Source organism: Pseudophryne corroboree, chromosome 5 (assembly GCF_028390025.1).
Source record: "Pseudophryne corroboree isolate aPseCor3 chromosome 5, aPseCor3.hap2, whole genome shotgun sequence".
In the NCBI taxonomy this organism is placed as follows: Eukaryota; Metazoa; Chordata; class Amphibia; order Anura; family Myobatrachidae; genus Pseudophryne; species Pseudophryne corroboree.
In genome coordinates this window covers 315,878,890-316,167,247 of record NC_086448.1, presented here as the reverse complement: position 1 = coordinate 316,167,247, position 288,358 = coordinate 315,878,890, and the positions used below count along the sequence as shown (strand labels likewise).

Here is a 288,358-nt window from a genome sequence, read left to right as displayed (position 1 = left end):
AGGCATCCTTTACTTGTGCTGCGTAACCGGCAGTTCTACAAGGAGGATGGGGTTCATCTTTCTCCGGACGGAGTGCAGGTTTTCCTGGAAGATGTTTTTGGTCCTTTTCGTTAGGGTTCTTTAGTTTGTTCTTATTGTTTTGTTCGGATGGCGGTGGCGGTTTTGTAAACCTTTGGTGGCGGGAAGTCGCTACCAACCAGCGGTCAAACAGGCATAAGTGGTCATTGTGGGGACACCCTCTTTAGAAGGACGGCAGGTGTGTCCTTCTCTTGCGGTTGGACATTTAGACGTTCCCCTGCGGGAACCGAACGTTTGCCAGAGAAAAGAGTGGTGAGGCCAGCACAATGCGGGTTATGCAGGAAGGAGGCGGGGTTTTGGTAGTCCCCTCCTTGGTTTGGTGGTTTTCATCTAGGTGACTGGAGCTGGTGTCTGGTAGCGACTTTTCCTTTGCCATCCTCCAATCTAAATTTAATTTTACTAAATTTAATTCCATTTCAATGACAATTATAGTTTAAAGAGTTGGTCAGCGATCAATAAATATCGTCTGACCTTTAACTCCATCTACCATGTCCGTGTCTTTAGTTCAGTGTTGTGTCAATTTATTTTAGTGATAAGCTAGCTTAAGAAAGGTTTATGTAATCACAATAAAGTTATGGGCGCCTTAAAGCAACACAGATTTTGGGCCAAATTTAGTCAAGTGTCACATGTGGTTTTCAGTACAAAACAGAAGGATTTACTATCTTGCAGTTTGGAGGCTAGGAGTCTCAAATCAGATGTGATCTGTCACGGTTTTATAACCCCTAAATTCAAAATATCCGGTTTTACTCCTAAGGTTTATCAACAGTGCTAATCAGCATCATTCCTATTATTGTTATTATTTATGTCTATGGCGCTAGAAGGGTTCCTTAGAGCTGTACGTAGGGAATGGCATATAAAAAAAAATTAGTAGGGAAGAGGGACCTGCTTATAAGAGCTTACATTCTAGGGGGAATTTGGGCAGACCAAGAAGGGAGAGGGAAACGGAGTTGTTGGGTACAGAGGCTGGATAGTTAGGAGCAGGAGTTGTAGGCTTGAGTGAATTTGGGCATGCTTAAAGGCTATGGGGCCAAGTGAAAGTATGACAAATGTATTATTAGTACATGTGCCTTTGTTAATAAATGTGGTGGCTTGATTTGGTATTTCCAAGCACCCCCACATGAAGAAGTTAATGCCTGGGTAGTACAGAGTAAGCCATGTTGCTAGGTAAGGTTTGCTGAATATTCACGCATAGGGTAAGCTGACATTTCATCCATTTCTACAATACAAGAGACAGTACTAGTTAGAGTCAATGGAAATGAAGAGCATGTTAATTGCCTATAGCTCCATCAATAATATAGCAGTAAGCACAAATGCAACGGAAACCAGAACCATCCCTCACACACAGGAGACAAATCCCCAAGTTCTGCAGAAGTTGCCAAGTTCAATGTCCGTACTACAGACTATGGGGCTGATTTATCAATGAGTTTTATCATGCGCAACAAGTTTTAAAACTTGTTGCTTACCTTGTTGATTCCCTACTTCACAAACAAGGTCTTCTTCTGTTATCTCTACATGCAGAGAAGGCTTTTGACCACCTAAATTGGCTCTATATGCGTGAAGTTCTATTAAAATTTGGTTTCCATGATCAAATTCTGTCATCTATATTAGCCCTATATAGCTCCCCGTTAGCTCGAGTCTTTAGCAATGTTTATTTTATCTACTTCCTTCAATTCACAATGGAACCCATCCGGGAAGTCCTATTTCTCCCCTCATTTTTATTTTGGGGATTGAACCTCTAGCAGCTAAGATTCAAGCTGACCCATTGTTCCCAGGACTCCAAAAGGGCTCATCCTCTCACACACTTTGTTTGCGGATGATGTCCTTCTTTTTGTGTCTGACCCCTGCAGTACACTCCCTCATCTACATAATATTCTAGATAAATGCTCTGCAGCGTCCTATTTCAAATTAAATACATCCAAAATGGATGCTCTACCCATTAATCTTGCCCATTCTCTTGCTTCTCTATGTGCAGTATACCCATACAATTGGCAAACAGCTTCGATACGATATTTAGGTATTCATATCCCGTCATCTTCCTCCTCTGTTTTTAAGGTAAACCTCCCTCCTATACTGAACTCGCTTTTATTGTTTACTAAATCATGGTTTAACTATGACATATCATGGTTACGATGTTTAGCAGCTTCTTAAATTAATGTTGCTTTTTCGTACGATTCCCTACGCCTTCCCAAAGAAATACCTAGATAAGGGTACTTCTATCCTGACCAAATACATATAGTCTTTGCGCCCACCCAAACTAGCTCGCTCAAGAATGTGCTTGCCAAAGAGTAATGGTGGCTTAAATATGACCAAATTATCATTATATGAGAAAGCTTGCCTCTTGGCTCATATTAAAGCTTATTGCAGTGATGATAAGAGTCTGGGGTGGACGTGTCTGGAGGATTTAGCCTGCTCCAGATTTCCTTTGAAAGACCTTCTCTGGCTGCCTAAATCTATGTGACCAACGGGCTTAAATCTCCTTCCCTCTACTTGAGCAACGTTACAGGTTTGGGACAAAATGGCCGCTGTTCTATCCACTTCCTTTCATAATTTGTCCCTAATCTCTCTACGCATTGTAGCCACACTGGTCCCTAATCTTAATCTTACAAAGTGGTGTTCCAAGGGGATTAGCTCTCTGGGAGATTTGTTAAATGGGCCTGTCCTTAGCTCCTTCTCCGATCTCCAAGGTCGCTTCTCTTTGCCTAACTCGGAGAGGTTACAGACTACAGTACTACCAAATACAACACTGATGGAGCAGCCTCCATCGTGTTATCACCCGTCCGAATCCTTCTATAGCATCTATATTAGGCCGACTTTTTAACAAAACACAAAGGTTAAATTTATTTTTGCTACATAACGTTAATAGAACTAACTCCATCTCCCAAATCCAAGGCCCAAGTTCATTGGGAATTAGATATTGGATGTGCTCTACATGACTCTCAATGGAAAAAATGTTTCTGTCTCCTTATAATTATGTCTGAACCACTCCGAGATGCACGTCAAATTACTGCATAGGTTTATACCTTACACCTGACAAGTTGCATATGATTTGGCCTGCATGTTCGAAGTTTTGTTGGCTCCTTTGCGGAGAAGTGGGCCACCTTTTCCATGTCTTCTGGACTTATCCTTTTAGTAAGGTATTTTGGGATGAGATATTTGTGTTAATTAATAAGGTTCTTGATCTCTCCCTGTCCCCCTATCCATTTATAGCCCTATTAAACGTGTATCCACGTTCAGTAGGTTCTCACACTACGTTCTAGGACACATTTGTATTGCAGCCCGAGCTGCCCTATCCCAGAACTGGAAACATTCTCGCCACCTCCTCTACTGAAAGTTGTTCACAAAATCCAGCTACATTTTCTAATGGAAACTGAATACATCCCTTATTCTTTCTCTGCTAACTCTCCCCTTGTCCGTTGGATGCCTTGGCATGTTTACATCATGGAAGGCGAGGGCACAAAATTGGATTGCGCATACTTGCTCAGACACATGTCCGCATGACGATAGGTATCCTTCACAGCCTTAATTCTGGGATTGACTCATTCTCACTAGTGTTATTTTTACTGTTGCTTTTATTTTCTATTGTATCAGGTTTTGCATATTCATTGATGTATGTATGTGTGATCAGTACTGAATATTATGTAACTTCTTTAACTTTATTGTCTCATGAAGTTGTATGATGACCCCCCTCTTTTTTCCTTCTGTACCCGTTTTGCAAAACTAAAAAATTCTTAATAAAAACTATTGACGTAAAAAACAACAACAACAACTTGTTGCTTATGATAAATGGTGCCCAAGGCAATCAGTTCCTGTCAGTGTTAAAAAAATGACAGTTGTGAGCCGATTGGCTGCAGCACCATTTATCATACACAAGTTTTACAACTTGTTGCATATGATAAAACTAGTTGATAAATCAGCCCCTAAATTTACTAAGCTCTGGATTTCAAAGCCTTACTTTTTTGGGTGTTTTTGCTCACAGGATTTAAAACAGCAATAATATTCAGTAGCGGATCTTGCTACGGGCACACGGGATTTTTGCCCGGAGCGCCGCCTTCCGGAGGGTGTCGCCGCCGTGACAAGATCCGCTACCGGTGGTCCCCCCCCCCGTGCCGGTACTGCTGTGCGGTGAAGTCATGACGTCTCTCCCATAGATCAGAGGAGCGGCGCCAGCGGCCAGAGACGGAGGGCAGCAGCGGTCGGGCATCAGGAGCGAGGATGGTAAGTATTCATTTTTTTAATTTATTTTTTAAAAGCGCCACAAACGAGGGCAATACTACTGGGGCCACAAACGGGGGCAATACTATTGGGGGCACAAACGGGGCAATACTACTGGGGGCACATTGACCAAACCCCTTTATGAAGCCACATCCCTATTTTCGCCTGGGGCGCCACAAGGGCTAGAACCGGCCCTGATAATATTGAATGCAAAACTATTTCACATTTCAGGTCTTGTTGACTAAATTACAGGGAAAGTATGTGGCATAAGCCTTACTGTGAACAGTGGGCCAAATTCAGACCGGATAGTAGCAGCAACTTTGTTAGCAGATGGGCAAAACCATGGAGGTAATTCAGAGTTGATTGCAGCAGCAAATTTGTTAACAGTTGGGCAAAACCATGTGCACTGAAGGGGGAGGGGGGGCAGATATAACATGTGCAGCGAGAGTTAGATTTGGGTGGGGTGTGTTCAAACTGAAATCTAAATTGCAGTGTAAAATTAAAGCAGCCAGTATTTACCCTGCACAGAAAAAAAAATTACCCGCCCAACTCAAACTCTGGGGTATATTTACTAAAAATCGTATTTTCCCGTTTGAGGTCAAAGTTCAATCACGAATGACATCGAAAGTGTAAATATGCAACTTTTTGAATTTAGTACGACTAATTTACTAAGCTGCCGTATTCTGCATTTTCGGTTTTACCGATGTCGATGTCATTCGTTTTTTTAGGCAGTGTTTTACGTGAGTGACTTGTAAAACACTGCCGACTTTAATACAATGAATCTCGGCCGGATCTGAGAGATCCGTGCTGGGCTTCATTGTGCACCTTGTTTAAAAAAAAAAGCAGTGTTAAAATTAAAAAAAAAATTGCGTGGGGTCCCCCCTCCTAAGCCAAACCAGCCTCGGGCTCTTTGAGCCGATCCTGGTTGCAAAAATATGGGGGGAAAGATTATAGAGGTTCCCCCATATTTAAACAACCAGCACCGGGCTCTGCGCCTGGTCCTGGTTCCAAAAATACGGGGGACAAAAAGCGTAGGGGTCCCCCGTATATCTGAAACCAGCACCGGGCTCCACTAGCCAGATACATAATGCCACAGCCGGGGGACACTTTTATATAGCTCCCGGCGGCCCTGGCATTACATAACCAACTAGTCACCCCTGGCCGGGGTACCCTGGAGGAGTGGGGACCCCTTCAATCAAGGCGTCCCCCCCTCCAGCCACCCATGGACCAGGGGTGAAGCCCGAGGCTGTCCCCCCCATCCAAGGGCTGCGGATGGGAGGCTGATAGCCGTTGTGTAAAAAAAAAAATATTGTTTTTTGTAGCAGTACTACAAGTCCCAGCAAGCCTCTCCCGCAAGCTGGTGCTTGGAGAACCACAAGTACCAGCATGCGGAGGAAAACTGGGCCTGCTGGTACCTGTAGTACTACTACTAAAAAAGTACCCCAATAAAAACATAAGACACACACCTTGAAAGTATAACTTTAATGCATACATACACACCTCCATATACACATACTTACCTTATGTTCACACGAGGGTCGGTCCTCTTCTCCATGTAGAATCCATAGGGTACCTGTGGAAAAAATTATACTCACAAAATCCAGGGAAGAAGGTTCTTCTTCTTGTAATCCATTTGTAATCCAGGTACTTGTCAAAATAAAAAAACGGACACCCGACCTCGCACTGAAAGGGGCCCCATGTTTTCACATGGGACCCCTTTCCCCGAATGCCAGAAACCCCCTCTGACTTAAGTCTAAGAGGGTTCCATCAGCCAATCAGGGAGCGCCACATTGTGGCACCCTCCTGATTGGCTTTGTGCTCCTGTACTGTATGACAGGCGGCACACGGCAGTGTTACAATGTAGCGCCTATGCGCTCCATTATAACCAATGGTGGGAACTTTGTGGTCAGCGGGTGACCGAAAGTAACCTCACCGCTGACCACAAAGTTCCCACCATTGGTTACAATGGAGCGCATAGGCGCTACATTGTAACACTGCCGGGTGCCGCCTGTCATACAGTACAGGAGCACACAGCCAATCAGGAGGGTGCCACAATGTGGCGCTCCCTGATTGGCTGATGGAACCCTCTTAGACATAAGTCAGAGGGGGTTCCTGGCATTCGGGGAAAGGGGTCCCATGTGAAAACATGGGTCCCCTTTCAGTGCGAGGCCGGGTGTCCGTTTTTTTATTTTGACAAGTACCTGGATTACAAATGGATTACAAGAAGAAGAACCTTCTACCCTGGATTTTGTGAGTATAATTTTTTCCACAGGTACCCTATGGATTCTACATGGAGAAGAGGACCGACCCTCGTGTGAACATAAGGTAAGTATGTGTATATGGAGGTGTGTATGTATGCATTAAAGTTATACTTTCAAGGTGTGTGTCTTATGTTTTTATTGGGGTATTTTTTTAGTAGTAGTACTACAGGTACCAGCGGGCCCGGTTTTCCTCCGCATGCTGGTACTTGTGGTTCTCCAAGTACCAGCTTGCGGGGGAGGCTTGCTGGGACTTGTAGTACTGCTACTAAAAACAATATTAATTTTTTTACACAACGGCTATCAGCCTCCCATCCGCAGCCCTTGGATGGGGGGGACAGCCTCGGGCTTCACCCCTGGTCCTTGGGTGGCTGGAGTGGGGGACCCCTTGATTGAAGGGGTCCCCACTCCTCCAGGGTACCCCGGCCAGGGGTAACTAGTTGGTTATGTAATGCCAGGGCCGCCGGGAGCTATATAAAAGTGTCCCCCGGCTGTGGCATTATGTATCTGGCTAGTGGAGCCCGGTGCTGGTTTCAGAAATACGGGGGATCCCTACGCTTTTTGTCCCCCGTATTTTTGGAACCAGGACCAGGCGCAGAGCCCGGTGCTGGTTGTTTAAATATGGGGAACCTCTATCATTTTTTTCCCCATATTTTTGCAACCAGGACCGGCTCAAAGAGCCCGAGGCTGGTTTTGCTTAGGAGGGGGGACCCCACGCAATTTTTTTTCAAAAAATAAACACTTTCCCATCCCCTTCCCACTGATAAACATGCACGGATCTCATGGATCCCTGTATGCCTATCAAAACACGGATAAAAAAGCAGGTCTGTTTTTTTTTAGCACTTTTTCACGAATTGTATTTCTGCACGGCAGTGTTTGGCTATTGTCGGCAGTGTTTGTGATTTGCACTTTTTAGTAATTTACCGATTTCTACCAAATTGCAGGCGTATTTGACCGATGGTGTATTGATTCGTGATTTTTTCCTAGGACTTCCAAAATATTACGAATGCCCTCATCACTGCCGAGATTTTTGCTTAGTAAATTACCGAAATGACACTTTGAAGAAAAAACGGCATCTCGGTCAAAATCGGGACCTTAGTAAATATACCCCTCTCTCTGCAAATGACATATATGCTCCACCTGCAGTGCACATGGGCCCTCATTCCGAGTTGTTCGCTCGCAAGCTGCTTTTAGCAGCTTTACACACGCTAAGCCGCCGCCTACTGGGAGTGAATCTTAGCATAGTAAAATTGCGAACGAAAGATTCTCAAAATTGCGATTACACACCTCTTAGCAGTTTCTGAGTAGCTTCAAACTTACTCGGCATCTGCGATCAGTTCAGTGCTTGTCGTTCCTGGTTTGACGTCACAAACACACCCAGCGTTCGCCCAGACACTCCTCCGTTTCTCCAGCCACTCCAGCGTTTTTCCCAGAAACGGTAGCGTTTTTTCGCACACACCCATAAAACGGGCAGTTTTTCCGCCCAGAAACACCCACTTCCTGTCAATCACATTACGATCACCAGAACAAAGAAAAAACCGTGAGTAAAATTCCTAACTGCATAGCAAATTTACTTGGCGCAGTCGCACTGCGGACATTGCGCATGCGCATCCGCGACTAATCGCTCCGTTGCGAGAAAAAAATAACGAGCGAACAACTCGGAATGACCCCCCATGGTTTTGCCCAACTGCTAACAAATGTGCTGCTGTGATCAACTCTGAATTACCCCCCATGTGCACTGCTGGGGGAAGGGGGGGGGGCAGATATAACATGTGCAGAGAGAGTTAGATTTGGGTGGGTTATATTGTTTCTGTGCAGGGTAAGTACTGGCTGCTTTATTTTTACACTGCAATTTTTTTTTTGCTCATTTGCTGCTACGGTCAGGTCTGAATTAGGCACCGTATATGTAAACTTAGAACTTCTGGAATTAACTGGAAGATATAATAGAGTACACTATCATAATAAAGAGAGACTAAACAGTGGTACCTTAAGAAACAGCAACCTACTGTCCCTCTAGAAAAGTCACTACTCAAGAGATACTGACCTTTTAGCTGTTGCCATACTCCAATACTCCAACAAGACTATGCTAAATGAAATGAAAAAAGTTTAGGAAACAAAATATAAGAACTCAAATTCTGAACAGGATAAATAATGAATGTGGCGAGTTAATAAAAAAACAAATTTCCCAAATGTACAGAAATACTGTACAGTTATAAATAGTGATGAGCGGGTTCGGTTCTCCGAAACCGAACCCCCCCGAACTTCACCTTTTTCACACGGGTCCGAGGCAGGTTAGAACCTTCCCGCCTTGCTCGGCTAACCCGAGCGTGCCCGAACCTCATCATCCCGCTGTCGGATTCTCGCGAGATTCGGATTCTATATAAGCAGCCGCGCGTCGCCACCATTTTCACTCGTGCATTGGAGATGATAGGGAGAGGACGTGGCTGGCGTCCTCTCCGTTTATTGTAGAAGTTGATTGGTTTACTTTATTTCTTATTTGTGGGGAGGATTGGGGAGCAGCTGTTAGGAGGAGTACAGTGCAGAGTTTTGCTGATAAGTGACCACCAGTTTTTATCCGTTCTCTGCCTGAAAAAAACGCTCCATACCATATCTGTGCTCAGTGTGCTGCATAATATATCTGTGCTGAGTGCTCACACTGCTTAATTGTGGGGACTGGGGAGCAGCTATAGCAGGAGTACAGTGCAGAGTTTTGCTGACAGTGACCACCAGTATACGTTGTCTGCCTGAAAAACACTCCATATCTGTGCTCAGTGTGCTGCTTTATTGTGTGGGGAATGGGGACCACCAGTATAATTAATATTATATAGGAGGAGTACAGTGCAGAGTGCACTGCTGTACCTACCTCTGTGTCGTTGACTCGTCATCCATTAAGTATACTATCCATCTACATTCTATACCTGTGGTGCATTTTAGACAGTTTTGCAGTTTGCTGACACAGTGTCCACCAGTATACTATATATACTATAGCAGTACGGTAGGCCACTGCTGTACCTACCTCTGTGTCGTCACTCGTCATCCATTAAGTATACTATCCATCTACATTCTATACCTGTGGTGCATTTTAGACAGTTTTGCAGTTTGCTGACAGTGTCCACCATTATACTATATATATACTTATAGCTGTACGGTAGGCCACTGCTGTACCTACCTCTGTGTCGTCATCCATTAAGTATACTATCCATCTACATTCTATACCTGTGGTGCATTTTAGTTTTGCAGTTTGCTGACAGTGTCCACGAGTATACTATATATAGCAGTACGGTAGGCCACTGCTGTACCTACCTCTGTGTCGTCACTCGTCATCCATTAAGTATACTATCCATCTACATTCTATACCTGTGGTGCATTTTAGTTTTGCAGTTTGCTGACAGTGTCCACCAGTATACTATATATATACTTATAGCAGTACGGTAGGCCACTGCTGTACCTACCTCTGTGTCGTCATCCATTAAGTATACTATCCATCTACATTCTATACCTGTGGTGCATTTTAGTTTTGCAGTTTGCTGACAGTGTCCACCAGTATACTATATATAGCAGTACGGTAGGCCACTGCTGTACCTACCTCTGTGTCGTCACTCGTCATCCATTAAGTATACTATCCATCTACATTCTATACCTGTGGTGCATTTTAGTTTTGAGCAGTAAATATAGTAGTAGGCCATTGCTATTGATACTGGCATATAATTCCACACATTAAAAAATGGAGAACAAAAATGTGGAGGTTAAAGGGAAAGATCAAGATCCACTTCCACCTCGTGCTGAAGCTGCTGCCACTAGTCATGGCCGAGACGATGAAATGCCATCAACGTCGTCTGCCAAGGCCGATGCCCAATGTCATAGTAGAGAGCATGTAAAATCCAAAACACAAAAGTTCAGTAAAATGACCCAAAAATAAAAATTAAAAGCGTCTGAGGAGAAGCGTAAACTTGCCAATATGCCATTTACGACACAGAGTGGCAAGGAACGGCTGAGGCCCTGGCCTATGTTCATGGCTAGTGGTTCAGCTCCACATGAGGATGGAATCACTCATCCTCTCGCTAGAAAAAAGAAAAGACTTAAGCTGGCAAAAGCACAGCAAAGAACTGTGCGTTCTTCAAAATCACAAATCCCCAAGGAGAGTCCAATTGTGTCGGTTGCGATGCCTGACCTTCCCAACACTGGACGGGAAGAGCTTGCGCCTTCCACCATTTGCACGCCCCCTGCAAGTGCTGGAAGGAGCACCCGCAGTCCAGTTCCTGATAGTCAAATTGAAGATGTCAGTGTTGAAGTACACCAGGATGAGGATATGGGTGTTACTGGCGCTGAGGAGGAAATTGACAAGGAGGATTCTGATGGTGAGGTGGTTTGTTTAAGTCAGGCACCCGGGGAGACACCTGTTGTCCATGGGAGGAACATGGCCATTGACATGCCTGGTCAAAATACAAAAAAAATCAGCTCTTCGGTGTGGAATTATTTCAACACAAATGCGGACAACAGGTGTCAAGCCGTGTGTTGCCTTTGTCAAGCTGTAATAAGTAGGGGTAAGGACGTTAACCACCTCGGAACATCCTCCCTTATACGTCACCTGCAGCGCATTCATCATAAGTCAGTGACAAGTTCAAAAACTTTGGGTGACAGCGGAAACAGTCCACTGACCACTAAATCCCTTCCTCTTGTAACCAAGCTCCTGCAAACCACACCACCAACTCCCTCAGTGTCAATTTCCTCCTTACCCAGGAAAGCCAATAGTCCTGCAGGCCATGTCACTGTCAAGTCTGACGAGTCCTCTCCTGCCTGGGATTCCTCCAATGCATCCTTGAGTGTAACGCCTACTGCTGCTGGCGCTGCTGTTGTTGCTGCTGGGAGTCGATTGTCATCCAAGAGGGGAAGTCGGAAGACCACTTGTACTACTTCCAGTAAGCAATTGACTGTCCAACAGTCCTTTGCGAGGAAGATGAAATATCACAGCAGTCATCCTGCTGCAAAGCAGATAACTCAGGCCTTGGCAGCCTGGGCGGTGAGAAACGTGGTTCCGGTATCCATCGTTAATTCAGAGGCAACTATAGACTTGATTGAGGTACTGTGTCCCCGGTACCAAATACCATCTAGGTTCCATTTCTCTAGGCAGGCGATACCGAAAATGTACACAGACCTCAGAAAAAGACTCACCAGTGTCCTAAAAAATGCAGTTGTATCCAATGTCCACTTAACCACGGACATGTGGACAAGTGGAGCAGGGCAGACTCAGGACTATATGACTGTGACAGCCCACTGGGTAGATGTATTGCCTCCCGCAGCAAGAACAGCAGCGGCGGCACCAGTAGCAGCATCTCGCAAACGCCAACTCGTTCCTAGGCAGGCTATGCTTTGTATCACCGCTTTCCAGAATAGGCACACAGCTGACAACCTCTTACGGCAACTGAGGAAGATCATCGCAGAATGGCTTACCCCAATTGGACTCTCCTGGGGATTTGTGACATCGGACAACGCCAGCAATATTGTGCGTGCATTACATCTGGGCAAATTCCAGCACGTCCCATGTTTTGCACATACATTGAATTTGGTGGTGCAGAATTATTTAAAAAACGACAGGGGCGTGCAAGAGATGCTGTCGGTGGCCCGAAGAATTGCGGGCCACTTTCGGCATTCAGGCACCGCGTACAGAAGACTGGAGCACCACCAAACATTCCTGAACCTGCCCTGCCATCATCTGAAGCAAGAGGTGGTAACGAGGTGGAATTCAACCCTCTATATGCTTCAGAGGATGGAGGAGCAGCAAAAGGCCATTCAAGCCTATACATCTGCCCACGATATAGGCAAAGGAGGGGGAATGCACCTGACTCAAGCGCAGTGGAGAATGATTTCAACATTGTGCAAGGTTCTGCAACCCTTTGAACTTGCCACACGTGAAGTCAGTTCAGACACTGCCAGCCTGAGTCAGGTCATTCCCCTCATCAGGCTTTTGCAGAAGAAGCTGGAGACATTGAAGGAGGAGCTAAAACAGAGCGATTCCGCTAGGCATGTGGGACTTGTGGATGGAGCCCTTAATTCGCTTAACCAGGATTCACGGGTGGTCAATCTGTTGAAATCAGAGCACTACATTTTGGCCACCGTGCTCGATCCTAGATTTAAAACCTACGTTGTATCTCTCTTTCCGGCAGACACAAGTCTGCAGAGGTTCAAAGACCTGCTGGTCAGAAAATTGTCAAGTCAAGCGGAACGTGACCCGTCAACATCTCCTCCTTCACATTCTCCCGCAACTGGGGGTGCGAGGAAAAGGCTAAGAATTCCTAGCCCACCCGCTGGCGGTGATGCAGGGCAGTCTGGAGCGAGTGCTGACATCTGGTCCGGACTGAAGGACCTGCCAATGATTACTGACATGTCGTCTACTGTCACTGCATATGATTCTCTCACCATGGAAAGAATGGTGGAGGATTATATGAGTGACCGCATCCAAGTAGGCACGTCAGACAGTCCGTACGTATACTGGCAGGAAAAAGAGGCAATTTGGAGGCCCTTGCACAAACTGGCTTTATTCTACCTAAGTTGCCCTCCCTCCAGTGTGTACTCCGAAAGAGTGTTTAGTGCAGCCGCTCACCTTGTCAGCAATCGGCGTACGAGGTTACTTCCAGAAAATGTGGAGAAGATGATGTTCATCAAAATGAATTATAATCAATTCCTCCGTGGAGACATTCACCAGCAGCAATTGCCTCCAGAAAGTACACGGGGACCTGAGATGGTGGATTCCAGTGGGGACGAATTAATAATCTGTGAGGAGGGGGATGTACACAGTGAAAGGGGTGAGGAATCGGAGGATGATGATGATGAGGTGGACATCTTGCCTCTGTAGAGCCAGTTTGTGCAAGGAGAGATTGATTGCTTCTTTTTTTGGTGGGGGCACAAACCAACCAGTCATTTCAGTCACAGTCGTGTGGCAGACCCTGTCGCTGAAATGATGGGTTCGTTAAAGTGTGCATGTCCTGTTTATACAACATAAGGGTGGGTGGGAGGGCCCAAGGACAATTCCATCTTGCACCTCTTTTTTCTTTCATTTTTCTTTGCATTATGTGCTGTTTGGGGACAATTTTTTGGAAGTGCCATCCTGTCTTGATTGACACTGCAGTGCCACTCCTAGATGGGCCAGGTGTTTGTGTCGGCCACTTGTGTCGCTTAGCTTAGTCAAACAGCCACCTTGGTGCGCCTCTTTTTTTCTTTGCATCATGTGCTGTTTGGGGACAATTTTTTGGAAGTGCCATCCTGTCTTGATTGACACTGCAGTGCCACTCCTAGATGGGCCAGGTGTTTGTGTCGGCTACTTGTGTCGCTTAGCTTAGTCACACAGCCACCTTGGTGCGCCTCTTTTTTTCTTTGCATCATGTGCTGTTTGGGGACAATTTTTTGGAAGTGCCATCCTGTCTTGATTGACACTGCAGTGCCACTCCTAGATGGGCCAGGTGTTTGTGTCGGCTACTTGTGTCGCTTAGCTAAGTCACACAGCCACCTTGGTGCGCCTCTTTTTTTCTTTGCATCATGTGCTGTTTGGGGACAATTTTTTGGAAGTGCCATCCTGTTTTGATTGACACTGCAATGCCACTCCTAGATGGGCCAGGTGTTTGTGTCGGCTACTTGTGTCGCTTAGCTAAGTCACACAGCCACCTTGGTGCGCCTCTTTTTTTCTTTGCATCATGTGCTGTTTGGGGACAATTTTTTGGAAGTGCCATCCTGTTTTGATTGACACTGCAATGCCACTCCTAGATGGGCCAGGTGTTTGTGTCGGCCACTTGTGTCGCTTAGCTTAGTCACACAGCCACCTTGGTGCGCCTCTTTTTTTCTTTGCATCATGTGCTGTTTGGGGACTATTTTTTTGAAGTGCCATCCTGCCTGACACTGCAGTGCCACTCCTAGATGGGCCAGGTGTATGTGTTGGCCACTTGGGTCGCTCAGCTTAGTCATCCAGCAACCTCGGTGCAAATTTTAGGACTAAAAATAATATTGTGAGGTGTGAGGTGTTCAGAATAGACTGGAAATGAGTGGAAATTATGGTAATTGAGGTTAATAATACTATGGGATCAAAATGACCCCCGAATTCTATGATTTAAGCTGTTTTTTAGGGGTTTTTGAAAAAAACACCCGAATCCAAAACACACCCGAATCCGACAAAACATTTTCGGTGAGGTTTTGCCAAAACGCGTCCGAATCCAAAACACGGCCGCGGAACCAAATCCAAAACCAAAACACAAAACCCGAAAAGTTTCCGGTGCACATCACTAGTTATAAATAAGTTGCATTAATTTTTGTGATCATTTAAGGATCATAATGTTTCTACAACATACTTTAAAGATGGTCTTTTGTCCCTACATCTATGACCGTTGTGCATTTTTTTCTACTTTAAGCAGTCAAAATACAGACAGAAAACCAACAGCGGGATCCTGACATATCACAGAGGTAAGTACAGGTGTTAGGAACTAGAGGGAGGGTTAGGGTTTAGACTGCGGGGGTTTGGGAGTTTAGGGTTTGGCTGCAGAGGGCAGACCGTTAGGTTGCCGGTGGGCATGGTTAGCAGTGGCGGATCTTGCCACGGGCAAGCAGGACTTTTGCCCGGGGCGCCGCCTTCCGGAGGGCGCTGGCGCCATCCGGAGGGCGCCGCACCGTGGCAAGATCCGCCACTGCTGCCCGCTGTGTCCCTGTCCGCCTCCGCTGCCGTTCCCGTCCCCATCCCCGTCCCCGTCCGCCTCCTGAAGGGAACTAGACGCTATGCGTCTAGTTTCCCTCCCTGGAGAGTAACTTTGCTGAGCGGTGCGCGATGACGTCATCGCGCACCGCACAGCAAAGGTCCTCTCTACGAAGGGAACTAGACTCATAGCGTCTAGTTTCCCTTCGTGGAGAGGACCTTTTGCTGTGCGGTGCGCGATGACGTCATCGCACACCGCTCAGCATTCAAGCGGCGCTTTTAATGTACAGGGGGCGTAATTGACCACGCCCCCTGTATTAGGCCACGCCCCATTTCCTGCCCGGGGCGCAGAGCGCCCTTGAACCGGCCCTGATGGTTAGGTTTATGCTGTGGGAGCAGATGGTAAGGTTAAGGCTGGTGGGGGTGGTGGTTAGGTTTAATCTGCGGGAAGGCACAGTTAGAGTAAGGCTGCGGGAGGGGGATGTTAGGTTTAGGAGTGGGAGGGGTGGGTTAGGGATAGGGGTAGGGTAAAAATACTTACCTGGATGTGTAGGGATTCTGTCCATCAGGATCCCAACTTCCGGTATTCTGTACCCAATCCATTATAACAATAAATCTTATACATTTGCTACCAGTGAAAACTCCTATATAATAGCCCAGAGTGACTGTGTGTATAACGCTTGGCGTGGCTAGGAGCTCTCATTGGGTTAGCAGCAGGTCTATCACACCCAGTCCACAGCTGATTAGGCGAGAAACGCCCTCCCACACAGGTTACATCCAATGGGAGGCTCTGCCCTTTGGCTGCTGTGTGTTTTCAGAGCAGGATTGACAATGGGGTTGATGGAACTGCAGCTCCAGGTCCACACGCCAAAATAGGCCCACTGCATCTGCAGCAACATACCCTCCAACAATTTACACATAAAAATCAGTACAAATTTGAAAAGGCGTGGCCACACCCTGTTTCCTATACTTTCAATGGAAGTTTGGAGAGCCAAAAATCAGTACAGACCATAAAAAAAAAGGTTCTGTACCTGCCAAAAAGGTACAGTTGGAGGGTATGCCACTGCATCAGCAGCAAGTGTCTGCGCTGTAGATAGGGAAAAAAAAAAACCTTTTACTGCAGTGTCCTATGTCCTGCTGTAAGTACGCCTGCCCCCTCCGGCATCAACAATCCCCACTCCCTAGCCACAGCGCAGGTGGAACAAAAGCAGCTGCGGCCACCGGCATAGATGTGTAGATGTGTATGAAAGCAGGGTGCAGCGGAAGGCTTTCATAGCCCTCCCTGCGCCGCATACTCTGAGCCCCAGAGCCTCCTCTGCGCGTGATGTCACAGAAGTGCCTCCCCGCCACAGCCGCGTGCCCAGATCCCCAGAGGCACTGACTCCGCAACCAGAGCCGGATTAAGGGGGGAGCCCAGGGGACACTTTACCCTGGGCCCCCCAAATCTAAGGGCCCCCCGTGCCTGCGTCAAGCACTGGCAGTTTTGCATGTTTTTTTTTTTTTTTATGAAGTTCAGCAAACTTCCCCTTCCCCACCCACAGGCACTAACGAGCAGCTGTGAATGCTCCTCACACAGAGCTCTGATCAGCAGAGCTCTCTGTACCGGAGACATAACTCACCATGGAAGGAGCTGCTGAGCATGTGCAGCAGCAGCAGATCCTGTGCTCAACTCACATGGACTCCGGCAGAATCTCCTCCTCTTCTCTTAAATTGGTTAGTGATGTGTGTGTGTGTGTGTGTGTGTGTGTGTGTGTGTGTTTTTGTAGGTATGCTGTTTGTTTGTAGGTGTGCAGTGTGTGTGATGTATGCATGCTATGTGTGTGTGTGTGTGTGTGTGTGTGTGTGTGTGTGTGTGTGTGTGTGTGTGTGTGTGTGTGTGTGTGTATGCTAGCTATCATACCTTCCAACTGTACCTGCCAAAAAGGCTTTGTACCAGTTTTGGATTCTACTTTACGATGAAAGTATTGGAAACTGTTCGTGACCACGCCCCCTTTACTCGTGACCACGCCCACTTCTCTGATTCGTACCGGGTTTTGTGTGTAAAATGTTGGAGGGTATATGTATGTATGTGTGTGTGTATGTATGTGTGTGTATGTATGCTGTGTGGATGTACGTATGCTGTACAGAGGCAAACGCATGTTTTGTAAAGGGGGGGGGGGGTTCCAAAGAGGGGGTGGAGGCAAGCATAAGGGAGCAGATATATATATATATATATATATATATAACAAGAAGCAGGGTAGCAGGCACTCTCAGTATGAGCAACCACCTGCCTTCCTAATAGGGAATAGATATGCTGTAGTCCCCTGGTTCAGACTTGGCAAGTCTCCTCCTCATTACAGGGACCAGGCGACACTCACCGGATTTATTTCAAAGCAGCTTTATAGAAATTTAAAGGTTCAATATAACATATGCAAAAATATAGTGCAAAACATTCCGACGTTTCAACGCCACACAGGCGTTTTTATCAAGGTGCACAGTGCTAGAAACTACATTACCTGGCGGATGATCTGTGCACTACCGCTGCAGCTACACCCCTAGCCCCAGCCAGCACTCCTCGCTGGAAGGGGGGCGATCGCATTGGATCCTAGCATATAATAAATGCCTACACTCTTATTCACCTGAATACCTACCCATGGCCTGAGACAGTTACCTGATTGTATTTATTCTTTATTGTACAACTTTGAAGAAGCTGTTAATAATAATAATAATAATAATAATAATAAAAAAATTATTATTATAAAGGGGCAAACATAATTAAATACAAGAGCTCCTGTTATTATAATCCTGCCAACACAGTGCAGTAGGGATATATGTAATTTTTGCATCTATAGATAACCAGACACATCCAATATATGTAGAGCCTACACATCTGCTGACTGCTGTAGGCAATGGGCTGCTGCTGACTGTGAAACTACAAGTGTCAGAATGCGGAGACTTGCAGTTCCACTCTGTTTGCCAGGTACCGGCATCAAGGGGTAAGACTTACCGATGTGGTGCCCTCCTCCCGGGCCATATGCATCCTCTACATCGTCCTGATCAGCAGCTTCTGCTTCCTCCCTCCCACCCGCTGCCGCGAAGCTCTCAAGCAGCTCAAGAACCCGCGCCACTTGTGGGACCACCCTGGACACCGACTCCGGGCCGCACTACTTGGTCAGGTCCTGTAGCTCGGAGCCCGGGCTCTTCGCTATGCTGAACACACCGTCCAGGGACAGGAAGGCTGGGATCAGCAGCCACACCATCTCCTGCTGCTCCTCCATCACCGAGACAGTGTGTCTCATCACACTGAAAAGCAGCAGTGTGCTAGGGTAGGCGAGCGCTCCGATCGTTCCTCTCTTAAATCTGTGCCTGTCACCTACGGCGATGTATCGGCAGCAGGGGGGGTTTCTACAGTGTGATATTGTTTTTCTACAGTGTATACATATGCTCATTTTCTATTCAATAATACCGTATATACTCGAGTATAAGCCGACTTTTTCAGCACTTTTTTTTGTGCTGAAAAAGCCACCTCGGCTTATACTCGAGTCAGTGCAGGCAGAGGCAGAGCAGTGTGAAGGAGGGACATGGAGCGCACAGCGCGCGGCGCTCCTGTGTCCCTCCTGCATCTCCGGCGGCAGCAGCGGCGGTTCTATTACAGGAAGTACCCGTTCGTGACCTCTGATCACGAACCGGCACTTCCTATAATAGACCCGCCGCGGCCGCCGAAGATGCAGGAGGGACACAGGAGAGGCGCATGCTGTGCGCTTCGTGTCCCTCCAGAAGACAGCGCGGGATCGACGGAGGGGTAAGTAACAACACTGTGGGGCATACCTGGCACTTGGGGAGGGAACGTATCTGGCAGCACTGTGGGGGCATATCTGGCAGCACTGTGGGGGCATATCTGGCAGCACTGTGGGGGCATATCTGGCAGCACTGTGGGGGCATAACTGGCAGCACTGTGGGGGCATATCTGGCAGCACTGTGGGGGCATATCTGGCAGCACTGTGGGGGCATATCTGGCAGCACTGTGGGGGCATATCTGGCAGCACTGTGGGGGCATATCTGGCAGCACTGTGGGGGCATATCTGGCAGCACTGTGGGGGCATATCTGGCAGCACTGTGGGGGCATATCTGGCAGCACTGTGGGGGCATATCTGGCAGCACTGTGGGGGCATAACTGGCAGCACTGTGGGGGCATAACTGGCAGCACTGTGGGGGCATATCTGGCAGCACTGTGGGGGCATATCTGGCAGCACTGTGGGGGCATATCTGGCAGCACTGTGGGGGCATATCTGGCACTATGAGGGCATATCTGGCACAGGGCTGTGTACGGCTAGAGCTGCATTTCCCACCCTAGGCTTATACTCGAGTCAATAAGTTTTCCCAGGTTTTTGTGGTAGAATTAGGTGCCTCGGCTTATATTCGGGTCGACTTATACTCGAGTATATACGGTATGTGCTATATTTTGTTACTGCCTCCAACAGCTTTCTGCTTATACTTTTATCTATCTTAGTTAGATAGATAGATAGATAGATAGATAGACACATGTAAGGAACCTCCCCTTCCTATACACACTATATTTAGTCCTCCGGGGCCCCCCTTGTCTAAAGTACCCCGGGCCCCCAGGAGCCTTAATCCGGCCCTGTCCGCAACACAGCACCTGAGCTGCCAGCCTGGAAGCCCCGAGATGGCTAATGTAACGGATAGAGTGGGTGATATCACGGAGGGTAATGTCTGGACGCTGAATCAATGTAAAAGGTGACAGTGCAGTGCAGTGCAGTGGGTGTGCAGTGTCAAAGACCACAAGGTGGACTCAGACAACGCAAATGATCTGGACAGTTTGGAAGTGTCTGCAGTGAGAGGGGGTGACAAGCAAGCAATTTGGGTCACTCCACAAATAAATGGCCACCCGATTAAAATGGAACTGGACACAGGATCAGCAGTCTCTGTATTGTCACAGCAAGACATTTTAAAAATGCTAAATCAAACAAAACTTCGGTGCTGCTTAAAACATACACTTGGGAGAAAAGGATTTCATGCGGGGTGTTGCCCGTACTTGTGCAGTTTAATGGACAGCAGGAGACTCTGGACTTATACATCGTTCAAAAAGGCGGCCCAGCATTGTGGGGTCAGGAATGGCTATGAAAAATTTAATTAGACTGGTCAGTCAGCAAAAGCCTGAGCATCATATACACCCTGCCTTTGTCCCTTATAACAGTCCTTAACCAACTACAGCTGTTTTTCAATCAGGCATTGGGACTGTGCAACAAATAAAAGGGAAGCTAATGCTCAAAGATGGAGCTGTTCCCAGGTTCCATAAGGCGCAGCCAGTACCATACGCTATCAGACAGAAGATGGAGCTGGAGTTAGACTGGCTGGAAGGGGAGAAAATCATATCCAAGGTGGATTGGAGCCCTTGGGCAACTCCAGTAGTTCCAATTGTAAAAAAAAAAAAAATGTCAGAGTACGACTGTGCAGGGATTTCAAGGTCTCCATAAATCCAGTATTCAGATCACTACCCATTACCAAAAATTGAAGATATCTTTGCAAATCTGGCTGGAGGACAGAAGTTTAGCAAGATTGACCTAGCTGATGCATATCTACAAATGGAGATAGAGGATGATTCAAAGGTGTTCCTCACCATTAAACACTGTTCCTCACCATTAAACACACAAAGGACTTTACAGGTACAATTGGTTAATATTTGGCATTGCTTCTGCCCCAGCACTTTCACAACGAGCCATGGACCAAGTGTTACAAGGGGTTCCTGGTAACCAGTGCTATCTGGATGACATTATTGTGACAGGTTAGTCTGATGCAGAATACCTCCAAAATCTTAAACTGGTGTTGCAGTGGCTTGAACAATATGGGCTCAGAGTAAAAAAACAACAACAAGTTCTTCATGGCCTCTGTCACATACTATGCAAATGAACTACACAAATGTCAAGAAAAAGTGTCCCAGCTTCGCTCCTTCTTAGGGTTCATTAAGTATTACCACAGAGCATAGGCGTGCATAGCACATTTTATTAAGGGGTGCACCGTCGGAGGGGTGTGTCTAGCACCACCTTTTGGGCGTGTTAGCACCATCTATTGACGTCAACGCAATATAAAATATCCACCCTTGTACCAATCCTAATAAAGCAGATACGTTTTCAGATGTTGTGGTGTGCACCAAACAAACACCCCTGATGGCACTCACTGCTATTACACTGCTCCTCCTCAGCCTGGTCTGGCTGCCTCTCTCTTTCCCCTGCAAGCTGCAGCAGCTTACTTACAAGTCAGTCACTCACTGACAGTCGCAGACTAGTACTGCTGCTGCTGGAAAAACGAGTGACGTGTCAATGCTGCTTGCCGGCCGCCTGCCAGTTTTGAATTTGTTTTCCTAAGAGGAACGCTGGCTGCATGCTGATCCTGATTAGTGTCTGGCGTTGGCATAACATAGAAGGAGAGAGGTGGGCATGTGGGCGGTAGCATCCTTGATTAACCCAGGCGTCCGGTCAGTAATGCAGTCCTGACAGGGTAGACAGAGGGGACAGTAATCAGCCTGCTCGGCGATCGCTGCATCAGGCATGTGAGATCGGGGTGCCAGACATTAGGGGGTGCCTGTGCGCACCAGGCACCCCCCCTGCGCACACCTATGCCACAGAGTCTTTCTTAACTTAGCCACAGTTCTGCATCCATTACATCAGTGGCTCCAGCAGGGTCAGAAATGGCTATGGTCTACAGAATGTGAGCATGCTTTCACAAAGGCAAAGGACTTGATAACATCAGACACAGTGTTAACCCACTACGACCCCTCGCTTCCTGTTAGAGTGGCCTGTGATGCCTCATCTTACAGCATTGGAGCTGTCATGTCACATACTATGCCAGATTGACAGGAGCGGCCAATAGCTTCTGCATCTCGTGCATTATCCAAGGCTGAGCGTAACTATGCATAGATTGATAGAGGCCTTAAGCCTGGTTTGGGGAGTTAAACGATTCAATCAGTATTTATATGGCAAGAAATTCACACTCTTTAAACCTCAGAAAGGTATTCCCGTCACGGCGGCTGCAAGGATGGAGCGCTGGGCCCTGTTCTTAGGTGGACATTGCTAAACTATAGAATTTAAGAATTTAAGAGGACTGCACAACATGCCAATGCAGACGGGTTGTCTCGACTGCCTTTACAGACTGCCCTGTTGCCACAGACTACCGAGGAATCGTGGAATGCTTTCACAATGACACAAGTGGATTGTCTTCCCATAACTGCCAGTATGATCTTATGTGAGATTGCGCGGGACCCTATCCTGGTTCAAGTACTCAGAGCCACATAAAAAGGGTGGGGTCCATCGGCAGCTGGCCCCTTACTTTTGACAAAGACAGCATTATGCTAAAGCAGCTATCAGCCATTTTGTATAAAGGCAGCCATTCCAGATGTATTTCAAGCTATTTTTTATAGGTTTATAAGTAATGCTGACATTTATATGATATATGCATGAGACCCTTAGCCCTAGCAACCTGTATAAGAAATATGCACTCCAACATATTGATAATGGTCAAGGACCAGCTCAGATGCATATATGGGTTATTAATCCAACCTACCCCTTCAAGAGTTTATTAAGTAAATTTTTGTGCTGCATAAACGAAACTTATTATATAATAAGAAGTCAGTAGCTTGTTAAAAATAATGACCTGATAGGGAAGAGACTCCCTGCATGTATATGTAGCTTGTTAGGCTAAGGAATTCACACCTGCAGATTTATAGTTGCTAGATAGTATTTTTTGGCAAGATTCCCAGATATTGGAAAGACACCCAGAAAAAGACCTTCAAGAGTTTTGAAGGAATTAGAACAGTTTTAAATATAAAATCATCTTTATAACTGTTGTAAGCTTTGTATTTAATAACTAAAAGCACGCATAATGTTATAAAATAAGTTTCAACCCAATAAGCAGTTATGTGATTCTATGTTTCATAATTTGGTATTGATTAGAATGTTCATTGCAATAATCAATGAACATAGGCCCTCATTCCGAGTTGTTCGCTCGGTAAAAATCTTCGCATCGCAGCGATTTTCCGCTTAATGCGCATGCGCAATATTCGCACTGCGACTGCGCCAAGTAAATTTGCTATGCACTTAGTAATTTTACTCACGGCTTTTTCTTCGTTCTGGCGATCGTAATGTGATTGACAGGAAATGGGTGTTACTGGGCGGAAACAGGCCGTTTTATGGGCGTGTGGGAAAAAACGCTACCGTTTCCGGAAAAAACGCAGGAGTGGCCGGAGAAACGGAGGAGTGTCTGGGCGAACGCTGGGAGTGTTTGTGACGTCAAACCAGGAACGACAAGCACTGAACTGATCGCAGATGCCGAGTAAGTCTGAAGCTACTCAGAAACTGCTACGAGGTGTGTAATCGCAATATTGCGAATACATCGTTCGCATTTTTAAGATGCTAAGATTCACTCCCAGTAGGCGGCGGCTTAGCGTGAGCAACTCTGCTAAAATCGCTTTGCGAGCGAACAACTCGGAATGACCTCCATAGCCAGTTAGTATATGTAATTTCCTATAATGAATTACATAGATATTTCTGTGAGAAACTATTTTGTTAAGAGCAATATGATTTCTACAGCTGCAGTCACAAGGACATTTAGTTAACTCCCAGGCTAAGATAAAACTTTAATTGCATGATGAGAACATTAAAGGAGTATGTTTTGGAATGTCCAGGTGACAATGAAAAGAAGGCTTTTAAGATTAATGTCCAGATGGCGATAAGAAAAAGGCCTTCTCATTAAATTAATGAGCAAACAGTGATAAAAATATACATACAGGAATGCTATAATTGGTTTCCTTAAATCATTGTTTATCTTTGCACATAGTGTACTTTGATTGGCTAACACACTGTCATACCTTTATTCCTTTGTTCATTTGTGTATAAATAAAGGCTCCTAAAGCAACGAGTCAGATCAGAAATGACTTGCTGAGCTTCTACATATCTCCTGTATGTTGTCTCATTATTTCTGGTCTCCAGCCGGCTGCTAAGTACAGAACCATTGGAATGGGAAAAAAAACACCAAGAAAGCAAATGCGCAAACACCACAAGTGCAGCCCAGGTCAACTCAAATGGCTCACCACACCATGGTCAATATATACAATAGAAAAAAGAGTGACCCTGTAGTGCAAATATGGTAAATAATTTATACAGTGCACTCACATTCTATAATTAACCCTGTAATAAATCTTTTTCGCTTTTTAAGAAACAGTGTTGCACTAAATATTTTTTCTTATTTGAGTTATATGTACTGCGGTGAAGGAAGAAAAGACATGTGGAGGATGATGGACATACATATTAATTATAGAATGTGAGTGCAACATCAGATGTTAAAAGTGTGATTTATCTAGATACAACAGTGTTGCACTAAGAATATTCTCCTTCCATTTGAGGTATTTGTTTGGAGTGAATCCCTTGAGAGGAGAACAACATTCTTGGAGGAAATCTGCTATCCATATTAAGGGAAACAAAGGGGACTGTACTGTATAAATTATTTACCATATTTGCGCCACAAAGTACAGAACCATTGACTGATGTTCAAGGGTATTAAACAGACGACCGAAGGACGTTGATATACAGAGTCTATCTCCAACACTTTCATCAGAGGCGTTAGTTGACAGTTGATACTGGCTGCTTCCTCTGGGGGTTGTGGATCATCGTGCCTGTCAAGCTGCAAGAGTTTTAGAGGAACTCCATGTGGGTCATTTGGGCAAGGTCAAAATGAAAGCACTTGCCAGAAGTTTTGTATGGTGGCCAGGCTTAGATCAACAGTTGGAGTATCTGGCCAGAGAATGTTCTGGGTGCCAATCTGTTCAAAATATGCCTGCTTCACCACCATTGCATCCATGGGAGTGGCCATCCACTCCATGGCAGCGGATACATGTGAACTTTGCGTGACCATTTCTAGGTTCAATGTTCCTGGTGGTGGTGGATGCCTGTTCAAAATGGCCTGAAGTTTTTACAATTCCTTCCACTACAGCTGCACACACGGTGTTGAGAAATATTTTTGTCAGAACAGGGGTACCAGAGTAGTTGGTCAGTGACAACAGCCTTCAGTTTACCACTGAAGAGTTCTAGACATTCCTGAAGAAAAACGGAATTCGTCATTATCTCCGCCCCATAACATGCAGCAAAAAATGACAGGGGGCACATGTCCTGGTATCCACCCCCCAAATCTACCACTGATTCCATGTGAAATTGTTCTACTTGATCAGAGCGTACTGGTTGGAAACCACATTAATCGGAGAAACATAACTATACATTTTTGAAGATGTGCAGAGCTTCAGTCATACATTAGATTTGGGTATGCTTTCACCACACCACATTTTACAAATTGTGTGTCCTGGCACAATATCGTTTCATTAAATTCAAACTAGTCTGCTTTTTTTTCTCCACTTGGAATGGATCTCCCACACTGATTTCTGAATATCTTGTCTTGAGGCAGATGACACACACAGAAAAATGGTAAACACCCATCCAATTTATAAGTATCATAGTTATGACTGAGATGTATTCAGGGACGAGGGGAGAATTCAATTGCCTACAAATCCCTTCATCAGGCTTAATCAGCGCTGTATGGCAACTCGATCTCACACAAAACTGTTTGCTGCCCCTTAGGGTAGCGAGCACTTTTGTGTGAATTTGGCATTCGGCTGGCCGGGTAAAGGGTACGAGATAGGCTGACGTTGCTGGCATTTAAATGCTGCAGAAACAGCAATTTGCACCCTTTGTCGGCAACTGAATTCCTCCCCAAGGACTCAAAATGTGTAAGTTTTACATTTCATGAGTGACGGTTTACTTTTTAACATAGAAACATAGAAGTTGTTAGCAGATTAGAACCACTTGGCCCATCTAGTCTGCCCTAAACACATTTACACACTAGGGTTAAGGTCTTTTAGGGAACTAATTAACCTACCAGTATATTTTGGGATTTTAGGAGGAAATCAGAGTATCTGGAGGAAACCCATGCAAGTGCTGGGATAATACCAAACTCCACACAGGGCTGTGAGAATCGAACCCATGAACCTCTGTACTGTGAGGCAGTAATACTAAACATTACACCATTCATAATGCTTATTATTGCTATTATATTGATGTGACTTTCTCTGTAAATTCTAAAACAAGAATCATATTGGCAATAGATTTAGTTAGCTGTGGATTGTGTCAAGCGGTCTCTTTTCCCGGTTAAAGTGCCAGAGCTGTTAAATAAGAGACCAACCTGTAAGAAGCCCAAAGGTACCAGTTAATGCCGATTTCTGCTCATTGTCAGATTCTGTATTTGTTGTGGGCACAGGACTGGGACCACTAGCAGGACTGGTACAAACTTCAGGTAAAGAGAACAGAATAATTTCAATTAAAGAATGATATGCTACCTTGCAGTGGTAGCTAAGTACTGGAGTCTAAGAGTCGGGAATGCATGTATGAACTCAGTATGGGTAATCTAAATATACAGTAAGGATATGTATATCTATTGAAGTAGCTAACAAGCTGGTAATAATCTGTAGTTGCAGCACAGTCCACAGGGAAGGCACACTGCCACTGACAGTTCTGTTAGTATGCAGATAATATTGGGAATTGCACACAGGAAGCTGTAATGAGTAACAGGCTGTAGTAAGCAGTGAACAATAATGCATGAAATTTTGGAGACAGGATGTTACAATTAACACACTATGACATGTGTGCCTAGCAGCTGTAGAACTTGCAGTGTATAGCAGCTCAGAACCATTCTGTGCCCAAGTGAGGAGAATGCATGCAGGAGGGTTGGAAACACTATGAAACAAGTATAACTGCAGAAGGCAGACAACACACTGGTGTTGATTGAAGCGCTGATTGCAACAGGAGTAGGTAGTAACAGCAGCTACAGAATGGTGAGCGCTGTTGCAGGCTGATTCCACGGCAAAGAGAGAAGTCAGGCAGAAATGAGGATAACGGTTACAGAGGCTGGAGCCATTGGCGTTTCTATAATAGGTGCAATGTGTGCAGGGCCCATGGGCCCCTGGATCCAAGGGGGCCCATACTGCACACACTGCAATTTAGGATAATACTGTCTCAGGATAGCGGTATTATCACAGGGCTGCCTCCAGTATTTTGGAAAAAAAATTTTTTTAAATATGGCCAGATCAAATTTCCTAATAAGTATGGGAAATGCAATCTGATTACTAAAAATGTGAATGAAAGGGTTTGGAGTAGTTTTTCATTAAAGGTGCTCCAAAGTCCCGTTATTACATTTAGGTGATACTAAAATAATGTGAAAACGGTGTTAAAAAAAACTCCCTTTTTTTTAAACATTATTTTACTAAAAATAATATTAATAAATATCCCCATTGGGGTCTTAATTGGAGCCATATAATAGTTCATATTATTTAATTAGTATGCTATCATAAAATGTTCCTGTATCCAAAGCTGTAGCTTGCTGTACAATATGTCTAGTTAAACAAGTCACAATGTAATCACAGTCTAACCTGCTACATGAATGTACTATACTTAGTATAAGGTATCAGTATCAGCTGGGTGAGGATATCCCTTGGATGATCAGGTTTCTGTTCTAGGTGGAGGCATAAACCAATTTAATACCTAATTCTTTAATAGCTCTCCTATGCTGGGGGACCAGATATCACTTATTGTTATGAGGCAATCCCCACAATGAAGTGCACACTAGCTACACGTAAACTGCACAATGTATAACAATAATGCATAATAATAGTCCAATTATAAAGCCCTGTTGATCTCTCCCATCTAATCATCCTTATTCCTCTTATTATGTGAGGGTGTGAGCCTATGTGCAGAAGGGTGTACACAGCAGTAAAAAAAAATAAAAAAAATTTGTAATTAATCTGACAAGGCAAGTTGCAAATATTATAAAAGTTTATAATTAAAAAGGCTATAAAAAGAAATGATAACTAAACAACGTATATGAAAATAGTACTACAAAATACAACAGTAAAAAATTAGATAGAGCACAGTACTTTATGCTATTCTGTTGCCAGCAGTTTATCATTTACTATAATACTTCATAGATCCAAAGGGCTGACTTTGTAAATGCAAGTTGCCTATTATAGTTGGTTACAGGCATGTTACCTAACCATGAAGAATCTGTAACCAGAGGATAGGCTCATAACCGCCATCGGAGGGGATTGCCTGGACTGGAGTCCCGGGCCCAGACATAAAGGGGGACCTGCCCAGCAGTCATTCCGGCTCACACTGCCTGGGCTGATCCGTACATCTGCTGAGCCAACTGCAGCGCTCCCGGAATTTGCGTTCCACTGTGGAATGCAAACTGAAAGATGAAATCTGCTTCAGCTATCAGGCACTTCCAGGTGCCGTTAGCCTGGAGCGGAGCAGTGGCTAGAATTGGTGTCTGATGTGACAGCCGCCGGCACCTCAGACCATCATCACTACACACAGGTTTGTCATTTCTTTTCAGGTTCCGCACCTTAGGTTAGTGGCGCAGACCCCCTGCACTGCAACCGCTTACCACCACCTCCCCTCCCTGGCCCAAGGGACATACGTACATTCCCCACCCTATCCTCGGCCCCCTAGACAATCATACAGTACCCCTCCAGCCCAGGGATATACATAGCCTGCTCTACCCATCCTGGCTACAGGGATATACAGTACCTGCCTCCTGCCTATCTCCCCCCCCCCCCTCCCCCCCAAGCCCAAGGGATGTGATTTCTTAATTGTCAATAATGATGGAATTCCGGAACAGAAAGATAAAAAGTGTATATGACAAATTCAAAGTTAGGTAGAAGAATTTTGACATGGTCTGATTGTTGATATTCAGAGATGTCTACAATCAATTTTAGGGTTAGGATAAGGCTGTGGTTAGGGCTTGGTGGCTGTTAGGGTTAGGCTGCAGTTAGGCTTAGGTTGAGGTTAGGGCAAGGGGAGTTTTAGGTCTGAAAATGCTATGTCGATTTGTTGACTTTTGACATTTTGTACCACACCCAAATAGTGATATGAAAAGCTATAAATCAAACAACTTTTCTATCTGCCAAAGTGCTGGAATTATATTTGAGGAAATAATTTAAATAATCTGGTGCATTAAAAGGTGAAAAAAAAATTGTCATTTAAAAGCATGCATATTGCATTCTTTTCTACTCACTAGTTTGAACAATATTATTTCTGGTGTAACAGCAGTATTTAATCATTATGAAACTGGCCTAGTTATTAAGGAGTTAAAGAGAAAGGCTTATGATAGCAAACATTAACTGTCAGTTGGTGATCTTTATGAAAGCAATGTCATTGTAAACACCAGGTGTGTGCTGTCTACACATTACCTATATACAACACTACATGCATCTGTTATCAACTGTAATGATGTTGGAAATCATGGGGGTTTCTGTATAATGGTTCAACCTGTTCTCTGCAAATCTGTTACTCCTGTCCTGGCTCAGATGTTGTTGCTATTGCGGCACAGTATCCAATTATTATTCTTTTATCTATATTGTGCCACACGTGCCGTGCAGTGCTGTAAATACTGTAGGTATAAAAGGTTCCACAAAGAGCATAAGTATACATCTATAATGGTTCTGGTATGAATGGTCGACATTCATTAGGTTGACCACTATTGGTCGACAGAGACATGGCCTAATAGTCGTCACATGAGAAGGTCGACATGGATTTTTTATCTGTTTTTGGTGTAATTTTTTCCGTAACATGACCAGGAACCCCAATTAGTGTACCGCGTCCCCTTGCATGGCTCGCTGCGGGCAAGGTGCCTCGCTCTGCTACCGTTGCGCTCTGCACAGGTTTCCATTCCCAATCGTAGTCTACGTGGATGCTATGTATGTATGAAAAAGTTAATGTCGACCAATAGTGGTCAACCTAACGACTGTCGACCTTAACATGGTCGACCATCCAAACGGATACCATCTTTAATATAAGCAATTAGTCTAGCAGCTGTGCAATATAGATGACGAGAGGCTGTTTATTGGCTGCTAGGTTGATACAGAGCTGGTGTGCATTTTTTAGAGAGTTTTTTTTCTTTTGGAGTGGGGGCAGAACAAGTAAACTCTTTTTATTGGAACAAATATTTTTATTTTTAGCAAAATTTGCCAGTAAAATAGGGAGAAAACACTTTTCAAGAATCAACAACAGCACTATCTTTTACAAACTTCCAGCACCATTTGTTTAGACTAGGCATGCTTTACTGTTCTGTAAATTTCTAATTAAACATTTCAAATGCCAGCATTAATATATGCTGCGGACGCAAGGCGCATCTTATTACCATTGAGGTCCAACGCTCAGAGATGTTTATGTTGTATTTGATATTAAAAGGGTATGCATACAATATAACATATGTACAGTATATCATTGTTATAATATATATATATATATATATATATATATATATGGAGGGATAGGGAAACGGCGCTCTATGTTGCTAAGAAACGGTTAATTTAAAAGCCAAAAAACAAAATATATATTTCTTTTTTATATAAAAAACATATTTAATATATATGAGAGTAAAAAGTTACACAAAATTACATTAAAAAGGCATAAAAAAGTTTTTAGAAAAGACCAGAATATAGACCAAGATATAATAAAAAGGATAGGAGATCAACTTTGCTTAAAAAACAGCGGGGGATTAGTGCAGGAAATGCATGCGTTTCGTCTCATCAGACTTCATATATATATAGTTACAGAGTTACAATTACACAAGAAGCAGTTGTAGTTACATAAGGATTAGATACAGCCAGCATACAGTACTTCACCCTATTTGCTCAATGCACAGTCCTCTCCATCTTTGAATCTGCACCAACAGCAATGAAAACAGAGCTTCCTGGGTGAGGGGAAATACCTATATACTGTGTATTGGGGTAGGTACATGTCTGGGACTGAGTCTTCTGTTATTGGTCCAGGGGAGGGAGATCTCTCATTCATGATGTGTTATTGGTCAGTGTGAGGGCTTTTGTTGCTGGCACATGTGTCTTCAGGAAATGCTTTGTATTCATACATTTGGCCATAACTAATCGTTGCAATGTGCTACAATCTACTCATAGCTATCAAATTAACATACACATTTTCCTGATCATTTTGACATTAAGCATGATATGTTTATCTTGTTCCATTCCAATAATAGGTATAGTGTTCATGCTAGGCTGTTTTAGCAGGGCGCCGCGCCCTGCCCGATTTTTTAAGGTCAAAACTCACCCTGCCCTTTCTGCGGCACCCTGCTAAAACAGCCGCCCGCTTCCTGCCCTCCAAGCATGTAAGGATGCCGTGCGCATGCGCGTGCCATCCATTCACCCTGAGAGAGAGCTTGGGGGAAGCCCTGCACTTCTGTAGGTGCTGGACACGCCCCCAACAGTGACGCCGCCGGCCGCCCCCTTTTTTTGCGTCTGTGGGCTGAACCGCTCGCTTTTATTACACTTAATGACCCCGCCCCCTATTTTGCGTGGCCACACCTCCTTTTCGGTGTGCGCTTGTGCCCCTCTAGGTCCGGCGCCCTGCCCTGCCCGGATTCTAGAGTGAACACTAACATATATATATATATATATATATTGTTATAACTCTCATATACAGTAAATACATTATAATGTCTGGTGCTTGACATGTTTAATTTATGTGTTGTATGAAATATGTGTTGAATAATAAGATTTTACTCACCGGTAAATCTATTTCTCGTAGTCCGTAGTGGATGCTGGGGACTCCGTAAGGACCATGGGGATTAGCGGCTCCGCAGGAGACTGGGCACAACTAAAGAAAGCTTTAGGACTACCTGGTGTGCACTGGCTCCTCCCACTAAGACCCTCCTCCAGACCTCAGTTAGGATACTGTGCCCGGAAGAGCTGACACAATAAGGAAGGATTTTGAATCCCGGGTAAGACTCATACCAGCCACACCAATCACACCGTATAACTCGTGATACTATACCCAGTTAACAGTATGATAACAACTGAGCCTCTCAACAGATGGCTCAACAATAACCCTTTAGTTAGGCAATAACTATATACAAGTATTGCAGACAATCCGCACTTGGGATGGGCGCCCAGCATCCACTACGGACTACGAGAAATAGATTTACCGGTGAGTAAAATCTTATTTTCTCTAACGTCCTAAGTGGATGCTGGGGACTCCGTAAGGACCATGGGGATTATACCAAAGCTCCCAAACGGGCGGGAGAGTGCGGATGACTCTGCAGCACCGAATGAGCAACTCTAGGTCCTCCTCAGCCAGGGTATCAAACTTGTAGACTCTTGCAAGAGTGTTTGAACCCGACCAAGTAACAGCTCTGCAAATTTGTAAAGCTGAGACCCCTCGGGCAGCCGCCCAAGAAGAGCCCACTTTCCTCGTGGAAAGGGCTTTCACAGATTTAGGGTGCGGCAGTCCAGCCGCAGAATGTGCAAGTTGAATCGTGCTACAGATCCAGCGAGCAATAGTCTGCTTAGAAGCAGGAGCACCCAGCTTGTTGGGTGCATACAGGATAAATAGCGAGTCAGTTTTCCTGACTCCAGCCGTCCTGGAAACATATACTTTTAGGGCCCTGACTACGTCCAGAAACTTGGAATCCTCCAAGTCCCAAGTAGCCGCAGGCACCACAATAGGTTGGTTCACATGAAAAACTGCTACCACCTTAAGAAGGAATTGGGAACGAGTCCTCAATTCCGCCTTATCCATATAAAATACAGATAAGGGCTTTTGCATGACAAAGCCGCCAATTCTGATACACACCTGGCTGACGCCAAGGTCCACAGCATGACCACTTTCCACGTGAGGTATTGTAGCTCCACGGATGTAAGTGGCTCAACTCAATGCGACTTCAGGAAATCCAACACTACGTTGAGATCCCACGGTGCCACTGGAGGCACAAACGGGGGCTGACTATGCAGCACTCCCTTAACAAAAGTCTGAACTTCAGGCAGTGAAGCCAGTTCTATTTTGGAAGAAAATCGATAGAGCCGAAATCTGGACCTTAATGGAACCCAATTTTAGGCCCATAGTCACCTCTGACTTGTAGGAAGTGCAGAAATCGACCTAGCTGAAATTCCTCCTTTGGGGCCTTACTGGCCTCACAGCACGCAACATATTTCCGCCATATGCGGTGATAATGGTTTGCGTTCACTTCTTTCCTAGCTTTAAATAGCGTAGGGATAACTTCCTCCGGAATGCCCTTTTCCTTTAGGATCCGGCGTTCAACCGCCATGCCGTCAAACGCAACCGCGGGAAGTCTTGGAACAGACAGGCCCCCTGCTGCAGCAGGTCCTGTCTGAGCGGCAGAGGCCATGGGTCCTCTGAGATCATTTCTTGGAGTTCTGGGTACCAAGCTCTTCTTGGCCACCCGGAACAATGAGTATAGTTCTTACTCCTCTCCTTCTTATTATTCTCATTACCCTGGGTATGAGAGGCAGAGAAGGGAACACATACACCGACTGGTACACCCACGGTGTTACCAGAGCGTCCACAGCTATCGCCTGAGGGTCCCTTGACCTGGCGCAATATCTTTGTAGCTTTTTGTTGAGGCGGGACGCCATCCTGTCCACCCGTGGCCTTTCCCAACGGTGTACAATCATTTGGAAGACTTCTGGATGAAGTCCCCACTCTCCCGGGTGGAGGTCGTGTCTGCTGAGAAAGTCTGCTTCTCAGTTGTCCACTCCGGGAATGAACACTGCTGACAGTGTTAACACATGATTTTCCGCCCATCGGAGAATCCTTGTGGCTTCTGCCATCGCCATCCTGCTTCTTGTGCCGCCCTGTCGGTTTACATGAGCGACCGCCGTGATGTTGTCTGACTGGATCAGCACCGGCCGGTGTTGAAGCAGGGATCTAGCCTGACTTAGGGCATTGTAAATGGCCCATAGTTCCAGAACATTTATGTGTAGGGAAGTCTCCTGACTTTTCCATAGGCCTTGGAAGTTTCTTCCCTGTGTGACTGCCCCCCAGCCTTGAAGGCTGGCATCCGTGGTCACCAGGACCCAGTCCTGTATGCCGAATCTGCGGCCCCCTAGAAGATGAGCACTCTGCAGTCACCACCACAGCGACACCCTGGCCCTTGGAGACAGGGTTATCCGCCGATGCATCTGAGGATGCGACCCGGACCACTTGTCCAACAGATCCCACTGGAAGATCCTTGCATGGGACCTGGCGAATGGAAATTCTTCGTAAGAAGCTACCATCTTTCCCAAGGCTCGCGTGCATTGATGCACCGACACCTGTATTTGTATTAGGAGGTCTCCGTCTAGAGACGCCAACTCCTTGGACTTCTCCTCCGGGAGAAACCCTTTTTATCCTGTTCTGTGTCCAGAACCATACCCAGATGCGTCGTAGGAACCAGCTGCGACTTTGGAATATTCAGAATCCAGCCGTGCTGTTGTAGCACTATCCGAGATAGTGCTACTCCGACGAACAACTGCTCCCTGGATCTCGCCTTTATAAGGAGATCGTCCCAGTACGGGATAAGTACTTCGGCCATTACCTTGGTAAATACCCTCGGTGCCGGGGACAGACCAACGGCAACATCTGGAATTGGTAATGACAATCCTGTACCACAATTTTGAGGTACACCTGGTGAAGAGGGTAAATAGGGACATGCAGGTAAGCATCCTTGATGTCCAGTGATACCCTGAAATTTTCCAGGCTTGCAATAATCGCCCTGAGCGATTCCATTTTGAACTTGAACCTTCGTATACAAGTGTTCAAGGATTTCAATTTTAGAATGGGTCTCACCGAACCGTCTGGTTTCGGTACCACAACAATTTGGAATAGTAACCCCGGCCTTGTTGAAGGAGGGGTACCTTGATTTCACCTGCTGGAAGTACAGCTTGTGAATTGCCGCCAGTACTACCTTTCTCTGAGGGCAGCAGGCAAGGCTGATGTGAGGCAACGGCGAGGGGGAGTCGCCTCGAACTACTACTTGCAGAACCTAGGGATCCACCTGTGGGCAAGCCCACTGGTCCCTGCAGTTCCCGAGACGCGCCCCCACCGCACCTGTCTCCACCTGTGGAGCCCCAGCGTCATGCGGTGGACTCAGAGGAAGCGAGGGAAGATATTTGATCCTGGGAACTGGCTGACTGGTGCAGCTTTTTCCTTCTTCCCTTGTCTCTGTGCAGAAAGGAAGCGCCTTTGACCCGCTTGCTTTTCTGAAGCCGAAAGGACTGTACCTGAAAATACGGTGCTTTCTTAGGCTTTTGTGAGGAAACCTGAGGTAAAAAAAATTTCTTCCCAGCTGTTGCTGTGGATACGAGGTCCCAGAGACCATCCCCAAACAATTCCTCACCCTTATAAGGCAGAATCTCCATGTGCCTTTTAAAGGCAGCATCACCTGTCCACTGCCGGGTTTCTAATACCCTCCTGGCAGAATGGACATTGCATTAATTCTGGATGCCAGCCGGCAAATATCCCTCTGTGCATCCTTTATATATAAGACAACGTCTTAAATATGCTCAATGTTAGCAAAATATTATCCCTGTCTTAGCGTATTAATATTATCTGACAGGGTATCAGACCACGCTGCAGCAGCACTATTTATGCTGAGGCAATTGCAGGTTTCAGTATATAACCTGAGTGTGTAAATACAGACTTCAGGATCGCCTCCTGCTTTTTATCAGCAGGTTCCTTCAAGGTGGCCGTATCCTAAGACGGCAGTGCCACCTTTTGACAAACGTGTGAGCGCCTTATCCACCCTAAGGGATATCTCCCAACGTGACCTATCCTCTGGTGGGAAAGGGTACGCCATCAGCAGTGGCGTAACTAGAAATTTTTCTCCCCCAAGCCAAAAAATCCTTCGGCGCCCCCCCCCCCCATACACCCCGTAATTGCCTGCGGCGCGCGCTGGCAAAAAGGGTGTGTGGCTTTGTCGAAATGGGCGTGGCTTTGCGTGGAGGGCGTGGCATTGCAGGAAAAGACTACCTTATACCCCAGTTTTGCAACCTGCACGCCCAGACGTTGGCCACCACAGGAAAGAAAAATAATCCTGATTCATGCCCCTTACATTATTTGTCATTTTTCCTCCTTATAGTAATGCCCAGTATACATTATTCCACATACTGCAATGGCCCTTAGACATTATTCCACACACAATCAGTGATCGCGCTGAGCCAAAAAAAAAGTGGGTCCCAGGGACCCTTCACTTTTAAAAATTGGGGTCCTACCGGTCTTTTTCTGGGTCCCATCGGAATGAAGGTTCTTATTAATTTTAATCTTGTTTGGACACTACAAAAGTGTTGCAAGATGGGGGGGATGGGGTGACAATGCTGCTGGGCTGTGTAGCATGCAGGACACCCTGCACCAGAGCTTTAACTAGACATTTTGGTGCCCTTAGGCAGAAAGTGAATTGGTGTTAGACCACTTAGACCACAAAGAACAGGTAGTGCGCGCCGTAGGCGCGCCGCAAAATTTTAGGGGCGTGGCTTCATAGGGAAGGGGCGTGGCCACATAATAGTGTCAATTCACATTACACCACACAGTAGTGGCGCTTATACACATTGCACCAGGTAGAACCTCCTATGCACACTGATCCAGGTAGATCACGTCATACACTTTGCTCCAGGTACAGCACGTCATACACTTTGCACCAGGTACAGCACGTCATACACTTTGCACCAGGTACAGCACGTCATACACTTTGCACCAGGTACAGCACGTCATACACTTTGCACCAGGTACAGCACGTCATACACTTTGCACCAGGTAGAGCACGTTATCATACACATTGCCGCTAGGTAGAGCACGTTATCATACACAGTGCGCCAGGTAGAACACGTTATACACACTGCGCCAGGTAGAGCACGTTATCATACACATTGCGCCAGGTAGAGCATGTTATCATACACATTGCCGCTAGGTAGAGCAAGTTATCATACACATTGCATCAGGTAAAGCATGTTATCATACACATTGCCGCTAGGTAGAGCAAGTTATCATACACATTGCCGCTAGGTAGAGCAAGTTATCATACACATTGCGTCAGGTAGAACACGTTATTATACACATTGCGCCAGGTAGAACACGTTATTATACACATTGCGCCAGGTAGAACACGTTATTATACACAATGCGCCTGGTAGAGCACTGAGGCACATTGCAGTAACCACTCACTTATCACCTCCAGTTGCACGAAGGGGCCGTTTGACACAAGTGATTCCGCCTAGAGATGAGCGCCTGAAATTTTTCGGGTTTTGTGTTTTGGTTTTGGGTTCGGTTCCGCGGCCGTGTTTTGGGTTCGACCGCGTTTTGGCAAAACCTCACCGAATTTTTTTTGTCGGATTCGGGTGTGTTTTGGATTCGGGTGTTTTTTTCCAAAAACACTAAAAAACAGCTTAAATCATAGAATTTGGGGGTCATTTTGATCCCAAAGTATTATTAACCTCAAAAACCATAATTTACACTCATTTTCAGTCTATTCTGAATACCTCACACCTCACAATATTATTTTTAGTCCTAAAATTTGCACCGAGGTCGCTGTGTGAGTAAGATAAGCGACCCTAGTGGCCGACACAAACACCGGGCCCATCTAGGAGTGGCACTGCAGTGTCACGCAGGATGTCCCTTCCAAAAAACCCTCCCCAAACAGCACATGACGCAAAGAAAAAAGAGGCGCAATGAGGTAGCTGTGTGAGTAAGATTAGCGACCCTAGTGGCCGACCCAAACACCGGGCCCATCTAGGAGTGGCACTGCAGTGTCACGCAGGATGGCCCTTCCAAAAAACCCTCCCCAAACAGCACATGACGCAAAGAAAAAAAGAGGCGCAATGAGGTAGCTGTGTGAGTAAGATTAGCGACCCTAGTGGCCGACACAAACACCGGGCCCATCTAGGAGTGGCACTGCAGTGTCACGCAGGATGGCCCTTCCAAAAAACCCTCCCCAAACAGCACATGACGCAAAGAAAAAAAGAGGCGCAATGAGGTAGCTGACTGTGTGAGTAAGATTAGCGACCCTAGTGGCCGACACAAACACCGGGCCCATCTAGGAGTGGCACTGCAGTGTCACGCAGGATGTCCCTTCCAAAAAACCCTCCCCAAACAGCACATGACGCAAAGAAAAAAAGAGGCGCAATGAGGTAGCTGTGTGAGTAAGATTAGCGACCCTAGTGGCCGACACAAACACCGGGCCCATCTAGGAGTGGCACTGCAGTGTCACGCAGGATGTCCCTTCCAAAAAACCCTCCCCAAACAGCACATGACGCAAAGAAAAAAAGAGGCGCAATGAGGTAGCTGACTGTGTGAGTAAGATTAGCGACCCTAGTGGCCGACACAAACACCGGGCCCATCTAGGAGTGGCACTGCAGTGTCACGCAGGATGGCCCTTCCAAAAAACCCTCCCCAATCAGCACATGATGCAAAGAAAAAGAAAAGAAAAAAGAGGTGCAAGATGGAATTGTCCTTGGGCCCTCCCACCCACCCTTATGTTGTATAAACAAAACAGGACATGCACACTTTAACCAACCCATCATTTCAGTGACAGGGTCTGCCACACGACTGTGACTGATATGACGGGTTGGTTTGGACCCCCCCCAAAAAAGAAGCAATTAATCTCTCCTTGCACAAACTGGCTCTACAGAGGCAAGATGTCCACCTCATCTTCACCCTCCGATATATCACCGTGTACATCCCCCTCCTCACAGATTATCAATTCGTCCCCACTGGAATCCACCATCTCAGCTCCCTGTGTACTTTGTGGAGGCAATTGCTGCTGGTCAATGTCTCCGCGGAGGAATTGATTATAATTCATTTTAATGAACATCATCTTCTCCACATTTTCTGGATGTAACCTCGTACGCCGATTGCTGACAAGGTGAGCGGCGGCACTAAACACTCTTTCGGAGTACACACTTGTGGGAGGGCAACTTAGGTAGAATAAAGCCAGTTTGTGCAAGGGCCTCCAAATTGCCTCTTTTTCCTGCCAGTATAAGTACGGACTGTGTGACGTGCCTACTTGGATGCGGTCACTCATATAATCCTCCACCATTCTATCAATGTTGAGAGAATCATATGCAGTGACAGTAGACGACATGTCCGTAATCGTTGTCAGGTCCTTCAGTCCGGACCAGATGTCAGCATCAGCAGTCGCTCCAGACTGCCCTGCATCACCGCCAGCGGGTGGGCTCGGAATTCTGAGCCTTTTCCTCGCACCCCCAGTTGCGGGAGAATGTGAAGGAGGAGATGTTGACAGGTCGCGTTCCGCTTGACTTGACAATTTTGTCACCAGCAGGTCTTTCAACCCCAGCAGACCTGTGTCTGCCGGAAAGAGAGATCCAAGGTAGGCTTTAAATCTAGGATCGAGCACGGTGGCCAAAATGTAGTGCTCTGATTTCAACAGATTGACCACCCGTGAATCCTTGTTAAGCGAATTAAGGGCTGCATCCACAAGTCCCACATGCCTAGCGGAATCGCTCCGTGTTAGCTCCTCCTTCAATGCCTCCAGCTTCTTCTGCAAAAGCCTGATGAGGGGAATGACCTGACTCAGGCTGGCAGTGTCTGAACTGACTTCACGTGTGGCAAGTTCAAAGGGCATCAGAACCTTGCACAACGTTGAAATCATTCTCCACTGCACTTGAGACAGGTGCATTCCACCTACTATATCGTGCTCAATTGTATAGGCTTGAATGGCCTTTTGCTGCTCCTCCAACCTCTGAAGCATATAGAGGGTTGAATTCCACCTCGTTACCACTTCTTGCTTCAGATGATGGCAGGGCAGGTTCAGTAGTTTTTGGTGGTGCTCCAGTTTTCTGTACGTGGTGCCTGTACGCCGAAAGTGTCCCGCAATTCTTCTGGCCACCGACAGCATCTCTTGCACGCCCCTGTTGTTTTTTAAAAAATTCTGCACCACCAAATTCAAGGTATGTGCAAAACATGGGACGTGCTGGAATTGGCCCAGATTTAATGCACACACAATATTGCTGGCGTTGTCCGATGCCACAAATCCACAGGAGAGTCCAATTGGGGTAAGCCATTCCGCGATGATCTTCCTCAGTTGCCGTAAGAGGTTTTCAGCTGTGTGCGTATTCTGGAAAGCGGTGATACAAAGCGTAGCCTGCCTAGGAAAGAGTTGGCGTTTGCGAGATGCTGCTACTGGTGCCGCCGCTGCAGTTCTTGCGGCGGGAGTCCATACATCTACACAGTGGGCTGTCACAGTCATATAGTCCTGACCCTGCCCTGCTCCACTTGTCCACATGTCCGTGGTTAAGTGGACATTGGGTACAGCTGCATTTTTTAGGACACTGGTGACTCTTTTTCTGAGGTCTGTGTACATTTTCGGTATCGCCTGCCTAGAGAAATGGAACCTAGATGGTATTTGGTACCGGGGACACAGTACCTCCAACAAGTCTCTAGTTGGCTCTGCAGTAATGATGGATACCGGAACCACGTTTCTCACCACCCAGGATGCCAAGGCCTCAGTTATCCGCTTTGCAGTAGGATGACTGCTGTGATATTTCATCTTCCTCGCAAAGGACTGTTGAACAGTCAATTGCTTACTGGAAGTAGTACAAGTGGGCTTACGACTTCCCCTCTGGGATGACCATCGACTCCCAGCGGCAACAACAGCAGCGCCAGCAGCAGTAGGCGTTACACGCAAGGATGCATCGGAGGAATCCCAGGCAGGAGAGGACTCGTCAGAATTGCCAGTGACATGGCCTGCAGGACTATTGGCATTCCTGGGGAAGGAGGAAATTGACACTGAGGGAGTTGGTGGGGTGGTTTGCGTGAGCTTGGTTACAAGAGGAAGGGATTTACTGGTCAGTGGACTGCTTCCGCTGTCACCCAAAGTTTTTGAACTTGTCACTGACTTATTATGAATGCGCTGCAGGTGACGTATAAGGGAGGATGTTCCGAGGTGGTTAACGTCCTTACCCCTACTTATTACAGCTTGACAAAGGGAACACACGGCTTGACACCTGTTGTCCGCATTTCTGGTGAAATACCTCCACACCGAAGAGCTGATTTTTTTGGTATTTTCACCTGGCATGTCAACGGCCATATTCCTCCCACGGACAACAGGTGTCTCCCCGGGTGCCTGACTTAAACAAACCACCTCACCATCAGAATCCTCCTGGTCAATTTCCTCCCCAGCGCCAGCAACACCCATATCCTCCTCATCCTGGTGTACTTCAACACTGACATCTTCAATCTGACTATCAGGAACTGGACTGCGGGTGCTCCTTCCAGCACTTGCAGGGGGCGTGCAAATGGTGGAAGGCGCATGCTCTTCACGTCCAGTGTTGGGAAGGTCAGGCATCGCAACCGACACAATTGGACTCTCCTTGTGGATTTGGGATTTCAAAGAACGCACAGTTCTTTGCGGTGCTTTTGCCAGCTTGAGTCTTTTCAGTTTTCTAGCGAGAGGCTGAGTGCTTCCATCCTCATGTGAAGCTGAACCACTAGCCATGAACATAGGCCAGGGCCTCAGCCGTTCCTTGCCACTCCGTGTGGTAAATGGCATATTGGCAAGTTTACGCTTCTCCTCCGACAATTTTATTTTAGGTTTTGGAGTCCTTTTTTTACTGATATTTGGTGTTTTGGTTTTGACATGCTCTGTACTATGCCATTGGGCATCGGCCTTGGCAGACGACGTTGCTGGCATTTCATCGTCTCGGCCATGACTAGTGGCAGCAGCTTCAGCACGAGGTGGAAGTGGATCTTGATCTTTCCCTAATTTTGGAACCTCAACATTTTTGTTCTCCATATTTTAATAGGCACAACTAAAAGGCACCTCAGGTAAACAATGGAGATGGATGGATTGGATACTAGTATACAATTATGGACGGGCTGCCGAGTGCCGACACAGAGGTAGCCACAGCCGTGAACTACCGCACTGTACTGTGTCTGCTGCTAATATATAGACTGGTTGATAAAGAGATAGTATACTCGTAACTAGTATGTATGTATAAAGAAAGAAAAAAAAACCACGGTTAGGTGGTATATACAATTATGGACGGGCTGCCGAGTGCCGACACAGAGGTAGCCACAGCCGTGAACTACCGCACTGTACTGTGTCTGCTGCTAATATATAGACTGGTTGATAAAGAGATAGTATACTCGTAACTAGTATGTATGTATAAAGAAAGAAAAAAAAACCACGGTTAGGTCACTGGTATATACAATTATGGACGGGCTGCCGAGTGCCGACACAGAGGTAGCCACAGCCGTGAACTACCGCACTGTACTGTGTCTGCTGCTAATATATAGACTGGTTGATAAAGAGATAGTATACTCGTAACTAGTATGTATGTATAAAGAAAGAAAAAAAACCACGGTTAGGTCACTGGTATATACAATTATGGACGGGCTGCCGAGTGCCGACACAGAGGTAGCCACAGCCGTGAACTACCGCACTGTACTGTGTCTGCTGCTAATATATAGACTGGTTGATAAAGAGATAGTATACTCGTAACTAGTATGTATGTATAAAGAAAGAAAAAAAAACCACGGTTAGGTCACTGGTATATACAATTATGGACGGGCTGCCGAGTGCCGACACAGAGGTAGCCACAGCCGTGAACTACCGCACTGTACTGTGTCTGCTGCTAATATATAGACTGGTTGATAAAGAGATAGTATACTCGTAACTAGTATGTATGTATAAAGAAAGAAAAAAAAACCACGGTTAGGTCACTGGTATATACAATTATGGACGGGCTGCCGAGTGCCGACACAGAGGTAGCCACAGCCGTGAACTACCGCACTGTACTGTGTCTGCTGCTAATATATAGACTGGTTGATAAAGAGATAGTATACTCGTAACTAGTATGTATGTATAAAGAAAGAAAAAAAAACCACCGTTAGGTGGTATATACAATTATGGACGGGCTGCCGAGTGCCGACACAGAGGTAGCCACAGCCGTGAACTACCGCACTGTACTGTGTCTGCTGCTAATATATAGACTGGTTGATAAAGAGATAGTATACTCGTAACTAGTATGTATGTATAAAGAAAGAAAAAAAAACCACGGTTAGGTCACTGGTATATACAATTATGGACGGGCTGCCGAGTGCCGACACAGAGGTAGCCACAGCCGTGAACTACCGCACTGTACTGTGTCTGCTGCTAATATATAGACTGGTTGATAAAGAGATAGTATACTCGTAACTAGTATGTATGTATAAAGAAAGAAAAAAAAAACACGGTTAGGTCACTGGTATATACAATTATGGACGGGCTGCCGAGTGCCGACACAGAGGTAGCCACAGCCGTGAACTACCGCACTGTACTGTGTCTGCTGCTAATATATAGACTGGTTGATAAAGAGATAGTATACTCGTAACTAGTATGTATGTATAAAGAAAGAAAAAAAAACCACGGTTAGGTCACTGGTATATACAATTATGGACGGGCTGCCGAGTGCCGACACAGAGGTAGCCACAGCCGTGAACTACCGCACTGTACTGTGTCTGCTGCTAATATAGACTGGTTGATAAAGAGATAGTATACTACTAATATTATATACTGGTGGTCAGGTCACTGGTCACTAGTCACACTGGCAGTGGCACTCCTGCAGCAAAAGTGTGCACTGTTTAATTTTAATATAATATTATGTACTCCTGGCTCCTGCTATAACCTATAACTGGCACTGCAGTAGTGCTCCCCAGTCTCCCCCACAATTATAAGCTGTGTGAGCTGAGCAGTCAGACAGATATATAATATATATAGATGATGCAGCACACTGGCCTGAGCCTGAGCAGTGCACACAGATATGGTATGTGACTGACTGAGTCACTGTGTGTATCGCTTTTTTCAGGCAGAGAACGGATATATTAAATAAACTGCACTGTGTGTCTGGTGGTCACTCACTATATAATATATTATGTACTCCTGGCTCCTGCTATAACCTATAACTGGCACTGCAGTAGTGCTCCCCAGTCTCCCCCACAATTATAAGCTGTGTGAGCTGAGCAGTCAGACAGATATATATAATATTATATATAGATAATAGATGATGCAGCACACTGGCCTGAGCCTGAGCAGTGCACACAGATATGGTATGTGACTGAGTCACTGTGTGCTGTGTATCGCTTTTTTCAGGCAGAGAACGGATTATAAATAAAAGTGGTGGTCAGTCACTGGTCACTATCAGCAAAACTCTGCACTGTACACTACTGAGTACTCCTAATGCTCCCCAAAATTAGTAAATCAAGTGTCTAAACGGAGAGGACGCCAGCCACGTCCTCTCCCTATCAATCTCAATGCACGTGTGAAAATGGCGGCGACGCGCGGCTCCTTATATAGAATCCGAGTCTCGCGATAGAATCCGAGCCTCGCGAGAATCCGACAGCGTCATGATGACGTTCGGGCGCGCTCGGGTTAACCGAGCAAGGCGGGAAGATCCGAGTCGCTCGGACCCGTGAAAAAAAACATGAAGTTCTGGCGGGTTCGGATTCAGAGAAACCGAACCCGCTCATCTCTAGTTCCGCCCCCAGCAGCAACTCACTGACACTCACCATTTTTTCTGACAGCACAGTGCAGTGAGTGCACTGGCACAAGTAGCCAGCCTGCGCCTGTAGTAGCCGCAGCCTGGAGGAGCTCTATGTGAAATCGCAAGCAGAGGCTGTTCTCTGGCAAGAAGGAGCTCGTCCAATCGCTTCCCCTGACGGGCTGGCCACTGCTAAATATACCGATAATCAGTTCCAACTGTGTCAAAGTAGTGGAGCCCCAGGTGCAATGGGAAAGTCAGTGTCACTGCACAGTTGTACTGATATACTGGTATATTTAGCAGTGGCCAGCCCGTCAGGGGAAGCGATCGGAGGAGCTCCTTCTTGCCAGCCTCTGCTTGCGATTTCACAGATAGCTCCTTCATGCTGCGGCGCCGGCTGGCTACTTGTGCCAGTGCACTCACTGCACTGTGCTGTCAGAAAAATGGTGTCAGTGAGGCCCTGACACTCTGAGCGGCCTCACATTGCACACACGGAGCTTGCAGCCCCCGGACATCCCGCATCTGCACCAGCTACTCCAGGTGAAGCGGGGCGATGCAGCACTGTCTACTGCTTACCTACAGCGGGAGCTGCGCAGCCCGGACGGCTCCTGCTGGAAGGTAGTTGTCGGGTCTCGGTGGGGCGTTGAGCGGGTCCCGGGTAGGGGGGTGGCGGCGGGCAGATCCGGAGCTGTACTCCCAGTCGCAGAGGAGGGTGCTGGCGGCAGAGCGGCAGTGGAGCCGGATGAGCGGGGCCAGTCTGTCAGCCCTGCAGCACAGATTCATGTGCTGGCGGGGAGCAGGATTCAAAGCGGGAGATGCTGCAGGCTGTGATTGGATGGAGACTACAGGAGGTGATTGGCCGAGGAAACAGCCAGTCACCTCCTGCATTCCGCTGACAGGCTTAACACATGCAAACACATATTCAGATGAGCGCGTCCTGTGGGACCCGCTCATCTTCTAAATGTGAGTCCCGGGCGGCTGTTTCTGGGTAAAATACGCGCCATGGCGCGTTTTTGCGATCACTGACAATAATGCACATGACACAATATGCACACACCGTAATGCCACACACCGTAATGCCCCCGACACATTATGCCACACACCGTAATGCCCCCGACACATTATGCCACACACTGTAATGCCCCCGACACATTATGACAGGAATCGCAATGCCAGTTATACATTATGCTACACACTGCAATGCCCCTGATACATTATAGCACACACAATGTCTGTGACACAGTATGACACACACCACAATGATCCTGAGACATTATACCACATACCACAATGCCCGTGATATAGTATACAACACACCGTAATGCCTGATACATTATGACACACACCGCAATGTCCGTGATACATTATGCCACACACCGTAATGCCCATTACACATTAAGTTCTACAGTAAGGCTTCCAATTACTTTTAAATTACCTCCTCGTTGCCAGGGGTTTCATGCTCTTGGTTCCATGCACGGTGCCAGGGGTTTTCATGCTCAGGGTGTCATGCTCGTTGCCAGGGGTTTCATGCACTGGGTGTCCTGCTCGTTGCTAGGGGGTAGTGCTTGTTGCTAGGGCCGTGCTCCCAGTGCCACATATGCTCCCAGTGCCAGATATTCCCCCACAGTGCCAGGTATATGCACCCAGTGCCAGATATTCCCCCACAGTGCCAGGTATATGCACCCTGTGCCAGATATTCCCCCACAGTGCCAGGTATATGCCCCCCCCCCCCCAGTGCCAGATATTCCCCCACAGTGCCTGCTTCCCCCCCAGTGCCAGATATTCCCCCCCAGTGCCAGGTATATGCCCCCAGTGCCAGATATACCCCCCTCCAGTGCCAGGTATATGCCCCCAGTGCCAGGTATATGACCCCCCAGTGCCAGATATTCCCCCCCCCCCAGTGCCAGGTATATGCCCCCAGTGCCAGATATTCCCCCACAGTGCCAGGCATATGCCCCCAGTGCCAGATATTCCCTCCCAGTGCCTGCTTCCCCCCCCAGTGCCAGGTATATGCCCCCCCAGTCACGGGTATATGCCCCCAGTGCCGGGTATATGCCCCCCCAGTGCCAGGTATATTCCCCCAGTGCCAGGTATATGCCCCCCCAGTGCCAGGTATATGTCCCCAGTGCCAGGTATATGCCCCCCCAGTGCCAGATATTCTCCCAGTGCCAGATATTCCCCCCCAGTGCCAGGTATATGCCCCCAGTGCCAGGTATATGCCCCCAGTGCCAGGTACATGCCCCCCCAGTGCCAGTTATATGCCCCCAGTGCCAGGTATATGCCCCCAGTGCCAGATATTCCCCCCCAGTGCCTGCTTCCCCCCCAGTGCCAGGTATATGCCCCCAGTGCCGGGTATATGCCCCCCCAGTGCCAGGTATATGCCCCCAGTGCCGGGTATATGCCCCCCCAGTGCCGGGTATATGCCCCCAGTGCCAGGTACATGCCCCCAGTGCCAGATATTCCCCCCTAGTGCCTGCTTCCCCCCCAGTGCCAGGTATATGCCTCCAGTGCCGGGTATATGCCCCCCCAGTGCCAGGTATATGCCCCCAGTGCCGGGTATATGCCCCCAGTGCCAGGTACATGCCCCCAGTGCCAGGTACATGCCCCCCCAGTGCCAGGTATATGCCCCCAGTGCCAGGTATATGCCCCCAGTGCCAGGTACATGCCCTCAGTGCCAGGTATATGCCCCCAGTGCCGGGTATATGCCCCAGTGCCTGCTCCTCCGCCCCCGCCCCCCTATGTGTTGGAGGGACACGAGCGCATCGCGCGTCTCTCCTGTGTCCCTCCTGGCTCTCCCCCAGCTGTCTAATAAAGGAAGTGCCGTTCGTGAGCCAATCAGAGCTCACGAACAGCACTTGCTTCCTTAGACCGGCCGGGGGGAGAGCCAGGAGGGACACAGGAGAGACGCGCGATGCGCTCGTGTCCCTCCAACACATGGGGGGGGGAGAGCCGGGGGAGCAGGCACCGCAGCAAGGAGGGAGAGGAGATCGCAGATTGACATGCGGACGCTTGTCCGCATGTCAATCTGTTCTAAATCAGTGGCGCCCCCGCAGCCCCTCGCCCCCAAGCCACCGCGAGGACTGCGGGGGCAGTAGTTACGCCACTGGCCATCAGTAACTTTTTAGAAATTACCAGTTTCTTATCGGGGGAAACCACGCTTCTTTACACACTTCATTCATTCATCTGATGGGGGAACAAAACACTGGCTGCTTTTTCTCCCCAAAAATAAAACCCCTTTTATGTGGTACTTGGGTTCATGTCAGAAAATGCGTAACACATTTTTCATTGCCGAGATCATGTAACGGATGTTCCTAGTGGATTGTGTATATGTCTCAACCTCGTCGACACTGGAGTCAGACTCCGTGTCGACATCTGTGTCTGCCATCTGAGGTAACGGGCATTTTTTGAGCCCCTGATGGCCTTTGAGACGCCTGGGCAGGCGCGGGCTGAGAAGCCGGCTGTCCCACAGCCGTTACGTCATCCAGCCTTTTATGTAAGGAGTTGACACTGTCGGTTAATACCTTCCACCTATCCATCCACTCTGGTGTCGGCCCCACAGGGGGCGACATCGCATTTATCGGCATCTGCTCCGCCTCCACGTAACCTTCCTCATCCAACATGTCGACACAGCCGTACCGACACACCGCACACACACAGGGAATGATCTGACTGAGGACAGGACCCCACAAAGTCCTTTGGGGAGACCGAGAGAGAGTATGCCAGCACACACCAGAGCGCTATATAATGCAGGGATTAACACTATAACTGAGTGATTTTTCCCCAAATAGCTGCTTGTATACATATATTGCGCCTAAATTTAGTGCCCCCCCCCCTCTCTTTTTAACCCTTTGAGCCTGAAAACTACAGGGGAGAGCCTGGGGAGCTGTCTTCCAGCTGCACTGTGAAGAGAAAATGGCGCCAGTGTGCTGAGGGAGAAGCCCCGCCGCTTTTTCGGCTGACTTTCTCCCGCTTTTTCTGGAATACTGGCAGGGGTAATTTTACATCTATATAGCCTCTAGGACTATATATGATGTAGATTTGCCAGCCAAGGTGTCATATATTGCCCTCAGGGCGCCCCCCCCCAGCGCCCTACACCCATCAATGACCAGAGTGTGAGGTGTACATGAGGAGCAATGGTGCACAGCTGCAGTGCTGTGCGCTACCTTGGTGAAGACCGAAGTCTTCTGCCGCCGATTTTCCGGACTCTTCATGCTTCTGGCTCTGTAAGGGGGACGGCGGCGCGGCTCCGGGAACGAACACCAAGGTCGGGTCCTGCGGTCGATCCCTCTGGAGCTAATGGTGTCCAGTAGCCTAAGAAGCCCAAACTACCACCTGTTAGGTAGGTTCGCTTCTTCTCCCCTTAGTCCCTCGCTGCAGTGAGTCTGTTGCCAGCAGATCTCACTGTAAAATAAAAAACCTAAATATACTTTCTTTCTAGGAGCTCAGGAGAGCCCCTAGTGTGCATCCAGCTCAGCCGGGCACAAGAATCTAACTGAGTTCTGGAGGAGGGTCTTAGTGGGAGGAGCCAGTGCACACCAGGTAGTCCTAAAGCTTTCTTTAGTTGTGCCCAGTCTCCTGCGGAGCCGCTAATCCCCATGGTCCTTACGGAGTCCCCAGCATCCACTTAGGACGTTAGAGAAATATCTTTGTGGCTTGTCTGTGTGAATGCGTAGGCTACCATATATCGCTGTGCACACTGCGTGTATGCGCACGCACATCTGTTTGGAGTTTGTATGTGGTGTGTATGTAATATTTTTGACTTTGACAGTTCATATACGCAATACGCAGCCAGTTCAGCAAGGGCGGTGTATGTGTCTGTTTTACTCCAGGGGAGAACAGTAAGCTGCACGAGCAGGGTCCTCCTCCCTCCTGATCTCTTGCACACCAGCTACACTCTACACCTCCTCCTTGGGCTCTCTGCCCCCTGACTTCACTCCTTCATTGTTTTTTGTTACTTTAGACAAGCTAGGACCCATTATCAGCCCATGCTAATAAGTACAGCTTCAACCCATGCCGTCTCTTTCCATTGCAACCATTGAATCAGTGGCTGTATTGAGAATTGTAGTGCTATTTGTTACTTGACTACTGTATTGTATTGTGCTGCACTGTTTTACCCCTGTACTGTACTGTCTTATTGTTTTGCCTTCTGTACAGCACTGCAGACTACTTCTGCCACCCTATAAATAAAGAATAATAATATGCGCCTTATGCCAGGATTTGTGGCTTCACAATAATACATACTTGCCTATATTATATTTCTCCTCTCTGGGAGAAGACTGGAGAGGAGACGCTGAAGGAGTCTTCAGGGAAGGGGGGGGGGGGGGGGGGGGGGGGGGACTGTGACATTATCACGCCCCGCTTGATAATGACACAGGAAAATGCTGCAATCTGCGGGTCCACGGGAAGGGGGGCGGGGCTAAAATGATGCGATTTGCATCATTTTAACCCCTTCCCCATCCGACGGACCCACGAATACGGGAGATTATCTCTCCATTATGCCCACATCACTAGGGTGCGAGCAGGATGTGGGAGACCTGCCCACTCTTCCGGGAGTGCGGGGGGCTACCCCCAAAAAATGGGAGCCTACCGCAGCTTCCGGGAGAGTGGGTAAGTATGCAATAATACTAAACAACCAAAAAATACAGTATATAATTCAAAAACAATACAGTACATGGGCAGACCTCATTATAAATAGCTAATAAAGTCACATTCACAATGAAAAGTAAGTTAAGGCCCCAATACACTAGAGCGAGGTATCGCATGCACTCTATCACATACAACATTCCTTCAACTCCCCACCAGCAGCTCCTGGACTTATGATATCATGCCCAGGTCACCTCACTCGCGATGTGCTAACATTAAACCACATCATCGCAAATGACAGAGCCATATCTTACCTACTGCAGGTAAGATCTGAAAACCCTGCTTACGACCCCCAGTAGCGCACCTCGGATCGTAATCGTAAGTAGACCACACACGATGTGTAATGATATCACTTTAATAATGCACACATGACTGCAGAAGCCACATTGCTACAGTATTAGTATAAAAGGGAGGGATACAGGTTCATTCAGCCAATCAGAAACTGTCGCCAATCATTATCAGTTTGCATTTTGCACCAGAGATCGAGCACCTGCAAGTGATCCACCTCATAACAGGTGCATATGGTAGTCAGTATAAAATGCATTTTGTAATGTGTTTTCACTTACTGTAATTTGCTTTTAATTATATCCTGCTTCCAAACACCGTCCCTCCTCCACTAGTGCAAGGGTCAGGGACGAATTAACTGGAGGGCGACAGGGGCAATCATCCGGGGGCCCCCACACACTGTCTCATAATTGGTACATGGGGGGTAATTCCAAGTTGATCGCAGCAGGAATTTTGTTAGCAGTTGGGCAAAACCATGTGCACTGCAGGGGAGGCAGATGTAACGTGCAGAAAGAGTTAGATTTGAGTGGGTTATTTTGTTTCTGTGCAGGGTAAATACTGGCTGCTTTATTTTTAGATGCAAAAATAAGGTAAAAAATACCCAAAGGTATTCGGGCGCTGTAAGGCGAGTTGCTTGGCTAAGCAGCAGCCAATATTACGGGGAAGTCACTCCCTAGAGGAAAACTTTATATAGAACATCCAGTCATCCCCGTTTACTATCACCTCCCCAAAATACACAAATCCCTCACTTCACCCCCTGGGCGCCCTATTATTTCAGGTATTCACTCCCTCACTTCTAATCTTTCGTTTTATGTTGATTCACACTTACAGCCACGGGTTTCTTTTCTTCGATCTCACGTTAAAGATACCACCCACTTTTTGTGCCCACAAGTTGTGCGTGATGTGTTATCATGTGTCCAGACCGGAGCAGAGGCAGAGGGGCTGGCACATAGGTGTGGCTTTGTTCAGTTCCAGGCAACCAGAACACCCCCCCCCCCCCCCCCCTGCGTTTGCCGAAGCATTAAAAAAAAAGGTACTGTACCTGGCAAAAATAGGATTTGAATTACCTACCGGTAAATTCTTTTCTCGTAGTCCATGGAGGATACCGGGGTCCACATTAGTACCATGGGGTATAGACTGGTCCACTAGGAGCCTTGGGCACTTTAAGAAATCAATAGTGTGCACTGGCTCCTTCCTCTATGCCCCTCCTACCAGACTTTGTCTAGAAACTATGCCCAAGGAGACGGACATACCGTGAGAGAAGGATAGGTAAGGATAGTGGTGAGATTCCGAACCAGCACACACAACAAGAGGAAAGCCATGCTAACCAAACATGAAACAGAAACAGCAACAGCTGAACCAACAGTATTTCTGCTGCGGGGTACACTGGGCTCCCCAAGGAAAGACATAGGGGGGTGTAGAGTAGGATCTTGATCCGAGGCACCAACAGGCTGAAAAGCTTTGACTGTTCCCAGAATGCACAGCACCGCCTCCTCAATACCCCCGCCTCCCTGCACAGGAGCTCAGTTTTGTAGTTGGTGCCGCAGATAGCAGGCGCATAACAGAGGGGCTGCTCTGGGCAGCTCTAAGAAGAGCTTTTTGAGAAGAAAAGTGAAGACTTCAAGGGCTGCAGCAGTGTGTACATGTCTAGTGACATTCACTGCTGAAGCTCCATCTCTCCCCAGCGGCGCTGTACACTCCCGAGCCCTGGTTGCCGGGTAACTACAGCAGGAGGCTCCGGTTTTCTTCTAAAGTCAGGCACACACGACGGGGGCTCTCCGGGATCGCGTGGCCGCGCTTTGGGAGGTGGTGAGTGGGTCCCGCATGCGGGACCCGTACTTTATCGCGATCCGCCGCGGTCAGTGGGAGGCGGGCCGCGCGCGCTGGCGGAGGACACTGTGGCAGTACAGGCGATCCCACTAGATCATTAGGGCATGGGTGCAGGTCAGGTTTTCCCTTAAAACCGTTATACTAGAAGCCCACAGTACCCGGTGGTTTTGCCAGCAGGGGGATAAGGCTTAGACCTGGAGCCCCTCCCCCAGCCCCAGGGTGCCATTTCCAGCAAATGTTCCCACCCTGGAGCTGCATATCTGTCTCTCCCTCACTCCCTGTCAGTGTTTGGGCGCCATTTCTCTCAGCTACACTGTTCCTGGGACTGCTTGGGCAAATCCTCCTGTGTAAAGCCGCCTGGTTGTCAGCACTGTGACTTTACATGACACTTAAGTATTCTACATGTCAATTAGACAGTGTTAGTTAAGAAAGAGTGCATTTAGTCAGGGTTCTCTGGTACAAGTACCCTGTGATATACATCCAGTTCTTACTGTGCAGTGTTTTATCTATTGACTACATAGCTATATAAGCTGGTCCACTGCAGTATTATTGTTAGTAATAACCTCTGCATTGTTTACATGTGACTATATGTGTGTGCATTAGCTTGCTGAGTGGTTTCCATTTCGTGTCTCTCACTCAACTTGCTATCCCTATATTCTATAACCTGAGGGGGCTTGGTGCATCAGGTTTTATAATTATATAGGATTTTCACAAGATATACTCTAATACATATTTTTCTCTGTGATTTTAGTCACCATATCTCTCCTGTATCTCTGCTTGTGCTGACTACACTGCGCAGGGGTTTGGGTAAGAGGTATTGTGCTGCGGCCAATTGTACTGTGATACCTGATACTGCAAGTTATATCATGTCTGCTTCTGAAGGTAACGGTTCTGGGGCTGAACACACTGCCGGTGTTGCTGAAGCCACAGACCCCTATGAGGAGACTATAGTAGCTGTGAGCTCTGGTTCTGGGAGCTTCTTGCCCCCCAGTGGGACTGTGTCAACGGGGGTACATAATGACCCACTGTGGGCAACTTTCTCCACGCTTCTACATACACTAGTTACTAAACTAACACCCCCTATGGGACCTCCTATGCCGGTGCAACCGTATGTGGTCCCCGCAGCTAACCCGCCTTGGGCAGACAATTTATCTGCTCAATTGAAGAAGTTGAACCAGTCCTTGACTACTAAAAAGTCTGACCCTTGCTCGACTAAGACCAAGGGGTCCTCTAAGCGAGCTCTTATCTCCTCACAATCCACTGCTGTCACTGACACCTCGTCTGATGAAGATGGCGCTTACACTGACCCCACAGATTCTGACACAGATACTGCTGATGGGGAGGATAGTTCACATGTGGATGTTCCTGATCTTTTGGAGGCTATTAAGTTAATTTTACAGATTACGGATGATCCCGAGCCATCCGCCCCTCCGAAGAAACCAGATAGGTTCAAGCGTCAGAAGGTGGTTAAACAAGTTTTACCTCACTCTGACCACCTAGTGGAAATACGTCAGGAACCCTGGGAAAGAAGTGTGCCTCAAAAGAAGATGCTGGCTCGCTATCCCCTCACGCCAGAGCTGTCTAAAAATTGGGAAACGCCTCCTCCAGTAGACTCACATGTGGCTAGGATGGTGGTTTCCTCAGCTCTACCTGTCACTACCGTCACGTCTCTAAAAGAGCCTACGGATAAACGTGTGGAGGGTTGTCTGAAAGCGATTTACACCCTCACGGGTGCTGCACAAAGGCTCACTATTGCAGCAACATGGGCTGCAGAGGCTACTGAAGCATGGGCCTTGGAGTTAGAAGCTGAAATCTCTTCTGACCAGGCTAGACAATGCTTGTCATATATTGTCACAGCTTCTCGTTATATTAAAGAGTCGGCTTCTGATGCCGGTATCCTAGCAGCCAAGGCCTCTACTACATCAGTCCTGGCTCGCCGGATATTGTGGCTGAGATCCTGGTCTGTGGATCTGGACTCTAGAAAAACCCTGGAAGTACTCCCTTTCAAGGGAGATATTCTGTTTGGGGAGGACTTAAATAAGATAGTGGCTGATTTGGCTATTGCCAAAACTGCCTGTCTGTCAAGTACCGCTCCTTCTGTGTCGAAGGCTAAAGGTACTTCCTTTCGCCCCTTTCGTCCTTCAGGTAAAGCAAAAGGTCAGGCGTACAACAAGCAGGTCCGTACTTCCAAACCTGGTAAGCCGAAGCCCAAAAGAGCCTGGGCTGCCCGTCAGCCAGCTTCCAAGACCGATAAGCCTGCCGCATGACGGGGAGGGCCTCCCCCTGGGGGATCCCAGGGTGGGGGCCGGCTTCTAGGGTATACCCAGGAATGGTTGAAGACCACTTCAGATGCCTGGGTACGGGAAGTCGTCACTCGAGGTTACGCCATAGCCTTCAAAAACCGACCCCCTCATCGATTTTGACGGACAGACGTCCTGTTGGACCAGACAAAGGCAAACACTCTACTTTCGGTGGTACAGACCCTCCTGGATACAGGAGTCGTAGTACAGGTGCCTCTTGCTCAGAGGGTCCGGGGGTACTATTCTCCGCTGTTTCTTGTCCTGAAACCGAATGGGTCCTCCCGGCCCATTCTCAACCTCAAGGCTTTGAACAGGTTTGTGAAAATGTCCATGTTCCGTATGGAAACCCTTCGCCCTATAGTTCTGGCCTTGGAACCTGGGGACTACATGGTCTCCCTGGAAATACAGGATGCTTACCTGCATATTCCTATAGCAGTGTCACATCAGCAATACCTCAGGTTTGCGATTGGCAACCTCCATTACCAGTTTTGGGCGTTACCTTTTGGTTTAACTACGGCTCCGCGAGTCTTCACCAAAGTTATGGCGGTGATGACGGTGGTACTCCGCCGTCAAGAGGTCAGGATACTGCCGTATCAGGACGACTTGTTAATCCTAGCAATTTTCCCAGAACTTCTCCTACGTCATCTGGATATGACTGTCCGGTTTCTACAAGCCCACTGGTGGCTCATCAACTGGAAGAAATCCTCCCTGGTCCCTGCTCAGAGCATGGTGCACCTGGGAGCGCTATTGAACACTCACAACCAGCGGTTGTTCTTGTCTCAGGAGAAAGTCCTGAAGCTTCAGGACAGGATTCGTTGCTTCCTTTCTCGTCCGCAAGTGTCGATACATTCGGCAATGCAGGTGCTGGGCTTCATGGTGTCAACATTCGACATGGTGGAGTATGCTCAATTCCATTCTCGTCCCCTCCAGAGGCTGATTCTAGCCAAGTGGGACGACCTGCCTCACCGGATCAGGTCTCACATGATCTCATTGACTCCGGAGGTCCGTCTGTCGCTGCACTGGTGGCTCCAGGACCAACGATTGTGCAGGGGCCGTCCTTTCTGAAAATCCGACTGGGTCCTGTTGACGACAGATGCCAGTCTAAGAGGTTGGGGCGCGGTGCTGGAGCAACACTTCCTTCAGGGTCGGTGGACCAAGGAGGAATCTCTCCTCTCGATCAACATTCTGGAATTGCGGGCGGTCTTCAATGCGTTGAACCTGGCCCAGCATTTAATTCAGAACCGTCCTGTTCAAGTACAGTCGGACAACGCCACCATAAATTACATAAATCATCAAGGCGGCACTCGAAGCAGTTTGGCAATGAAGGAAGTCTCACGGATTCTACATTGGGCGGAACGCCATCTACCGGCCATATCTTCAGTATTCATTCCGGGAGTCCTGAATTGGGAAGCAGACTTTCTCAGTCGTCAGGACGTACACGCCGGAGAGTGGGGCCTCCATCCAGAAGTGTTTCAACTCCTAGTGGAAAAGTGGGGCCTTCCAGACGTAGATCTGATGGCGTCTCGACACAATCACAAGGTTCCGGTCTTCGGAGCAAGGACAAGGGATCCTCAAGCAGCATTCGTGGATGCGCTGGCGGTGCCGTGGAGGTTTCGGCTGCCGTACGTGTTCCCTCCGGTGTCACTCCTGCCCAGGGTAATTCGGAAGTTCAAGCAAGAAAGAGGAATTCTGCTTCTCATAGCTCCAGCATGGCCCAGACGGCACTGGTTCTCAGACCTGCAGGGCCTATCAGAGCGTCCAATTCTACTTCCACAACGCCCAGACCTCCTCGTTCAGGGCCCCTATGTCTACCAGGACCTAGCCCGGCTGTCTTTGACGGCGTGGCTCTTGAAGCTTCCGTCTTGAGGGCTAAAGGGTTTTCTGAAGAGGTCATTCAAACTATGTTGCGGGCCCGGAAACCGGCTTCTGCTCGGATTTACTATAGGGACTGGCATTCTTACTTTCTTTGGTGCGCAGCTAACCGTTATGACGCTTCCAAGTTTAGTATAGCCAAGCTGTTGGCCTTTCTTCAGCAGAGCCTGGACTTAGGCCTGCGTCTGGCCTCCCTCAACGTTCAAATATCTGCCTTGTCGGTGTGGTTTCAGAGAAAGATTGCGACCTTACCTGATGTGCATACCTTTACTCAGGGCGTGTTGCGTATCCAACCTCCCTATGTCCCGCCTGTGGCTCCTTGGGACTTATCGTGGTTTTAGAGGCGTTACAAGAGTCTCCGATTGAACCTCTTGGTTCAGCTGATCTTAAGTGGCTTTCCCTTAAGGTGGTGTTTCTGCTGGCTATTGCTTCAGCTAGAAGAGTGTCGGATTTGGGTGCCTTGTCTTGTAAGGTGGCTTCTTCGTTCCACCTTAACCAGGAGATTGTGGTTCCGGCACTTGTTTCTCCTGATCTGTCTCCCAAAGAGCGGTCTTTGGATGTGGTACGGGCTCTCCGTATCCATGTGAAGAGAACTGCTTCTATTAGGAAATCTGATTCTCTCTTTGTACTGTTTGGATTTCACAAACGGGGCTGGCCTGCTCACAAGCAAACTTTGGCCAGATGGATTAGAATGGTGATTGCACATGCTTATGTGAGGGCTGGTCTATCAGCTCCTGCTCACATTACGGCCCATTCTACTCGGTCTGTTGGACCTTCTTGGGCGGCCCGCCGTGGTGCGACCCTTGAACAATTGTGCAAGGCGGCTACGTGGTCCTCTGTGAACTCGTTCATAAGGTTCTATGCCTTCGATACTGCCGCCTCCCAGGATGCTTCCTTTGGACGCCGGGTTCTTGTGCCCGCTACAGTGCGTCCCCTCCCATAAGGAACTGCTTTAGGACATCCCCTATGTCTTTCCTTGTGGAGCCCAGTGTACCCCGCAGCAGAAAACGAGTTTTATGGTAAGAACTTACCTTTGTTAAAACTCTTTCTGCGAGATACACTGGGCTCCACAAGGCACCCACCCTGACGCACTTAGCTTCTTTGGGTTGGTATGGCATTAGCCGCTGACACTTCTCCTGTCATGAGAGTGTGGTGTATGTGGCTACTAACCATTGTCGTCTCTTTTCCTACTACTGCATTAGGCTGGTTAACTGAAAACTGAGCTCCTGTGCAGGGAGGTGGGGTTATAGAGGAGGCGGCGCTGTGCATTCTGGGAATGGTCAAAGCTTTTGAGCCTGTTGGTGCCTCGGATCAAGATCCTACTCCACCCCCCCCCCCCCCCCCCCCCCTATGTCTTTCCTTGTGTGGAGCCCAGTGTACCTCGCAGAAAGAGTTTTAACAAAGGTAAGTTCTTACCATAAAACTCGTTTTCTCTTACGTCCTAGAGGATGCTGGGGTCCACATTAGTACCATGGGGTATAGACGGGTCCACTAGGAGCCATTGGCACTTTAAGAGTTTGAGAGTGTGGGCTGGCCACTCCCTCTATGCCTCTCCTACCAGACTAAGTTTAGAAAAAGTGTTGGTGATACAAACAATGGTTCATCAGTGCATTCACCTTCTGGGGAAGATGATGGCCTCTTACGAGGCTCTGCAGTATGGGAGGTTTCATGCTCGGTCCTTCCAACTGGATCTCCTGGCAAATGGTCGGGATCCCATCTACACATGCACCAGAGAATACGTCTGGCTACAATTACCTCACCTTCTGGAGGGTCGCAGGTTCGGGAATTAGGACTGGATCCTTCTAACCACAAATGCAAGTCTCCGGGGCTGGTACGCAGTCACTCAAGGGGAGACCTTTCAATGAAGGTGGTCAAGTCTGGAAGCCGGCCTACCGATAAACATTCTGGAACTAAGAGCTGTCTACAATGGTCTTCTCCAGGCGGCCCATCTTCTGAGAAATCGGGCCATTCAAGTGCAGTCGAACAATGTAACGACAGTGGCTTACATAAACCGACAGGGCGGAACGAAGAGCAGAGCTGCAATGTCAGAGGTAACAAGAATCATCCTCTGGGCAGAAAAACACACGTTGGCGCTGTCAGCAATCTTCATTCCGGGAGTAGACAACTGGGAAGCGGACTTCCTCAGCAGGCACGATCTCCATCCAGGGGAGTGGGGTCTCCGTCCGGAGGTGTTCAAGGAAGTAACATATCTTTGGGGCGTACCCCAAATCGATATGATGGCCTCTCATCTCAACAAGAAGCTTCAGCGGTATTGTTCCAGGTCGAGGTACCCGCAAGCCATGGCGGTGGACGCCCTAGTGACTCCGTGGGTGTTCCAGTCAATGTACGTGTTTCCTCCACTTCCACTCATTCCAAGAGTTCTAAAACTCATAAGGAGAACAAGAGTTCAGGCGATCCTCATTGCTCCGGACTGGCCTAGAAGGTCTTGGTACGCGGATCTTCTGGATCTACTGCTAGAAGAGCCGAGGCCTCTACCTCTTCAGGAGGACCTGCTGCAGCAGGGGCCATTCGCCTATCAAGACTTACCAGGGCTACGTTTGACGGCATGGAGGTTGGACGCCAGATGCTAGCTCGGAAGGGCATTCCTAACACGGTTATTCCTAGTGTACAATAGAAAGAAAGTAGACTTCTTTGTGGGCGCACTCTGATGAAGAAATAATGAAATCTATGTCAGATCTTAAAACTTAACTTTTAATGTAGTTACATAAGAAGTAATAAATCTCCTAAAACAAATCAACACAACACAACACATTCCTAAGACAAATTAACAAGACAGATAAAGTACAAAAAGTTAAAAAAAGCGGTTGGCAGTAGAAGCATGTGTAATAGATATTCGTGATTATGAAATAAATGTATCAATCAGAATACATGCAATTTGATCAGGCCTGATACAGGCTAGGAAAGGAGTAACGTCTAAACATTAGCATCGTATTTGGAAAAAATATGTATCTTGATGTGAATCCAAGAAGTTTACTACGGTGGAGTTTCAACTGGGACGTTTTCTCCTCTTCCTGCAAGCAGGTGTGGTTATGGGCCTGAGGATAGGATCCGTAAAGGTCCAGATTTCGGCCCTATCCATTTTCTTCCAGAAACAGTTGGCTGCCCTCCCTGAGGTTCAGACTTTTCTGAAGGGAGTTCTGCACATCTAGCCTCCCTTTGTGCCGCCTACGGCACCCTGGGAACTTAACGTGGTGTTTTGAGCCTCTACAGGAGGTTGAGGTCAAGTTTCTCACATGGAAGGCTGTCACTTTGTTGGCCTTAGCTTCTGCTAGACGTGTGTCGGAGTTGGGGGCTTTGTTATGTAAAAGCCCTTGCTTGATTTTCCATGAAAATAGAGCGGAGCTCCAGACATGTCAGCAGTTTCTTCCCAAGGTTGTGTCGGCATTTCATATTAACCAACCTATTGTGGTGCCAGTTGCGACTGATTTCTCAATTTCATCAAAGTCCTTAGATGAGGTAAGGGCTCTAAAAATCTATGTGAGGAGGACTGCTCGTCACAGAAAATCGGACTCTCTGTTTGTCCTGTATGATCCCAAGAAACTTGGGTGTCCTGCTTCTAAGCAGACGATTTCTCGCTGGATCAGGTTCACTATCCAGCATACGTATTCTACGGCAGGCTTGCCGTGTCCTACGTTTGTTAAGGCCCACTCTACTCGTAAGGTGGGTTCTTCCTGGGCAGCTGCCCAGGGTGTCTCGGCTTTACAACTCTGCTGAGCGGCTACTTGGTCGGGGTCGAACACGTTTGCAAAGTTCTACAAGTTTGATACTTTGGCCTCTAAGGACCTTAAGTTTGGTCAATCAGTTCTGCAGGAGCCTCCGCGCTCTCCTTCCCGTTCTGGGAGCTTTGGTACATCCCCATGGTACTAATGTGGACCCCAGCATCCTCTAGGATGTAAGAGAAAATAGGATTTTTATTACCTACCGGTAAATCCTTTTCTCGTAGTCCGTAGAGGATGCTGGGCGCCCGCCCAGCGCTTCGTGATCCTGCAGTGGTTACTTAGTTCAGTACTGCTTAGTTCTAGGTTAAGTACTGTTTTGTTACTTGGTAAGTAATCTTGTTCAGCCATTGCTGATGTTACAAGCTAGTAAGCTTGGTTTGCCTTGTGTGTGAGCTGGTATGAATCTCGCCACTATCTGTGTAAAATCCTTCTCTCAAAGATGTCTGTCTCCTCGGGCGCAGTTTCTAGACTGAGTCTGGTAGTAGGGGCATAGAGGGAGGAGCCAGCCCACACTCTCAAACTCTTAAAGTGCCAATGGCTCCTAGTGGACCCGTCTATACCCCATGGTACTAATGTGGACCCCAGCATCCTCTACGGACTACGAGAAAAGGATTTACCAGAAGGTAATAAAATCCTATTTTAACCAAGTAACAGTGCAGAAATGAAGCACCGGGCGGGCTCCCAGTATCCTCTACGGACTACGAGAAAAGGATTTACCGGTAGGTAATTAAAATCCTATTTTCTCTTACATCCTAGAGGATACTGGGGTCACAACGGAACACACGCACACAGCATGTCATCCTGAGCCCTGGAGTGCAGCCTGCCTGTCACCGCTTCGCTCCACACCCTCATGCCGCCATTTCAGCAGGTGACCCGCTAACCGGGACACCGGCCACCTACTCACCACTCTTCTTTCTTCTGGCTCTGTTAGGGGTGGCGGCGTGCTGCAGGACCGTACGCTCGCCGTGGTGGGGCTTGCAAATAGGACCATCAGTGTCCTGTCAGAGGGGAACGGGACCATTAACCCTGGAGGAGGTTGGGCCGTCCCCCCCCTTCCCCCCCAAGTAATAAGCCAGGCTGTTGCCAAACAGCACTGTCTAAAAATAACAAACATAACAAAATAAATGTAGAAAACTCTTCAGGAGCTTCCCTAAGCGTGACTGTCTCCTCCGGGCACATTTTCTAAACTGAGTCTGGTAGGAGGGGCATAGAGGGAGGAGCCAGTGCACACTGTCGATTTCTAAAAGTGCCCAAGTCTCCAAGTGGACCCGTCTATACCCCATGGTACTAATGTGGACCCCAGTATTCTCTAGGACGTAAGAGAAAAGGTACAGTTGGAGGGTATGTAGCATATTATCTCTTTTCTCCCATTTCACAATACATCCTAAAGTTAGCATCCAGAATTTTTTTACTTACAAATTTGTGATTCAGACAAATAGTTTCAGCGCTGGGTTGTACGCATTGGTAGACTGGAACAACAGAGTTATAAGCATGATCAGCAAATAGATGCTGGAAAATAAGAATTTACTTACCGATAATTCTATTTCTCGTAGTCCGTAGTGGATGCTGGGGACTCCGTCAGGACCATGGGAATAGCGGCTCCGCAGGAGACAGGGCACAAAAATAAAGCTTTAGGATTAGGTGGTGTGTACTGGCTCCTCCCCCTATGACCCTCCTCCAAGCCTCAGTTAGGATACTGTGCCCGGACGAGCGTACACAATAAGGAAGGATATTGAATCCCGGGTAAGACTCATACCAGCCACACCAATCACACCGTATAACTTGTGATCTGAACCCAGTTAACAGTATGACAAACGTAGGAGCCTCTAAACAGACGGCTCACAACAATAACAACCCGAATTTGTTTGTAACAATAACTATGTACAAGTATTGCAGACAATCCGCACTTGGGATGGGCGCCCAGCATCCACTACGGACTACGAGAAATAGAATTATCGGTAAGTAAATTCTTATTTTCTCTAACGTCCTAAGTGGATGCTGGGGACTCCGTCAGGACCATGGGGATTATACCAAAGCTCCCAAACGGGCGGGAGAGTGCGGATGACTCTGCAGCACCGAATGAGAGAACTCAAGGTCCTCCTCAGCCAGGGTATCAAATTTGTAGAATTTTGCAAACGTGTTTGCCCCTGACCAAGTAGCAGCTCGGCAGAGTTGTAATGCCGAGACCCCCCGGGCAGCCGCCCAGGATGAGCCCACTTTCCTTGTGGAATGGGCCTTGACAGATTTAGGTTGTGGCAAGCCTGCCACAGAATGTGCAAGTTGAATTGTGCTACAAATCCAACGAGCAATCGTCTGCTTAGAAGCAGGAGCACCCATCTTGTTGGGTGCATACAATATAAACAGTGAGTCAGACTTTCTGACTCCCGCCGTTATTTGAAATATATATTTTCAATGCCCGGACCACGTCCAACAACTTGGAATCCTCCAAATCGTTAGTAGCCGCAGGCACCACAATAGGCTGGTTCAGGTGAAACGCTGACACCACCTTAGGCAGAAAATGAGCACGCGTCCGCAGTTCTGCCCTGTCCGTATGGAAAATCAGATATGGGCTCTTATATGATAAAGCCGCCAATTCTGATACTCTCCTGGCTGAAGCCAGGGCCAGTAGCATGGTTACTTTCCATGTAAGATACTTCAACTCCACCGATTTGAGCGGCTCAAACCAATGGGATTTGAGAAAATCCAAGACTACATTAAGATCCCACGGTGCCACTGGGGGCACAACCGGGGGCTGTATATGTAGTACTCCTTTTACAAAAGTCTGGACTTCAGGAACTGAAGCCAATTCTTTTTGGAAGAAAATCGACAGGGCCGAAATTTGAACCTTAATGGACCCCAATTTGAGGCCCATAGACAATCCTGTTTGCAGGAAATGTAGGAATCGACCCAGTTGAAATTCCTCCGTGGGGGCCTTCCTGGCCTCACACCACGCAACATATTTTCTCCAAATGCGGTGATAATGTTGTGCAGTCACCTCCTTCCTGGCTTTTACCAGTGTAGGAATGACCTCTTCCGGAATGCCTTTTTCCCTTAGAATTCGGCGTTCAACCGCCATGCCGTCAAACGCAGTCGCGGTAAGTCTTGGAATAGACACGGTCCCTGCTGAAGCAGGTCCCGTCTTAGAGGTAGAGGCCACGGATCCTCCGTGAGCATCTCTTGAAGTTCCGGGTACCAAGTTCTTCTTGGCCAATCCGGAGCCACTAGTATCGTTCTTACTCCCTTTTGCCGTATAATTCTCAGTACTTTTGGTATGAGAGGAAGAGGAGGGAACACATACACTGACTGGAACACCCACGGTGTTACCAGAGCGTCCACAGCTATTGCCTGAGGGTCTCTTGACCTGGCGCAATACCTGTCCAGTTTTTTGTTGAGGCGGGACGCCATTGTATCCACCATTGGTTTTTCCCAACGGTTCACAATCATGTGGAAGACTTCTGGATGAAGTCCCCACTCTCCCGGGTGTAGATCGTGTCTGCTGAGGAAGTCTGCTTCCCAGTTGTCCACTCCCGGAATGAATACTGCTGACAGTGCTATCACATGATCTTCCGCCCAGCGAAGAATCCTTGCAGCTTCTGCCATTGTTGTCCTGCTTCTTGTGCCGCCCTGTCTGTTTACGTGGGCGACTGCCGTGATGTTGTCCGACTGGATCAACACCGGCTGACCCTGAAGCAGGGGTTTTGCCAGACTTAGAGCATTGTAAATCGTTCTTAGCTCCAGTATATTTATGTGAAGAGACATCTCAAGGCTTGACCATACTCCCTGGAAGTTTCTTCCCTGTGTGACCGCTCCCCAGCCTCTCAGACTGGCATCCGTGGTCACCAGGACCCAGTCCTGTATGCTGAATCTGCGGCCCTCTAACAGATGAGCACTCTGCAACCACCACAGAAGAGACACCCTTGTCCGTGGCGATAAGGTTATCCGCTGATGCATCTGCAGATGCGATCCGGACCATTTGTCCAGCAGATCCCACTGAAAAGTTTGTGCGTGGAATCTGCCGAATGGAATCGCTTCGTAAGAAGCCACCATCTTTCCCAGGACTCTTGTGCATTGATGCACAGACACTGTCCCTGGTTTTAGGAGGTTCCTGACAAGTTCGGATAACTCCCTGGCTTTCTCCTCCGGAAGAAACACCTTTTTCTGAACCGTGTCCAGAATCATTCCCAGGAACAGCAGACGTGTCGTCGGGGTCAACTGAGATTTTGGAAAATTCAGAATCCACCCGTGTTGTTGCAGCACTAGTTGGGTTAGTGCTACTCCGTCCTCCAGCTGTTCTCTGGACCTTGCCCTTATCAGGAGATCGTCCAAGTAAGGGATAATTAATACGCCTCTTCTTCGCAGAAGGATCATCATTTCGGCCATTACCTTGGTAAAGACCCGAGGTGCCGTGGACAATCCAAACGGCAGCGTCTGAAACTGATAATGACAGTTTTGCACCACGAACCTGAGGTACCCTTGATGTGAAGGGCAAATTGGGACATGCAGGTAAGCATCCTTTATGTCCAGGGACACCATAAAGTCCCCTTCTTCCAGATTCGCTATCACTGCTCTGAGTGACTCCATCTTGAACTTGAATTTTTGTATGTACAGGTTCAAAGATTTCAGATTTAGAATAGGTCTTACCGAGCCGTCCGGCTTCGGTACCACAAATAGCGTGGAGTAATACCCCTTTCCCTGTTGTAGGAGGGGTACCTTGACTATCACCTGCTGAGAAAACAGCTTGTGAATGGCTTCCAATACCGTCGCCCTGTCTGAGGGAGACGTTGGCAAAGCAGACTTTAGGAACCGGCGAGGGGGAGACTTCTCGAATTCCAACCTGTAACCCTGAGATACTACCTGCAGAATCCAGGGGTCCACCTGTGAGCAAGCCCACTGTGCGCTGAAATTCTTGAGTCGACCCCCCACCGCTCCTGAGTCCGCTTGTAAGGCCCCAGCGTCATGCTGAGGGCTTTGCAGAACCCTGGGAGGGCTTCTGTTCCTGGGCAGGGGCTGCTTGCTGCCCTCTCTTACCCCTTCCTCTGCCCCGAGGCAGATATGACTGTCCTTTTGTCCGCTTGTTCTTATAGGACCGAAAGGACTGCGGTTGAAAAGACGGTGTCTTTTTCTGTTGGGAGGGGGTCTGAGGTAAAAAAGTGGATTTTCCGGCAGTTGCCGTGGCCACCAGATCCGATAGACCGACGCCAAATAATTCCTCCCCTTTATACGGCAATACTTCCATATGTCGTTTGGAATCCGCATCACCTGACCACTGTCGCGTCCATAAACTCCTTCTGGCAGATATGGACATCGCATTTACTCTCGATGCCAGAGTGCAAATATCTCTCTGCGCATCTCGCATATAAAGGAAAGCATCCTTTAATTGCTCTATAGTCAATAAAATACTGTCCCTATCCAGGGTATCAATATTTTCAGTCAGGGAATCCAACCAGACGACCCCAGCACTGCACATCCAGGCTGAGGCGATGGCTGGTCGCAGTATAATACCAGTATGTGTGTATATACTTTTTAGGGTAGTTTCCAGTCTCCTATCCGCTGGATCCCTGAGGGCGGCCGTATCAGGAGACGGTAACGCCACTTGTTTTGATAAGCGTGTGAGCGCCTTATCCACCCTAGGGGGTGTTTCCCAGCGCGCCCTAACCTCTGGCGGGAAAGGGTATAATGCTAATAACTTTTTTGAAATTAGCATTTTTCTATCTGGGTTAACCCACGCTTCATCACATACATCATTTAATTCCTCTGATTCAGGAAAAACTACAGGTAGTTTTTTCACCCCCCACATAATACCCCTTTTTGTGGTACTTGCAGTATCAGAGATATGCAAAGCCTCCTTCATTGCCGTGATCATATAACGTGTGGCCCTACTTGAAAATACGTTTGTTTCATCACCGTCGACACTAGATTCAGTGTCTGTGTCTGGGTCTGTGTCGACCGACTGAGGTAAAGGGCGCTTTACAGCCCCTGACGGTGTCTGAGACGCCTGGGCAGGTACTAACTGGTTTGCCGGCCGTCTCATGTCGTCAACTGATTTTTGTAATGTGCTGACATTATCACGTAATTCCATAAACAAAGCCATCCATTCCGGTGTCGACTCCCTGGGGGGTGACATCACCATTATCGGCAATTGCTCTGCCTCCACGCCAACATCGTCCTCATACATGTCGACACACACGTACCGACACACAGCAGACACACAGGGAATGCTCTTATCGAAGACAGGACCCCACTAGCCCTTTGGGGAGACAGAGGGAGAGTTTGCCAGCACACACCCAAGCGCTATAATATATATGGGAACAACCTTATATAAGTGTTGTTCCTTATAGCAGCTTAAATATATCCAATATATCGCCAAAAAATGCCCCCCCTCTCTGTTTTACCCTGTTTCTGTAGTGCAGTGCAGGGGAGAGTCCTGGGAGCCTTCCTCACAGCGGAGCTGAGCAGGAAAATGGCGCTGTGTGCTGAGGAGAATAAGCCCCGCCCCCTATTTCGGCGGGCTTTCCTCCCGTAGTTTTAGATAACTGGCATGGGTTAAATACATACATATAGCCTTAATGGCTATATGTGATGTATTCTTTTGCCATAAGGTATTAAAATATTGCTGCCCAGGGCGCCCCCAGCAGCGCCCTGCACCCTCCGTGACCGCTTGGTGTGAAGTGTGTGACAACAATGGCGCACAGCTGCAGTGCTGTGCGCTACCTTCATGAAGACTGAAGAGCCTTCTGCCGCCTGTTTCCGGACCTTCAATCTTCAGCATCTGTAAGGGGGGTCGGCGGCGCGGCTCCGGGACGAACCCCAGGGTGAGACCTGTGTTCCGACTCCCTCTGGAGCTAATGGTGTCCAGTAGCCTAAGAATCCAATCCATCCTGCACGCAGGTGAGTTGAAATTCTCTCCCCTAAGTCCCTCGATGCAGTGAGCCTGTTGCCAGCAGGACTCACTGAAAATAAAAAACCTAAAAAACTTTTTCTAAGCAGCTCTTAGGAGAGCCACCTAGATTGCACCCTGCTCGGACGGGCACAAAAACCTAACTGAGGCTTGGAGGAGGGTCATAGGGGGAGGAGCCAGTACACACCACCTAATCCAGGCATTCCCAACCACGGTCCTCAAGGCACACCAACAGTGCAGGTTTTAGTGATATCCAGGCTGCAGCACAGATGGTTAAATCAAACTAACTGAGCTACTAATTAAGTCACCTGTGCTGAAGCCTGGATATCACTAAAACCAGGACTGTTAGTGTGCCTTGAGGACCGTGGTTGGGAATGCCTGACCTAATCCTAAAGCTTTATTTTTGTGCCCTGTCTCCTGCGGAGCCGCTATTCCCATGGTCCTGACGGAGTCCCCAGCATCCACTTAGGACGTTAGAGAAATATTGCAAAATATTTAGCTCATACACAACACAGCCTGTGCCAAGAAAAACTATTACACCAGTAGATGCGCTAACATAATAGTTACACAATCTTCTAATCTAATTATACTGATCTTTGTACCTAGAAAATTATACAGTAGCCTGTGCCATTCACATAAAAAAATTATTACAATGCAGCCTGAGATTTGACGAAAAAGGACTGCACACCAATCTTTGTTGGTTAGACACCAGATGCCTCCTATAAATGATGACCAACCACCAGCATTCATAACCATAAAAATATTTTATTACACGAGCTTATGCCAACAAAAAATAACTAGATAACAACCTGTGTCTCCTGAAAAGTATCACACATTGGCTTTTGCTATAGAAAAACATAACACACCAGCCTTACGACAAATCAGATATGAATATGATATCACTACCACCAGCCTTGTAACATCACCAGCATTTCCGGTAAGAGTAGATCTGACAGTAATAATATTAATAGCACTCAGCACATGCTATTACCTACAGTATGCTGCAATACGAGCTGAGTGTGTGTGAAATGCAGAGCTAAATGCTGGGAGAAATTTTTATGGTTGCCGACACACTGGAGATGGGGCTGTCATCAAAAGCTTGTCCAAAGCCCAACGAGCAGAGGGACTTTTTACAGTTTCTGGGATTTGTCTAACTCTGGTTCAACAAGCAGCAAACTATCCCTCTCCCACGAATGAAAGATCCTCTGAAATATCAATTAAATAATTCCAGAAATCTAGGATAATCATGTCATCCACAACTTGTGCTTTTAAAATAAGGGATGCATTCATTCTTATTTCATCTAGCTATACAAGTTTCAATATCACAGCTGATAATGAATATTTGGCTTGATAGATTTCAGTGAGTTTTCTCTAACACAACCATGGTGCCTAAAACCAATAATTGGACCTGGTCTGACAAAGGGGGTTATTGGAGCTGGTCTGACAAATCGCATGCTGGAGGCCGCCCATCGCAGGGCAAGGCCACCAGCATGCAGTCCACTGCCCACCCACTGTGATCACGCTGAAATTGCGATTGCGCTGCAAGTACAGTGTGATCGCTGAAATTGTGGATGCCTCCTGCCTGCCACGAGACCCGCTAACATTTTGTTAGTTTGGAGCGGCTCCCCGAAAATGCAGATGACACGCCACCCGTTTGCACCACCACGTCCCCGTTAGTTAAGCGCCGCCCCACAATGCTCCATTTCCGCCTAGAAAATGGAGCATTGCCCTCCCGCAAACACCTCTGCCTGTCAATCCGCAGGACGGGACCCAGGCATGCGTGCATGGGTCTCGTCCCTGATTTTGCAGTTGCATCGCATTTGCGATGCAACCTGAATCAGCCTCAAAGTAACCTACATACAGTGGCTTGTAATAGTATTCAACACCCTAAAAAGTCAACAAATTTGTCTGTATTACAAATGAGACAGACTGTTCTAGACAAGTGGCCTTATTCAATATGGATTGCATCAGCAATGCGATCGCTTATTTCTATTTTCCGGCCCAACGCACATGCTCAGGGCCCGTTCTGCACTTGCGTGGGCCGGCCAATGATTGACAGGCTGAGGCATTTGAGGTGGTGGTTTGGGGCAGCAACCCAGCATTGTCGGGGTGGCATTGCACTGGCGTGGCATCAGAAACAGAGGCGGGTTTGGGGCAGATGCGTGACTTCACACGCCGCCACTGTGACGAGGAAAATGGTGGCGGCCTAACTGCGCAAGCAGGGGGCTTCCCTTATTCAGTGATGCAATTGCAATTGAATTGGATGGTGATTGTCTGAAAAAGGAGTCTCCCCTCTTCAAGACAGAGTGCCCACATGTGTGTGCATGCCAGTATGGGAGGGGTAAGGTATTTTTCTATAGCTCTTGGTGATATTGGGGGAAGTTTATAAAATCTTGGAGAGAGACAAAGTGGAGAGAGATAAAGCACCAACCAATCAGCTTCTTGCTGTCATTTTTTCAGGCTGTAAAATGACAGATGTTGACTAGTTGGTACTTTATTTCTTTGCAAGGCTTGATACATCTCCCCCTAAGTGCCTACCAATCCGCATCTAACTGCCATTTTTCTAGCACAGCCTGTATATTGATAGTTGGAAACTTATTGATTAGTAGTTTTTCTCTTTCCAAGATTTGATGAATCTCCTTTTTTGTATGGTGATTGGCAGATAATAGCTGCTAAGGGGGGAGGGAACTCCCATCTTTCATATTGTGGGTGACCCCACATTTATAGATGTAATTATGGGCATCACAGGGCAAGCAGTATCCTCCCTCCATATACAGAGGAAGTCTTTTCTGTAGCGCAGGGTAATATTGTGAGTTGATAACCAGACAACAGCTACTAGTGGGCCACACAATTTGAAAAATAAGTGCATGCAAAGTGTCAATGTCATTACAGGCGTGATAGGGCATGTAGTGCCCACCTCCACAAATGGAAATTTAACAGGGTAACATTGGGCCTGATTTAGAGGTGCAAGTAATGTCAATGTCAGAAGCGGTGGAGTGATGTTTTGCCACTGCATATGCGCCAAAGCTACACTGTCCACGCACAGCGATTGATTAGTAATAGTGCATGTGCGATTGATTAGCAATAGTGCACGTGCAACAATTGATTAGCAATAATGCATGCAGAGAGGCAGTGGCGGAACAAACAAGCGGTGGGCCCAGGTGCAACAAAATGCTTTGGGCCCCCCCCCTCCCCATCCCATCCAAGTCCACCCCATGGGCAGTGCGCGCCGTAGGCGCGCGCAAAAATACATAGTGGCGTGGCTTCGTGGGGAAGGGGTGTGTCCACAAAATAATACCAATTCATAAAACGGTGCACAGTAGTCTCCATTCTTCAAATTACGCCGCACAGTAGCACCACTACACCAGGTAGAGACCCTTTTACTCCTTACAGCGAACAGATTCCCCTTTTTACACATAACGGCAGACAGTGTGCACTTTTTACACATAACGGCAGACAGCGTGCCCTCGTTACACATAGCGGCAGACAGCATACACTTTTTACACAATGGCAGACAGCGTGCCCTCGTTACACATAGCGGCAGACAGCGTGCCCTCGTTACACATAGCGGCAGACAGCTTGCACTTTTTACACATTACGGCAGACAGCGTCCCCATTTTACACATTACGGCAGACAGCGTCCCCATTTTACACATTACGGCAGACACCATACACTTTTACACATAACGGCAGATAGCGTGCCCTTTTTACACATTACGGCAGGCAGATTCTACCTTTTTACACATAGCGGCAGGCAGATTCCCCATTTTTATACATAGCGGCAGGCAGATTCCCCATTTTTATACATAGCGGCAGGCAGATTCCCCATTTTTACACATTGCGGCAGGCAGATTCCCCATTTTTACATTGCGGCAGGCAGATTCCCCATTTTTACACATTGCGGCAGGCAGATTCCCCATTTTTATACATAGCGGCAGGCAGTCCCCCCTTTTTACACATTGCGGCAGGCAGTCCCAACAAATAAAAAAAGAAAGAGACAGAAAGAAAGAAAGCAAGAAAGAAAGAAAGAAAGAAAGAAAGAAAGAAAGAAAGAAAGAAAGAAAAAAGAATTATACTTACCCTCTCTGTTGGCTCAGGCTCCTCGGTGCAGCTTCCCGGGCAGTAGAGAAGAAGGAGGAGGGAGGTGAAGGAGGGAGCCGCAGCAGCGCTGTGTTACTGGTGGAGGCGCTGCTGCTGCTGCCCCTCTGCTTCCCTATAGGCTGTTCTCAGAGACAGCCTATAGTGAAGCAGAGGAGCAGCAGCAGCAGCGCCTCCACCAGTAACAAAGCGCTGCTGCGGCTCTCTCCTTCACTGAGAGACTGTGACCTGTTTGTATATGAGGGAGGGAGGGAGGGACGGACCCTCCTCCCTCCTTCGTGTGCGGGTGGCCAGAATCGTTCCTTATGACGGGCGGGTCACGGGAGCGCTGGTGTGCGGCTGCGGCATGACATACAATGAGTCATTGTGACTCATTCATGTAATGCCGGCCGGCGGCTGTGGGCCCTTGAGTGCGGCGGGGCCCCAGTGCAATGCACTGCCTGCCCCGCCAGTAGTTCCGCCCCTGCAGAGAGGATTGATGTGCATACCGAATGACAAGTAGTGGGGAGGTAATAAGGGAAACGCAGGTGTCTCAGGACTGTTTTCAGGGCATTCCCTAGTCAGCCACTGCAGATTTGTTTGCAGCTAGTGAGGCCCTGGCGTTGTATGAGAGCTGCTCAGTCTGAGACAGCAGAGGGTTGTCCAGAGGTCCTATGGTCCGACCAACATGCGTCTGATGTTCTGTGCACAAGATGGCAGCTGAGCCATTAGCATATTTTCACAAGTCTCCTGCAAGCAGAATTGCAGCTGCACATGCAACTGTGTGCCTCTCTCCCCGACAGGGCCTCATTCAGAGACATACACTATTGCATGGCCGCTGCGACTTTGTAAGCAGCGGCTGTGCAATAATATGCTAATGACACAGGAGGCGCCTTGTGTAACAGACGCCTCCTGAACCGGTGCTGTGTCCGACGATGCAGCATCGGATCATCTGTGTAAACACTAGCCATCAGAGATCCTCAGGTTATTCAGGATGGCTGGTGTTTTCCACTAAATGACAAGCTGCGTCTTAAGGGGCACTGCGCCCATTGTCGCTGAAACAGATCTGCAAATGTGTAGTACAGATCATGCGCATACACAGATCGCCAAAATTTGGAATGTAAATCATTGGGGGGGGGGAGGGGTGTTTCCATACCTCCTCACAGCGGACGATGAGCTCCACTCATATTGCGCAGTTTTAGTGTACATAATATAAAATGCTAATATGCACCACATTAGATGCCAACAGCTAATTGAAGATCTATTACATTTGAAAGCAATACCACAAACTGTGCGGTAGTGTGGTCGATGTGAATACATATGGCAGGTGACATCTAGTCATGCTGTAGCTTAAATGCTTGTTACAGTTAAAGTAATGCTCAGCAGATTACAGAGATAAACAATGTTCGCTGTCAGCAATCTCTGCATACACCAAAGATGAAGCAAGCAAAGTTTACGGTGTGTATGGCTATTGCTAAAAATACTAGTAGTATATTTAAAGCTTTTATCACAGTGATCCATTGATCGTTACTTTTTAAGCATTCAAGACATGATTTCTGAAAGCACTGCAGGGTAAAGCACGATGGGTAGATGTAAAACCATTAAAGCCCAGTACCCACGGGCCGATGCATGAGAGATGTGTGCTGAGCAAACCGCTCAGCACACATCTTTCCCGCCGCTCAGCACAGCGCGATCTGTGCTGAGCGTGCGGGGGGAGACGGGGGGCCGCTCACTTCACCCAGCGGGTGAAACGAGCGACCCGCTAGATTGGCCTGCATGCAGGCCAATCTAGCAGCAGCGATAGCGATGCGCGGGGCTGCGCATCGCTATCGCTGTGAGGGGTACTCACGGAGCGATCAGGCTAATATTCTAAGCAATCTAGTCAGATTGCTTAGAATATCGCTCCATGAGTACCCCCCTTAACCCACAGGAAGGTCTGTTCACTACAGGGAGAAAGCCCATTCGTCCTGTGAAAACACCCATTATCATCAGAGATAAGGATTTTACTGATCTACTAAAGCCCACAGGCCAGTGATGGCTCTTGCATAATCTCTACAGTAAAGTAGAGATGGCCATCAGAAACCGTTGGTTAGCAGCCATCATTTTTTTTCAATCCCATCGAAAGGCTTCACCATAGGATTCTGGGAATGCAATGGTTGCCACCAGTACCGGCTGCTGCCCCTGGACTGGAACTCCATCCCATACTTGCCTACTTTTGAAAAATAGTTTCAGGGAGATTGTAGGTGATAGCAGAATGCACCGTGCACCATTGAGGGGGCGTGTCATGTTCCACCCAAAGGGAGTGGCTTGCTCCACCTTTACATATAAACACACTGTTATTATATGTCCAGAGCAATAAAGTCGTCACATAACTTTGTATAGCAGCCATTCAACACTTTCACATTTATTTATATTCGTTGTATTGTCTGTTATAAGGCTGCAGAAAAAATAAACTCCTAAGTATCAGAGTATTTTACATGAATATGCCAGCAGTGCTATTCAAATAAAGCATCAGGTATCAATCACACATTCACATAACGGTGCTCTATTAGTGCTGTTCATACAAATAAGTGTGTGCTATGACGAAATTCATCTCAGAGAGGATGCAAACCAAGAATTCTGCTATCAAGAAGAGTAACAAGGTTCAATGGCGCCAAGAGCAAATATAAAATGTTACCCCTTGAAAAGGTGACTTGCGTTGTGGTTCCCCTTGTATTTTCTGTATAGCAACTCCCTCTGTCTGCACATTCCCCCGTATTGACCCCCTTGTCCGTATATTCCCCATAGTGACCTCCCTTATCCGTATATATCCCCGCACTGACCCCTATGTCTGTATAGTCCCCGCACTGACCCCCATGTCTGTATATTCCCCGCACTGACCCCCATGTCTGTATATTCCCCGCACTGACCCCCATGTCTGTATATTCCCCGTACTGACCCCCATGTCTGTATATTCCCTGTAGTGACCCCCATGACTGTATATTCCCTGTAGTGACCCCGTCTGTATATTCCCTGTACTGACCCTTATGTCTGTATATTCCCTGTACTGACCCCCATGTCTGTATATTCCCTGTACTGACCCCTCTCTCTGTCTGCATATTCCCTAGAGTGAGCCATCAGTCTGTGTAGTGACCACCTCTTTTCTTTATTATGGTTAATGAGTCCCAACCTCCCCAGCACCACTTGTATGTTCCTTATAGGGCTCCTGTTCCCCTATCCAGCTCCCCCAGTAGTTAGTTATTTACAGTAGTAGAAGTAGAAGAGCCCCCTCCTTCCTGTCCTCCGCAGTCTCAGCTCCTCTCTGACAGGCAGCTGACTCATCAGCAATTCCTGATGCTGCCGGGAGACGAGTCATCGCATCTCTCTCACTTCCTCCTTGTGTGTGCCTCCAGCAGACAGCCGTTGCCGCCCACACTTCCTCTCTCTCAGTGCACTGCAGCTCGGCCACGGCTACCCACAGAACCCTGCGGTGGCCGACCTTTATGTAATATGATGCCAGGCGTCATTACGTCTAACATGCAGTCCCTGACCCCCGCTGCCACACATGAGAAATCTGGATTTGCGGAGAGGGACATAAAATCCGGGAGGTCTGCTGAGGTTTGCGGGGCAGCGGGAGGCTCATTTGAAAAACGGGAGCCTCCCGCTAAATGCGGGAGAGTAGGCAAGCCAGCTCCAACCACACGCTGCAGGGGGAAACCGGCCAGCACATTTAAAACAGGATTTTGATACCTACCGGTAAATTCTTTTCTCCTAGTCAGTAGAGGATGCTGGGGTCAACTTCATGACCATGGGGTATAGACGGTTCCGCAGGAGCCATGGGCACTCTTAAGACTTTTCAATGGGTGTGAACTGGCTCCTCCCTCTATGCCCCTCCTCCAGACCTCAGTTATAGGAACTGCGCCCAGGGAGACGGACATTTCGAGGAAAGGATTTACTTTAATACTAGTGGTGAGATACATACCAGCTCACACCTCAACCATGCCGCACACATGGCAATCAACATAACACACGCCAACAAGCAACATGCTGAACTAATATAACACAACTTGTGTAACTTTAATAACTAAACTCCAAGTAAAGTACACACTGGGACGGGCGCCCAGCAACCTCTACGGACTAGGAGAAAAGGATTTACCGGTAGGTATCAAAATCCTGTTTTCTCATACGTCCTAGAGGATGCTGGGGTCCACTTCATGACCATGGGGTTTATACCAAAGCTCCAGTACGGGCGGGAGAGTGCGGATGACCCTGCAGCACCGATTGACCGAACTTGAGGTCTTCATCGGCCAAGGTGTCAAACTTGTAGAATTTTGCAAATGTGTTTGACCCTGACCAAGTAGCTGCTCGGCAAGTTGTAATGCCGAGACCCCCTGGGCAGCCGCCCAGGATGAGCCCACGTTCCTAGTGGAATGGGCCTTCACCGACGTCGGTAACGGCAATCCAGCTGTAGTAAAGGCTCGCTGAATGGTACCTCTGATCCAAAGCGCAATAGTCTGCTTGGAAGGAGGACACCCAATCTTGTTGGGAGCATACAGGATAAGCAAAGACTCTGTTTTCCGGATTCGAGCTGTTCTAGCGACATAAATCTTCAAAGCCCTAACCACATCTAGAGACTTTGACTCAGTGAACGTGTCAGTAACTACTGGCACCACAATAGGTTGGTTTATGTGGAACGAGGAAACCACCTTTGGAAGAAATTGTTGACGAGTTCTCAACTCTGCCCTATCTTCATGGAAGATAAGGTAAGGGCTCTTGTGAGACAAGGCCCCCAATTCAGACACCCGCCGTGCGGATGCCAATGCCAAAAGCATCACCACTTTCCAAGTGAGAAACTTCAACTCTATCTCTTGTAGAGGCTCAAACCAATCCGATTGAAGGAACTGCAACACCACATTAAGGTCCCATGGTGCCACTGGAGGCACAAATGGAGGCTGGATGTGCAGAACCCCTTTCACGAAGGTCTGAACCTCCGGAAGAGAGCCCAATTGTTTCTGGAAGAACACTGACAAGACCAAAATCTGGACCTTGATTGATCCCAATCGGAGGCCCGCCTCCACACCAGCCTGCAGAAAATGGAGAAAACGTCCCAACTGAAACTCTTCCGTAGGAGCCTTCTTGGATTCACACCAAGATACATATTTTCTCCAAATACGGTGGTAATGTTTCAACGTTACTCCTTTCCTGGCCTGAATAAGAGTGGGGATGACTTCCTTGAGAATGCCCTTTCGGGCTAGGATCCGGCGCTCAACAGCCATGCCGACAAATGTAGCCACGGTAAGTCTTGATACACGCGCGGCCCCTTCTGCAGCAGGTCCTCGCGAAGAGGAAGAGGCCGAGGACCTCCTATGAGCAACTCCTGAAGATCTGGGTACAAAGCCCTCCTTGGCCAGTCTGGGGCAATGAAGATTGCTCGAACTCTTGTTCGTCTTATGATCCTGAGCACTTTTGGGATCAGCGGAAGTGGAGTGAAGACATACACCGACCGGAAAGCCCACTGGGCCACTAGCGCATCCACCGCTATTGCTTGAGGGTCTCTCGAACTGAAACAATATCTCTGAAGCTTCTTGTTTAGACGAGATGCCATCATGTCTACTTGAGGAACTCCCCAAAGACTTGTCACCTCTGCGAAGACTTCTTGGTGGAGGCCCCACTCCCCTGGATGGAGATCGTGTCTGCTGAGAAAGTCTGCTTCCCAGTTGTCTACTCCCGGAATGAAAATTGCCGACAGAGCCTTTACATGTTTTTCTGCCCAGAGGAGGATCTTTGTCACCTCTGCCATCGCCGCTCTGCTTTTCGTTCCGTCCTGCCTGTTTATGTACGCGACTGCTGTTACATTGTCCGACTGGATCTGCACGGGATGATCTTGAAGACGATGTGACTTGTTGAAGGCCGTTGTAAATGGCTCTCAATTCCAGCACGTTTATGTGAAGGCAGGCTTCCTGACTTGACCATTTTCCTTGGAAACTTACTCCCTGAGTGACAGCTCCCCAGCCTCGGAGACTTGCATTCGTGGTCACCAGGAGCCAGTCCTGAATCCTGAATCTGCGTCCCTCTAGTAGGTGAGAGCTGTGTAACCACCACAGGAGTGAAATCCTGGCTTTTGACGACAGGATTATCTTTCGGTGCATGTGTAGGTGGGAACCCGACCACTTGTCCAACAGGTCCCACTGGAAAACTCTGGCATGGAACCTGCCAAACTGTATGGCCTCGTAGGCCGCCACCATTTTCCCCAACAACCGAATGCACTGATGGATCGACACACTTGTTGGCTTCAATATCTGTTTTACCATTTTCTGGATTCCACCGGAAAAAAAACTCTCTGAACTTCTGTGTCCAGGATCATCCCGAGAAAAGACAATCTTGTCGTCGGTTCCAACTGTGACTTTGGATAATTTATGATCCAACCATGTTGTTGGAGTATGGACAGGGAGAGCGTGATGTTTTGTAATAACTGCTCCCTGGATCTTGCCTTTATCAGGAGATCATCCAGATAAGGAATTATATTGACTCCTTTTTGACGCAGGAGAACCATCATCTCCGCCATCACCTTGGTGAATACCCTCGGTGCCGTGGAGAGACCGAAAGGCAACGTCTGGAATTGGTAATGGCCATCCTGAACCACGAATCTCAGATAAGCCTGGTGAGGAGGATAAATGGGAACATGTAGGTAAGCATCCTTTATGTCTACCAACACCATGTAGTCCCCCTCCTCCAGACTGGAAATCACTGCCCGGAGTGATTCCATCTTGAACTTGAACCGTTTCAAGTAGATATTCAGATTTTTTTAGGTTTAGGATCGGTCTGACCGAGCCGTCCGGCTTCGGAACTACAAAAAGGCTTGAATAAAATTCCTCCCCTTGTTGTGACAAAGGTACCAGGACTATGACCTGATCCTGACATAATTTTTGGATTGCCGCTGTTACTGCTTCTCTTTCTGGAAGAGAAGCTGGCAAGGTCGATTTGAAAAATCGGCATGGGGGAACGTCTTGAAACTCCAGCTTGTATCCCTGGGACACTATTTGCAACACCCAGGGATCCAGGCCAGACAGAATCCAACCTTGGCTGAACAGTTTGAGACGTGCCCCCACCTGAGCGGCCACCCGCAAGGGAGCCCCAGCGTCATGCTGAAGATTTGGCAGAAGTAGGGGTAGACTTCTGGGAACCTGAAGCCACTGTGGACTTCTTTCCCTTTCCCCTACCTGCAAAGAAGGGGAAACCTCTCGCTTTTTTGTATTTATTGGGCCGAAAGGACTGCATGCGAGAGTGATATGTCTTTTTTGCCGGTGCAGGCGCAGAGGGCAAAAAATGTCGACTTACCTGCGGTAGCCGCCGAGACTAACGCATCTAGTCCATCGCCAAATAAGGCCTCACCTTTATATGGGAGAGCCACCATATTTCTTTTGGAATCTGCATCCGCGTTCCACTGGCGAATCCACAACGCCCGCTGAGCCAATACTGCCATGGTAGCGGCTTGTGAACTCAAGAGTCCAATATCTTTCATCACTTCTAGCATGTATGCGGCAGCGTCTTTGATATTCCCTAGCTTAAGGAGTATCTCATCTTTGTCAATCGTGTCAATTTCAGATGACAAGCTTTCTGACCATTTTTCAATAGCGCGACTCACCCACGCGCAAGCAATTGTGGGCCTGAGCAGCGTACCATTGGCAACATAAATGGATTTCAATGTAGTTTCCATCTTTCGTTCTGCCGACTCCTTTAGTGCAGGGAGAATTACCTTCTTTGTCAACCTGGACAGTGCACTGTCTAACACAGGGGGTGACTCCCATTTTTTCCTGTCCTCTACTGGGAAAGGATAAGCTATCTGAATTCTCTTGGGAATACGAAATTTATTTTCCGAATTCACTCACATCACCTCAAAGAGAGTATTAAGCTTGTGAGAAGGGGGAAAAGTGACCTTGGATTTCTTTTCCTTATAGAAATAAGCCTTCTCCTGAGGTACAGGAGTGGCTTCCGTGACTTCCAGAACTTCCCTTATAGCTACAATCATATACAGGTTGAGTATCCAATATCCAAATATTCCGAAATACGGAATATTCCGAAATACGGACTTTTTTGAGTGAGATAGTGAAACCTTTGTTTTTTGATGGCTCACTGTACGCAAACTTTGTTTAATACACAAAGTTATTAAAAATATTGTATTAAATGACCTTCAGGCTGTGTGTATAAGGTGTATATGAAACATAAATGAATTGTGTGAATGTAGACACACTTTGTTTAATGCACAAAGTTATAAAAAATATTGGCTAAAATGACCTTCAGGCTGTGTGTATAAGGTGTATATGTAACATAAATGCATTCTGTGCTTAGATTTAGGTCCCATAACCATGATATCTCATTATGGTATGCAATAATTCCAAAATACGGAAAAATCCCATATCCAAAATACCTCTGGTCCCAAGCATTTTGGATAAGGGAGACTCAACCTGTATTGTATATTTTTAGCCAATTTATGATCTATTTCCCTGGAGTCACTAACGTCGACACAAGAATCAGTGTCCGTGTCGGTATCAGTATTTACAACATTTGCAAATGGTCTTTTATGTGACCCAGAGGGGTCGCCTGCGGATGGAAGAATAGAATCCTGAAAAATCACATCTTCCACAGATTTTCTCCATCACATATTTCTTTCACCCATGCAGGCTCTTGGTGTGACGGTAGCGCCACCACATTACAACTCTGTGTCCCTAAAATGTCTTCCTCCGGGGAGGAACTCCCTGCCTCAGACATGTCACACTCGTGTACAACACACACTCACAGACACAGTGGGACTTATAGGGGACAGACCCACAGTAAAATCTGTCAGAGGGACACAGTTTAGGAGCAGCCAGTTCACAACCAGGCGCCAAAGATAAAATCCCCGTTCCGCGTACTTTGTACACAGAGACAAAATCCCTGTGTCGCGTACTCCGTACACAGAAACCTTTAAGCGATATTATATTATGAACAATATGTTTTTGCACCCATGTCCCCCCCTTTTTTCACCCTACTTGTTCAGAAGTGGAGGAGGACCAGTTTCTTCTCTGCAGTCTGTGAATGAGAGAAAATGGCGCTGAACAGTGTGCTGGCTGACTGAGGAGGAAGCTCCGACCCCGCAATGGCGCGTTTCTCCTCAGATTTTTCACATAATATTTATACTGGCGGGGGTAGGGCTGTGCCTTGGCATCTTATGCCCCCTTTTATCAAGTATACGAGGTTATTTGCTGCCCAGGGCGCCCCCCCAGCGCCCTGCAGTGCCTGTGTATGTGTGGAGAGCAATGGCGCGCTGCGCTCCCGCCAGCCGCGCGGTACCTCAGCCGTCACTTTACTTGATTGAAGATGTCTTTTTACACTCACCTGTCTTCTGACTTCTGGCTCTGTGAGGGGGTGACGGCGTGCTGTGGGAGTGAGCATCTAGACACGGCTAGCGTTCAGTCCCCTTCAGAAGCTAATGGTGTCCTGTCAGCCAGAAGCAGAGCCATGAAACTCTTCAGGAACTTGGTTCCTACTTCTGCCCCCTCAGTCCCACGAAGCAGGGAGACTGTTGCCAGCAGTTCTCCCTGAAAATAAAAAACCTAACAAGTCTTTTCAGAGAAACTCAGTAGAGCTCCCCTGGAGTGCATCCAGTCTGCCTGGGCACAATTCTAAAAACTGAGGTCTGGAGGAGGGGCATAGAGGGAGGAGCCAGTTCACACCCATTGAAAAGTCTTAAGAGTGCCCATGGCTCCTGCGGAACCGTCTATACCCCATGGTCATGAAGTGGACCCCAGCATCCTCTAGGACGTATGAGAAACATACATGTGATGTTGTATATAATATACTGTATGTGCTGGCTGCCTTACCCGGGGATCAGCAGCTGCCCGCTGTGTGTATTCCTGACCTTCCAGATGCCGAAGGATGGGACACGGCATTATGCTTGTCTATCAGCTTCTATAAGCCCGCCACCTGACTCCCATTGGCCCACAGGAGTCTGGAGGCAGGCTTATAGAAGAATAAAGACAGGCAGAGTGCTGTGTCCCGTTCTTCGGCATCCAGCAGGTCAGGGATACACACAGCGGAGACTGCTGATCCCTGGGTAAGGCAGTCAGAATATATATTACATACAGCATCACATGTATGTTTATATGCTCTGGCCGGCTCCTCCTTGCAGTGTGTGGTCGCAGCAGCAGTCCAGGGGCAGCAGTGGCCACTGGTTGCCACTATCACAAGCTTTTTTCCGATGGCTGCTGAAGGTGAATCTCTGTAACACAGTTCATTTGCACATGCCCAAACTACAGCTGTCCATTGCGCATGCACACTGGCACACCATCAATCATTAAACCATCAAATGGTTAACAGGTGATGATTGCATTCCATCCCAAGACACATCCCAAGACGTTGCAATGGTAGAAATGCTGCAACAATTCAATGGCACCCTTCTGATGGCCATCTTTATTACCAATTATGTTTTATATAGAATTTTTGTGAAAGTGGAAATGGAAGTTCAAGTCTGGGCTTCCAGACCACTCAGCATGTGTGACTCAGCAAGGCAATATGCAGTTTTGTACCACCCCAACTTATACCCCTTTCACATCGCACAAATAACCCGGTACCGACACGGCATATTGCCGTGTCGAACCGGGTCAGTGTGCGATGTGAAAGCACACTGGGCGATTTAGCGGGTCGCCTGACCCGGTAAATCAACCCGGTAAAAAAGAAGGGTTTTACCCGGGTTGATTACCGGGTCAGGTGCGGTGTGAATGGGAGCCCTGTCGATGCGACACGGTTCCCATTCACAAGATAGGGAGAGGCGGCGCTGGAGATGAGCTCATCTCCCGACGCCGCCTCCACCCCCGCCCCTGCTGCTGCTGCGGCCTCCGTTGTCATGGCAACCGACCCGGTATATTGCCGGGTCGGGAAGCCTGCAACGGAGCGCAAATGCCGGATCCCACCCGGTAAGTACACGTTTGTCTTACCGGGTAGGACCCGGCATTTGCGGTGTGAATGCAGCATTATTATAGCTGGCCATCTGTGAAATAATCTATGAAAAGTGCTCCCTCCTTACTAAGCTAAAATAGCCTTTGCTGGTAGTGTAACTCCCCAGTGAAGTAAGAGACCGTAAATCAGTAACAGATATGTGTGAGTGATTCAAGGGGTTATTCAGAGAAGAACACTGCATACGCAGCTAGATCTGCGTTCATCTTCGCACATAATGGGGGCCACCAATTAGATTGCGGACACATCGGATCTAAGGTTGATCCCTGGCTGTCAGCGGCTATCTTTTTTTTTTTTCGGAGCAGCTGCATGAGACTTTACGCAGCCGCCCCGAAAACAGTCCCGGCCTGCTCCCTTTCGCCTCACCACACCCCAACACCACCTCACGAATGCCTGCCACTGTCAATCACATAGTGGCCGCATCTTTCACGGATACGGCCGCAATGTGTATGTCCGCTCGTGTGCAGTTTGCCTCCACCGGCAAACTGCGCTGCATGCCGCAATAGCGGGCAGGGTTTGAATGACCCCCTAAGTCCAGAAAAGCCCATTATGTTTTGTAACTTTTTTCCATACTGCACATGTGCATAAGAGATGGTCGGTGATGCACAGTACGTCCCGAGAAGGGTCCATTTGTGCCATCATAAGGCTGTGAGAATGATGTGAACTCCCAAATTAAAAGGGGTCTGGTATAGAAGGTAGATAGTAACTAGGTCAACCACTATTGGTCGACAATAACTAGGTCGACAGGGATTCTAGGTCGACATGTTCTAGGTCTACAGGTCAAAAGGTCGACATGAGTTTTTTATGGGGGTTTTGTGTCGTTTTCTTTGTAGAGTGACCGGGCACCCCAATTAGTGCACCGTGTCCCCTCGCTTCGCTCGCCATGCTTTAGGCAAGGTGCCTCGCTCCGCTACCGCTGCGCTCGGCACAGGTTACCCTTCCCAATTGTAGTCCATGTGGATCGTTAAGTATGAAAAGGTTCAAAAAAGAAAAAAATTGTGAAAAACTCATGTTGACCTTTGGACCTGTCGACCTAGAACATGTCGACCTAGAGACCCTGTCGACCAATAGTGGTCGACATAGTGTCGACATAGAGACCGGATGCCATCAAAGGGACATCGGGAACCCTTTTGATAAATAGAAGAAAGCGGTGATAATGAAAGGGTTATTACTGCATAATTAGTTCACCAAATAAAGCAAATCTAAAGATATCACTGTGAAACTTGGCAATTCTAAATCAATACACAAAAATCAAAACTTTAATTTTATGTATTTTTGGTACATCGATAACAAAAAACTTCCTGTTTTCTATCAGAGATGGATTAGGGTTTGTGTGGGCCCCTACGAATAAATTTATCTAAATTATATTCTGCACTAGCAATTTAAATTTGGATTAAAAAGTATATTATTTATTTATTAACAGTATCTTATATACCGCAACAAATTCCACTGCGCTTTACAACTGGAAACAACAGTGATAACACAAAACTGGGTAATAACAGACAGTCATAGAAGCAGGAAGGTCCTGCTCGCAATCTTACAATCTGTAATGTGTAGTCCCAGCACTGCAAATATGCCGAACACATTGTAGTGCCCCCATTACACATTATGCCACAGTGCCCGAAAAACTGATGATATAGTCATAGGTGGGATCCCTCAGTGTTGTTAATTTAGCACTGCTTTAATATGACAGAAAACCTGAGTGATACTTACGTAATTCTCGCTAGATTGCAGCCAAGTTGGCATACTTTGAAAAACTGTTGGGGGGATTTTTACAACAAAACATTGCTTCATTTATGTTCAGGAACACTGTCGGCTTTGTTTTTATTCCAAAGTTTAGTGTCACACCCTGTGATTAATCTCTATTAAAAAAGGAACCAGCTAACTTTACTAGTTGACGAGATTTATATAAGCATCCATACTCTGGACATGTCTTCAGATTACTATTTTATTCATTTCTGAAATAATTTCAATACCCAATATAAAAGAGGAAAAAAATAAGAATTTACTTACCGATAATTCTATTTCTCGGAGTCCGTAGTGGATGCTGGGGTTCCTGAAAGGACCATGGGGAATAGCGGCTCCGCAGGAGACAGGGCACAAAAGTAAAGCTTTCCGATCAGGTGGTGTGCACTGGCTCCTCCCCCTATGACCCTCCTCCAGACTCCAGTTAGATACTGTGCCCGGACGAGCGTACACAATAAGGGAGGAATTTTGAATCCCGGGTAAGACTCATACCAGCCACACCAATCACACTGTACAACCTGTGATCTGAACCCAGTTAACAGTATGATAACAGGGGAGCCTCTGAAAAGATGGCTCACAATAACACTAACCCGATTTAGTTAGCAATAACTATGTACAAGTATTGCAGATAATCCGCACTTGGGATGGGCGCCCAGCATCCACTACGGACTCCGAGAAATAGAATTATCGGTAAGTAAATTCTTATTTTCTCTATCGTCCTAGTGGATGCTGGGGTTCCTGAAAGGACCATGGGGATTATACCAAAGCTCCCAAACGGGCGGGAGAGTGCGGATGACTCTGCAGCACCGAATGAGAGAACTCCAGGTCCTCTTTTGCCAGGGTATCAAATTTGTAGAATTTTACAAACGTGTTCTCCCCTGACCACGTAGCTGCTCGGCAGAGTTGTAATGCCGAGACCCCTCGGGCAGCCGCCCAAGATGAGCCCACCTTCCTTGTGGAATGGGCATTTACATATTTTTTTGCTGTGGCAAGCCTGCCACAGAATGTGCAAGCTGAATTGTACTACAAATCCAACGAGCAATAGTCTGCTTAGAAGCAGGAGCACCCAGCTTGTTGGGTGCACACAGGATAAACAGCAAGTCAGATTTCCTGACTCCAGCCGACCTGGAAACTATATTTTCAGGGCCCTGACAACATCCAGCAACTTGGAGTCCTCCAAGTCCCTAGTAGCCGCAGGTACCACAATAAGCTGGTTCAGGTGAAACGCTGACACCACCTTAGGGAGAAACTGGGGACGAGTCCACAGCTTTGCTCTGTCCGAATGGACAATCAGATATGGCTTTATGAGATAAAGCCGCCAATTCTGACACTCGCCTGGCCGAGGCCAGGACCAACAGCATGGTCACTTTCCATGTGAGATATATCAAATCCACAGATTTGAGTTGTTTAAACCAATGTGATTTTAGGAATCCCAAACTACGTTGAGATCGCCCAGTGCCACTGGAGACATCAAAAGGGGGTTGTATATGCAGTACTCCCTTAACAACTTCTGGACTTCAGGAACTGAAGCCAATTTCTTTCTGGAAGAAAATCGACCGGTCGAAATTTGAACCTTAATGGACCCCAATTTGAGACCCATATACACTCCTGTTTGCAGGAAATGTAGGAATTAACCTAGTTGAAATTCTTCCGTGGAGCCTTCCTGGCCTCACACCATGGAACATATTTTCACCTAAACGGTGATAATGTTGTGCGGTCACCTCCTTCCTGGCTCTGACCAGGGTAGGGATGACCTCTTCCGGAATGCCTTTTTCCCTTAGGATCCGGCGTTCACCCGCCCTGGCGTCAACGCAGCTGCGGTAAGTCATGGAACAGACATGATTCTTGCTGAATCAAGATCCTTTCTAGTATCTCTTGAAGTTCCGGGTACCAAGTTCTTCTTGGCCAAACCGGAGCCACGAGTATAGTTCTTACTCCTCTCCTTCCTATCATTCTCCATACACTGGGTATGAAAGGCAGAGGAGGGAACACATACACCGACTGGTACACCCACGGTGTTACCAGAGCGTCCCAGCTATTGCCTGAGGGTCTCTAGACCTGGCGCTTCATGTGAGACGCCATCATAACCACCTTTGGTCTTTCCCAACGGTTTACAAACATGTGGAAACTTCCAGATGAAGTTCCCACTTTTCCGGGTGGAATTCATTCATGCTGAGGAAATCTTCCTAGTTGTCCACTCCCGGAATGAACACTGCTGACAGTGTTATCACATGATCTTTCGCCCAGCGAAGAATCCTTGCTGTCATTGCCCTCCTGCTTCTTGTGCCGCCCCGTCTGTTTACGTGGGCGACTGCCATGATGATGTCCTACTGGATCAGCACCGGTTGACTTTGAAGCAGAGTTCTTCCTAGGCTCAGAGCATCGTAAATTGCCCTTAGCTCCAGTATATTCATGTGGAGAGAAATCTCCAGACTTGACCACACTTCCTTGGAAATTTCTTCCCTGTGTGACTGTTCCCCAGCCTCTCAGGCTGGCATCCGTGGTCACCAGAACACAGTCCTGAATGCTGAATGTGCTGCCCTCTAGAAGATGAGCACTCTGCAGCCCCCACAGAAGAGACACCCTTGTCCTTGGAGACAGGGTTATCCGCTGATGCATCTGAAGATGCGATCCGGACCATTCGTCCAGCAAATCCCCCTGAAAAGTTTTTGCGTGAGATCTGCCGAATGGAATCGCTTCGTAAGAAGCCACCATTTTTCCCAGGACTCCTGTGCATTGATGCACTGATACTTGGCCTGGTTTTAGGAGGTTTCTGACTAGGTCGGATAACTCCCTGGCTTTCCCCTCCAGGAGAAATACCTCTTTCTGGACTATGCCCAGAATCATTCCTAGGAACAGCAGACGTATCATCGGAAAACAGCTGCGATTTTTGGAATATTTAGAATCCACTCGTGCTGTCGTAGAACTACTTTAGATAGTTCTTTTCCGACCTCCAACTGTTCTCTGGAAACTTGCCCCTTTCAGGATATCGTCCAAGTAAGGGATAATTAAGATGCCTTTCTTCTTTTAAGAATCATCTTTTCGGCCATTACCTTGGTAAAGGCCCGGGGTGCCGTGGATAATTCAACGGCAGCGTCTGAAACTGATATTGACAGTTCTGTATCACGAACCAGAGGTACCCTTGTTGAGAAGGGCAAATTTGGACATGGAGGTAATCCTTGATGTCCAGGGACACCATACAGTCCCCTTTTTTCCGGTTCTCTATCACTGCTTTGAGTGACTCCATCTTGATTTGAACCTTTTTATGTAAGTGTTCAAAGATTTCAGATTTAGACTATGTCTCACCAAGCCTTCTGGCTTCAGTACCACAATATAGTGTGGAAGACTAATACCCTTTTCCTTGTTGTAGGAGGGGTACTTTGATTATCACCTGCTGGAAATACAGCTTGTGAATTTTTTTCCAATACTGCCTCCCTGTCGGAGGGAGCCGTTGGTAAAGCAGGCTTCAGGAACCTGCGAGGAAAAAATGTCTCGACTCTCCAATCTGTACCCCTGGGATAATACTTGTACGATCTAGGGGTCAACTTGCGAGTGATCCCACTGCGCGCTGAGACTCTTGAGACTACCCCCCCACTGGTGGAGGGCTTCTTTTCCTGGGAAGGAGCTGCCTGCTGCAGTCTACTTCCCTTTCCTCTATGTCTGGGCAGATATGACTGGCCTTTTGCCCGCTTGCCCACATGGGAACGGAAGGATTGAGGCTGAAAAGACAGTGTCTTTTTCTGCTGAGATGTAACTTGGGGTAAAAAGGTTGGACTTCCCAGCTGTAGCCGTGGCCCCCAGGTCCGATGGACCGACCCCAAATAACTCCTTCCCTTTATACGGCAATACTTCCATGTGCCGTATGGGATCTGTATCACCTGACCACTGTCGTGTCCATGACATCTTCTGGGAGATATGGACAACGCACTTATCTTGATGCCAGAGTGCAAATATCCCTCTGTGCATCTCGCATACAGTATATATATAGAATGCATCCTATTAAATGCTCTATATCAATAAAATATTTTTAGTCAGGGAATTCGACCAAGCCAACCCAGCACTGCATCTCCAGGCTGATGGCGATCGCTGGTCGCAGTATAACCACCGTATGTGTGTATATACTTTTTAGGATATTTTTCCAGCTGCCTATCAGCTGGCTCCTTGAGGGCGGCCGTATCTGGAGACGGTAACGCCACTTGATAAGCGTGTGAGCGCCTTATCCACCCTAAGGGGTGTTTCCCAACGCGCCCTAACTTCTGGCGGGAAAGGGTATAACGCCAATATTTGCTATCGGGGTAAACCCACGCATCATCACACACTTCATTTTATTTTATCTGATTCAGGAAAAACTACAGGTAGTTTTTTCACTTCCACATAATACCCATCTTTTGTGGTACTTGTAGTATCAGAAATATGTAACACCTCCTTCATTGCCCTTAACGTGTGGCCCTAATGAGGAATACGTTTGTTTATTCACCGTCGACACTGGATTCAGTGTCCGTGTCTGTGTCGACCGACTGAGGTAAATGGGCGTTTCTTTAAAAACCCCTGACGGTGTTTCTGAGACGCCTGGACCGGTACTAATTGTTTGTCGGCCGTCTCATGTCGTCAACCGACCTTGCAGCGTGTTGACATTCTCACGTAATTCCCTAAATAAGCCATCCATTCCGGTGTCGACTCCCTAGAGAGTGACATCACCCTTACAGGCAATTTCTCCGCCTCCTCCAACATCGTCCTCATACATGTCGACACACACGTACCGACACACAGCACACACACCTGGAATGCTCTGACAGAGGACAGGACCCACTAGCCCTTTGGAGAGACAGAGGGAGAGTTTGCCAGCACACACCAAAAAAACGCTATAATTACATAGGGACAACCTTATATAAGTGTTTCTCCCTAATAGCATCTTTATATATATATTTATATCGCCAATTAGTGCCCCCCCCTCTCTGTTTAAACCCTGTTTCTGTAGTGCAGTGCAGGGGAGAGCCTGGGAGCCTTCTCTCCAGCCTTTCTGTGAGAGAAAATGGCGCTGTGTGCTGAGGAGATAGGCCCCGCCCCTTTTCCGGCGGGCTCGTCTCCCGCTCTTTAGTGAAGTTTGGCAGGGGTTAAATATCTCCATATAGCCTCTGGGGGCTATATGTGAGGTATTTTTAGCCAGTATATAGGTTTACATTTGCCTCCCAGGGCGCCCCCCCCCCAGCGCCCTGCACCCTCAGTGACTGCGTGTGAAGTGTGCTGAGAGGAAAATGGCGCACAGCTGCAGTGCTGTGCGCTACCTTTAGAAGACTGCAAGGGTCTTCAGCCGCCGATTCTGGACCTCTTCTTACTTCAGCATCTGCAAGGGGGCCGGCGGCGCGGCTCCGGTGACCATCCAGGCTGTACCTGTGATCGTCCCTCTGGAGCTGATGTCCAGTAGCCAAGAAGCCAATCCATCCTGCACGCAGGTGAGTTCACTTCTTCTCCCCTCTGTCCCTCGTTGCAGTGATCCTGTTGCCAGCAGGACTCACTGTAAAATAAAAAACCTAAGCTAAACTTTCTCTAAGCAGCTCTTTAGGAGAGCCACCTAGAATTGCACCCTTCTCGGCCGGGCACAAAAATCTAACTGGAGTCTGGAGGAGGGTCATAGGGGGAGGAGCCAGTGCACACCACCTGATCGGAAAGCTTTACTTTTGTGCCCTGTCTCCTGCGGAGCCGCTATTCCCCATGGTCCTTTCAGGAACCCCAGCATCCACTAGGACGATAGAGAAAGAAAGAAAAAGTTGCTAGTACTGCCTATCCTGTAATACCATCAAGGTATAGCCATGAATGGGTCTACTATCCATACTGATAACTTCCACCATCGATTCCCATTAGTGTAGCACTATCGAATGAGTGATAGGCCGGACTCAGTGGGCCACTAAAGTAAAGGAGGCTCAGCTTTTAGCGTGGGAAAGATAAAACATTGCCTTGCTCTCTGCCATTGATGGCAAAACACTAATACCCCTTTTACACTCGCACTCCCGGGTCACTCCCGGGATGCATTCCCGGGACTGACCCCTTTCACACTGCACTAAGACCTGGGATCGACCCGGGACAGCCCCATTTACACTGATCCCGGGATATCCCTGCAAATGCATTAGTATGTCATTAGAAATGGCCTTGGGCTCAGAAAAGATGACATCAGCTTTTCTGAGCCCAAGAAAGCTCCAATCCGAGTCCTTTTAACAGTCCCGGGATAGTGAATCCCGGGACGGACCCTTTCACACTACCCAGCTTCCCGGGACGGTCCCGGGACCAACCCTGCTTTAGACCTGGGATGAAATCCCGGGATGCTCGACCCGGGAAATTGTCCCTGTACCCTTTTACACTGACAGAAATCCCGGGATGATGCGCGTTCACGTGCAATATCCCGGGATTTTCATGCGAGTGTAAAAGGGGTATAAGAGTGTCCTACCCCATATGGTCTGACATTCTGCATAGTAGCTGGAAAGTAACATACGGTCAATCCAAGTTTCTTGCACCCTCCAGGTAGTGCGGAATTACAGTAGCCCAAACTACTACAATACTGAACAGATTCTGGCTGAAATTAGGCCATCAGGGGGGCGGGATGTGGTGCTGTTGCCAACGTTGTAAACGCCACAGCAACTTGCATCATCATCTAATTGGATTGACCCCATAGATCTGCTAATAGAAAAACCACAAATTGGTTGGATATCTGTGCGCTGTCTACAGCTGCTAATACGGGTATTCCTAACGAGGTTTCTCCACCCTCAAATTACATAGACATTGACAAACATTTAGGATACCACTGATTAAGCGCTGTGCGAAGATCAGGAATCAAAATCACATTCATATAGTCTCTTTTTCTTCAGTCCATTAGACCGGAAAAGAAAAGAGAAACATAGAACATAGTGCAGTATCTCTGGTTAAAAATTTAATGACATACAATACACATGAACATAAAATATCCTGGATAGCGATAAAATGACAGCTTGCGCTGTATAGGCATTCAAAGTAGTGGAAAATCCGGCACGGATGCAGGTAGTGGGTAATTACCAGAACAAGGTGGAAACTAGCGTGTGTAGTTCCTTAGGTGTGCTGACATCAAGGCTCGTCCAGCTGCAGCAGGAGTTGTCTTTCTGGTGTCAGTTCAGCCTTCTTGGTCTGGCATTGATGATACCACGTCCCTCTCCGGTTGGTAAAGTCCACTGGGGCACCCACGCGTTCCGACCCTGCCTGGGTCTTTCTCAAGGTTTTGCTCCGTTTGTGAATGCCTCACTTGCATATTGGTCCGGTTTAAAAATCCCACCCTCCACTGTGATTGGTCCCGGCACAGCTGGTCTCTATACATAGTGTACCTAATTGTCTCTGACACTCGTGCGCCGGGTACCTCCTCCCTGTCACACTCCCCCCGACTGTAACCAATCAAGATAATGCAGTCCGGAATCAGTCCGGTCACGTGATCTCCACTGGCGTCACGTGATTCTCTCCTTAGGTTTTCATATGCGGAAGCTTTAATGGTTTGTTACCATGGTCCCGTGAAGACGCGCTTATCATCACGTCATCACGTTTTTCCGTCATCACGTTTTTCCGTAACCATGACGACCGTTTGTTTCCGTCATTACATAATTACGTCATTCCGTCTTCGGGTTTGTTATTGTCACGGCAACCATTTACTTGGTGATTCCCGTGACTTCTATGATTATCATGGAGACCAGACCCCGCATTAGATATCGGACTGTTTTTTAGGAAGCTGATAGTGTAACGGATGGTGGTCAATCACTATTCTGTATAAATGCAGAGATATAAAGAAAGACGGTGGTTAGAAGCAAATTCATAATTAAAAAGACAAACTTAACCACAGTTCAGGGAAAAGGGGACATCTATCTTGCTGGAATTGAATATCACAAAAACCACTTCACCTCAAAGTCTAGGTTTAACCCTCCAGGTTGGAGGGTACCCATATCATATATGAGACGCATCTCGGCTTTTGCTAATTGGGTGGAGATATCACGTCTTCTCCATTGTCCCTGTACCCATTGTAAGCCTACAAATCGAGTGATAGCTGATATTGAACATCCATGCACCTTCTTAAAATGGTTAGAAAGTGCGTGGGTTTCCAAACCCTTTTTTATGTTTCTGATGTGTTCCCCTAGTCTAACTTTTAGCGGTCTTGAGGTCCGCCCTATGTAGACTAGGTTACATTCACATTCCACAGCATAAATCACGTTTTTTGTTGCACACGTTATAAATTGCTTAATTTCCAAGGATTTTTTATTAATCATCATTTGGCTTGTTTTGCTTTGGTTTGGCATTTTAATTTCTTTACAAGCCATGCAGGACATGCATCTATAGAAACCCTTAGATTTAATTCTCGAGGGGTCTTTTACTGGTGGACATGCACTCCTTACAAGAGTGTTACCTATATTTGGTGCCTTGCGGTATATACACACCGGTTTAGAGGGTAGGGCTGATCCCAGGATTGGGTCCTTTTTTAGAACTCCCCAATGTCGGGTCATGATCTTTTCAATTGACTTGTATTGATCGTTATAAGTAGTTACAAATGCCCATCCAAATTCTTTTTTATTAGGGTCGATATTCTTAGGGTCCCTGTTTTTGTCTGCCAATAAAACCCCTCTTTCAAGCCCCTCTATTTCTGTGGTGGCTTTCTCTATCCAATTCTTATTATAACCGCAGGCCATAAAATTCTCCCGCATCTTTCCTGCCTGTCTGTGGTAAAGTTCATTCTTTGAGCAATTTCTTTTTACTCTTTTCAATTGCCCTGCAGGTATAGATCGGAGCCAGTTGGGATGGTGACAACTGGCCGCATTGATGTAACTCAAGGAGTCTGTATTTTTGGTGTATGTTTTTGTGTGTAAATTATTATCTTCCACATATATGGTGATATCTAGGAAATTGATCGTTTCTCGACTTCTAGTAAAGGAAAACTCTATGTTTAGAGTGTTATTATTCAAATATGTGGAGAACTCATCAAGAGATCTATCATCTCCCCGCCAAAAGAATAAAACATCATCAATATATCGGGACCATGACACCAGATCCGCCCCAAATTGATGGCCTGCCCAAATGTGCTCATCCTCCCATCGACCCATGAACACATTTGCGTAACTTGGGGCGAATCTGGTGCCCATGGCGGTCCCGACCTTTTGCAGGAAGAAATCTCCTTTAAAAGAAAAATAATTATTTTGTAAGATGAATGTTACAGCCTCAATGAGAAACTTCTGTAATCCCTCTGTTAATTGACTTTTTTCCAGGGTTTTACTGACAGCTTTTATTCCATCCTGATGGTCAATAATTGTGTATAACGACCGTACATCGGCTGTCACCATGATCAGGTCTTTATCCCATTTAATATCTTTTATTAATTTAAGGACATCCTTGGTGTCCTTAAGGTGGGATTTATTCAGCGGTACCAAAGGCTGTAAATGATAATCCACAAATTGGGATAGGTTTGCTGTTGCTGAATCTATTCCCGATACTATAGGTCTCCCCGGTGGATCCACCAAACTTTTGTGGATCTTGGGGAGAACATATAGTACCGGGATTACTGGTTCTATATTAATTATGAACCTTTGTTCATCTTCACTCAGTATCTCATTTGTCCTATATTTCTCTATAAGGGACTGTAATTTTTGGTTAATTTCTAATGTGGGATCCGTTCGTAACTTCCAATAGGTGGTACGGTCTCCCAATTGTCTAAGAATTTCAGCTTCATAATCCACTGTATTCATTAAAACGATACCACCGCCTTTATCGGCTGGTTTAATCGTGATTTCTTCCATTTCTTGTAATCCCTTTAGGGCATTCCTTTCTTTGCCCGTCAGGTTATGTTTTTGTGTTCCCCTCCTTACTTTATTAAGATCATCACGAACAAGTGTGTAGAAGGTTTCTATAAAGTTACCTTTACAGAAGGTCGGGTAGAATACCGATTTTGGTTTAAAAGGTTTGTACTCTACCTCTTCAGGGGTTATCGAGCTTTCTGATTCCTTTCCTAAGAAGAATTTTTTGACAGTTAACTTCCTAATAAACCTTTGCAGATCCACAAAAAGAGAAAACTGATTAATATTATTCGAAGGCGCATATTTAAGTCCTTTTTCAAGGACACTCTTTTCATATAAATCGAGGGGGTGACTACTCAAATTAAAAATTTTCACCCTACCCGTTGGTGGATTTGGCCCTTCTTCTTCTGGATTTGTTATTTCCACATTACTTGATTCACCATCAGGATTTTTATCTTTAGGTGTTCTCAGGCTTTTCTTTTTCCTAGATTTTTTTACCTTATTGACCCTTCCTCCTCTCTTTCCCCTTTTTTTCCTTTTGGCTATTTGTATGGTTCCCTCCTCCCTCTCCTCCCTAAAAAAGGGGAGTAGGAGTTGGAGCCCTCTTCCCTCAAGACTTCAAATCTGTTGGGTCTTATTGTATCTCTTTCTGTAGTGTATGTTTTAAATCCTCTAGTTTCCCCTCCTTGTCTTTCTCTCCATCTATCTCTTGGATACTCATTTGTATCCCTTTTGTAAGATGATTGATTCAAATCCTGGTTCATTCTCCTCCAGTCTATTTGATTGTCAAATCTTTTATTTGGTTCCTCCCTCCTATTTGGGGTGTGGGAATAGCTAGATTTCATGTAGCCTTTAGTTTGTTTCCTTTGTGTAGGTATGCTCTGTTTAGGTCTAACTGCTGGCTGTTTTGCTTGAGTGGATTGCTCAGCCTCAGTGGGGGTTTTTATTACTCCTCCCACTTTAGATTCATGTTTATCCCTACAAAATTTCTTGCGCTTTCGTTCCACTAGAACTTTTTCATTTTTCTTAATATTAATCTCCATTCTTCCTTCTAATTCTGAATATTCTTTAGAGTTCAAAAAAGGGATGGTTAGATCCTTCTGTTTTTGAATTTCTATCTCTAAAGTAGCCAACTCTTTCTTTCTACCTTCAATAATCACTTTCATTAGTGAAAATGAGCACTCCTTCAGCACATTATCCCATTTAAATTTGAACTCCTCATTAGTATGTGTGAAAGACGCCATTTTGGTGATTACCAGTCCTTTTGGAATCATCTGGTGGGAGATATATCTTTCAAGTGTGACAATCTCCCACCAGATGTTGTTTTCCTTAAGTAACAGATTTTCAATCCTCCTCATCACAGATTCAAGATTATCATCTGAGGTGAGGACATATTCCCCCTCCTCATTGAATATGTTCTCTAGGACAGTTTTTCTCTCTTCTCTATATTTGAACATGACTGCTGCAACAAATGTCCAACACTGGAGAATAAAGCCAATAGAAAAACCACAAATTGGTTGGATATCTGTGCGCTGTCTACAGCTGCTAATACGGGTATTCCTAACGAGGTTTCTCCACCCTCAAATTACATAGACATTGACAAACATTTAGGATACCACTGATTAAGCGCTGTGCGAAGATCAGGAATCAAAATCACATTCATATAGTCTCTTTTTCTTCAGTCCATTAGACCGGAAAAGAAAAGAGAAACATAGAACATAGTGCAGTATCTCTGGTTAAAAATTTAATGACATACAATACACATGAACATAAAATATCCTGGATAGCGATAAAATGACAGCTTGCGCTGTATAGGCATTCAAAGTAGTGGAAAATCCGGCACGGATGCAGGTAGTGGGTAATTACCAGAACAAGGTGGAAACTAGCGTGTGTAGTTCCTTAGGTGTGCTGACATCAAGGCTCGTCCAGCTGCAGCAGGAGTTGTCTTTCTGGTGTCAGTTCAGCCTTCTTGGTCTGGCATTGATGATACCACGTCCCTCTCCGGTTGGTAAAGTCCACTGGGGCACCCACGCGTTCCGACCCTGCCTGGGTCTTTCTCAAGGTTTTGCTCCGTTTGTGAATGCCTCACTTGCATATTGGTCCGGTTTAAAAATCCCACCCTCCACTGTGATTGGTCCCGGCACAGCTGGTCTCTATACATAGTGTACCTAATTGTCTCTGACACTCGTGCGCCGGGTACCTCCTCCCTGTCACACTCCCCCCGACTGTAACCAATCAAGATAATGCAGTCCGGAATCAGTCCGGTCACGTGATCTCCACTGGCGTCACGTGATTCTCTCCTTAGGTTTTCATATGCGGAAGCTTTAATGGTTTGTTACCATGGTCCCGTGAAGACGCGCTTATCATCACGTCATCACGTTTTTCCGTCATCACGTTTTTCCGTAACCATGACGACCGTTTGTTTCCGTCATTACATAATTACGTCATTCCGTCTTCGGGTTTGTTATTGTCACGGCAACCATTTACTTGGTGATTCCCGTGACTTCTATGATTATCATGGAGACCAGACCCCGCATTAGATATCGGACTGTTTTTTAGGAAGCTGATAGTGTAACGGATGGTGGTCAATCACTATTCTGTATAAATGCAGAGATATAAAGAAAGACGGTGGTTAGAAGCAAATTCATAATTAAAAAGACAAACTTAACCACAGTTCAGGGAAAAGGGGACATCTATCTTGCTGGAAATTGAATATCACAAAAACCACTTCACCTCAAAGTCTAGGTTTAACCCTCCAGGTTGGAGGGTACCCATATCATATATGAGACGCATCTCGGCTTTTGCTAATTGGGTGGAGATATCACGTCTTCTCCATTGTCCCTGTACCCATTGTAAGCCTACAAATCGAGTGATAGCTGATATTGAACATCCATGCACCTTCTTAAAATGGTTAGAAAGTGCGTGGGTTTCCAAACCCTTTTTTATGTTTCTGATGTGTTCCCCTAGTCTAACTTTTAGCGGTCTTGAGGTCCGCCCTATGTAGACTAGGTTACATTCACATTCCACAGCATAAATCACGTTTTTTGTTGCACACGTTATAAATTGCTTAATTTCCAAGGATTTTTTATTAATCATCATTTGGCTTGTTTTGCTTTGGTTTGGCATTTTAATTTCTTTACAAGCCATGCAGGACATGCATCTATAGAAACCCTTAGATTTAATTCTCGAGGGGTCTTTTACTGGTGGACATGCACTCCTTACAAGAGTGTTACCTATATTTGGTGCCTTGCGGTATATACACACCGGTTTAGAGGGTAGGGCTGATCCCAGGATTGGGTCCTTTTTTAGAACTCCCCAATGTCGGGTCATGATCTTTTCAATTGACTTGTATTGATCGTTACAAGTAGTTACAAATGCCCATCCAAATTCTTTTTTATTAGGGTCGATATTCTTAGGGTCCCTGTTTTTGTCTGCCAATAAAACCCCTCTTTCAAGCCCCTCTATTTCTGTGGTGGCTTTCTCTATCCAATTCTTATTATAACCGCAGGCCATAAAATTCTCCCGCATCTTTCCTGCCTGTCTGTGGTAAAGTTCATTCTTTGAGCAATTTCTTTTTACTCTTTTCAATTGCCCTGCAGGTATAGATCGGAGCCAGTTGGGATGGTGACAACTGGCCGCATTGATGTAACTCAAGGAGTCTGTATTTTTGGTGTATGTTTTTGTGTGTAAAGGTCGGGACCGCCATGGGCACCAGATTCGCCCCAAGTTACGCAAATGTGTTCATGGGTCGATGGGAGGATGAGCACATTTGGGCAGGCCATCAATTTGGGGCGGATCTGGTGTCATGGTCCCGATATATTGATGATGTTTTGTTCTTTTGGCGGGGAGATGATAGATCTCTTGATGAGTTCTCCACATATTTGAATAATAACACTCTAAACATAGAGTTTTCCTTTACTAGAAGTCGAGAAACGATCAATTTCCTAGATATCACCATATATGTGGAAGATAATAATTTACACACAAAAACATACACCAAAAATACAGACTCCTTGAGTTACATCAATGCGGCCAGTTGTCACCATCCCAACTGGCTCCGATCTATACCTGCAGGGCAATTGAAAAGAGTAAAAAGAAATTGCTCAAAGAATGAACTTTACCACAGACAGGCAGGAAAGATGCGGGAGAATTTTATGGCCTGCGGTTATAATAAGAATTGGATAGAGAAAGCCACCACAGAAATAGAGGGGCTTGAAAGAGGGGTTTTATTGGCAGACAAAAACAGGGACCCTAAGAATATCGACCCTAATAAAAAAGAATTTGGATGGGCATTTGTAACTACTTATAACGATCAATACAAGTCAATTGAAAAGATCATGACCCGACATTGGGGAGTTCTAAAAAAGGACCCAATCCTGGGATCAGCCCTACCCTCTAAACCGGTGTGTATATACCGCAAGGCACCAAATATAGGTAACACTCTTGTAAGGAGTGCATGTCCACCAGTAAAAGACCCCTCGAGAATTAAATCTAAGGGTTTCTATAGATGCATGTCCTGCATGGCTTGTAAAGAAATTAAAATGCCAAACCAAAGCAAAACAAGCCAAATGATGATTAATAAAAAATCCTTGGAAATTAAGCAATTTATAACGTGTGCAACAAAAAACGTGATTTATGCTGTGGAATGTGAATGTAACCTAGTCTACATAGGGCGGACCTCAAGACCGCTAAAAGTTAGACTAGGGGAACACATCAGAAACATAAAAAAGGGTTTGGAAACCCACGCACTTTCTAACCATTTTAAGAAGGTGCATGGATGTTCAATATCAGCTATCACTCGATTTGTAGGCTTACAATGGGTACAGGGACAATGGAGAAGACGTGATATCTCCACCCAATTAGCAAAAGCCGAGATGCGTCTCATATATGATATGGGTACCCTCCAACCTGGAGGGTTAAACCTAGACTTTGAGGTGAAGTGGTTTTTGTGATATTCAATTCCAGCAAGATAGATGTCCCCTTTTCCCTGAACTGTGGTTAAGTTTGTCTTTTTAATTATGAATTTGCTTCTAACCACCGTCTTTCTTTATATCTCTGCATTTATACAGAATAGTGATTGACCACCATCCGTTACACTATCAGCTTCCTAAAAAACAGTCCGATATCTAATGCGGGGTCTGGTCTCCATGATAATCATAGAAGTCACGGGAATCACCAAGTAAATGGTTGCCGTGACAATAACAAACCCGAAGACGGAATGACGTAATTATGTAATGACGGAAACAAACGGTCGTCATGGTTACGGAAAAACGTGATGACGGAAAAACGTGATGACGTGATGATAAGCGCGTCTTCACGGGACCATGGTAACAAACCATTAAAGCTTCCGCATATGAAAACCTAAGGAGAGAATCACGTGACGCCAGTGGAGATCACGTGACCGGACTGATTCCGGACTGCATTATCTTGATTGGTTACAGTCGGGGGGAGTGTGACAGGGAGGAGGTACCCGGCGCACGAGTGTCAGAGACAATTAGGTACACTATGTATAGAGACCAGCTGTGCCGGGACCAATCACAGTGGAGGGTGGGATTTTTAAACCGGACCAATATGCAAGTGAGGCATTCACAAACGGAGCAAAACCTTGAGAAAGACCCAGGCAGGGTCGGAACGCGTGGGTGCCCCAGTGGACTTTACCAACCGGAGAGGGACGTGGTATCATCAATGCCAGACCAAGAAGGCTGAACTGACACCAGAAAGACAACTCCTGCTGCAGCTGGACGAGCCTTGATGTCAGCACACCTAAGGAACTACACACGCTAGTTTCCACCTTGTTCTGGTAATTACCCACTACCTGCATCCGTGCCGGATTTTCCACTACTTTGAATGCCTATACAGCGCAAGCTGTCATTTTATCGCTATCCAGGATATTTTATGTTCATGTGTATTGTATGTCATTAAATTTTTAACCAGAGATACTGCACTATGTTCTATGTTTCTCTTTTCTTTTCCGGTCTAATGGACTGAAGAAAAAGAGACTATATGAATGTGATTTTGATTCCTGATCTTCGCACAGCGCTTAATCAGTGGTATCCTAAATGTTTGTCAATGTCTATGTAATTTGAGGGTGGAGAAACCTCGTTAGGAATACCCGTATTAGCAGCTGTAGACAGCGCACAGATATCCAACCAATTTGTGGTTTTTCTATTGGCTTTATTCTCCAGTGTTGGACATTTGTTGCAGCAGTCATGTTCAAATATAGAGAAGAGAGAAAAACTGTCCTAGAGAACATATTCAATGAGGAGGGGGAATATGTCCTCACCTCAGATGATAATCTTGAATCTGTGATGAGGAGGATTGAAAATCTGTTACTTAAGGAAAACAACATCTGGTGGGAGATTGTCACACTTGAAAGATATATCTCCCACCAGATGATTCCAAAAGGACTGGTAATCACCAAAATGGCGTCTTTCACACATACTAATGAGGAGTTCAAATTTAAATGGGATAATGTGCTGAAGGAGTGCTCATTTTCACTAATGAAAGTGATTATTGAAGGTAGAAAGAAAGAGTTGGCTACTTTAGAGATAGAAATTCAAAAACAGAAGGATCTAACCATCCCTTTTTTGAACTCTAAAGAATATTCAGAATTAGAAGGAAGAATGGAGATTAATATTAAGAAAAATGAAAAAGTTCTAGTGGAACGAAAGCGCAAGAAATTTTGTAGGGATAAACATGAATCTAAAGTGGGAGGAGTAATAAAAACCCCCACTGAGGCTGAGCAATCCACTCAAGCAAAACAGCCAGCAGTTAGACCTAAACAGAGCATACCTGCACAAAGGAAACAAACTAAAGGCTACATGAAATCTAGCTATTCCCACACCCCAAATAGGAGGGAGGAACCAAATAAAAGATTTGACAATCAAATAGACTGGAGGAGAATGAACCAGGATTTGAATCAATCATCTTACAAAAGGGATACAAATGAGTATCCAAGAGATAGATGGAGAGAAAGACAAGGAGGGGAAACTAGAGGATTTAAAACATACACTACAGAAAGAGATACAATAAGACCCAACAGATTTGAAGTCTTGAGGGAAGAGGGCTCCAACTCCTACTCCCCTTTTTTAGGGAGGAGAGGGAGGAGGGAACCATACAAATAGCCAAAAGGAAAAAAAGGGGAAAGAGAGGAGGAAGGGTCAATAAGGTAAAAAAATCTAGGAAAAAGAAAAGCCTGAGAACACCTAAAGATAAAAATCCTGATGGTGAATCAAGTAATGTGGAAATAACAAATCCAGAAGAAGAAGGGCCAAATCCACCAACGGGTAGGGTGAAAATTTTTAATTTGAGTAGTCACCCCCTCGATTTATATGAAAAGAGTGTCCTTGAAAAAGGACTTAAATATGCGCCTTCGAATAATATTAATCAGTTTTCTCTTTTTGTGGATCTGCAAAGGTTTATTAGGAAGTTAACTGTCAAAAAATTCTTCTTAGGAAAGGAATCAGAAAGCTCGATAACCCCTGAAGAGGTAGAGTACAAACCTTTTAAACCAAAATCGGTATTCTACCCGACCTTCTGTAAAGGTAACTTTATAGAAACCTTCTACACACTTGTTCGTGATGATCTTAATAAAGTAAGGAGGGGAACACAAAAACATAACCTGACGGGCAAAGAAAGGAATGCCCTAAAGGGATTACAAGAAATGGAAGAAATCACGATTAAACCAGCCGATAAAGGCGGTGGTATCGTTTTAATGAATACAGTGGATTATGAAGCTGAAATTCTTAGACAATTGGGAGACCGTACCACCTATTGGAAGTTACGAACGGATCCCACATTAGAAATTAACCAAAAATTACAGTCCCTTATAGAGAAATATAGGACAAATGAGATACTGAGTGAAGATGAACAAAGGTTCATAATTAATATAGAACCAGTAATCCCGGTACTATATGTTCTCCCCAAGATCCACAAAAGTTTGGTGGATCCACCGGGGAGACCTATAGTATCGGGAATAGATTCAGCAACAGCAAACCTATCCCAATTTGTGGATTATCATTTACAGCCTTTGGTACCGCTGAATAAATCCCACCTTAAGGACACCAAGGATGTCCTTAAATTAATAAAAGATATTAAATGGGATAAAGACCTGATCATGGTGACAGCCGATGTACGGTCGTTATACACAATTATTGACCATCAGGATGGAATAAAAGCTGTCAGTAAAACCCTGGAAAAAAGTCAATTAACAGAGGGATTACAGAAGTTTCTCATTGAGGCTGTAACATTCATCTTACAAAATAATTATTTTTCTTTTAAAGGAGATTTCTTCCTGCAAAAGGTCGGGACCGCCATGGGCACCAGATTCGCCCCAAGTTACGCAAATGTGTTCATGGGTCGATGGGAGGATGAGCACATTTGGGCAGGCCATCAATTTGGGGCGGATCTGGTGTCATGGTCCCGATATATTGATGATGTTTTGTTCTTTTGGCGGGGAGATGATAGATCTCTTGATGAGTTCTCCACATATTTGAATAATAACACTCTAAACATAGAGTTTTCCTTTACTAGAAGTCGAGAAACGATCAATTTCCTAGATATCACCATATATGTGGAAGATAATAATTTACACACAAAAACATACACCAAAAATACAGACTCCTTGAGTTACATCAATGCGGCCAGTTGTCACCATCCCAACTGGCTCCGATCTATACCTGCAGGGCAATTGAAAAGAGTAAAAAGAAATTGCTCAAAGAATGAACTTTACCACAGACAGGCAGGAAAGATGCGGGAGAATTTTATGGCCTGCGGTTATAATAAGAATTGGATAGAGAAAGCCACCACAGAAATAGAGGGGCTTGAAAGAGGGGTTTTATTGGCAGACAAAAACAGGGACCCTAAGAATATCGACCCTAATAAAAAAGAATTTGGATGGGCATTTGTAACTACTTATAACGATCAATACAAGTCAATTGAAAAGATCATGACCCGACATTGGGGAGTTCTAAAAAAGGACCCAATCCTGGGATCAGCCCTACCCTCTAAACCGGTGTGTATATACCGCAAGGCACCAAATATAGGTAACACTCTTGTAAGGAGTGCATGTCCACCAGTAAAAGACCCCTCGAGAATTAAATCTAAGGGTTTCTATAGATGCATGTCCTGCATGGCTTGTAAAGAAATTAAAATGCCAAACCAAAGCAAAACAAGCCAAATGATGATTAATAAAAAATCCTTGGAAATTAAGCAATTTATAACGTGTGCAACAAAAAACGTGATTTATGCTGTGGAATGTGAATGTAACCTAGTCTACATAGGGCGGACCTCAAGACCGCTAAAAGTTAGACTAGGGGAACACATCAGAAACATAAAAAAGGGTTTGGAAACCCACGCACTTTCTAACCATTTTAAGAAGGTGCATGGATGTTCAATATCAGCTATCACTCGATTTGTAGGCTTACAATGGGTACAGGGACAATGGAGAAGACCTGATATCTCCACCCAATTAGCAAAAGCCGAGATGCGTCTCATATATGATATGGGTACCCTCCAACCTGGAGGGTTAAACCTAGACTTTGAGGTGAAGTGGTTTTTGTGATATTCAATTCCAGCAAGATAGATGTCCCCTTTTCCCTGAACTGTGGTTAAGTTTGTCTTTTTAATTATGAATTTGCTTCTAACCACCGTCTTTCTTTATATCTCTGCATTTATACAGAATAGTGATTGACCACCATCCGTTACACTATCACCTTCCTAAAAAACAGTCCGATATCTAATGCGGGGTCTGGTCTCCATGATAATCATAGAAGTCACGGGAATCACCAAGTAAATGGTTGCCGTGACAATAACAAACCCGAAGACGGAATGACGTAATTATGTAATGACGGAAACAAACGGTCGTCATGGTTACGGAAAAACGTGATGACGGAAAAACGTGATGACGTGATAAGCGCGTCTTCACGGGACCATGGTAACAAACCATTAAAGCTTCCGCATATGAAAACCTAAGGAGAGAATCACGTGACGCCAGTGGAGATCACGTGACCGGACTGATTCCGGACTGCATTATCTTGATTGGTTACAGTCGGGGGGAGTGTGACAGGGAGGAGGTACCCGGCGCACGAGTGTCAGAGACAATTAGGTACACTATGTATAGAGACCAGCTGTGCCGGGACCAATCACAGTGGAGGGTGGGATTTTTAAACCGGACCAATATGCAAGTGAGGCATTCACAAACGGAGCAAAACCTTGAGAAAGACCCAGGCAGGGTCGGAACGCGTGGGTGCCCCAGTGGACTTTACCAACCGGAGAGGGACGTGGTATCATCAATGCCAGACCAAGAAGGCTGAACTGACACCAGAAAGAACTCCTGCTGCAGCTGGACGAGCCTTGATGTCAGCACACCTAAGGAACTACACACGCTAGTTTCCACCTTGTTCTGGTAATTACCCACTACCTGCATCCGTGCCGGATTTTCCACTACTTTGAATGCCTATACAGCGCAAGCTGTCATTTTATCGCTATCCAGGATATTTTATGTTCATGTGTATTGTATGTCATTAAATTTTTAACCAGAGATACTGCACTATGTTCTATGTTTCTCTTTTCTTTTCCGGTCTAATGGACTGAAGAAAAAGAGACTATATGAATGTGATTTTGATTCCTGATCTTCGCACAGCGCTTAATCAGTGGTATCCTAAATGTTTGTCAATGCCCATAGATCTGCTGTTTGTGATTTTACAATGTAGTTTTCTCATTATTGTATTTTGAAACAAGTTTTCACCATTTGGGAGCCCAGTCTGCAGCCATGTACACAGGGGCTGCGAGGAAGTATACTGTGGGTATAAAACACAGGCGTTGTTGTTGGATGGTATAAGGAGAACTGGTCTGTCTGGTCCCGGCCCATCAGCAGGTACAGGCGGGCAGGGGGTCACGGCTGCTTTCTCTGACTGTACAGCTTGAGCTCACACTGCAAATAGCAACATCATCATCACCAACATCATCATCAGTAACACCCTCCTCCGGCTCCAGCAGCATCGCCGCCGCCACCTCCTCTTGCACTGCTCCCCTCACACACAGCTGCTGCGGTCGGCGGGGTTGGAGATTGTGGGCCCCAGAGGACACACCTGTGACGTCGCGTCCTTGGCCCCCACACCTCAGCCGTCCTCCTCTTCCTCAGACAGATCCTAGCCGCCGCGGCCGGGGCAGAGGAGGAGGAAGTGGAAGCAGGAGGAAGGGAGGAGAAGGAGGAGGAGGAGGGAGAGCAGGAGGCCCCGGCGCTGCTGCTGTGAGAGGGGAGAGGACGGAGTTAGCAGCCTGCACACAGCGCCCGCCGCCGGGCTGAGGGAGCAGAGAGGTGAGCGCACATACACAGGCACACGGGGGCTGCTGTCTGTGCCGGCATGCCTAGCACACGCTACATGCACGGATCAGGCGCAGGGCCCCGGGGAGTGGGGATTCCATACAATGGGGTAAGGGCAGCTCCGCAGCTGGATGACTGGCAGTGTTTAGCCATGCCCTGGTACATAGGCTTGTCTCCTAGGTCTGGGCATAGCTCTTACTACAGAACCCTTATATACAGCCCCAAACCCTGCCTTTATGTTAGGTGACAGCCTTCCATAATGTGTATATACAGACTACATCTATATGCCAGTGACTGGCATCTGTTTAGCATTATACACAGTTGGCATGTCACATTACATTATGCACAGGTATTTCATTATTTGTGTGTTACACACATGGTGCCCTGTAGATAAGTGCTATGGAATTGTTTAGTGTGTGTTACCTATATAAATATAACTATACACTGTATCTGATATAAACTGAATGACTATACATATGTGTGATTTAACTCTATATATATATATATATATATATATATATATATATATATATATATATATATATATATATATATATATTTTATAGGAAATGTGTGTGTAGTTTCTGGTATGACCCATAATCGGAGACAGAACATTTTTCTCAGGGTTACAGAAGTTGCAATAAGTACATGATTTATTCAGCTGTCATCTGTGTTCTGTCAGTAATAGAATTGTACATCAGTACTTTATTAATTACTACAGCAGTGTGTTTTCTGGGTAACATCAACTTATGGTAAAACTTGCAGGCCCTGTTGTTGGGGTGTGGGGCAGCTGGGTTAGTGACTGTTCCTGTAAGTCCTTATCTGTCTAGGATTTTATTTTTTTCCCTCATGTTCCAAATCCATGATCATAAATTGCCGTGATCACTCCATGTATCATTTGAGTTGTGATGAAATTTCAGAATAATTGGAAAAGAGAAGGCATCCTGTTCTAAAATAGCTCCAACCATACAGGTTGTTGTTCTCTCTACCGGATCAAATATCTTAGATCGTATTACAGCTTTGTGCGAGCTCTGGAGAATAATAGGAAGTCTCCCATAGATGTCATGCAACAGAGCTACAGTAGTGCAGCAATCACTGGGAGTTCTGCTTCATTTGTAATACGTGACCTTCACATGTTGCTATTTCAGTCATGATCTTATAATAATTGATGATTTTTGCAAGTAAAGATTAAGTGGCAATAATTCAAATACTGATCACTTTTTGCTAAGGGGTCTTCCGTCGCCCATCTATATACACTGTTCTATTTGTCTTTAGAACATACAGATTTTGCAGTTATGGCATGTATGCGTTATAGAAAAGTAATATGATCTAACACAATTATAGTTAAGGACCCTTCCATTTGCTAAAAAAAAATCAATTTAGTTTATTTAGTGCTTGTGTGGATTTCATTTTTTTTTTAATAGTGGTTTTCTATTATACATGGAAAGGATGGACTCAAAATGGCTGTGACATATACAAATATCAGTAGTGCTGCAGATGGAAGCAGTTCTTTTTCACCAGCATGGAATGTATGCAGTTTTATTGCATGACTGTACTCTAAGTAACTTGCACTTCATGTCCTCATTTGCATTTTGGAATATTAAAACTACAATTAGATGGAATTGGTGACCTTTTTAAGTTGTTTTTGTTTACTTAAATTTTTACTTCTACTGCTCTAGTGAAATTGTTCTGGCTTCGCACAAAGGGGGTAATTCCGAGTTGATCGCAGCATCAAATTTGTTAGCAGTTGGATAAAACCGTGTGCACTGCAGGGGGGGCAGATATAACGTAGAGAGAGTAATGGGCCCTACACACTGGCCGATATTTTGAAAGATATGAACGATCTCGTTCATAAATGAACGAGATCTCGTTCATATCTTTCAGTGTGGAGACTTAAGCGATGAACGATGCGCGTCCCCGCGCTCGTTCATCGCTGGTCTCCTGTCGGCTGTGCATGCAGGCCAATATGGACGATCTCGTCCATATTTGCCTGCACGTCTATGGAGCCGGGTGACGGGGGGAGTGAAGAAGCTTCACTCCCCCCGTCACTGCCCCCCCCCGCCGCCGGGTCGCTCGTCGGCCGTATCGGCCGTCGGGCACCTCGGCCAGTGAGTAGGGCCCATTAGATTTGGGTGGGTTATTTTGTTTCTGTGCAGGGTAAATACTGGCTGCTTTATTTTACACTGCAATTTAGATTTCAGTTTGAACACACCCCACCCAAATCTAACTCTCTCTGCACATGTTATATCTGCCACACCTGCAGTGCAAATGGTTTTGCCCAACTGCTAACAAATTTGATGCTGCGATCAACTCGGAATTACCCCCAATGTCCCATTATTGTTTCCTTTTGCATTCTGGCTTATTTCAGATGGATTCTCCAGAGCCTGCAGAAATATGTTCCTTATTGTTAATAATCTTCTCTTAAAGGAAACAATTTGGCCAAGAGCAGAGATGGCCGTATAATGTAGAAAAATAAATAGATTTAGTTTAAAATACAATAAAGCCATTACTATCCTTTCAAAGACTTAGCGGCCATGTTGTTTTGTTTTGATACAGTATTTTGTGATATGAGGCTCAGGACCGCTGTGTCACCCAAGTCTCTCATGCAAACAGGCACAATTATTTGTTAGACCACAAACTTTAAATATGCTTAATAATTTATACTTCAGGGGTCCGATTCAGAGTTGTGCACAAGTCATCCAAAATAACACTTGCACTACGTGCAGTATTTGTGGTATTCACCCATGTTCAGAGATATATGTATTTGTTACCGCACCACTATTATCTATCCACTTGCAGCAGTCCTGACCCTTGTGCAGTAGCAGTCAGAAATAAGATGCATCTCTTTGTAAATGAGTATAGACTGCAATTCTGTCTGTGTCCCAAGATGTAGTCACTAAACAGCATACCTGCAAACACGCTGTTGAAGCCAATTTACACCAATTCAGCCTCAAGTGGAATTGCAACTGAGATACCTATGACTCTGAATTGTGTGTGGACTTCTCTAGAACCATGTAACTAAATTAATATCTCTTTAGGGCAGAAGTGACAGAAGGTAGATGACAATCTACTAAGAAAGTTTGGGACGCTGTGCATTCCTGCTGCTATTTATGATTTTGTGGATGCTCTGTTACCGCTGCAGATTTCAACATGGTGACTTGCTAAGGTGCAAGCCCAGTGGTCCCATAGGTAACCCAGAGCAAAGCGTATTACTGCAAATAAGTATATGTCTCTGAGCATATAAGCCAATTACTGATGATGTATACTCAGAGTCCAGCTGGATAACTATGGGCATACTTTGTTTTATAACTGTTGTGGGAACCCCACATTGTTGGATGGACTTCAGTCCATGCGCCCCCTGCCCCCCACTAAATACTCCTAATTTACCTATGTGACCACTGGTCTTGCACCTGAGGAGTGACTTTCCAGGACACTCTGGTGGTTTCTAGAAAAAACAGATGTTCTCTTTCCAGGTCTCACATCAGGACAACAATGCGTGAATGGGATGCTCACCTATATTATTATGCTCTAGCTGGTTAAAACAATATTCTCTCTTGTCATGTAATATGGTTGATGTGGGATGGTAGAACAGCTCACATTACATTGACGTAAGAGGGTGATAAATTACCTTGCTGTGAGTGAACAAAAAGTAAATGTCATGTCACTATAAATGCACCATGCCTGCTTTAATGGAATGTCCCACTTTATCAGCGGCAGGGTATCACAGTGTACAATGACTGAATTTACAGTTCCACAGTTGAAAAGTGATCCTGAAAATCTCTGCTAGAAATATTAAGTGTTTTTCTTTCCTAACAACAGTGGATAACCTGTGTGTCAGGTACTAGTCAGACACCACTGATTACAGTATAGCTGGATTTCCCAGTAGCATTGAGATAAATCACTGTAGGCTGCACTAGCCAGTGGGTCACTTGAGGTAAATTGTTTGCGTGATATGGTCCAATAAAATGTTATGGATAACTCAAGCTCAACGGCACTAGCAATGCCAGCAGTCAGAATACCGACAGCAGCATCCTGACTCTCAGGACCCCAACAACTACAAGGCGAGCATACTACCCCTAATCCCGCTAACCATCCTTACCTGCAACCTGACCCTAGCCCTCCCCAGTGGTGCCCAACCCTCCCTCCACGCAGCCTACTAAACCTAAACCCCCCCACCACCACCACCACCACAGCCTAACCCCAGCAGGTTACCTTCAGCAGTCCCGGCATACTTATGGTCGGGATCCCGGCACGGCGTTGCGATCCATGTTTTTATTCCTGCATCTGTATTCCAGATGTCGGGATTACAGTGTCAGCGATGGAGCCTGTATAGTCTTTCAAAGAACCAAGCAGGAGGTATTCTGTATCCCAGTATTTACCTACAGTAGCCCTGTGGCCAGTAATATGTCTTGCAAACATATTACCCTATATGCATGTATAATATAAGTCTCCATTAGGGAGGCCAATCCCGGGCCGTTTTTTCAATCCCGGGATTCGGGATTGAAAAACGATCAATCCCGGGATTGCAGTAGGGATCAGTAAAGAAGGGTGTAGGGAGCAGCGCTGGAGGGTAGGTAGCGGTGCGGGAGGGTGTAGGTAGCGGCAGGGAGGGTGTAGGTAGCGGTGCGGAGGTTGTAGGTAGCTGGGCGGGAGGGTGTACAGTAGGTAGCGGGGAGGGTTGGTAGCGATGCGGGAGGGAGGCTGGGTGTAAGTAATAACACTTACTATTAGGTGGGCGCCAGCCATGGACACACTGAATGCGACGGCATTTCAAATGAAGCGCCGGCCGCCAGCCAACCAGAGCAGGCGGACTAGCAGCCAATCAGGGAAGCGGCCGCAGCAGTCGCTCCTGATTGGCTGCCGTGGCAGCTTTCCTGATTGGCTGCCGGTCCGCCAGCTCTGATTGGCTGGCGGCCGGCGCCACATTTGAAGTGTCGCCGCGTTCAGCGTTCGTCTATGGCTGCCGCCCGCCTAAGTGTAAGTAGTATTACTTACACACACTCCCTCCCGCACATGCGCAGTGCAATCCCGTGAATCCCGGGATTGGATGCTCCAATCCCGGGATTCAAATTCCGGCATTTTTGGGCCCAAATCCCGGGATCCCGCCGATCCCGATCCCGGGATTGGCCTCCATAGTCTCCATAATGTAAAAAAATGTCTAAGCTGACATAGGGTAATTATAAATTAAGTAGTAGTGTTCCTTCGAGGCTGTTTCAGCAGGGTGCTGCACCCTGCCCATTTTTGAAATGTGAAGAAGCACCCTGCCCTTTTTCAGTGCACCCTGCAGGATCATAAATCGCTCCCTTGTATACAGAATGCAACAGTCAGAGTGCATGTTACAATGTTGTTGTCTACTCCTTGCCTGCTTCTGAAATTGGAAACAATTTCTATACTTAATGAACTGGATGGCAGAGGAGGCACTGTAAATGGCATCACTGCAGTGGCTGCTGGCATAACACAGCACTCTGATATAGAGGGAAAGAACAGGGTAAGCAGTGATCATGTACGGCTTACACTATGTCCTTAGTAGAACAGACTTTTATTTTGTAACTATACTGTATATGTTAACCCTCTGCTTAATTTTTCTGTTTTATAACACATAGGGATCATAACTTCTTCAGCAGTGGAGGAGACATTTATTATTATCTACTTATTATGTATATACGGTAGCCATTTTTTCAAGAATACTGGACAAATATAGTATTTTTCTCAGTACAGATGTTGGGTGTTACATGGGTGTCCTATATGTATGTAGGGGTAAATGATACATTAAGGGGAAAATATATGTCTAAAAACTATAAACATATGCACTATGCTTTGTGTGCCAAGCGTCACCTCAAAAATGTGCCCTTCAAAACGAAAATGTGCCCTCCTCAATGATCAGCACCCTGCCCTAAAAAAAATCTAGAATGAACACTAAGTAGTAAGACCTGGCAACATCTGATTAATCCAGACTCAGCCCTCAAGGCACCCAAACAGTCCAGGTTTTGAGGCTATCCATGCTTGTGAACAGATTGTATCAGCAAATTGACTGAGGTACTAATTGAGTCACCTGTGCTTTAGCTTGGATATCCTTAAAACCTGGAAGGGTTCCTTGAAAACTGAGTTTGGGAACCACTGGATTAATCGGTTGACAACAGGAAGTCATCCAGTCAGGGGCAGCCTTTTATTCAGCATCATTTCCATGTTGTGGGTGGATCTATAGGGAAAGTGGCGTCCTGTGCCAGTCTTGCCCCTTAGCCCCGTGATGTCATGATGCCATGCCTATTGGCGACCTATGGACAGCTGGGCAGCTACATGTCCTGAGGGATGCATGCATTGGAGCGTCTCTTTGCACTCCAGGCGGCTCTTGCAGTAGCGCTATTGACTGCACGGCACCCTGCAAGCCACATGCAGGTGGCGTGAGGCAGCAATGGTGCTGCCCCAGGGCCCTGTGTGATGGCACCGCTTGCACACCCCTAGTTACGGCCCTCTATAGGAAACATTTATGTGCATACTTGCCTACATAAACCCCTTTCACAACGCACAAATAACCCGGTATCAACCTGGCATATTGCCGGGTCGACACGGGTCAATGTGCGGTGTGAAAGCGCCAAGTCCAAATTCCCGGGTCGCCTGACCTGATATTCAGTCCGGGTTATAAGCAGTGTTTTTCCCGGGTTGAATACCGGGTCAGTGGCTGCATAAACGGATTCCTGGGTCGTTTACTAGATAGGGAGAGGCGGCGCGGAGATGAGCTCATCTCCCAGCGCCGCCAACACCCCCCGCTGCTATGGCAACCGACCCGGCATATTGCCGGGTCTGGAAGCCAGCGAAAGGGGTAGGAGAGTCTCCAATGCAGGATCCCACCCGGGAAGGCTTTGGAGATGTGAAAGGGGTAATACAGAGGCACATTTTGGGCCTGGTGCGGATATGTATGTGCTCCTGTTTCCCTCTAACATAGACCGAGTATAGTAATGGTGTTTCTCTATCGTCCTAAGTGGATGCTGGGGTTCCTGAAAGGACCATGGGGGATAGCGGCTCCGCAGGAGACAGGGCACAAAAGTAAAGCTTTTACAGGTCAGGTGGTGTGTACTGGCTCCTCCCCCTATGACCCTCCTCCAGACTCCAGTTAGATTTTTGTGCCCGGCCGAGAAGGGTGCAATTCTAGGTGGCTCTCATAAAGAGCTGCTTAGAGAGTTTAGCTTAGGTTTTTTATTTTACAGTGATTCCTGCTGGCAACAGGATCACTGCAACGAGGGACAGAGGGGAGAAGAAGTGAACTCACCTGCGTGCAGGATGGATTGGCTTCTTGGCTACTGGACATGAAGCTCCAGAGGGACGATCACAGGTACAGCCTGGATGGTCACCGGAGCCACGCCGCCGGCCCCCTCACAGATGCTGAAGCAAGAAGAGGTCCAGAATCGGCGGCTGAAGACTCCTGCAGTCTTCTTAAGGTAGCGCACAGCACTGCAGCTGTGCGCCATTTTCCTCTCAGCACACTTCACACGGCAGTCACTGAGGGTGCAGGGCGCTGGGGGGGGGGTGCCCTGGGAGGCAAATGAAAACCTTTAAAAAGGCTAAAAATACCTCACATATAGCCCCAGAGGCTATATGGAGATATTTACCCCTGCCTAAATGTACTAAATAGCGGGAGACGAGCCCGCCGGAAAAGGGGCGGGGCCTATCTCCTCAGCACACGGCGCCATTTTCTGTCACAGCTCCGCTGGTCAGGAAGGCTCCCAGGTCTCTCCCCTGCACTGCACTACAGAAACAGGGTATAACAGAGAGGGGGGGCAAAATAAATGGCAATATATTAATATAAAAGCAGCTATAAGGGAGCACTTAATCATAAGACTATCCCTGTCATATATAGCGCTTTTTGGTGTGTGCTGGCAGACTCTCCCCAAAGGGCTAGTGGGTCCTGTCTTCGTATAGAGCATTCCCTGTGTGTCTGCTGTGTGTCGGTACGTGTGTGTCGACATGTATGAGGACGTTATTGGTGTGGAGGCGGAGCAATTGCCAAATATGAGGATGTCACCTTCTAGGGGGTCGACACCAGAATGGATGCCTTTATTTGTGGAATTACGGGATAGCGTCAACTCGCTTAAGCAGTCGTTTGCCGACATGAGGCGGCCGGACACTCAATTAGTGCCTGTCCAGGCGCCTCAAACACCGTCAGGGGCTGTAAAACGCCCCTTGCCTCAGTCGGTCGACACAGACCCAGACACAGGCACTGATTCCGGTGGTGAAGGTGACGAATCAACCGTATTTTCCAGTAGGGCCACACGTTATATGATTTTGGCAATAAAGGAGATGTTACATTTAGCTGATACTACAGGTACCACTAAACAGGGTATTATGTGGGGTGTGAAAAAACTACCAGTAGTTTTTACCGAATCAGAAGAATTAAATGACGTGTGTGATGAAGCGTGGGGTGCCCCGATAAAAAACTGCTAATTTCAAAGAAGTTATTGGCTTTATACCCTTTCCCGCCAGAGGTTAGGGAGCGCTGGGAAACACCTCCTAGGGTGGACAAAGCGCTAACACGCTTATCAAAACAAGTGGCGTTACCCTCTCCTGAGACGGCCGCACTTAAAGATCCATCAGATAGGAGGATGGAAAATATCCAAAAAGGTATATACACACATGCAGGTGTTATACTACGACCAGCTATTGCGACTGCCTGGATGTGCAGTGCTGGGGTAGTTTGGTCAGAGTCCCTGATCGAAAATATTGATACCCTGGACAGGGACAATATTTTACTGTCGTTAGAACAAATAAAGGATGCATTTCTTTATATGCGTGATGCACAGAGAGATATCTGCACACTGGCATCACGGGTAAGTGCTATGTCCATTTCGGCCAGAAGAGCTTTATGGACACGACAGTGGACAGGCGATGCGTAGAGGAGTTATTTGGGGTCGGTCTATCGGATTTGGTGGCCACGGCTACGGCCGGGAAATCCACCTTTCTACCTCAAGTCACTCCCCAACAGAAAAAGGCACCGACCTTTCAACCGCAGCCCTTTCGTTCCTTTAAAAATAAGAGAGCAAAGGGCTATTCATATCTGCCACGAGGCAGAGGACGAGGGTAGAGACAGCAACAGGCAGCTCCTTCCCAGGAACAGAAGCCCTCCCCGGCTTCTACAAAAGCCTCAGCATGACGCTGGGGCTTCGCAAGCGGACTCGGGGGCGGTAGGCGGTCGTCTCAAGAATTACAGCGCGCAGTGGGCTCACTCGCAGGTAAATCCCTGGATCCTGTAGATAATATCTCAGGGGTACAGGTTGAAATTAGAGACAGAGCCACCTCGCCGTTTCCTGAAGTCTGCTTTACCAACGTCCCCCTCAGAAAGGGAGACGGTTTTGGAAGCCATTCACAAGCTGTATTCTCAGCAGGTGATAGTCAAGGTACCTCTTCTACAACAAGGGAAGGGGTATTATTCCACTCTTTTTGTGGTACCGAAGCCGGATGGCTCGGTAAGGCCTATTCTAAATCTGAAGTCCTTGAACCTGTACATAAAGAAGTTCAAGTTCAAGATGGAGTCACTCAGAGCAGTGATAGCGAACCTGGAAGAAGGGGACTTTATGGTATCCTTGGACATCAAGGATGCGTATCTCCACGTACCAATTACCCCTCACACCAGGGGTACCTCAGGTTCGTTGTACAAAACTGTCACTATCAGTTTCAGACGCTGCCGTTTGGGTTGTCCACGGCACCTCGGGTCTTTACAAAGGTAATGGCCGAGATAATATTTCTTCTTCGAAGAAAAGGCGTATTAATTATCCCATGCTTGGACGATCTCCTAATAAGGGCAAGGTCCAGAGAACAGCTAGAGATGGGTTTAGCAATATCTCAAGAGGTGCTAAAGCAGCACGGATGGATTCTGAATATTCCAAAATCCCAATTAATGCCGACAACTCGTCTGCTGTTCCTGGGGATGATTCTGGACACAGTTCAGAAAAAGGTTTTTCTTCCCGAAGAAAAAGCCAAGGAGTTATCTGACCTGGTCAGGAACCTCCTAAAACCAGGAAAGGTGTCTGTACATCAATGCACAAGAGTCCTGGGAAAAAATGGTAGCTTCTTACGAAGCAATCCCTTTCGGCAGATTCCATGCAAAGGGATCTGTTGGACAAATGGTCAGGGTCGCATCTTCAGATGCACCTGCGGATAACCCTGTCGCCGAGGACAAGGGTATCCCTTCTGTGGTGGTTGCAGGAGGCTCATCTATTGGAGGGCCGCAGATTCGGCATGCAGGATTGGATCCTGGTGACCACGGATGCCAGCCTGAGAGGCTGGGGAGCAGTCACACAGGGAAGAAATTTCCAGGGAGTGTGGTCGAGCCTGAAAAAGTCTCTTCACATAAGCATTCTGGAACTAAGAGCAATCTACAATGCTCTAAGCCAGGCGGAACCTCTGCTTCAAGGAAGACCGGTGTTGATCCAGTCGGACAACATCACGGCAGTCGCCCATGTAAACAGACAGGGCGGCACAAGAAGCAGGAGGGCAATGGCAGAAGCTGCCAGGATCCTTCGCTGGGCGGAGAATCACGTGATAGCACTGTCAGCAGTATTCATCCCGGGCGTGGACAACTGGGAAGCAGACTTCCTCAGCAGACACGACCTTCACCCGGGAGAGTGGGGACTTCATCCAGAAGTTTTCCACATGCTATTAAACCGTTGGGTAAAACCAATGGTGGACATGATGGCGTCTCGCCTCAACAAAACACTGGACAGGTATTGCGCCAGGTCAAGAGATCCGCAGGCAATAGCTGTGGACGCGCTGGTAACACCTTGGGTGTACCAGTCGGTATATGTGTTTCCTCCTCTGCCTCTCATACCAAAGGTATTGAGGATTATACGGCAAAGAGGAGTAAGACTAGTGGCTCCGGATTGGCCAAGAAGGACTTGGTACCCGGAACTTCAAGAGATGGTCACGGACGATCCGTGGCCTCTACTTCTGAGAAGGGACCTGCTTCAGCAGGGTACTTGTTTTTTTTTTCAAGACTTACCGCGGCTGCGTTTGACGGCATGGCGTTTGAATGCCAGATCCTAAAAGGAAAAGGCATTCCAGAAGAAGTCATTCCTACCTTGATAAAGGCAAGGAAGGAAGTCACCGCGAAGCATTATCGCCGTATTTGGCGAAAATATGTTGCGTGGTGCGAGCAGCGGAGTGCTCCGAGGGAGGAATTTCAACTGGGTCGTTTTCCTACATTTCCTGCAATCAGGATTGTCTATGGGTCTCAAATTGGGATCTATTAAGGTTCAAATTTCGGCCCTATCAATATTCTTCCAAAAAGAATTGGCCTCAGTCCCTGAGGTCCAGATTTTTATCAAAGGAGTACTGCATATACAGCCTCCTGTGGTGCCTAAGGTGGCACCGTGGGATCTAAATGTAGTTTTAGATTTCCTCAAATCCAATTGGTTTGAACCACTAAAGAATGTGGATTTGAAATATCTCACATGGAAAGTGACTATGTTACTGGCCCTGGCTTCGGCCGGGAGAGTATCTGAACTGGCGGCTTTGTTTTATAAAAGCCCTTATTTAATTTTCCATTCGACATAGGGCAGAGCTGCGGACGCGTCCGCATTTTCTCCCTAAGGTGGTATCAGCGTTTCACCTGAACCAGCCTATTGTAGTGCCTGCGGCTACAGACGACTTGAAGGACTCCAAGTTGTTGGACGTTGTCAGAGCCTTAAAAATATACATTTAAAGGACGGCTGGAGTCAGAAAATCTGACTCGCTGTTTATACTGTATGCACCCACCAAGTTGGGTGCACCTGCTTCTAAGCAGTCGATTGCTCGTTGGATTTGTAACAAAATTCAACTTGTACATTCTGTGGCAGGCCTGCCACAGCCTAAATCTGTTAAGGCCCATTCCGCAAGGAAGGTGGGCTCATCTTGGGCGGCTGCCCGAGGGGTCTCGGCATTACAACTCTGCCGAGCAGCTACGTGGTCAGGGGAGAACACGTTTGTAAATTTTTACAAATTTGATACCCTGGCAAAGGAGGACCTGGAGTTCTCTCATTCGGTGCTGCAGAGTCATCCGCACTTTCCCGCCCGTTTGGGAGCTTTGGTATAATCCCCATGGTCCTTTCAGGAACCCCAGCATCCACTTAGGACGATAGAGAAAATAAGAATTTACTTACCGATAATTCTATTTCTCGGAGTCCGTAGTGGATGCTGGGCGCCCATCCCAAGTGCGGATTATCTGCAATACTTGTACATAGTTATTGTTAACTAATTCGGGTTATTGTTTAGGAAGCCATCTTTCAGAGGCTCCTCTGTTATCATACTGTTAACTGGGTTTAGATCACAAGTTGTACGGTGTGATTGGTGTGGCTGGTATGAGTCTTACCCGGGATTCAAAATCCTCCCTTATTGTGTACGCTCGTCCGGGCACAGTACCTAACTGGAGTCTGGAGGAGGGTCATAGGGGGAGGAGCCAGTACACACCACCTGACCTGTAAAAGCTTTACTTTTGTGCCCTGTCTCCTGCGGAGCCGCTATTCCCCATGGTCCTTTCAGGAACCCCAGCATCCACTACGGACTCCGAGAAATAGAATTATCGGTAAGTAAATTCTTATTATATATATATATATATATATATATATATATATACAAAACAGATACTCTCCCTTTTGCGCTATTAAACAGAAAGTGAGAAAGGATTGGGTTAAGGCTGCCAAATTCCACTAAGTCCCTTGTTAGGAGGGACTAAAAAGATACAAATATGTGCCAGTAGAGGAATGGGCGCACTTGGGTTGTTTTTCCACCCAATATTCAATGGGGAAAAACAGCAGTCTCCCTAAGATATTTACTCCTAATTCGTGAGCATAAAACCACATTTAACATGTTCCATGTAAAATTTATTACAACATAAAAGCAATGATACAAAACGGTATAGTATCTCTTCTTGCAGATAACACCATATAGTACAGAGGACCAGTTGAAATAACTTTGATAGATTCCTCCTTCTCCTTTGACAATTCGGAGATTTGATGTTTATGAACAAATAACCCGACGCGTTTCGTCTTACTCTAAGACTTCATCAGGGGTATGTCTAAAAATATATATAAAATATTTATATCAGAATCTTATCCTGATTAAAACAATAATATGAAGGAACATGTCAATAAACGAGGAAAAATGCAAGACAGAACTTAAAACATGGGCAAAATATACAAATATATATAAATATGTGAGGAAAAAATATACATACACATATGGTATAACATACAAGGAGGATGATCTTAACATATCCATGGAAAACAATTATGTGATACAATCTCAGAACAAAGAATTCACAATTATACCAAAGAGAAAGAAATAGACACATAAAGAGGAGTTCATCATCACAAGAACATAATAATTACATATGGCATACCTCTAGTGCTTGATAAATACTGTTAGTGCATCAATGAAATGGCAATTACGTATTCTGGATACTTGAAAAAACCACACACCGGTGGGGTACACAGGTGAAAGTTAGATTAAGCCTAATTGGGGAAATATACGTTTTTAGTACTATCAACAATTAATAACATATTCTGCATAATACTGGGCTCAATAATAACAAATAAATGAATATTTCTGTACATTGAACACATACCTTATGGTTAAGTGCTTGAATAACAAGTTCAAACGCATAGGCCTGAACGCAAGTTCAAATAGGTATGTGACCTAACAAAAATTATTAATATTCACTAAATAGAGATATATAACGTAACAGCCTTTCTCTATCGTCCTAGTGGATGCTGGGGTTCCTGAAAGGACCATGGGGAATAGCGGCTCCGCAGGAGACAGGGCACAAAAAGTAAAAGCTTTAGGATCAGGTGGTGTGCACTGGCTCCTCCCCCTATGACCCTCCTCCAAGCCTCGGTTAGATTTTTGTGCCCGGCCGAGAAGGGTGCAATCTAGGTGGCTCTCCTAAAGAGCTGCTTAGAAAAGTTTAGCTTAGGTTTTTTATTTTACAGTGAGTCCTGCTGGCAACAGGATCACTGCAACGAGGGACTTAGGGGAGAAGAAGTGAACTCACCTGCGTGCAGGATGGATTGGCTTCTTTGGCTACTGGACATTAGCTCCAGAGGGACGATCACAGGTACAGCCTGGATGGTCACCGGAGCCTCGCCGCCGGCCCCCTTGCAGATGCTGAAACGAGAAGAGGTCCAGAATCGGCGGCAGAAGACTCCTCAGTCTTCTTAAGGTAGCGCACAGCACTGCAGCTGTGCGCCATTTCCTCTCAGCACACTTCACACGGCAGTCACTAAGGGTGCAGGGCGCTGGGAGGGGGGCGCCCTGGGAGGCAAATGAAAACCTTTTTTGGCTAAAAATACCTCACATATAGCCTCCGGGGGCTATATGGAGATATTTAACCCCTGCCAGAATCCATTAAAGAGCGGGAGACGAGCCCGCCGAAAAAGGGGCGGGGCCTATCTCCTCAGCACACAGCGCCATTTTCCCTCACAGAAAGGCTGGAGGGAAGGCTCCCAGGCTCTCCCCTGCACTGCACTACAGAAACAGGGTTAAAACAGAGAGGGGGGGCACTAATTTGGCGTTAGAAATATATAAAAGATGCTATAAGGGAAAACACTTATATAAGGTTGTCCCTATATAATTATAGCGTTTTTGGTGTGTGCTGGCAAACTCTCCCTCTGTCTCTCCAAAGGGCTAGTGGGTCCTGTCCTCTATCAGAGCATTCCCTGTGTGTGTGCTGTGTGTCGGTACGTGTGTGTCGACATGTATGAGGACGATGTTGGTGAGGAGGCGGAGCAATTGCCTGTAATGGTGATGTCACTCTCTAGGGAGTCGACACCGGAATGGATGGCTTATTTAGGGAATTACGTGATAATGTCAACACGCTGCAAGGTCGGTTGACGACATGAGACGGCCGACAAACAATTAGTACCGGTCCAGACGTCTCAGAAACACCGTCAGGGGTTTTAAAACGCCCGTTTACTTTAGTCGGTCGACACAGACACGGACACTGAATCCAGTGTCGACGGTGAATAAACAAACGTATTCCTTATTAGGGCCACACGTTAAGGGCAATGAAGGAGGTGTTACATATTTCTGATACTACAAGTACCACAAAAGAGGGTATTATGTGGGATGTGAAAAAACTACCGTAGTTTTTCCTGAATCAGATAAATTAAATGAAGTGTGTGATGATGCGTGGGTTCCCCCCGATAGAAAATTATGGGCGGTATACCCTTTCCCGCCAGAAGTTAGGGCGCGTTGGGAAACACCCCTTAGGGTGGATAAGGCGCTCACACGCTTATCAAAACAAGTGGCGGTACCGTCTATAGATAGGGCCGTCCTAAAGGAGCCAGCTGACAGGAGGCTGGAAAATATCATAAAAAGTATATACACACATACTGGTGTTATACTGCGACCAGCGATCGCCTCAGCCTGGATGTGCAGAGCTGGGGTGGCTTGGTCGGATTCCCTGACTAAAAATATTGATACCCTTGACAGGGACAGTATTTTATTGACTATAGAGCATTTAAAGGATGCATTTTCTATATATGCGAGATGCACAGAGGGATATTTGCACTCTGGCATCAAGAGTAAGTGCGATGTCCATATCTGCCAGAAGATGTTTATGGACACGACAGTGGTCAGGTGATGCAGATTCCAAACGGCACAAAGGTGTATTGCCGTATAAAGGAAGAGGAGTTATTTGGGGTCGGTCCATCGGACCTGGTGGCCACGGCAACTGCTGGAAAATCCACCGTTTTTACCCTAAGTCACATCTCTGCAGAAAAAGACACCGTCTGTTCAGCCTCAGTCCTTTCGTCCCTATAAGAGTCATATCTGCCCAGGGATAGAGGAAAGGGAAGAAGACTGCAGCAGGCAGCCCATTCCCAGGAACAGAAGCGTTCCACCGCTTCTGCCAAGCTCTCAGCATGACGCTGGGACCGTACAGGACCCCTGGATCCTACATGTAGTATCCCAGGGGTACAGATTGGAATGTCGAGACGTTTCCCCTTCGCAGGCTCCTGAAGTCTGGTTTACCAAGGTCTCCCTCCGACAAGGAGGCAGTATGGGAAACAATTCACAAGCTGTATTCCCAGCAGGTGATAATCAAATTACCCCTCCTACAACAAGAAAAGGGGTATTATTCCACATTATATTGTGGTACTGAAGCCAGAAGGCTAGGTGAGACCTATTCTAAATCTAAAAAAATTTGAACACTTACAAAGGTTCAAATCAAGATGGAGTCACTCAGAGCAGTGATAACGAACCAGGAAGAAGGGGACTATATAGTGTCCCGAGACATCAGGGATGCTTACCTCCATGTCCAAAATTTGCCCTTCTCACTAAGGGTACCTCAGGTTCGTGGTACAGAACTGTCACTATCAGTTTCAGACGCTGCCGTTTGGATTGTCCACGGCACCCCGGGTCTTTACCAAGGTAATGGCCGAAATGATGATTCTTCTTCGAAGAAAAGGCGTCTTAATTATCCCTTACTTGGACGATCTCCTGATAAGGGCAAAGTCCAGGGAACAGCTGGAGGTCGGAGTAGCACTATCTCGGATACTGCTACAACAGCACGGGTGGATTCTAAATATTCCAAAATCGCAGCTGATCCCGACGACAAGTCTGCTGTGCCTAGGGATGATTCTGGACACAGTCCAGAAAAAGGTGTTTCTCCCGGATGAGAAAGCCAGGGAGTTATCCGAGCTAGTCAAGAACCTCCTAAAACCAGGAAAAGTGTCAGTGCATCATTGCACAAGGGTCCTGGTAAAAATGGTGGCTTCCTACGAAGCAATTCCATTCGGCAGATTTCACGCAAGAACTTTTCAGTGGGATCTGCTGGACAAATGGTCCGGATCGCATCTTCAGATGCATCAGCGGATAACCCTATATCCAAGGACAAGGGTGTCTCTCCTGTGGTGGTTACAGAGTGCTCATCTTCTAGAGGGCCGCAGATTCGGCATTCAGGATTGGATGCTGGTGACCACGGAGGCCAGCCCGAGAGGCTGGGGAGCAGTCACACAAGGAAAAAATTTCCAGGGAGTGTGATCAAGTCTGGAGACTTTTCTCCACATAAATATACTGGAGCTAAGGGTAAATTTATAATGCTCTAAGCTTAGCAAGACCTCTGCTTCAAGGTCAGCCGGTATTGATCCAGTGGGAAAAACATCACGGCAGTCGCCCACGTAAACAGACAGGGCGGCACAAGAAGCAGGAGGGCAATGGCAAAAACTGCAAGGACTTCTCGCTGGGCGGAAAATCATGTGATAGCACTGTCAGCAGTGTTTCATTCCGGGAGTGGAAACTGGGAAGCAGACTTCCTCAGCAGGCACGACCTCCACCCGGGAGAGTGGAAACTTCATCGGGAAGTTTTTCCACATGATGGTGAACCGTTGGGAAATACCAAAGGTGGACATGATGGCGTCCCGTCTGAACAAAAAACGGGACAGGTATTGCGCCAGGTCAAGAGACCCTCAGGCAATAGCTGTGGACGTTCTGGTAACACCGTGGGTGTACCAGTCGGTGTATGTGTTCCCTCCTCTGCTTCTCATACCTAAGGTACTGAGAATTATAAGACGTAGAGGAGTAAGAACTATACTCATGGCTCCGGATTGGCCAAGAAGGACTTGGTACCCGGAACTTCAAGAGATGCTCACAGAGGACTTATGGCCTCTGCCGCTAAGAAGGGACTTGCTTCAGCAAGTACCATGTCTGTTCCAAGACTTACCGCAGCTGCGTTTGACGGCATGGCGGTGGAACGCCGGATCCTAAGGGAAAAAGGCATTCCGGAAGAGGTCATTCCTACCCTGGTCAAAGCCAGGAAGGAGGTGACCGCACAACATTATCACCACATGTGGCGAAAATATGTTGCGTGGTGTGATGCCAGGAAGGCCCCACGAAGAAATTTCAACTCGGTCGATTCCTGCATTTCCTGCAAACAGGAGTGTCTATGGGCCTCAAATTGGGGCCCATTAAGGTTAAAATTTCGGCCCTGTCGATTTTCTTCCAGAAAGAATTGGCTTCAGTTCCTGAAGTCCAGAAGTTTGTCAAGGGAGTATTGCATATACAACCCCCTTTTGTGCCTCCAGTGGCACTGTGGGATCTCAACGTAGTTCTGGGATTCCTCAAATCACATTGGTTTAAAACCAGTCAAATCTGTGGATTTGAAGCATCTCACATGAAAAGTGACCATGCTCTTGGCCCTGGCCTGGGCCAGGCGAGTGTCAAATTGGTGGGTTTTTTCTCAAAAAAGCCCATATCTGTTTGTCCATTCGGACAGGGCAGAGCTGCGGACTCGTCCCCAGTTCTCTCCCTAAGGTGGTGTCAGTGTTTCACCTGAACCAGCTTATTGTGGTGCCTTGCGCCTACTAGGGACTTGGAGGACTCCAAGTTGCTGGATGTTGTCAGGGCCCTGAAAGTATAGGTTCCAGGACGGCTGGAGTCAGGAAAACTGACTTGCTGTTATCCTGTATGCACCCAACAAACTGGGTGCTCTTGCTTCTAAGCAGACTATTGCTAGTTGGATGTGTAATACAATTCAGCTTGCACATTCTGTGGCAGGCCTGCCACAGCCAAAATATGTAAATGCCCATTCCACAAGGAAGGTGGGCTCATCTTGGGCGGCTGCCCGAGGGGTCTCGGCTTTACAACTTTGCCGAGCGGCTATTTAGTCAGGGGCAAACACGTTGGTAAAATCCTACAAATTTGATACCCTGGCTAAGGAGGACCTGGAGTTCTCTCATTCGGTGCTGCAGAGTCATCCGCACTCTCCCGCCCGTTTGGGAGCTTTGGTATAATCCCCATGGTCCTTTCAGGAACCCCAGCATCCACTAGGACGATAGAGAAAATAAGAATTTACTTACCGATAATTCTATTTCTCGGAGTCCGTAGTGGATGCTGGGCGCCCATCCCAAGTGCGGATTATCTGCATTACTTGTACATAGTTACAAAAATCGGGTTATTATTGTTGTGAGCCATCTTTTCAGAGGCTCCGCTGTTATCATACTGTTAACTGGGTTCAGATCACAGGTTGTACAGTGTGATTGGTGTGGCTGGTATGAGTCTTACCCGGGATTCAAAATCCTTCCTTATTGTGTACGCTCGTCCGGGCACAGTATCCTAACTGAGGCTTGGAGGGGGGTCATAGGGGGAGGAGCCAGTGCACACCACCTGATCCTAAAGCTTTACTTTTTGTGCCCTGTCTCCTGCGGAGCCGCTATTCCCCATGGTCCTTTCAGGAACCCCAGCATCCACTACGGACTCCGAGAAATAGAATTATCGGTAAGTAAATTCTTATATATATATATATATATATATATATATATATATATATATATATATATATATATATATATATATATATATATATATATATCTATATATCTATCCTTCACATATTTCGATTGCAGTTATAATATACTTGCCTCCATGATACAGAGGCCAACATCTAGACCAGTGGTTTTCAACCTTTTTAAACTAATGGCACAGTAAACAAGATTTCTATTACGTCCTTGAGGATGTTGGGGACACCAAAAGAACCATGGGATATAGACGGATCCGCAGGAGACATGGGCACTTTAAGACTTTCAAAGGGGGCGAGACCTGGCTCCTCCCTCTATATCCCTCCCCAGACTCAGTTTTGAAAATGTGCCCTGCGAGATGGAGGCACTCGGGGAGCTCTTAGAGTTTCTCTGAAAAGACTTAATGTTAGGTTTTTTAATTTTGGGGAGATCTGCTGGCTACAGACTCCCTGCTTCGTGGGAAAGAGGGGAGAGCAGTCTAGACCCACTTCTAATGAGTTTCAGGGCTCTGCTGCTGATGACAGGATGCCTTCAGCTCCTGAGGGGAGATGAACGCCGGGCTCTCCTGGATGCTCGCTCCCACAGCTTGCCGTCCCCCCTCTTCAAGCCAGAAGTCAGAAGACAGGTGAGTATGTGAGGAAAAGACATCTTCTCTTCAACAAAGACGGCATATAGAGGTACTGCGCAGCATGATTTGCTCAGTGCGCGCCAGGCTCCCAGACTGTACACACCGCTGGGTGCAGGGCGCTGGGGGAAGGGGCCCTGGGGAGCTAATAATACCTCATAAATAAGGCTGGCATATCTGTACAGTGCCCTGGCACTGCCCGCAAACCCCCGCCAGGATAAACATGTAAAAATAAGCGGGAAGAAGCGCGCCATGTTGGGGGCGGGGCTTATTCCTCCAGGCTCACTCGGCGCCATTTCCTCCAAGCAGCAGCGCTGGTCCTTCCTCACAGCAGACCAGTACCAGGGGCTATAAAAACGAGGGGGAGGCAGATTATTTCTATACAGATATATAGCGCTGCAGCTCTGTGACACTTGAGGGTGTTTTCAGACCTGCACTTTGGCACTGGGGTGTGAGCTGGCTCCATTCCTTTTGTTCCCTCACAGGCTTTTCTTTGGGTGCTGTTAGGGAGACATGTCTGAGGCAGAATTTTCCTCTCAAGGGTATAATTTATTGGGGACACCAAATGTTTTGGGGGTCCTGTCGGCACCGCCGATGGCTGATTGGTTAACTGCTTTAAATGCTAATGTTACACTGTAAAAACAAAAGTTTACTGAATCTGACTCTCAACTGCAGATTTTGAAGAAATCAGAAGATGACGCTTTATTTCAAGGGTCACTGAAACGTAGTGTTGACCAATTAGATGACACAGATACTGACACGGACTCTGATACCGGTGCTGATTATGCTGATTTTAGATTGTATCCTAAATTGGCTAAGAGTATTCAATATGTGATTGTGGCTGTCAAAGACATATAACGTATTGACGAGGACCCCTTTACACCAGAAACGAGGGTCCTTATTTACAAAGAAAAGAGACACTCGGTTTCTTTTCCTCCTTGTTTTGAACTAAATGACCTTTTTGATGGCATTTGGAATACACCTGATAAGAAATTTCTCATTCCTAATAGGATCAAGGTGGCATACCCCTTTCCCGCAGCGGATAGGGATAAGTGGGAAATAGGTAGCGCTCCCTGCGGCTCAATCGACGACTCTTAAGGAGCCGGCTGATCGTAAGCAGGAGGCTACTTTAAAAGCTATTTTTACTACCACGGGGACGCAGCTTAGACCGCTTATTGCGTCAGCGTGGGTTAGTAGCGCCATTGAAAAATGGGCTGAAAGTTTAACTGCGGATTTAGGGGTATATGCAATTCCGGGCGAATTGCGGCACTTTTTCGCCCGTTTTTAAATTCGACCATTGAATTCTGGTGCCGGGTGCCGGAATTCGACATAATCAATAAAAAACGGATTCGACAGTCCCGCTGTCGAAAAACGTACGAATTGACGGATTTTGATTCGATTTTTAAAAATGTAAAAAAAACGGTAAAAAACCCCGAAAAAAATTTGCGTGGGGTCCCCCCTCCTAAGCATAACCAGCCTCGGGCTCTTTGAGCCGGTCCTGGTTGCCAAAATACGGGGGAGGCTTGCTGGAACTTGTAGTTCTTCTGCAAAAAAACAATATTCGATAATTTTACTCAAGGCTATCAGCCCCCATCCGCAACCCATGGATGGGGGGGACAGCCGCGGGCTTCACCCCTGGCCCTTGGGTGGCTGGGGGGGGGGTGCCTTGATTGAAGGGGTCCCCACTCCTCCAGGGTACCCCGGCCAGGGGTGACTAGTTGGATATTTAATGCCACGGCCGCAGGGAGCGGTATCAAAGTGTCCCCCGGCTGTGGCATTATCTGTCCAGCTAGTGGAGCCCGGTGCTGGTACAAAAAATACAGGGGGCCCCTACACTTTTTGTCCCCCGTATTTTTTGCACCAGGACCAGGCGCAGAGCCCGGTGCTGGTTGTTAAAATACGGGGAATCCCCTGTAATTTCCCCCCCCCCCGTATTTTGGCAACCAGGACCGGCTCAAAGAGCCCGAGGCTGGTTATGCTTAGGAGGGGGGACCCCACGCAATTTTTTTTCGGGTTTTTAACCCATTCCATAAAAAGAAAATATTAAAAAAATATATATAAATAATACTTGTGCCTCCTAAATAGACAAACCAAGTACCTAATCCCTTCTAATATAAATAGATATGCTATTAGCAATAAAAAAAACACAAAAAAAACATATTTTTAAATTTTTTTATTACATTCCGCCAGCAAAGTGAGGCGGATTGAAAATGACGAATTTACTGTCGAAAAGTACTAATGTCGAATTTACCTTCTTCAATTGAATATACTTTTGTCGAAAAGCCGCATTTGTACCATTGCAGAAATGTCGAATTTGTCAAATGTCGAATTTCATAAAGTCGAATTTGAAAAGTCCGTTTTTTTGACGAAAAGTACTGTATTGCATTGTCGAATTTTTTTTTTTGGCGAAAATGTCCCGTTTTTCGAAATTTTCGGGAATTCGACCGCAATTGCATATACCCCTTAGATACTCTGGATACAGATAGCATCCTAGTGACGCTTGGTTATATCAGGGACGTGGCTGCGTACTTGAAAGAGGCTGCAAGAGATGCTGGCCTCCTGGGGGCTAAGGCTAATGCTATGTCAATTGCGGCTAGGCGTGCTCTATGGACTCCTCAATGGAATGCTGACGCTGATTCCAAGAAAAATATGGAGTCCCTTCCCTTTAAGGGTGGGGAACTGTTCGGTGACGGCCTTGCTGATTTAGTATCAGCGGCCACAGCGGGTAAATCTACTTATTTACCTAATGCTCCTGCGCAACAGTAGAAACCGCACTATCAAATCCAGTCCTTTCGGCCCAATAAATATATAGAAAAGGCCGAGGTAACTTCTTCCTCGCTGCCAGAGGTAGAGGAAGGGGCAAGAGAACTCCCGCCTCCTCAAGTTCACAAGAGCAGAAGTCCTCCCCGGCTTCCGCCAAATCCACTGCATGACGCCGGTTCTCCCTTACAGGAGATCGGTCCGGTGGGGGCACGTCTAAGGCTTTTCAGTCAGGTTTGGGTTCGCTCGGACCTGGACCCTTGGGTGTTACAAATTGTGACCCAAGGGTACAAACTGGAATTCCAAGACGTTCCCCCTCGCCGTTTTTTCAAATCACCCTTACCAGTTTCGCTTCCAGACAGAGTTCTAGTCTGTGGAACAATACAAAAATTGTCAAGATCAGGTTGTGATCCCGGTCCCCTGGGCGCAACAAGGGGAAGGGGTTTTATTCAAGCCTATTTGTAGTGCCGAAGCCGGATGGCTCGGTACAACCAATCCTCAACCTAAAATCTCTAAATTTTTTCCTGAAGAAATTCAAATTCAAGATGGAGTCTCTCCGAGCGGTGATCTCCAGCCTGGAGGAGGGGGAATTCATGGTGTCTTTGGACATAAAGGATGCCTACCTTCATGTTCCCATTTATCTCCCTCATCAGAGTTATCTCCGGTTTGCAATCCAGGATACTCATTACCAATTTCAGACGTTGCCGTTTGGCCTGGCCACGGCTCCGAGGATTTTCACAAAAGTCATGGTAGAAATGATGGTTCTCCTCAGAAAAAGAGGAGTTACAATTATCCCGTACTTGGACGATCTCCTGATAAAGGCGAGGTCCAAGGAAAAACTGGTACAGGACATTGCACTGTCGCTTCTACAACAGCACGGCTGGCTCTTGAACCTGCCGAAATTACACTTAATTCCAACAACCCGGTTGGCATTTTTGGGTATGATTCTGGACACGGTCCAGCTGAGAGTGTTCCTCCCTCCGGAGAAAGCACTGGAAATTCAGAGTTTGGTAAAACTCATTCTGAAACCACCAACTGTCTCCATTCATCAATGCATTCGATTGCTGGGGAAGATGGTGGCGGCATACGAGGCCCTCCAATTTGGGAGGTTCCATGCCAGAGTGTTTCAGTGGGACCTGTTGGACAAGTGGTCCGGATCCCACCTTCATATGCACCGGAGGATAGTTCTATCCCCCAACACAAGAATCTCACTCCTGTGGTGGCTACACAGCTCTCACCTCTTAGAAGGACGCAGATTCGGGATCCAAGACTGGATCCTAGTGACCACGGATGCAAGTCTCCGGGGTTGGGGAGCAGTAACACAAGGGGTGACCTTCCAAGGAAGATGGTCAAGTCAGGAAACTCTTCTTCACATAAACGTGCTGGAGTTGAGGGCCATTTACAACGGCCTTCTACAAGCGGAGCATCTTCTTCAAAACCGGCCTGTCCTGATCCAATTGGACAATGTGACAGCAGTAACGTACATAAACCGCCAAGGCGGCACAAAGGGCAGAACAGCAATGGCAGAAGCCACAAAGATTTTTCGCTGGGCAGAGACTCGGGTAAGCGCTCTGTCGGCAATTTTCCTTCCGGGAGTGGACAACTGGGAAGCAGATTTCCTCAGCAGACACGATCTACATCCAGGAGAGTGGAGCCTCCATCAGGAGGTCTTCTCCCTACTAACGAATCTATGGGGGGTTCCCCACATAGACATGATGGCGTCCTGCCACAACAAAAAACTACTAAAGTATTGTACCCAGTCCAGGGACCCTCAGACGGCAGCAGTGGATGCACTGACGTCACCTTGGGTGTATCTGTCGGTGTACGTTTTCCCTCCGCTTCCTCTCATTCCAAAGGTTCTGAGAATCCTAAGAAAATCACAAATTCCAGCGCTCCTTGTAGTTCCAGACTGGCCAAGGAGAATTTGGTACCCGTATCTTCAGGAGTTGTTAGTCGAAGATCCATGGCCTCTTCCTCTTCGCGAGGATCTGCTGCGGCAGGGGCCGTTCGTCCATCAAGATTTACAGCGGCTACGTTTGACGGCATGGCGGTTGAACGCCAGATTTTAGCCTGTAAGGCAGTGGTTCCCAAACTTTCCTGAATCACAGCACACTAGAATATTAGCATTTTTTTCACGGCACCCCTAGGATAAAGGTTTTTATTCATAAATTTGGGAAAAAAATATTCAATTTAGTAAATTGTGTCTACCTGTCATCCTTAGGGTCAGTTATGTGGTGGTGTACAATTTTGCTTCTAATTGTCCACAAGTTTTATGATTGTCAGACACTAGTTTTCCTATCACTTTGACTATAAATGATTTCATTTGATCTGGTCTACCAACCCAAGGCACCCCTGCAAGAGCTCTGTGGCACCCCAGGGTGCCTAGGCACACAGTTTGGGAACCACTGCTGTAAGGGTATTCCCGATGAAGTCATCCCCATTCTTATCCTTGCTAGGAAGGGTGTGACGTCGAAACACTATCACCTTATTTGGAGGAAATATATTTCTTGGTGCGAGTCCAAGAAAGCTCCAGTGGAGAAGTTTGACCTTGGACGTTTTCTCCATTTTCTACAAAATGGAGTGGATGCGGGCCTTAAATTAGGCTCCATAAAAGTGCAGATTTCTGCTTTGTCCGTTTTCTTTCAGAAACAATTGGCCTCACTTCCTGAGGTGCAGACCTTTGTAAAAGGGGTCCTGCACATCCAACTTCCTTTTGTGCCACCTGTGGCACCTTGGGACCTTAATGTGGTTTTGACATTCCTAAAATCACATTGGTTTGAACCTTTAAGTAAAGTGGAGTTGAAATTCCTCGTTTGGAAGGTTGTCATTTTGTTAGCATTGGCATCCGCAAGGCGGGTGTCTGAATTGGCGGCCTTGTCTCAAAAGAGCGCTTATTTGATCTTCCATGAAGATAGTGCAGAATTAAGAACTCAGCAACAATTTCTGCCAAAGGTGGTTTCCTCTTTTCATATTAACCAACCTATTGTGGTGCCAGTGGCTACTGGTACTTTGGCTGAGGAAAAGTCTCTGGATGTCGTCAGAGCTTTGAAAATGTACGTTGCCAGAACGGCTCCAGTTAAAAAAACAGAGTCTCTGTTTGTGCTATATGCTCCCAATAAACTTGGGTATCCTGCTTCCAAGCAGACCATTGCCCGCTGGATATGTCACACGATTCAGCAGGCTCATTCCACGGCAAGTTTGCCGTTACCTAAATCGGTAAAAGCCCATTCCACTAGGAAGGTGGGCTCGTTCTGGGCGGCTGCCCGGGGTGTCTCGGCATTACAACTTTGCCGAGCTGCTACTTGGTCAGGGTCAAACACGTTTGCTAAGTTTTACAAGTTTGATACCTTGGCCGATGAAGACCTAAAGTTTGGTCAATCGGTGCTGCAGAGTCATCCGCACTCTCCCACCCGGTATAGAGCTTTGGTATAATCCCATGGTTCTTTTGGTGTCCCCAACATCCTCAAGGACCTAATTGAAAACAGGATTTTAATACCTACCGGTAAATCCTTTTCTATAAGTCCGTAGAGGATGTTGGGTGCCCGTCCCAGTGCGTACTGTATCTGCAGTTTAATTCTGGTTACACACAGGTTGTGTTATGGTTTCTTCAGCTTGTTGCTGAATTTTGTTCATGTCCGTTGGCATGTGTTCAGTTGAATGCCATGTTATTCGGCATGTTTATGGCATGAGCTGGTATGATGCTCACCTTGTTGTTAATTCCTTTCCTCAAAATGTCCATCTCTCCGGGAACAGTTCCAAACTGAGTCTGGGGAGGGATATAGAGGGAGGAGCCAGGTCACGCCCCCTTTGAAAGTCTTAAAGTGCCCATGTCTCCTGCGGATCCGTCTATATCCCATGGTACTTCTGGTGTCCCCAACATCCTCTACGGACTTATAGAAAAGGATTTACCGGTAGGTATTAAAATCCTGTTTTTAAAATTGCCAAGGCACACCATCATTTTTTTAAATTAAATAATATATATATATATATATATATATTAGAGATGAGCGGATTCGGTTTTACTCGGTTCTCAAAACCGAATCTTATTGGCTATCCAAAACACGTGACATCCGTGAGCCAATTAGATGCCGTTTTGAAAACCGAGTAAAACCGAACCCGCTCATCTCTAATATATATATATCGATATAATTATACACACATGGCCCCCATTGAAATTCTACACACCTGCACTCCCCCCATAGTAATTATACATACATGGCCCCTGCAGAGTAATTCGTCACGCATATACAACACCATACCTCCCTCCTGGACATTTCTCTTAATTTATGATTGCCATCACCTGTGGTGAAATACCTTTATTACCTAATAACTAGTTCAACACAGGTGATGGCAACTATATATTAAAGAGGGAAGTCCAGAAACAGTGCATTCTGTCCCTCCTGGAGACGGTCATGTTGGGAGGTATGCCACACAGCACCCTACCCCTCCCCTCAGTAGTTCCACACATTAATAATCATATATTTATAAATTTAACCTGAAATATGTCCCTGTCACTGGGGAGTGAGGAGCGCTGGAACAAGCATGGAGCAGCGGGAAGGCGGGAATGAGATGCACAGTGCGTGACCTATGACTCAACATAGGTCACGGCCAGCTCTCCCGGAAGTTGCAGCACTACCCGAGCTGTCTGCGCGGGGTTGATTCTATATTGGAGTGGGAGAAGGGACCTTCTGACGTACCTAGGGGAGGAGACACGTCACCAGGGGGAGGAGCTACGGGCGAACGGGGTACCCGAAAAGTTCGCTCGCCACGCTTCGGGCTCGGTGGCTCATTCCGCTTCGCTCGCCACCTGATTACTAAAGGTAATAGTTGCTGGCATGGATAGTAGAGGAACTATCCCACTGGCATAGCTCCTCCCCCTTGTGTCATGGCTCCTCCCCCTTGTGTCATGGCTCCTCCCCCTGACGGAAAAGGTCCCTTAGCCCACCTGATTCTAGCATCTTCCGTCAGCGCGGGGTCTCTGTGTGTGTGGCTGCATCGGCAGGTCTCTGTGTGTGGCTGCGGCGGACGAGGCGGGTCTCTCAGGCGGGCGGTGGCCGCGGCACACCTCGCAACAGCCTGCAGAACACCAGTTGAAAACGCTGATCTAGACGAAGGCAGGGCTATGGGTCACACCCAAAAAGGCCTTTTATAGCCTTGATGGACGGCAGCAGTGACACCATTATACGGTACATGTCTGTCAGTAGCCATATCAATTACAGGGTGCAGATAAACATAAACGACCTAGCTGACATGTCATGCATCAGATGATTGATTATGATTTTGACTAAAAAGAAATGGGCTCCATCTATAAAAATAAGTGGGACTGTCACTTTGCTTTGCTGAGGGGAAATAATCATATTAATAAAGCATTGCCCTCTAGTGGCCAAATTATTGAAACTCATGTAAAATAATATAATGCTTAAGCCTTACAGCAGCGGTGGCCAACCTATGGTTCTCGAGCCGCATGTGGCTCTTTCTTTATTCAAATGTGGCTCCCAACACTCTAAATCATGTGACCACAACAGATACAGAAACCGCTGCACTCCAGCCAGACACGCAGCAGCACTACAGGGACTGAAAACTAAAGGAGTCTGATACTAGAGGTGAGACATCAACAAGCAAACAGAGGACACATTAGGGACTACTGCAATGGCATGAGTTGATTGGGGGGGGGGGGTGGCTGTAGTGATACATGAGGGTATGCTAGAGTGACATGTGGCAGAGCTGACTGGAAAGACACAGGAGGGTCCTGGCAGGAGTGACGTGGGAGGGTGCTGGAAGTAGTGACTCATGGAAGAGCTGGCTGGAGTGACATAGGAGGGTGGCAGCAGTAGTGACACATGGGGGAGCTAGAAGTAGTGCCCTATGGGAGAGCTAGCTGGAGTGACATAGGAGGATGGTAGCAGTAGTGACACATGGGAGAGCTGGCTGGAGTGACAGGAGGGTGTTGGCTGGAGTGACACATGGGAGACCTGTCTGGAGTGACACAGCAGGGTCTTGGCAGTAGTTACACATAGGAGAGCCGGCTGGAGTGACATAGGCGGGTGCTAGCAGGAGTGACACATGGGAGAGCTGGCTGCAGTGACAGGAGGGTGTTGACAGGAGGGACACATGGGGGAGCTGGCTGGAGTGACAGGAGGGTCTTGGCAATAGTGACACATGGGAGAGCTGGCTGGAGAGACACAGGAGGGTCCTGGCAGGAGTGATGCGGGAGGGTGCTGGAAGTAGTGACACATGGGAGAGCTGGCTGGAGTGACACAGCAGGGTCTTGGCAGTAGTGACACATGGGAGAGCTGCCTGGAGTGACATGGGGTAGCTGGCTCGAGTGACATAGGAGGGTGCTAGCAGGAGTGACACATGGGAGAGCTGGCTGGAGTGACACAGCAGGGTTTTGGCAGTAGTGACACATGGGAGAGGTGGCTGGAGTGACACGGGGGAGCTGGCTGGAGTGACATAGGAGGGTGCTAGCTGGAGTGACACATGGGAGAGCTGGCTGGAGTGACACAGCAGGGTTTTGGTAGTAGTGACACATGGGAGAGGTGGCTGGAGTGACACGGGGGACCTGGCTGAAGTGACATAGGAGGGTGCTAGCTGGAGTGACACATGGGAGAGCTGGCTGGAGTGACACAGCAGGGTTTTGGCAGTAGTGACACGGGGGAGCTGGCTGGAGTGACATAGGAGGGTGCTAGCTGGAGTGACACATGGGAGAGCTGGCTGGAGTGATACAGCAGGGTCTTGGCAGTAGTGACACATGGGATAGCTGGCTGGAGTGACACAGCAGGGTCTTGGAAGTAGTGACACATGGGAGAGCTAGCTGGAGTGACATAGGAGAGTGCTAGCAGGAGTGACACTTGGAAGAGCTGGCTGGAGTGACATAGGAGGGTGCTAGCTGGAGTGACACATGGGAGAGCTGGCTAGAGTGACACAGCAGGGTCCTGGAAGTAGTGACACAAGGGAGAGCTAGCTGGAGTGACATAGGAGAGTGCTAGCAGGAGTGACACTTGGAAGAGCTGGCTGGAGTGACAGGAGGGTGTTGGCTGGAGTGACACATGGAAGAGCTGGCTGGAGTGACACAGCAGGGTCTTGGCAGTAGTGACACATGGGAGAGCTGGCTGGAGTGACACAGCAGGGTCTTGGCAGTAGTGACACATGGGAGAGCTGGCTGGAGTGACGCGGGGGAGCTGGCTGGAGTGACAGCAGGGTGTTGGCTGGAGTGACACATGGGGGAGCTGAAGTGTATTATGTGAATCTGGCGTTTTCAATTATTTTATGTGAAAGTGGCTTTTTCAATGGATCTGGCTTAAAAAAATGTATTTTGTGTCGTTCTGGCTTTTTCAATGTATTTTATACCAGGGGTGTGGTCTAGCAGGCACAAGGCCACATTCCATTATTGCATGTGCGCCATCGGCTCGATGTCGACTCTTTGACGTACCTAACAAGGTTTTTTGGCTCTTTGTCACTGACTGGTTGGCCACCCCTGCCTTACAGGATGTAAATCCTTGGCCATATCTCAATATTTACAGTATATTAATGAGTGCTAAGTAACTAGATCTGCGGCATGTTGTCCAAGAAGCCAAATCCCAGATTGGCTGGGATGTAATATGCTCCAATTTTGATAAAATGGTGGGTTTTTCTTGTTGTTTTGCTGCAAATTTGAAAAGGCCATATGTGAAAGAGATTCTGGTGGGGGAGATGTACTAACCTTCAAAAAGTGATAAAATACACGGTGAAAAAGTACCAGCCAATCAGCTCCTAACTCACGTTACAGGCTGGGTTTGAAAAATGACAGGAGCTGATTGGCTGGTACTTTATCACCGTGCAATTTATCACTTTTCAAGGCTTAGTATAACTGGCCCTACTCTTAGAAATCATAGCATGTAATAAGTAATGAGGTAATGCGTGGGCAAATATTTAGCTTGATAAAATATTGTATGTGGTTTTTGGAATTTTTTTTACATATGGACTGCACTTGAAGACAAGGTATGCTAGCAGCTGTGGTTCTCCAAGTGCCATATCCCCATAACTTCAACCCTGCCATTGTGCCTTATGATTGTGGTTGTTTATATGAGATGCGGTTAGCATCACAGCACTGGAGATTCCGGCAGTCATGTGACCGACACCGGAACACCAAATGCCGACATCCCGAAGGTAAGTATCAGGTCCCCTGTTAAGGTTAGGACCCGGAGGTGGGGGGGGGGGGGGGGGTAGCCATAGTAGCCACCACCACTATCTTAGCTCTAGCCGCCATCCCAGGTTTGTCAGGCTTAGGGTAGGGGTAAAATAATGACCACGTCCCCTGTCTGCATTCTCATGGTCGGTATGCCGATGTCGGTCATGTGATCGCCGGCATCCCGACCACCGGGATCCCGTATCACACCCATTTATACATGTATTACGTTTTTGCTGTGTATTCTAATATCAAACAGTGAAGACTTGTTTATATTTTCATCTGTGTTGGAATAATTTATGACGTCCTGTTTACCAAAATGTAATACTTTGTCGATTGATATTGTGATTCTGAGAAAATATCTGTATTTTATAGCTATGGACAACTGCAACATATGCTTCTTGCTAGGGGATCAGTAGGATTTACTGACGACTGGGATGCCGGCCGTCAGTATGCTGACAACGGCATTCCGATCGTCAGTATGCCGGCAGCGGGGCAAGCGCAGAGAGTCCCCTTGTGAGCTTGCTGCGCTCGCCACAGGTACTATTCCCACTCTATGGGTGTCGTGCACACCCACGAGTGGGAATAGCCCTTGCTAGATGGTATCCTGACCACTAGGATCCCAACTGCCTGCAACTCAACTGCATACCCTTGCTAGGAATAAGCGTGTGTTGGTATTTGTGGACTGTAATTCTGCATGTTCCTCATTGCTTGACAATTGTGCTGCTGCTTATAGCTACAGTATATGGTTCCAGATTTGTTACAGAATCTGGTATAAAACTTTGAAATAAATGTACTGTATGGAACGTTTTATAGAACTGCATTTTTAGTTAATTTTTGTTTGTTTATGATGGACACTTTGCTGGTTGATATTATGCTTGTATATGTCTCATTGAGGCTGAAATGCACAACAAGTCAGTCTTTCTGTACATTATGCAGGCGAATGCTGAGAAGAACATTCCCTGCATTCTGGTGGCCTTGGCACCTGACTTGGCACCAATGGAACATTCCATAACGAAAGTATTTCAAGGTCCAAAATAGCTTACCAGCGTCAGCTATATATTTCTCTGACGTCCTAAGTGGATGCTGGGACTCCGTAAGGACCATGGGGAATAGTCTCCGCAGGAGACTGGGCACAACTAAAAGAAAGCTTTTGGTCTAACTGGTGTGCACTGGCTCCTCCCTCTATGACCCTCCTCCAGACTTCAGTTAGAATCTTGTGCCCGGCTGAGCTGGATGCACATTAGGGGCTCTCCTGAGCTCCTAGAAAAGAAAGTATATTTTAGGTTTTTTATTTTCAGTGAGATCTGCTGGCAACAGACTCACTGCTACGAGGGACTAAGGGGAGAAGAAGCGAACCTACCTGCTTGCAGCTAGCTTGGGCTTCTTAGGCTACTGGACACCATTAGCTCCAGAGGGATCGAACACAGGGCCCGACCTCGATCGTCCGGTCCCGGAGCCGCGCCGCCGTCCCCCTTACAGAGCCAGAAGCATGAAGATGGTCCTGAAAATCGGCGGCAGAAGACTTCGGTCTTCAACAAGGTAGCGCACAGCACTGCAGCTGTGCGCCATTGCTCCTCATGCACACCTCACACTCCGGTCACTGATGGGTGCAGGGCGCTGGGGGGGGGGGGGGGGCGCCCTGAACAGCAATATTTATACCTTGGCTGGCAAATAATCACAATATATAGTCCCAGAGGCTATATATGTGAAAAATACCCCTGCCAGAATCCATAAAAAAGCAGGGAGAAAGCCCCGCCCCTTTTCGGCGGACTATCTCCCTCAGCACACTGGCGCCATTTTTCCCTCACAGCTCCGCTGGAAGGATCGCTCCCAGGCTCTCCCCTGCAGTTTTCAAGCTACAAAGGGTAAAAAAGAGAGGGGGGGCACTAAATTTAGGCGCAGATATATATATTTAAGCAGCTATAAGGGAAAATCACTCAGTTATAGTGTTCATCCCTGTGTTATATAGCGCTCTGGTGTGTGCTGGCATACTCTCTCTCTGTCTCCCCAAAGGGCTTTGTGGGGTCCTGTCCTCTGTCAGAGCATTCCCTGTGTGTGTGCGGTGTGTCGGTACGGCTGTGTCGACATGTTTGATGAGGAGGCTTATGTGGAGGCGGAGCAGATGCCGATAAATGTGATGCCGACACCTGAGTGGATGGTTATGTGGAAGGAATTACGTGACAGTGTCGACTCCTTACATAAAAGGTTTGACGACATACCAAATATGGGACAGCCGGCTTCTCAGCCTGTGCCTGCCCAGGTGTCTCAAAAGCCATCAGGGGCTCTAAAACGCCCGCTACCTCAGATGGCAGACACAGATGTCGACACGGATACTGACTCCAGTGTCGACGACGATGAGACTAATGTAACTTCCAATAGGGCCACACGTTACATGATTGAGGCAATGAAAAATGTGTTGCACATTTCTGATGTTACCCCAGGTACCACAAAAAAGGGTATTATGTTTGGAGAGAAAAAACTACCAGTAGTTTTTCCTCCATCTGATGAATTAAATGAAGTGTGTGAAGAAGCGTGGGCTTCCCCCGATAAGAAACTGGTAATTTCTAAAAGGTTACTAATGACGTACCCTTTCCAGCCAGAGGATAGGTCACGTTGGGAAACATCCCCTAGGGTGGATAAAGCGCTCACACGCTTGTCAAAGAAGGTGGCACTACCGTCTCCGGATACGGCCGCCCTAAAGGAGCCTGCTGATAGAAAGCAGGAGGCTATCCTGAAGTCTGTATATACACACACAGGTATTATACTGAGACCAGCTATTGCTTCAGCATGGATGTGCAGTGCTGCAGCTGCGTGGTCAGATTCCCTGTCGGAAAATATTGATACCCTAGACAGGGACACTATATTGCTAACCGTAGAGCATATTAAAGACGCAGTCTTATACATGAGAGATGCACAGAGGGATATTTGCCGGCTGGCATCTAAAATAAGTGCAATGTCCATTTCTGCCAGGAGAGGGTTATGGACTCGGCAGTGGACAGGTGATGCAGATTCTAAAAGGCACATGGAAGTTTTGCCTTTTAAGGGTGAGGAGTTGTTCGGGGATGGTCTTGGACCTCGTTTCCACAGCAACAGCTGGGAAGTCTGCATTTTTACCCCATGTTCCCTCACAGCCAAAGAAAGCACCGTATTATCAGGTACAGTCCTTTCGGGCCCATAAGGGCAAGCGGGTTAAAGGCGCGTCTTTTCTGCCCAGAGGCAGAGGTAGAGGGAAAAAGCTGCAGCATACAGCCAGTTCCCAGGAGCAAAAGTCCTCCCCCGCTTCCTCCAAGTCCACCGCATGACGCTGGGGCTCCACAGGCGGAGCCAGGTACGGTGGGGGCCCGTCTCAAAAAATTCAGCAATCAGTGGGCTCGCTCACGGGTGGATCCCTGGATCCTTCAAGTAGTATCTCAGGGGTACAAGCTGGAATTCGAGACGTCTCCCCCCCGCCGTTTCCTCAAATCTGCCTTGCCAACTACTCCCTCAGGCAGGGAGGCAGTGCTAGAGGCAATTCACAAGCTGTATTCCCAGCAGGTGATAGTCAAGGTGCCCCTACTTCAACAAGGACGGGGTTACTATTCCACAATGTTTGTGGTACCGAAACCGGACGGTTCGGTGAGACCCATTTTAAATTTGAAATCCTTGAACACATATATAAAAAAATTCAAGTTCAAGATGGAATCGCTCAGGGCGGTTATTGCAAGCCTGGACGAGGGGGATTACATGGTATCACTGGACATCAAGGATGCTTACCTGCATGTCCCCATTTACCATCCTCACCAGGAGTACCTCAGATTTGTGGTACAGGATTGTCATTACCAATTCCAGACGTTGCCGTTTGGTCTATCCACGGCTCCGAGGGTATTTACCAAGGTAATGGCCGAAATGATGATACTCCTTCGAAAGAAGGGAGTTTTAATTATCCCGTACTTGGACGATCTCCTGATAAAGGCGAGGTCCAGGGAGCAGTTGTTGGTCGGGGTAGCACTATCTCGGGAGGTGCTACAACAGCACGGCTGGATTCTAAATATTCCAAAGTCACAGCTGGTCCCTACGACACGTCTACTGTTCCTGGGGATGGTTCTGGACACAGAACAGAAAAAAGTGTTTCTCCCGGAGGAGAAGGCCAAGGAGTTGTCATCTCTAGTCAGAGGCCTCCTAAAACCAAAACGGGTGTCGGTGCATCACTGCACGCGGATCCTGGGAAAGATGGTAGCTTCCTACGAAGCAATTCCATTCGGCAGGTTCCATGCAAGAACTTTTCAGTGGGACCTGTTGGACAAGTGGTCCGGATCGCATTTTCAGATGCATCGGCTGATAACCCTGTCTCCAAGGACCAGGGTGTCTCTACTGTGGTGGCTGCAAAGTGCTCATCTTCAAGAGGGCCGCAGATTCGGCATACAGGACTGGGTCCTGGTGACCACGGATGCCAGCCTTCGAGGCTGGGGGGCAGTCACACAGGGAAGAAACTTCCAAGGACTATGGTCAAGTCAGGAGACTTTCCTACACATAAATATTCTGGAACTGAGGGCCATTTTCAATGCCCTAAGTCAGGCAAAACCCCTGCTTCAAAATCAGCCGGTACTGATCCAGTCAGACAACATCACGGCAGTCGCCCATGTAAACCGACAGGGCGGCACAAGAAGCAGGACGGCGATGGCAGAAGCCACAAGGATTCTCCGATGGGCGGAAAATCACGTGTTAGCACTGTCAGCAGTGTTCATTCCGGGAGTGGACAACTGGGAAGCAGACTTCCTCAGCAGGCACGACCTCCACCCGGGAGAGTGGGGACTTCATCCAGAAGTCTTCCAACTGATTGTAAACCGTTGAGAAAGGCCACAGGTGGACATGATGGCGTCCCGCCTAAACAAAAAGCTAGAAAGATATTGCGCCAGGTCAAGAGACCCTCAGGCGATAGCCGTGGACGCTCTAGTGACACCGTGGGTGTACCGGTCGGTTTATGTGTTCCCTCCTCTTCCTCTCATACCAAAGGTACTGAGGATAATAAGGAGAAGAGGAGTCAGAACCATACTCATTGTTCCGGATTGGCCAAGAAGAGCTTGGTACCCGGAACTTCAAGAAATGATCTCAGAGGACCCATGGCCTCTGCCGCTCAGACAGGACCTGCTGCAGCAGGGGCCCTGTCTGTTCCAAGACTTACCGCGGCTGCGTTTGACGGCATGGCGGTTGAACACCGGATCCTGAAGGAAAAGGGCATTCCGGAGGAAGTCATTCCTACGCTGATTAAAGCTAGGAAAGAAGTGACCGCAAACCATTATCACCGCATTTGGCGAAAATATGTTGCGTGGGGTGAGGCCAGGAAGGCCCCAACGGAGGAATTTCAGCTGGGCCGTTTTCTGCACTTCCTACAGTCAGGGGTGACTATGGGCCTCAAATTGGGTTCCATTAAGGTCCAGATTTCGGCTCTATCGATTTTCTTCCAGAGAGAACTGGCTTCACTACCTGAAGTTCAGACTTTTGTTAAGGGAGTGCTGCATATTCAGCCCCCTTTTGTGCCTCCAGTGGCACCTTGGGATCTCAACGTGGTGTTGGATTTCCTAAAGTCACATTGGTTTGAGCCACTTAAAACCGTGGAATTGAAATATCTCACGTGGAAAGTGGTCATGTTGTTGGCCTTGGCTTCGGCCAGGCGTGTATCAGAATTGGCGGCTTTGTCATGTAAAAGCCCTTATCTGATTTTCCATATGGATAGGGCAGAATTGAGGACTCGTCCCCAATTTCTCCCTAAGGTGGTATCAGCCTTTCATCTGAACCAACCTATCGTGGTGCCTGCGGCTACTAAAGACTTGGAGGCTTCCAAGTTGTTGGACGTAGTCGGGGCCCTGAAAATTTATGTTTCCAGGACAGCTGGAGTCAGAAAGACTGACTCGCTATTTATCCTGTATGCGCCCAACAAGTTGGGTGCGCCTGCTTCAAAGCAGACTATTGCTCGCTGGATCTGTAGTACGATTCAGCTTGCACATTCTGCGGCTGGACTGCCGTATCCTAAATCAGTAAAAGCTCATTCCACGAGGAAGGTGGGCTCTTCTTGGGCGGCTGCCCGAGGGGTCTCGGCTCTACAACTTTGCCGAGCAGCTACTTGGTCGGGGTCAAACACATTTGCTAAATTCTACAAGTTTGACACCCTGGCTGAGGAGGACCTAGAGTTTGCCCATTCGGTGCTGCAGAGTCATCCGCACTCTCCCGTCCGTTTGGGAGCTTTGGTATAATCTCCATGGTCCTTACGGAGTCCCAGCATCCACTTAGGACGTCAGAGAAAATAAGAATTTACTCACCGGTAATTCTATTTCTCGTAGTCCGTAGTGGATGCTGGGCGCCCATCCCAAGTGCGGATTGTCGGCAATACTTGTATATAGTTATTGTTTAACTAAATGGTTATTGTTGAGCCATCTGTTGAGAGGCTCAGTTGTTGTCATACTGTTAACTGGGTATTGTATCACGAGTTATACGGTGTGATTGGTGTGGCTGGTATGAGTCTTACCCGGGATTCAAAATCCTTCCTTATTGTGTCAGCTCTTCCGGGCACAGTATCCTAACTGAAGTCTGGAGGAGGGTCATAGAGGGAGGAGCCAGTGCACACCAGTTAGACCAAAAGCTTTCTTTTAGTTGTGCCCAGTCTCCTGCGGAGCCGCTATTCCCCATGGTCCTTACGGAGTCCCCAGCATCCACTACGGACTACGAGAAATAGAATTACCGGTGAGTAAATTCTTATTTTTTTACAGTACTGACTTGTAATATAGTAAGTTAAATATTGTATATGCTGTGGTGCAGTTCCTGCTATCATGCCTCACACCGCTACGTGATAATTCAAAACGTGTCATCACACAGCAGTGGGAGACTTGTCGGGATCCTATTGTGTCATCACGTCCTGCCGACTGATATGCATCACTTTTTCATTCGCTCCTAACTGCCATGTTACAGGCTGTGTTTGAAAAATGACAGTTAGCAGCTGATTGGCTGGTACTTTATCACCGTGCTATTTATCACTCTCCAAGGCTTGATAAATCTGGGCCTGAAGTTTTTTTGTTGCTATTAACTTTAATTTTCTGCTGCGGGGTACACTGGGCTCCACAAGTCTGGACAATGGGGTGTAGAGTAGGATCTTGATCCGAGGCACCAACAGGCTCAAAGCTTTGACTGTTTCCAGAATGCACAGCGCCGCCTCCTCTATAACCCCGCCTCCCAGCACAGGAGCTCAGTTTGTCAGTTGGTGCTGCAGTAAGCAGGCACTTAACAGAGGGGCTGCTCCAAGCTGCCCTGAGAAAAGCTTTTTATGAGGTAAAAAGTGAAGACTTCAAGGGCAGCAGCGGTGGTAAATGTCTTGTGACATTCACTGCTGCAGCTCCAACTCTCCCCAGCGGCGCTGTACACTCCCGAGCCCTAGTTGCCGGGTACCTACAGCGGAGGCTCCGGTTTTCTTCATGTTAGACACACACGGCTGGGGCTCTCCAGGATCGCGTGGCCGTGTTTCGGGAGGTGGTAAGTGGGTCTCGCTCGCGGGACCCGGTCTTTATCGCGATCCGGCGCGGTCAGTGGGAGGCGGGCCGCGCGCGCTGGCGGTGAACACTGTGGATACAGGCGATCCCACTAGATCACCAGGGCATGGGCGCATGTCAGGTTTTCTCTTAAAACCGATTTTAATATCGCTCACAGTACCCGGTGGTTTTGCCAGCAAAGGGGATAAGGCTTAGACCTGAAGCCCCTCCCCCAGCTCCAGGGCGCCATTTCCAGCAAGTGTTCCCGCCCTGGAGCTGCATCTCTGTCTTTTCCTCACTCCCGGTCAGTGTCTGCGGTGCCATTACTCCTCAGCTCACTGTTCCTGGGACTGCTTGGGCAAATCCTCCTATGTAAAGCCGCTTGGTTGTCAGCGCTGTGACTTTACAAGACACTTAAGTGTTCTACCTGCCTTTTTAGTCAGTGTTAGTAAGAAAGAGTGCATTTAGTCAGGGGTTTATAGTACAATTACCCTGTGATATTCATCCAGTTTCTTACTGTGTAGTGTGTCAAAGTCGGAAAAATATCATGCTACACGTTGCCATATATCCACCCCATGCGCGTGCCTGCTGCACGTGCACATTCTCTCCCGTGCGTGCGGATACTCGCAGCCGCGTGATGGCGCCTCGGCCATGCGCTCGAGCGCGTGGTATGTGCATTTACGGTAGAGTTTGTGTGCGTCTAGCGGGCGACTCAATCGTTAAATAATAAAACCAAATAGTATGTTTTATAGATAATGTTCCCCTTAATAATGACTGTAAGTTTGTTTAATGTAAGTGGTCGCTGGACAGAGGAATTCCTCTTTGCATGGTACGAAGGGTCAGACAGGGTTTGAGCAGCTGTGTCTGGTACCTAACTAAAGAACATTTTATTAGAAACAATCCGGTGCTGGTTAGGTAAAGATTAATCGCTCCTGCGTATAGTTATGGCCATTAGTATTTTCTGGACATTTACTATATTTGCGATTCATTACCCATGCGGCGGGAATCCTCAGATTCCCTCCCACCTGAGCAGTTTGATATAGTCACAGCCCACCTGTTCAAACTAACCTATGACCTTTTCTTATGATGCGAGGAGACATTCCTGTGTCCAATGAACAATGAGATTATAGGTCCCTTTGTAGTGTACTGTACTCAGTGTATATAAGATCAGCCAGCCTGGGCAGCTCTCACTCTCCACAAACGGTTTTCATCTTGACTAACTTGGAGCTGGTACCAGAAGCTGCGCAGCGATCGTTCCCAGTGTGTGTAAGTTATTCTCTGTAACCAACTTGTTCTCTGTTTGTATTGGCCATTCTCTCTCTCTCTGTTATAATATAGGATTGTGACGCTATTGTTTATTTCTGTCTAGATATTCAGTTAGAATGATATGTTAGCTTGTAGTGTATGACTTGTAAACTGTTTTCCCTTTTCGATATAACTAAAAGCTTGTTAGTAAAGGTGTTGGAACCTTAGCAAGGTATCTTGTGTTTATTATATTGCAGAAGGTAATAGGAGCGTCTCAAACACTCAAGCAGCTTTAGCATTAACAAGGTTAAGCAGCGTTACATCGCTACAGTATTTCAGTACAAGGTTTACAGTATAAGAGTATCCTTTCTGTGTGTTACATTCAAGGTTTACTGAGTGTCATCCCGTGAGCGTCTGCGCCGCTCGTGTTCTCCTCGTGGACTCGAGCGTCCGCTACGCTGGTAGCGTAGCATTACGGTAGTCGGCTGCCTATAGCGTGCTCGACACCACGCATTAAGCTGTGAGCGAGCGTGTCGCATGTGCGTCTCGATCACGGCCTAGCGTATGCTACGCTAAGTGCGTACCCTTACGGTACCCCATACGCCAATAGCGTACTGAGTCTCTTACCCATTTATTGTGAATGTTATAAGATAAATAGTTAGCTTTATCAAGTGTTATATCTATTGACTATATAGCTGTGTAAGCTAGTCCAGTGCAGTATTATTGTCTGCAATAACCTCTGCATTGTACAAACTGTGACTATTTGTGTGTGCATTGATAGCTGAGTGATGTCGTGTCTTTCACTCAACTTGCTATCCCTATATTCTATAACCTGAGGGGGCTGGGTGTTATTTAATGTAGGATTTTCACAAAGAGATACTGTATTACGTATTTTTCTCTGTGATTTAGTCACCATATCTCTCCTTTATCTCTGCTGGTGCTGACTACACAGCGCAGGGGTTTGGGTTTAGGGATATAGTGCTGCTAATAATTGTACTGTGTTACCTCATACTGCAAGTATATCATGTCTGCTTCTGAGGGTAACGGTTCTGGAGCGGAACACACTGCTGGTGTTGCTGAAGCCACAGGCACATATGGGGAGAATATAGCAGCTGTGGGCTCTGGTTCTGGGGGCTCCTTGCCCCCCAGTGGGACTGTGGCAACGGAGGCACATACTGACCCTCCGTGGGCCGCTTTTTCCACGCTTCTGCATACGCTAGTTCATAAACTAACACCCCCTATGGGACCCCCAATGCCGGTACAACCGTATGTGGTCCCTGCAGCTAACCCCCACGGCGGACAATTTATCTGCTCAATTAAAGAAGTTGAACCAGTCCCTGACTACTAAAAAGTCTGACCATCGCTCGCCTAAGTCCAAGAGGTCCTCTAAGCGAGCGCTCGTCTCCTCACAATCCACTGCTGTCACTGACACCTCGTCTGATGAAGACAGCACATACACTGACCCCACAGGTTCTGACTCAGATACTGCTGATGGGGAGGGTAGTTCACATGTGGATGTTCCTGATCTTTTGGAGGCTATTAAGTTAATTCTGCAGATTACGGATGATCCCGAGCCATCCGTTCCTCCTAAGAAACCAGATAGGTTCAAGCGTCAGAAGGTGATTAAACAAGTTTTACCTCACTCTGACCACCTAGTGGATATACGTCCGGAACCCTGGCAAAGCCCAGGTACAAACTTTGTGCCTCAAAAGAAGATGCTGACTCGCTATCCCCTCGCGCCAGAGCTGTCTTAAGAATTGGGAAACGCCTCCTCCAGTAGACTCGCATGTGGCTAGGATGGTGCTTTCCTCAGCTCTACCTGTCACTACCGCCACGTCTCTAAAAGAGCCTACGGATAAACATGTCTAGGGTTGTCTAAAAGCGATTTACACCCTCACGGGTGCTGCACAAAGGCCCACTATTGCAGCTACATGGGCGGCAGAGGCTATTGAAGCATGGGCCTTGGAGTTAGAAGCTGAAATCTCCTCTGACCATGCTAGACAATGCTTGTCATATATTGTCACAGCTTCTCGCTATATTAAAGAGGCGGCTTCTGATGCCGGTATCCTAGCAGCCAAGGCCTCTACTACGTCAGTCCTGGCTCGCCGGATATTGTGGCTGAGATCCTGGTCTGTGGATCTGGACTCTAGAAAAACCTTGGAGGTACTCCCTTTCAAGGGGGATATTCTGTTTGGGGAGGACTTAAATAAGATAGTGGCTGACTTGGCTACTGCCAAAACTGCCTGTCTGCCTAATACAGCTCCTTCTGTGTCGAAGGCAAAGGCACGTCCTTTCGCCCCTTTCGTCCTTCAGGTAAAGCAAAAGGTCAGGCGTACCATAAGCAGGCCCGCACTTCCAAACCTGGTAAGCCGAAGCCCAAAAGAGCCTGGGCTGCCCGTCAGCCAGCAGCCAAGACCGATAAGCCTGCCGCATGACGGGACGGGCCTCCCCCTGGGGGATCCCAGGGTGGGGGGCCGGCTTCTAGGGTATACCCAGGAATAGTTGAAAAAGTTGAAGACCACTTCAGATGCCTGGGTACGGGAAGTCGTCACTCGAGGTTACGCCATAGCCTTCAAAAACCGACCCCCTCATCGATTTTGCCAGACAGACGTCCCGTCGAACCAGACAAAGGCAAACACTCTGCATTCGGTGGTACAGACCCTCCTGGATACAGGAGTCGTAGTACAGGTGCCTCTTGCTCTTACTAGTCTCCGCTGTTTCTTGTCCCGAAACCGAATGGGTCCTCCCGGCCCATTCTCAACCTCAAGGCACTGAACAAGTTTGTGAAGGTTTCCAAGTTCTGTATGGAAACCCTTCGCTCTATAGTTCTGGCCTTGGAACCTGGGGACTACATGGTCTCCCTGGACATACAGGATGCTTACCTGCATATTCCTATAGCAGTGTCACATCAACAATACCTGAGGTTCGCTATTGGCAACCTCCATTACCAGTTTTGGGCGTTACCTTTTGGTTTAACTACGGCTCCGCGAGTCTTCACCAAAGTTATGGCGGTGATGACGGTGGTACTCCGCCGTCAAGGGGTCAGGATACTGCCGTATCTGGACGACTTGTTAATCCTGGCAAATTCCCCAGATCTTCTCATGCATCATCTGGATATGACGGTCCGGTTTCTACAAGCCGACGGGTGGCTCATCAACTGGAAGAAATCCTCCCTGGTCCCTGCTCAGAGCATGGTGCATCTGGGAGTGCTGTTGGACACACAACCAGAGGTTGTTCTTGTCTCAGGAGAAAGTACTGAATCTTCAGGACAGGATTCGTTGCTTCCTTTCTCGTCCGCAAGTGTCGATACATTCGGCAATGCAGGTGCTGGGCCTCATGGTATCAGCATTCGACATGGTGGAGTATGCTCAATTCCATTCTCGCCCCCTCCAGAAGCTGATTCTAGCCAAGTGGGACGGCCTGCCTCACCGGATCAGGTCTCAAATGATCTCTCTGACTCCGGAGGTCCGTCTGTTGCTGCTCTGGTGGCTCCAGGACCGACAATTGTGCAGAGGCCATCCCTTCTGGATATCCAACTGGGTCCTGTTGACGACAGATGCCAGTCTAAGAGGTTGGGGCGCGGTGCTGGAGCAGCACTCCTTGCAGGGTCGGTGGACCAAGGAGGAATCTCTCCTCTCGATCAACATTCTGGAATTGCAGGCGGTCTTCAATGCGTTGAACCTAGCCCAGCATTTGATTCAGAACCGTCCTGTTCAAGTACAGTCGGGCAACGCCACCACAGTGGCTTACATAAATCATCAAGGCGGCACTCAAAGCCGTTTGGCAATGAAGGAAGCCTCACGGATTCTACGTTGGGCAGAACGCCATCTACCGGCAATATCGGCAGTATTCATTCCGGGGGTCCTGAATTGGGAAGCGGACTTTCTCAGTCGTCAGGACGTGCATGCCGGCGAGTGGGGCCTCCATCCAGAAGTGTCTCAACTCCTCGTGGAAAGGTGGGGTCTTCCAGATGTGGATCTGATGGCGTCTCGACACAATCACAAGGTTCCGGTCTTCGGAGCAAGGACATGGGATCCTCAAGCAGCATTCGTGGATGCGCTGGCAGTGCCGTGGAGGTTTCGGCTGCCGTACGTGTTCCCTCCGGTGTCGCTCCTGCCCAGGGTAATTCGGAAGTTCAAGCAAGAAAAAGGAAATCTCCTTCTCATAGCTCCGGCGTGGCCAAGACGGCACTGGTTCTCAGACCTGCAAGGCCTATCGTCAGAGGGTCCACTTCTACTTCCACAACGCCCAGACCACCTCGTTCAGGGCCCCTGTGTCTACCAGGACCTAGCCCGGCTGTCTTTGACGGCGTGGCTCTTGAAGCTTCCGTCTTAAGAGCTAAGGGTTTTTCTGAAGAGGTCATTAAAACTATGTTGCGGGCCCGGAAACCGGCCTCTGCTCGGATTTACCATCGGGTCTGGCATTCCTACTTTGTTTGGTGCGCATCTAACATTATGACGCTTCCAAGTTTAGTACAGCCAAACTTTTGGCTTTTCTACAGCAGGGCCTAGATTTAGGCCTGCGTCTGGCCTCCCTCAAGGTTCATATTTCTGCCTTGTCGGTGTGGTTTCAGAGAAAAATTGCGACTTTACCTGATGTTCATACTTTCACTCAGGGTGTGTTGCGTATCCAACCTCCCTATGTCCCGCCTGTGGCTCCTTGGGACTTGTCGGTGGTTTTGGAGGCGTTGCAGGAGCCTCCATTTGAACCTCTTGGTTCAGCTGACCTTAAGTGGCTTTCCCTTAAGGTGGTGTTCTTGCTGGCTATTGCCTCTGCTAGAAGAGTGTCGGATTTGGGTGCCTTGTCTTGTAGTTCCCCATACCTGATTTTTCACCGTGACCGGGCGGTTCATAGGACTCGTCCCGGATATTTACCTAAGGTGGTTTCTTCGTTCCACCTTAATCAGGAGATTGTGGTTCCAGCTTTTGTCTCTCCTGATTTGTCTCCCAAAGAGCGGTCTTTGGATGTGGTACGGGCTCTCCGTATCTATGTGAAGAGAACGGCTTCTATTCGAAAGTCTGATTCTCTCTTTGTTTTGTTTGGATTTCACAAACGTGGCTGGCCTGCTCACAAGCAGACCCTGGCCAGGTGGATTAGAATGGTGATTGCACATGCTTATGTGAAGGCTGGTCTATCAGCTCCTGTTCACATTACGGCCCATTCTACTCGGTCTGTTGGACCTTCTTGGGCGGCCCAACGTGGTGCGACCCTTGATCAATTGTGCAAGGCGGCTACGTGGTCCTCCGGGAACACGTTCATAAGGTTCTATGCCTTCGATACTGCCGCTTCCCAGGATGCTTCCTTTGGACGCCGGGTTCTTGTGCCCGCTACAGTGCGTCACCTCCCATAAGGAACTGCTTTAGGACATCCCCATTGTCCAGACTTGTGGAGCCCAGTGTACCCCGCAGCAGAAAACGAGTTTTATGGTAAGAACTTACCCTTGTTAAAACTCTTTCTGCGAGGTACACTGGGCTCCACAAGGCGCCCACCCTGACGCACTTAGCTTCTTTGGGTTGATATGGCATTAGCCGCTGACACTTCTCTTGTCGTGAGAGTGTGGTGTTTGTGGCTACTAACCGTTGTCGTCTCTTTTCCTGCTACTGCATTGGGCTGGTTTACTAAACTGAGCTCCTGTGCTGGGAGGCGGGGTGATATAGGAGGCGGTGCTGTGCATTCTGGGAACAGTCAAAGCTTTCAGCCTGTTGGTGCCTCGTATCAAAATCCTACTCTACACACCATTGTCCAGACTTGTGGAGCCCAGTGTACCTTGCAGAAAGTTTTAACAAGGGTAAGTTCTTACCATAAAACTCGTTATTTGTTGGAAACTGTTTGAAGTTGTCTCTCACTTTATCGGTGCGCAAGCTGTAAAAAACAAAACAAAAAAAACCCATGAAATGAAGCAGAGGAAGGTTTTTTTTATTTATTTTTTATTTTTATCTTCACAAGGACCTAGCCAGTGACATGCGGTAGAGTGATGTGCCAGAGTTTTGGCTGTAGAATGTATATGAAAAATACAAAGAATTTGTTTGAAGTAACTTGTTTGCATTATTCTAATCATTTTTGTAGCCAAAACTCTGGAGCAAAAAGGTGAGGTCTACCTTTTCCGCACATCTCTGATTAAAACTCACCAAATTTCCAGGAGTTTATACTGCTGCACCTGTGTATAATGCCCATATGTACCCTTTGGCTCATATATTGCGTGTAAATCTGGCTCTGGTGCTAGCCAGTGCCTCCTGAGCCATTTAGCTCACCTCACGTCTCTGCTAGTTACAGCCCAGTGATAATCTAAATGGTTACTATAATGCATGCTATTTATTCCTTTAGGCTGCTGGTGTACAGTGATGGTCATTGCAGAGCTATAGGGAACACTGGAACTGCAGATTAAAAGCATGACTCAATTGTTTTCTCACCAGCAACCATTAGATGACGCCCAGCGTAGCTATTCAGTTGTTGCTCCGTCGGGCGCGATTGGCTGCCGGCGTCTGAATTTCAGCTCATAACCTTGGAGGTGGTAAGCTGAAATGAGCAAATAATGACCCATTTGAGCGCTCATGGGACCTTGTGTCGCACCCATTACTTTAGTCAGGTTTAGGTTCTTTATGTGGTTAGACATGTCCTCTATGGGTGTGACAAGAGCGATAAAAAGCACAATTGATTATCTTCCGTCACTTTTAGATGGGAGATCGAGAGCGATAACCAATTGAATATCGCCCTTTATCTACGCAAGCCAAAAAGTAATGTTATGGAAAAGTACTGACCTGATTCTCTGCATTCTTCATAGTGGTGACAATAACATGAATCTAAAATTTTTCTTGCAATGGACAAAAAACGGTTGTGCTTAAGAGGAAATTAGTTCTATAAATTGATACAGTTTGAGTTATTATTTTCCTTGCCAACAGGTCACCGTTTTGACTTTGCCTCCTAACATTAAGCTGCCATTTTAAAATAGCACAAGTTTATCTGAGAGCACTAACAGCATTAATTATTGACAGCTGGTGGATCTCAAGAGGATAAAAAAAAACAACAACAACGTGTAATACGGTACCTGCCACCCCAGTTGCAGCACCAAGCAATCCAAGCAAAGAGTTGTTGCTGCTCTCCTTGGAAGAGGAAACCCTGTGTTGTGATTGCAGTGATAACACAAGGTGGCTTCCCCGAGCACCAGAGCTGTCTGGAATAGACCCTTATCAGGTCTCTCCTGGCTGCCAGTACTATCACAGGGGTAGGCAACCTGAGGTACTTCAACTGTTGCAGAACTGCACATCCCTTAATGCTCTGTCACAGTTTTGCTGTTGGGCTAAAACTTTTATAGGTTACTTAGCACCGTGCTATGTAAACTGGAAGTAATAGGATGAGTGCTATTATATCCACGACCAGTTGAAGAAACCAGGGTAGCCCCAAGTTTAAAAACCAAATTAAATTAGGGAGTAAAGCTATGAGTCCAGATGGCTTTTCAGCAGTGTACTACACAAAGTTAATAAGCAATTCTACAGTGCAATCATTTCTATAGACCAGGCCTAGAAGCCATAATAACAATAATATATAATGAAGACACCTGTACGCACAGTTGTACCTGGTCTTTCTATCATATCATTTATAGGGTAAATAAGATACTCCCAATTATGGTACATTAAGTAGGATTTATCCTAGGAAGACAAGTCATTGGTAATACAAGGAAGACCATTAAGCTGATTCACATTAATACCAGAGAAACTCAGTGTATATCTTGTAAACCTTTCTGCGGGATATTTTGACAACTCATGTGTCCAACTGTAAAACATTTTAAAATGATTTGAAGATTTTCTTACTGGTGTCACATGCAATTCTAAATGCTGATGGATCTCTTGATTATAATGAGCCGCATATACATTAGTACTGCATACACAACATTAAGCTATTCAGAGTCAAGCCTTTCTATGCCGGATCTCACTTGCAGCTGACGGGGTGTTCCAAGGTGGTAATGGGGCATTCACGCGTAGGCCAAGTGTTCCGCGGGAGTGTGTGTAACATTGCTGGCTATTCAGAGGTGAGCGCATGCAGAGATCTGTCCGGCTTCGGATGATGGCCCTTATTCCGAGTTGGTCGCTAGCTAGCTACTTTTTGCAGCCGTGCAAACGCATAGTCGCCGCCCACAGGGAACTGTATTTTCGCTTTGCAAGTGTGCGAACGCGTGTGCAGCCGAGCGGGACGAAAAAGATTTTTGCAGTTTCTGAGTAGCTCTGGACTTACTCAGCCCTTGCTATCACTTCAGTCTTTTTGTTCCCGGAATTGACGTCAGACACCCACCCTGCAAACGCTTGGACACGCCTGCGTTTTTCCAAACACTCCCTGAAACCGGTCAGTTGACACCCACAAACGCCTTCTTCCTGTCAATCTCCTTGCGATTGGCTGTGCGAATGAATTCTTTGTTAAATTCATCGCCCAGCAATGATCCGCTTTGTACACGTACGACGCGCCCATGCACATTGTGGTGCATATGCATGCGCAGTAGTGAACTGATCGCTGCGCTGTGAAAAACGGCAGCGAGCAATCAACTCGGAATGACCCCCGATATCTCCTGCACCAAGGATAGGGCTGCTGCAATTGCAGAAAATAGTGGTGACTGCTGCTCTCACAAGCAAAGAGAACTGGGAGCTGTACATTCACATACTGTAGATGGGGCTTACTGAATACAGGCGGATGTTCACACCTGATTACTGGAGGTGACAAATCTGAATAAGGACCCATGTTACCAAATACGACTCCCCAGGACAAATCGATTACCTCTTAGTTTGAGTTTTTATTGGCAAATAAAAAATATTGAATATCTGTTTATGTATTTATTTCCTGTTTGTAGGACCCCCTATATAGAGAAAATGTTCCTAACAAAGTCGTGTACTCATGGAGATGCTTAAAGATCCCTTGTCTAGGTGGAATCAATATTTTTCTAAACTACTTTATTACTTTCACATGCACCCAAAAAAAGGTTCTTTAGTTAGAATTTGGGGCCATTCAAAAATGTTTCTTCATATTTGAAAATAATTTAATTTAACATTATTTAAAGAACCCACAAAGCTTCAGGGCAATTAATTTCTGAAACCTAAAATTTGCTATTGAACTTTATACAAAAGTTAAATAATATTATCCTTCTCTCCACCATTTTGAATTGGCTTGACATGATTTTTAAAAATATAACTTCACAACCATTTTTGTATGTGAGGACTCTCTAGACTGACCACAATGAAATTTTAAAAACTTTATTAAATGTAGTGCTTTCAGACCTGAATTTATGCATAACCCGAGTAGCCACACAATCCCCACATTCAACCATTACACCAATGTGGAATAATCCTGATTCTAATCCCCCACCATCACATTTTGTGCCTCTATGATAAATGCTCTAGAGCCTGTTCCCTTTCTGAGTTAGTTTGATTAGGACCTCTGGATAAAGATTTCCACAATGAAGCATAATCTTTTGTTCAGATTAGTCATTTTTGAAGGTGGCTCCCTTCATGTACGGTCATCAGGGAATTGACCAGGTTTGAAAATGATGCACCTCTCAGCAAATGTATGCCCTCATATCTAGACTTCATTCTACAGGACTCTTTCCTTAGGACAGGCAAGAGAGGATGTGGGAGAGGGATTTGAGCTCTCCACCTGTGAAAGGATTTTGGGAGATAAAAAGGTAAGCGGTAACCTTTAGCTCAACGTTGGCCCTGACAAAGGAGAATTGCTACAAAATGTATTAAAGGTGGCACTATACTATGTGCATTAAAATATGGAAACAAATAGCCCAAATTTAGAAACCCTGACTGTTGAAGTTATTGTGGTCATTGATGTAACTTCAACCATATCTGGTGGGCCTGTCCAAAAATAGTCCCCTATTAGGATAAAGTCCAGAACCTCCTGTGTTTCTACTGTATGTCCCATACATATGGGTTTTGGAATTTTTCCTCCCCTGTAGACAGACACTACCAAACTAGCTTCCTATATGCTTGGAGCAGCCAAATGCCTAATAGAAACAACATGAAAGTATCTGAAGTCCCCTTCCATTTCTTTATTTTCTTCAAATGCAAATGAACGCACGCTGATTGCAATCGCAATCTGTGAAGACCTAGCCAAACCCACACTCGCATCTGTGTATACTACAACCCCATTGCACACATGGCTACAAACGAAACATTGAGTACTTTCACTCAAAATTACGAGAATAAACATCTTATACATCGATGTCAGCACAAGACCATGTATATTCATTTATAATTATTTGTACAGTAATAATGTAACTATGTGAAAATGTGGCATACAAAAATCATCTTACAATAATGTACTAGGAAGGTTTCTTCTTCTACTATCTGTGTTCTTAGTGCTAGGAGTGTGCATTTGCATTTCTTTTCCTTCACATAGTATTAGAAGCCTCAGCATGATAGCACCTCTTAATGGGGTCATTCCGAGTTGATCGTAGCTGTGCTAAGTTTAGCACAGCTACGATCGTAAACTCAGACATGCGGGGGGACGCCCAGCACAGGGCTAGTCCGCCCCGCATATCAGTGCCGGCCTCCCCGCACAAATAAAAAAGCATCGCACAGCGGCGATGCCTTTGTATTTGAGGAGTAACTCCCGGCCAGCGCAGCTCCTGCGACTGGCTGGGAGTTACTCGTCGCTCCCGCTGGCCGCAGCGGCCCGCCCCCCCCTTCCCAACGGTTCGGCCACGCCTGCGTTGGCCGGACCGCTCCCCCTAAACAGCGGCTACACGCCGCCGTTCAGCCCCCTCCCACCCAGCGACCGCCTCTGTCTCAGAGGTGATTGCTGGGCACCGACGACTGCCATGCGCCGGCGCAGTTCCGACCCGATCGCTGCGACAAACTGCAGCGAGCGATCGGGTCGGAATGACCCCCAATATCTTTAGTAATAGGGTATGCAGTCCAGGCCCCCCCTTTTCTCTTACGTCCTAGAGGATGCTGGGGTCTCCGTAAGGACCATGGGGGGAGGGGGTATAGACGGGCTCCGCAGGAGATAGGGCACCTAAAAAGAACTTTGACTATGGGTGTGTACTGGTTCCTCCCTCTATGCCCCTCCTCCAGACCACAGTTAGATCTTGTGCCCAGAGGAGAATGGGTGCACTGCAGAGAGCTCTCCAGAGTTTTCTGTTAAAGTAGAATTTTGTTAGGTTTTTTATTTTCAGGAAGTCCTGTTGGCAACAGGCTCCCTGCATCGTGGGACCGAGGAGAGAGAAGCAGAGCTGGCTTGTCAAGTTGGGCACTGCTTCTAAGGCTACTGGACACCATTAGCTCCAGAGGGAGTTGGAACACAGGTCTCACCTGGGGTTCGTCCCGGAGCCACGCCGCCGTCCTCCTCACAGATGCCGAAGATAGAAGCCGGATGAGAAGGCAGAAGACATCAGATCTTCATGAGATTGCTCCCAGTCTCTCACACACACACACACACACACACACACACACACACACACACACACACACACACACCAGCACTGAAGGGTGCAGGGCGCAGGGGGGGGCGCCCTGGGCAGCAATAAACCTCACATTTGGGCACATGCAGATTGATTAGGCTGCGGAGGCAGTAAATCTATGATCCCCCGCCATTTTAATTGAAAAATCACTGGGACCGAAGCCCGCCGTCGGGTGGGCGGGGCTTGATCCTCAGCACTAACCAGCGCCATTTTCTCCACAGAAGCTGCATGAGGAATACGCTGGCTCCCTGGTCTCTCCCCTGCTGAACTTCACAGGCTGGGAAAAAAGAGAAGGGGGCACATTAGCGACGCAGTGAGTGGGAATTGGTATATTATATATAGAAAAGCGCTATCTGGTCATATTTTTTCCAGTGTTTTTAAGCGCTGGTGTGTGCTGGCATACTCTCTCTCTGTCTCTCCTTAGGGCCTGGTTGGGGTTTTGTTCCCTTATAGGTTAATCCCTGTGTGTGCGGGGTGTTGGTACGTGCGTGTCGACATGTCTGAGGTGGAAGGCTTCTCCAAGGAGGAGGTGGAGCAAATGAGTGGTGTGTCCCCGTCGGTTGTGCCGACTCCGGATTGGATGGACATGTGGCATATGTTGAATGCAAGTGTGGCATCTTTACATAGAAGGCTTGATGAGGCTGAATTAGGGGGGGCATCAGGGGGTCAATCCTCGGATTGGACCGACTCACAGGGCCCGTCGGGGTCTCAAAAGCGTCCCTTAACACAAGACACTACTACCGACACGGATTCTGATTCCAGTGTCGACTACGACGAAGTAAAATTGCACCCTAGGGTGACTAAAACCATTCAGTGTATGATTGTGGCAACAAGGGATGTGTTGCATATTGAGGATGAACCCTCGGTCCCCGACACAAGGGTACACATGTTTAAGGAAAAGAAACAGATTTTCTCTGACGTCCTAGTGGATGCTGGGACTTCCGTAAGGACCATGGGGAATAGCGGCTCCGCAGGAGACTGGGCACAAAAGTAAAAGCTTTAGACTAGCTGGTGTGCACTGGCTCCTCCCCCTATGACCCTCCTCCAAGCCTCAGTTAGATTTTTGTGCCCGAACGAGAAGGGTGCATGCTAGGTGGCTCTCCTGAGCTGCTTAGAAGTAAAAGTTTAAATAGGTTTTTTATTTTCAGTGAGTCCTGCTGGCAACAGGCTCACTGCATCGTGGGACTAAGGGGAGAAGAAGCGAACTCACCTGCGTGCAGAGTGGATTGGGCTTCTTGGCTACTGGACATTAGCTCCAGAGGGACGATCACAGGTTCAGCCTGGATGGGTCCCGGAGCCGCGCCGCCGGCCCCCTTACAGAGCCAGAAGAGCGAAGAGGTCCGGAGAAATCGGCGGCAGAAGACGTTCCTGTCTTCAAATAAGGTAGCGCACAGCACTGCAGCTGTGCGCCATTGCTCTCAGCACACTTCACACTCCGGTCACTGAGGGTGCAGGGCGCTGGGGGGGAGCGCCCTGAGACGCAATAAAACACTGTTAAAACCTTATATGGCTAAAGAAATGCATCACATATAGCTCCTGGGCTATATGGATGCATTTAACCCCTGCCAGTTTTCCTGAAAAAAGCGGGAGAAAAGGCCGCCGTGAAGGGGGCGGAGCCTTTCTCCTCAGCACACAAGCGCCATTTTCTTTCACAGCTCCGCTGGAAGGACGGCTCCCTGACTCTCCCCTGCAGTCCTGCACTACAGAACAGGGTAAAACAGAGAGGGGGGGCACTATTGGCAGCTAATATATAAATACAGCAGCTATAGGGAGTAACACTTGTATAAGGTTATCCCTGTATATATATAGCGCTCTGGTGTGTGCTGGCAAACTCTCCCTCTGTCTCCCCAAAGGGCTAGTGGGGTCCTGTCCTCTATCAGAGCATTCCCTGTGTGTGTGCTGGGTGTCGGTACGATTGTGTCGACATGTATGAGGAGGAAAATGATGTGGAAGCAGAGCAATTGCCTGTGTTAGTGATGTCACCCCCTAGGGAGTCGACACCTGACTGGATGGTCGTATTTAAAGAATTACGTGACAATGTCAGCACTTTGCAAAAAACTGTTCACGACATGAGACAGCCGGCAAATCAGTTAGTGCCTGTTCAGGCGTCTCAGACACCGTCAGGGGCGCTAAAACGCCCGTTACCTCAGATGGTCGACACAGACCCAGACACGGATACTGAATCCAGTGTCGACGGTGAGGAGACAAACGTAATGTCCAGTAGGGCCACACGTTACATGATCACGGCAATGAAGGAGGCATTGAACATTTCTGACACTACAAGTACCACAAAAAAGGGTATTATGTGGGGTGTGAAAAAACTACCAGTAGTTTTTCCTGAATCAGAGGAATTAAATGAGGTGTGTGATAAAGCGTGGGTTTCCCCCGATAAAAAACTGCTGATTTCTAACAAATTATTGGCACTATACCCTTTCCCGCCAGAGGTTAGGGCACGTTGGGAAACACCCCCTAGGGTAGATAAGGCGCTCACACGCTTATCAAAACAAGTGGCGTTACCGTCTCCTGATACGGCCGCCCTCAAGGAACCAGCTGATAGAAGGCTGGAAAATATCCTAAAAGGTATATACACACATACTGGTGTTATACTGCGACCAGCAATCGCCTCAGCCTGGATGTGCAGTGCTGGAGTGGCTTGGTCGGATTCCCTGACTGAAAATATTGATACCCTGGATAGGGACAGTATTTTATTAACTATAGAGCATTTAAAGGATGCATTACTATATATGCGAGATGCACAGAGGGATATTTGCACCCTGGCATCAAGAGTGAGTGCGATGTCCATTTCTGCCAGAAGGGCGTTATGGACGCGACAGTGGTCAGGTGATGCAGATTCCAAACGACATATGGAAGTATTGCCGTATAAAGGGGAGGAGTTATTTGGGGTCGGTCTATCAGACCTGGTGGCCACGGCAACGGCTGGAAAGTCCACCTTTTTACCCCAGGTCACCTCTCAGCAGAAAAAGACACCGTCTTTTCAAACTCAGTCCTTTCGTTCCTATAAGAACAAGCGGGCAAAAGGCCTCTCATTTCTGCCCCGGGGCAGAGGAAGGGGAAAAAGACTGCACCAGGCAGCCTCTTCCCAGGAGCAGAAGCCCTCCCCCGCTTCTGCCAAGTCTTCAGCATGACGCTGGGGCTTTACAAGCGGACTCAGGCACGGTGGGGGCCCGTCTCAAAAATTTCAACGCGCAGTGGGCTCACTCGCAAGTGGACCCCTGGATCCTGCAGGTAGTATCACAGGGGTACAAATTGGAATTCGAGACGTCTCCCCCTCGCCGATTCCTGAAGTCTACTCTTCCAACGTCTCCCTCCGACAGGGAGGCAGTATTGGAAGCTATTCACAAGCTGTATTCCCAGCAGGTGATAATCAAGGTACCCCTCCTACAACAGGGAAAGGGGTATTATTCCACGCTGTTTGTGGTACCGAAGCCGGACGGCTCGGTGAGACCAATTTTAAATCTAAAATCCTTGAACACTTACATAAAAAGGTTCAAATTCAAGATGGAATCACTCAGAGCAGTGATAGCGAACCTGGAAGAAGGGGACTATATGGTATCTCTGGACATCAAAGATGCTTATCTCCATGTCCCAATCTTCCCTTCTCACCAGGGGTACCTCAGGTTTGTGGTTCAAAACTGTCATTATCAGTTTCAGACGCTGCCGTTTGGATTGTCCACGGCACCCCGGGTCTTTACCAAGGTAATGGCCGAAATGATGATTCTTCTTCGAAGAAAAGGCGCCTTAATTATCCCTTACTTGGACGATCTCCTGATAAGGGCAAGATCCAGGAAACAGTTAGAGTTCGGAGTAGCACTGTCTCAGGTAGTGCTACGTCAGCACGGGTGGATTCTAAATATCCCAAAATCACAGCTGATTCCAACAACACGTCTACTGTTCCTGGGGATGATTCTGGACACAGTCCAGAAAAAGGTGTTTCTCCCGGAGGAGAAGGCCAGGGAGTTATCCGAGCTAGTCAGGAACCTCCTAAAACCAGGCCAAGTGTCAGTGCATCAATGCACGAGAGTCCTGGGAAAAATGGTGGCTTCTTACGAAGCAATTCCATTCGGAAGATTCCATGCAAGAACTTTTCAGTGGGATCTGCTGGACAAATGGTCCGGATCGCATCTTCAGATGCATCAGCGGATAACCCTATCTCCAAGGACAAGGGTGTCTCTCCTGTGGTGGTTACAGGGTGCTCATCTTCTAGAGGGCCGCAGATTCGGCATTCAGGATTGGATGCTGGTGACCACGGATGCCAGTCTGAGAGGCTGGGGAGCAGTCACACAGGGAAGAAATTTCCAGGGCTTGTGGTCAAGCATGGAAACGTCTCTTCACATAAATATTCTGGAACTAAGGGCCATTTACAATGCCCTAAGTCAAGCAAGGCCTCTGCTTCAGGGTCAGTCGGTATTGATCCAATCGGACAACATCACGGCAGTCGCCCACGTCAACAGACAGGGCGGCACAAGAAGCAGGAGGGCAATGGCAGAAGCTGCAAGGATTCTCCGCTGGGCGGAAAATAATGTGGTGGCACTGTCAGCAGTGTTCATTCCGGGAGTGGACAACTGGGAAGCAGACTTCCTCAGCAGACACGACCTCCACCCGGGGGAGTGGGGACTTCACCCAGAAGTCTTCCAAGTGATTGTAAACCGTTGGGAAAAACCAAAGGTGGACATGATGGCGTCCCGTCTCAACAAAAAACTGGACAGATATTGCGCCAGGTCAAGGGACCCTCAGGCAATAGCGGTGGACGCTCTGGTAACACCGTGGGTGTACCAGTCGGTGTATGTGTTCCCTCCTCTGCCTCTCATACCCAAAGTACTGAGAATCATAAGAAGGAGAGGTGCAAGAACTATACTCGTGGCTCCGGATTGGCCAAGAAGAACTTGGTACCCGGAACTGCAAGAGATGCTCACGGAGGACCCGTGGCCTCTATCTCTAAGAAAGGACCTGCTCCAGCAGGGACCTTGTCTGTTCCAAGACTTACCGCGGCTGCGTTTGACGGCATGGCGGTTGAACGCCGGATCCTGATGGAAAAAGGCATTCCAGATGAAGTCATCCCTACCCTGATCAGTTCAGACGTTTGTCAAGGGGGTACTGCATATACAGCCTCCTTTTGTGCCACCAGTGGCACCTTGGGATCTCAATGTAGTTTTAGGGTTCCTAAAATCACATTGGTTTGAACCACTCACCACTGTGGAATTAAGATATCTCACATGGACGGTGGTCATGCTGTTAGCTCTGGCGTCAGCCAGGCGTGTCTCAAAATTGGCGGCTTTGTCATATAAAAGCCCTTACCTAATTTTTAATTCAGACAGGGCAGAATTGAGGACTCGTCCTCAATTTCTCCCTAAGGTGGTTTCAGCGTTTCACATGAACCAACCTATTGTGGTGCCTGCGGCTACTAGGGACTTGGAGGACTCCAAGTTGTTGGACGTAGTCAGGGCCCTGAAAATATATGTTTCCAGGACGGCTGGAGTCAGAAAATCTGACTCGCTGTTTCTCCTGTATGCACCCAACAAGCTGGGTGCTCCTGCTTCTAGGCAGACGATTGCTCGTTGGATTTGTAGTACAATTCAGCTTGCACATTCTGTGGCAGGACTGCCACAGCCAAAATCTGTTAAAGCCCATTCCACAAGGAAAGTGGGCTCATCTTGGGCGGCTGCCCGAGGGGTCTCGGCTTTACAACTTTGCCGAGCAGCTACTTGGTCAGGGGCAAACACGTTTGCAAAATTTTACAAATTCGATACCCTGGCTGAGGAGGACCTGGAGTTCTCTCATTCGGTGCTGCAGAGTCATCCGCACTCTCCCGCCCGTTTGGGAGCTTTGGTATAATCCCCATGGTCCTTACGGAAGTCCCAGCATCCACTAGGACGTCAGAGAAAATAAGAATTTACTTACCGATAATTCTATTTCTCGTAGTCCGTAGTGGATGCTGGGCGCCCATCCCAAGTGCGGATTGTCTGCAATACTTGTATATAGTTATTGTTACAAAAAAATCGGGTTGTTTATTGTTGTGAGCCATCTTTTCAGAGGCTCCTACGTTTATCATACTGTTAACTGGGTTCAGATCACAGGTTGTACGGTGTGATTGGTGTGGCTGGTATGAGTCTTACCCGGGATTCAAAATCCTTCCTTATTATGTACGCTCGTCCGGGCACAGTATCCTAACTGAGGCTTGGAGGAGGGTCGTAGGGGGAGGAGCCAGTGCACACCAGCTAGTCTAAAGCTTTTACTTTTGTGCCCAGTCTCCTGCGGAGCCGCTATTCCCCATGGTCCTTACGGAAGTCCCAGCATCCACTACGGACTACGAGAAATAGAATTATCGGTAAGTAAATTCTTATTAACTTTCCCACATCTCATGAATTAAATGAATTCTTTGGAAAAGCTTGTGAGACTCCGGAAAAGAGACCGCAGATCCCCAAAAGAATTTATGTGGCATACCCCTTCCCTAAGCAGGACAAGGAGATTTGGGAATCACCCCCCACTGTGAACAAGGCCCTGATGCGCCTGTCCAAGAAAGTGGCGCTACCGTCTCCTGACCGGCCCTTAAGGACCCTGCAGATCGCAGGCAAGAAACTACCTTAAAGTGTATTTATTTTCATACAGGTGCTGTGCTAAGGCCGACAATTGCGTCGGCATGGGTGTGTAGCGCAATTGCAGCTTGGACAGATGAGCTGACAGATCAATTTGATGATATGGATAAGGATACTATATTCTTAACCTTAGCCCATATAAAAGACGCAGTCTTATTTATGAGTGATGCTCAAAGGGACATTTGATTGCTAGCTTCTAGGGCCAATGCCATGTCTATCTCAGCGGGAAGATCCTTATGGACTCGCCAATGGACGGGTGATGCGGATTCCAAAAAACATATGGAAGTACTACCCTATAAGGGTGATGTATTGTTTGGGGATGGGCTGACGGACCTGGTTTCCACAGCTACAGCAGGTAAATCACATTTTTTACCATATATTCCCCAACAGCAAAAGAAAGTAACACCCTATCAGATGCAGTCCTTTTGGTCGCACAAGTCCAGAAGAGGTCGGGGATCCTCTTTCCTCGCCAGAGGTAAGGGCAGTGGCAAAAGAGCACCTGCTTCGGCAGGTGCCCAGGAACAAAAGTCCTCCCCGGCTGCTCCAAAACACACAGCATGACGCTGGGGCTCCCCTGAGGGAGTCCGCACCGGTGGGGGCACGTCTTCGACTTTTCAGTTAGGCCTGGGTCAGATCAGACCTGAATCCCTGGGTGTTGGACATAGTTTCCCAGGGTTGCAAATTGGAATTCGAGGAGGTGCCCCTGCGCCGATTTTTCAAATCGGCCCTACCAGCTTCCACATCGGAAAGGGATATAGTGTTAGCTGCAATTCAGACGCTGTGTATACAGCAAGTGATACTCAAGGTTCCCCTGCACAAGCAGGGAAGAGGTTGCTACTCAACCCTATTTGTGGTCCCGAAACCGGACGGTTCGGTCAGACCTATTTTGAATCTGAAATCACTAAACCTGTACATAAAAAGATTCAAATTCAAAATGGAATCTCTCAGAGCGATAATAGCCAACATGGAGGAAGGGGAGTTTATGGTGTCTCTGGACATAAAGGATGCGTACCTTCATGTCCCCATATATGCCCCCCATCAGGAATACCTGAGATTCGCTGTACAGGATTGTCATTACCAATTTCAGACGTTGCCGTTTGGACTCTCCACGGCCCCGAGGATTTTCACCAAGATAATGGCGGAAATGATGGTGGTCCTGCGCAAGCATGGAGTCACAATTATCCCATACCTTGACGATCTCCTGATAAAAGCGAGATCAAGGGAGAAATTGCTGAGCAGTGTGGCGCTCTCTCTGAGAGTGCTCCAGCAACACGGTTGGATTCTAAATCTACCGAAGTCACAGTTGATTCCGACAACTCGACTACCGTTCCTAGGTATGATACTGGATACGGAACAAATGAAGGTCTTCCTCCCAATAGAGAGAGCCCAGGACATCCAGAACATGGTCAGAGACCTGCAAAAACCGAAAAGGGTGTCAGTTCACCAATGCACTCGAGTTCTGGGAAAAATGGTGGCGGCCTACGAGGCCATTCCCTTCGGAAGGTTCCATTCAAGGACTTTTCAATGGGACCTTCTGGACAAGTGGTCCGGGTCCCATCTGCACTTACATCGGAAAATAACTCTGTCCCCAGGGGCCAGAGTGTCCCTCCTGTGGTGGTTGCAAAGTGCTCACCTCCTGGAGGGTCGCAGGTTTGGAATTCAGGATTGGATCCTGGTTACCGCGGACGCGAGCCTCCGAGGATGGGGAGCGGTCACACAGGCAAAAAAATTTCAGGGTCTTTGGTCAGACCAGGAGTTCTGTCTACACATCAATGTGTTGGAACTCAGGGCCATTTACAACGGCCTTCGACAAGCGGAGAGTTTTCTTCGAAACATAACGGTTCTGATTCAATCAGACAATGTCACAGCAGTGGCTCATGTGAACCGCCAAGGCGGGACACGAAGCAGAGTCGCGATGGCGGAAGCCACAAGGATCCTTCGCTGGGCGGAAAATCATGTAAGCGCTCTGTCGGCTGTCTTCATTCCGGGAGTGGACAACTGGGAAGCAGACTTCCTCAGCAGACACGATCTCCATCCAGGAGAGTGGGGACTTAATCAAGAAGTCTTTGCAGACGTAACGCGTCTTTGGGGAACTCCTCAAATAGACATGATGGCGTCACGCCTCAACAAAAAGCTTCGGAGGTATTGTGCCAGGTCTCGGGACCTTCAGGCAGTAGCAGTAGACGCTCTGGTAACACCGTGGGTGTTCAAATCGGTCTACGTGTTTCCTCCTCGTCCTCTCCTCACAAAAGTGTTGAGGATCATAAGACGAAGAAGAGTACAGACGATACTCGTTGTTCCAGACTGGCCTCGAAGGGCCTGGTACTCGGATCTACAAGACACAGGAGATCCCTGGCCTCTTCCTCTCAGGGAAGACCTGTTGCAACAGGGGCCCTGTGTATTTCAAGACTTACCGCGGTTACGTTTGACGGCATGGCGGTTGAACGCCGAATCCTAGCGAAAAAGGGGATTCCGGAAGAGGTCATCCCTACTTTAATAAAGGCTAGGAAGGAGGTGACGGTAAAACATTATCACCGTATCTGGCGAAAGTATGTATCTTGGTGTGAGTCCAAGAATGCGCCTACGGAAGATTTTCATCTGGGTCGATTTCTCCACTTCCTACAGACAGGAGTGGATATGGGCCTGAAATTAGGCTCTGTTAAGGTACAGATTTCGGACCTCTCGATTTTCTTTCAGAAGGAATTGACTTCTCTTCAAGAAGTCCAGACGTTTGTAAAGGGAGTGCTGCACATCCAGCCCCCTTTTGTGCCTCCAGTAGCACCATGGGACTTGAACGTGGTGTTGCAGTTCTTAAAATCACACTGGTTTGAACCGCTTACCAAGGTTGAGTTGAAATTTCTTACCTGGAAGGAGGTCATGCTGTTGGCCTTGGCATCAGCAAGGCGAGTGTCTGAATTGGCGGCTTTGTCACACAAAAGCCCCTACTTGATTTTTCATGTGGATCGAGCTGAATTGAGGACACGTCCGCAATTTTTGCCTAAAGTGGGTTCTTCATTCCATATGAATCAACCTATTGTGGTGCCTGTGGCTACAAGTGACCTGGAGGATTCCAGATACCTGGATGTAGTCAGGGCCTTAAAGATTTATGTAGCCAGAACGGCTAAAATTAGGAAAACAGAGGCTCTGTTTGTCCTGTATGCTACTAATAAGATTGGCGCACCTGCTTCGAAGCAGACTATTGCTCACTGGATCTATAATACGATTCAGCAGGCTCATTCTACGGCTGGATTGCCGGTACCAAATTCGGTTAAAGCCCATTCCACTAGGAAGGTGGGCTCTTCTTGGGCGGCTGCCCGAGGCGTCTCGGCATTACAGCTTTGCCGAGCGGCGACTTGGTCGGGGTCAAACACTTTTGCTAAATTCTACAAGTTTGATACCCTGGCTGATGAGGACCTAGCGTTTGCTCAGTCGGTGCTGCAGAGTCATACGCACTCTCCCACCCGATTTGGATGCTTTGGTATAAACCCAATGGTCCTTACGGAGTCCCCAGCATCCTCTAGGATGTAAGAGAAAATAAGATTTTAAACCTACCGGTAAATCTATTTCTCCTAGTCCGTAGAGGATGCTGGGCGCCCGTCCCAGTGCGGAAACTCTGCAAGACTTGTATATAGTTGTTGCTTACATAAGGGTTCTGTTACAGTTGGAATAGGTCTTGGACCGTTACTGTCATTTGTTCATACTGTTAACTGGTTATGTATGTTCCAGGTTACATGGTATGATTGGTGTGGGATGGTATGAATCTTGCCCTTGGATTGCTAAATCCTGCCTTGTATTGTCCATCTCCTCTGGGCACAGTTCTCTAACTGAGGTCTGGAGGAGGGGCATAGAGGGAGGAGCCAGTGCACACCCATAGTCAAAGTTATTTTTAGGTGCCCTATCTCCTGCGGAGCCCGTCTATACCCCCCCCCCCCATGGTCCTTACGGAGTCCCCAGCATCCTCTACGGACTAGGAGAAATAGATTTACCGGTAGGTTTAAAATCTTATTTTTCCAATGTTTTCTTCTTGTAAGAATGTTAGGCAGACATTAAGGGTCATGATGTAAACACAATACATATATGTAAAATGTTTTAAGTGGCATAGAATAGTAATACGTTATGATAACACTGTGCTAAAATGAGCATACACACGATAACATACATCCTTAAAGAAAAGTGTTATTTTGTCAATTGTAAAAAGCTATTTTATGTAATTAGGCATGCAGCACACTAAGCAGCATTCCCTGCATCACTATGAACACCATAAGATGCCTGTGATTTTGCAATTATCAGCTTGACTGTAGGAACTGCTGCTGCTACCACCAGTACTTACACAGTCTGTGTAGCTCTCTAGCTACTCAGACTGTGTTGCAATTCCTGCAATCTGTTTTGCATATATTGGGATTGCAGCGCCCACGACACACCCACGAAATTCCCCGAATCTCAGAAATTGCGTACCCATCCCACTGACAAGCCTCCACTACTCCTTTTTATTGGTGTTTTAATGTAGTAGCTACTGCGTTTGCAGATACCTATGAACGATCACGGAAACCAAACTTGGCTTATACGCATGCACAGCTTGTTGATAATCGCTCTTTGCGCAGTCATTTGCAACTGATGTTGAGTGAGGCCCTTTGTACACTAAGGTGGATATTCAGGTAGCCACGCTAATTATCTCCCCCGGGGGTTTCCAGTTATCCCCGCAGCAGGCACTGATCAAGGTTTTTGTTTCGCCTGCCTCAGGCAAACATGGCTGCGAAAACAATAAGTCTGTGACTTTTCATGGATTCTATAGTGTTTTCGTGTGAAAATGAAAAAACAATTATGTGAAAAAACGGGGGGTATTCAGTTAGCCCCTCTTTTTCCCACACAAAATTTTTTTAACATTTTTTAATTGCATATCCCCCTAACTACTGTTTGGTTTACTCTTAATCCATTGACTGCAAGGAAAAGAAGCCTCTTGTTGTTGGCAGGGAAACTGCAGATTTTAAATAAACTGTTTAGGAGACTAATCTCCCTAGAAAAATAAATTATCTATTAAAGAACTTCCCTTCAGTAGAGCATAAAAGAGTTACTAAAGGAAATGTTTAACCAATTAGAAGGGTATAGAAAACATTTCCAGAATTGATTGTGTATATTAAGAGAAGGATAAATACGGTGTGCCAGATGCCCTAAACTAGCCTGACTGGGGCTTAAAACGGAACCAAAGTTTAATTAGGGATCTGCAATCATGAGGGATCTGTCTGCAACAGACCCCTTCCACCCTGGGATCATACACTGACCGCTGCTAGATTACCCAATACTTGAAAAAGTATATGAAATTATGAGCACTGTGGACAAGCTTGTGCTGTGGGCGACATTTCTTCCCGCAGACTCCTGAGGTGGTGAGAGGTTTGGGCATCTTTACCTAGGAGACTTTATGTGGGCTAAAACTTGTCTATATGTGTGCAACAAGCGCAGTACTTAATGGGCACCCGGAGCAATTGAATTGTTCCATCACCCGTTGATTATAGTGGCGCTTAAAAGAATTGAATTCCCCCTAAAGACTAGAGTTTGAGATATTCACCATAGAAGTAAAATACATTGTTCAGTTATAATCTGCAGCTTTAGTAAACTTAATACTTTGGTTATGTTGTAGATTTTTAAGCTCTGTAGTTGTATGTATTAAATTGAAATACAGTAGTTGCTTTACTTGCTTTTTTAATAGTTTACATGATATTTATAAGGGTAGAAAAAGAAAACATAAAAACTGTAAGTTACTGTAAAATACAGTGAGTCCGCGATCATCTTACCTGCGAACGTGTCTCCCTATGGGCAGTGAGGTGTGCGTACGGTACTGTGCAAAAGTTTTAAGCAGGTGTGGGAAAAATGCTGCAAAGTAAGAATGTTTTCAAAAATAGAAGTGTCAATAGTTTATTTTTATTAATTAAAATGCAAAGTGAATGAACAGAAGAGAAAGCTAAATCAAATCAATATTTGGTGTGACACCCTTGGCCTACAAAACAGCATCAATTCATCTAGGTACACTTGCACAGTTTTTGAAGTAAATTGGCAGGGAGGTTGTTCCAAACATCTTTGAGAACTAACAAACAGCTCTTCTGTGGATGTATGCTTGCTCAAATCCTTCTGTCTCTTCATGTAATCCCAGACAGACTCAATGATGTTGAGATCAGGGCTCTGTGGGGGCCATATCATCACTTACAGGACACTTTGTTCTTCTTTATGCTTAAGAGAGTTCTTAATGACATTGTCTGTATGTTTGGGGTCGTTGTCCTGCTGCAGAAAATATTTGAAGTTAATCAGACTCCTCCCTGATGGTATTGCATGATGGATAAGTACCTGCTTGTATTTCCCAGCAATGTGGAAGCCATTAATCCTGACCAAAACCTCAACTCCGTTTGCTGAAATGCAGCCCCAAATTTGCAAGGAACCTCGATCATGCTTCACTATTGCCTGCAGACACTCATTATCCAGGACTTCCACTGCATCTTCTATCTTCTGGAGCTCTTCATCGTGTCTCCTCCGCTGTCAGACTACCTTCCGCCTCCTCGCACTGGCGACAGCTGCCACCACGCTGATAGTGTACTGTGCAGCTGTAACTGGAGATCGGTCGCCTGATCTGGTCTCGGCAGCCTACACACTACAATATTGGTCGGCTGGTCAGCATTCTGGTCTCCCAGTTTTTTAGAAGGTTTCAAATTCCAGGAGACCCGACAGGCGACCAGGATTGGGTGTACAGGTCGGTCGGCAGGAAGTACACACTTGTAAATTGTTGGGGAAAACCGGACAGTTGTTAGTCGGCTCTACCGAGGATTGGACTAGTGTGTACCCAGCTCGGTACACAACTTTCACTACTTTTTTATTTTTTTTATTTGCCAATTTCAACTCTTATTTATTGAAAGTGTATAATTTAAAGCATGGGTCTTCAACCTGCTGCCCTCCATCTGCTGTGGAACTACACATCCCAGCATTCCCTGCCACAGTTTTGCTATTAAGGCATGCTAAAACCGAGGAAGGGCATGCTGGGATGTGTAGTTCCACAGCAGCTGGAGGGCCACAGGTTGAAGACCCATGATTTAATGTATACCAATAAGAATACAATATCAATCAAAAGTAGTGCATTCTTCAAAATACCTTTTTATTTTTTTATTTTATTGCGCACTTGACTATTTTATTATACTTTACATTAAAAAAATGTCAGGTGTTGGGGACACATTACATGAATATTGGTTTATTGTCTTGCTTATAGAAGTTATTTTGTAATTGTGTCTTTTTAAATGTCACATCTGTGACTGTTAAATTTTCTCATGCAGATTTAAATAAAAATGTATTTAAAAAAATAAATAAAAGTACGTAATAGGCCACAGGTATCCGTGTATAATTTGAAGTTGATTTTTAATTTCCTGCTTTTTTTTCTTTTTCTTTTTTTGCTTGTTACTGTAGATTAGCTGTTCCCATCTACCTTTTAATGTGTAGACAGTGTAGAAATACATTTAAAAAATCATTATTTTCTTTTTTGTTTGTAACATTAAGGGGGGAATTCAATTACCCGTGGTAATTTACCGTAGGCTAATTGATCCCCTGGGGCTATACAATTAGCCCCAAAGTGCTGGCGCCGACAGATATTATCTGGGATATTTTTTGGGGACCTCAGCAAACTGAAAAAAAATACCAGATAATAGTCCATTTCTCTAACGTCCTAGTGGATGCTGGGAACTCCGTAAGGACCATGGTGAATAGCGGGCTCCGAAGGAGGCTGGGCTTCTAGAAAGATTTATGACTACCTGGTGTGCACTGGCTCCTCCCACTATGACCCTCCTCCAAGCCTCAGTTAGATCTTGTGCCCGGCCGAGGTTGGATGCACACTAGGGGCTCTCCTGATCCCTTAGAAAGAAAGTATAGATTTAGGTTTTTTATTTTCAGTGAGACCTGCTGGCAACAGGCTCACTGCAGCGAGGGACTAAGGGGAGAAGAAGCGAACTCGCCTGCTTGCAGCCGGATTGGGCTTCTTAGGCTACTGGACACCATTAGCTCCAGAGGGATCGACCGCAGGCCCAGTCCTTGGTGTTCGGTCCCGGAGCCGCGCCGCCGTCCCCCTTACAGAGCCAGAAGCAAGAAGGTCCGGAAAAACGGCGGCAGAAGACATCAGTCTTCACCAAGGTAGCGCACAGCACTGCAGCTGTGCGCCATTGCTCCTCATGCACACCACACACTCCGGTCACTGAGGGTGCAGGGCGCTGGGGGGGGCGCCCTGAGCAGCAATATAAACACCTTGGCTGGCAAAAATACATCACATATAACCCCCAGGGCTATATGGATGTATACTAACCCCTGCCAGATTCCATAAAAATGCGGGAGAAAAGTCAGCGAAAAAGGGGCGGAGCCTATCTCCTCAGCACACTGGCGCCATTTTTCCCTCACAGCTCCGTTGGAGGGAAGCTCCCTGACTCTCCCCTGCAGTCTACACTACAGAACAGGGTTAAAACAGAGAGGGGGGGCACTAAATTTAGGCGCAGTATAAATTATATAAAAGCAGCTATAGGGGACATAACTCAGTTAGTCCCTGCATTATATAGCGCTCTGGTGTGTGCTGGCATACTCTCACTCTGTCCCCCCAAAGGGCTTTTGTGGGTCCTGTCCTCATTGGAGCATTCCTTGTGTGTGTGCGGTGTGTCGGTACGGCTGTGTCGACATGTTTGATGAGGAGACTTATGTGGAGGCGGAGCAGATGCCGATAAATGAGATGTCGCCCCTGTGGGCCGACACCAGAGTGGATGGATAGGTGGAAGGTATTAACCGACAGTGTCAACTCCTTACATAAAAGGCTGGATGACGTAACAGCTATGGGACAGCCGGCTTCTCAGCCAGCGCCTGCCCAGACGTCTCAAAGGCCATCAACGCTCCCTCAGATGGCAGACACAGATGTCGACACGGAGTCTGACTCCAGTGTCGACGAGGTTGAGACATATACACAATCCACTAGGAACATCCGTTACATGATCCCGGCAATATAAAATGTGTTACACATTTCTGACATTAACCCAAGTACCACTAAAAACAAAGGGTTTTATGTGTGGGGAGAAAAAGCAGGCAGTGTTTTGTTCCCCCATCAAATGAGTGAATGAAGTGTGAAAAAGCGTGGGTTTCCCCGATAAGAAACTGGTAATTTCTAACAAGTTACTGATGGCGTACCCTTTCCCGCCAGAGGTTAAGTTACGCTGGGAGATATCCCCTAGGGTGGATAAGGCGCTCACACGTTTGTCAAGGTGGCACTGCCGTCTTAGGATACGGCCACTTTGAAGGTACCTGCTGATAAATAGCAGGAGGCTATCCTGAAGTCTGTAATTACACACTCAGGTACTAGACTGAGACCTGCAGACTGCTGCAGCGTGGTCTGTACCCCTTTCAAACAGGGATACTATTTTGCGAACATAAGACGTCGTCTTATATATGAGGGATGCACAGAGGAATATTTTGCCGGCTGGCATCCTGAATTATTGCAATGTCCATTCTGTCAGGAGGGTATTGGAGACCCGACACTGGACAGGTGATGCTGACTTTAAAAGGCACATAGAGCCTTATAAGGGTGAGGAATTGGATGGGGATGGTCTCTGGGACCTCGTATCCACAGCAACAGCTGGGATGAAAATATTTTACCTCAGGTTTCCTCACAGCCTAAGAAACGCACTGTATTATCAGGTACAGTCCTTTCGGCTTCAAAAAAGCAGGCGGGTCAAACGAGGGAAGAGTGAAAAAGCTGCACCAGCAGCCAGTTCCCAGAATCAAAATTCTTCCCCTGCTTCCTCTGAGTCCACCGCATGACGCGGGGGCTCCACAGGCGTAGCCAGGTACGGTGGGGGGCCGCCTCAAAAATGTCAGCGATCAGTGGGCTCGCTCACTGGTGGATCCCTGGATCCTTCAAGTAGTATCTCAGGGGTACAAGCTGGAAGTCGAGGCGTCTCCCCCCCGCCGTTTACTCAAATCTGCCTTGCCGACAACTCCCTCAGGCAAGGAGGCTGTGCTAGAGGCAATTCACAAGCTGTATTCCCAGCAGGTGATAGTCAAGGTGCCCCTACTTCAACAAGGACGGGGTTACTATTCCACACTGTTTGTGGTACCGAAACCAGCCGGTTCGGTGAGACCCATTTTAAAATGGAAATCCTTGAACACTTACATAACAAAGTTCAAGATGGAATCGCTCAGGGCAGTTATTGCAAGCCTGGACGAGGGGGATTACATGGTATCCCTGGACATCAAGGATGCTTACCTGCATGTCCCTATTTACCTTCCTCACCAGGAGTACCTCAGATTGTGGTACAGGATTGCCATTACCAATTCCAGACACTACCGTTTGGACTGTCCACGGCACCGAGGGTGTTTACCAAGGTAATGGCAGAAATGATGATACTCCTTCAAAAAAAAAGGGAGTTTTCTCTATCGTCCTAAGTGGATGCTGGGGTTCCTGAAAGGACCATGGGGAATAGCGGCTCCGCAGGAGACAGGGCACAAAAGTAAAGCTTTTACAGGTCAGGTGGTGTGTACTGGCTCCTCCCCCTATGACCCTCCTCCAGACTCCAGTTAGATTTTTGTGCCCGGCCGAGAAGGGTGCAATTCTAGGTGGCTCTCATAAAGAGCTGCTTAGAGAGTTTAGCTTAGGTTTTTTATTTTACAGTGATTCCTGCTGGCAACAGGATCACTGCAACGAGGGACAGAGGGGAGAAGAAGTGAACTCACCTGCGTGCAGGATGGATTGGCTTCTTGGCTACTGGACATGAAGCTCCAGAGGGACGATCACAGGTACAGCCTGGATGGTCACCGGAGCCACGCCGCCGGCCCCCTCACAGATGCTGAAGCAAGAAGAGGTCCAGAATCGGCGGCTGAAGACTCCTGCAGTCTTCTTAAGGTAGCGCACAGCACTGCAGCTGTGCGCCATTTTCCTCTCAGCACACTTCACACGGCAGTCACTGAGGGTGCAGGGCGCTGGGGGGGGGGCGCCCTGGGAGGCAAATGAAAACCTTTAAAAAGGCTAAAAATACCTCACATATAGCCTCCGGAGGCTATATGGAGATATTTACCCCTGCCTAAATGTACTAAATAGCGGGAGACGAGCCCGCCGGAAAAGGGGCGGGGCCTATCTCCTCAGCACACGGCGCCATTTTCTGTCACAGCTCCGCTGGTCAGGAAGGCTCCCAGGTCTCTCCCCTGCACTGCACTACAGAAACAGGGTATAACAGAGAGGGGGGGCAAAATAAATGGCAATATATTAATATAAAAGCAGCTATAAGGGAGCACTTAATCATAAGGCTATCCCTGTCATATATAGCGCTTTTTGGTGTGTGCTGGCAGACTCTCCCTCTGTCTCCCCAAAGGGCTAGTGGGTCCTGTCTTCGTATAGAGCATTCCCTGTGTGTCTGCTGTGTGTCGGTACGTGTGTGTCGACATGTATGAGGACGTTATTGGTGTGGAGGCGGAGCAATTGCCAAATATGAGGATGTCACCTTCTAGGGGGTCGACACCAGAATGGATGCCTTTATTTGTGGAATTACGGGATAGCGTCAACTCGCTTAAGCAGTCGTTTGCCGACATGAGGCGGCCGGACACTCAATTAGTGCCTGTCCAGGCGCCTCAAACACCGTCAGGGGCTGTAAAACGCCCCTTGCCTCAGTCGGTCGACACAGACCCAGACACAGGCACTGATTCCGGTGGTGAAGGTGACGAATCAACCGTATTTTCCAGTAGGGCCACACGTTATATGATTTTGGCAATAAAGGAGATGTTACATTTAGCTGATACTACAGGTACCACTAAACAGGGTATTATGTGGGGTGTGAAAAAACTACCAGTAGTTTTTACCGAATCAGAAGAATTAAATGACGTGTGTGATGAAGCGTGGGGTGCCCCGATAAAAAACTGCTAATTTCAAAGAAGTTATTGGCTTTATACCCTTTCCCGCCAGAGGTTAGGGAGCGCTGGGAAACACCTCCTAGGGTGGACAAAGCGCTAACACGCTCATCAAAACAAGTGGCGTTACCCTCTCCTGAGACGGCCGCACTTAAAGATCCATCAGATAGGAGGATGGAAAATATCCAAAAAGGTATATACACACATGCAGGTGTTATACTACGACCAGCTATTGCGACTGCCTGGATGTGCAGTGCTGGGGTAGTTTGGTCAGAGTCCCTGATCGAAAATATTGATACCCTGGACAGGGACAATATTTTACTGTCGTTAGAACAAATAAAGGATGCATTTCTTTATATGCGTGATGCACAGAGAGATATCTGCACACTGGCATCACGGGTAAGTGCTATGTCCATTTCGGCCAGAAGAGCTTTATGGACACGACAGTGGACAGGCGATGCGTAGAGGAGTTATTTGGGGTCGGTCTATCGGATTTGGTGGCCACGGCTACGGCCGGGAAATCCACCTTTCTACCTCAAGTCACTCCCCAACTGAAAAAGGCACCGACCTTTCAACGCAGCCCTTTCGTTCCTTTAAAAATAAGAGAGCAAAGGGCTATTCATATCTGCCACGAGGCAGAGGACGAGGGAAGAGACAGCAACAGGCAGCTCCTTCCCAGGAACAGAAGCCCTCCCCGGCTTCTACAAAAGCCTCAGCATGACGCTGGGGCTTCGCAAGCGGACTCGGGGGCGGTAGGCGGTCGTCTCAAGAATTACAGCGCGCAGTGGGCTCACTCGCAGGTAAATCCCTGGATCCTGCAGATAATATCTCAGGGGTGCAGGTTGAAATTAGAGACAGAGCCACCTCGCCGTTTCCTGAAGTCTGCTTTACCAACGTCCCCCTCAGAAAGGGAGACGGTTTTGGAAGCCATTCACAAGCTGTATTCTCAGCAGGTGATAGTCAAGGTACCTCTTCTACAACAAGGGAAGGGGTATTATTCCACTCTTTTTGTGGTACCGAAGCCGGATGGCTCGGTAAGGCCTATTCTAAATCTGAAGTCCTTGAACCTGTACATAAAGAAGTCCAAGTTCAAGATGGAGTCACTCAGAGCAGTGATAGCGAACCTGGAAGAAGGGGACTTTATGGTATCCTTGGACATCAAGGATGCGTATCTCCACGTTCCAATTACCCCTCACACCAGGGGTACCTCAGGTTCGTTGTACAAAACTGTCACTATCAGTTTCAGACGCTGCCGTTTGGTTTGTCCACGGCACCTCGGGTCTTTACAAAGGTAATGGCCGAGATAATATTTCTTCTTCGAAGAAAAGGCGTATTAATTATCCCATACTTGGACGATCTCCTAATAAGGGCAAGGTCCAGAGAACAGCTAGAGATGGGTTTAGCACTATCTCAAGAGGTGCTAAAGCAGCACGGATGGATTCTGAATATTCCAAAATCCCAATTAATGCCGACAACTCGTCTGCTGTTCCTGGGGATGATTCTGGACACAGTTCAGAAAAAGGTTTTTCTTCCCGAAGAAAAAGCCAAGGAGTTATCTGACCTGGTCAGGAACCTCCTAAAACCAGGAAAGGTGTCTGTACATCAATGCACAAGAGTCCTGGGAAAAAATGGTAGCTTCTTACGAAGCAATCCCTTTCGGCAGATTCCATGCAAAGGGATCTGTTGGACAAATGGTCAGGGTCGCATCTTCAGATGCACCTGCGGATAACCCTGTCGCCGAGGACAAGGGTATCCCTTCTGTGGTGGTTGCAGGAGGCTCATCTATTGGAGGGCCGCAGATTCGGCATGCAGGATTGGATCCTGGTGACCACGGAGGCCAGCCTGAGAGGCTGGGGAGCAGTCACACAGGGAAGAAATTTCCAGGGAGTGTGGTCGAGCCTGAAAAAGTCTCTTCACATAAGCATTCTGGAACTAAGAGCAATCTACAATGCTCTAAGCCAGGCGGAACCTCTGCTTCAAGGAAGACCGGTGTTGATCCAGTCGGACAACATCACGGCAGTCGCCCATGTAAACAGACAGGGCGGCACAAGAAGCAGGAGGGCAATGGCAGAAGCTGCCAGGATCCTTCGCTGGGCGGAGAATCACGTGATAGCACTGTCAGCAGTATTCATCCCGGGCGTGGACAACTGGGAAGCAGACTTCCTCAGCAGACACGACCTTCACCCGGGAGAGTGGGGACTTCATCCAGAAGTTTTCCACATGCTATTAAACCGTTGGGTAAAACCAATGGTGGACATGATGGCGTCTCGCCTCAACAAAACACTGGACAGGTATTGCGCCAGGTCAAGAGATCCGCAGGCAATAGCTGTGGACGCGCTGGTAACACCTTGGGTGTACCAGTCGGTATATGTGTTTCCTCCTCTGCCTCTCATACCAAAGGTATTGAGGATTATACGGCAAAGAGGAGTAAGACTAGTGGCTCCGGATTGGCCAAGAAGGACTTGGTACCCGGAACTTCAAGAGATGGTCACGGACGATCCGTGGCCTCTACTTCTGAGAAGGGACCTGCTTCAGCAGGGTACTTGTCTTTTTCAAGAATTACCGCGGCTGCGTTTGACGGCATGGCGTTTGAATGCCAGATCCTAAAAGGAAAAGGCATTCCAGAAGAAGTCATTCCTACCTTTGATAAAGGCAAGGAAGGAACTCACCGCGAAGCATTATCGCCGTATTTGGCGAAAATATGTTGCGTGGTGCGAGCAGCGGAGTGCTCCGATGGAGGAATTTCAACTGGGTCGTTTTCCTACATTTCCTGCAATCAGGATTGTCTATGGGTCTCAAATTGGGATCTATTAAGGTTCAAATTTCGGCCCTATCAATATTCTTCCAAAAAGAATTGGCCTCAGTCCCTGAGGTCCAGATTTTTATCAAAGGAGTACTGCATATACAGCCTCCTGTGGTGCCTAAGGTGGCACCGTGGGATCTAAATGTAGTTTTAGATTTCCTCAAATCCAATTGGTTTGAACCACTAAAGAATGTGGATTTGAAATATCTCACATGGAAAGTGACTATGTTACTGGCCCTGGCTTCGGCCGGGAGAGTATCTGAACTGGCGGCTTTGTTTTATAAAAGCCCTTATTTAATTTTCCATTCGACATAGGGCAGAGCTGCGGACGCGTCCGCATTTTCTCCCTAAGGTGGTATCAGCGTTTCACCTGAACCAGCCTATTGTAGTGCCTGCGGCTACAGACGACTTGAAGGACTCCAAGTTGTTGGACGTTGTCAGAGCCTTAAAAATATACATTTAAAGGACGGCTGGAGTCAGAAAATCTGACTCGCTGTTTATACTGTATGCACCCAACAAGTTGGGTGCACCTGCTTCTAAGCAGTCGATTGCTCGTTGGATTTGTAACAAAATTCAACTTGTACATTCTGTGGCAGGCCTGCCACAGCCTAAATCTGTTAAGGCCCATTCCGCAAGGAAGGTGGGCTCATCTTGGGCGGCTGCCCGAGGGGTCTCGGCATTACAACTCTGCCGAGCAGCTACGTGGTCAGGGGAGAACACGTTTGTAAATTTTTACAAATTTGATACCCTGGCAAAGGAGGACCTGGAGTTCTCTCATTCGGTGCTGCAGAGTCATCCGCACTCTCCCGCCCGTTTGGGAGCTTTGGTATAATCCCCATGGTCCTTTCAGGAACCCCAGCATCCACTTAGGACGATAGAGAAAATAAGAATTTACTTACCGATAATTCTATTTCTCGGAGTCCGTAGTGGATGCTGGGCGCCCATCCCAAGTGCGGATTATCTGCAATACTTGTACATAGTTATTGTTAACTAATTCGGGTTATTGTTTAGGAAGCCATCTTTCAGAGGCTCCTCTGTTATCATACTGTTAACTGGGTTTAGATCACAAGTTGTACGGTGTGATTGGTGTGGCTGGTATGAGTCTTACCCGGGATTCAAAATCCTCCCTTATTGTGTACGCTCGTCCGGGCACAGTACCTAACTGGAGTCTGGAGGAGGGTCATAGGGGGAGGAGCCAGTACACACCACCTGACCTGTAAAAGCTTTACTTTTGTGCCCTGTCTCCTGCGGAGCCGCTATTCCCCATGGTCCTTTCAGGAACCCCAGCATCCACTACGGACTCCGAGAAATAGAATTATCGGTAAGTAAATTCTTATTTTTATTTATCCCATACTTGGACGATCTCCTTATAAAGGCAAGGTCCAGGGAGCAGTTACTGGTCGGAGTAGCACTATCTCAGGAGGTGCTACAACAGCATGGCTGGATTCTGAACATTCCAAAGTCACAGCTGGTTCCTTCCACTCGCTTACTGTTCCTGGGGATGATTTTGGACACAGAACAGAAAAAAGTGTTTCTCCCGCAGGAGAAAGCCAAGGAGCTGTCATCTCTAGTCAGAGACCTCCTAAAACCAAAAAGGGTATCGGTGCATCGTTGCACACGAGTCCTGGGAAAAATGGTGGCTTCATACGAAGCAATTCCATTCGGCAGGTTCCATGCGAGGACCTTCCAGTGAGACCTCTTAGATAAGTGGTCGGGATCGCATCTTCAAATGCATCAAATGATAACCCTGTCTCCAAGGACCAGGGTGTCTCTACTGTGGTGGATGCAGGGTGCTCATCTTCTAGAGGGCCGCAGTTTCGGCATACAGGACTGGGTCCTGGTGACCACGGATGCCAGCCTTCAAGGCTGGGGAGCAGTCACACAGGGAAGAAACTTCCAGGGCCTATGGTCAAGTCAGGAGACTTCCCTACATATAAATTCTGGAACTGAGGGCCATTTACAATGCCCTAAGTCAGGCAAGACCCCTGCTTCAAAACCAGCCGGTACTGATACAGTCAGACAACATCACGGCAGTCGCCCATGTGACCCGACAGGGCGGCACAAGAAGCAGGATGGCAATGGCAGAAGCCACAAGGATTCTCCGATGGGCGGAAAATCACGTACTAGCACTGTCGGCAGTGTTCATTCCGGGAGTGGACAACTGGGAAGCAGACTTCCTCAGCAGACACGACCTACACCCGGGAGAGTGGGGACTTCATCCAGAAGTCTTCCTGCTGTTGGTAAACCGTTGGGAAAGGCCACAGGTGGACATGATGGCGTCCCGCCTCAACAAAAAGCTAAAGAGATATTGCGCCAGGTCAAGGGACCCTCAGGCGATAGCTGTGGACGCTCTAGTGACACCGTGGGTGTACCAGTCGGTTTATGTGTTCCCTACTCTGCCTCTCATACCAAAGGTACTGAGAATAATAAGATGGCGAGGAGTAAGAACGATAATCGTGGTTCCGGATTGGCCAAGAAGGGCTTGGTACCCGGAACTTCAGGAAATGATATTAGAGGACCCATGGCCTCTGCCGCTCAGACAGGACCTGCTTCAGCAGGGGCCCTGTCTGTTCCAAGACTTACCGCGGCTGCGTTTGACGGCATGGCGATTGAGCGCCGGATCCTGAAGGAAAAGGGTATTCCGGAAGAAGTCATTCCTGCGCTTATTAAAGCCAGGAAAGATGTTACGGCAAAGCATTATCACCGCATATGGCGGAAATATGTTGCATGGTGCGAGGCCAAAAAGGCCCCAACAGAGGAATTTCCACTAGGTCGATTTCTACATTTCCTGCAAGCAGGAGTGAATATGGGCCTAAGTCTAGGCTCCATTAAAGTACAGATCTCGGCTCTGTCGATTTTCTTTCAAAAAGAATTAGCTTCAGTACCTGAAGTTCAGACATTGTGAAAGGAGTGCTGCATATTCAGCCCCCGTTTGTGCCCCCTGTGGCACCTTGGGATCTCAACGTGGTGTTGAGTTTTCTTAAAATCACATTGGTTTGAGCCACTAAAAACCGTGGATCTAAAATATCTCACGTGGAAAGTGGTCATGTTATTGGCCTTGGCTTCAGCCAGGCGAGTGTCAGAATTGGCGGCTTTATCATGTAAAAGCCCTTATCTGTTTTTCCATATGGATAGGGCAGAATTGAGGACTCGTCCCCAATTTCTTCCTAAGGTGGTGTCAGCGTTTCACCTGAACCAGCCTATTGTGGTGCCGGCGGCTACTAGTGAATTGGAGGACTCCAAGTTGCTAGACGTTGTCAGGGCCCTGAAAATATATGTTTCCAGGACGGCTGGAGTCAGAAACTCTGACTCGCTGTTTATCCTGTATGCACCCAACAAGCTGGGTGCTCCTGCTTCTAAGCAGTCTATTGCTCGCTGGATTTGTAGTACAATTCAGCTTGCACATTCTGTGGCAGGCATACCACAGCCAAAATCTGTAAATGCCCATTCCACAAGGATGGTGGGCTTATCTTGGGCGGCTGCCCGAGGGGTCTCGGCTTTACAACTTTGCCGAGCAGCTACTTGGTCAGGGGCAAACACGTTTGCAAAATTCTACAAATTTGATACCCTGGCTGAGGAGGACCTGGAGTTCTCTCATTCGGTGCTACAGAGTCATCCGCACTCTCCCGCCCGTTTGGGAGCTTTGGTATAATCCCCATGGTCCTTACGGAGTTCCCAGCATCCACTAGGACGTTAGAGAAAATTTACTCACCGGTAATTCTATTTCTCGTAGTCCGTAGTGGATGCTGGGCGCCCATCCCAAGTGCGGATTGTCTGCAATACTTGTAAATAGTTATTGTTAACTAAAGGGTTATTGTTGAACCATCTGTTGAGAGGCTCAGTTGTTTTCATACTGTCAAACTGGATATAGTATCACGAGTTGTACGGTGTGATTGGTGTGGCTGGTAAGAGTCTTACCCGGGATTCTAAATCCTTCCTTATTATGTCTGCTCGTCCGGGCACAGTGTCCTAACTGAGGCTTGGAGGAGGGTCATAGTGGGAGGAGCCAGTGCACACCAGGTAGTCATAAATCTTTCTAGAGTGCCCAGCCTCCTTCGGAGCCCGCTATTCCCCATGGTCCTTACGGAGTTCCCAGCATCCACTACGGACTACGAGAAATAGAATTACCGGTGAGTAAATTCTTATTTTTTGTGAATCTGGCAGCGAAAACACGTAGGTCCGTGGACTAATCATGGATTCCATGTGTTTTGGGACGAAAATGTATATTTTTCTGGGCGCAAAAAACAGGGAGCTAATTGAATAGCCACAAAAAACAAAAACAGACGATTAAATTCTCCACTAAGTTGTGGACGGGTGAACTAGGAGATACTATGCCATGGCATAACTTTGTAGCTCCGAGCGTCTTTTCATGCAACTTTTCTCATACGTCCTAGAGGATGCTGGGGTCTCCGTAAGGACCATGGGGTATAGACGGGATCCGCAGGAGACATGGGCACACTATAAGACTTTGAATGGGTGTGAACTGGCTCCTCCCTCTATGCCCCTCCTCCAGACCTCAATTAGACTTTGTGCCCAGGAGTCACTGGACACACACTAGGGGAGCTCTACAGAGTTTCTCTAAAGACTTTGTTAGGTTTTTTATTTTCAGGGAGACCTGCTGGCTACAGGCTCCCTGCATCGTGGGACTGAAGTCAGACCTACATCTTCTTAGTTCAAGAGCTCTGCTTCTTAGGCTACTGGACATCATTAGCTCCAGAGGGTTCGATCACTTGGTTCGCCTAGCTGCTTGTTCCCGGAGCCGCGCCGTCACCCCCCTCACAGAAGCCAGAAGAAAGAAGTCGGGTGAGTATGAGAAGAACAGAAGGCATCAGATGGCAGAAGACTTCAGTAACGGAGGTAAGCGCAGCGGTAGCGCTGCACTCCATGCTCCCACACACCAACGGCACTCACAGGGTGCAGGGCGCTGGGGGGGGAGCGCCCTGGGCAGTAGTTACTGGGGTCTCGTTTAGACTGGCAAAAGAGCATTCTCGGGCCCCGGGCACCGCGTACGATACCCCCGCCAGTACGGCGCGCCATTGCTCTCACACACCAACGGTTTTACATGGGCGCAGGGGGAAGGGGGGGGGCGGCGCCCTGGACAGCAATATGGATATTGTTTAAGGATGTATACTATATACGGTCCCCTGCTGCATAAAATACGATAGTATAACGAGGCTGAAGTGCGCCAAAAAGGGGCGGGGCTTAGCCCTCACAGCAGTGTTCAGCGCCATTTTCTCTCTGTCCCCACCAAAAAATGTGTAAAGCGCAAACAAGGGGGAAGGGGGCACAGTCTTTTAGTGTTATGTTGAGGGGAATATAACACTATATTCTTTTAGAAATGGGCATGAAATCATTGTTGTACATATTTCTCTGTGTGCTCCCTGTCAGATATACCCACTATAGTTCACGTGTCGACATGCGTGAGGGTTCTGTCACAAACACCTATGGGGTTCACTGCCGGCATCGCCGACGACTGTTCAGTTGATGCAGAGTCAACAGGTCGGTAGTAGTATGCTTGTAAAAAGTAAACACTGTATGGGAGACACAGTAGTGTGTGGGTGACCCTGTCGGCACCACCTGTTATTACCGGGTGTAAATTAACATGCTGTAACTGCCTTATGCCTGTGTGTGTGTGTGTGTGTGTGTGTGTGTGTGTATATATATATATATATATATATATATATATATATATATATATATATATTATATGTAGGGTACGGTTCCATGGGCCTGTAGCTCGAGCACAGACATGGTAATATATGTGGGGGCGTGTTATTAAACTTATTTATGTATACTTCCCTCGGACCCCTCGGGGTTCCAAGAATGTTATTTCTCTATCGTCCTAGTGGATGCTGGGGTTCCTGAAAGGACCATGGGGAATAGCGGCTCCGCAGGAGACAGGGCACAAAAAGTAAAGCTTTACGATCAGGTGGTGTGTACTGGCTCCTCCCCCTATGACCCTCCTCCAAGCCTCAGTTAGATTTTTGTGCCCGGCCGAGAAGGGTGCAATCTAGGTGGCTCTCCTAAAGAGCTGCTTAGAAAAGTTTAGCTTAGGTTTTTTATTTTACAGTGAGTCCTGCTGGCAACAGGATCACTGCAACGAGGGACTTAGGGGAGAAGAAGTGAACTCACCTGCGTGCAGGATGGATTGGCTTCTTGGCTACTGGACATTAGCTCCAGAGGGACGATCACAGGTACAGCCTGGATGGTCACCGGAGCCTCGCCGCCGGCCCCCTTGCAGATGCTGAAACGAGAAGAGGTCCAGAATCGGCGGCAGAAGACTCCTCAGTCTTCTTAAGGTAGCGCACAGCACTGCAGCTGTGCGCCATTTTCCTCTCAGCACACTTCACACGGCAGTCACTGAGGGTGCAGGGCGCTGGGAGGGGGGCGCCCTGGGAGGCAAATGAAAACCTTTTTTGGCTAAAAATACCTCACATATAGCCTCCGGGGGCTATATGGAGATATTTAACCCCTGCCAGAATCCACTAAAGAGCGGGAGACGAGCCCGCCGAAAAAGGGGCGGGGCCTATCTCCTCAGCACACAGCGCCATTTTCCTCACACAGCTCCGCTGGTCAGGAAGGCTCCCAGGCTCTCCCCTGCACTGCACTACAGAAACAGGGTAAAACAAGAGAGGGGGGGCAAAATTGTGGCAAAACTATATTATTAAAGCAGCTATACAGGGAGCACTTATTATAAGGCTATCCCTGTCATATATAGCGCTTTTGGTGTGTGCTGGCAAACTCTCCCTCTGTCTCCCCAAAGGGCTAGTGGGGTCCTGTCTTCGTTAAGAGCATTCCCTGTGTGTCTGCTGTGTGTCGGTACGTGTGTGTCGACATGTATGAGGACGATATTGGTGTGGAGGCGGAGCAATTGCCAAATATGGGGATGTCACCTCCTAGGGGGTCGACACCAGAATGGATGCCTTTATTTATGGAATTACGGGATAGTGTCAACACGCTAAAGCAGTCGTTTGACGACATGAGACGGCCGGACAATCAATTAGTGCCTGTCCAGGCGCCTCAAACACCGTCAGGGGCTGTAAAACGCCCTTTGCCTCAGTCGGTCGACACAGACCCAGACACAGGCACTGATTCCAGTGGCGACGGTGACGAATCAACCGTAATTTCTAGTAGGGCCACACGTTATATGATTTTGGCAATGAAGGAGGCGTTACATATTGCTGATACTACAGGTACCACAAAACAGGGTATCATGTGGGGTGTAAAAAAACTACCTATAGTTTTTCCTGAATCAGATGAATTAAATGAGGTGTGTGATGAAGCGTGGGTTGCCCCCGATAAAAAAATGCTAATTTCAAAGAAGTTATTGGCTTTATACCCTTTCCCGCCAGAGGTTAGGGCGCGCTGGGAAACACCTCCTAGGGTGGACAAGGCGCTCACACGCTTATCAAAACAAGTGGCGTTACCCTCTCCTGAGACGGCCGCACTTAAAGATCCAGCAGATAGGAGGATGGAAAATATCCAAAAAAGTATATACACACATACAGGTGTTATACTACGACCAGCTATAGCGACAGCCTGGATGTGCAGTGCTGGGGTAGCTTGGTCAGAGTCCCTGATTGAAAATATTGATACCCTGGATAGGGACAATGTTTTACTGTCTTTAGAGCAAATAAAGGATGCATTTCTTTATATGCGTGATGCACAGAGGGATATCTGCACACTGGCATCACGGGTAAGTGCTATGTCCATTTCGTCCAGAAGAAGTTTATGGACGCGACAGTGGTCAGGCGATGCGGACTCAAAACGGCATATGGAAGTTTTGCCGTATAAAGGGGAGGAGTTATTTGGTGTCGGTCTATCGGATTTGGTGGCCACGGCTACAGCCGGGAAATCCACCTTTTTACCTCAAGTCACTCCCCAACAGAAAAAGACACCGACTTTTCAACCGCAGCCCTTTCGTTCCTTTAAAAACAAGAGAGCAAAGGGATATTCATATCTGCCACGAGGCAGAGGAAGGGGGAAGAGACAGCAACAGGCAGCTCCTTCCCAGGAACAGAAGCCCTCCCCCGCTTCTACAAAAGCCTCAGCATGACGCTGGGGCTTCTCAAGCGGACTCGGGGGCGGTGGGGGGTCGTCTCAAGAATTTCAGCGCGCAGTGGGCTCACTCGCAGGTAGATCCCTGGATCCTGCAGATAATATCTCAGGGGTACAGGTTGGAACTAGAGACGGATCCACCTCGCCGTTTCCTGAAGTCTGCTTTACCAACGTCCCCTTCCGACAGGGTGACGGTCTTGGAAGCCATTCACAAGCTGTACTCTCAGCAGGTGATAGTCAAGGTACCCCTTTTACAACAAGGAAAGGGGTATTATTCCACTCTATTTGTGGTACCGAAGCCGGATGGCTCGGTAAGACCTATTCTAAATCTGAAATCCTTGAACCTGTACATAAAGAAGTTCAAGTTCAAGATGGAGTCACTCAGAGCAGTGATAGCGAACCTGGAAGAAGGGGACTTTATGGTATCCTTGGACATCAAGGATGCGTATCTCCACGTTCCAATTTACCCCTCACACCAGGGGTACCTCAGGTTCGTCGTACAGAACTGTCACTATCAGTTTCAGACGCTGCCGTTCGGATTGTCCACGGCACCTCGGGTCTTTACCAAGGTAATGGCCGAGATGATGATTCTTCTTCGAAGAAAAGGCGTATTAATTATCCCATACTTGGACGATCTCCTAATAAGGGCAAGGTCCAGAGAACAGCTAGAGATGGGATTAGCACTGTCTCAAGAAGTGCTAAAACAGCACGGGTGGATTCTGAATATTCCAAAATCCCAGTTAATGCCGACAACTCGTCTGCTGTTCCTAGGGATGATTCTGGACACGGTTCAGAAAAAGGTTTTTCTCCCGGAGGAAAAAGCCAAGGAGTTATCCGAGCTTGTCAGGAACCTCCTAAAACCAGGAAAGGTGTCTGTACATCAATGCACAAGAGTCCTGGGAAAAATGGTGGCTTCTTACGAAGTAATTCCATTCGGCAGATTCCACGCAAGAATTTTCCAGAGGGATCTGTTGGACAAATGGTCAGGGTCGCATCTTCAGATGCACCAGCGGATAACCCTGTCTCCAAGGACAAGGGTATCTCTTCTGTGGTGGTTGCAGAGTGCTCATCTATTGGAGGGCCGCAGATTCGGCATACAGGATTGGATCCTGGTGACCACGGACGCCAGCCTGAGAGGCTGGGGAGCAGTCACACAAGGAAGAAACTTCCAGGGCGTGTGGTCGAGCCTGGAAACGTCTCTTCACATAAACATTCTGGAACTAAGAGCAATCTACAATGCTCTAAGCCAGGCAGAACCTCTGCTTCAAGGAAAACCGGTGTTGATCCAGTCGGACAACATCACGGCAGTCGCCCATGTGAACAGACAGGGCGGCACAAGAAGCAGGGGTGCAATGGCAGAAGCTGCAAGGATTCTTCGCTGGGCAGAGAATCATGTGATAGCACTGTCAGCAGTGTTCATCCCGGGAGTGGACAACTGGGAAGCAGACTTCCTCAGCAGACACGACCTTCACCCAGGAGAGTGGGGACTTCATCCAGAAGTTTTCCACATGCTGGTAACCCGTTGGGAAAGACCAATGGTGGACATGATGGCGTCTCGCCTCAACAAAAAACTGGACAGGTATTGCGCCAGGTCAAGAGATCCGCAGGCAATAGCTGTGGACGCGCTGGTAACGCCTTGGGTGTACCAGTCGGTGTATGTGTTTCCTCCTCTGCCTCTCATACCAAAAGTATTGAGAATTATACGGCAAAGAGGCGTAAGAACGATACTAGTGGTTCCGGATTGGCCAAGAAGGACTTGGTACCCGGAACTTCAAGAGATGATCACGGAAGATCCGTGGCCTCTACCTCTGAGAAGGGACTTGCTTCAGCAGGGTCCCTGTCTGTTTCAAGACTTACCGCGGCTGCGTTTGACGGCATGGCGGTTGAACGCCGGATCCTAAAGGAAAAAGGCATGCCGGAAGAAGTCATTCCTACTTTGATTAAAGCAAGGAAGGAAGTAACCGCGCAACATTATCACCGCATTTGGCGAAAATATGTTGCGTGGTGCGAGGATCGGAGTGCTCCGACGGAGGAATTTCAACTGGGTCGATTCCTACATTTCCTGCAATCAGGATTGTCTATGGGTCTCAAATTGGGATCTATTAAGGTTCAAATTTCGGCCCTGTCGATTTTCTTCCAAAAAGAATTGGCTTCAGTTCCTGAAGTCCAGACTTTTGTTAAGGGAGTGCTGCATATACAGCCCCCTATGGTGCCTCCAGTGGCACCGTGGGATCTCAATGTTGTTTTGGACTTTCTCAAATCTCATTGGTTTGAACCACTAAAAACTGTGGATTTGAAATATCTCACATGGAAAGTGACCATGCTACTAGCCCTGGCTTCGGCCAGGAGAGTGTCAGAACTGGCAGCTTTATCTTACAAAAGCCCATATCTGATTTTCCATTCGGACAGGGCAGAACTGCGGACTCGTCCGCATTTTCTCCCTAAGGTGGTGTCAGCATTTCATCTGAACCAACCTATTGTAGTGCCTGCGGCTACAAGCGACTTGGAGGACTCCAAGTTGTTGGACGTTGTCAGAGCTTTAAAAATATACATTTCAAGGACAGCTGGAGTCAGGAAATCTGACTCGCTGTTTATACTATATGCTCCCAACAAGTTGGGCGCTCCTGCGTCTAAGCAGACTATTGCTCACTGGATTTGTAGTACGATTCAGCTTGCACATTCTGTGGCAGGCCTGCCACAGCCAAAATCGGTAAAAGCCCACTCCACAAGGAAGGTGGGTTCTTCTTGGGCGGCTGCCCGAGGGGTCTTGGCATTGCAACTCTGCCGAGCGGCTACGTGGTCGGGGGAGAACACGTTTGTAAAATTCTACAAATTTGATACCCTGGCTAAGGAGGACCTGGAGTTCTCTCATTCGGTGCTGCAGAGTCATCCGCACTCTCCCGCCCGTTTGGGAGCTTTGGTATAATCCCCATGGTCCTTTCAGGAACCCCAGCATCCACTAGGACGATAGAGAAAATAAGAATTTACTTACCGATAATTCTATTTCTCGGAGTCCGTAGTGGATGCTGGGCGCCCATCCCAAGTGCGGATTATCTGCATTACTTGTACATAGTTACAAAAATCGGGTTATTATTGTTGTGAGCCATCTTTTCAGAGGCTCCGCTGTTATCATACTGTTAACTGGGTTTAGATCACAGGTTGTACGGTGTGATTGGTGTGGCTGGTATGAGTCTTACCCGGGATTCATAAATCCTTCCTTATTGTGTACGCTCGTCCGGGCACAGTACCTAACTGAGGCTTGGAGGAGGGTCATAGGGGGAGGAGCCAGTACACACCACCTGATCGTAAAGCTTTACTTTTTGTGCCCTGTCTCCTGCGGAGCCGCTATTCCCCATGGTCCTTTCAGGAACCCCAGCATCCACTACGGACTCCGAGAAATAGAATTATCGGTAAGTAAATTCTTATTTTTGCCTGGTTACTACTCCCTGCTGTAGACGAATACTAGGTTTTCTGTCGTCCATAATGTTTCCTGGTAGATCCACATCTGGGGCATTCAGTACATGGTCATACACATTCAGAACACTTTAATGTCACTGTGGACCCGAAGGTTCCGGACAATCCGCTTATATGTATGTGATATATATATATATATATATATATATATGTTACCAAATGTCTTTTTCAAAGAAAGGACGAGGCGGCACTCCTTTCTTTGAAAAAGACATTTGGTAACTATTAAGAATTTGGGATGGCACCCCATTTCGATGCAGTTTTTATTCAGAGTGCCAAGCTACAGTGTGTGTATGTATGTATATATATATATATATATATATATATATATATGTATATGTATGTGTATATATATATATATATATATATATATATATATATATATATATATATATATATAAATGATACAGCGCCACTTGTGGGGTATGGTCTCAGTAAATAACGTGAATTAAAAAATTACTAAAAACACACAAAACCTCGTTATAGGTGCCTGCCAACCCTTAAGAGTGCAATACTGGTACAGTACTGCTAAAAAGAGTATAGAGTGGGGGGATAAGGGTACCGGCGACTTGTGTTGTTTATAATGCAATCACTAAAAATTTTAATTTATGAGCCAAAAAATATATAATAATACAAACAAGTTTTTAATAACATATAAAAGTGGAATAAAACATAAAAAGTTTTCTAAATATTGGTAAAAACATAAAGGTCTTTTGTAAAAGGTAAGGAGTTCTGACTTAACTTAAAATAGGCAAGGGGGTCAATGCAGGGAACCCAATGCGTTTCGTCACACCAGACTACTTAAAGGGGTTGAAGAAGTCTGGTGTGACGAAACGCATTGGGTTCCCTGCATTGACCCCCTTGCCCATTTTAAGTTAAGTCAGAACTCCTTACCTTTTACAAAGACCTTAATGTTTTTACCAATATTTAGAAAACTTTTTATGTTTTATTCCACTTTTATATGTTATTAAAAACTTGTTTGTATTATTATATATTTTTTGGCTCATAAATTAAAATTTTTAGTGATTGCATTATAAACAACACAAGTCGCCGGTACCCTTATCCCCTCTCTCTCTCTCTCTCTCTCTCTCTCTCTCTCTCTCTCTCTCTCTCTCTCTCTCTCTCTCTCTCTCTCTATCTATATATATATATAATGTGTGTAATTGTGTATTACATTATGTATTTCATGTTATGATTTATAATGAATGCTGAAGTAAAAGTATTCCTTCTCATGTGCTGGTCCCTCTGTTGATAAAGCTCTAGGTCGGCCGTGACGAGTTGGTCTCAGATCCTCTCAAGGACTCCGAATGTTTTATTCTTTTTCCGCCGCGGATAGAATACTCAAAGTCAACTCCTGGTCGACACGGGGCCGTGTCGCAAAGGATCGTATACAGGAAGCTAAGTGATATTTTATTTCTATGCTTTGGGCTTATTTGCATTACATGCACATGAGGCAGTGTTTAGATTCGGAAAGGCATCCGATAGAATTACCCTAAAGAGCGAGGGGATTTTCCTTATGTTGGTTCTTCTCTATAACATTGCGGCAGGCTGCCGTGCGTATACTGAGGCTGACTCCGAGAGATACTGGAGTTTTTTCCTGGGACGGTGTACCGCTGTTTGGGGATGCCTCAGTTCAGTTAATCTCTGCGGATACTGCTGGTAAATCTAACTTCGTGAGTTAGTCTCCTTCACAACGGTTGGTGACGCATTCTTTTGTGGGATGCGGTCCTTTTAACCTGTTCGATACCGTTCTTTTTTCCTTTTCTGTACAGACAGTGGAAGGTGAAAAGGTAAGAGTTCTGCAGCCTTGTTAGGTTCGCAGAAGCGGATGTCGTTTTCTGTTTCTACCACATCCACCACATGTCGCTGAGTCTATCTGACTGGAGCCCACTCCAGTGGGAACTCGTCTACTACTTTTCAGTCAGTCCGGGGATAGACTAGGACCTGTGAGTTAATTATAGAATCCAAAGGGGGACATTCTGGCGTTACAGATGTTTCCCCTCAGTGATTTTTCTAATAGATCTTGCCGTTTCCACTCTGGAAGGGGAGGTAGTATGCGACGCCATACCAGAGGTGCGTCAGGTTCAGGGCAGTGTCCTGCTATCCCTGTTAAAAAACTAAGAGGTTTAACTGCGTGGTTCTCCGCATTCAGATTACCTGGGTGGATATCCAGGATTGTCTTTGCCATTTCACCGGAGTGATGGCAGTGGGATGGTGTTCTTTCAATAGTAAGAGCCATTGTTGTCCTGTACTGGGACACTCTCCTGATTAAGGCGAGGTCAAGACACAAGTGGTGCAAATCCGTTGTTTTCTCTCTGACTGTTCTTCAACACAGGGGAAGGCTGTTATTCCCAACGACGCAGGCGTCGGAGGTGGGTATCAGAGTAGATACGGAACGGTTGAAGTTCTGTGTGTTCCTGTGGAAAAAGGTCTGAGGATCCGGAGTAGGATCAGATTTGCAGTGACAATACATAAATATGTTCCGTTGATGAAGAAGATCGGTGTGGCCTAAGAGGCTTTTTCAGAGAGCAGGTCAAATGCCAGAGTGGTTTTCACGGGGCCAGTTGGAAATGTGGTCCGGGTCTCACCTGCGCATGCGCCGGAATATAATACTAATGGCCAGGTTTTTGGTCTTGTGGTGTCGGCTCAGTTCTCACCTCCTAGAGGGCCGAAGGTTCGGATTCCAGGATGAGATCCTGGTGTCCATACTTGCAGATCTCCGAGACTGGGGAGCGGTTTGTGCAAGGGAAGGAATTCCAGAGGAAAAGGTGAAGCTGGGAAGCTTGTCTGCAATAAGCTTTCTTGAATTAAGAGCTATTTTCAATGTACATATGCTTCGTGATCTGCCCGTGTTAATTCTGTCGGACGGCTTGACAGTAGTGGTGTAAGTAAGCCGCTAGGACGGAACAAGGAGCAAAGCGGTAATGGCAGAAGCCGACAGAGGTTTCCGCTGGGTGAAAAGACTGGTAAATGCTATATTAGCAGTTTTCGTCCTGGAGGTGAACGACGGAGAAATAGATTCCTCTGCAGACGAGATCTCCATCCGGGAGAAATACAGTCGTCGTGGAGAAACTTTCACTGAAGTGACAAATCTTTGAGGAGTGCCTCAAGTGGGCATGTTGGCGTCTCGCCTCAACGAGAGATCGCAGGGATATTGTTCCGGGTCAGGGGACACTCAAGCTATAACAGTGGACGTCCTCGGGGCACCTTGGGTGTTTTCAGTTGGTCTATGTGTCCCCTCCGTTTTCACTCTTCGGAAGGTGATAAACGTAAGAAGAACAAAGGTTCAGGCGATTCTCTTTGTTCCTGTCTGACCAAGGAGGACTTGGTATCCATTTCCTCAAGATTTACTCATAGAAGATCCATGGCCTCTTCCGCTACGTGAGGAACTGTTACAGCAAGTTCAGGGCATGTATCAAGACTTACCGCGGCTGCGTTGGACGGTGTGGCGGTTGTACGCCATATCATAGCCAGAAAGGGTATTCCCAGTGAAGTTATTTCCACGCTTCTTCTGGCTAGAAAAGAAGTTATGGCAATGCCTTACCACCGTATTTGGAGTCAATATGTGTCTTGGTGTGAATCCAAGAAGACTACTACGGAAGATTTTCAGCTGGGGCGTTCTTCTCCATTCTTGCAAGCAGGTGTGGGTGCAGGCCTAAAGTTGGGCTCCATTTAAGTGCGGTTTTGGCCTTATAAAGTTTCTTTCAAGAAAGAATTGGCATCTTTTCCGGAAGTTCGGACCTTCGTGAAAGGAGTACTGCACATCCAACCTCCATTTGTGCTCCAGTTGGCACCGTGGGTTTTGAAGTGGTGTTGCGTTTCTTGTGTCACACTGTTTGGAACTTTTGTGGAAGGTTGTGTTAAAGATTTCTCTTTTGAAAAGTGGTCATGCTATTGGCTTTGGCATCCGCAAGGTGGGTGTCTGAAGTAGCGGCTTTGTCTCACAAGAGCCCTGTTTGATCTTCCATGTGGATAGATAGGAATTGAGAACTCGGATAATAGTTCTGCCAAATGTGGTTTCTGGGTTTCGCAGAAATCAGCATATTTTGATGCCGGTGGTTACTTAGGCATTAGCTGGTTCAAGGTCTCTCGATGTAGTCAGAGCTTGGAATATTTAGGTCGCCAATTTGGCTCAGATTGGGGAAACAGGCTCTGTTTGTCCGGTATGCTCCCAGCATAATTGGGGCGTCTGCTTCTATGCAGTCTGTTACACGCTGGATCTGTGATACGATTCGGTGTGCTCGTTCTACGGCTGGATTGCCGTTACCAAAGTTGGTGGAGACCCATTCTACTAGGAAGATGGGCTCTTCTTGGGCGGATGCCCGAGGTGGCTCGGCGGTTTAACTTTGCCGAGCGGCTACTTGGTCGGGTTCAAACACCTTTGCTAAGCTCTACAAGTTTGATACCCTGGCTGATGGGGACCTCCTGTTTGCTTAATCGGTGCTGCAGAGTCGTCCGCACTCTCCCGCCCGGTCTGGAGCTTTGGTATAAACCCCATGGTCCTTACGGAGTCCCCAGCATCCTCTAGGACGTATGAGAAAATAGGATTTTAATACCTACCGGCAAATCCTTTTCTCTTAGGCTGTAGAGGATGCTGGGCGCCCATCCCCTTGCGTACTGTGTCTGCAGTTATGGGTTATGGTTACACTCTTGTGGTGTTTCTTTTCTGTCAGGATGTTGCTGACGTTGTTCATGCCATGGCATGCGGTATCTTCTTATTGGTTGATTTGACACACAGGTTGTGTTACATATTCTCTCAGCATGTGGCTGTGTAATTTTTCATGCCCTTGGCTGGTGTTCTATTGAATACCACGTTCTACGGCATGTTTGAGGTGTGAGCTGGTATGACATTTACTGTGTTTAAACAATAAATTCTTTCCTCGAAATGTCCGTCTCCCTGGGCACAGTTTTCTAACTGAGGTCTGGAGGAGGGGCATAGAGGGAGGAGCCAGTTCACACCCATTCAAAGTCTTATAGTGTGCCCATGTCTCCTGCGGATCCCGTCTATACCCCATGGTCCTTAAAGAGTCCCCAGCATCCTCTACGGACTAAGAGAAAAGGATTTACCGGTAGGTATTAAAATCCTATTTTTTCCTTAAAAATACGCTTTTTCCACATTGATATGTGAATAGAAAACACGCGGAGTAAAATGATATGCAGCATGGCTATATTCTGTGTGCGATCGTGACTAAATCTGCATACGAAATGCTACTCTACAGAGTTTTACTACATTGCATATGCACACACACAATATAGGTCTACTGCATATCATATTAATCGGCATAAGCTGCTTGTGCATCCTGTTCACATAGTGATGTGAATAAGATGCATGTTCGGCAACAAACGATGCCCAACGCTAACTGAGTTACACTGGACTTGTCAGCTTACTCACGACAGACATCTCCCGCTGCGTGTTGTATGGAGGCAAGATGTACGAGGACACAGCTGTAGCATAATCTATCATTTCCTCATGCATAAGGCCAAATCATTTAATAGTCGTGGGTGGGAAGTGTGACACTAATACATTTTCTCTATCGTCCTAGTGGATGCTGGGGTTCCTGAAAGGACCATGGGGAATAGCGGCTCCGCAGGAGACAGGGCACAAAAAGTAAAGCTTTTCCAGATCAGGTGGTGTGCACTGGCTCCTCCCCCTATGACCCTCCTCCAGACTCCAGTTAGATTTTTGTGCCCGGCCGAGAAGGGTGCAATCTAGGTGGCTCTCCTAAAGAGCTGCTTAGAGAAAGTTTAGCTTAGGTTTTTTATTTTACAGTGAGTCCTGCTGGCAACAGGATCACTGCAACGAGGGACTGAGGGGAGAAGAAGTGAACTCACCTGCGTGCAGGATGGATTGGCTTCTTGGCTACTGGACATTAGCTCCAGAGGGACGATCACAGGTACAGCCTGGATGGTCACCGGAGCCGCGCCGCCGGCCCCCTTGCAGATGCTGAAGTTAGAAGAGGTCCAGAATCGGCGGCTGAAGACTCTGACAGTCTTCTAAAGGTAGCGCACAGCACTGCAGCTGTGCGCCATTTTCCTCTCAGCACACTTCACACGCTGTCACTGAGGGTGCAGGGCGCTGGGGGGGGGCGCCCTGGGAGGCAAATGTAAACCTATATACTGGCTAAAAATACCTCACATATAGCCCCCAGAGGCTATATGGAGATATTTAACCCCTGCCAAACTTCACTAAAGAGCGGGAGACGAGCCCGCCGAAAAAGGGGCGGGGCCTATCTCCTCAGCAACAGAAACAGGGTTTAAACAGAGAGGGGGGGCACAAATTGGCGATATAAATATATATATAAAGATGCTATTAGGGAGAAACACTTATATAAGGTTGTCCCTATGTAATTATAGCGTTTTTTGGTGTGTGCTGGCAAACTCTCCCTCTGTCTCTCCAAAGGGCTAGTGGGGTCCTGTCCTCTGTCAGAGCATTCCAGGTGTGTGTGCTGTGTGTCGGTACGTGTGTGTCGACATGTATGAGGACGATGCTGGAGGAGGCGGAGAAATTGCCTGTAATGGTGATGTCACTCTCTAGGGAGTCGACACCGGAATGGATGGCTTATTTAGGGAATTACGTGAGAATGTCAACACGCTGCAAGGTCGGTTGACGACATGAGACGGCCGACAAACAATTAGTAACGGTCCAGGCGTCTCAGAAACACCGTCAGGGTTTTTTTATAAAAAACGCCCATTTACCTCAGTCGGTCGACACAGACACGGACACTGAATCCAGTGTCGACGGTGAATAAACAAACGTATTCCTCATTAGGGCCACACGTTAAGGGCAATGAAGGAGCTGTTACATATTTCTGATACTACAAGTACCACAAAAAAGGGTATTATGTGGAAGTGAAAAAACTACCTGTAGTTTTTCCTGAATCAGATAAAATAAAATGAAGTGTGTGATGATGCGTGGGTTTACCCCGATAGCAAATATTGGCGTTATACCTTTTCCCGCCAGAAGTTAGGGCGCGTTGGGAAACACCCATTAGGGTGGATAAGGCGCTCACACGCTTATCAAGTGGCGTTACCGTCTCCAAATACGGCCGCCCTCAAGGAGCCAGCTGATAGGCAGCTGGAAAAATATCCTAAAAAGTATATACACACAGACGGTGGTTATACTGCGACCAGCGATCGCCATCAGCCTGGAGATGCAGTGCTGGGTTGGCTTGGTCGAATTCCCTGACTAAAAATATTTTATTGATATAGAGCATTTAATAGGATGCATTCTATATATATGTATGCGAGATGCACAGAGGGATATTTGCACTCTGGCATCAAGATAAGTGCGTTGTCCATATCTCCCAGAAGATGTCATGGACACGACAGTGGTCAGGTGATACAGATCCCATACGGCACATGGAAGTATTGCCGTATAAAGGGAAGGAGTTATTTGGGGTCGGTCCGTCGGACCTGGGGGCCACGGCCACAGCTGGGAAATCCAACCTTTTTACCCCAAGTTACATCTCAGCAGAAAAAGACACTGTCTTTTCAGCCTCAATCCTTCCGTTCCCATGTGGGCAAGCGGGCAAAAGGCCAGTCATATCTGCCCAGACATAGAGGAAAGGGAAGTAGACTGCAGCAGGCAGCCCCTTCCCAGGAAAAGAAGCCCTCCACCAGTGGGGGGGTAGTCTCAAGAGTCTCAGCGCGCAGTGGGATCACTCGCAAGTTGACCCCTAGATCATACAAGTATTATCCCAGGGGTACAGATTGGAGAGTCGAGACATTTTTTCCTCGCAGGTTCCTGAAGCCTGCTTTACCAACGGCTCCCTCCGACAAGGAGGCAGTATTGGGAAAAAATTCACAAGCTGTATTTCCAGCAGGTGATAATCAAAGTACCCCTCCTACAACAAGGAAAAGGGTATTAGTCCTCCACACTATATTGTGGTACTGAAGCCAGACGGCTTGGTGAGACATAGTCTAAATCTGAAATCTTTGAACACTTACATAAAAAGGTTCAAATCAAGATGGAGTCACTCAGAGCAGTGATGGAGAACCGGAAAAAAGGGGACTATATGGTGTCCCTGGACATCAAGGATTACCTCCATGTCCAAATTTGCCCTTCTCAACAAGGGTACCTCTGGTTCGTGATACAGAACTGTCAATATCAGTTTCAGACGCTGCCGTTGAATTATCCACGGCACCCCGGGCCTTTACCAAGGTAATGGCCGAAAAGATGATTCTTAAAAGAAGAAAGGCATCTAAATTATCCCTTACTTGGACGATATCCTGAAAAGGGCAAGTTTCCAGAGAACAGTTGGAGGTCGGAAAAGAACTATCTAAAGTAGTTCTACGACAGCACGAGTGGATTCTAAATATTCCAAAAATCGCAGCTGTTTTCCGATGATACGTCTGCTGTTCCTAGGAATGATTCTGGGCATAGTCCAGAAAGAGGTATTTCTCCTGGAGGGGAAAGCCAGGGAGTTATCCGACCTAGTCAGAAACCTCCTAAATCCAGGCCAAGTATCAGTGCATCAATGCACAGGAGTCCTGGGAAAAATGGTGGCTTCTTACGAAGCGATTCCATTCGGCAGATCTCACGCAAAAACTTTTCAGGGGGATTTGCTGGACGAATGGTCCGGATCGCATCTTCAGATGCATCAGCGGATAACCCTGTCTCCAAGGACAAGGGTGTCTCTTCTGTGGGGGCTGCAGAGTGCTCATCTTCTAGAGGGCAGCACATTCAGCATTCAGGACTGTGTTCTGGTGACCACGGATGCCAGCCTGAGAGGCTGGGGAACAGTCACACAAGGAAGAAATTTCCAAGGAAGTGTGGTCAAGTCTGGAGATTTCTCTCCACATGAATATACTGGAGCTAAGGGCAATTTACGATGCTCTGAGCCTAGGAAGACCTCTGCTTCAAAGTCAACCGGTGCTGATCCAGTAGGACATCATCATGGCAGTCGCCCACGTAAACAGACGGGGCGGCACAAGAAGCAGGAGGGCAATGACAGCAAGGATTCTTCGCTGGGCGAAAGATCATGTGATAACACTGTCAGCAGTGTTCATTCCGGGAGTGGACAACTAGGAAGATTTCCTCAGCATAAATGAATTCCACCCGGAAAAGTGGGAACTTCATCTGGAAGTTTCCACATGTTTGTAAACCGTTGGGAAAGACCAAAGGTGGTTATGATGGCGTCCCACATGAAGCGCCAGGTCTAGAGACCCTCAGGCAATAGCTGGGACGCTCTGGTAACACCGTGGGTGTACCAGTCGGTGTATGTGTTCCCTCCTCTGCCTTTCATACCCAGTGTATGGAGAATGATAGGAAGGAGAGGAGTAAGAACTATACTCGTGGTTCCGGTTTGGGCCAAGAAGAACTTGGTACCCGGAACTTCAAGAGATACTAGAAAGGATCTTGATTCAGCAAGAATCATGTCTGTTCCATGACTTACCGCAGCTGCGTTGACGCCAGGGCGGGTGAACGCCGGATCCTAAGGGAAAAAGGCATTCCGGAAGAGGTCATCCCTACCCTGGTCAGAGCCAGGAAGGAGGTGACCGCACAACATTATCACCGCTTAGGTGAAAATATGTTCCATGGTGTGAGGCCAGGAAGGCTCCACGGAAGAATTTCAACTAGGTTAATTCCTACATTTCCTGCAAGCAGGAGTGTATATGGGTCTCAAATTGGGGTCCATTAAGGTTCAAATTTCGACCGGTCGATTTTCTTCCAGAAAGAAATTGGCTTCAGTTCCTGAAGTCCAGAAGTTGTTAAGGGAGTACTGCATATACAACCCCTTTTTGATGTCTCCAGTGGCACTGGGCGATCTCAACGTAGTTTGGGATTCCTAAAATCACATTGTTTTAAACAACTCAAATCTGTGGATTTGATATATCTCACATGGAAAGTGACTATGCTGTTGGTCCTGGCCTCGGCCAGGCGAGTGTCAGAATTGGCGGCTTTATCTCACAAAGCCATATCTGATTGTCCATTCGGACAGAGCAAAGCTGTGGACTCGTCCCCAGTTTCTCCCTAAGGTGGTGTCAGCGTTTCACCTGAACCAGCTTATTGTGGTGCCTGCGGCTACTATGGACTTGGAGGACTCCAAGTTGCTGGATGTTGTCAGGGCCCTGAAAATATAGTTTCCAGGTCGGCTGGAGTCAGGAAATCTGACTTGCTGTTTATCCTGTATGCACCCAACAAGCTGGGTGCTCCTGCTTCTAAGCAGACTATTGCTCGTTGGATTTGTAGTACAATTCAGCTTGCACATTCTGTGGCAGGCTTGCCACAGCAAAAAATATGTAAATGCCCATTCCATAAGGAAGGTGGGCTCATCTTGGGCGGCTGCCCGAGGGGTCTCGGCATTACAACTCTGCCGAGCAGCTACGTGGTCGGGGGAGAACACATTTGTAAAATTTTACAAATTTGATACCCTGGCAAAAGAGGACCTGGAGTTCTCTCATTCGGTGCTGCAGAGTCATCCGCACTCTCCCGCCCGTTTGGGAGCTTTGGTATAATCCCCATGGTCCTTTCAGGAACCCCAGCATCCACTAGGACGATAGAGAAAATAAGAATTTACTTACCGATAATTCTATTTCTCGGAGTCCGTAGTGGATGCTGGGCGCCCATCCCAAGTGCGGATTATTCTGCAATACTTGTACATAGTTATTGTTACAAAAATCGGGTTATTGTTGTAGGAAGCCGTCTTTCAGAGGCTCCTTTTGTTATCATACTGTTAACTGGGTTTAGATCACAAGTTGTACGGTGTGATTGGTGTGGCTGGTATGAGTCTTACCCGGGATTCAAAATCCTCCCTTATTGTGTACGCTCGTCCGGGCACAGTACCTAACTGGAGTCTGGAGGAGGGTCATAGGGGGAGGAGCCAGTGCACACCACCTGATCTGGAAAAGCTTTACTTTTTGTGCCCTGTCTCCTGCGGAGCCGCTATTCCCCATGGTCCTTTCAGGAACCCCAGCATCCACTACGGACTCCGAGAAATAGAATTATCGGTAAGTAAATTCTTATTTTCTGTTATCTCTAAATCAGAGAGAGTCGCCTATACATTCCAATGCTTTTATATTTTTATAATATATGAATACACGTGACAGGCTACCTTTGAAAGATTGTCACAAGCAGTATTATTCAATCACATCATTATGCTCATGCTTTTACTGTATATCAAATCTGTATTGACATTCAGTTGAATTCATCAAAAGTATGTCTGAGAATTGAACTGTTTATTAAAATACATAAAAATAAATAAACTTGATACTTTGTCCATATATTCAGGACTTGGTACACTTATTCCAATTTTGCCCAAAGTGCTATTTTTATTAACATTTTTTATATTGTATATTTTCAAAATAAACAGTCAACACTTTATACGCTACTAGTCTTTTGTACACTGTGTTTCAGCTCTAGTAATTGCTGATTATTCTGACATTACAGCATCGTGAGTGCTTGGAAAACTGTGTATGCTGGTTGTGAAATTGGTGTACTTGGATGCTGTGGTCTTCTGTGCTTTGTGTTGCTCCTGGTTACTTTTCATACATCATACACTCTCTTGGGGAAATAATAGCTCTCTTTTGTATTGTCTATATTTACACTGCCTTGTTTGCCTACAGCAAATGACAACAAGTGACTACACTCATGTTCTGCATTGTTTAGAAAATCCTGCATAAGTGAAGCAGGGTGAATCATCTGATCTCTTACCCCTAAATGTCTGGCATCACCTTCTTATGTATTAGTGTAACTCGCTAATGTCTCTCAGGATGTATCATTTTGTTTTCTTTTGTAAAGCATTTTCCTTATACAGTTGATATACAAGTACTGCTTATTTTGAGTATAATTATGTAATCGGCTTAATTGGCATACAACATGAACGATTTTCTGACTGACTCGCAGCAATGGAAAAAATGTTTTAACAATAATGACCTATGCCAAGATAGGCTGATAGCGGTACATGACCTAACTATGCAATGGCTGCATATTAACGAGGTATGGCACCCAAATTAGTTATGCTTATTGCATATTTCTATATGGCCATGTACCGTTATACAAAAATGAGTATGATCATAAGTGTCTTGCCTGCAACACCTCGTAGACCATTTAAAGGAAAATTAAACTAAAAATAGAGGTTGTACACAAGCTGCTATCAATATCCTAAATATGTATTTCTTATTCACACTTATTTGTGCTTTTAACACTTTAATAAACACATGAAAAGTATTTTAAAAATAGGAGAAATTGGTCATTGGTGCCATTTCCGCTATTGTGTCCTTACGTTATAATACCATGCTAAAAATTGGGACTAAATAATTAGGACTAAAAATTATCCTGTGACTAGTAGGTCGAGAGACTCAACCTACTAGTCTCATGCTAACATGCACTACTTTACTTACTTGCTGATGTAACTGTTTCTTTCATTGAAATCTGTGGAGTTTATGCAAAAAACAAAATACTCCTGTTTTGCGCTGTGACAAACCAGCACTACAGGTGGGAACCCGTTAGTGGGAACCTTACAGATCACATACAACAAACAATACAAGCCTGGCTATCCTGGTGTTCCATGCACACACACCCATGTGGAGTCTGCTTACAATAGATGTGGTTTCAACTAATTTCATTGAGTGTATTGGTCACCAATGAGAGCATTTCTCATTGTTATAGGGCATTTTTGGATGCCATCTTTTAAGTGAATTTGGAGGTTCCGTTCAAGGGAATATATATTCCTGCCACTAAGTGGTAGCTCCACAATTTGAAAGTACTTAGTGGATGGACGGGTAATCCCAATCATGTGATTTTAAATCAAATCGTCTTAATACCCCTGAAGAAGTCATTGTGACAAAACGCGTAGGGTTCACCAATCTACACCGTGTCTCTGTATCTGGACTGTTCCACCCAGAGCTCACACCTTTGCTAAGGTGAGGGTGGGTCATATTTTCATCTACTGTACACGGACATGTTACGTATTATTTTAATACATTGTACCAATAAAACAATGTTTGATTATCTTCTTCTTTGGTGATGTTTTTGGTGAGAGGTTTATTCCAGGTTGTTTCCTGAATTCATTCAGCTAACAAAGACTCTTGGTACATTCAACATCGGATTGGTCCACACCTATAGTTCTGAAGTGAATTTCGTATTGTATATACTAGCGCACTTGGATATTGTTTGTTCTATGAAATAAATATATATATATATATATATATATATATATATATATATATATATATATATATCACCACTTTGCTCAGCAGGTACATGCATTTAGGGTGCCCCAGAAATGAATAGTGCATAGTATAAAGATGCACAGCTTGATAAAGGGTGTTTTCCTACAAGCGTTGCCATGCATCTTTATACCATGTATAATAATATATAGTGACACATTCTGCGGGGTAGGGATTTCTTTACTGAGCGGCCAGTATAAAAGAGACTATTACCACAGTTGTGTATAAATGATCTTTATTGCTGACCATAGCTTTCAGGGGAGTGTAGGAATAAATGTCTCTGCTTTATGGAAGTGGCATATTGGCAGCTTTTCTCCGTCATCCACAACAGCTACTTCTTCCTGTGCTGCAAATGATGACTAACCTTTGTTAAAATAGGTTACTGTTTAAGGCCTGTGCCAGGCTAATTAAATGGCTAAAGATATATTCCCAAATAGGACTTGGCTGCTACACAAACAGCGGTTCTAAACAATGAGCACACTTGGCATTTTATTTATATTACATTTATTACAGGATACTACAGTATGCTATAATGAATGATAGGTGAATTTATAATGTTTGTAAATCTGACCACATAATGGGTGGAATTCAATTGTTTGAAAAGTCGGTTGGGTGTCTGTTTTTTATAAAATGGTCAGATTTGTCCACATTTTGACCTGTGTGGTTTATTCTTTTATTGGAGCAGACATGTCCTTTTTTGGTTCCACGCGTTACCATATTTGCTCAACAGCTTCATATTGACTAATCTACAGATGTGACCACATACACCTAGGTGTGGTATGGAATGGCGACCACACTTAGGTCGACAGTGCCTAGGTCGACCAGTTTTGGTCGACAGGGTCTCTAGGTTGACATGTTCTAGGTCGACAGGTCAAAGGGTCGGCGCAAGTTTTTATTTTTGGTGTCGTTTTCTCCGTACAGTGACCAGGAACCCCAATTAGTGCACCGTGTCCCCTCGCATGGCTCGCTTCGCTCACCATGCTTCGGGCAAGGTGCCTCACTCCACTGCGCTCGGCACAGATTACTATTCCCAATCATAGTCCACATGGATCGTTAAGTATGAAAAAGTTCAAAAACATTAAAAAAATTGTGAAAAACTCATGTCGACCTTTTGACCTAGAGACCCTGTCGACCTAAGTTTGTTCGACCTAGAGACCTAGTTGTGGTCGACCTAGAGACCAGATACCCATACACCTATCATCAGTTGTGCCAATTATACTCCTTTCATGCGCAATAGACTTTGGTGCAGAAAGGATAGGTGTATGGTGATAAATCTATATCTAAGGGTTTGTGAACATGTTCAATACCATTACCAAATGACTTAATATTTGATAAACATGTATTTGGTGTTTAGTATCCCTTTTTAACAATAGCATGCTTTCAAGAAATTCTGCAATTTATAGCTTGATAATCTTTTCGGGATATTGAATCCTCTGGGGTTTTTTGGGTTGTTTTTTTTTGCCTGTGATACCCTAAAACATATTACTGATTAACAACCAATCAAAGCATTATAATAATAATGGCATAGTATTATATTTTTACCTAGATGAACGGTCTCTTGAAGTCTAATTTCATATTCCAATTTAATTTCACAGTAAAGGGGTGTATTCAGTACCTGTCGGAAACTGCTGTCTTGTAGGAAAGACAGCAGTTTCCGTCAGGTTTAGGTCATAAGCGGTTCCGACCTATTCATTGCCGGGCCATTTTTTCCGACAAGTCGGGAATTTCCAACTTTGTCGGAAACCACGTGGCTTGTCGGATTAGCCGCGGATCCACATGTTCCGCAGCCAAATCGGTCAGGTTTTGGCCCTGGTTCCGACAATGTCAATCGACTTTTTTTAAAAGTCGGATTGACATTGTCGGAACCGTGGAGATGAGACGGGGGGGGGGATATACGGATGCTGGAGACAGCGTGGAGCGTGGACGGATACCGGGTGACTAGTGGAGCGGGGACGGGGCGGCATGGACGGGGGACCGACTGTCGGGACGGAGCGGCTGTCTGAACCGAGGGCCGTGGACGGGTAAGCAGCGGGGAGTGACCAAATCCGACAGTTGGATTTGGCCATCTCATTGTATACTGACCTGTTGGATCCTTTACGTCGGAAAGGGTCTGACAGGTATTAAATATACCACTAAGTGTTAAAATATCCTACCATTTAGAATGTAATTGCTTGCTACTCCTGTCTAGCTTAGAACACATTTATCAAGTGACTTCATGTGACCTTTAGTAAAAATGAAAGTCATAGCCACAAAGAACCCACTAAGGTATGTCTAAAATCAGGACTTCATCATAAGATAATGTAGTACATGTCCAGAATGAAATTAGGTCACCTTCAATAAAGCAGCAGTATTGCAAATAATAATGATACTGATCACCACATCCAGCACAGACCTGACACTGTGCGCCTTTCCACAGTCATATATAATTTAGTAATGGGTCACTTGACCAATTGATAATGCAGTGCTGTTTTGCCATAATAATATAAATTGGCTATAGCACATTAGAAATGAACGTGTTGCAGCACATAAGGTTTTTCTTGCTTTAGTGAACTGCTGACAGTCAGAGATTATTATAGGACACGTAAGCTTATCAGTAACAGTGCAGATTGCTCCCAGTTTGTTTCTTGTGGCTAGGCTTAGTGCCTACACTGCAGTACTGGAGAGTTTCAGAATCGAGGCTGTATATAGCATTTATTGTGCACATCCCAGATAATTTCAGCACAGCAACATCACTCTGTTTACTGTGCACTCTATTGCCAATGGCACCTCATTTTTAATTGAATTGGGTGGACTTACTGCTACACATTGTTCTGGATTAATGGGTTTTCTCTTACGTCCTAGAGGATTCTGGGGTCCACATTAGTACCATGGGGTATAGACGGGTCCACTAGGAGCCATTGGCACTTTAAGAGTTTTGAGAGTGTGGGCTGGCTTCTCCCTCAATGCCCCTCCTACCAGACTCCGTTTAGAAAATGTGCCCGGAGGAGCGGGTCACAGCTAGGGGAGCTCTACAGTGCTTCTTTAGTAAAAGTTTATTTTTAGAGTTTATTATTTTACAGGGAGGCTGGTAGTAACAGCCTCCCTGCATCGAGGGACTAAGGAGGGGGAGTAGTGTCCGCCCTGCGGGTTCTGAGCCACTATCTCCACTGACAGGACACTGAGCTCCTGAGGGGATCGAACGTTCCCTGCCACGGGTGATCGCTCACTCTGGCAGCATGCCGCTACCCCCTTACAGAGCCAGAAGATCAGTGGCAAGTCAGTCACCGGCCCCCCTAGCAAGCGGGGAGCCGGTGTGAAGATGGCGGCAACAGGGTATGGAGCGCAGTATTAACTGCGCTCCAGGGCTCAGCGGTACATAGTGCGACGCTGTGAGGGGCACCCTGAGCTAGCGCCTACACCCTACACTGATCTCTCAGCCTGTCAGGGTCCCAGGATCGCTGCCAGCACAATTCCTCAGGCCAGTATAATCTCCAGAAGAGTGGGAAGACAGCACCATTAAGGGGGTGGGGCTTCTCAGAGCAGACCCAGCAGCGTACAGCGCCATTTTCCTGCCTGCAGAGACGCTGTCAGTGAAGAGCAGTCCCTCCAGAGCAACTCCAGCTATCTCTTATGGTACCAGAGGGTTGTAGAAGGGGGGAGGCTGTGTAAAGACTGTGTAACCTATTAAGGTGCACAGTCAGCGCTGGTTGGGGTCTCCCTATACCAGGGGTGGGGAACCTTTTTTTTCTACCAAGGGCCATTTGGATATTTATAAAATCCTTCGGGGGCCCTACAAAAATTATCAACTTGAAAATGAGCCTGCCCCCAATAGATATGCTCCCTGTAGTTATGCCCCCAGTCAGTAGTTATGCCCCCAGTAGATATACCCCAAATCAGTTGTTATGCCCCATTAGATATGCCACCATTCAGTTGATATGCCCCCTAGTAGCGACGCTTACACACATTAAAAGAAAAAAACAAAGCAATACTCACAAGCCCCGCTCCTGCTTCCGGACCGTTGCCCTCCGCCTGACCGCTCGCTCCTCAGAACTATGGGAGAGAAGTCATGACATCTCTCCCATAACACCGCACAGCAGCACACGCACACTGCCAGAGCCGGAAGCCGGAGCTCAGGAGTAAGCTCCTGCCTCCGGCTGCTACTGAGGGTAGGCGCTCACTAGTAACAAAATCTCAGCGGGCGCCCGGCTAGGTGAGCCTGGCCGGGCCAGCTCAAGTGGCTCTGCGGCCCTTATACGGCCCTCGGGCCTGAGGTTCCCCACCCCTGCCCTATACCATTGAAAGCGCTGTGTGTGGGTTGGCTCCAATCTCTGTGTGTCTCTTGCCATTCTTGGGGGTGAAACTCTGTCTAGCCTCAACCTGTGTGTGTGTGTGTGTGTGTGTGTGTGTGTGTGTGTGTGTGTGTGTGTGTGTGGAGTGTTTGGGGGTCTCCATTTAGCTATATCCAGGGACTCTGTGTCATATGCTGCAGAGGATATGTCCTCTCAGGATGATCTCATTCCATGTATTCAGAATTGCACTGTTTTAGCGCATATACCAGCAAGGGAGCCTGATTGGTTATCCTCTATCAAATCTATGATATCTACTAGGGTTGCACAGAATGAATATGCAACACAGGTTTTACAGAACTCTATGGCAGTTTGGTCCGGTTCTGTTACCTCAGGGCCCCCCTCTGTTGGTTCCCACTAACGTGCTCTTGCCCAGATTATGCAAGATGACACGGATACCGATTCTGACATGGCAGACGGTGATGGGGATGTGCTGCGGGGGGCCGCATCTCTTGCAAAAGGGGTGCAGTTGATTATAGAGGCTATCAGGGATGTGTTGAATATACCTGATACAACACCTGAGCAGGTTAAGGAGGCTTACTTGACTGACAATAAAAAAAATGGGAAAACCCACCCATAGTGGACGCGTCTGTATCCAGACTCTCGAAAAAGGTGGTTTTACTGTCCCAGGATCTACCTCCTTAAAGGAGCCGGCTGATCGCAAAATTGATACTACACTCAAATCCATATATATGGCTTCAGGGGCGATACTACGTCCTACTATTGCCTGTGCATTGATTTCCAAAGCTATAGTAAATTGGTCAGGCACGTTACTTAAGGATTTGGATACAATGGATAAAAGTGACGTTGAATTGTTTTTACGTAACATTCAGGATTCTGCAGGATTTATGATGGAATCCATGAAAGACCTGGGTTCAATGGCTGCAGGAATATCTTCCATATCGGTCTCAGCTCTTCGAGGACTGTGGCTCCGCCAGTGGTCTGCCAACGCGGAATCCAGGAGGGGTGTGGAGACCCTACCCTACACAGGTCAGTCTCTCTTTGGGGAAGCGTTGAATGCGTGGATCTCCACGGCTACAGCGGGTAAGTCACCTTTTCTCCCCTCAGCTGCACCTGCTATGGAGAAACCGTTTTCTTCAGCTGCATCACAGTCCTTTCTGGTTACTAAAACTAGAAAGGCCTAACACCTTCTTTAGAGGAAGTCGACCAAAATCCAAGAAACCTGCTGCTGCTGCGGGTTCCCAGGAACAGAAGCATGCTTCAGGTACGCCAACGTCCTCAGCATGACGGTGGACCGCGCGGCCTGGAGGTAAGGCCGGTGGGGGCGAGACTCAGACATTTCAGTCACGTCTGGGTGTCGTCCGGCCTGGATCCCGGAGTACAAGATATTGTGTCCCAGGGGTACCGGCTGGAATTTCAGGATCTCCCTCCTCACGGTTCTTCAAATCAGGCTTGCCAGCTTTGCCGGCAGACAGGGCTACCCTACAGGGAGCCATCCAGAAGTTGGTGGAGGCACAGGTTATTGTACCAGTTCCTCCCCAGATGCAAAACAAAGGTTACTAATCAAACCTTTTTGTGGTACCGAAACCGGATGGTTCGGTCTGGCCCATTCTGAACTTAAAATCATTAAACCCCTTTCTGAGGGAGTTCAAGTTCAAAATGGAGTCTCTGATGGTGTTGATATCAGGTCTGGAGGAGAGAGAATTCCTGATATCCCTGGATATCAAGGATGCGTACCTCCACATTCTGATTTGGCAGCCGCATCAAGCTTATCTCCGATTCGCACTGTTGGACGGTCATTTTCAATTCCAGGCCCTGCCATTCGGCCTCTCCACAGCACCGAGGGTATTCACCAAGGTGATGGCGGAAATGATGGTTCTCCGCAGGCAGGGGGTGACATAATTCCATTTCTGGACGATCTGCTGATAAAGGCATCGTCCAAGGAGAGGCTGTTGCAGTCCATGGCTCTCACGACCCAGTTTCTCAAGGAACATGGTTGGATCCTGAATCTTCCAAAATCACATTTGGAACCAACCAGGAGGTTGTCATTTCTGGGAATGATCCTCGACACGGAAGTGCAGAGGGTGTTTCTTCCAGAGGAAAAAGCGTTGGTGATACAAACAATGGTACGGGATGTCCTGAAGCCAGCCCGGGTGTCGGTTCATCATTGCATTCGCCTTATGGGGAAGATGATGGCCTCTTACGAGGCTCTGCAGTACCGGAGATTTCATGCTCTGTCCTTCCAACTGGATCTCCTGGACAAAAGGTCGGGATCTCATCTACACGTGCACCAGAGAATAAGTCTGTCGCCAAAGGCCAGGATTTCACTCCTCTGGTGGCTGCAATTACCTCACCTTCTGGAGGGCCGCAGGTTCGGGATTCAGGACTGGATCCTTCTTACCACGGATGCAAGTCTCCGGGGCTGGTGCGCAGTCAATCAAGGGGAAACCTTCCAAGGAAGGTGGTCATTTCTGGAAGCTGGCCTACCGATAAACATTCTGGAATTAAGAGCCGTCTACAACGGGCTTCTCCAAGCGGCCCATCTTCTGAGAAATCAGGCCGTTCAAGTGCAGTCGGACAATGTAACAACAGTGGCTTACATAAACCGACAAGGCGGAACGCAGAGCAGAGCTGCAATGTCAGAGGCAACAACAGGACAGTGGGGCCTCCATCCGGAGGTGTTCACGGAGGTGACAAATCTTTGGGGTGTACCTCAAATAGATATGATGGCCTCTCGTCTCAACAAGATGCTTCGGCGGTATTGTTCCAGGTCGAGGGACCCGCAAGCCGTGGCCGCCCTAGTGACTCTGTGGGTGTTCCAGTCGATGTACATGTTTCCTCCACTTCCACGCATTCCAAGGGTTCTAAACCTTATAAGGAGAACAAGAGTTCAGGCGATCCTCATTGCTCCGGCCTGGCCAAGAAGGGCTTGATACGCGGATCCTCTGGATCTACTGCTAGAAGAGCCAAGGCCTCTTCCTCTTCGGGAGGACCTGCTACAGCAGGTGCCGTTCGCTTTTCAAGACTTACCGCGGCTACGTTTGACGGCATGGAGGTTGAACACCAGATATTAGCTCGGAAGAACATTCCGAACAAGGTTATTCCTACCGTGATACAGGCTAGGAAAGGAGTAACGTCAAAACATTACCATCGCATTTGGAAAAAGTATGTGTCTTGGTGTGAATCCAAGAAGTGTCCTCCGGTGGAGTTTAAACTTGGACGATTTCTCCTCTTCCTCCAAGCAGGTGTGGATATGGGTCTGAGATTAGGTTCCGTAAAGGACCAGATTTCTGCCCTATCCATTTTCTTGCAGGAACAGTTGTTGCCCTCCCTGAGATTCAGACCTTCCTGAAGGGAGTTCTGCACATCCAGCCTCCCTTTGTGCCGCCTACAGCGCCCTGTGATCTTAACGTGGTGTTGCAGTTCCTCCAATCTGACTGGTTTGAGCCTCTACAGGAGGTTGAGGTCAACTTTCTCACGTGGAAGGCTGTCACATTGTTAGCCTTGGCTTGTGCTAGATATGTGTCAGAGTTGGGGGCTTTGTCATGTAAAAACCCTTACTTGATCTTCCATGAAGATAGAGCTGAGCTCCGGACATGTCCGCAGTTCCTTCCGAAGGTTGTGTTGGCATTTCATATCAACCAACCAACCTATTGTGGTGCCAGTGGCTACTGAAGACTCAGTTTCATCAAAATCCTTGGATGTTGTAAGGGCTCTGAAAATCTATGTGAAGAGGACTGCTCCTCACAGAAAATCGGACTCTGTTTGTCCTGTATAATCCCAAGAAACTTGGGTGTCCTGCTTTTAAGCAATCTCTCGCTGGATCTGGTTCACTATCCAGCATGCGTATTCTACGGCAGGATTGTCATGTCCTACGTCTGTTAAGGCCCACTCTACTCGTAAGGTGGGTTTTTCCTGGGCGGCTGCCCGGGGTGTCTCGGCTATACAACTCTGCCGAGCGGCTACTTGGTCGGGGTCGAACACGTTTGCAAAGTTCTACAAGTTCGATACTTTGGCCTCTGAGGACCTTAAGTTTGGTAAATCAGTTCTGCAGGAGCTTCCGCGCTCTCCCTCCCGTTCTGGGAGCTTTGGTACATCCCCATGGTACTAATGTGGACCCCAGCATCCTCTAGGACGTAAGAGAAAATAGGATTTTAATTACCTACCGGTAAATCCTTTTCTCGTAGTCCGTAGAGGATGCTGGGCGCCCGCCCAGCGCTTCGTGATCCTGCAGTGGTTACTTAGTTCAGTACTGCTTAGTTCTAGGTTAAGTACTGTTTTGGTAAGTTACTTGGTAAGTAATTTTGTTCAGCCGTTGCTGATGTTTCAAGTTAGTTAGCTTGGTTTGCCTTGTGCGTGAGCTGGCGTGAATCTCGCCACTATTTGTGTAAAATCCTTCTCTCGAAGATGTCCGTCTCCTCGGGCACAGTTTGTAGACTGAATCTGGTAGGAGGGGCATAGAGGGAGGAACCAGCCCACACTCTCAAACTCTTAAAGTGCCAATGGCTCCTAGTGGACCCATCTATACCCCATGGTACTAATGTGGACCCCAGCATCCTCTACTGACTACGAAAAAAGGATTTACCGGTAGGTAATTAAAATCCTATTTACTGTACACTTTCTGCAATACATCCATATGGAGCACCCGTTGTATACACAGGGGTCATTGTCAGCTAGCATATTTTTTATTTTTCTCTGACGTCGTAAGTGGATGCTGGGGACTCCGTCAGGACCATGGGGAATAGCGGCTCCGCAGGAGACAGGGCACAAAAGTAAAAGCTTTAGGATCAGGTGGTGTGCACTGGCTCCTCCCCCTATGACCCTCCTCCAAGCCTCAGTTAGATTTTTGTGCCCGGCCGAGAAGGGTGCAATCTAGGTGGCTCTCCTAAAGAGCTGCTTAGAGTAAAAGTTTGTTAGGTTTTTTTATTTTCAGTGAGTCCTGCTGGCAACAGGCTCACTGCTACGAGGGACTTAGGGGAGAGAAGTGAACTCACCTGCGTGCAGGATGGATTGGCTTCTTAGGCTACTGGAAACCATTAGCTCCAGAGGGAGTCGGAACACAGGTCTCACCCTGGGGTTCGTCCCGGAGCCGCGCCGCCGACCCCCCTTGCAGATGCCGAAAAGTGAAGGTCCAGAAACGGCGGCAGAAGACTCTTCAGTCTTCATAAGGTAGCGCACAGCACTGCAGCTGTGCGCCATTGTTGTCAGCACACTTCATAGCAGCGGTCACTGAGGGTGCAGGGCGCTGGGGGGGGGGGGCGCCCTGGGCAGCAATGATAGTACCTTATTCTGGCTAAAAATACATCACATATAGCCCCTGGGGGCTATATGGATGTATTTAACCCCTGCCAGGTCTCAGAAAAACGGGAGGAGAAGCCCGCCGAAAAGGGGGCGGGGCCTATTCTCCTCAGCACACAGCGCCATTTTCCCTCACAGAAAGGCTGGTGGGAAGGCTCCCAGGCTCTCCCCTGCACTGCACTACAGAAACAGGGTTAAAACAGAGAGGGGGGGCACTTATTTGGCGATATGTATATATATATTAAAATGCTATAAGGGAAAAACACTTATATAAAGGTTGTCCCTGTATAATTATAGCGTTTTTGGTGTGTGCTGGCAAACTCTCCCTCTGTCTCCCCAAAGGGCTATTGGGGTCCTGTCCTCTATCAGAGCATTCCCTGTGTGTGTGCTGTGTGTCGGTACGTGTGTGTCGACATGTATGAGGACGATATTGGTGAGGAGGCGGAGCAATTGCCTGAAATGGTGATGTCACTCTCTAGGGAGTCGACACCGGAATGGATAGCTTATTTAAGGAATTACGTGATAATGTCAACACGCTGCAAGGTCGGTTGACGACATGAGACGGCCGGCAAACAAATTAGTACCTGTCCAGGCGTCTCAAACACCGTCAGGGGCTGTAAAACGCTCATTTACCTCAGTCGGTCGACACAGACACGGACACTGACTCCAGTGTCGACGGTGAAGAAACAAACGTATTTTCTTTTAGGGCCATACGTTACATGTTAAGGGCAATGAAGGAGGTGTTACATATTTCTGATACTACAAGTACCACAAGAAGGGTATTATGTGGGGTGTGAAAAAACTACCTGTAGTTTTTCCTGAATCAGATAAATTAAATGAAGTGTGTGATGATGCGTGGGTTTCCCCCGATAGAAAATTATTGGCGGTATACCCTTTCCCGCCAGAAGTTAGGGCGCGTTGGGAAACACCCTTTAGGGTGGATAAGGCGCTCACACGCTTATCAAAACAAGTGGCGGTACCGTCTCCAGATAGGGCCGCCCTCAAGGAGCCAGCTGATAGGAGGCTGGAAAATATCCTAAAAAGGTATATACACACATACTGGTGTTATACTGCGACCAGCGATCGCCTCAGCCTGGATGTGCAGCGCTGGGGTGGCTTGGTCGGATTCCCTGACTGAAAATATTGATACCCTTGACAGGGACAGTATTTTATTGACTATAGAGCATTTAAAGGATGCATTTCTATATATGCGAGATGCACAGAGGGATATTTGCACTCTGGCATCAAGAGTAAGTGCGATGTCCATATCTGCCAGAAGATGTTTATTGACACGACAGTGGTCAGGTGATGCAGATTCCAAACGGCACATGGAAGTATTGCCGTATAAAGGGGAGGAGTTATTTGGGGTCGGTCCATCAGACCTGGTGGCCTCGGCAACAGCTGGAAAATCCACCTTTTTTACCCCAAATCACATCTCAGCAGAAAAAGACACCGTCTTTTCAGCCTCAGTCCTTTTGTCCCCATAAGGGCAAGCGGGCAAAAGGCCAGTCATATCTGCCCAGGGATAGAGGAAAGGGAAGAAGACTGCAGCAGGCAGCCCATTCCCAGGAACAGAAGCCCTCCACAGCTTCTGCCAAGTCCTCAGCATGACGCTGGGGCCGTACAAGCGGACTCAAGTGCGGTGGGGGGTCGTCTCAAGAGTTTCAGCGCGTAGTGGGCTCACTCGCAAGTGGACCCCTGGATCCTACAAGTAGTATCCCAGGGGTACAGACTGGAAATTCGAGACGTCTCCCCCTCGCAGGCTCCTGATGTCTGCTTTACCAACGTCTTCCTCCGACAGGGAGGCAGTATTGGAAACAATTCACAAGCTGTATTCCCAGCAGGTGATAATCAAAGTACCCCTCCTACAACAAGGAAAGGGGTATTATTCCACACTATATTGTGGTACTGAAGCCAGACGGCTCGGTGAGACCTATTCTAAATGGGAAATCTTTGAACACTTACATACAAAGGTTCAAATCAAGATGGAGTCACTCAGAGCAGTGATAGCGAACCAGGAAGAAGGGGACTATATGGTGTCCCTGGACATCAAGGATGCTTACCTCCATGTCCCAAATTGCCCTTCTCACCAAGGGTACCTCAGGTTCGTGGTACGGAACTGTCACTATCAGTTTCAGACGCTGCAGTTTGGATTGTCCAGGGCACCCCGGGTCTTTACTAAAGTAATGGCCGAAATGATGATTCTTCTTCAAAGAAAAGGCGTCTTAATTATCCCTTACTTGGACGATCTCCTGATAAGGGCAAGGTCCAGAGAACAGTTGGAAGTCGGAGTAGCACTATCTCAAGTAGTTCTACGACAGCACGGGTGGATTCTAAATATCCAAAATCGCAGCTGTTTCCGACGACACGTCTGCTGTTCCTAGGGATGGTTCTGGACACAGTCCAGAAAAAGGTGTTTCTCCCGGAGGAGAAAGCCAGGGAGTTATCCGAGCTAGTCAGGAACCTCCTAAAACCAGGAAAAGTGTCAGTGCATCATTGCACAAGAGTCCTGGGAAAAATGGTGGCTTATTACGAAGCGATTCCATTCGGCAGATTCCACGCAAGAACTTTTCAGTGGGATCTGCTGGACAAATGGTCCGGATCGCATTTTCAGATGCATCAGCGGATAACCCTATCTCCAAGGACAAGGGTGTCTCTCCTGTGGTGGTTACAGAGTGCTCATCTTCTAGAGGGCCGCAGATTCGGCATTCAGGATTGGATGCTGGTGACCACGGAGGCCAGCTTGAGAGGCTAGGGAGCAGTCACACAGGGAAAAAATTTCCAGGGAGTGTGATCAAGTCTGGAGATTTTTCTCCACATAAATATACTGGAGCTAAGGGCAGTTTACAATGCTCTAAGCTTAGCAAGACCTCTGCTTCAAGGTCAGCCGGTATTGATCCAGTGGGACAACATCACGGCAGTCGCCCACTTAAATAGACAGGGCGGCACAAGAAGCAGGAGGGCAATGGCAGAAACTGCAAGGATTTTTCGCTGGGCGGAAAATCATGTGATAGCACTGTCAGCAGTGTTCATTCCGGGAGTGGACAACTGGGAAGCAGACTTCCTCAGCAGGCACAACCTCCACCCGGGAGAGTGGGGACTTCATCGGGAAGTCTTCCACATGATTGTGAACCGTTGGAAAAGACCAAAGGTGGACATGATGGCGTCCCGCCTGAACAAAAAACTGGACAAGTATTGCGCCAGGTCAAAAGACCCTCAGGCAATAGCTGTGGACGTTCTGGTAACACCGTGGGTGTACCAGTCGGTGTATGTCTTCCCTCCTCTGCTTCTCATACCCAAGGTATTGAGAATTATAAGACGTAGAGGAGTAAGAACTATACTCGTGGCTCCGGATTGGCCAAGAAGGACTTGGTACCCGGAACTTCAAGAGATGCTCACAGAGGACTCATGGCCTCTGCCGCTAAGAAGGGACTTGCTTCAGCAAGTACCATGTCTGTTCCAAGACTTACCGCGGCTGCGTTTGACGGCATGGCGGTTGAACGCCGGATCCTAAGGGAAAAAGGCATTCCGGAAGAGGTCATTCCTACCCTGGTCAAAGCCAGGAAGGAGGTGACCGCACAACATTATCACCACATGTGGTGAAAATATGTTGCGTGGTGTGAGGCCAGGAAGGCCCCATGAAGAAATTTCAACTCGGTCGTTTCCTGCATTTCCTGCAAGCAGGAGTGTCTATGGGCCTCAAATTGGGGTCCATTAAGGTTCAAATTTCGGCCCTGTCGATTTTCTTCCAGAAAGAATTGGCTTCAGTTCCTGAAGTCCAGAAGTTTGTCAAGGGAGTACTGCATATACAACCCCCTTTTGTGCCTCCAGTGGCACTGTGGGATCTCAACGTAGTTCTGGGATTCCTAAAATCACATTGGTTTAAACCGCTCAAATCTGTGGATTTGAAATATCTCACAGGGAAAGTGACCATGCTGTTGGCCCTGGCCTCGGCCAGGCGAGTGTCAGAATTGGCGGCGTTTGTCTCAAAAAAACCCATATCTGATTGTCCATTCGGACAGGGCAGAGCTGCGGACTCATCCCCAGTTTCTCCCTAAGGTGGGGTCAGTGTTTCACCCGAACCAGCTTATTGTGGTACCTGCGGCTACTAGGGACTTGGAGGACTCCAAGTTGCTAGATGTTGTCAGGGCCCTGAAAATATAGTTTCCAGGACGGCTGGAGTCAGGAAAACTGACTTGCTTGTTATCCTGTATGCACCCAACAAACTGGGTGCTCTTGCTTCTAAGCAGACGATTGCTAGTTGGATGTGTAGTACAATTCAGCTTGCACATTCTGTGGCAGGCCTGCCACAGCCAAAATATGTAAATGCCCATTCCACAAGGAAGGTGGGCTCATCTTGGGCGGCTGCCCGAGGGGTCTCGGCTTTACAACTTTGCCGAGCTGATACTTGGTCAGGGGCACACCCTGACTGAGGAGGACCTGGAGTTCTCTCATTCGGTGCTGCAGAGTCATCCGCACTCTCCCGCCCGTTTGGGAGCTTTGGTATAATCCCCATGGTCCTGACGGAGTCCCCAGCATCCACTTAGGACGTCAGAGAAAATAAGAATTTACTTACCGATAATTCTATTTCTCGTAGTCCGTAGTGGATGCTGGGCGCCCATCCCAAGTGCGGATTGTCTGCAATACTTGTACATAGTTATTGTTACAAAAATCGGGTTATTATTGTTGTGAGCCATCTTTTCAGAGGCTCCGCTGTTATCATGCTGTTAACTGGGTTCAGATCACAGGTTGTACAGTGTGATTGGTGTGGCTGGTATGAGTCTTACCCGGGATTCAAAATCCTTCCTTATTGTGTTCGCTCGTCCGGGCACAGTATCCTAACTGAGGCTTGGAGGAGGGTCATAGGGGGAGGAGCCAGTGCACACCGCCTGATCCTAAAGCTTTTACTTTTGTGCCCTGTCTCCTGCGGAGCCGCTATTCCCCATGGTCCTGACGGAGTCCCCAGCATCCACTACGGACTACGAGAAATAGAATTATCGGTAAGTAAATTCTTATTTTTTTAAACCTTTATACAAAATTATGGAGCATGCATAATATTTATCAATGTATTTATTATTTAATAGTAATTATGGATAAACTAAATATGAATTAAACTAACTTCGTAGTTGTCCTATATTACAGTAAACGTAAAGGACATGTTCATTCTTGTTTATTTTGTCACCATAATTTTCTATACCCCCACCTAGCGGACCCCAGAGTTCAGTTGTACACTATTGTGGAGATGCATACCTTTCACGTGTCTTCCATTCAGCAGCAGTCGGTCCATGAGTATGATTGGATACAGATGCAGGTGAATGGGCACTTGATGAACTGATAACTAGAATTATGGTTTAAAAATACAAAACAAAAACATTGAAAAATATCTACTTAATATACGGAGTATGCTTTATCTGTAAGAGACTATTTAAAGGGAATGCATGATCTTTCTGACTGTAATGTCTGAGAGGCAGTTGTACTTGAGCTACAACATTCATTATTTTGGTAGCACTTAACACTAAGCATTCTAAGAAGGAAAGATGAGTCAACCAGGTTATAAAACATGTGTTGTTCATTGTATACCTTGCTGCCATTCAGTCACGCAGCCATTCATAAATATGTGACAACAAAGATAACCTTTCCAGCTTATGCCAGGCAGACTGCATGCTGTTATAATATACTGTACGTCACTACTTTTTAATGTCATTTTTGAGTTTTCAGCGGTACAATGTAAGTGTTATGTAAGGTCCAGAAGACTTCATATGCTATTGTGTGTAGTGCTTGTTCTCTGTGTTTGATCTTAAAGACAGATCTGTGCTGAAGCTAGTATAATTGTCTATTATTTAATAGTGCTTTACAATAGAGCAGACACTTCCCTCAGTCAATGGCTACCCATTTTATAGCTTGTTGGGTTTCTTCTTCCGTCACTATTTTTTGTTTCTCTAACGTCCTAGTGGATGCTGGGGACTCCGTAAGGACCATGGGGAATAGCGGGCTCCGCAGGAGACTGGGCACTCTAAAGAAAGTTTCAGTACTATCTGGTGTGCACTGGCTCCTCCCTCTATGCCCCTCCTCCAGACCTCAGTTAGAATCTGTGCCCGGCCAAGCTGGGTGCTCCTAGTGGGCTCTCCTGAGCTTGCTAGAAAAGAAAGTATTTTGTTAGGTTTTTTGTTTTCAGAGAGCTTCTTCTGGCAACAGACTCTCTGCAACGAGAGACTGAGGGGAGAGAAGCAAACCTATTCACGGCAGCTAGGTAGCGCTTCTTAGGCTACTGGACACCATTAGCTCCAGAGGGATCGAACACAGGTACCTAACCTTGATCGTCCGTTCCCGGAGCCGCGCCGCCGTCCCCCTCGCAGAGCCAGAAGAACAGAAGCAGCAGAAGCATGAAGACATCGAAATCGGCGGCTGAAGACTCCTGTCTTCACTTAAGGTAGCGCACAGCACTGCAGCTGTGCGCCATTGCTCCCACAGCACACCGCACACTCCGGTCACTGTAGGGTGCAGGGCGCAGGGGAGGGCGCCCTGGGCAGCAATTAAGTACCTTTTTTGGCAAAAAGAGACATATATACAGTCTGGGACTGTATATATGCCAGAGCCCCCGCCATTTTTTATACATTAAAGTGGGACAGTAGCCCACCGCTGAGGGGGCGGGGCCTTCTTCCTCAGCACACCAGCGCCATTTTCTCTTCACAGCTCCGCTGGAAGGACGCTCCCCAGGCTCTCCCCTGCAGTATTCAGGTGCATTAGAGGGTAAAAAAGAGAGGGGGGGCACATAAATTTAGGCGCAGTATATGTATATATATATTTATTAACAGCAGCTACAGGGTAAACACTAACGTACTGTGTAATCCCTGGGTTATATAGCGCTGGGGTGTGTGCTGGCATACTCTCTCTCTCTGTCTCCCCAAAAGCCTTTTGTGGGGTCCTGTCCTCAGTCAGAGCATTCCCTGTGTGTGTGCTGTGTGTCGGTACGCCTGTGTCGACATGTTTGATAAGGAAGGATACGTGGAGGCAGAACAAGTGCAGCTGAGTGTGGTGTCGCCGCCGACGGTGCCGACACCTGATTGGATGGATATGTGGAAGGTGTTAAATGATAATATAAACTCCTTGCATAACAGATTGGATAAAACTGTAACCGGGGGACAGGCAGGGTCTCAACCCATGCCTGCTCCTGCAGCGCAGAGGCCGTCAGGGTCCGAAAAGTGCACACTATCCCAGATAGTGACACAGATGTCGACACGGAATCTGACTCCAGTATCGATGACGATGAGGCAAAGTTACAGCCTAAAATGACTAAAGCCATCCGCTACATGATTGTAGCTATGAAGGATGTATTACACATTTCTGAGGAAAATCCTGTCCCTGACAAGAGGATTTATATGTATGGGGAGAAAAAGCATGAAGTGACTTTTCCCCCTTCCCATGAATTAAATGAATTATGTGAAAAAGCGTGAGATTCCCTTGACAGAAATGTGATAGTTTCCAAGAGATTACTCATGGCGTATCCTTTCCCGCCAACGGACAGGTTACGCTGGGAATCCTCCCCTAGGGTAGACAAGGCGTTGACACGCTTGTCTAAGAAGGTGGCCCTGCCGTCTCCGGATACGGCCGCCCTAAAGGATCCTGCAGATAGAAAGCAGGAAGCTATCCTGAAGTCAGTTTATACACATTCTGGCACACTGCTGAGGCCAGCAATTGCTTCGGCCTGGATGTGTAGTGCGGTAGCTGCATGGACGGATTCTCTGTCTGAGGAGTTAGATACCCTGGACAGGGACACTGTTCTACTGACCCTGGCACATATCAAGGACGCGGTCCTATATATGCGGGATGCACAGAGGGACATTTGCCTGCTGGGCTCTAGAGTTAACGCTATGTCCATTTCTGCCAGAAGGGTCCTGTGGACTCTGCAATGGACAGGGGATACCGACTCTAAAAAACACATGGAGGTTTTACCTTATAAGGGTGAGGAATTGTTTGGGGACGGTCTCTCGGACCTAGTTTCCGCAGCTACGGCTGGGAAGTCAAATTTCTTGCCTTATGTCCCTCCACAACCTAAGAAAGCACCGTATTACCAAATGCAGTCCTTTCGTTCTCAGAGGAGCAAGAAGGTCAGAGGTGCGTCCTTTCTTGCCAGAGGCAAGGGTAGAGGAAAAAAGCTGCACCACGCAGCTAGTTCCCCGGAACAAAAGTCTTCCCCCGCTTCCACTAAGTCCACCGCATGACGCTGGGGCTCCACAGGCGGAGCCAGGAGCTGTGGGGGCGCGTCTCCGACATTTCAGCCACCAGTGGGTTCGCTCACAGGTGGATCCTTGGGCTATACAAATTGTGTCTCAGGGATACAAGCAGGAATTCGAGGTGATGTCCCCTCACCGTTACCTAAAATCGGCCTTACCAGCTTCCCCCATGGAAAGGGAGATAGTGGTGGAGGCAATTCACAAACTTTTTCTCCAGAAAGTGGTGGTAGAGGTCCCCCCCCTTCAACGGGGAAGGGGCTACTATTCCACTATGTTTGTGGTACCGAAACCGGACGGTTCGGTCAGACCCATTTTAAATGTAAAATCCCTGAACTTTTATCTGAAGAAATTCAAGTTCAAAATGAAATCGCTCAGAGCGGTCATTGCAAGCCTGGAGGAAGGGGATTTTATGGTGTCGCTGGACATCAAGGATGCTTACTTGCATGTCCCCATTTATCCGCCTCATCAGGAGTACCTCAGGTTTGTGGTACGGGACTGTCATTACCAATTCCTGACGTTGCCGTTCGGCCTGTCCACGGCACCGAGAGTTTTCACCAAAGTGATGGCGGAGATGATGGTGCTCCTTCGGAAGCAAGGGGTTACAATTATCCCATACTTGGACGATCTCCTCATAAAGGCGAGGTCCAGGGAGCAGTTGCTGATAAGTGTAGCACACTCTCAGGAAGTGTTGCGTCAGCACGGCTGGATTCTGAACATTCCAAAGTCACAGCTGATTCCTGCGACGCGTCTGCCCTTCCTGGGCATGATTCTGGACACAGACCAGAAGAAGGTGTTTCTCCCGGAGGAGAAGGCTCAGGAGCTCGTGACTCTGGTCAGAGACCTCCTAAAGCCAAAACAGGTGTCGGTGCATCACTGCACACGAGTCCTGGGAAAGATGGTGGCGTCTTACGAAGCCATTCCCTTCGGCAGGTTCCATGCGAGGATCTTTCAGTGGGATCTGCTGGACAAGTGGTCCGGATCGCATCTTCAGATGCATCGGATGATCACCCTGTCCCCCAGGGCCAGGGTGTCTCTTCTGTGGTGGCTACAAGGTGCTCACCTCCTCGAGGGCCGCAGATTCGGCATACAGGACTGGGTCCTGGTGACCACGGATGCAAGCCTCCGAGGGTTGGGGGCAGTCACTCAAGGAAGAAACTTCCAAGGGTTGTGGTCAAGTCAGGAGACTTGTCTGCACATCAATATCCTGGAGCTACTGGCCATATACAACGCCCTGAGTCAAGCGGAGCCTCTGCTTCAAAACCAACCAGTGCTGATTCAGTCAGACAACATCACGGCAGTGGCCCATGTGAACCGCCAGGGCGGCACAAGAAGCAGGGTGGCAATGGCAGAAGCCACCAGGATTCTTCGGTGGGCGGAGAATCACGTGCTAGCACTGTCAGCAGTGTTCATTCCGGGAGTGGACAACTGGGAAGCAGACTTCCTCAGGAGACACGACCTCCACCCGGGAGAGTGGGGACTTCATCAGGAAGTCTTCACGCAGATTGCAAATCGATGGGAACTGCCACAGGTAGACATGATGGCGTCCCGTCTCAACAAAAAGCTAAAAAGATATTGCGCCAGGTCAAGGGACCCTCAGGCGATAGCTGTGGACGCACTAGTAACACCGTGGGTGTTCCAGTCGGTCTATGTGTTTCTTCCTCTTCCTCTCATACCAAAGGTGCTGAGAATTGTAAGAAAAAGAGAAGTGAGAACAATACTCATTGTTCCGGATTGGCCAAGAAGGACTTGGTACCCGGAATTGCAAGAAATGCTCACAGAGGACCCGTGGCCTCTGCCTCTCAGACAGGACCTGTTACAACAAGGGCCCTGTCTGTTCCAAGACTTACCGCGGCTGCGTTTGACGGCATGGCGGTTAAACACCGGATCCTAGCAGAAAAGGGCATTCCAGAAGCAGTCATTCCTACGCTGATAAAGGCTAGGAAGGACGTGACAGCAAAACATTATCACCGTATATGGCGAAAGTATGTTGCTTGGTGTGAGGCCAAGAAGGCCCCTACAGAGGAATTCCAACTGGGTCGATTCCTGCACTTCCTACAGTCGGGTGTGACTTTGGGCCTGAAATTAGGGTCCATAAAGGTCCAGATTTCGTCCCTATCCATTTTCTTTCAAAAAGAACTGGCTTCACTGCCTGAGGTTCAGACGTTTGTTAAGGGAGTGCTGCATATTCAGCCTCCTTTTGTGCCACCAGTGGCACCTTGGGATCTTAACGTGGTGTTGAGTTTCCTGAAATCCTACTGGTTTGAGCCACTTAAGACGGTGGAACTAAAGTATCTCACGTGGAAAGTGGTCATGCTGTTGGCCCTAGCCTCGGCTAGGCGTGTGTCAGAATTAGCGGCTATGTCATGTAAAAGCCCCTATCTGGTTTTCCATATGGACAGGGCAGAATTGCAAACTCGTCTGCAGTTTCTGCCAAAGGTGGTGTCAGCTTTTCATCTGAACCAACCTATTGTGGTGCCTGCGGCTACTCGTGACTTGGAGGATTCCAAGTTGCTTGATGTAGTCAGGGCTTTGAAGATCTATGTTGCCAGGACAGCTGGAGTCAGGAAAACTGACTCGCTGTTTATTCTGTATGCATCCAACAAGCTGGGTGCTCCTGCTTCAAAGCAAACCATTGCTCGCTGGATCTGTAACACGATTCAGCAGGCTCATTCTGCGGATGGATTGCCGCATCCAAAATCAGTAAAAGCCCATTCCACGAGGAAGGTGGGCTCTTCTTGGGCGGCTGCCCGAGGGGTCTCGGCATTACAGCTTTGCCGAGCTGCTACTTGGTCGGGTTCAAACACATTTGCAAAGTTCTACAAGTTTGATACCCTGGCTGAGGAGGACCTGGTGTTTGCCCATTCGGTGCTGCAGAGTCATCCGCACTCTCCTGCCCATTTGGGAGCTTTGGTATAATCCCCATGGTCCTTACGGAGTCCCCAGCATCCACTAGGACGTTAGAGAAAATAAGAATTTACTCACCGGTAATTCTATTTCTCGTAGTCCGTAGTGGATGCTGGGCGCCCGTCCCTAGTGCGGACTTTCTGCAATACGTGTATATAGTTATTGCTTGATAAAGGGTTATGTTATGTTGGCATCCATTGGTTGATGCTCTGTTGTTTGTTCATACTGTTAACTGGGTAAGTTTATCACAAGTTATACGGTGTGGCTGGTATGAGTCTTACCCTGGATTCCAAAATCCTTTCCTTGTAATGTCAGCTCTTCCGGGCACAGTTTCCTTAACTGAGGTCTGGAGGAGGGGCATAGAGGGAGGAGCCAGTGCACACCAGATAGTACTGAATCTTTCTTTAGAGTGCCCAGTCTCCTGCGGAGCCCGCTATTCCCCATGGTCCTTACGGAGTCCCCAGCATCCACTACGGACTACGAGAAATAGAATTACCGGTGAGTAAATTCTTATTTTTTGTGCCTACATAATACAAAATAAGGCACCTTTACTATATAGGATAGATGTGCCAGCCTGGCTAGTACAGAGTAATTGGGGATTTTACCTATTGAGCGTCACTATTACACAGCTTGGTTAATGCTACAGATTCCTCAGGCCCCAGTGCCAGCAACTCAGAGAGTGGTGTAATCATTGTCAGGGTTGGCGTTTATAGACGTTGGCTCCTCAGTGAGGAGGTTGCGGACCGTTGATATATTATATAAACAGTGAATCACCTCTTTGAGCATTTGTAGGGGTGTGTATCACTTTATCGGCATCCGGGATTCTGCTGGTCAGCATCCCGGCGACAGGATCCCGGCCGCAGAATACCGGCGGGGGGCGAGGGAGAGCAACAAGTCCCTTGTGGGCTTGGTGGCGACCTGCGCCCGCCACGGAATTTATTCCTACTCTATGGGTGTCATGGACACCCACGAGTGGGAATAGTCCCTGTTGGTCAGTATGCCGACCGTTGGGATTGCGAGGGGGCGGGATGTACGGGGAGGTAATAACCACCGGTCACATAACTACATCCCATTTCTAGAGGCTGTTTCCTAAATAAGCCAAGAAGCACGTTTCTTCGAATACAACCAACTAGCAGCCTGAAACCATTTTGAACTACAGTATATACCCCCTCACTGTAGCAGTGGACTCTCACTCTCGTGTCCATGATTGCCAGAGATGGACCAGATGAATCTTTTGCTGGATTATACCACATAGTCATCAGGATAAGTAATAGCCACTGTTCCTGCCCTCATGCTACGCATCATACTACCGCACATGATGTTTGATTGGTCAAGCGCTATTACCTACAGAAACAATGGCAATACCAATCATCATGAGATGCCTTAGAGGATGAGGGCAGGCATTTGTATCCATCATTGGGATGCTGTGGTATGTCACCGTCTGATTAGAAAGCCTGTTAAGCAGATACCACCAAACTACAGGTAGGAAAGCGCCAAACCACCACAGCTTAATAGTAAATACAGATTTCATATAACTGTATCAGTCTTACTAAAATATTTCTGCTGCGCGGTGCACTGGGCTCCACAAGGAAAACCATTGGGTTGTAGAGTAGGATCTTCGTCCGAGGCACCAACAGGCTCAAAGCTTTGACTGTTCCGAAGATGCACAGCGCCGCCTCCTCTATAACCCCGCCTCCATGCACAGGAGCTCAGTTTGTAAGTTGGTGCCATGCAGTAAGCAGGCAATCAACAGTGGGGCTGCTCTTGCAGCCTATATTATAGCTTAATTTCAGGAAAAAATAAGAAATTTGAAGACTTCTAGGGATGCAGCTATCATGTATGTCAAATAGACATCCTCTGCTGCAGCTCCATCACTCCCCCAGCTGCGCTGTATACTCCCACACCCTGGTTGCCGGGTCACTACAGCGGAGGCTCCGGTGTCTTTCCTGTCAGTCACACTCGCCGCTGCCCTCCGTGATCGCGTGGCCGCAGGTACAAGGGGAGGTAAGGGGTCTCTTTGGCCCGCTTTTATTGCGATCCGGCGCGGCCACTGTAAAGAGCAGCCGCTCCACTAGTCACCGGGACACAGGGCACAGGTGGGGTTTTTTCTCTAAATAAAACCGTTTTATTACAGCCCGCAGTTCCCGGTGGGGAAGCCAGCAGGGGGATAAGGCCTAACCTGTAGCCCCTCCCCCAGCCCCAGGGCGCCATTTGGGTAAATGTCCCCGCCCTGGAGCTGCATATCTCTCCCTCACTCCCTGTCAGCCGCCATCACACGGAGCTGCTCTGTTCCTGGGACATCTGGGGCAAATCCTCCTTTGTAAAGCCGCCTGCTCGCCAGCGCTGTGAATTTTCAGGACACTTAAGTATTCTACCTGTCAAGTGACAGTGTTAGTTAAGAGAGTGCATACATTCGGGGTTGTGTGGTACAAACACCCTGTGATATACATCCAGTATCTACTGTTTACATAAATAGCTATACTAAGTATTACTTTGTATTGCTAGTCCAGTGCAGTTTTATGGTGTATAATTTCTGCATGGTACGTTTGTGACTATATATGTGTGTGTGCATGTAGCTGCTGCGTGGCTGCCATCTCGGGTATTTCAATCAGCTTGCTACTCCTATATATGGTAACCTGAGGGGGCTAAGTGCGTTAGGTTTATAAACTGATATAGGCATTTCACAAGATATACTTGCTGTGTATTTTCTTTGTGATTTATAGTCACCATATATCTCTTGGATTCCCGGTTTGTGCTGATAGAAAGTCACACTACACTGTGAATTCTTGCTAAGGTACATCGCTGCTCAGATTGTACTAGGTTGCCTGATATTGTGCTTATCCTTATGTCAGCTACACGAGGCAATGGAACTGGGGCTTCTCCCACATTGCGTGATGGTGATGCTGCAGTCACTTTTGAGGATAACATGGCAGCAGAGAGTTCAGGTTCAGGGGGTTTCTTACCCCCCCGGTGGGTCTGTAGCACCTAATGACCCACCTTGGGCTACCTTCACATTGTTGAATACGCTGCTAACTAAACTTACGCCCCCTGTGGGACCTCCCGTGCCACTGCAGCAATTTATGGTCCCTACAGTCAATCTGCCATGGGTGGATCAAATCTCAACACAGTTACAGCACTTGAACCGATCGCTGACTAAAAATAAGTCTCACTGTCGCCCACCTAAGACTAAGTCGTCTACTAAACGGGCCGCTACATCCTCACAATCCACCGCTGTCCCGGACACATCCTCTGAGGAGGATGGTGCATATACTGACCCCACAGACACTGACTCTGATGCTTCTGATGGGGAAGGCAAGTCACTGGTGGATGTCCCTGATTTGATTGAGGCTATCAGGCTCATTCTTCAGGTCTCTGATGAACCTGAGCCTGCGGCTGTTTCTAAAAATCCGGATAGATTTAAACGTAAGAAAGTGGTTAAACAAGTTTTACCTCATTCTCAACACCTGACTGACATACGTCAGGAATCCTGGGAAAATCCAGGTACGAAATTCACACCGCATAAGAGATTGTTGGCTCGCTATCCTCTCTCTGCGGAGCTATGTAAAAATTGGGAAACTCCTCCACCTGTAGATTCTCATGTGGCTCGGATGGTAGTTTCCTCAGCTCTGCCAGTAACTACCGTCACCTCTCTGAAGGAACCGACGGCTAGACTTGTGGAGGGTTGTCTAAAAGCGATTTATACCCTAACGGGGGCTGTGCATAGGCCAACCATTGCAGCAACTTGGGTTGCTGAAGCTGTTGAAGCATGGGCTCAGGAGCTGGAGATGGAGCTGCCTTCCGACATTTCTGATCATGCTAGACAATGTCTCTCATATATTGCCACGGCTTCTCTGTACCTTAAGGAGGCGGTTTCCGATGCCGGGGTGCTGGCGGCCAAGGCTGCCACTACATCCATCTTGGCTCGCCGTATCCTGTGGTTGAGATCCTGGTCGGTGGATATGGATTCTAAGAAAACCTTGGAGGTGCTTCCTTTTAAAGGAGACATTCTTTTTGGTGAAGACCTGAATAAGATTGTGGCTGATCTGGCTACTGCTAAAACAGCTTGCCTACCTAGTACGGCTCCTTCCGCACAGAAGGCTAAAAGTACTTTCCCTCGGCCCTTTCGTTCTCCAGGTAAAGCAAAAGGTCATGCGTACCCAAAGCCGACCCGTGCTTCCAAACTTGCCAAGCCCAGACCGAAGCGGGCCTGGGCTGCCCGTCAGCCTGCTTCCAAAACTGAAAAGCCTGCCGCATGACGGGGCGGGCCTCCCTCTGGGGGATCCCAGGGTGGGGGGCCGGCTTCTAGGTTTTGCCCAGGAATGGTTGAAGACCACTTCGGATACCTGGGTAAGGGAAGTCGTCACTCGAGGTTACGCCATACCCTTCAAGAACCATCCCCCTCATCAATTTTGCCTGACAGATGTCCCTTTGGATCCGATGAAGGCAAACACTCTCCATTCGGTGGTACAATCCCTCCTGACCACAGGAATGGTGGTACGGGTGCCTCTGGCTCAGCGAGGCAAAGGGTTCTATTCACCGCTGTTCCTAGTCCTGAAACCGAACGGGTCCTCGCGGCCCATTCTCAATCTCAAGTCCTTGAACAGGCACGTGAGGATCTCCAAGTTTCGTATGGAAACTCTTCGCTCTATTGTTCTGGCCTTAGAGCCTGGGGACTATATGGTCTCCCTGGACATACAGGATGCCTACCTGCATATTCCTATTGCAGTGTCTCATCAGCAGTACCTGAGGTTTGCGGTGGGCAACCTTCATTACCAATTTCGGGCGTTACCGTTTGGTTTGATAATGGCTCCCTGAGTTTTCACCAAAGTAATGGTGGTCATGGCGGCTACACTCCGCCGTCAAGGGGTCAGGATCCTGCCGTACCTAGACTATTTGTTGATCCTGGCAAATTCCCCAGAAAGTCTTCTGTGTCATCTAGATCTGACTGTCCAGGTCATGACAGCCCACGGGTGGCTTGTCAACTAGAAGAAATCATCCCTGGTTCCTGCTCGGAGCATGGTACACCTGGGAGCGTTATTGGACACTCACAACCAGCAGTTGTTCTTGTCTCAGGAAAAGGTCCTGAAACTTCAGGACAGGATTCGATGCTTCCTATCTTGTCCGCAAGTGTTGATTCATTCGGCAATGCAAGTGCTAGGTCTCATGGTGTCGGCATTCGACATGGTGGAGTATGCTCAATTCCATTCTCGCCCTCTGCAGAAGTTAATTCTGACCAAGTGGGACGGCCTGCCTCACCGGATCAAATCTCACATGATCTCCTTGTCTCTGGAGGTCTGTCTGTCACTGAGCTGGTGGCTTCAGGGCCATCGATTGAGCATGGGCTGTCCCTTCTGGATATCCAACTGGGTCCTTCTGACGACGGATGCCAGTCTGAGAGGTTGGGGCGCGGTGTTGGAACAACACTTCCTTCAGGGTCGGTGGACCAAGGAGGAGTCTCTACTCCCAATAAATATTCTGGAACTGGGGGCGGTGTTCAATGCGTTGACAATGGCCCAGCTTCTAATACAGAACAGACCTGTTTAAATACAATCGGTCAACGCCACCACGGTGGCATATATCAATCAAGGCGGTACTCGAAGCTGCATGGCAATGAGGGAAGTATCACGGATTCTTCAGTGGACAGAACGCCATCTGCCTGCCATATTCGCAGTGTTCATTCCGGGGGTCCTAAACTGGGAAGCGGACTTTCTCAGTCGTCAGGACGTACACGCCTGGAGAATGGAGCCTACATCCAGAGGTGTTTCAGCTTCTCATGGACAAGTGGGGCCTTCCAGATGTGGACCTGATGGCGTCTCGACACAATCACAAGGTTCCGGTCTTTGGAGCAAGGACAAGGGTTTCCCGAGCAGCGTTCGTGGACGCTCTGGCAATTCCATGGAACTTTCGGCTCCCATATGTGTTCCCTCCGGTGTCACTCCTGCCCAGAGTAATACGGAAGTTCAAGCAAGGAGGAAACCTGTTTCTGGTAGCTCCAGCGTGGCCCAAGCGGCACCGGTTTTCCGATCTACAGGGCCTCTCGTTGGATCGCCCCCTTCTACTTCCACAACGGCCAGACCTCCTCGTTCAGGGCCCTTGTGTTTACCAGGACTTGGCCCGTCTGGCTTTGACGGCATAGCTCTTGAAGCTTCCGTCCTGAGAGCCAAGGGTTTTTCTGAGGCGGTCGTTCAAACTATGTTGAAGGCCCGTAAGCTGGCTTCTGCTCAGATTTACCATAGGGTCTGGAATGCTTGCTTCACTTGGTGTGCATCTCATAATCATGAAATTTTCAAGTTTAGTACGGCCAAACTATTGGCCTTTCTACAACAAGGCCTGGACTTAGGCCTTCGTCTGGCCTCCCTCAAGGTTCACATCTCTGCCTTGTCGGTTTGGTTTCAGAGAAAGATTGCTGCCCTACCTGATGATCATACCTTCATGCAGGGCGTGTTGCGGATCAACCTCCTTACGTTCCACCTGTGGCCCCTTGGCATCTGTTGGTGGTTCTGGAGGCCTTGCAAGAGTATCCGTTTGAACCTCTTGCGTCTGCGGACCTGAAGTGGCTCTCCCTTAAGGTTTTGTTTTTGCTGGCTATCGCTCCAGCTAGAAGGGTCTTGGACTTGGGTGCCTTATCCTGTAAGTCCCCCTATCTGATTTTTCACCATGACCGGGCAGTTCTTAGAACGTGTTTGGGTTATTTACCCAAGGTGGTGTCTTCCTTCCACCTTAATCAGGAGAATGTGGTTCCGGCCTTTAATTCTCCTGAGGTGTCATCTAGAGAGCGGTCTTTGGATGTGGTACGGGCTCTCCGTATCTATGTGAAGAGAACCTCCTCCATTAGGAAATCTGATTCTCTTTTTGTACTGTTTGGTTTTCACAAACGTGGCTGTCCTGCTAACAAGCAGACCTTGGCCAGATTTATTAGAATGGTGATTGCACATGCTTATGTTCAGGCTGGTCTGCCAGCTCCTGCTACCATCAAAGCCCATTCTATTCGGTCTGTAGGACCTTCTTGGGCGGCCCGCCGTGGTGCGACCCTTGATCAGTTGTGCAAGGCGGCTACGTGGTCCTCAGTGAACACGTTCATAAGGTTCTATGCCTTTGATACTTCCGCCTCCCAGGATGCTTCCTTTGGACGCCGGGTTCTTGTGCCCGCTACAGTGCGTCCCCTCCCATAAGGAACTGCTTTAGGACATCCCCAATGTTATTCCTTGTGGAGCCCAGTGTACCCCGCAGCAGAAAATGAGATTTATGGTAAGAACTTACCGTTGTTAAATCTCTTTCTGCGAGGTACACTGGGCTCCACAAGGCGCCCACCCTGATGCAATTTGCTTCTTTGGGTTGATATGGCATTAGCTGCTGACACCCTCCCCGGTGGTGGTGAGTGTGGGGTCTATGTGGCTGTTTATGATTGTCGTCTCTAGTACCTGCTACTGCATTGGGCTGGTTAACGAAACTGAGCTCCTGTGCACGGAGGCGGGGTTATAGAGGAGGCGGCGCTGTGCATCTTGGGAACAGTCAAAGCTTTGAGCCTGTTGGTGCCTCGGATCAAGATCCTTCTCTACACCCCGATGTTATTCCTTGTGGAGCCCAGTGTACCTCGCAGAAAGAGATTTAACAACTGTAAATTCTTACCATAAATCTCGTTTTAATCTTGTTAATGTATAATTATATTTGATAAGTTAGTTGCATAGTGTTGTAGCAGTACTGTCTCACAGATCTAGGCCATAGGTATCATTCTGATCAGGTCATTCTCTGTATGTTCTCCCTGTGTACAAGTGGGATTCCTCTGTTTGCTCTGACTTATGCCCTGGGACCATAAACATGATGGTTGGCTAATCAGCGTCTGATTCTGAAATTAACCACTGTATATATAGTTAGAGGTAGAGGATGTTATACTCTTAGTTCCAGTGAGGCAAGGGTTTAACAAAACCAGTGAAGTGCTGCCCTATATGTAGGCACTATATAACTGAATGATAATTTAGCGTTGACATTGCAACTAATGGTGACACCTTGTACCTTCCATTTATTTTCGTAGCTTTGGGAAAAAAAAAAAAAGAGAGTACTTTGTCTACAAAAATGTAACAGCATATTTAAAATCAGAGTGGTGTTGGAATTTTCACTTTAAAATATAAACTATCAGGAATTTTATTTTTCTGTTCAGTAGTATCTGCATTTTATGCTAGCCATTGTTGTGTGTTTTGGGCACTGCAATAATGAATGGGTGCCTGACAGAGCAATTCAGTGGTTCGCGTATACATACTGTAAAGCAAGTTGCAACACAGACAGATTGCCTAACAGATATTTATCATTTTGTTGTTCTGTGCATGGGAAATAAAGTTTTATTTCAGTTTGCACAGTGATAGTTGTTAAACCCAGTTGGTTTATACTGCACCCCTAATGCTGGGTACAAACTTGTAGATATATCTGCAGATTAATTGATCTGCAGATATATCTAAAGACGGACCGGGCAGTGTGTTGTGCATACACACTGCCCGATCCGTCGGGACTGACGTCAGGAAGTATTCAGACATTTACATGCGCCCACCCAGTTGTGCTGTCAGTCATCACCGGTGTCTGCAGCAAGTGTACGGATGGTTGTACACACAGCACGATGCGCCAATATATCATTAGATATATTGGCTGTCAGCAGTGCTGCATGGCCGACACGATCTGTAACACACTGGCCGGCGGACCTGCGATATATCGGCCGCTCAATAAAACGGACGATATATTGGCCAGTGTATATGCACCTTAACAGTGCATGTTTTACACATCTCCTAAGTATCACAATCAAAATAATTAGCTCCACCTGGATTTTGTAAATGATGTCAGGCAGTAATGAATACACCTATGCACCTGCTAGGAGATCTGTAAAACATGCACTGTTAGGAATTAGTGAGGACTGGAGTTGAGAAGCACCGTTAAGCCCCATATAAACTACCCGATCCCCGCTGATGCCGATATTTGGGGAGGATCGGCAAGTGCATACACACTTGCCGATGTGGCCGGGACAGGCAGTGATGGCGGGGGAACGGCGGCTGGATGTCGATAACAAGACCCTCCCTCTTCTGTGCATGTTCAGACGAGGGAGGGAGTCGTTAACGATGCGCGAGAGAGCGCATCGTTAACGACATTTAGTGTACACACTGGACAAGATTGTGAAAGATCTCGCTCAGTTTGGCCGTTCTGAGCGAGATTTTTCAAAATCTCGTTTAGTGTGTATGGGGCTTTACACTGAAATGATAATAGCACATGTAGTCTAGTCCATAACATGCCAGATATTGTGCAGTTCCACAATAACTGGTGGCCAAGAATAGCTTAAAGTGACAACAAAAATGCTACTTAGGAAAAGCTAATATTTCTTAAACAATATGTCAGATTTCATGATGTTAATATATTTTAATGTGACATATTTCCTGCACAGAACATACCCATCATCTGCAATCCAGTTGCAACACCCTGCAGCCAGCCTTTTTTCACTGCCCTTTTAAAGAAATGACTGATAAGAGTTTGTTTGCACTGAAATGTAAATGCAGTGTCATATCACCATTTGTGTTTTTTCTGAGAACTTTTACATGTCGCTACTTTTTGTAAATGTTATTTGTAGTCCTTTCATATAGGGGAAACTTGCATTTTAAGTGCATTAGGTTCTTTAAGCCTTAAAGCTAGCTTCCAGTATATGAACTGAAGTTGACAGTGACTATCAGGCATTTTCAGTTGTTGATCTCAGCAATAGGATACTCTGCAATAGCATTGTAGACAGAACGGGAGTCCTTTAAAAACTCATGTGACAATGGCCTAATTCTGGAGTGAGTCATTGTAAAACTTTAGGTGCCATTTATGGTGTAAACAATGCTAATCTTTGTTACAGTATTGCATCATGCTTATTGTCTTGCAGATTGATAGTCTTTACTAGCAAAACGTAAACCAAGTGGAAAGATGGCAGCTAATAAGCCTAAGGGGCAGAATTCCTTGGCATTGCACAAAGTCATCATGGTAGGAAGTGGTGGAGTGGGAAAATCAGCTTTAACGCTCCAATTTATGTATGATGAGGTAAGAAAAAAAATTTGAGTTGTACTTTTACTTCCTTTTAGGGTAGAAGGCTTAAATATTATGTTTTAAACGTTTGAACAAACTTCAAATCATTCTAAAATAAAGCATTTATCGTTTCCAAGGATGCAGAGAAACTATTACAGGTTGAGTATCCCTTATCCAAAATACTTGGGACCAGAAGTATTTTGGATATCGGATTTTTCCGTATTTTGGAATAATTGCATACCATAATGAGATATCATGGTGATGGGACCCAAGTCTAAGCACAGAATGCATTTATGTTTCATATACACCTTATACACACAGCCTGAAGGTCATTTAACACTACTTTTAATAACTTTGTGTATTAAACAAAGTTTGTGTACATTGAGCCATCAGAAAACAAAAGTTTCACTATCTCACTCTCACTCAAAAAATTCCGTATTTTGGAATATTTGGATATGGGATACTCAACCTGTACTGTCTATGCAAAATCCACTGTAGTTCAACAAACATAAAGTAGGTAAAACATGCAGATAATCCTAAAAGAAGACTAGAAAGTCTCTAAACTGTCTGTATTGAAACATTTTAGAAGCTGTGAATTGTGCCAACGGTGGTGTTGCTGATACTACTGATAGACTGATTACCAAGGCCAAATTCTTTCCACCTTTATTTTTTTCAGTATGGTAAATTTAGCAAACCAGTAGTAACTGCAGAAATAATATACTAGTACTTGGAGTGGTCATCTCTGGTATGTGATGCTGCTTTCACTACCACCATTTGTAGCCATAAATCCACAGATCTGATAAAGGGTGTTTGTGCAATGTTGAGCATCTTTGAGTGTCCAGGCTCCATCTGTCAGTTCATATATTGTACTTAGAACCCATTACCAGTTCTGACATGTTTTATGTGAGCATGGTAAAGTTATGGGAATTCCAGTGTAATGCCGCAACCAAACTGTATATTGAGGTTTGTCTCATATCATCCTTTTTTGGAGGCATTACACTAACGGTTTATCACTTGATAAATATTGTTCAAAGAGCATTTACTTCTAATTAACAAATCATGTTAATATGTGCATCGGTAGTGAGTTCTGGTATTGTCAGTTCAGTTTACGTTATCAAAGCTATCTTGGCTTCTGTGACCTATATAAAAGCACTCAGCCTATAGCTTTTAATACAGGGCCTGATTCGGAGCTCGGTGAACTGCATACAAATCCGTTGTTGAGAGATCTGCACAGAGATATGCAGATCTCTGTCAGGGCCGGTTTTGGCGCCCTGGGCGGAAAACAGGGGCGGACTTCATACAGGGGGCGTGGTCAGTTACGCCCCCTGTAGGAGTAGCGCCGCTTATACAAAAAAAAAATAATAATACTATCCCCGCTCCTGATTTCCGACCGCTGCAGACCTCCGCCGGCACCGCTCCTCTCCTCGGATCTATGGGACAGATACACTAGAGGTCAATTATGACCCCTAGCGTCTGTGTCAGTCCCACAATGCTGTGCGGTGCGCGATGACGTCATCCCGCACCGCACAGCAAAGGTCCTCTCCACGAAGGGAAACTAGACGGGTAGCGTCTAGTTCCCTTCACAGCGGGGGGCACAGTAGCGGATCTTGCCATGGTGCAGTGCCCTCCGGATGGCGCCGGCGCCCTCCGGAAGGCGGCGCCCCAGGCAAAAGTCTTGCTTGCCCGTGGCAAGATCCGCTACTGTTCTCTGTGAGTGAAATTGTATGTGTTGCCCTCAAGCTGCAGCATGATTGATGTACAGTAGGAAATGCAACAGACTATGGGGGACATTTACTAAGCAGTGATAAGAGCGGAGAAGTGAGCCAGTGGAGAAGTTGCCCCATCAAATCAGCAGCTCTGTATAATTTTATAGTATGCAAATTATAGATGTTACTTCAGTGCTGATTGGTTGCCGTGGGCACTTCTCCACTGGCTCACTTCTCCGCTCTTATCACTGTTTAGTAAATGTCCCCCTAGATGTAGTACATACTGGGTGTGGTATAATAGACAGTCAATAGATAGACACCACATGTTAGACAGTCAAAAGGTCGACAGGGTCAAAAAGTAGACAGTACAAAAGGTCGACATGAAAACGGTGGTTTATATGGATAGTTTTGTCATCTGGGACCCCCAGTTGTAGAAAGGGGTTCACTACGATATGCCGGCGGTCGGGCTCCCGGCGACCAGCATACCGCCGCCGGGAGCCCGACCGCCGGCTTACCGACAGTGTGGCGAGCGCAAATGAGCCCCTTGCGGGCTCGCTGCGCTCGCCACGCTACGGGCACGGTGGTGCGCTACGCGCGCCACACTATTTTATTCTTCCTCCAGGGGGGTCGTGGACCCCCACGAGGGAGAATAAGTGTCGGTATGCCGGCTGTCGGGATCCCGGCGCCGGTATACTGTGCGCCGGGATCCCGTCAGTCGGCATACTGAAGACCACCCGTAGAAAGGCATCCCCTCGCTGTGCTCGCCACAAGGTTTATAACCAAGTCTATGCAGACATGGATAGAGAAGGTATGAAAAAGTCCGAAAACATGTGAAAAAAACAAAACTGTCTACCTTTTTTATGTTGACCATTTTGGTACTGTTTGCCCTTTTCATGTCGACCTTTTGACTCTGTTGACCTAATGTTTGTCTAACATACTGTATGGTGTATATCATCCGGATACCACACATACCTGCAGTAGTTTCTGATATGTTCTAGTGTACTTATACACTGTTTCTTAGTTTGTAGAGGACTATGAACCAACCAAAGCAGACAGTTACCGGAAGAAAGTTGTGCTGGATGGAGTTGAGGTCCAGATTGATATCTTGGACACTGCTGGGCAAGAGGACTATGCAGCAATCAGAGACAATTACTTCCGGAGTGGTGAGGGCTTCCTTTGCGTCTTTTCTATCACAGAACAAGAATCGTTTGCTGCTACTGCAGATTTCCGGTGAGTGAGCAGTTTGTCTGGATAGTTCTGACATTGGGCCTAATTCTGAGTTGATCGCAGCAGCAAATTTGGGTTGGGCAAAACCATGTGCACTGCAGGGGGGACAGATATAACATGTGCAGAGAGAGTTAGATTTGGGTGGGGTGTATTCAAACTGAAATCTAAATTGCAGTGTAAAAATAAAGCAGCCAGTATTAACCCTGCACAGAAACAAAATAACCCACCCAAATCTAACTCTCTGTGCAAATGTTATATCTGCCCCACCTGCAGTGCACATGGATTTGCCCAGTTGCTAACAAACTTGCTGCTGCGATCAACTCAGAATTACCCCCATTTTTAGAAAGAGAATTGTGTTTTCCCTTGAACATATGAGCAAATCATTTGTCACTGTATGCAGAATACAAACTGATGACACACATGGCTTTTTACAGACCTGGGAACAATCACTTCATAAAACCAACTGTTCATTCCTGCAATACAATTATTTTATGATCCCGAATGCAATGTATCAAAACTATTGTCTAGATCCTTTCCTTTTCTCTCATTATATTGAAAAGTAAATTAGTCATGCATGTAAATGATGTGTGTACAACAGACAGGATGGCAGTTGTTATGCAATGACAAAGTAGGAAGTGAACGTGCAGTACTACATGTAGAACAATCAGCTAGTACAGATAATATATTCACATGGAGTATGTTTAATGGAAACAAACACATACCAGTGACATAATTTGCTCGCTTACACAGTCTTGGCTTTGTGTTTGTGCCATTGCAGAATGAGCCTGGTGTCCTGTTTGCCTAGTAGCAGTCTGCACTGTTTTACTTCAGATCAACTAGCTTTGAATCTGTAGGTTGGCTGGATTGGAAAAGTGACAAAACGGAGCCTGAAAGAGTGAAATATGAGAAAAAGTTGGGGATATTTAGGGAGTTAAAAGGGTACAAACAGTGTTTTTGAATATTGATAGCGAGAAAAGAGGTAGTGTTTGGATAGCTGGAAAATAATGAAAGGTTTGTCAGTGTTGCGACTTCTGGTGAGTCTTATCGGTTATGCAATAGTATATTTTAAAAATAGACTTCCATGTTTCCTTGTGTATTTCTAAATGACGGCTGTATTTCTTGTGACTAAGCATTCGGTGATCTTACTAGCGCGTTGTACTATACTGACCTCTAGTGGTGCTGTGATGTTTCCTTCAAGCTTAATATCTATAACAATGTCTATGGGGCATATTTATTAACATTATTTCTCTAGCATCCATAAGGAATATTGGGGACAGGTTAGTACGATGGGGTATAGACGGGTCCAAAGGAGCCGGTGCACTTAAAAATTTCTTCAACTGTGTGTGCTGACTCCTCCCCTCTATGCCTCCTCCTAAAGGTCAGTATAGAAAAAAGTGCCCTCAGGATAGGCTGCACATTCTCCAAGCTCCAGAGTTTTTTCTTCAATTTCTTTTAAAACCCTGAGGGGTTGTTTGTTCAGCGGGGCATGGCGCTTTGGCTGTCGCTGCCGCAGCATGCCACACACCCCTAACGCTGCCTGAAGGTGATCATCGGTGGGGAGTACACGCCGTGGACCCCGCTAGGGGGTCCCATGGTTTAATGTGCGGCCGAAGCACGGGTGAGGCGTATAGTAGCCCCTGCGTGAGACTGGCTTATATAAATTGCACCAAGCATTTTTGTGAGGCTACAAACATAGGGAGACATGACCAGTATAAATTTCTCTTACGTCCTAGAGGATGCTGGGGACTCCAAAAGGACCATGGGGTATAGATGGGATCCGCAGGAGACATGGGCACACTAAAATACTTTGACTGGGTGTGAACTGGCTCCTCCCTCTATGCCCCTCCTCCAGACCTCAGTTAGATTCTGTGCCCAGGAGTGACTGGACACACACTAGGGGAGCTCTACTGAGTTTCTCTGGAAAGACTTTTGTTAGGTTTTTTATTTTCAGGGAGACCTGCTGTCTACAGGCTTCCTGCATCGTGGGACTGAGGGGAGAGAAGTCAGACCAACTTCTTCTTAGTTCAAGGGCTCTATTAGCTCCAGAGGGTTCGATCACTTGGTGCGCCTAGCTGCTTGTTCCCGGAGCCGCGCCGTCACCCCCCTCACAGAAGCCAGAAGAGAGAAGCCGGGTGAGTATTAGAAGAACAGAAGGCTTCAGACGGCAGAAGACTTCAGTAACGGAGGTACAGCGCAGCGGTCGCGCTGCACTCCATGCTCCCACACACCAACGGCACTCACAGGGTGCAGGGCGCTGGGGGGGCGCCCTGGGCAGCAGTTACTGAAGGCTTTTTTGCACTGGCACAAGGCATATTCGGTGCCCGGGCACCGTATACGATACCCCCGCCAGTATAAAGAATTCAAATTTGAGTGGGACTACAGCGCGCCGGGAAGGGGCGGGGCTTAGCCGCACAGCTTACCAGCGCCATTTTCTCTCTCCACAGCCACTGCAGAGACGCTGGCCCGGACCTCCAAGCTCCTTACAAGTAACAGGGAGCAAAACGGGGGGAGGGGTGGGGGAAGCACATGCAATTTTGGTGCTTTATCTGTATATTACAGCGCAAACACCATATTTTATTTGTTTGTAGTATATGGGCGCTGGGGTGTGAGCTGGCATACTCCCTCTGTGTTCTCTCCACAGGCTTTCCTGTGGGTCTGTTCCCTTTATTTGGCCGGTGTGAGTGTGTTGGTACTACGTGTCGACATGTCTGAGGCTGAGTGTTCCTCCCCGCAGGAAGTTACTGGGGGCGCAGAAAAGGATTTGGGAATGACTCTGTCGGCTCAGCCGACTGCTGATTGGGTGAATATGTTGAGTACACTGAATGCAAATGTGGCGTTATTGTCTAAGAGGCTGGATAAATCGGATTCTCAGACACAAACATGGAGGAAATCCATGGAGGACGCTTTGTCTCAGGTGCAGACCCCCTCAGGGTCGCATAAACATTCATTTACCCAGATGGCAGATACTGATACCGACACAGACTCTGATTCCAGTGTCGATTTCAATGAGGCTACTTTACATCCAAAGGTGGTTAAAAGTATTCAATACAGGTCGAGTATCCCATATCCAAATATTCCGAAATACGAAATATATTCCGAAATACGGACTTTTTTGAGTGATAGTGAGATAGTGAAACCTTTGTTTTTTGATGGCTTAATATACACAAACTTTGTTTAATACACAAAGTTATTAAAAATATTGTATTAAATGACCTTCAGACTGTGTGTATAAGGTGTATATGAAACATAAATGAATTGTGTGAATGTACACACACTTTGTTTAATGCACAAAGTTATGAAAAATATTGGCTAAAATGACCTTCAGGCTGCGTGTATAAGGTGTATATGTAACATAAATGCATTCTGTGCTTAGATTTAGGTCCCATCACCATGATATCTCATTATGGTATGCAATTATTCCAAAATACGGAAAAATCCCATATCCAAAATACCTCTGGTCCCAAGCATTTTGGATAAGGGATACTCAACCTGTACATGATTGTGGCTATTAAAGATGTTTTGCATATTTCTGAAGAACCCCCTGTTCCAGATAAGAGGGTTTGTTTGTATAAGGGAAAAAAGCCTGAGGTGACGTTTCCCCCCCTCTCATGAACTGAACGCTCTTTGTGAAAAGGCTTAGGAGTCGCCTGACAAAAGGTGGCAGATTCCCAAGAGAATTCTTATGGCATATCCTTTCCCCTCTGACGACAGGGAGAAATGGGAGTAGTCACCCAACGTGTCCAAAAAGGTGGCGCTTCCGTCTCCTGACACGGCTGCCCTCAAAGATCCGGCGGATCGCAAGCAGGAGACGACATTGAAGGCCATTTTCGTTACTACTGGTGCATTACTCAGACCTGCTGTGGCGTCGGCGTGGGTGAGTAGTGCTATTGCTAAGTGGGCTGATAATTTAGCTTCTGATATGGATACCCTTGATAAGGATAACATTCTTTTGACTCTTGATTATATCATGGATGCTACAGATTACCTAAAGGATGCGGCGAGGGATATTGGCCTCTTGGGATCAAGAGCCAATGCCATGGCGGTCTCGGCCAGGAGGGCGCTGTGGATTCATCAATGAAATGCTGATGCCGACTCCAAGAAAGCAATGGAAGCTCTTCCTTTTAAAGGTAGTGTCTTGTTTGGTGATGGCCTTGCTGACCTGGTGTCTACCGCTACTGGGGGTAAGTCATCTTTTCTTCCTTATGTTCCCACACAACAGAAAAAGGCGCCCCATTATCAGATGCAGTCCTTTCGGCCTAATACAAAAAAGGAAAGGGCTCGTCCGTCCTCGCTTCAAAGGGTAGAGGAAGGGGAAAGAGGTCACCTGCCATGCCTGGCACCCAGGACCAAAAGTCCTCCCCCGCCTCTACCAAGTCCACCGCATGACGCTGGGGCTCCCCTGCGTGAGTCCGTACCGGTGGGGGGCCGTCTCCGATTCTTCAGTCAGGTCTGGGTTCAATCGGCCCTGGATCCTTGGGCCTTAGACATAGTCTCCCAAGGTTACAAACTGGAGTTTCAGGAGATACCCCCCCCCCCCCCCCCCCTCCGCTTTTTCAAGTCGGCCTTGCCAATTTCTCTTCCAGAAAGGGAAGTAGTAAATGCTGCAATACAAAAGCTGTGTCAACAGAGGGTCATTGTACCGGTTCCCCCGTCCCAACGGGGGGAAGGGTTCTATTCGAGCCTCTTTGTAGTGCCAAAGCCGGACGGCTCGGTCAGACCGATTCTGAACCTAAAATCCCTCAATCCGTACTTGAAAACTTTCAAGTTCAAGATGGAATCTCTTCGAGCTGTGATCTCCAGCCTAGAAGGGGGGGATTTTATGGCGTCAGTCGACATAAAGGATGCCTACTTACATGTCCCGATATATCCTCCTCATCTGTCCTTCCTAAGATTTGCGGTGCAGGATTGTCATTACCAATTTCAGACATTGCCGTTTGGGCTTTCCGCGTCCCCGAGGGTGTTTACCAAGGTAATGGCGGAAATGATGGTACTCCTTCGCAAACGGGGTCACAATTATCCCGTACTTGGACGATCTCCTGATAAAGGCGAGATCAAAGGAAAAGTTGCTAGGAAATGTGGAACTCTCCCTGTCGGTTCTGCGACATCACGGTTGGATTCTAAATTTGCCGAAGTCTCAGTTGATCCCGACAAATCGGCTGCCCTTCTTGGGCATGATCCTAGACACGGAACTACAGAGAGTGTTTCTTCCGGCGGACAAAGCTCTGGAAATCCAGACCATGGTCAAGGAACTTCTGAGACCGGCAAGAGTGTCGATTCATCAATGCACTCGAGTGCTGGGGAAGATGGTTGCGGCTTACGAAGCCATTCCGTTTGGCAGATTTCATGCCCGGGTGTTTCAGTGTGATCTGCTGAACAAATGGTCTGGGTTTCACCTACACATGCACCGGAAAATAAGTCTATCTTCCAGGACCAGGATTTCTCTCCTGTGATCGCTGCACGGTTCTCACCTTCTAGAGGGACGCTGTTTCGGAATCCAGGACTGGGTCCTGCTGACCACAGATGCAAGTCTCCGAGGCTGGGGTGCAGTCACACAAGGAAGAAGTTTCCAGGGAAAATGGTCCAGCCAGGAATCTTGTCTCCACATAAATGTTCTCGAGTTAAGAGCCATTTACAACGGCCTCCTGCAGGCGAAGAACCTTCTTCAGGGTCTCCCTGTCCTGATCCAGTCGGACAATATAACAGCGGTGGCGTACGTAAACCGCCAAGGCTGAACAAGGAGCAGGGCGGCAATGGCGGAGGCCACAAGAGCTCTCTGCTGGGCGGAACAGCACGTGAGCGCTCTGTCAGCAGTCTTCCTTCCGGGCGTGGACAACTGGGAAGCAGACTTCCTCAGCAGATACGATCTCCATCCAGGAGAGTGGGCTCTTCATCAAGAGGTATTTGCAGAAGTAACAAGGAATTGGGGAATTCCTCAAATAGACATGATGGCGTCTCGCCTCAACAAGAAGCTTCTGAAGTATTGTTCCAGGTCGAGGGACCCCCAAGCCAGTGCAGTGGACGCCCTGGTAACTCCGTGGGTGCTTCAGTCGGTGTATGTGTTCCCTCCTCTTCCTCTCATTCCAAGAGTGTTGAAGATTATAAGACGAACAAGGGTTCAGGCAATACTCGTCGTTCCCGATTGGCCACGGAGGGCCTGTTATCCGGATCTTCAGGAGTTACTAGTAGAAGATCCTTGGCCCCTTCCTCTAAGAGAGGACCTGTTACTGCAGGGGCCCTGCGTGTTTCCGGACTTACCGCGGCTGCGTTTGACGTCGTGGAGGTTGAACGCCAGATCCTAGCTCGGAAAGGTATTCCCAGGGAGGTCATCCCCACTCTCCTTAAGGCTAGAAAGGAGGTCACGGAGAAACATTATCACCGTATTTGGAGAAAATGTGTCGTGGTGTGAAACCAAAGCGGCTCCTGCGGAGGAGTTTCATTTGGGTCTCCATTTTTTGCAGGCAGGCGTGGATGCGGGCCTGAAATTGGGTTCCATCAAAGTGCAAATTTCAGCTTTATCTATTTTCTTTCAAAAAGAATTGGCCGTCATTCCTGAGGTTCAGACGTTCGTGAAGGGAGTGTTGCATATCCATCCTCCGTTTGTGCCACCCGTGGCACCGTGGGATCTTGAAGTGGTGTTACAGTTTCTTATGTCTCACTGGTTTGAACCTTTGCGAAAGGTTGAGTTAAAGTTTCTCACTTGGAAAGTGGTCACGCTTTTGGCTTTGGCCTCTGCCAGACGAGTGTCAGAATTGGCGGCTTTGTCTCACAAGAGCCCGTATTTGATTTTTCATGTGGATAGAGCGGAATTGAGGACTCGTCAACCATTTCTGCCGAAGGTGGTTTCTTCGTTTCACATAAATCAACCTATTGTGGTACTTGTGGCTACGGAGGCTGTGGCAGTCCCTAAATCTCTTTATGTCGTAAGAGCTTTGAAAATTTATGTCGCCAGGACGGCTCTTGTTAGGAAAACGGAAAGACTGTTTGTCCTGTATGCCTCCAACAAGATTGGAAATCCTGCTTCCAAGCAGACCACTGCACGCTGGATTTGTAATACGATTCAGCACGCTCATTCTTCGGCTGGGTTGCCGTTGCCGAAGTTAGTAAAAGCCCATTCTAGTTGGAAGGTGGGCTCGTCTTGGGCGGCTGCCCAAGGGGTCTCGGCACTTCAACGTTGCCGAGCAGCTACGTGGTCGGGTTAGAACACTTTTGCTAGGTTCTATAAGTTTGATACCCTGGCTGAGGAGGACCTCATGTTTGGTCAATCGGTGCTGCAGAGTCGTCCGCACTCTCCCGCCCGGTCTGGAGCTTTGGTATAGACCCCATGGTCCTTTTGGAGTCCCCAGCATCCTCTAGGACGTAAGAGAAAATAGGATTTTAAGACCTACCGGTAAATCCTTTTCTCCTAGTCCGTAGAGGATGCTGTGCGCCCATCCCAGCGTGGACTGTTTCTTGCAGTTTGTATTGATACTTGTTGTTTTCGGTTGCACAAAGGTTGTGTATCAGTTGTGTTCAGCTTGTTGCTGTTGTTAGTTCATACTGTTATCTGGTATTCCTGCTAATCCAGTTGTACGGTGTGTTTGTGGTGTGGGCTGGTATGTTTCTCGCCTAGTTGAACAAAAATCCTTTCCTCGAAATGTCAGTCTCCCCTGGGCACTGTTCCTATAACTGAGGTCTGGAGGAGGGGCATAGAGGGAGGAGCCAGTTCACACCCAGTCAAAGTCTTTTAGTGTGCCCATGTCTCCTGCGGATCCCGTCTATACCCCATGGTCCTTTTGGAGTCACCAGCATCCTCTACGGACTAGGAGAAAAGGATTTACCGGTAGGTATTAAAATCCTGTTATTCAACAGTAGCTCCAGCGCCATGGCGGGGGGCGGAGCTACACGAGATCGGCCTCAGCTGCATTTTGGCGCCTTCCTCTGCATAGCAGCAGCAGCCTCAACAGCTCCTCCATATCAGTCCCTGGATCGCTGGTACCGGGTGTAGAAGGGGAGAGCAGCTATATTTGTGCACAATTAACATCCCTCTGAGGGATTTTTCATATTACAGTCTCACTGTTGTTTACACATATAAAATGCTGACAGTCTCACTGGGGCTGTGCAGCGTTGGGTGCGCTGGGGTCCTCTCTCCTGTGTCTCCTTTCACATGCAATAGTGCAGGATTGTAATCTGTATCAGGCTGTGTTGTATGTGTATTATACCTGTTTTTTCTGCTGCACAGTGGTAAAACAGAAGTTATGCAGTGTATGTAATGCTTGATTCTCTCCTAGTTCATCTGACTCGATCTCACGTGAACAGTTATCTCAGGATACTGATAACAATGTGGGGGAGAGTCCAGACCCCTCCTGGTTGGGGGCTATAAAAACTATGATGTCTGATATGTCATCTCAACTCACTGCAAATGGCAATAAGACTAAGGAACTGCAACAAGCAGTGGCTAGCCTAACTGCTAAACATCCCCCTGCCTGCTACAGGTGCACAAAAACATGCTGTACCTGCACTCCTATCAGAATCTGATGATGATATACAGGATGATGTGGACCCCATAAGTGGGGATTCCACCCCTACCCAGGGTATTGAACCCCTCATATTGGCTATTCGGGATGTGTTAAAGCTTCCCCTGGAGGATGCCAATACTCAGCAGTCCTTTTTCCTTCCACAAGACAAACGGACATTCACATTTCCTGATTCCAAGGAATTGGATGACTTATTTAAAATAGCCTGGAAGAATCCAGATAAAAAATATCAGATGTCAAAGTGTTTTTTGCATACCTTCCTCTTTGTCCCTGAAGGCAGGAAATTCTGGGAAGAATCTCCAGCAGTAGACGTCTCAGTCTCTCGCCTTTCTAAAAAGGCAGTACTCCCTGCTCCGGGTTCCTTTACGGTAAAGGACCCCGGCTAATAGGAAAATTGAGACCACTATGAAATCTATTTACATGGCACATGCAATTCATTCCTGGGCTAATCAAATTAAGGAAGGTCTCTCGGGTGATATGACCTTAGTTAATACTGTTACTTTCCTGAATCACATTCAGGACACTGCAAGAGTCCTCTGTGACTCCCTTAAAGAGATTGGCAATATTAATGCTAGGACCACGGCTATGGCTGTGTCTGCGCGCAGAGCCATATGGTTGCTTCAGTGGATTGCTGATGCTGATTCCAAACGTAATGTGGAATCTCTTCCCTTCACAGGTGAATGGCTCTTTGGAGGTGAATTGGACGCATGGATTTCCAAAGCTACTGCTGGTAAATCCACGTTTCTCCCTTCGGGGGCTCCGCCTGCTAGACGTACCTACCTGGGACCGTCTACTCCAGGCCTGGCCAACCTGTGGCTCTCCAGCTGTTGTAAAACTACACATCCCAGCATGTTCTGACACAGTTTTAGCATTTCCTAATAGCAAAAGTGTAGCAGGGCATGCTGGGACTTGCAGTTCTACAACAGCTGGAGAGCCACAGGTTGGCCAGGCCTGGTCTACTCGGTCCTTTCGGTCCTCCAGATTTCGATCTAGGGCCAGAGGGGCCTCCAACGCAGCTTGAGGGTCCGGAGGAAAACGAGTTCTGCTTCCGCAAAAACTTTGGCATTACGGTGCCCACCCACCCCTAGGGGATCTTGTGGTGGGAGCTCGGTTACATCACTACAGCCACATCTGGGACGGTTCCTGCCAAGATGCTTTGGTAAGGAACCTTATCTCTCAGGGTTACAAGCTGGAGTTCGACGGTGCTCCTCCCCAACGATTTTTCAAATCAAGCTTACCAGCTTTGGAAAATATGCGTGGTACGCTACTACTGCCCATAAACAAGTTGGTCCAGTCCCAGGTCATTGTACCAGTGCCCCTATTAAACAAGGACAGGGTTACTACTCCAGTCTGTTCGTAGTACCAAAACCAGACGGGTCTGTGAGACCCATTCTGAATCTGAAGTCCTTGAATTCTTACCTTAAGGTTTTCAAATTCAAGATGGAATCTTTGAGAGCGGTGATCGCAGGCCTGGAACAGCAGGAATTCCTAGTGTCCCCGGATATCAAGGACGCTTACCTACATATCCCAATTTGGCCTCCTCATCAGGCCTATCTGAGGTTTGCCCTACTGAACGATCACTACCAGTTTCAGGCATTACCCTTCGGCCTGTCAACAGCTCCGATGGTGTTCACAAAGGTAATGGCAGAAATTATGTTTCAGCTCAGGGTCCAGGGGGTCAATGTAATTCCATACCTGGACGATCTCCTGATAAAAGCAAGTTCCAGGGAGCTTCTATTGCTCCATATAGATCGCACTATCCAATTTCTGTCTCACCACGGGTGGATCCTCAATCTGCAGAAGTCCCACCTGGAACCGTCTCAGCGGCTCCTGTTTCTGGGTATACTACTGGATACTGTAGCACAGTGTTCCTCCCAGAGGAAAAAGTGAGAACACTTCAAGAAATGGTTCGCATGGTGCTCTTACCTGCTCGAGTCTCCATTCATCTTTGCATAAAATTGTTGGGAAAGATGGTGGCCTCATACGAGGCAATTCAGTTTGGAAGGTTTCATGCCAGACCAGTCCAATTGGACATCCTGAACAAGTGGTCCTGTTCCCATCTTCTGATGCACTGGGTGATTCGGCTGTCACCCCAAGCCAGGATTTCTCTCCTGTGGTGGCTACAGTCTTCCAACCTGCTGGAAGGTCGACGCTTTGGGATTCAGGATTGGATCCTCCTCACGACGGATGCGAGTCTGAGAGGATGGGGAGTTGTCACCCAAGGGGCACAGTTCCAGTGCAGGTGGTCTGCCCAAGAGGCCCTACTTCCGATCAACATTCTGGAACTTCGGGCCATCTACAATGCTCTGATTCAGGCATCCCCTCTACTCCGGGATCAGGCGATCCAGGTGCAGTCGGACAACGCCACGGCGGTGGCATACATCAATCGACAAGGTGGGACAAAAAGCAGGGCCTGCATGCGTGAAGTGTCCAGAATACTCCTCTGGGCAGAACGAAATGCAAGAACACTGTTCGCAATCTTCATTCCAGGAGTGGACAACTGGGAAGCGGACTTCCTAAGTCGCCACGACCTCCACTCGGGGGAGTGGGGTCTACACCCTCTGGTGTTTCAACAGATCATCGACAGGTAGGGTTGCCCACAGATCGATTTGATGGCCCCTCGTCTCAACAAGAAGCTTCGCTGCTATTGCTCAGGAACCAGGGACCCTCAGGCGAGCGCAGTGGATGCGCTGACATCGCCTTGGCCTTACCAGCTGGTCTTCCTGTTTCCTCCGATTCCACTGATCCCAAAGGTGCTCAAGCGGATCAGACATCAAAGAGTGGAAGCAATCTTGATTGCCCTGGATTGGCCCCGAAGAGCGTGGTATGTGGCTCTTCTGGACATGTCCGTAGAGGACCCTTGGCCTCTGCCACTAAGAAGGGGTCTTCAACAAAGACCGTTCGTCTACCCGGACTTAGGGCGGCTTCATTTGACGGCATGGAAGTTGAGTGGAACATCCTAGTTTACAAAAGGCTTTCCAAAAAGGTCATTGCCACTATGGTGCAAGCCAGAAAACCTGTGACGTCAAAACACTATTATCATATCTGGCGGCGATATGTCTCTTGGTGCGAGGAACGCTCATATCCCTCTGCAGAATTCCACTTGGGAAGGTTCCTACGGTTCCTGCAGGCTGGAGTGGATAAAGGCTTACGTCTGGGATCCATTAAGGTCCAGATTTCAGCTCTTTCCATCTTCTTCCAGAAGAAGTTAGCTCTCTTGCCGGAAGTTCAGACCTTCTTGCAAGGGGTGTTTCACATACAACCTCCATTCGTGCCGCCTATGGCACCTTGGGATCTGCATGTAGTGTTACGTCTTCTACAGTCCTCCTGGTTTGAACCTCTGATGACGGTAGAAGATAAGTACCTCATGTGGAAAACGGTGCTGTTACTGGCCCTGGCTTCTGCTAGGCGTGTCTGAGAATTGGGGGCCTTGTCGTGCAAAAGTCTGTAGTTGGTCTTTTACGAGAACAGAGCGGAGCTCAGGACTAGACAGCAGTTCCTGACGAAGGTGGTCTCCGCGTTTCACTTAAAACAACCTATTGTAATTCCGTACATTTCTGACATTTCTGCTCCTCCGGAGGTATTGGATGCCGTGCGAGCCTTGAACATGTATGTCAAGAGGACGGCTCGGATCAGAAAGACTGATTCCTTGTTCGTGCTCTATGATGCGCAGAAAAAGGGTTGCCCTGCTTCAAAGCAGTCCATTGCTCGTTGGATTAGGCTTACTATTCAACAGGCCTATGCGTCGGCAGCCTTACCTGTTCCACAGTCTCTGAAGGCCCACTCTGCCAGATCGGTGGGCTCTTCCTGGGCGGCTGCGCGTGGAGTCTCGACCCTACAACTATGCCGAGCTGCTACCTGGTCGGGGAAGAACACCTTTGTGAAGTTCTGCAAGTTTGATACCCTGTCCAAAGAGGATACCCAGTTTGGGCAGGGGGTGCTGCAGATGTCTCTGCACGTTCCCGCCCGTTCTGGAAGCTTTGAGACATCCCCATCGTACTAATCTGTCCTCAATATTCCTTATGGATGCTAGAGAAAATAGGATTTTAAATACCTACCTACGGGTAAATCCTTTTCTCGTAGTCCATAAGAGATATTGGGCGCCCGCCTCTGTGCGGTGACTTTCTGCAGGTTCTCTGTTATGTGTTCCTGTTCAGCTGTTGCTGTTAATGTTGCCAGACGTTGCTGGCTAAGTTATATGTTGGTGTGCTGGTGTGTAAATCTCACCACACTTATTGTTGTTATGTTCCTTTTCTCAAGTATGTCATTCTCCTTCGGGCACTGTTTTACCTAAACTGCCTGTAGGAGGGGGCATAGAGGGGAGGAGCCTGCACACTCAGTTGAATAAATTTAAAGTGCACTGGCTCCTTTGGACCCGTCTATACCCCATCGTACTAATCTGTCCCCAATATCCCTTATGGACTACGAGAAAAGGATTTACCGGTAGGTATTTAAAATCCAATTTTTTACTAAAAAAAAAAAAATGTGAAAAAAAAGTGCCTGGGCAAATTTCCCCCCAAAAATGCTGATTAATTTGATATGCAACAATTGTATACTGTATGTGTGTGCGACTGAGTCTCTGAATCTCTATACAAAGTGCTACAGCTTTTTTCCAATACAAGTTCCGTTGTGCTCCATATACAGACACAGTCACACACAATATACAAGTGTCATATATCAGCAGTCTCCTCATATGTCCTAGATGCATCTTGTTGCGACTAAGACACCCGACGCTAGCAGAGTTGCACAGAACCTGGTGGCTCACTCACACCAGGCATCTTGCGCTAGGTGGTGTGTTGAGGCTAGATGTATGAGGAGACAACTGTACAGGCTCTGACCTGACACTCATTCCATTCCTTTTATTAAACTATTATAATGTCAATGATAAAGAGGTTAGACATGTTTAACACTGTAATGGTGGGCTGTGCAATCAGTGGTGGGCCCTGGTGCAAAATGATGCTTTGGGCCCCCGCCCAATAACTTATGAGTACTAGCTTCCCTTAATTGACTGGATGAGCATAATGTTGGTATTAGTGTACCTCTATAGCAGGGCTATTCAATTAAGATTTTGACTAGGTCAATCTGAAAGATTTGATGCCAAACATTTCAGTTTTCATATAAAAACATAACTTTATATTACACATACTGTACACCATCAGAGCCATGTGCCCCATTATATGCCATCAGGATTCAGCATTTATTACACATATCCCCATGCTTCTCACACATGTGCCCCTGTTCACCAGCTACCGACAGTAGTGTCGCTTATTCACATTATGCCACACAGTATCGGCGCTTATTCACATTACCACACACTGTACGGAGCTTATTCACATTACCCCACACAGTACAGGCATTTATTCACATTAAGCCACTTATTCACATTACCTCCTCACTCGGCTTCATCCTCACCACATGTCCTCTTACTGCCACTGACGTGCAGAGCAGTCAGTGTGTGGCGTGAGGGTAATGGGCCCTAAACACTCAGCGACCCGCCGATCGATGCGGGCGTACGGTGGCGGGGGGGGGGGGGGGGTGGAGATTCTTCACTTCCCCAGTCACCCGGCTTCATAGCAGTGCATGCTAGTATGGACGAGATTGTCCATATTGGCCTGCATGCATAAGCGACGCGGCACCAACGATGAACGGGCGTGGGGCCGTGCATCGTTCATTGTTGGTGCCTACACACTGAACAATATGAACGAGTTCTTGTTCATTAATGAACAAGAACTTTCACATCTTTCACTTAAATCTTTAAGTGTGTAGGGCCCATAAGGGAGCATGGCAGATATTGGGAGGAGAGAGTTGATGTACATAGACAGAGTTATGAGGGAGGGGTTGGAGGACGCACAGCCAACAGTGCTGTGAGCTACAAGTAGCGAGTAGCGGGTGTGAGACTTCTGTATAGAGGTGGTCGTACCCGTATCAGTGTTATCACTGGAGAGCCTCCCTGGTTTCTGGTTTGAGGCTCCTTGGAAAGAGGAAAGGGGAAACCTGAGGAATACCTTAATCCATGTTGAGCTTGGCCCGCCGCCAACACCAGTGCTCACTGTCACAAGACATGGAGGTGAGAGATGGGTCGGGGCTTCACTCCTCTCCTCCCTCACTTCCTGCTTCTTTGTTAAGGCCCACAGCCGGCCGTGTCATACTATGAGTCACTATTATAGTACTGGTGAGGAATCTGCCGGCTCTGGGCCCCTCAATTGCGGCGGGCCTCGGTGCACTGCACCATCTGCATCGGTCGTAGTTCCACCACTGTGTGCAAATCTCTATTAATACAGGCGATTGAAGCCAAATTCAAAAGCTCTAGTTATAACTGTTAGTTCAGAGCTTTAAGTTGCTTTTTGTGGCCTGCAGTGATATACACTATAATGTGGCTCAGTAGTGAGATTTCAGAGTTTTCACAGTAAAACCAATTTGTAGATCTTATTTTCTATTTCTCTGACGTCCTAAGTGGATGCTGGGACTCCGTAAGGACCATGGGGAATAGCGGCTCCGCAGGAGACTGGGCACAACTAAAAGAAAGCTTTTGGTCTAACTGGTGTGCACTGGCTCCTCCCCCTATGACCCTCCTCCAGACCTCAGTTAGAATCTTGTGCCCGGCTGAGCTGGATGCACACTAGGGGCTCTCCTGAGCTCCTAGAAAAGAAAGTATATTTTAGGTTTTTTATTTTCAGTGAGATCTGCTGGCAACAGACTAAGGGGAGAAAGGGGAGAAGAAGCGAACCTACCTGCTTGCAGCTAGCTTGGGTTTCTTAGGCTACTGGACACCATTAGCTCCAGAGGGATCGAACACAGGACCCGACCTCGATCGTCCGGTCCCGGAGCCGCGCCGCCGTCCCCCTTACAGAGCCAGAAGCATGAAGATGGTCCGGAAAATCGGCGGCAGAAGACTTCGGTCTTCAACAAGGTAGCGCACAGCACTGCAGCTGTGCGCCATTGCTCCTCATGCACACCTCACACTCCGGTCACTGATGGGTGCAGGGCGCTGGGGGGGGGGGGCGCCCTGAGCAGCAATATTAATACCTTGGCTGGCAAAAACTCACAATATATAGTCCCAGAGGCTATATATGTGAAAAATACCCCTGCCAGAATCCATAAAAAAGCGGGAGAAAGTCCGCCGAAAAAGGGGCGGGGCTATCTCCCTCAGCACACAGGCGCCATTTTTCCCTCACAGCTCCGCTGGAAGGATCGCTCCCTGGCTCTCCCCTGCAGTTTCAAGCTACAAAAGGGTAAAAAAGAGAGGGGGGGCACTAAATTTAGGCGCAGCAATATATATATATATATATATATATATATATATATATATATATATAAAAGCAGCTATAAGGGAAAACACTCAGTTATAGTGTTAATCCCTGTGTTATATAGCGCTCTGGTGTGTGCTGGCATACTCTCTCTCTGTCTCCCCAAAGGGCTTTGTGGGGTCCTGTCCTCTGTCAGAGCATTCCCTGTGTGTGTGCGGTGTGTCGGTACGGCTGTGTCGACATGTTTGATGAGGAGGCTTATGTGGAGGCGGAGCAGATGCCGATAAATGTGATGTCACCCCCTGCGGGGCCGACACCTGAGTGGATGGTTATGTGGAAGGAATTACGTGACAGTGTCGACTCCTTACATAAAAGGTTTGACGACATACCAAATATGGGACAGCCGGCTTCTCAGCCTGTGCCTGCCCAGGCGTCTCAAAAGCCATCAGGGGCTCTAAAACGCCCGCTACCTCAGATGGCAGACACAGATGTCGACACGGATACTGACTCCAGTGTCGACGACGATGAGACTAATGTAACTTCCAATAGGGCCACACGTTACATGATTGAGGCTATGAAAAATGTGTTGCACATTTCTGATGTTACCCCAGGTACCACAAAAAAGGGTATTATGTTTGGAGAGAAAAAACTACCAGTAGTTTTTCCTCCATCTGTGGAATTAAATGAAGTGTGTGAAGAAGCGTGGGCTTCCCCGATAAGAAACTGGTAATTTCTAAAAGGTTACTAATGACGTACCCTTTCCCGCCAGAGGATAGGTCACGTTGGGAAACATCCCCTAGGGTGGATAAAGCGCTCACACGCTTGTCAAAGAAAGTGGCACTACCGTCTCCGGATACGGCCGCCCTAAAGGAGCCTGCTGATAGAAAGCAGGAGGCTATCCTGAAGTCTGTATATACACACACAGGTATTATACTGAGACCAGCTATTGCTTCAGCATGGATGTGCAGTGCTGCAGCTGCGTGGTCAGATTCCCTGTCGGAAAATATTGATACCCTAGACAGGGACACTATATTGCTAACCGTAGAGCATATTAAAGACGCAGTCTTATACATGAGAGATGCACAGAGGGATATTTGCCGGCTGGCATCTAAAATAAGTGCAATGTCCATTTCTGCCAGGAGAGGGTTATGGACTCGGCAGTGGACAGGTGATGCAGATTCTAAAAGGCACATGGAAGTTTTGCCTTATAAGGGTGAGGAATTGTTCGGGGATGGTCTCTCGGACCTCGTTTCCACAGCAACAGCTGGGAAGTCAGCATTTTTACCCCATGTTCCCTCACAGCCAAAGAAAGCACCGTATTATCAGGTACAGTCCTTTCGGCCCCATAAGGGCAAGCGGGTTAAAGGCGCGTCCTTTCTGCCCAGAGGCAGAGGTAGAGGGAAAAAGCTGCAGCATACAGCCAGTTCCCAGGAGCAAAAGTCCTCCCCCGCTTCCTCCAAGTCCACCGCATGACGCTGGGGCTCCACAGGCGGAGCCAGGTACGGTGGGGGCCCGTCTCAAAAACTTCAGCAATCAGTGGGCTCGCTCACGGGTGGATCCCTGGATCCTTCAAGTAGTATCTCAGGGGTACAAGCTGGAATTCGGGACGTCTCCCCCCCGCCGTTTCCTCAAATCTGCCTTGCCAACAACTCCCTCAGGCAGGGAGGCAGTGCTAGAGGCAATTCACAAGCTGTATTCCCAGCAGGTGATAGTCAAGGTGCTCCTACTTCAACAAGGACGGGGTTACTATTCCACAATGTTTGTGGTACCGAAACCGGACGGTTCGGTGAGACCTATTTTAAATTTTAAATCCTTGAACACATATATAAAAAAATTCAAGTTCAAGATGGAATCGCTCAGGGCGGTTATTGCAAGCCTGGACGAGGGGGATTACATGGTATCACTGGACTTTAAGGATGCTTACCTGCATGTCCCTATTTACCATCCTCACCAGAAGTACCTCAGATTTGTGGTACAGGATTGTCATTACCAATTCCAGACGTTGCCGTTTGGTCTATCCACGGCTCCGAGGGTATTTACCAAGGTAATGGCCGAAATGATGATACTCCTTCGAAAAAAGGGAGTTTTAATTATCCCGTACTTGGACGATCTCCTGATAAAGGCGAGGTCCAGGGAGCAGTTGTTGGTCGGGGTAGCACTATCTCGGGAGGTGCTACAACAGCACGGCTGGATTCTAAATATTCCAAAGTCACAGCTGGTCCCTACGACACGTCTACTGTTCCTGGGGATGGTTCTGGACACAGAACAGAAAAAAGTGTTTCTCCCGGAGGAGAAGGCCAAGGAGCTGTCATCTCTAGTCAGAGGCCTCCTAAAACCAAAACGGGTGTCGGTGCATCACTACACGCGAGTCCTGGGAAAAATGGTAGCTTCCTACGAAGCAATTCCATTCGGCAGGTTCCATGCAAGAACCTTTCAGTGGGACCTGTTGGATAAGTGGTCCGGATCGCATCTTCAGATGCATCGGCTGATAACCCTGTCTCCAAGGACCAGGGTGTCTCTGCTGTGGTGGCTGCAAAGTGCTCATCTTCAAGAGGGCCGCAGATTCGGCACACAGGACTGGGTCCTGGTGACCACGGATGCCAGCCTTCGAGGCTGGGGGGCAGTCACACAGGGAAGAAACTTCCAAGGACTATGGTCAAGTCAGGAGACTTCCCTACACATAAATATTCTGGAACTGAGGGCCATTTTTAATGCCCTAAGTCAGGCAAAACCCCTGCTTCAAAACCAGCCGGTACTGATCCAGTCAGACAACATCACGGCAGTCGCCCATGTAAACCGACAGGGCGGCACAAGAAGCAGGACGGCGATGGCAGAAGCCACAAGGATTCTCCGATGGGCGGAAAATCACGTGTTAGCACTGTCAGCAGTGTTCATTCCGGGAGTGGACAACTGGGAAGCAGACTTCCTCAGCAGGCACGACCTCCACCCGGGAGAGTGGGGACTTTATCCAGAAGTCTTCCAACTGATTGTAAACCGTTGGGAAAGGCCACAGGTGGACATGATGGCGTCCCGCCTAAACAAAAAGCTAGAAAGATATTGCGCCAGGTCAAGAGACCCTCAGGCGATAGCTGTGGACGCTCTACTGACACCGTGGGTGTACCGGTCGGTTTATGTGTTCCCTCCTCTTCCTCTCATACCAAAGGTACTGAGGATAATAAGGAGAAGAGGAGTAAGAACTATACTCATTGTTCCGGATTGGCCAAGAAGAGCTTGGTACCCGGAACTTCAAGAAATGATCTCAGAGGACCCATGGCCTCTGCCACTCAGACAGGACCTGCTGCAGCAGGGGCCCTGTCTGTTCCAAGACTTACCGCGGCTGCGTTTGACGGCATGGCGGTTGAACGCCGGATCCTGAAGGAAAAGGGCATTTCCCGGAGGAAGTCATTCCTACGCTGATTAAAGCTAGGAAAGAAGTGACCGCGAACCATTATCACCGCATTTGGCGAAAATATGTTGCGTGGTGTGAGGCCAGGAAGGCCCCAACGGAGGAATTTCAACTGGGCCGTTTCCTGCACTTCCTACAGTCAGGGGTGACTATGGGCCTAAAATTGGGTTCCATTAAGGTCCAGATTTCGGCTCTATCGATTTTCTTCCAGAGAGAACTGGCTTCACTGCCTGAAGTTCAGACTTTTGTTAAGGGAGTGCTGCATATTCAGCCCCCTTTTGTGCCTCCAGTGGCACCTTGGGATCTCAACGTGGTGTTGGATTTCCTAAAGTCACATTGGTTTGAGCCACTTAAAACCGTGGAATTGAAATATCTCACGTGGAAAGTGGTCATGTTGTTGGCCTTGGCTTTGGCCAGGCGTGTATCAGAATTGGCGGCTTTGTCATGTAAAAGCCCTTATCTGATTTTTCATATGGATAGGGCAGAATTGAGGACTCGTCCCCAGTTTCTCCCTAAGGTGGTATCAGCTTTTCATTTGAACCAACCTATTGTGGTGCCTGCGGCTACTAAAGACTTGGAGGCTTCCAAGTTGTTGGACGTAGTCAGGGTCCTGAAAATTTATGTTTACAGCACAGCTGGCGTCAGAAAGACTGACTCGCTATTTATCCTGCATGCGCCCAACAAGTTGGGTGCACCTGCTTCAAAGCAGACTATTGCTCGCTGGATCTGTAGTACGATTCAGCTTGCACATTCTGCGGCTGGACTGCCGCATCCTAAACCAGTGAAAGCCCATTCCACGAGGAAGGTGGGCTCTTGGGCGGCTGCCCGAGGGGTCTCGGCTTTACAACTTTGCCGAGCAGCTACTTGGTCGGGGTCAAACACATTTGCTAAATTCTACAAGTTTGACACCCTGGCTGAGGAGGACCTAGAGTTTGCCCATTCGGTGCTGCAGAGTCATCCGCACTCTCCCTCCCGTTTGGGAGCTTTGGTATAATCCCCATGGTCCTTACGGAGTCCCAGCATCCACTTAGGACGTCAGAGAAAATAAGAATTTACTCACCGGTAATTCTATTTCTCGTAGTCCGTAGTGGATGCTGGGCGCCCATCCCAAGTGCGGATTGTCTGCAATATTTGTATATAGTTATTGTTTAACTAAAGGGTTATTGTTGAGCCATCTGTTGAGAGGCTCAGTTATTGTTCATACTGTTAACTGGGTATTGTATCACGAGTTATACGGTGTGATTGGTGTGGCTGGTATGAGTCTTACCCGGGATTCAAAATCCTTCCTTATTGTGTCAGCTCTTCCGGGCACAGTATCCTAACTGAGGTCTGGAGGAGGGTCATAGGGGAGGAGCCAGTGCACACCAGTTAGACCAAAAGCTTTCTTTTAGTTGTGCCCAGTCTCCTGCGGAGCCGCTATTCCCCATGGTCCTTACGGAGTCCCAGCATCCACTACGGACTACGAGAAATAGAATTACCGGTGAGTAAATTCTTATTTATTCTCTTCTAGGGAACAGATACTGCGAGTAAAAGAGGATGAGAATGTTCCCTTCCTTCTGGTCGGTAACAAATCTGACCTGGAAGATAAGAGACAGGTGTCTGTGGAAGAGGCAAAGAGCAGAGCTGATCAGTGGAATGTCAATTATGTTGAAACCTCAGCAAAAACACGAGCCAATGTTGATAAGGTAAAATATAGTGTTGTCTTTTCTTTATAGATGTCCTTATTTTTGTTCATGTCCATTCCATGCCCTCTTCCTAGATACAATAATGGTCCCATCTCTTACCATTACAAAGATCCTTTCCCTTTTAAATGTGATTTCTACTAACATCAGTGGTCATCCCAATATATGTTTTCTTGTGATTGGACAGCTAATGTCCCTCTAGCCTAGGGCTGGCTAAACCGGTCCTCGAGATCTACCAACAGTTCATGTTTTCCAGGCCTCCTGGAGATCTGTAGAATTGTCAGTTAGGAATGAATGCAGCACATCTTAATTAGTAATGACTACACCTGTGCACCAGCTAGGTGGTCTGGAAAATGTGAACCGTTGGTAGATCTCGAGGACCGTTTTGGCCAGCCCTGCTCTAGCCCATAAGCTTCCTACAGGCTGGAGCTTGGAGTTTTTCCAATCCTGTAAATCTGACTACCAAGGCCCCACTTTGAGTTCTCATTGATGCATGGAGAATCCTAAGGGAGAAAGAGAAAAAAAAAGTAGAGGACAATTCCTCTGTGGATTGGTGATATGAGCAGTATGGAGACAAGAAAACACAAGTGATTTTCTCTTACGTCCTAGCGGATGCTGGGGACTCCGAACGGACCATGGGGAATAGACGGGCTCCACAGGAGACATGGGAACTAAAAAGAACTTTAGGTATGGGTGTGCACTGGCTCCTCCCTCTATGCCCCTCCTCCAGACCTCAGTTTAATACTGTGCCCAGAGGAGACTCGGTGCACTACAGGGAGCTCTCCTGAGCTTCCTGAAAGAAAGTATTTTGTTAGGTTTTTTATTTTCAGGGAGACCTGCTGGCAACAGACTCCCTGCACCGTGGGACTGAGGAGAGAGAAGCAGACCTACTTAAATGCTAAGCTCTGCTTCTTAGGCTACTGGACACCATTAGCTCCAGAGGGAGTCAGAACGCAGGTCTCCCCTAGCGGTTCGTCCCGGAGCCGCGCCGCCGTCCTCCTCGCAGAGCCGGAAGATAGAAGCCGGGTGAGTATAAGAAGATAGAAGACTTCAGAGGCGGCAGAAGACTTCAGATCTTCAATGAGGTAACGCGCAGCGGTAACACTGCGCGCCATTGCTCCCACACAGAACACACACACAGCGCACACTGTGCGGGGGGAGGGGCGCCCTGGGCAGCAATGTATACCTCTAGGCATGGCTATGATTTGATTTACACTATTTAGTGGTATTTCAGAGTATCCCCGCCAGTTTGTTTAAAAAAAAAAAAAAGGGGGACCGAAGCCCGCCACTGAGGGGGCGGGGCTTCTTCCTCAGCACTCACCAGCGCCATTTTCTCCACAGCACACGCTGAGAAGCTGGCTCCCCGGACTCTCCCCTGCTGATCACCGGTGACAGAGGGTTTTAAAGAAGGGGGGGGGGGGGCACATAATTTGGCGCAGTGAATATATATATATATATATATATATATATATCTATATATATAAAAGCGTTATATCTGGGTAAATTTTTGTTTTTCCAAGGTTATTGGCGCTGGGTGTGTGCTGGCATACTCTCTCTCTGTCTCTCCAAAGGGCCTTGTGGGGAAACTGTCTCCAGATAGAGCTTTCCCTGAGTGTGTGGTGTGTCAGTACGTGCGTGTCTGAAGCGGAAGGCTCTCCTAGGGATGAGGTGGAGCGCATGAGTGTGGTGTCGCCGTCGGCAGCGCCGACACAGGACTGGATGGATAGGTGGAATATTTTAAATACAAATGTGAATTTATTGCACAAACGTTTGGACAAAGCAGAGTCCAGGGACGGTACGGTGGGTCAGACCCTACCTTTCCCTATGTCACAGGGGCCTTCGGGGTCTCAAAAGCGCACACATTCTCAGACAGTTGACACAGATACCGACACAGATTCTGACTCTAGTGTCGATTATGATGATGCGAGGTTGCAGCCAAAGTTTGCAAAGAGTATTCATTATATGATTATTGCTATAAAGGATGTGCTGCATATTATAGATGACCCCGCGGTGCCTAATCCTAAGATCCACATGTTTAAAGAAAAGAAGCCTGAGGTTACCTTTCCACCTTCCCTTGAATTAAATGAGTTATTTGAAAGTGCTTGGGAAACTCCAGATAATAAACTGCAGATTCCCAAAAGGATTCTTATGGCGTATCCAGGGCCGGCTCTACCATTAGGCAGCTTTAGGCGACTGCCTAGGGGCGCCAGCCACTGGGGGGCACCACTGAATTCATCTAGCAAAAAACTGAAGGGTGTCTCTGTATGGGGGTTAGTAATGAACTTACAGATGGTGGGATGGAACACAATAAGGAGCGTACATATATATGTATGTATACACATACAATTAAAGGGGTGCAGGTGGCATGCCGGCGGACAGGATGTCGCATTCAGAATCCAGACAGCCAGCATCCTGAATGTTAGTATGACGGTGAGGGAGGCTAAGGGGTAAGGTTAATTAATTTCATTCACATTTTGGTATTATGGTGGTCAGGATGCTGCTGTCTCTTTTGTGGCCGGTGGCATCCCGTACCCAACCCCAATTAAATATCCCCACCAGACCCCATATACAGTATTATAAAGAGTATATAAAGAATAGACGACACTCAAGGACTTTTTAAGTGAAAGTATATTGTGAACAAAGTCACAAAAACTTTAAAAGTCCTTGAGTGTTGTCCCTTTTCTCTGTATATGTATAATGATGCAATTCACTGCAGCCCACCTAGTGGTCACCTGCATCTCCCCTCCAAGAGGTGGTGGTGGTGGGGGATTTGCAGGTTAGGGGGCACTAGGCTGAAGATTTGCCTAGGGTGCAGCGAGACCTTGCACCGGCCCTGGGCATATCCTTTCCCGATCAAGGACAGGATACGGTGGGAATCCTCCCCACGGGTGGACAAGGCGTTGACGCGCCTTTCCAAAAAGGTGGCGCTGCCGTCTCAGGATACCGCTGCCCTCAGAGATCCTGCTGACCGCAAGCAGGAAACTACCTTGAAGTCAATTTACACACATACTGGTACATTACTCAGACCGGCAATAGCGTCGGCTTTGGTTTGTAGCGCTGTACTTGCGTGAACTGATACCTTATCTGCTGATATGGATACGATAGATAAGGAAACTATTTTATTGACCCTGGGCCATATTAAGGATGCGGTCCTTTTTATGAGAGAGGCTCAGAGGGATATAGGCATACTGGGGTCCAGAGCGAACGCTATGGCGATTTCTGCCAGGCGAGCACTGTGGACCCGACAGTGGACGGGTGATGCCGACTCAAAACGGCATATGGAGGTTTTACCTTACAAGGGTGAGGAGTTGTTTTGGGAAGGTCTCGCGGACCTAGTCTCCACAGCTACTGCTAGTAAATCAACTTTTTTACCTTATGTTTCTTCACAGCCTAAGAAAGCGCCACATTATCAGATGCAGTCCTTTCGGCCGCATAAATCCAAGAGAGCTTGGGGATCTTCCTTTCTTGCCAGAGGTAAGGGCAAGGGGAAAAAGCTGCCAGCTACAGCCAGTTCCCAGGAACAAAAGTCCTCCCCGGCTTCTACTAAATCCACCGCATGACGCTGGGGCTCCGCGGGTGGAGTCCGCTCCTGTGGGGGCACGTCTTCGTCTTTTCAGCCAGGTCTGGGTTCAATCTCAGGTGGACCCCTGGGCAATAGACATTGTTTCCCAGGGGTACAAGCTGGAATTCGAAGAGGTGCCTCCTCGCCGGTTTTTCAAATCGGCACTGCCGACTTCTTCCCCAGAGAAGGAGGTAGTATTGGCAGCAATTTAAAAGTTGTGCCTTCAACAAGTGGTGGTCAAAGTTCCCCTGCAGCAGCAGGGGATGGGCTATTACTCAACCCTGTTTGTGGTCCCGAAACCGGACGGTTCGGTCAGACCAATTCTGAATTTAAAATCCTTAAACCTATACTTCAAGAGGTTCAAGTTCAAGATGGAATCGCTCAGGGCGGTCATCGCAAGTCTGGAAGAGGGAGATTATATGGTGTCCCTAGACATAAAGGATGCATATTTTCATGTCCCCATTTATCAACTTCATCAGGCGTTCCTGAGATTTGTAGTGCCGGATTGTCATTACCAATTTCAGACGTTGCCATTTGGGCTTTCCATGGCCCCAAGGATTTTTACCAAATTAATGGCAGAGATGATGGTGCTCCTGCGCAAGCAGGGGGTCACAATTATCCCGTACTTGGACGATCTCCTGATAAAAGCGAGATCGAGAGAACAATTGATGGACAGCGTGTCACTCTCCCTGAGGGTGTTGCAACAATACGGTTGGATCCTAAACCTACCAAAGTCACAGTTAGTTCCAACGACCCGATTGCCTTTCTTAGGCATGATTCTGGACACAGAACTAAAGAGGGCTTTTCTTCCAAAAGAAAAGGCCCAGGAACTTCAGAGCTTGGTCAAGGACCTGTTGAAGCCAGACAAGGTGTCGGTACATCACTGCACTCGAGTGCTGGGAAAAATGGTGGCGTCTTATGAGGCCATTCCATTCGGCAGGTTCCATGCCAGGACTTTTCAGTGGGACCTTCTGGACAAGTGGTCCGGGTCACATCTACAGATTCATCAGATGATCCGCCTGTCCCCCAGGGCCAGGGTGTCTCTCCTGTGGTGGCTGCAGAGTACTCACCTTCTAGTGGGTCGCAGGTTCGGCATCCAGGACTGGGTTCTGGTGACCACGGACGCGAGCCTCCGAGGATGGGGAGCAGTCACACAGGGAAGAAACTTCCAAGGTCTGTGGTCAAGCCAGGAGGCTTGTCTACACATCAACATTCTGGAATTAAGGGCCATATACAACGGCCTTCGTAAGGCGCAGACCTTACTTCAAGGTCTACCGGTTCTGATTCAGTCAGACAACATCACAGCAGTGGCTCATGTAAACCGCCATGGCAGCACAAGGAGCAGAGTGGCAATGGCAGAAGCCTCAAAGATTCTTCGATGGGCGGAGAGTCATGTAAGCGCTCTGACAGCAGTCTTCATTCCGGTAGTGGACAACTGGGAAGCAGACTTCCTCAGCAGACACGATCTGCATCCAGGAGAGTGGGGACTTCATCAGGAAGTCTTCGCAGAGATTGCAAGTCAGTGGGGACTGCCTCAAGTAGACATGATGGCTTCACGTCTCAACAAGAAACTTCCGAGATATTGCGCCAGGTCAAGGGACCCTCAGGCAGTTGCAGTGGACGCACTGGTGACACCGTGGGTGTTTCAGTCGGTCTATGTGTTCCTTCCTCTCATCTCAAAAATACTGAGAATCATAAGACGAAGAGGGGTTCAGGCAATTCTCATTGTTCCAGATTGGCCTCGAAGGGCCTGGTATCCGGATCTGCAGGAAATGATCACAGAAGATCCGTGGCCTCTTCCTCTCAGGGAAGACCTGTTACAACAAGGGCCCTGTTTGTTCCAGGACTTACCGCGACTGCGTTTGACGGCATGGCGGTTGAACGCAGGATCCTAGCAGAGAAGGGCATTCCGGAGGAGGTCATTCCTACTCTGATTAAGGCTAGGAAGGAGGTGACATCGAAACATTATCACCGTATCTGGAGGAAGTATGTGTCTTGGTGTGAAGCCAAGACTGCTCCTCCGGAAGAATTCCATCTGGGCCGTTTTCTCCACTTCCTGCAAACTGGAGTGAATTTGGGCCTAAAGTTAGGCTCCATTAAGGTTCAGATTTCGGCCCTATCCATTTTCTTTCAAAAGGAATTGGCTTTTCTTCCGGAAGTCCAGACTTTCGTGAAGGGGGTGCTGCATATCCAGCCTCCTTTTTTGCCTCCGGTGGCACCATGGGACCTTAACGTGGGGTTACGGTTTCTTAAGTCTCACTGGTTTGAACCGCTTCAAACGGTTGAGTTGAAGTATCTCACTTGGAAAGTGGTCATGTTATTGGCCTTGGCTTCGGCTCGGCGAGTGTCGGAGTTGGCGGCTTTGTCTCACAAAAGCCCTTTTCTGATTTTCCATGTGGATAGAGCTGAGTTATGGACTCGTCCTCAATTTTTGCCTAAGGTGGTTTCTTCTTTTCATATGAACCAACCTATTGTGGTGCCTGTGGCTACAAGTGACGTGGAGGATTCCGAGTCCCTGGATGTGGTCAGGGCATTGAAAATTTATGTGGCCATAACGGCTCGGGTTAGGAAAACAGAGGCTCTGTTTATCCTGTATGCGGCCAACAAGGTTGGCGCTCCTGCGTCTAAGCAGACTATTGCTCGCTGGATCTGTAACACGATTCAGCAGGCTCATTCTACGGCTGGATTGCCGTTACCGAATTCGGTTAAGGCCCATTCCACTAGGAAGGTGGGCTCTTCTTGGGCGGCTGCCCGGGGCGTCTCGGCATTGCAACTTTGCCGAGCAGCTACTTGGTCGGGTTCAAACACTTTTGCAAATTTCTACAAGTTTGATACCCTGGCTGATGAGGACCTAATGTTTGCTCATTCGGTGCTGCAGAGTCATCCGCACTCTCCTGCCCGTTTGGGAGCTTTAGTATAATTCCCATGGTCCTTACGGAGTCCCCAGCATCCTCTAGGACGTAAGAGAAAATAAGATTTTAACCCTACCGGTAAATCTTTTTCTCTTAGTCCGTAGAGGATGCTGGGCGCCCGTCCCAGTGCGGACAACATCCTGCAAGACTTGTATATAGTTGTTGCTTACATAAGGGTTATATTTTTCAGTTGGATCAGTTTGGACCGATACGAACCAGTCAACAGTATGAAACAATTCCAGTATCTCCCATGTTGTACGGTGTGAATGGTGTGGCTGGTATGAATCTTGCCCTTGGATTTACAAAATCCTTTCCTCGTACTGTCCGTCTCCTCTGGGCACAGTTTCTCTAACTGAGGTCTGGAGGAGGGGCATAGAGGGAGGAGCCAGTGCACACCCATACCTAAAGTTCTTTTTAGTGCCCATGTCTCCTGTGGAGCCCGTCTATTCCCCATGGTCCTTACGGAGTCCCCAGCATCCTCTACGGACTACGAGAAAGATTTACCGGTAGGTTTAAAATCTTATTTATTTTTATTGTGCTTATTCTTCTGATACGTTTTCATGCAAGCTCCTAAAAAGTTTGTGCCTGTTGTTTCTACATTACAGGTATTCTTCGATTTGATGCGAGAGATCCGTGCCCGAAAGATGGAAGACAGTAAAGAGAAAAATGGCAAGAAGAAAAGAAAAAGTTTAGCCAAGAGAATAAGGGAAAGATGTTGCATTTTATAATGAATACCCATAAACCTCCCTCTTTTGTCTTTTACTGATAAGAACCATTACCTGTTAGCATGCCCGCTCACAGCACAGATGACTGGCTGTACTTATCATTTTGGAGGCATTACAATATGCCCGAAGCATGATTTGGACATTACTCTGGACACACGTTCAACTTAACTGACCAAAAAAAAAAATATTTGTCTCTGCTTCATTTTGGAAAATAATCCTCCCTCTAAGAACGGTTTCTGCTCATTGTTCATGGTTTCTGAATGTACAATTAGTTTTTTGAGAGGCAGCAATAGTCTGTGAATACTTAACCATTGGGGTAATTAATGTTTTGTCTTGGTCACTACAAATATTTCCTTCTCTGTCCTTGCTTTCAGGAAGATCAGCATTAGCCAGTATAAAAGAGACTGGGGTTCATATTTGGTTTCTGTGGTTAAGCGTAATAAATAAAATGGCAGATGTTTTGTTAGGATTTGTTTTTATTTTTGAATAGTTAAAATAGACAATTATGTATGTACCTAATGTGATGTGTTTGTGAAATGGTTGCCTCTTAACTTCCATTGTACTCTGAATATGCCTTAAAGTAGACCCATTACCTCACATGGTGGAGGCAGCCATTTTGCAGTCTGAACATGAAGGTGCATTAGTAACATCACTGAAGCACCTCGTAGTGAATTGAGACCACTGAAAATGTATGCCTCCATTTACAGGTCCACTTTAGCAGAGTTAATTAAGAGATTGATATTACTATTGTTGTGAGCTGTAAATCTTGTGTTGGGTGTTACATGTAGATTAAAAGGCAAATGTTATTATTCAGGGAAAGATATCATTGGAAGTGCTGTTACTGTGTTTAGTAAGCACCCACATAGCTGGGATATCCAGACTTGCACAGTTTAAGACCTTCTACCTTTTGATAATTATGACCCTGTGTGCTTTTACCTAAGCGAACGCCATAAGATGATCTTATTAAAGATCTTTGTTTGTTTTTTTAAGGCTTTATTTAGCTTGAAGTTGTCATTGTAGTTCTAACAGGCAGTCGATTTGCATTTTGAGAGTTCATTTCTCCACGGACACCTGCATAATCTATATATTGGACAACTAAATGTATAAACTTGTGTATGAAGAAGTACCAAGAAATGTTCGTTTCACGTGGATAGTTGTGCTGCAACATTGGCATAAATACAATGTGACATAAACTCATCAACAAAAGTGTTTCAGAGAGTTTCTCTCCAGTGTCGTATGTGAGAAAAGCTTGCTAGAGCAGCCGTCCCATCAGTGTTCATGTATCGATTTAACCTGCGCCACAGTTAAGGAGGCATTGTCTGCTACAACTGATCACAAAAATAAATTTCAAGAAACACATTTTTTTTTTTAAATTGGACTGTGCGTATTGTCACAAAACCAGAAAGGTGAGGAGCCTTTCCTACCTTGTCTGGCAACACTCGATGATTTCTGTTTAATATCTACTCAGTTGTCACCTATTAGCGTTATAATATGTGTTATGAATATTTAGTTTTTTGTGTAGAAAATATTGGTAAATACACTATCCTTTTTGTTTTATTCATTTTCATGATTTTTTATTTTCATTAATCAAGCAATACCATTTGAGAGTTTGTTCTAAAACACTTTGCTATCTGTAGATATACTACATGCTTGACAGCGTTATGACATTTTGTAATATTATACAGTATGCTTATCCTTGATAACACATTTCTTTGTTGCTGTACTGAAACAGCTAGTAGCAGAAGTCCAGGTATTGCTATAACAGTGTATTAGGGATATATGTTTATGGGTTTGATTTCTGTAACCTATAACTCTCCAGCCATTATATTACAACTTCTAGGATGCTCTGTTCACTGCTGGGAGATGTAGTGCAACTATCAGTAAAAGCCATTTTACTTTTCTTTTGCTTTGCTTGTAACTATTCCATAATGACCACTGAAGTAGAATTTGTTAGTTTTCTTAAGGTGATTTGTTCTGCAAATGTTTCAAATGACTAACCTCTCCATCTTAAATTGCAGAATTGCACATAACCTCACGTTACACTAACACTAGTATCTATGCTGCACAATATTAAAGTCAACATTCGTTTAATGAAGTCACTTGTCTTTAGTCAGATTACGGTGTACTGAAGAAATTGAGCTAAAATGTTTTTTAAGGGTCTTGTAAAAATCTTAACTAGGACATGGATTTTATCTAATGAGCATTGTTTTATCCATATTTTCCTCATTATAGCATTGCTTTGTCATATGATCAGTAGTCCATTCAGCCACAGTAAATGTAAGCATGCTTTACGCCTCACTCCATTCTGTTCCGGAGTGGTCTAATTTTGCATTGTGTTTGAACACTTCTTCATAGTGTGGATTGGGGGTTTCTTTTGAAATTATTTTTAGACCAGCAAATTTAGAACGTTTCCCACTCTTCTTTAAAGATATGAAGCTTTGCTGTCATTAGAAATACTAAAGTAAACATGCACATACAGAAAATAGCCTTCCAAATCTCATCTGTATATAAATATCATCTAATCCCATACCACTTCCAGGATACATTACATATGAATCAGAGGCAGCAAAGGGCCTTTTCATTTAGTTGCTGTGATTGTTTTTGTTGGTGACTAACGTTAAATGACCATTAATGCTTTCAAGTGTACTTGCCACCTGCACACGCTGGAGGCAGCCATTTTGCAGCTAGTGCCTCATGCATATTTTTCATAATTTCAGTGATGGCTCTATGAATTGCTAAGGATGCATTATTTTATCTTCTAAATTCACCCGACAAAATGTCTGTTTCCAATGTGTGTAGGCAGTTGGTGTACTTTAAATAGCTTTGCAGCTATTGTGCTGGGTTCTGTGGTGTTATGAAGCTACAAGTTTCACTAAACAATGTATAAGCTGATTCCACTGCCCACTTTCATATTTTGCCATTTTGAGCCATTTCAAGACAAATAAAGTTCAGTTTTTTAATATTTTGTGTTAGTCTTGTTTGTTCTGCAAAAATATAATTTTTAACAATTTTTATAAGAAATTGCAAATGGAATCGTATTTGAAACCACCCTTTTCGCAAAAACACAAAACTGTGACTAGACCTGTAAGGCAGGTATTTAATCTTATTTTGATTCCGCAGACATGCAAATACAGCAAAATAAATAAGTTATCTGTGCTGGATAAATTCTATTTAGCTAAACTCTTGATAGGAGAGGCATCAGATGTTTACTTCATTTTCTAACTAACAAAGATCCCCAGTGCTCAGTATGGCATATAATGTAATCATGAATAATTACAGACGAATAATCTTATCTTGAAGAAAATCTAAATGATATTAATATAATCAGCATACATTTGTATCAATGGGGTATATGTGTAAGCTATGGTAACAGTACCTAGACAAAACCAAACTACATATAACATTTATAAAAAAAAAATCTGAAAGTATAAAAATAAAACAATTATATGTAAAATTAAAAAAAAGAGAAATGCAGATAAGAGGGGAGTTTATGCGACAAAAATAGTAGTTCATGAAGGCCAGTTCCAGTGTCCACTCAAAAAACAAATGTCTCCAAGTTATGGTAATCCACTTTCACTTAGTAATACCACTGTAAATACCTTCAAGTGAAGTAATTCCTTGTAGGCAATTTAGAGGTAAGGGTTTGCCAGCAAACACAAGATCCACTTGCAGATACGTTTTGTGGTCTCCGGGTTGCTCATCCAGGACTTCATCAGGGATGTCTGATTTCCCTGATGAAGCCCCGTGAGGTGAAACACATTGGATTGGATGAGGAACCCAGATATGATATGTTGACATTCTCATGTCAACATGGTCATAATGTCGATGCAAACCACTTTAACAATATCAATATAACTCAACATAGTTGCATTGACATTATGAATATAGACTTTGTAATTGTTGACCTTTTGACTACATCCCATGAATAGACCTAGGGTGGTGATTGCCAAGTAAATAAACTTCTGAGTAGCATAAATTTCTCTAGCATCCATAAGGGATATTGGGGACAGATTAGTCTGATGGGGTATAGACAGGTCCAAAGGAGCCAGTGCACTTTAAGTTTCTTCAACTGGGTATGCTGGCTTCTCCCATCTATGCCTCCTCCTACAGCTCAGTTCAGAAAAAAGTCCCCTCAGGAGAGGATGCGCACTCTGCAAGCACCAGAGTTTTTTCAATTTCTTTTAAAGTATTATTTCTTACGGTATGCTGTTTGGGCAACAGCATACCTGCACTGTGGGAGTTAGGGGAAGGGGGGTACGGTCACCAGCCTCTTGAGGTGTAGAGCCGCTTCCCCGCTGCAGGACCATCGTCCTGAGGGGCTGTTTGTTCAGCGGGGCATGGCGCCTTGGCTGTCGCAGCATGCGGCACGCCCCTAATGCTGCCTGAAGGTGATCATCGGGGTGAGTACCAACCGGGGGCCCCGCTAGGGGGGTCCCCCGGTTTAATGTGCGGCTGAAGCGTGGTTTAGGCGTATGGGTCCCTCCTAGGGGGTAGCCCCTGTGTGAGACTGGCTAATATCAGTTATACCAAGCATTTATGTGAGGCTACATACATTGAGAGATATGGCCAGTATTAATTTTCAACGGTAGCTCCAGGGGGCGGAGATACACAAGAACGGGCTCAGCTGTGTTTTAGCGCCTTCCCCTGTGATAATGTTGATTATCTTTACAGGAATGAAAGCTATACCTTAAACACACCTTAAACCTTTAGCCGATGTGGCCGCTATACTTAATTCACACTACGCACCTTTTCCGCTATTAGCGTAAAAGGGTTCCGTAGTGTACGGACTTAGCGTACACACGCCGCGCTGACGGTACAAAGTACTCGCAGCGCATACACACCCAGAGATACACTTTAAACCTTCACAGTAATGCAATGCAATGATATTACACTCTAAACCTTATGCAGCAATGCAGAGTGATGCTATTACACTTTAAACCTTATGCAGCAATGCAGTGTGATGCTATTACACTTTAAACCTTAGCAGGGCAATGAGCACACGACACCAATTGTGACTAACCGCTGGGTTCCGACACCACAGTGGATTATTTCTGAAAGGGGGTTTACAATACAAATTATACACTACAATACAAGACAATATATATAACAGAATAATGGCTACAGTCAATGTACATACATGAGAATATTCGCGTGCGCTTCCTGGTCCAGTCCTCCGTAATCAAATAGATAACGTTGTGAGTCTTGTGTCTGGCCGCTCTGCAGCAGGCTGTCACAACTGAGGGCCTGAGCTGACGGGAGGCAGCCTCAGTTGTAGGGGCTGAGATGTACCGGAACCTGGGAGGTTGTATCAGACCCCTGGACATGTAAGTAACATGAATAATAACTGCCCGAAGGCGTGACCACGACAACTTGGATAAAAGTCAATGATGTTTATTATGACAACTCCGCAACACAGCAGCAATAAAAGAAAACGTAAAAGTCAGCAAAGAATAAATACAGTTCCTGGGTACTACAGGATGGCAGGAGCCACAGGGCACTGGTAGTGTGAGATAGTTCTTATGATCTTCTAGATGGAAAGTCCTTACCAGGCCCGACTGTAGCAATGGAGATAACCCAGGATTGTGCCAGCTGGTGTTCCAGGAAAAGCTGGGTTGCTGAAGATAAAACAGCTGCTGTGGATACTGGCTGGAACCAGACTGTTGTTAGTACGGAGTGGATACTGGCTGGAACCAGTTAAATAATAAATGAACTTGGGAGCGATGAAATATGAACTGAAATGTAGAACTTGAGAGCGGAGAAATAATAATACCGGTGGAGAGTGGTAAAGTGTAGAAAGGACACCGGCCCTTTAAGAGAAGCTGTACTCTGCTGGAAGCTGAGCTGGAAGCAGGTAATGCTGTAGCTGGAAACAGATGAATCCACAATGGGTTGGAGAGTCAGGCTACACCGCAGGTGGAATGCTGGTGCGGGTCTCTATGGTGGAAGTCTTGAGACAGGAGCTGGAACCTGGAAGACAATCACAGGAGAGAGACAAACAGGAACTAGGTTTGACAACCAAAGCACTGACGCCTTCCTTGCTCAGGCACAGTGTATTTATACCTGCAGCAAGGAAGGGATTGGCTAGGCAATTATGCAGATTATCAATACTGAGAACAGATTGGTGGAAATGATCAGCTGACAGAATCCAAGATGGCTGCGCCCATGCAGACACTTGGAGGGAAGTTTGGTTTGTAATCCATGTGGTAATGAAAACAGTAATGGCGGCGCCGGCCACCGGAGACAGGAGGCGCCAGGCTGACAGATGCACATCCAACCACGCGGACACAGCGGAGGCCGCGGCTGACGTAATCGCCACTCAGACACTCTGCATGCAGAAGTTCAGGGACGGCGGCGGAGGCCGCGGGAGACGCCATGCCAGGTGTAATATGGCGTTTACTGTGACAGTGTCCCAGAGTGACAGGAGAGGATACAGGAATGTATACATCAGGATAACAGATGGGATCCGGTCCTGGAGCGCTGAGCCAGCCTTAGGAGGCATCTGATGGGTAAGAAATGGCGTCCAGATACCCGGATCGTGACAGCACCCCCCTCTTTAGGAGTGGCCCCAGGACACTTCTTTGGCTTTTGAGGAAACTTGGAATGGAATCTCCGGACCAAGGCAGGAGCATGGACATCAGAAGCATTGGTCCATGAACGTTCCTCAGGACCATAACCCTTCCAGTCAATAAGATATTGTAGTTGACCGTAACGGTGACGTGAGTCCAGGATCTTGGCCACTTCATACTCAACGCCTCGTTGAGTTTGGACTTTCGGAGTTGGAGGAAGTGAGGAATGAAACCGATTCAAGATCAGCGGTTTCAACAGGGAAACATGGAATGTCCTGGGTATTTTTAAGAAGGGAGGCAACTGGAGTCTGTAAGCAACAGGATTGATGACTTGTTCAATCTTGAAAGGACCGATATAGCGAGGTGCAAACTTCATACTGGGAACTCTTAACCTCAAATTCTTCGTGGATAACCATACCCGATCACCCACCTTGAGAGCAGGAACTGCTCGACGCTTCTTATCCGCAAACTTCTTGTACCTGAACGATGCCTTGAGCAGAGCTGATCGTACGCTCTTCCAGATATTGGCAAACTGATGCAAGGTGATATCCACTGCGGGAACAGAAGTTGCTGGAAGCGGTTGGAACTCAGGGACTTTAGGGTGGAATCCAAAGTTAGTGAAGAATGGTGTTGAAGCAGATGAAGAATGATACTGGTTGTTATGACAGAACTCGGCCCAGGGAAGTAATTGAACCCAGTCATCTTGAGAGGAGGACACACAGATGCGGAGGAAGGCCTCCAAGTCCTGATTCACCCTCTCGGTTTGACCATTGGTCTGAGGATGGTAAACCGTGGAAAACTTTAGCTTGACTTGGAGGACTTGACATAAACTTTGCCAGAATTTGGCTGTGAATTGAACTCCTCGATCTGAGATAATTTCTTCAGGAAGACCGTGGAGTCGGAAGATCTCTTGTATGAATACGTGAGCCAACTTGGAAGCTGACGGAAGACCGGTGAGAGGAATGAAGTGTGCCATCTTGGTGAACCGGTCAACTACCACCCAGATGGTATTGAACTTGTTGCACATGGGTAAATCTGTAATAAAATCCATCGACAAATGGGTCCAAGGTCGACGGGGAACAGATAGTGGAACCAGTTGCCCCGCAGGCGACTGGCGGGATACCTTATGTTGAGCACACTTTGGGCAAGATGCAATAAACTCCAAGACGTCCTTTTTCAGAGTTGGCCACCAATAGGACCTAGAGATAAACTCCAGGGTTTTTTGGATACCTGTATGTCCGGCAAAACGGGAAGCATGGGCCCAATGCATGAGCTTCTTCCTTAGCATCGGTTTCACAAAACTTTTCCCTGATGGGGGCGTAGAGTCCATCCCTACCGTGGAGAATGCCAACGGATTTATAATAGGATGCTTGTCTGAAGACTCTGACTCATTTTCTTGCTCCCATGAGCGGGAAAGGGCATCGGCCTTGCGATTCTGAGAGCCCGGACAGAACTGGAGTTTAAAGTCGAACCTGGAAAAGAAAAGTGCCCATCTGGCCTGACGAGGGTTGAGACATTGTGCGCCTTTCAGATATAAAAGGTTCTTGTGGTCTGTAAGTATGGTGATTGAATGAGAAGCTCCCTCCAACAGATACCTCCACTCTTCTAGAGCGAGCTTGATGGCTAGCAACTCCTGGTCGCCAATGGCATAGTTGCGCTCAGCTGGGGAGAACTTCCGGGAGAAGAAACTGCAAGGGTGTAAATGGCCATCTTTAGCCCTCTGAGATAACACCGCTCCTACTCCAACGGAGGAGGCATCCACCTCTAAGATGAAAGGAGAGTCGATGTCAGGCTGTTTCAGAACAGGCGCAGAGATGAACCTTTGTTTTAAAAGATGAAATGCTTGCATGGCTTCTTCAGACCACTTGGACGGGTTAGCACCCTTCTTAGTGAAAGCAGTAATAGGCGCCACAATGGTGGAAAAGTCTCGTATAAACTTTCGGTAATAGTTGGCGAACCCTAAGAACCTCTGGACCCCTTTGAGGGTTAAGGGTACCGGCCAATTTTGGATTGCTTGTAGTTTCTCAGGATCCATCTCTAGTCCGGAACCGGACACAATGTACCCTAGAAACGGAATGGACTTGACTTCAAAGACGCATTTTTCTAATTTGCAATAGAGATGATTGACACGGAGACGGGACAGAACCTCTTTAACCCAAAAACGATGTTCCTCTAAATCGTTGGCAAAAATGAGGATATCGTCTAGATAGACCACGACATGACGGTATAGAATGTCTCTGAAGATCTCATTGACAAAATGCTGGAAGACAGCTGGAGCATTGCTCAATCCGAAGGGCATGACGAGGTACTCATAATGTCCGTCACGGGTGTTAAAGGCGGTCTTCCACTCGTCACCCTCACGGATCCGGATGAGATTGTATGCACCTCTCAAGTCCAGCTTTGTAAAGATGGTAGCTCCGCTAACTCTGTCAAAGAGCTCAGTAATCAGGGGTAAAGGATAACGGTTCTTGATGGTAATGTCGTTCAAACCTCTGTAGTCGATGCACGGCCGCAGACCACCATCTTTCTTTTTTACAAAAAAGAAGCCTGCGCCGGCTGGAGAAGAAGAAGGTCGAATGAACCCCTTTGCTAGGTTCTCTTTAATATATTCCTCCATAGAATGCGTCTCAGGCAGAGACAACGGATAAGTTCGGCCTCGAGGTGCAACCATCCCTGGAACGAGATCAATCGGGCAATCCCATTCTCTATGAGGAGGAAGGATATCGGCAGAAGCTTTACTGAACACATCCGTGAAATCTTGATATGGAGGAGGTGGAACATCAGACGACCTGGGGGAGGAAGAACAGACAGGCAATACTTTAAACAAACATGTCTCAGCACAGGAGGAACCCCATGCCAGGATTTGCGTAGTCGTCCAATCAATTGTAGGATTGTGAAGACGGAGCCATGGAAGGCCCAAGACCACAGGATGTGTGGCTCTTGGAATCACTAAAAAAGAAATAAGTTCGGAATGAAGAACTCCCACTCTCAGACGAACTGGTAGAGTCCTTAAAGAAATAACTGCATCAAAAATTTTGCTGCCATCCACGGCAGTTAAAGAAATGGACGAAGGAAGTCTCTCGGTGGGTAGGGACCACCGTTTAACATAGGCTTCGGTAATAAAGTTCCCAGCTGCTCCGGAATCAAGGAGGGCAATGACGTTCCGATAACGTTGAGCAACTTGAAGCGAGACTGGGAGATTACAATCTTGAGGAGATGGAGAGGAGATCATTACTCCTAGCCGGCCCTCTCCTTGGCGAGCTAGGATTTGGAGTTTCCCGGACGTTTGGGACAGGCATTAATGGTGTGAGACGGAGCTGCACAATAGAGACAGAGAGACCCGGAGAGACGTCCTCGGCGCTCAGCAGGAGTTAAACGGGAACGGCCAAGTTGCATGGGCTCATCTTTAGATGGTGACAGTTGACGAGGAGGAGGAGCAGAAGATTTTGGAGCAGATGATCTTCCACGCTCAGTTGCTCTCTCTCTGAAACGTAAATCAACTTTCGTGCAGAGTGAGATTAGCTCATCTAACTTAGAAGGTAAGTCTCTGGTAGCTAACTCATCTTTAATACGCTCAGATAAGCCATGCCAGAATGCAGCATACAGGGCCTCGTCGTTCCATGCCAGTTCGAATGCCAGGATCTGGAACTGTATCAGATATTGTCCTACAGTACGTGACCCCTGGCGTAAACGGAGAATCTCGGATGAAGCTGAGGTTACCCGGCCTGGCTCGTCGAAGATGCGCCTGAATGTTGACACGAAGGCAGTGTAGGAAGATAGCAGGGTGTCGGACCTCTCCCATAACGGTGATGCCCAATCAAGGGCTGAGCCACTGAGAAGAGAAATAATGTAGGCAATTTTTGTACGGTCACTGGGAAAATTGCCAGGTTATAGCTCAAACTGAATCTCACACTGGTTGAGAAATCCCCTGCAGAATCTTGGATATCCGTCAAATTTTGCTGGCGTTGGAAGATGAAGACGTGGAGCAGAAATGGGTAAGGTGGGTGGGGTTATAGCTGGAGTCACTGTGGTTGACGCACCAGACGCGCCTGATCCACGGAGAGTTGTCTGAATCCCATCCAGCTGAGTAGAGAGATCCTGGAGACAGCGGATGATGTGGCCCTGTGCAGCCTCCTGATGTTCTAGTCGGGCTGCCAGTTCTTGCATCGGCCTGGCCGCTTGATCCTGGTCTCCGGCTGGATTCATTAGGTCAGTGCTTACTGTCACAACTGAGGGCCTGAGCTGACGGGAGGCAGCCTCAGTTGTAGGGGCTGAGATGTACCGGAACCTGGGAGGTTGTATCAGACCCCTGGACATGTAAGTAACATGAATAATAACTGCCCGAAGGCGTGACCACGACAACTTGGATAAAAGTCAATGATGTTTATTATGACAACTCCGCAACACAGCAGCAATAAAAGAAAACGTAAAAGTCAGCAAAGAATAAATACAGTTCCTGGGTACTACAGGATGGCAGGAGCCACAGGGCACTGGTAGTGTGAGATAGTTCTTATGATCTTCTAGATGGAAAGTCCTTACCAGGCCCGACTGTAGCAATGGAGATAACCCAGGATTGTGCCAGCTGGTGTTCCAGGAAAAGCTGGGTTGCTGAAGATAAAACAGCTGCTGTGGATACTGGCTGGAACCAGACTGTTGTTAGTACGGATTGGATACTGGCTGGAACCAGTTAAATAATAAATGAACTTGGGAGCGATGAAATATGAACTGAAATGTAGAACTTGAGAGCGGAGAAATAATAATACCGGTGGAGAGTGGTAAAGTGTAGAAAGGACACCGGCCCTTTAAGAGAAGCTGTACTCTGCTGGAAGCTGAGCTGGAAGCAGGTAATGCTGTAGCTGGAAACAGATGAATCCACAATGGGTTGGAGAGTCAGGCTACACCGCAGGTGGAATGCTGGTGCGGGTCTCTATGGTGGAAGTCTTGAGACAGGAGGTGGAACCTGGAAGACAATCACAGGAGAGAGACAAACCGGAACTAGGTTTGACAACCAAAGCACTGACGCCTTCCTTGCTCAGGCACAGTGTATTTATACCTGCAGCAAGGAAGGGATTGGCTAGGCAATTATGCAGATTATCAATACTGAGAACAGATTGGTGGAAATGATCAGCTGACAGAATCCAAGATGGCTGCGCCCATGCAGACACTTGGAGGGAAGTTTGGTTTGTAATCCATGTGGTAATGAAAACGGTAATGGCGGCGCCGGAGACAGGAGGCGCCAGGCTGACAGATGCACATCCAACCACGCGGACACAGCGGAGGCCGCGGCTGACGTAATCGCCACTCAGACACTCTGCATGCAGAAGTTCAGGGACGGCGGCGGAGGCCGCGGGAGACGCCATGCCAGGTGTAATATGGCGTTTACTGTGACAGTGTCCCAGAGTGACAGGAGAGGATACAGGAATGTATACATCAGGATAACAGATGGGATCCGGTCCTGGAGCGCTGAGCCAGCCTTAGGAGGCATCTGATGGGTAAGAAATGGCGTCCAGATACCCGGATCGTGACACAGGCTTTATTTATACAAGTCTTCCAAAAGCAATACAAAGGATACTGTAATCCCTTTGTCCATTGGACACAGGGATGCACCTTTACAGTACAGGAGAGGTCATAGGTTGTTTTGAAAAGGTAGGCGATGTCTTTCTCAACTGTTCTTGTGGGTGGTTTCCTCTGGATTCCCGCCGCATACATAATATACAGTAAATAAAATTTAAAGCTATATTCTGCTTCTGCACATAACTATCCGCAGGAACATGCGATCTTCCGCAGACTAACACCGGAATGTTTCCCTTAAAATACCCTACAGCTGGATACCAAATACCACCTTATAACCTTAGTCTGTCCCCACTTATCCTGTAAAGGTGAATCCCTTTGTTCTGCAACCATTTAAACAGCTATAACTTTCTGATGTGGTGCAAGGAGACTGTGTACATTGTGCACTATTTGGATTAAATATGTAATGTGTTTTGATGGCTCTCCATGCGTACACAAACTCTGCCGTAAATACCCATACCACGCGCCGATGCGCAGGTCACGCGGGAGCGACCATACGCAAATTGCGGATATGTGCACTCACGGCAGAACAAGTGCACGCGCAGTGGGCATGTGTGTGCAGTTTATATGTGCTGTGTGTTCTTCAATATTTTTCGACGTTGACAGTCCACCCTTTGGCAGTCACCAATAACTGCCACTAACTGATCACTAAACAGAAAAATATCAATACAATATCTACAGACGATTGGATGGTCGGGGGAGAGTTGTAGGCGGGAAATGTATGACCTAGTGGGATAGTAAAAAGCATGTATGTATGAATCCATGCCTGAGGGGCATGTATTATCGTGCCGTATATGTTTTAGATAAACTTCGAGGTATTGCGAAGTATACATTAAATCCTTCTTATCCCGTATTAAGGGTCTGTAAGTGGGCCGACAAACACTACCGAGGTCCTTTCGGCTTCTTGTTCCAACAAATGGGGTGCACATTTAGTTGATAATACATGGAGGGGGAACATATGTGAGTGCTAGTATATGTGGATATCAACTGTCGACTATGTGTGTCATTAACTGAAGGTTGTAGAGATGAAAATAAGACACATCTAAAATACATTCACATAACATTTACATAAACATTCTTGGGTAGGTCTGATGTCTTTTCCGGATGGGTGTATCTTTGCTCGAATGATGTGTTGCTCTTGAGATTCTACAAATCCATCCTCGCCATCAGAACCCACTCCAGATCCCTTCTCGACCCCTCTGGGACCCTCACCGAAACAGACTGTCCTGGTCAACATCAGGATTAACAGGAGAACCCGGAATGCAGTCTCTTGGGGTAAGTCCATCTTGTTAAGGGAAGAGAAGGGAAACAAGAAGGGAGAAAGAGAAGGAGGGTAGTGGGAGATGGAGAAAATAAAAAAATAAAAATTGGTGCGACAACCGCCTCTGGTCTTGTTGTTCTCTGCGCTCAGGTGTTGTCTCAACAGTCCTGCCTCTCAACCTTCCCGGAACAGACACTCCAGTGATACGATGTTCTCTACACTCTGCTCTTTGTCACGGGTTCTTTCCAGGTCAGCGACCTTTCTGTAGGGAACATAAATCTTGCATTTCAATGTGTTTAACTGTTGTGTGAAGTGAACCATCTTTGGAAAGTGAAAAGAGAGGGGAAATAATAAAAAGAAAATTTGTCAGATTTGCGTTCACCATCAGGCTGTCACACCATCATGTATATCGGTATTTATGCACAATCTCCCTTCACCAGTATTCCCATTCTCCACCCTTTGTGCATGGCCAGGCACACTGATACTGGTGTCCCTATGCTGGTGAGATATACTGGGTTTGGGCAGAACTCTGAAAAGACCGAGTAGGCATGTGACATTTGAACTGTAATCCTGTCAGTGAACGTAAGAAATGAAGAGGAAACTTTGAAGACAAATCACAGGGTTTAGTAACAGATTAAATTTGTAAAGGCAAAGAAGATTTTACAAAGTTTGACATCTGGATTGGGCACTACGGGAATGATTCCCTAATCGGTCTGTTCCCCTAAAAAAAAAATCTATGTGTGTTATATCTCTACTGGGACTATCCCAGCCACCAATCCAGTGTCTTGTCCATTCTAAGTTCATAGGGAACCCGGTATCTTTGAGATAATTTCCTCTACCTGTGATGGACATGCATCTAAAACAGTGAAAATGCAACATTAGTCTTCGTGGGTATCTAACATTTTGTGCTTCCTGGATGGGAGCGCTCAATATGTTTACCATCTCTAACAAAACTCCTGTTAAGTTATTTAGAGGTCACTTCTGCTAGAGAGAGAAGCAGAAGTTTATAGGCCTCCTCCTAACCCCAGTTAGTTCTGTCAAAAGGGTAAAGTTGCATTTATTCTGTTCTTCCCATTAACCGAATCTGTGTTTTTTCTATACTGTATCGTGATTCCTTACTATATGTCCCTTGATCCCGTCTATGTGTTTAATGACGTGGCTTGTTTTCTCTGTCTAGGGGTCTATATTGGCTATGTGTTATACTACTCCTACAATCTCTGGCAAAATGCCCTTCCTTCCTACAAGTGTAGCATATCCTAGGTCCTTTCTTACTATCCGTGTTTTGGGGTTTAGGTTGATGAGACTTTGGTATAAGGGCCTGTATTCTTTCAATCCTCAGCCTCTCCTCCTGCAGTTCTCTACGCCTAGCAATATTCTTGTGGTGTACAATTGCGCACTCTCTAAGGCAAGCTACTGTGACTCCTCTCCAATTAGGCAAAGATGTTTGTACTCTGTCCCTTACTGTCTTCTCGAGTCCGTCCATTAGCACAGAGACAGCCACTTCCCTGTAATTCGTATTGTTCCCTGTATCCGATACCCCCATGTATCTATCCATTATTTGCAGGGCCCGATGGAAATATTCAGATGTCATTTCATTTTCCCTCTGCTTTATGGAGAAAATTCTTCTCCACTTAACAGTTGTGGGGAAATACAACTCTAGTTGCCTGTTAATTTGCTCTATATTTTCCTGATTGTTTCTGTCAGTCATAGGACTATCCGACTCTAGCCTACAATCAGTGGTAAATTTTTGGGTGTCAATATTAGGGGGTAGGCACGCTTTCAAAACTATCCGCCAGTGTGTTTTTGTCAGTTCATACGCATTACCTAGATCTCTGATAAATTTCTGACATCTGGCTAAATGCTTCCGAGGGTCGGGAATTCAGAAATGATTGATCGCAGCTCATCTCTGGGCCACGGGCAATACGTTGCATTATTCCTGGTGAGGACTACCTCCTGACTATCGGTTCCCCCATTGGGAGTTACTATTTCCAAGACAGGGTGTAATCCTACCGTTCCATTCCTAATCTGTTTACTGTGTGGTGTTGTTGTTTCTGTGCAATGAACTGTCTCATACTTACCGGTAGCTGTGACCTCACCAGTTCTTTCATTGGTTAATACTGTTACTGCTCTACCTGGTTGGACAGGTCCCACCTGAGTTTCCTGCAAAATGACTGCTTGGAGGAGAGCTGGAATTTGGCTGGATCCTTCATCTTCTTGTGACCTATAACCTTGAAAAGACTTCAAAACAGGATACATCTTGCAAAAATTAGGGTTAATATATTGTTTTTGCATACTACTATCATTTACGGATATACCATTGACTGTAGCCATCTCTTCCCCTTCGACCTGTGTCGACGCTGGTGTGTTTGTGTTCTCATTCCTGCTAGGTCTTGAACCTGTTTTGCGAATTTGTTCTCTTTGCATATCCCCCTCCTGTTGCCATAATTTTAAACAATCATCATGTCTAATCCTTTGTTTTCTGGATTTAAAAAGACATATTCTACTGCTTACATTCTGCAGTACCTCTGGTTCAAAGCTGCCCATCCTAGGGAATGGTTCCCTATCATTGTTAGTCATACATATCCACTCATTGCATAAACCTTCTGTGTGTGAACCATATTTTTCACACATGATTAACCTTGCGGAGCCTTTTGGCCACGATTCTCCTGAACCCTGTCTAAACGTCTCTTACTTGAGCAACTGGCTCCCATATTTGTGGGTCTCTTCTAATACCTTTTAAAAAATTCCCACAAACACCAAAATACTCAATATAAGTAGACGGAGGTATACCTGAGCGCCTTCCACTCGCTCGCGCCCATGCTGGCCAGTACTACCATACACTGTTGATAGCGAAGGCAATGTACCCAGCTTAGGGCTCCTATCAGACCTTACACCGTAATTTCTTTCGGTGGAAGTTCTGTTTGGAATATTTTCCTGAGAGAGGCAGTGAAAATTTACTTTTCGGTTTCTTTCACTGGAATTGTTTGTATGGTGAAAAACAGAGAAATTAGATAACTATCTTTTACCCTTTCCAGTGAAGCCCACCAGGGAGATTTCCCGAAGTTATCAAAGAAAAACCCCTTTGTCTATACAATCACGTCTGCGTATGCTCTTCCACAGATGATACAATAATATTGCGTTGCTCTGTGCAGAACAAACGGACGTATGATTCAATAGCACAGCCTATAGATACTAGTTATCTATATGCCCTACGATTGTTGTAGACCACTTAGTACCACTTAGTAGACCACTTCAGAGTTGTATGGGATACCACTCAGTCCACTAAGACCACTTTAGTCCACTCTAAATAACGCAGGGTTGCGAACCCTACGCCACCGGATCTCTACTAACCCAGTGTGCACACTTAGACCACTTTAGTCCACCTTGTTCACTTAGTTATTGGGTTCAGTATCCACTCACTCCTGCGCTCGCTCACACAAATGCACTTTATTTTTCTGTACAGAAAATTATCATTCAGACAAGCAGCTTTACTCCCAGAGGCAACACAGTAAATAAGGGTTTTATACTAAACTTTGGACGCTGGGCAATCTTGTGTTATTGTAGCGTGGCTACTGTCTCAACCTTTAAACTAAACGAACTATTGTGTAATTTGTACTTAGCGACCGTATTCTTACGCAATTTGCGTAAACACGCGACCGCGCTTACGCCGCGTGTGCAGTTCCGTACCTTGTCCGAGACACGTGTACAAAACCGTACGTCCGCAATAGCACAAATCATACAATTTCTATAAATGTGAGCAATATTAACTATAATTGCTCACTTAACACGCCACACAGTTTCTTTTCTGTATAAACCTTTATAACTAGGCCAGAATGCGTTTGTGTTTTACACTTACTTCCTTTGTTTATATTACGAATCTAGTACTCTGAATGTTATGGCAACAATGTGGGAGAGTATGCACAGAGTATGGGTGTACGCTTTTGTTGTGTACGCATTTGGCGCCAAAAATAAATTCACAGATTTTAAATAGCTTTGTTCCTGCTTACCTTACGAGTTCTTACCAGCATCCCTACAAACCATACAGAGCAGACACCACCTAATCAGCAATTAAGTAGGGTTTTCAGTGTATCCACCAACCAAGAAAAGGATACGTAGGATACCTTCTGTCCACCCTTATGCTGATAGATTATGTCTGCTTGTGACCTGTTAAGCAGTAAAAATGTGGAAAATCGGACGATGCCCCCAATTGATAATGTTGATTATCTTTACAGGAATGAAAGCTATACCTTAAACACACCTTAAACCTTTAGCCGCTGTGGCCGCTATACTTAATTCACACTACGCACCTTTTACGCTATTAGCGTAAAAGGGTTCCGTAGTGTACGGACTTTGCGTACACACGCCGCGCTGACGGTACAAAGTACTCGCAGCGCATACACACCCAGAGGGTGTCGTATGGTATGCCGGCGCTTGGGCTCCCGCCGCCCAGCATACCGGCGCTGGGAGCCCGACCGCCGGCATACCGACAGCGTGGCGAGCGCAAAGGAGCCCCTTGCGGGCTCGTCACGCAGCGAGCGCGGTGGCACGCTACGCGTGCCACACTACTTTACCTCCAGGGGGGTCGTGGACCCCCACGAGGGAGAATAGTTGTCGGTGTGTCGGGATTCCGGCGCCAGTATAGTGTGCGCCGGGATCCCGACATTCGGCATACAGAAGACCACCCCACCCAGAGATACACTTTAAACCTTCACAGTAATGCAATGCATCCCTTAGAATGTAAGCTCTCACGAGTAGGGCCCTCTTCCCTCATGTGCTTATACTTTTCTTACTTTAATAATCCTCAACCGCCCAGATCCCACAGTTTTTTGACCACCTGGAACTTATCTCTATGTTTACTGGTGTAGTTATGCTTAGCTGCCCTGTACTTGTCCTATATTGTATTCAACTGTAAGTCACTGGTTTCCTATTTTTTATGTGCATTTGTACTCTGTAATCGGGCGCTGCGGAACCCTTGTGGCGCCATATAAATAAAGGATAATAATAATAATAATAATAATAATGATATTACACTTTAAACCTTATACAGCAATGCAGTGTGATGCTATTACACTTTAAACCTTAGCAGGGCAATGAGCACACAACACCAATTGTGACTAACCGCTGGGTTCCGACACCACAGTGGATTATTTCTGAAAGGGGGTTTACAATACAAATTATACAATACAATACAAGACAATATATATAACAGAATAATGGCTACAGTCAATGTACATACGTGAGAATATTCGCGTGCGCTTCCTGGTCCAGTCCTCCGTAATCAAATAGATAACGTTGTGAGTCTTGTCTGGCCGCTCTGCAGCAGGCTTTATTTATACAAGTCTTCCAAAAGCAATACAATGGATACTGTAATCCCTTTGTCCATTGGACACAGGGATGCACCTTTACAGTACAGGAGAGGTCATAGGTTGATTTGAAAAGGTAGGCCATGTCTTTCTCAACTGCTCTTGTGGGTGGTCTCCTCTGGATTCCAGCCGCATACATAATATACAGTAAATACAATTTATATCTATATTCTGCTTCTGCACATAACTATCCGCAGGAACATGCGATCTTTCGCAGACCAACACCGGAATGTTTCCCTTAAAATACCCTACAGCTGGATACCAAATACCACCTTCTAACCTTAGTCTGTCCCCTCTTATCCTGTAAAGGTGAATCCCTTTGTTCTGCAACCATTTAAACAGCTATAACTTTCTGATGTGGTGCAAGGAGACTAGGTGTACATTGTGCACTATTTGGATTAAATATGTAATGTGTTTTGATGGCTCTCCATGCGTACACAAACTCTGCCGTAAATACCCATACCACGCGCCAATGCGCAGGTCACGCGGGAGCGACCATACGCAAATTGCGGATATGTGCACTCACAGCAGAACAAGTGCACGCGCAGTGGGCATGTGTGTGCAGTTTTATATGTGCTGTGTGTTCAATATTTTTCGACTTTGACACCTGCATAGCAGCAGCAGCCTCAACAGCTCCTCCATATCAGTCCCTGGATCGCTGGTACCGGGTGTAGAAGGGGAGAGCTGCTATATTTGTGCACAAGTAACATGCCTCTGAGGGATTTTTCATATTAGCCTCACTGTTTACACAAAAAACGCTGACAGCCTCACTGGCGTTGGGTGCGCTGGGGTGCTCTCTCCTGTGTCTCCTCTCACATGCAATAGGGCAGGCATGTAATATATATAAGGCTGTGTTGTGTGTGTGTAGTAGTCCTGTTTTTTCTGCTTCACAATTGTAAATCAGAAGTTATGCAGTAATGCTAGATTCTCTCCTAGTTCATCTGGCTCAGTATCATGTGAAGAATGTAGACAGTCATCTCAGAATGCTGATATCAATGTGGGGAAGAGTCCAGAGCCCTCCTGGTTGGGGGCTATAAAAACTATGAAGTCTGATAAATCACCTCAACTCACTGCAAATGCCAATAATACTCAGGAACAGCAACAAGCAGTGGCTAGCCTAACTGCTAAACGTGTCGTCATCGATACTGATGATGATATACATGATGATGAGGATGATGTGGACCCCATAAGTGGGGTTTCCACCCCTACCCAGGGTATTGAACCCCTCATATTGGCTATTAGGGATGTGTTAAAGCTCCCCCTGCAGTCAATTTTCCTTCCACAAGACAAACTGACAGTCACATTTCCTGATTCCAAGGAATTGGATGACTTATTTAAAATAGCCTGGAAGAATCCAGATAAAAAATATCAGGTGTCAAAGCGGTTTTTGCATGCATTCCCCTTTGCCCCTGAAGGCAGAAAATTCTGGGAAGAGGCTCCAGCAGTAGACGTCTCAGTCTCTCGCCTTGCTCAAAAGGCGGTACTCCCTGCTCCGGGCTCCTTTACAGTAAAGGACCCGGCAGATATGAAAATTGAGACCACTCTAAAATCTATTTAGATTGCTGCAGGTGTTGCTCAAAGGCCGGTCATTGCAGGTTGCTGGATGACACATGCAATTCATTCTTGGGCTAATCAAATTAAGGAAGGTCTCTCGGGTGATATGACCTTAGTTAATACTGTTACTTTCCTGAATCACATTCAGGACACGGCAAGAGTCCTCTGTGACTCCCTTAAAGAGATTGGCAGTATTAATGCTAGGACCACGGTTATGGCTGTGTCTGCGCGCAGAGCCATATGGTTGCATCAGTGAATTGCTGATGCTGACTCCAAACGTAATGTGGAATCTCTTCCCTTCACAGGTGAATGGCTCTTTGGAAGGGAATTGGACGCATGGATTTCCAAAGCTACTGCTGGGAAATCCATGTTTCTCCCTTTGGGGGCTCCGCCTGTTAGACGTACCTACCCGGGACCGTCTACTCAGTCCTTTCGGTCCTACAGATTTCGATCTAGGGCCAGAGGGGCCTCCAACGCAGCTAGAGGGTTCAGAGGAAAACCTAAGAAACCAACCGTTGCCGGATCTCAGGACCAGAACACCAGTTCTACTGCCGCAAAGTCTTCGGCATGAAGGTGCCCTCCCACCCCGAGGGAATCTCATGGTGGGAGCTTGGTTACGTCACTACAGCCACATTTGGGACGGTTCCCGCCAAGATGCTTGGGTAAGGGACCTTATCTCTCAGGGTTACAAGCTGGAGTTCGACGGTGCTCCTCCCCAACAATTTTTCAAATCAAGCTTACCAGGCTTGGAAAATATGCGTGGTACGCTACTACTGACCATAAACAAGGTGGTCCAGTCCCAGGTCATTGTTCCAGTGCCCTTACTACAACAAGGACAGGGTTACTACTCCAGTCTGTTCGTAGTGCCAAAACCAGACTGGTCTGTGAGACCCATTCTGAATCTGAAGTCCTTGAATCCTTACCTGAAGGTTTTCAAATTCAAGTTGGAATCTTTGAGAGCGGTGATCGCAGGCCTGGAACAACAGGAATTCCTAGTGCCCCTGGATATCAAGGACGCCTACCTACATATCCCTATTTGGCCGCCTCATCAGGCCTATCTGAGGTTTGCCCTACTGAACGATCACTACCAGTTTCAGGTTTCAGTTGCCTGTCTACAGCTCCGAGGGTGTTCACGAAGGTGATGGTGGAAATCAGGTTCCAGGGGGTCAATGTAATTCCATACCTGGATGATCTCCTGATAAAAGCGAGTTCCAGAGAGCTTCTGCTGCTCCACATAGATCGCACTATCCAACTTCTGTTGCAACACGGGTGGATCCTCAATCTGCAGAAGTCCCACCTGGAACCGTCTCAGTGGCTCTTGTTCCCGGGGATGCTACTGGATACTGTAGCACAGAAAGTGTTCCTCCTAGAGGAAAAAGTGAGAACACTTCACTACAAGAAATGATTTGCATGGTGCTCCGACCTACTCGAGTCTCCATTCATCTTTGCATAACATTTTTGGGAAAGATGGTGGCCTCGTATGAGGCAATTCAATTCGGAAGGTTTCATGCCAGACCATTCCAATTGGACATCCTGAACAAGTGGTCCTGTTCTCATCTTCAGATGCACTGGATGATTCTGCTGTCACCTCAGGCCAGGATTTCTCTCCTGTGGTGGCTACAGTCCTCCAACCTGCTGGTTGATCGACGCTTTGGGACTCAGGATTGGATCCTCCTCATGACGGTTGCGAGTCTGAGAGGATGGGGAGCTGTCACCCAAGGGGCACAGTTCCAGGGCAGGTGGTCTGCCCAAGAGGCCCCACTTCCGATCAACATTCTGGAACTTCGGACTGTCTACAATGCTCTGATTCAGGCATCCCCTCTACTCCGGGATTAGGCAATCCAGGTGCAGTCGGAAAATGCCACGCAGTGGCGTACATAAATCGACAAGCAGGGACAAAAAGCAGGGCCTGCATACGTGAAGTGTCCAGAACACTCCTCTGGGCAGAAAGAAATATAAGAGCACTGTCCGCAATCTTCATTCGTCGCCACGACCTCCATCCGGGGGAGTGGGGACTACACCCTCAGGTGTTTCAACAGATCATCCACAGATCAACTTGATGGCCTCTCATCTCAACAAGAAGCTTCGCTGCTATTGCTCACGAACCAGGGACCCTCAGGCGAGTGCAGTGTATGTGCTGACATCACCTTGGCCTTACCAGCTGGTCTACCATGTTTCCTCCGATTCCGCTGACCCCAAGGGTGCTCAAGCGGATCAGAGATCAAAGAGTGGAAGCAATCTTGATTGCCCCGGACTGGCCCCGAAGAGCATAGTACGCGGCTCTTCTAGACATGTCCGTAGTGGACCCTTGGCCTCTACCACTAAGAAGGGATCTTCTTCAACAAGGAACGTTCGTCTACCCGGACTTACGGCGGCTTCATTTGACGGCATGGAAGTTGAGCGGAACATCCTAGCTCACAAAGGGCTTTCCAAAAAGGTAATTGCCACTATGGTGCAAGCCAGCAGACCTGTGACGTCAAATCACTATCATATCTGGCGGAGATATGTCTCCTGGTGCGAGGAACGCACATATCCCTCTGCAGAATTCATCTTGGGAAGGTTCTTACGGTTCCTGCAGGCTGGAGTGGATAAAGGCTTACATCTGGGATCCATTAAGGTCCAGATTTCAGCTCTTTCAATCTTCTTCCAGAATATGTGCGAGGAACGCACATATCCCTCCGCAGAATTCAACTTGAGAAGGTTCTTGCGGTTCCTGCAGGCTGGAGTGAATAAAGGCTTACATCTGGGATCCATTAAGGTCCAGATTTCAGCTCTTTCTGTCTTCTTCCAGAAGAAGTTGGCTCTCTTGCGGGAAGTTCAGACCTTCTTGCAAGGGGTCCTTCACATACAACCTGCGACACCTTGGGATCTGGATGTAGTGTTATGCTTTCTACAGTCCTCCTGGTTTGAACCTCTGATGACGGTAGAAGATAAGTACCTCACGTGGAAAACAGTGATGTTACTGGCCCTGGCTTCTGCTAGGCGTGTCTCAGAATTGGGGGCGTCGTCATGCAAAGTCCGTATTTGGTCTTTTACGAGAACAGAGCGGAGCTCAGGACTAGACAGCAGTTCCTGCCGAAGGTGGTCTCCATGTTTCACTTGAATCAACCTATTGTGATTCCGTCCAGTTCTGACACTTCTGCTCCTCCGAAGGCATTGGATTTTGTGCGAGCCTTGAACATCTATGTCAAGAGGACGGCTCGGATCAGAAAGACGGATTCCTTGTTCATGCTCTATGATGCGCAGAAAAAGGGTTGCCCTGCTTCAAAGCAGTCCATTGCTCGTTGGATTAGGCTTAATATCCAACAGGCCTATGCGTCGGCAGACTTACCTGTTCCACAGTCTCTGAAGGCCCACCTTACAAGATCGGTGGGCTCTTCCTGGGCGGCTGTCCGTGGAATCTCGGCCCTACAACTATGTCGAGCTGCTACCTGGTCGGGGAAGAACACCTTTGTGAGGTTCTACAAGTTTGATTCCCTGGCCAAAGAGGATACTCAGTTTGGGCAGGCGGTGCTGCAGATGTCTCTGCACGTTCCTGCACGTTCTGGAAGCTTTGGGACATCCCCATCATACTAATCTCCCCAATATCCCTTATGGATGCTAGAGAAAATAGGATTTTAAATCGCTACCAGTAAATCCTTTTCTTGTAGCCCATAAGAGATATTGGACGCCCGCCTCTGTGCGGTGACTTTCTGCAGGTTCTCTGTTATGTGTTCCTGTTCAGATGTTGCTGTTCATGTTGCCAGATGTTGCTGGCTAAGTTTTATGTTGGTGTGCTGGTGTGAAAATCTCACCACACTTTATTGTTATGTTCCTTCTCTCAAGCATGTCATTCTCCTTCGGGCACTGTTTTATCTATAACTGAGCTGTAGGAGGAGGCATAGAGGGGAGGAGCCAGCAGACCCAGTTGAAGAAATTTAAAGTGCACTGGCTCCTTTGGACCCATCTATACCCCATCATACTAATCTGTCCCCAATATCCCTTATGGACTACGGCACAGGTTCTCAAACTCGGTCCTCAGGACCCCACACAGTGCATGTTTTGCAGGTCTCCTCACAGAATCATAAGTGAAATAATTAGCCCCACCTGTGGACCTTTTAAATTGTGTCTCTGAGTAATTAATACACCTGTGTTCCTGCTGGGTTACCTGCAAAACATGCACTGTGTGGGGTCCTGAGGACCGAGTTTGAGAACCCCTGGACTACGAGAAAAGGATTTACCGGTAGGTATTTAAAATCCG

The 288,358-nt window shown here is 47.3% G+C and overlaps 1 protein-coding gene across 2 annotated transcripts; it reads left to right on the top strand.

The window, feature by feature from the left end:
* Positions 1–104,574: 104,574 nt before the first annotated feature.
* On the top strand, positions 104,575–266,763 carry RALA (RAS like proto-oncogene A). Of its 2 annotated transcripts, none has more exons than XM_063922491.1 (5): positions 104,575–104,598; positions 232,684–232,838; positions 235,551–235,759; positions 256,433–256,607; positions 263,684–266,763. In XM_063922491.1, exons 2-5 carry the CDS (start codon positions 232,725–232,727, stop codon positions 263,804–263,806), a joined length of 621 nt encoding a protein of 206 aa, XP_063778561.1. In that variant the 5' UTR covers positions 104,575–104,598; positions 232,684–232,724; the 3' UTR covers positions 263,807–266,763. The 2 variants fall into 2 exon arrangements, with proteins under 2 accessions (XP_063778561.1, XP_063778560.1); XM_063922490.1 differs by lacking the exon at positions 104,575–104,598 and adding an exon at positions 104,780–105,042.
* The last annotated feature ends 21,595 nt before the right edge of the window (positions 266,764–288,358 follow it).

Excerpts from the sequence above, each read along its gene's own strand:
- RALA (XM_063922491.1), top strand. The coding sequence starts at position 232,725 with ATGGCAGCTAATAAGCCTAAGGGGCAGAATTCCTTGGCATTGCACAAA. Across the intron at positions 232,839-235,550 it reads TCCAATTTATGTATGATGAG|TTTGTAGAGGACTATGAACC; the intron begins GTAAGAAAAAAA and ends ACTGTTTCTTAG. Across the intron at positions 235,760-256,432 it reads GCTGCTACTGCAGATTTCCG|GGAACAGATACTGCGAGTAA; the intron begins GTGAGTGAGCAG and ends ATTCTCTTCTAG.